General features: G+C 47.5%; 3 protein-coding genes and 1 pseudogene across 5 annotated transcripts; 3 read left to right on the top strand and 1 right to left on the bottom strand.

The window, feature by feature from the left end:
• The first annotated feature begins 59,963 nt into the window (after positions 1–59,963).
• best2 (bestrophin 2) lies at positions 59,964–83,158 on the top strand. The gene is made up of 9 exons (XM_070866945.1): positions 59,964–60,115; positions 62,398–62,492; positions 66,438–66,671; positions 69,216–69,370; positions 72,115–72,192; positions 73,380–73,532; positions 77,411–77,491; positions 79,470–79,660; positions 82,259–83,158. Exons 1-9 carry the CDS (start codon positions 59,964–59,966, stop codon positions 83,130–83,132), a joined length of 2,013 nt encoding a protein of 670 aa, XP_070723046.1. The 3' UTR covers positions 83,133–83,158.
• A 9,910-nt stretch (positions 83,159–93,068) lies between these two features.
• On the bottom strand, positions 93,069–152,904 carry hook2 (hook microtubule-tethering protein 2). 2 transcript variants are annotated; one of them, XM_070867285.1, is made up of 22 exons: positions 152,736–152,904; positions 147,721–147,806; positions 146,142–146,211; positions 141,824–141,874; positions 135,407–135,539; positions 130,952–131,019; positions 126,558–126,620; positions 126,218–126,295; positions 121,186–121,349; positions 120,235–120,375; positions 118,773–118,974; positions 117,643–117,753; positions 115,272–115,359; positions 112,893–112,959; positions 109,668–109,808; positions 108,838–108,925; positions 105,311–105,345; positions 102,118–102,200; positions 101,081–101,184; positions 99,563–99,670; positions 97,376–97,447; positions 93,069–94,533 (listed from the first exon to the last, which is right to left on the bottom strand). In XM_070867285.1, exons 1-22 carry the CDS (start codon positions 152,778–152,780, stop codon positions 94,393–94,395), a joined length of 2,139 nt encoding a protein of 712 aa, XP_070723386.1. In that variant the 5' UTR covers positions 152,781–152,904; the 3' UTR covers positions 93,069–94,392. The 2 variants fall into 2 exon arrangements, with proteins under 2 accessions (XP_070723386.1, XP_070723387.1); XM_070867286.1 differs by lacking the exon at positions 152,736–152,904 and adding an exon at positions 146,763–146,956 and having other exon boundaries at positions 147,721–147,798.
• LOC139238039 (U2 spliceosomal RNA) lies at positions 124,490–124,721 on the top strand (annotated as a pseudogene).
• Positions 152,905–153,193: 289 nt separating the features above from the next.
• On the top strand, positions 153,194–185,038 carry LOC139237955 (uncharacterized). Of its 2 annotated transcripts, XM_070867287.1 has the most exons (5): positions 153,194–153,377; positions 164,613–164,676; positions 168,976–169,032; positions 170,343–170,405; positions 179,899–185,038. In XM_070867287.1, the coding sequence occupies exons 2-5, from the start codon at positions 164,637–164,639 to the stop codon at positions 180,630–180,632; spliced, it is 894 nt and encodes a 297-aa protein (XP_070723388.1). In that variant the 5' UTR covers positions 153,194–153,377; positions 164,613–164,636; the 3' UTR covers positions 180,633–185,038. The 2 variants fall into 2 exon arrangements, with proteins under 2 accessions (XP_070723388.1, XP_070723389.1); XM_070867288.1 differs by lacking the exon at positions 168,976–169,032.
• Positions 185,039–288,358: the final 103,320 nt, after the last annotated feature.

Genomic DNA, 288,358 nt, shown 5'->3' on the forward strand with positions numbered 1-288,358 from the left:
CCTTGTAACGTTTCCTCTGCCCACCTTTAGCTCTCTTGCCGTGAAGGAGTTCTGAGTGGAGCGCTTGCTTTGGGAGCCTTGTGTCTGGCATGTGAACGATGTGGCCTGCCCAGCTCATCGAGTGTGGTCAGTGCTTCAATGCTGGGGATGCTGGCCTGGTCAACTACGTCTGGACCGGGGTCAAACAGGGCTGTGTCATCGCCCCAATCTTCCTCGTTGCCATGCTCCACCTCACAGTCAACAAGCTCCCCGCTGGAGTGGAACTAAACTACAGAACAAGTAGGAATTTGTTCAACCTTCACCGTCTCCAGGCCAGGCCCAAGACCACCCCAACCTCGATCGTTGAGCTACAGTACGTGGGACAACACCTGCGCCTGCATACATACAGGGGCTGAACTCCAGGACATAGTCGACGTATTTACTGAGGCGGACAAAAGCATGGGCCTTACGCTAAACATCAGTAAGACAAATGTCCTCCACCAGCCTGTCCTCGCCGCTCAGCACTGCCCCCCCAGTCATCAAGATCCACGGCACGGCCCTGGACAACATGGAACATTTCCCATACCTCGGGAGCCTCTTATCAACAAGAGCAGGCATTGACGACGAGATCCAACACCGCCTCCAGTGCGCCAGTGCAGCCTTCGGCCGCCTGAGGAAAAGAGTGTTTGAAGACGTGGAGCGAATGGAATTGCCTGAAGACTGGCAGTCGGGATCTTTCACAGGGTCGCTCATTCTGATTGCTGACGCTTCTTTGTGAAGATTATGAGGCAATGTGGAGACGTTCTTTGTGTGGGAGCATTGCGTTAGTTCTCAAATGCTGAGTAACAATCTCAGATCAACAAACAGTATTTTGGGAACTCTTTGCTGTTAAGTGATTATGAAATATATAAACAAGCGTCAACTCATTCTTTCCTTTGTTGAAAGCTCACTCGGCCCCGTATTTGTATTGAACACAACTCAATCTGATGACAGTATACATCTCCTCTGCATGCCACTGTTGTACCTTTGCCAGACTGAAGGTCAAGCGAGCGGAGTTAAGGCATGAAACCATCAATTTTTAGGCTGCCGTTTATTTGGTTGATGGACTTGATGGGCTGACGACATTGTAGATGAAAGCATAGAATTACAAAGGGATAGTGACAGATTAAGTGAATGGGCAAAGCTGAGGCAAATGGAATTCAATGTAAGCAAATGTGAGGTCATCGCTTTTGGACCTAAGAAAGAAAGAAAGAATTGGATTTATATAGCGCCTTTCACAACCACTGGATGTCTCAAAGCACTTTACAGGCAATGAGGTACTTTTGGAGTGTAGTCACTGTTGTAATCATAGAAATTTACAGCACGGAAATTTACAGCCCATCGTGTCTGGGCCAGCCGACAATGATCCTGAACGGTTGATACTGCGATATAAGCGCCTCCTGTTCTAATCCGATTTTTTTCCATGATGGCGTTAATTTGCAGATCTTTTTTAGATCCCAGACCAGATCGATGGATTGAATTGATAGAATTATAGAAGTTTACAGCACAGAAGGAGGCCATTTGGCGCCCCGTAATGTAGGAAACGCGGCAGCCAATTTGCGCACAGCAAGCTCCCACAAACAGCAATGTGATAATGACCCAGATAATCTGTTTTTTTGTTATGTTGATGGAGGGATAAATATTGGCCCCAGGACACCGGGGATAACTCCCCCTGCTCTTCTTCAAAATAGTGCCGAGGGATCTTGTACGTCCATTTGAAAGAGCAGACGGGGCCTCGGTTTAACGGCTCATCCGAAAGACGGCACCTCCGACAGTGCGGCACTCCCTCAGCACTGCACTGGGAGTGTCAGCCTAGATTTCTTTGTGCTCATGTCCCTGGAGTGGGATTTGAACCCACAACCTTCAGAACAGGGTCCTTTCTAAATGGTGAATAGCTCACAACAGCGGATGTCCAAAGAGACTTGGGGTCCAGGTACATAGATCATTATAATGTCATGAACAGGTACAGAAATAATCAAAAAGGCTAATGGAATGTTGGCCTTGAGGACTAGAATACATAAGAGCATAAGAACATAAGTAATAGGAACAGGTGTAGGCCATAAGGCCCCTCGAGCCTGCTCCGCCATTCAGTAAGATCATGGCTGATCTGATCATGGACTCAGCTCCACTTCCCCGCCCGCTCCCCATAACCCCTCATCCCCCCATCACTCAAGAAACTGTCTATTTTGGTCTTAAATTTATTTAATGTCCCAGCTTCAACAGCTCTCTGAGGCAGTGAATTCCACACATTCACAACTCTCTGAGAGAAAAAATTTCTCCTCATCTCAGTTCTAAATGGGCAGCCCCTTATTATAGGATCGTGCCCTCTAGTTCTAGTGTCCCCCAGCAGTGGAAACATCCTCTCTGCATCCACCTTGTCAAGCCCCCTCATAATCTTACATGTTTCGATAAGATCTCCTCTCATCCTTTTGAATTCCAATGAGTAGAGGGCCAACCTACTCAACCTTTGCTCATAAGTCATCCCCCTCATCCCCGGGATCAACTTAGTGAACTTTCTCTGAACTGCCTCCAAATCAAATATATCCTTTCGGTAAATATGGAAACCAAAACTACAAGGGGGTAGAAGTTATGCTGCAGCTGTACAAAGCCCCGGTTAGATCACACCTGGAGCACTGTGAGCAGTTCTGGGCACCACAACGTAGGAAGGATATATTGGCCTTGGAGGGAGTGCAATGTAGGTTTACCAGAACGATACCCAGGTTTCAAGGGTTAAGTTACGAGGAGAGATTACACAAGCTAGGGTTGTATTCCCTAGAGTTTAGAAGGTTAAGGAGGCGATTTGATTGAAGTTTTCAGGATATTAAGGGGAACAGAAATGGTAGATAGAGAGAAACTATTCCCGCTGGTTGGGGAGTCTAGGACCAGGGGGCACAGTCTAAAAATGAGAGCCAGACCTTTCAGGAGTGAAATTAGGAAACATTTCTACACACAAAGGGCAGTAGAAGTTTGGAACTCTCTTCCGCAAGTGGCAATTGATGCTGGGTCAATTGTTCATTTTAAATAGAAGATTGTTAGCTTTTTGTTAACCAAAGGTATTAAGGGATATGGGGCAAAGGTGGGTATATGAAGTTAGGTCGCAGATCAGCCGTGATCTCACTGAATGGCAAAACAAGCTCGAGGGGATGAATGGCCTCCTCCTGTTCCTATGTTCCTATGAAGAACATTTACTTGTTCCATGTTCTCTTGCTGACAAAACTCAATAGACCCATAGCCAGTACTCAGAGAAGACGGTGGTCCCATCAGCCGGGGTTGGGTTCGAACTCATGTCCCAGACGTTTAGCGAACTGTGCTGACCCAATTGCCTTGATTATACACATTTCAATTTAAGATACTAACCTTCATTTGCCTCTTCTACTCTCCCCGTGCCAGGCTCCAACCTCTGCCCGTGCAACGCCCGTGGCTGAAAAGGAAAGAAAGAATTGCATTTATATAGCGCCTTTCACGACCACCGGATGTCTCAAAATGCTTTACAGCCAATGAAGTACATCTGCAGTGTAGTCACTGTTGTAATGTGGGAAACGTGGAAGCCTACTTGTGCACAGCAAGCTCCCACAAACAGCAATATGATCAATGACTAAATAATCTGTTTTAGTGATGTTGGCCAGGGCACATGTTTTTATAATATCTGAGATATTGCCGATGACACTGGTTGCTAGGTTTGGTGGAGCTCTCAAGCCCAGTGTAGTAGGCATTGCATAATCACTCACAGTTGAGGTAACACGGTTGTGAGACACGGTGGATTAGACACGACTGTCTCTGTTGATGTCAGCTCCCTCATCGCAACTCTTCCCAATCAGCTTCCCTCATTAATGTGGTAAATTCAAATAAAGGAAGTTAGCGATTTTGGTTTGCAACAGCACACAAAGGGTCGAGTGAAACAGTGTGCTGCCAGTGGGATTAAACATCCGAGATAGTGCCCTTGCTGCCCATCAGTTGAGAATCATGGACATCTGTACTTCATCACCTGTACCCAACACCTGTAACAGATCCCAGCAAGGGTCATCACCTGTACCCCAGGATGAATTGGCACCATCGCCTGTACCCCAGGATGAATTGGCACCATCGCCTGTACCCCAGGATGAATTGGCACTGTCACCTGTACCCCAGGATGAATTGGCATCATCCCCTGTACCTCAGGATGAATTGGCATCATCCCCTGTACCTCAGGATGAATTGGCACCATCGCCTGTACCCCAGGATGAATTGGCACCATCGCCTGTACCCCAGGATGAATTGGCACCATCGCCTGTACCCCAGGATGAATTGGCACCATCATTTGTACCCCAGGATGAATTGGCACCATCACTTGTACCCCAGGATATGTTGGCACCATTGCCTGTACCCAAGGATGCACTGGCACCATCGCCTGTACCCCAGAATGCACTGACACCATCGCCTGTACCCCAGGATGTAACGGCACTATCACCTGTACCCCAGAATGCATTGGCACCATTGCCTGTACCCCAGGATATGTTGGCACCATCGCCTGTACCCCAGGATGTAACGGCACAATCCCCTATACCCCAGGACGCATTGGCACCATTGCCTGTACCCCAGGATGCACTGGCACCATTGCCTGTACCCAGGATATGTTGGCACCATCACCTGTACCTCACAATGCGTTGGCACCATCACCCATACCCCATGATGTATCAGGACCTTCAGGAGAAAATCGACAAACAATTTTTGCCCAGAGTTAGCGTGAAGGACCGCAAGGTCACACCAGAATCTCCTAACGTCATTCCATTGTTCCTTGTGGCTAAACCATGGACGGCACCCCACGCCCCCCACCCCCCCCACCCTTCCCTCCACCCACAAGCATTGAAAGACGCCCTTGTGCTTTTGAAAATGATTGTGATCTCAATGCGCTTGTTAAACCAAAGAAAATCATTCCCTTCCTCAAGTTGTCTCTTTTTTTTCTTTGATTGTGCGAAATCCCCACGTCCTGCTCTCTTTTGCTGTTCATGTTATGAAATTCTTTGGCCGTGTCCTTGCCTCGCTGGTGTTTGCGATTGAACTTTGAGCGCACAACTTCCCCTTGCAGTGTTTTTGCCACAAGGACATTTTGCTGATGTATTGAAAGAGAGCGAGAGAGAGAATAATAGACCCGCATCACTTGTAATAACTAACGCTAAACAGACCCTTTGTGTACAGGCAATCAAAGGGCCCTTGAGGCACAGAGCTGCGAATTGTGGAAACAAACTGCGTGTTTAGTCAAAATAGTCATCAGACACAAGTTGCTGCACCTTTGCGTTCATGTTGACAAGCCAAGGAACGCTCATCCTGTACACACAATTAGCCTGCTTGGTTGAAGCTGGTACATAGCAACTGCACATGCCTCTAATAGGAGATATCAAGTCTCCTTATGTCAGAACTGTCATTGCATCCAAACACAGAACTGTGCGCCATTCTGCAGCCACGAGATACTTGGAGTTTCATGGGATATGAGGTCTTTTATGCTTCTGTCTTTCAGATGACTTGTTAAACCGAGGCCCCGTCCGCCCTCTCAGATGGATGTACAAGATCCCGCGGCACTATTTCGACAAAGAGCAGGGGAGCTACCCCCGGTGTCCTGGGACCAATATTTATCCCTCAATCAACATGACAAAAAAACAGATGGTCTGGTCATTATCACATTGCTGTTTGTGGGAGCTTGCTGTGCGCCAATTGGCCACCGCATTTCCCACATTGCAACAGTGACTACACTCCGAAAGTATTTCATTGGCTGTAAAGCGCTTTTGAGACATCCGGTGGTCATGGAAGGTGCTATATAAATGCAAGTTTTTCTTTATTCTTTCTTTGTCTCGGGATTAGTACCCGAAGCACATTCTCTAGAAAAGAGAAGGCTGAGAGGTGACCTGATAGACATCTTTGAAATAGTGAAGGGATTCGCTCGGGTAGATGTAGAGAAGATGTTTCTACCTGTGAGAATCCAACACTAGAGGCCATCAATATAAGACAGTCACTAATCAATCCAATAAGAAATTCAGAAGAAACTTCTTCACCCAGAGAGTCATCATCATCATCGATATCAAAGCGTCTAAGTTCCCGAGCAACTATGGCGGTGCGGCGTTCCAGCCTGTTGCTGTTGGAGTTGTTCGTGAGGGTCATAAGAACATAAGAAATAGGAGCAGGAGTCGGCCATTGGCCCCTCGAGCCTGCTCCGCCATTCAATAAGATCATGGCTGATCTGATCATGGACTCAGCTCCACTTCCCCGCCCGCTCCCCATAACCCCTTATCCCCTTATCATTTAAGAAACTGTCTATTTCTGTCTTAAATTTATTCAATGTCCCAGCTTCCACAGCTCTCTGGGGCAGCGAATTCCACAGATTTACAACCCTCTGAGAAAATAAATTTTTCCTCATCTCTGTTTTAAATGGGTGGCCCCTTATTCTAAGATCATGCCCCCTAGTTCTAGTCTCCCCCATCAGTGGAAACATCCTCTCTGCATCCACCTTGTCCAGCCCCCTGTTCGGTCCTGACGTTCCAGGTCCCGAACTTCATGTTAGAGGAGTGGAAGATGCCTGAACGTGAATTCTTTTAACGTGGGGTGGTCGTTGCACACCGGCTATTACACGGGCTTAGCTGAGCAAGGTCTGCTAAGCCACTCACTGGCTAAGCCACTCACAACTCAACAGCTCTACAACTATTTTTGTAGAAAATAAATAATCAAGTGCCCCCTGATTAAAGGGGAGGGGTGGGGGGGGGGAATTAAAGAGTTTCCTGGAGTGGGGTTCAAACCCATGTGGGTATAAACTCATTTGATGTTAAGGTCAACGCATTAACCACTCTGCCATCTTGGTCCTACATCGTGGTTAGAACCGAAGTCAGATGCCTTATCCATTAGGCCACGCAGCCGCCGCCTCTACCAACCTGTGAGCATGCTCACTGGTGCATACATTACAACTATGACTTGCGCGCATAATCTAGGCTGAGGCTTCAGTGCAGTACCGAGACAGCAAGATAGTGGTCTCTTAAACATAGAGGTTATTGTATCTAGCGAAGGACAACAATTTAAATTTCTCCTTTCAATGTGCTTAACTAGTGTAATAGATGTAATTAGAGAAGATTTACAAGGATGATACCAGAAATGCGAGGATGTACATATCAGGAAAGGATGAACAGGGTCTCTTTTCTCTTGGAAAAAGAAGGCTGAAGGGTGACCTAATAGAGGTCTTTAAAATTATGAAAGGTTTTGATAGAGTGGACACAGAGAGAGTGTTTCCACTTGTGGGGAAGAGCATAACTAGAGGTCATCAATATAAGATAGTCACCAAGAAATCCAACTGGGAATTCAGGAGAAACTTCTTTACCCAGAGAGTGGTGAGAATGTGGAACTCGCTGCCGCAGGGAGTGGTTGAGACAAATAGTATTGATGCAGTTAAGGGGAGGCTGGACAAGCAAGGGGGGGGGGAGAAGGGAATAGAGGGTTATGCTGATAGATTTAGATGAGGAAAGACGGGAGGAGGCTCGAGTGGAGCATAAACGCCGGCATGGACTGGTTGGGCCGAATGGCCTGTTTCTGTGCCGTACATCCCATGTAATCCTATTTAATCCTCCATTTTTCCCTTCCTTCCTGCTTGCCTTCCTATTTCTTCTTCCCTTCCATTCTTCCTCTTCCAATCTTCCCTTCCTTCCTCACTTCTGTCCATTACCCCCTACCCTTCTTCCTGTCCTTCCGAACTTGCCTTCTTCCCTTCCAGCCTCCTGACCTGGCCCTTCCTCCACATATCCTGTCACCCCCGAGCTGATCACGCACCACAGAGCACTGTGGTTAACAGGTTAGCACAGGTTGAAAGGAAGCCCCTTGCTGAAGCCTCCTCCGAGAACCGCTGGGTGTGCTGGGGAGGGACGTTTAACATTGAATGCCTGGATCTGCAAGGACTGAGAAGCAATAACAAACTCTCATTAGCAGCCTGTGCCTCCCGCGGTTTGACGGGTTCAGTGCTGCGGACTGAAAGCAGAGAATTCCGCTGCATTTTGGCACCAGTGAATAGAAGTTCACAGACTCAAAGAATTATAGAACGTTACGGCACAGAAGGAGGCCATTCGGCCCATCGTGTCTGCGCCGGCCGACAAAGAGCTACCCAGCCTAATCCCGCTTTCCAGCTCTCGATCCGTAGCCCTGTAGGTTACGGCACTTCAAGTGTACATCCAGGTACTTTTTAAATGTGGTGAGGGTTTCTGCCTCTACCACCCTTTCAGGTAGTGAGTTCCAGACCCCCACCACCCTCTGGGTGAAAAGATTCTCCTCAAGCCCCCTCTAAACCTCCTACAATGACTTTAAATCTATGCTCCTGGTTATTGACCCTTCGGCTAAGGGAAATAGGTCATTCCTATCCACTTTATCGAGGCCCCTCATCATTTTATACAGCTCAATTAAGTTTCCCCTCAGCCTCCTCTGTTCCAAAGAAAACAACCCCAGCCTATCCAATCTTTCCTCATCGCTAAAATTCCTGCCAACATTTTTGGAATAAATCGGCTGTTCCTTCATCGTCGCTGGCTCAAAATCCCCCCCAAACAGCACTGTGGGAGTACAGGTACCTTCACCACACGGACTGCGACGGCTCAAGAAGACGGCTCACCACCACCTTCTCAAGGGGCATTTAGGGACGGGCAATAAATGCCGGCCTTGCCAGCAACGTCCACATCCCGAGAATGAACCCACAACAGTGGAGCCAACGGACCGGAATTTAGTAGTAATAGTAGCATTATTAATATTACTAGTACCCTGTAGTATTAGCAATGATCCCTTTAAGCTGCACGGCTGCGCAGGGCTCTGAAGGTCCCATGCAGCAGCCTTACCATCTTTTAAATGGAAAACCCGTACATGCACAGTCCATTAAAGAGCCGCACGCCCCCCCCCCCCCCCCAGAAAATGAGAGGAAACTATTATGGCCCTGAAATCCCGGCCTTCCCGAGTCCGTATGGAGTGTGTACAGACCCGGGAAGCTATCGCAAAAGCCGCCTTTCAGCGAGCAATGTGGATGCGCCGAAAACCAGCTTTTCCGATCTGTCAAGTTTCTGGCTTGACAGATCGCACGCATCTCGAGGAGAAGAACATTCCCACGGCAGAGATCGGGCTATTTGCCCATCTCTTGCCCTGCGAATATCTTGCACATTCTCACCAGTCTCTGGGTAAAGAAGCTTTTTCTGAAATCCCTATTGGATTTCTTGGTGACTGTCTTGATGGCCTCTAGTTATACTCTTCCCCACAAGTGGAAACATTCTCTCTGTACCCATTCTATCGAAACCTTTCATGATTTTAAAGCCCGCTGTTAGGTCACCCTTCTTTTTCCAATTCTGTCCTGTTGCGCATCAACAATTGTCTTCACTCAATCATTGGCGGCTGTGCCTTTAGTGCCTGGGCCCCAAGCTCTGGAATTCCCTCCCTAAACCTCACCGCCTCTCCACCTCTCTCCTCCTTTAAGACATTCCTTAAAATCTACCTTTTTGACCAAGCTTTTGTTCGCCTATACTAGTTGGTACACTCACATTAAAGGATGAAACTGAGTAATGATACAATGAGCAAGTGTGACCTTAGCTCCTTTAATAAGACTCCAGAGTGCAGGTACCTCGTGGGTGGCCTGCTTATATACCGTGCTCCCAAGGGATGCTGGGATCCCTTGGGACTCCGACTGGTAGGCCCTCTGGTGGTAGTGTAATGCAGGTTACAAGGGGTTAAATACATAACATCACTCCCTCATGAAGCCAACAGTACACTTATTTACAAGGTGAGACGATCTGGGGCTTGTCGATCGTCTCGGTACAAATGCGGGTGTGGGTGAGTTGGTTAGTTCTTCACTGGGCTGTTGGGCAGCCGGCCTTGCTGGGCTGCTGGGGATGGTGAGTTCGGCTTTGTGGTCAACTATACTGTCAGTTGCCACTTGTGTGTGTGTGTTGGAAGGTCAAAGTTGGTGGTGTCTTCTTCGGGTTGTTCGTAGCTGTTGGTGAACCGCAATTTGATTTGGTCCAAATGTTTTCTGTACGTTTATCCATTGGCCAATTTGACCTGAAACACCCTACTCCCCTCTTCGGCTGTGACCGTACCAGCGAGCCATTTGGGACCATGTCCGTAATTGAGCACAAACACAGGATCATTGATCTCAATATTGCGTGACAAATTTGCGTGGTCATGGTACACACTTTGTTGATGCCGCTTGCCCTACACGTGATCATGGAGATCAGGGCGGATAAGGGAGAGGTTTGTTTTTAGCCGCCCTTTTCATGAGCAGCTCGGCTGGGGGAACCCCGGTGAGTGAGTGGGGTCTGGTGCGGTAGCTGAACAGCACTCGGGCTAGCCTGGTCTGCAGGGAGCCTTCCGACACACGTTTCAAGCTTTGCTTGATGGTCTAAACTGCCCGTTCTGCCTGGCCGTTGGATGCGGGCTTGAACGGGGCAGATGTGATGTGTTTGATCCCATTGCGGGTCATGAATTCCCTGAAAACAGCACTGGTGAAGCATGGCCCATTGTCGCTGACGAGGACATCCGGCAAGCCATGCGTGGCAAACATGGCTCGTAAGCTTTCAATAGTGGCCGTGGACGTGCTTACAGACATTATCGCACATTCAATCTATTTTGAGTAAGCATCCATGACAACCAAAAACATTTTGCCTAGGAATGGGCCTGCATAGTCTACATGGATCCTCGACCACGGTTTGAAGGGCCACGACCACAAACTTAGCGGTGCCTCTCTGGGTGCATTGCTCAGCTGAGAGCAAGTGTTGCACTGGCGCGCGCATGACTCTAAATCTGAGTCGATGCCAGGCCACCACACATGTGATCTGGCGATGGCTTTCATCATTACAATGCCTGGTTGGGTGCAGTGCAGTTCACATATAAACGTATCTCTGCCTTTCTTGGGCAAGACCATGCGATTGCCTCACAACAGACAATCCGTCTGCAGGAACATTTCGTCTTTGCGCCTGTGGAACGGCTTAATCGCCTCCTGCATCTCTGCTCGGACACGGGACCAACTCCCATGGAGGACACAGTTTTTTTTAACCAAGGACAGTAAAGGATCCTGGCTGGCCCAGGTCCTGTTCTGCCTGTTCTGGCGGGCTGTAATGGGGGACTTTTCATTCTCGAATGCCTCTATGACCAAGAGCAAGTCCATTGGCTGTGCCATTTCCACCTCGACTGACAGCATCAGCGCACTTCTCTGTGCCCAGTCTGTGGCGGATTACATAGTTGTATGCCGACAGCGTGAGTGCCCATCTTTGGATGCGGGCAGAGGCATTGATGTTAATCCCTTTGCTCTCAAAGAACAGCGATATGAACGGCTTGTGGTCAGTTTCAAGCTCAAACCTGAGGCCAAATAAGTACTGGTGCATTTTATTTACCCCGTAAACGCACGTTGGAGTCTCCTTTTCAATCATGCTGTAGGCCCTTTCGGCCTTGGACAAACTCCTGGACGCATAAGCGACCGGTTGCAAGATCCCCGATTCGTTAGCCTGTTGTAACACACACCCGACCCCGTTGACGACGCATCGCAAGCTAGCACTAATCTTTTACAAGGGTTATACAGGAAAAGCAGTTTGTTTGAGCACAACAGATTTCTGGCTTTCTTAAAGGCAGCCTCTTGTGAGTTCCCCCATACCCAGTCGTCTCCCTTGCGCAGTAGCGCATGTAGGGGTTCTAGCAGGGTGCTTAACCCAGGTAGGAAATTACTGAAATAGTTAAGGAGTCCCAGGAATGACCGCAGCTCCGTCACGTTCTGTGGTCTCGGAGCGTTCTTGATGGCCTCCGCCTTGGTGTCGATGGGTCTGATGCCGTCTGCCGCGATTCTTCTTCCCAAGAACCTCTTGTGCCAGAAAAACACACCTCGAGATTTCAACCTGAGCCCCATGCGATCCAACTGACTAAGAATCTCTTCCAGATTCTTCAAGTGCTCAATGGTGTCCCGACCTGTAATCAGTATGTTCTTCTGGAAAACCATGGTGCGAGGAACCGACTTTAGCAGGCTCTCCATGTTCCGTTGGAAGATTGCCGCGGCCGACCGAATCCCGAACGGGCACTGGTTATAGATGAACAGACCTTTGTGCATGTTGATGCAGGTGAGGCCTTTCAAAGATTCCTCCAGCTCCTACATCATGTAGGCCGAGGTCAGGTCCAGCTTGGTGAACGTCTTCTCTCCAGCCAGGGTTGCGAATAGGTCGTCTGCCTTGGGTAGCGGGTACTGGTCCTGTAGTGAAAATCGGTTAATCGGCACTTTATAGTCCCCACAAATTATAATCGTGCCGTCCTCTTTAAGCACCGGGACAATCGGACTGCCCACTCGTTGAATTCCACCGGCGCGATGATGCCTTCTCGGTGCAGCCTGTCCAGCTCAATTTCCACTTTCTCACGCATCATATACGGTACCGCCCGTGCCTTGTGGTAGATGGGTCGCGTACTGGGAACCAAATGGATCTGCACTTTCGCTCCCGAGAAGCTTCCAATGCCTGGCTCGAACAACGATGGGAACTTGCTCAGAACTTGGACACATGAGGCGTCGTCGACGGACGAAAGCACTCGGATGTCGTCCCAGTTTCCATGGATTTTTCCCAGCCAACTTCTGCCAAACAACGTGGGGCCATCCCCTGGCACAATCCACAGCGGGAGTTCGTGTACTGCTCCGTCGTAGGAGACTTTGACTTCTGCACTGCCAATTACAGGGATTAGTTCCTTGGTGTAAGTCCTTAGTTTGGTGTGAATGGGGCTGAGCTTGGGCCTGTGTGCCTTTTTGCCCCACAGCCTGTCGAAGGCCTTTTTATTCATTCTGGACTGACTTGCCCCCGTGTCCAGTTCCATAGATACTGGAATACCGTTCAATTCAACTTTCAACATTATTGGTGGACATTTCGTAGTGAATGTGTGTACCCCATACACTTCTGCCTCCTTGGTAAAGTCTCCAATTCAGCCTGATCCACAGTGGATCGATCTTCCTCTGACATGTGGTGGTTTGCAGGTTTTGCAGGGTTTGCAGCTCGCCTGCGCATTCGCTGGAGGTGTCCCATTGTTCTGCAACCGTTGCACGCATAGTGCTTGAAGCGGCATTGATGGGGCCGATGATCACCTCCACTACGCCAACAAGGTGTTAACTGCCTCACATTGATGACGGACTCTGGGTCAACTGAGGTCGGGCAGCAGCAGCCGGCGTGTACGTTCTGCCATTTATATTTCTGCTCGAAACCGACGTTACTTTATGCACAGTACTGCCCGAAACTTCTTTACTCTGCGAAATCTGTTTGGTGTTGACGCTGGTGAACATAAATGCCTGGGCTATCGTTATGGCTTTACTTAGATTCGGAGTTTTTACAGTCAACAGTTTGCAAAGGATTGTCTCATGGCCAATGCCCAGTACAAAAAAGTCTCTAAACATTTGTTCTAGGAATCTCTCAAGCTCACAATGTCCCGCAAGGGACATAGAAAATGGGTGCAGGAGTAGGCCATTCGGCCCTTCGAGCCTGCACCAACATTCAATATGATCATGGCTGATCATTCACCTCAGTACCCCTTTCCTGCTTTCTCTCCATACCCTTTGATCCCTTTAGCCGTAAGGGCCATATCTAACTCCCTCTTGAATATATCGAACGAACTGGCATCAACAACTCTCTGCGGAAGAGAATTCCACAGGTTAACAACTCTCTGAGTGAAGACGTTTCTCCTCATCTCGGTCCTAAATGGTTTACCCCTTATCCTTAGACTGTGACCCGTGGTTCTGGACTTCCCCAACATCGGGAACATTCTTCCTGCATCTATCCTGTCCAGTCCCGTCAGAATTTTATATGTTTCTATGAGATCCCCTCTCATCCTTCTAAACTCCAGTGAATACAGGCACAGTCGATCCAGTCTTTCTTCATATGTTAGTCCTGCCATCCCGGGAATCAGTCTGGTGAACCTTCGCTGCACTCCCTCAATAGCAAGAATGTCCTTCCTCAGATTAGGAGACCAAAACTGAACACAATATTCCAGGTGAGGCTTCACTCAGGCCCTGTACAACTGCAGCAAGATCTCCCTGCTCCTATACTCAAATCCCCTAGCTATGAAGGCCAACATGCCATTTGCCTTCTTCACTGCCTGCTGCACCTGCATACCAACCTTCAATGACTGATGTACCATGATACCCAGGCCTCATTGCACCTCCCCTTTTCCTAATCTGCCGCCATTCAGATAATATTCTGCCTTCATGTTTTTGCCACCAAAGTGGATAACCTCACATTTATCCACATTATACTGCATCTGCCATGCATTTGCCCACTCACCTAACCTGTCCTGCAGCCTCTTAGCATCCTCCTCACAGCTCACACCGCCACTCAGCTTAGTGTCATCTGCAAACTTGGAGATATTACTCTCAATTTCTTCATCTAAATCATTGATATATATTGTAAATAGCTGCGGTCCCAGCACTGAGCCCTGTGGCACTCCACTAATCACTGCCTGCCATTCTGAAAAGGACCCGTTTATCCCGACTCTCTGCTTCCTGTCTGCCATCCACATCAATACATTACCCCCAATACCATGTGCTTTAATTTTGCACACCAATCTCTTGTGTGGGACCTTGTCAAAAACCTTTTGAAAGTCCAAATACACCACATCCACCAGTTCTCCCTTGTCCACTCTACTAGTTACATCCTCAAAAAATTCTAAAAGATTTGTCAAGCATGATTTCCCTTTCATAAATCCATGCTGACTTTGACTGATCCTGTCACTGCTTTCCAAATGTGCTGCTATTTCATCTTTAATAATTGATTCCAACATTTTCCCCATCACTGATGTCAGGTTAATCAGTCTATAATTCCCCATTTTCTCTCTACCTCCTTTTTCAAAAAGTGGTGTAACATTAGCTACCTTCCAGTCCATAGGAACTGATCCAGAGTCGATAGACTGTTGGAAAATGATCACCAATGCATCCACTATTTCTAGGGCCACTTCCTTAAGTACTCTGGGATGCAGACTATCAGGCCCTGGGGATTTATCGGCCTTCAATCCCATCAATGTCCCTAACACAATTTCCTGGCTAATAAGGATTTCCTTCAGTTCCTCCTTCTCGCTAGACCCTCGGTCCCTTAGTATTTCCGGAATGTTATTTGTGTCTTCCTTCACGAAGACAGAACCAAAGTATTTGTTCAATTGGTCTGCCATTTCTTTGTTCCCCATTATAAATTCACCTGATTCTGACTGCAAGGGACCTACGTTTGTCTTCACTAATCTTTTCCTCTTCACATATCTATGGAAGCTTTTGCAGTCAGTTTTTATGTTCCCAGCAAGCTTCCTCTCATACTCTATTTCCCCCCTCCTAATTAAACCCTTTGTTGTCCTCAGCTGAATTCTAAATTTCTCCCAGTCCTCAGGTTTGCTGCTTTTTCTGGCCAATTTATATGCCTCTTCCTTGGATTTAACACTATCCCTAATTTTCCTTGTTAGCCACGGTTGAGCCACCTTCCCTGTTTTATTTTTACTCCAGACAGGGATGTACAATTGTTGAAGTTCATCCATATCATCTTTAAATGTTTGCCATTGCCTATCCACTGTCAACCCTCTAATATCACTCGCCAGTCTATTTTAGCCAATTCACGTCTCATACAATCTAAGTTACCTTTCCTTAAGTTCAGGACCCTAGCCTCTGAATTAACTGCGTCACTCTCCATCTTAATAAAGAATTCTACCATATTATGGTCACTCTTCCCCAAGGGGCCTCGCACAACAAATTGCTAATTAGTCCTTTCTCGTTACACATCATCCAGTCTAGGATGGCCAGCCCTCTAGTTGGTTCCTTGACATATTGGTCTAGAAACCTATTCCTAATACACTCTAGGAAATCCTCCTCCACCGTACTGATACCAGTTTGGTTAGCCCAATCTATATGTAGATTAAAGTCGCCCATGATAACTGCTGTACCTTTATTGCATGCATCCCTAATTTCTTGTTTGATGCTGTCCCCAACCTCACTACTACTGTTTGGTGGTCTGTACACAACTCCTACTAGCATTTTCTGCCCTTTGGTATTCCGCAGCTCTACCCATACCGATTCCACATCATCCAAGCTAATGTCCTTCGTTACTATTGCGTTAATTTCTTCTTTAACCAGCAAAGCTACCCCACCTCCTTTTCCTTTCTGACTATCCTTCCTGAATTCTGCCGCATTCTGGCCCTCTGAGCGAACATAAAATCTGTATCTCGAGATGATGATGCCTTCGTCTAGTTCGGCGACATAGCTCGCCACTTCCTGGCCCTCCGATTGTTGACACGTGTAGAACCGATATCTCGCCATCAAAACGCTTTCCTTAGGATTTAGGTGCACCCGGACCAGCGTACACAATTCTTCATAGGATTTCTCTATTGGTTTTGCCGGAGCTAGGAGGTTCTTCATGAGGACATATGTTGTTTCCCCACAGAGAGTTAGGAGGATCGCCCTTTGTTTGGCAGCATTCTCGTCCCCTTCCAGCTCATTGGCCACAAAGTATTGGTTGAGTCTCTCCATGAAGGCCTCCCAATCATCCCCTTCTGAGAACTTCTCCAGGATACCAACTGTTCTTTGCATTTTCGTGCGGTTGTTCGTTACCTTGTCGCCAATTGGTACACTCACAATAAAGGATGAAACTGAGTACTGTGTACAATGAGCAAGTGTGACCTTAGCTCGTTTAATAAAACTCCAGAGTGCAGGTACCTCGTGGGTGGCCTGCTTATATACCGTTCTCCCAAGGGATGCTGGGATCCCTTGGGACTCCAACAGGTAGGCCCTCTGGTGGTAGTGTAATACAGGTTACAAAGGGTTAAATACATAACACTAGTGTCTCCGTCTGTGGCTCGGTGTCAATTTTTGTCTGATAACGCTCATGTGTAACTGACACGATAATGCATTTTGATAGTATTTATGTCATCGCTTCTAGTGTGTATTTGAGTCTGAAATGAGCTTCCGACCACATATCTGCGGCATAAGTAAGACCGCCTATTTCCACCTCCGTAACATCACTCGTCTCTGCCCTTGCCTCAGCTCATCCGCTGCTGAAGCCATCATCCATGCCTTTGTTACCTCTAGACTTGACTATTCCAAAACACTCCTGGTCGGCCTCCCACATTCTACCCTACATAAATTAGAGGTCATCCAAAACTCGGCTGCCCCGTGTCCTAACTCGCACCAAGTCCCCCTCACCCATCAACCCCTGTGCCCGCTGACCTACATTGGCTTGCGTTTAAACAACACCACGATTTCAAAATTCTCATTCTTGTTTTCAAATCCCTCCCTGGCCTCGCCCCTCACTATCTCTGTAATCTCCTCAAGCCCCACAACCTCCGAGATGTCTGCACTCCTCTAATTCTGCCTTCTTGAGCATCCCTGATTTATAATCGCTCTACCATTGGTGGCCGTGCCTTCTGTTGCCTGGGCCCCAAGCTCTGGAACTCCCTCCCTAAACCTCTCCGCCTCTCTACCTCTCTTTCCTCCTTCAAGACGCTCCCTAAAACCGACCTCTTTGACCAACCAGCGTTAATTTCCACTTACGCGGCTTGGTGTCAAATTTTTATCTCGTAACACTCCTGTGAAGCGCCGTGGGATGTTTCACTACGTTAAAGGCGCTATATAAATGCAAGTTGTTGTTGTTGTGCCTCCCTGGAGGTGTGATTGTTACTTTTTTTGCTTGTTGGCTTTTTTCACTGGAGGCGTTTTCAAAATGAGAAAATTGCGAGTGTGTAGCAATTATGTAATGAGGGAAAAAGAATCATAACAAACACATACACAAACAGCAAACAATGCACATTATATCAGTGCCTGTGGTGCACCAACGTGGCTTCGAGTGAGTCAGTGGCTCATCATCAAACGGACTCGGATCTGCACTTGCTCCAGCACACAGGTTGCCTAGTGTGTGTCACAAGGCGGGGGACACATCAAAGAAGCCAAGCCGATGTCATGAACTGTGAGTGTATGTGTGGGATCCATGGAAAAAAGTCACCCTATATCTTTCAAACTCATCAAAATCAGGCATGTCAACCCCCTGTGGAGCACCTTCTCCTCCTTTCAATCAGTCTGGGCCCAAGCACGTCCAGGGCAGGCACAGGTGTTAGATACAGAGCGAAGTGCGCCTCACTCTGTCCTCTGGAATCCCAGAATAGTACAGCACAGAAGGAGGCCATTCGGCCCACCGATACCGCGCCGGTTCTTTCGAGGAACAATCCAGTTAGTCCCGCTCACCCCGCTCTTTCCCGGCATCCCTGCAATTTTTTCTCATTCAGGTTCCCTTTTTGGAAGCCACGATTGAGTCTGCCTCCACCACCCTCTCAGGCATTGCATTCCAGATCCTAATCACTCGCTGCGTAAAAAAAGGGTTCCCCCTCATGTCGTCTCTAGTTCTTTTGCCAATCACCTTGAATCCGTGCGCTCTGCTTACCGACCCTTCAGCCAAGTTGTCAATCGCACATGGAGCGGCTCCAAAAGATGTCTGCTGCGGGGCCTGGAGAGGCCGAGCCTGTGGTGCAGTGGGGCCTGGAGAGGCTGGGCCTGCGGGTACAGTGGGGATGCTGTCCTCGGGTTAGAGCGTGAGGGAAGATTGGGGGAAAAGTCGAGTGCGTAAATTGACTGCATCGTTTCCTATTTTACAACAGTGACTACACTTCTAAACGGACTTCATTGGCTGTAAAGCGCTTTGTGACGTCCAGTGGATGTGAAAGGCGCTATATTCTTTCTTTCTTTCTTTCTTTCCTCTCTTTCTTTCTCTCTCACGTGTGCCTGACCCGGACAGTTTTTTCACTGCTGCGGACTTGCACCCACTAAAAGTCTGGTTCAGAAGGGCCGAACTTAATGCATTTTGGGGACGTACAGCTGACAAGTCGAGGAGACACTCTCACCCCTATCAGTTTGGGCAGGATTCAAAGCTGGGCCACAGAGGGACCTAATGTCCCACCCAGCTGCCCTGCGTCAACAATGATTGTGTGTGCGTAACAACATAGTGTATTTCCCAACATATACGCCTGTCATTTTTAAGGCTATGGCAGCACAGAGATCAGCTGAGTGTTTTTTTAATCAGCCTGTAGGCGGAAATGGTCACTTGGGAGAGGATGCTTTCCACATCTCATTGAGGGGCAGGGTCAGTCCCTTCGGGAGAGGAACTGAGGGAGCTCCCTGTCAGGTGTGGCTCAGCGGGTAGCACTCTCACCTCTGAGTCAGCAGGTCGTGGGTTCATAGTCCCTCTCCCAACCTACAAAATGTACGCTGACACTCCAGTGCAGCAGTGCAGGGAGCAGCGCGAGCAGGCACAGCAGGAGGCGCGAAGGAGCGGCAAGAGATTGTAGAGGGAAGTGACCGGGGCCCAGGAGAGCCGAGGGTTCGGGGCCCAGGAGAGGCGAGGGCCCAGGGGCAGCACGGGCCCAGCCCACACTGCGATATGTGCGCGCGCTCGGTCTGTGCAGCAGAGCAGCTCTCCAGTCGTCTTGGGTAATCCTTGCCACTGGACCAAGACCTGGCTCTGTCAAGCCTGTGGTGTGCAACGGCCACCACACGTTAAAAAAATCCACGCATAGGCATCTTCCACCCTTCAAGATTTAGTTTGGGATCCGAAAGACCTGTGAACTCATCCCTTTTGGCGTGGAAGAAAGTCATCCTCGCTTCAAGGGACTGCCTATGATGATGACGTTGTTGAGGCCAGCTCGTTAGATATATTCAAAAGGGAGTTAGATGTGGCCCCTACGGCTAAAGGGACCAGGGGTTGTGGAGAGAAAGCAGGAAAGGGGTACTGAAGTTGCATGATCAGCCATATTGAATGGTGGTGCAGGCTCGAAGGGCTGAATGGCCTACTCCTGCACCTATTTTCTATGTTTGTATGTTTCTATGATGCAGTACTGAGGGAGCTGCTGTCTCTCGGTTAAACCCAGGCCCCGTCTGCTCTCTCAGGTGGACATAAAAGATCCCACGGCACGATTTCGAAGAAGAGCAGGTGGAGTTATCCCCGGTGTGCTGGGACCAATATTTATCCCTCAATCAACATCACAAAAACAGATGATCTGCTCATTTTCACAATGCTGTTTGTGGGAGCTTGCTGTGCGCAAATTGGCTGCCATGCAGAGGCAGGGAAGGGAGGGTAATGAAGAAGCAAAGGGAAGGTCTGTGATCGGGTGGAAGGCAGGAGAGATTAAATGACAAAAGGGATGATGATGGTGCGAGGCAAAAGGAGATGGTCATGGGGCAAGTAAAGAAACTAAAGACGGGTCTGGATGGGGGGTAAATGGGAACAGCAGAATCGTCAACAGCTGGCATCCAAAACAAAATTGTGGCAGAGGTTATGGTCTGAAATTGTTAAACTCAATGTTGCGTCCAGAAGACTGTAAACGAAAGATGAGGTGCTGTTCATTGGAGCAGCGTAGGAGGCTGAGGACGGAGAGGTCAGAGTGGGGGGGGGTGGAGCGGAGAAAAACAAGCAACAGACGCGCAAGCTCGACCTTTACAAGCATCGCCCAACCTGCAAAACGCCCCGGTGCAGCAATTGAACTCTGACTGACCCGAGACTGCACTTCCTTAATTGTCACACTTGGTTGCCGCAACCTCAGCAGCGGAAAATACCTGACGCCATGGTGTTGCACAAAACTCAACGTCTGTGTTAAAATAGCACGTCATCCAACACCAGGGCTTATCTGCTAATATAAAATAAACGACATGGCATTTTTTTTCTCAGCCAAGTGTGCAGGACTGCATGTTCGAGAGAAAAATAAATCAACACAGCTTTTCACCACTTCAAAAATGTGCATTAGCCCATAATGATACTTTGTGAACCCATTTATCCCGATTGAGTCAACACTTCATTCGTCAGTTAAGCTGCGGTCTGCGCGTGTAAGTGATGAGTTGGATTCCAATATTAGGTTGCAGACGAGTGTAATAGAGGGTTTCAAGTTCTTTTGAATTGTGTTGCATTGGGCGGTAATTAGACGGGTTGAAGCTCCCTCGCTGGGTGAGTGGGCTACGGGCCCCCGTCCACTGCGACGAGGCGGTCCCGGGTTTTGAACCCGTGCTTATCGCGAGCTCGGGACGTCCCAAAGTGCTGCACAGCCAATGAAGCATTTTCTTTTTGAAGTGCAGTCACTGTTGTAATGTAGGAACTGGCAACTGGGGCCAGCAAGCTCCCGCAAATAGCAATGGGACAACAAACAGATTATCTATTTTCAATGATGTCGGTTGAGGGATAAATATCAGCCAGAACACCCTCATTCTTCTTTAATGTCGAATCTTTTACGTCCATCTGAGAGGGCAGTCGAGGCCTTGGTTTAATGTCTCATCTGAAGTGTGGCACTCCCGCAGTACTGTCCCAACAACAGCGCAGATCTCCCTCAGTACTGCCCCAACAACAGCGCAGATCTCCCTCAGTTCTGCCCCTCCGACAATGCAGATCTCCCTCAGTAGAAACATAGAAAATAGGTGCAGGAGTAGGCCATTCGGTCCTTCGAGCCCACACCACCATTCAATATGACCATGGCTTATCATGCAACTTCAGTACCCCATTCCTGCTTTCTCTCCATTCCACTTGATCCCTTTAGCTGTAAGGGCCACATCTAACTGCCTTTTGAATATATCTAACGAACTGGCCTCAACAACTTTCTGTGGTAGAGAATTCCACAGGTTCACAAGTCTCTGAGTGAAGAAGTTTCTCCTCATCTCGGTCCTAAATCTCGGCCCCTTATCCCTAGACTGTGACCCCTGGTTCTAGACTTCCCCAACATCGGGAACATTCTTCCTGCATCTAACCTGTCCAATCTCGTCAGAATTGTATATGTTTCTATGAGATCCCCTTTCATTCTTCTAAATTCCAGTGAATATAAGTCTAGTTGATCCAATCTTTCTTCATATGTCAGTCCTGTCATCCCGGGAATCAGTCTGGTGAACCTTCGCTGCACTCCCTCAATAGCAAGAATGTCCTTCCTCAGATTTGGAGACCAAAACTGTACACAATATTCAAGGTGTGGTCTCACCAAAACCCTGTACAACTGTAGCAAGACCTCCCTGCTCCTATACTCAAATCCTCTCGCTATGAAGTCCAACATGCCATTTGCCTTCTTCACCGCCTGCTGTACCTGCATGCCAACTTTCAATGACTGATGTACCATGACACCCAGGTCTCGTTGCACCTCCTCTTTTCCAAATCTGTCACCATTCAGATAATATTCTGCCTTCCTGTTTTTGCCACCAAAGTGGATAACCTCACATTTATTTACATTATACTGCATCTGCCATGCATTTGCCCACTCACTTAACCCAACCTGTCCAAGTCACCCTGCAGCCTCTTAGCGTCCCTCTCACAGCTCACACCGCCACCCAGTTTAGTGTCATCTGCAAACCTGGAGATATTTCATGCAATTCCTTTGTCTAAATCATTAATATATATTGTAAATAGCTGGGGTCCCAGCACTGAACCTTGCAGTATCCCACTAGTCACTGCCTGCCATTCTGAAAAGGATCCGTTTATTCCCACTCTTTGCTTCCTGTCTGCCAACCAGTTCTCTATCCACGTCAATACATTACTCCCAATATCACGTGCTTCAATTTTGCACACTAATCTCTTGTGTGGGACCTTGTCAAAAGCCTTTTGAAATACACTGGTTCTCCCTTGTCCACTCTACTGGAAACATCCTCAAAAAACTCTAGAAGATTTGTCAAGCATGATGTCCCTTTCATAAATCCATGCTGACTTGGACCGATCCTGTCACTGCTTTCCAAATGCACTGCTATTACATCTTTAATAATTGATTCCAACATTTTCCCCACTACCGATGTCAGGCTAACACTGCCTCTCCAATAGTGCAGCGTTCCCTCAGTACTGACCCTCCGACAGTACAGCTCTCCCTCAATAGTGCCCCTCCGACAGTGCAGTGCTCACTCAGTACTGCCTCTCCGATAGTGCAGCGTTCCCTCAGTACTGCCCCTCCGACAGTGCAGTGCTCCCTCAGTACTGCCCCTCCAACAGTGCAGTGCTCCCTCAGTACTGCCCCTCCAACAGTGCAGCACTCCCTCAGTATTGCCCTTCCAACATGCAGCGCTCCTGCAGTACTGCCCCTCCGACAGTGCAGCGCTCCCTCAGTAATACCCCTCCGGCAGTGCAGTGCTCCCTCAGTATTGCCCCTCCGACAGTGCATCGCTCCCTCAGTACTGCTCCTCCGACAATGCGGTGCTCCCTTAGTATTGTCCCTCCAATAGTGCAGCACTCCCTCAGTACTGCCCCTCCGGCAGTGCAGCACTGCCTCAGTACTGCCCCTCCGACAGTGCATCGCTCCCTCAGTACTGCTCCTCCGACAATGCGGCGCTCCCTTAGTATTGTCCCTCCAATAGTGCAGCACTCCCTCAGTACTGCCCCTCCGGCAGTGCAGCGCTCCCTCAGTACTTCCCCTCCAACAGTGCAGCGCTCCTGCAGTACTGCCCCTCTGACAGTCACAGCGCTCCCTCAGTACTGTCCCTCTGGCAGTGCAGCACTGCCTCAGTACTGCCCCTCCAACAGTGCAGCGCTCCCTCAGTACTGCCCCTCCGACAGTGCAGCGCTCCCTCAGTACTGCCCATCCGATAGTGCAGCGCTCCCTCAGCACTGCACTGGGAGTGTCAGCCTAGATTTCGTGCTCGAGTCTCCAGACAAAAGCTAACTGACTCAGGTGAGAGTGCTGCTCACTGAGCCACAGGCTGACACCATCAGGTGCCTGATCCTAGCTGGGAAGCAGTTGAGGGACTAAGGTTAGCTTTAGTCCCCTGCGCCAGGCAGGGTTACAAACAATCAACGTCTCCCTCCCTGGTGACTTGCCACTGAGTCCTGCCAGAAAGCGCCTGTGCGAGTGGGCATTTTATAATAACAGGGTTGCTGTTGGCTGAAGAGTCTGTCAACAGACACTCCAGTCACCAGCAGAGGAAATTTGAAAGAAACATGCCACAAGGTTAGCTTGGGCAATAAACTGGTGCGGGGCACTGGAGCACCAAAGCATGGCACAATGGATTAACACATGACAGGTTCTGCCGAGTTCCTTATCTCGGCCGAGTTGCTGGGTGAGGGGCACCAGATGTCTAGGGATCGGGCAGGAAAGTGGAGTTCAGGTCGAAGATCAGCTGTGATCTTATTGAATGGTGGAGCAGGCTCGAGGGGCGTATGGCCGACTCCTATTCCTTTCTCTGAAAGAAAGAGAAAGACTTACATTTATATAGCGCCTTTCACGACCACTGGATGTCTCAAAGTGCTTTACAACCAATGAAGTACTTTTGGAGTGTAGTCACTGTTGTAATGTGGGAAACACAACAGCCAATTTGCGCACAGCAAGCTCCCACAAACAGCTAATAACGAGAAAATTTATGTTGATTGAGGGATAAATATTGATCAGGACACCAGGAATAACTCCCCTGCTCTTCTTTGAAATAGTGCTATGGGATCTTTTATGTCCACCTGAGAGAGCAGACGGGGCCTCGGTTTAACGTCTCATCCGAACGACAGCACCTCCGACAGTGCGGCGCTCCCTCAGCACTGCATTGGGAGGGTCAGCCTAGATTTATGTGCTCAAGTCCCTGGAGTGGGACTTGAACCCACAACCTTCTGACTCAGAGGCAAATGTGCTACGGCTAACATGTCTGCTAGAAAAAGGAAGGAAAATTGGAGTGAGGATTATGAACAACTGCTTTCACAGGCCTTCTAGAGCTACCTGGCTATCCACTTTGGTGGCAAAAACACGAAGACAGAATATTATCTGAATGGCGGCAGATTAGGAAAAGGGGAGGTGCAACGAGACCTGGGTGTCATGGTTCATCGGTAATTGAAGGTTGGCATGCAGGTACAGCAGGTGGTGAAAAAAGCAAATGGTATGTTGGCCTTCACAGTGAGCGGATTTGAGTAGAGGAGCAGGGAGGTCTTACTGCAGTTGTACAGAGCCTTGGTGAGGCCTTACCTTGAATATTGTGTTCAGTTTTGGTCTCCTAATCTGAGGAAGGACATTCTTGCTATTGAGGGAGTGCAACGAAGATTCACCAGACTGATTCCCGGGATGGCAGGACTGACATATGAGGAGAGACTGAATCGACTGGGCCTTTATACATTGGAGTTAAGAAGAATGAGAGGGGATCTCATAGAAACATAAAATTCTGACGGGACTGAACAGGTTAGATGCATGAAGAATGCTCCTGATGTTGGGCAAGTTCAGAACCAGGGGTCACAGTCTAAGGATAAGGGGTAAGCCATTTAGGACTGTGATGAGGAGAAACTTCTTCACTCAGAGAATTGTTAACCTGTGGAATTCTCTTTCACAGAGAGTTGTTGAGGCCAGTTCGTTAGATATATTCAAGAGGGAGTTAGATGTGGCCCTTATGGCTAAAGGGATCAAGGGGTATGGAGAGAAATCAGGAAGGGGGTACTGAGGTGAATGATCAGCCATGATCTTATTGAATGGTGGTACAGGTTCGAATGGCCGAATGGCCTACTCCTACACCTATTTTCTATGTTTCTATGTTTTTATGTTTACCTGGCAGAGGCCTGGGAGCAGGCTGCTGTGCTGGCCACTAGGCCTCAAGAGATAAAAAGTCAGTCAAGACATAACCGGGGGCGGAAGAGTTGAAAACAGAAAAATACAATTTTTTTCTCCCAAATTTCTTTCTTTCCCTGAAGGCGCCGACTCTTAATTGTGATTGCGCTGAGCCTCACCGCTACAAGCATCTTACGCCAACGAGCAATCTTCATGCGTGATCCTTGGCCAGTTAGTTTGGGCGGACTATTCGACTGCAGAGGGCACCACAGCCGAGCTGAGCCTGTACCCCGCCACCATCCTCGCATAGGTTTGCTGGCTGTGGTCACTGGATGGCAGGCGTGAGCGTGGGTTCTTGGCTGAAGGGGGCGCTGGAGAGGGTGCAGTTTCGCCAGCATCACACTGGGGCTGAGAGGATTAAATCCCGAGGGCCGGTCGCGCGGACTGGGCTCGAGTGTAGAAGATGAAGGGGTGATCTAATTGAGGTGGTTTGAGATGATTAAAGAATTCGATAGGGTAGATAAAGAGTGCTCAACTATTTTATTGGTTTGGGGGCGGGGGGCGTAGGGAATCCAGAACAATAAATAGAGCTGGGTTATTCAGGGGATGATGTCAGGAATCACTTGTTCACACAAAGGAAATCTGGCACTATTCCCCAAAATGCTGAGTGCCAATTGAAAATTTCAAAACTAAGATTGACAAATTTTTGTTCGGCGAGGGTTACGGAAGCAAGGCAGGCAGGTAGAGTTAAGGTGCAGATCAGCCGTGATCTAATTGAATGGCGGAACAGGCCCTAGGGGCTGCTCCTGTCCCTATGATTTTCTTTCCCCACCTGCTCGCCAGAGGCTAATGGCCTTGCGAGGCAGGCCAAAGAATGCCTTGTGTTTATAGAGTGTCGCCTGCCCCTGCTCTCTCAGAAACAGCCCAGAGCACTTTGCACGCCGCAGGTCGCTGTGAAATGCACTGGCGCGGCTGTTATGTAACCAAAGATAATTGGCGCTCCCGCGCGAAGCCATGCTGAGATCAGCGGGTTCCGCACAGCCTGGGCCCTTGGCACCTGCCACTCTCTGACCCGCTCGGGGTAGTGCCCCAGTGTGTGTGTGTGTGTGTGTGTGTGTGTGGTGAAAAACACAAAACTTAAAAGAAACGGGCTCGGGGCAGCTCCCAACCCTTCCATTACTCCCAAATACACACGTATCCAACAGCGAGGCAAGCCTGTAATTTAAAGGAAGCAAAGATCAAAGGCTTTGCCAGCAGCTGGTGTCGTCATGGCAACCCTCTTTTGCTTTTCTCGGCTTACTCAGAGAGGAAGGCATCCCCCAACTTTTGCCGTCACCGTGGGTTTACGGGCAGAGGGTAAGAGCACCATGCTCATCATTGTTATAGGTGGTCCCTCGAAACGAGGATGACTTGCTTCCACGCCGAAAACGGGCGATTTCACAGGTGTTTCGATGATATTCCGGATCCCGAACTACATCCTGAAGGGTGGAAGATGCCTGTGTGTGGATTTTTTTAACATGGGGTGGCCGTTGCACACCAGCCACCACAAGGGCTTGACAGAGCTAGGTCTTGGTCCAGTGGCAAGGGTTAACCAGGACAACTGGAGACCAGCTCTGCTGCACGGGCCTAGTGCGTAGGCCCTTAGCAACTGGTGGGAATGTCTGCCCTAAGCAACTAGGGAGATGTAGACCTGAGCAACCGGTGGGTGATGACCATCCTCAGCAACTGGGGGGGGTTGTAGGCCCTTAGCAACGGGGAGATGTCTCCCTATTCCCATCCTGGTGTATCAGTGGCTCCAACCTGGCTTTGTGAGTAACAGCCCCCCCCCGGGTGGTATTAGGTTCACTAGCCTGTGATTAGTTTGCTGATGGGCCTTGTAATGTATTTGCTTCACGGGTTCTTTGCTGAAGAATTCATAGCAACACGTTGCTATTAAGAACTAATTGGTTTGTTAGAAAAGTTTACCAGTTCATCCACCAGGCTCACAACCACCTGCCCCATTGTGGATCCCCCGAACCCAACTGGCTGGAGTTTTATTGAGTCTTGTGAACATCACGTGACTGGCTAAGCCACTCCCGACTCAACAGCGCTACCAACCTGTGAGCATGCTCACAGGTGCATTACAGGGTCTATATTCTCTAGAGTTTCGAAGATTGAAACCTATAACATTCTTAGAGGGTTTGACAGGCTAGCTGCTGGGAGGCTGTTTCCCCTGGCTGGGGAGTCTAGAACTAAGGTTCACAGTCTCAGAATAAGGGGTCGGTCCTTTAGGAAAGAAAAAGAAAGAAAGACTTGCATCGATATAGCGCCTTTTATGACCACCGGACATCTCAAAGCGCTTTACAGCCAATGAAATACTTTTTGAAGTGCAGTCACTGTTATAATATAGGAAATGGGCAGACACTTTGTGCACAGCAAGCTCCCACAAACAGCAATGTGACAATGACCCAGATAATTTGTTTCTTTGTATGTTGATTGAGGGATAAATATTGGCCCCAGGACACCGGGGCTAACTCCCCTGCTCTCCTTCAAAATAGTACCATGGGATCTTTTACGTCCACTTGAGAAAGCAGACAGGGCCTCGGTTTAACGTCTCATCCGAAAGAGAGTGCAGCACTCCCTCAGCACTGCACTGGAGTGTCAGCCGAGGACTGAGACGAGGAGAAATTTCTTCACTCAGAAGGTTGTGAATCTTTGGCATTTCCTACCCCAGAGGGCTGTGGAGGCTGAGTCATTGAGTATATTCAAGATTGAGATAAATTGTTGAACACTAAAGGAATCAAGGATATCGGGATAGTGCGGGAAGGTGGAGTTGAGTTCGAAGATTAGCCATGATCTGATTGAATGGCGGAGCAGGCTCGAAATGCCATATGGCTGACTCCTGCTCCTATTTCTGATGTTCTTATCTCAACAGAGTGCTATAATTGGCCTGAATGACCCCAAGGCATTATTTCGAAGAAGAGCAAGGGGAGTTTGCCCCAGTTTCCCCTTTTTATAATCGTCCCTGGGTTGTGGGCGTCGCCAGCAAGGCCGGCATTTATTGCCCATCCCTAATTGCCCCTTGAGAAGGTGGTGGTGAGCCACCATTTCAGAGGGCAGTTAAGAGTCAACCACATCGCTGTGGGTCTGGAGTCACATCTAGGCCAGACCGGGTAAGGGTGGCAGATTTCCTTCCCTAAACATAGAAACATAGAAAATAAGTGCAGGAGTAGGCCATTTGGCCCTTCGAGCCTGCACCACCATTCAATGAGTTAATAGCTGAACATGCAACTTCAGTACCCCATTCCTGCCTTTTCTTCATACCCCCTGATCCCGTTAGCCGTAAGGGCCACATCTAACTCCCTTTTGAATATATCCAACGAACTGGATGCAACTTTCTGTGGTAGAGAATTCCACAGATTCACAATTCTCTGGGTGAAAAAGTTTCTCCTCATCTCGGTCCCATATGGCTTACCCCTTATCCTTAGACTATGACCCCTGGTTCTGGACTTCCCCAACATTGGGAACATTCTTCCTGCAACTAACCTGCCCAGTCCCATCAGCATTTTATATGTTTCTATGAGATCCCTTCTCATTCTTCTAAATTCCAGTGAATATAAGCCTAATTGATCCAGTCTTTCTTCATATGTCAGGAAATTAGTGAACACGATGGGTTTTAACGACAATCCAGACCTTTTAGTGGTCACCATTACTGATACTGGCTTTTTATTACAGATTGTCCCGGGCCAATATTTATCCCTCAACCAGCATCACTTAAAAAAAAAGATTATCTGGCCGTTACCTAACGGGCGTCGAGCCAGTGGTCATGTGCACGGTATAAAACTGCCTCGGGAAGCTATTTGAAAGCACACCGACCCTGTCCCTTTAAGATTGAACCCTCCCTCTCCTCCAGTCCTCGGGGGATGCCCTCTTTCATCTTATTCGTCCAAGAGAAATTGCTAACTTGACTCGTCAGACACAACTAATCTTGTGCAAATCGGCGACAGGTTGGCAGAAACAGTCCCATTAGTCTCGCCCCCCTGGCGTGAGCACATCCGGATTGCCTGTCGATGAACTTGAACCCAGTTTGACAGGCTGCTGGAGTACTGGAGCTACCTTCCGAACCACTGTGGCCGGGGCTGAGGGTCTGAGCCTGAACAACTTGCATCTATATAGCGCCTTTAACGTAGTTAAACGTCCCACGGCGCTTCACTGGAGCGTTATATGACAAAAAAAATAAGTTTGACACAAGGAAAAATTAGGACTAGTGACCAAAAGCGTTCCGAGGAGCATCTTAAAGGAGGAGAGAGAGGTAGAGAGACAGAACGGTTTAGGGAGGGAGTTCCAGAGCTTGGGGCTCAGGCAACAGAAGGCACGGCCACCGATGGTTGAGCGATTATAATCAGGGATGCTCAGGAGGGCAGAATTAGAGGAGCGCAGACATCTCGGGGGGTTTGTGGGGCTGGAGGAGATTACAGAGATAGGGAGGGGCGAGGCCATGGAGGGGTTTGTAAACAAGGATAAACCACACTCTTTTTTTGCGCCCATTTTGCTTTTTGGGCATGGGCTGCAAACTCCCCACCGCCTCATCTCCTCCCCCCCCCAATTCGTTCTTCACTCCTCCCCCTGAAGTGGGTACCTCATGGGACCATGGGTGCCAACAACCTATTGGTTAACCCCCCCAACGCCCACCCCCCCCCCTCCACCACCGCCCCCCGGCCTCCCTACAAGCCCCATTGCAGGCCTTGCGCACCTAATCTGTGTGTCAGCCGTGAATCAGTGGTCCTTAGGTGACTGAACAGTCCAATACGAGAGCCACAGTCCCTGTCACAGGTGGGACAGACAGTCGTTGGAGGAAGGGGTGGGTGGGACTGGTTTGCCGCACGCTCTTGAGTGGCCCGATGACATCATTGAGGCCCGATTGTAATTTTAACTCGGGCATGAACGGGAAATCCACCTGGAGTTGAAATCAGGGAGTCACAGAGGGCGTGTGACCATCAGAAAAGTAGTATTTCCCTCAGGATCACCTTTAAAGAGAGTTGTCTCCAAATTCCTTGTGCATGTGTGAAACATAGAAACATAGAAAATAGGTGCAGGAGTAGGCCATTCGGCTCTTCGAGCCTGCACCACCATTCAATAAGATCATGGTTGATCATTCACCTCAGTACTCCTTTCCTGCTTTCTCTCCATACCCCTTGATCCCTTTAACCATAAGGGCCACATCTAACTCCCTTTTGAATTTATATAACAAACTGGCCTAAACAACTTTCTACGGTAGAGAATGCCACAGGTTCACAATTCTCTGAGTGAAGAAGTTTCCCCTCAACTCGGTCCTAAATGGCTTACCCCTTATCCTTAGACTGTGACCCCTGGTTCTGGACTTCCCCAACATCGGGAACATTCTTCCTGCATCTAACCTGTCCAATCCCGTCAGAATTTTTATATGTTTCTATGAGATCCCCTCTCATTCTTCTAAATTCCAGTGAATATAAGCCTAGTCGATTCAGTCTTTCTTCATATGTCAGTCCTGCCATCCCGGGAATCAGTCTGGTGAACCTTCGCTGCACTCCCTCAATAGCAAGAATGTCCTTCCTCAGATTAGGAGACCAAAACTGTACACAATACTCAAGGTGTGGCCTCACCAAGGCCCTGTACAACTGCAGTAAGACCTCCCTGCTCCTATTGAAGCTTCGGAGGACCACGGGAGGACAATAGAAAGGAGTGGTAGACATAGTCTCGATAATATGAGAGAGATAAGAACGGTTGCTTTGGAGAGAGAGGTTGGGGCCTAGATGTTGATTGTCATGTACATAATGCTTGGCTTTACTAGCCACCAGGTGGTGCCACTGTCAGCGGGCTGTGCGCACGTGTGTGCGGCCCAGGTATAAAGGGCCAGCCATCTTGTAATGTAATCACTTTGGGCCCTAATAAAGTAGAGCCAGGTTTGTACCTGTTCGGAGTTTACAGTATTCAATCTATTGAGTTATTGCATACACATCATTTGGCGACGAGGTAACAAGAACCTTCGCATGCACAAATGAGCACAATTGGAATTCTGGAGTGATTCGTGGAGGGAGAAGATTGGCAGACTTTGTAGCCCGCTTGAACCAGTACTTCGTGGCCAACAAAATGGAGGAAGAGGCAGACGCATTTCGGCGCCTGGCGGTCCTCCTCACGGTTTGCGGTCTGAAAATCTATGGACTCATAAAGAATCTCCTCTCGCCCTTAAGTCCAATGGACAAGGACTGTGAAACATTGTGTGCTCTGATACATGACCATCTCAAACCAGATGAAGGCATCATCATCTCAAGATATCGATTCTATACGCACGTTCATTCTGAGGGCCAGGATGTATCGGAATTCGTTGCCGACCTAAGACATCTCGCTGGACCGTGTAAGTTCGAAACTGTGTTGGCAGACATGCTGCGGGACTTCTTTGTAATCGGCATCAACCACGAGGTGATCCTGCGTAAGCTACTGGCGGCAGAGACGCTGGATTTGAGCAAGGCCATCACGATTGCCCAATCATGCATGACGACGGACAAAAGCTTAAAGCAGATATCATCGAAAAATCGGAACTCGGCAAGTACTGTAAACAAGATAGTATCGTCGTTTGGCAGAGCTGCATATGACGGGGCCTACCTGACTGCGTTCGTGAAACCTGTGGCTGCTCAAAGTCCGCAACGGGAATGAATCCGATATCACCGTGTTGGCGTTGTGGGGGAAATCATCGGCATCATCAGTGTCGGTTTAAACAGTATATTTGTAAAGGCTGTTCGAGAGTGGGGCATCTCCAGCGCATGTGTCCGCAACTGAGCAAGCGTGCTGCGACACACCACGTGGAGGATGATGACCAGTATAGCGCGGATCTGGATATGCAATCCGAGATACCAGAGGAGGAAGTGTGTGGACTGTATTCATTCCTAACAAAGAGCCAACCGATAATGATTAATGTAAAACTTAATGGTGTGCCGGTATCGATGGAATTGGACACGGGTACGAGCCAATCAATAATAATCCAGAGGACATTCGACAGGCAGTGGGATACTAAGGCTATAAGGCCCATGCTGAGTCCAGTCAATGACAAGTTGCGTACGTACACTAAAGAGCTCATAACGGTGATTGACAGTGCAGTAATCAAGGTGTCGTATGATGGTGCGGTTCACGATTTACCATTATGGATTGTTCCAGGCAATGGTCCAATGCTGTTTGGCAGGAACTGGTTAGAAAAAATCAAATGGAACTGGAATGATATCAAAGCGTTGTTGTCGGAAGAGGATACTCCATGTGCTCAAGTGCTGAGCAAGTTCCCCTCGCTGTTTGAACCAGGCATCGGCAATTTCACGAGAGCCAAGGTGCAGATCCATGTGGACCCGGATGCAAGACCCGTCCATCATAAAGCTCGGGCAGTTCGGTACATAATTAGGGAGAAGGTCGAAATCAAACTGGACAGACTCCAGCGTGAAGGGATCATATCACCAGTTGAATTTGACGAATGGGCCAGCCCCATTGTTCCCATGTTGAAAAGTGATGGCACTGTCAGGATTTGTGGAGACTACAAGGTTACGATCAACCGAGTTTCGAAACAGGATCAATACCCTTTACCGAAGGCTGATGACCTGTTTGCAACGCTAGCCGGGGGGGATGTCATTCACAAAACTGGATCTGACATCGGCCTACATGACACAGGAGCTGGTCGACACGTCGAAGAAACTTACGTGCATCAACACTCATAAAGGACTGTTTATCTAAAACAGGTGCCCTTTTGGAATTCGCTCGGCTGCAGCCATATTTCAGAGGAACAAGGAGAGTCTACTGAAGTCCGTCCCCAGAACTGTAGTGTTCCAAGATGACATACTGGTCACAGGTCGTGACTCCGCCGAACATCTGAACACCTGGAAGAGGTTCTACATCGTCTGGATAAAGTGGGACTCAGACTGAAACACTCGAAGTGCGTCTTCATGGCACTGGAAGTCGAATTCCTGGGGAGGAAAATTTCTGCTGACGGTATCAGGCCCGTGGACTCAAAAACCAAGGCCATCAAAAATGCACACAAGCCTCAGAATGTGACAGGGCTGCATTCGTTCCTTGGTCTACTCAAATACTTCAGTAATTTCTTACCTAGATTGAGCACCTTATTAGAGCCACTGCACATGCTGCTAAGAAAAGGCGACAACTGGGTTTAGGGTGCGTCTCAAGATAGAGCTTTTGAGAAAGCTACTAATCTGCTTTGCCTTAACAAGCTGCTGGTACATTATGATCCATGTAAGCATCTAGTATTGGCCTGTGATACTTCATCATATGGAGTTGGTTGCGTGCTCCAACAAGCTAATGAGTCGGGCAAATTACTGTCATGAATGTAATCACAATGTAACACCACTGTATTACTGTATACACTCAACCTAGATGCACACCTTGACCACAAGGGGTGAACTTGTGGGAGACACTCCTTACCTGATCACACAGGTATAAAAAGGGAGGTCCCACGCAGGATCATCATCTTTGGAGTCCTGTGAATAAAGAGTTAAGGTCACAGAGTGACCTTGTCCCCAGAATGTGCCTCGTGTGGTTTCATATTGTAGAGTAAGGACTTTACAATTACAACCTGTTGCATATGCTTCAAAAAGTTTGTCAAAGGCAGAAAGAGCCTACAGCATGGTAGAGAAAGAAGCACTAGCCTGTGTGTATGGGGTTAAAAAGATGTATCAGTACCTGTTTGGTCTTCGGTTTGAACTGGAAACAGATCACAAGCCACTCATTTCATTGTTTTCGGAAAACAAAGGTATCAATACCAATGCATCGACCCGCATCCAGAGGTGGGCGCTGACATTATCTGCCTATGATTATGTCATTTGCCATCGACCTGGCACTGAGAATTATGCCGATGCATTGAGCTGTCTGCCGTTGCCCACACCGGAGGTGGAAACGCCACAACTGACAGACCTACTGTTAGTCATGGATGCTTTTGAAAGTGAAGGAACCCCTGTCACGGCCCAACAAGTTAAGACCTGGATAAGACAGGACCCGAAATTATCAGTTGTGAAACGTTGTATCCTTAGTGGTGATTGGTCTGCCATACCCAAGCAAATGTGTGAGGAGACCAAACCTTACATCCGTTGTAAAGACGAACTATCCATTCAATCAGATTGTATACTGTGGGGTAATCGTGTTGTTATGCCCAAGAAAGGCAGAGAGAAATTTGTGCATGATCTACATAGAACTCATCCTGGTATTGTCATGATGAGAGCCATTGCCAGGTCTCATGTATGGTGGCCTGGAATTGACTCTGATCTGGAATCATGTGTGCATCAGTGCAACAATTACATGCAGCTAAGTAAAGCACCAGCGGAATCGCTGCTGAGTCTGTGGTCGTGGCCATCTAAACCATGGTCCAGGATCCACAGCGACTTTGCAGGTCCCTTCCTGGGAAAGATATTTTTAGTTGTGGGTGGATGCATATTCCAAGTGGATAGAGTGTATAATCATGTCATCCAGTACATCCACAGCTACCATTGAGAGCCTTCGCGTCATGTTTGCCACTCATGATCTGCCTGACATCGTTGTAAGTGACAATGGATCTTGCTTCACTAGTCTGGAGTTTCAAGAGTTAATGAAATCAATGGTATCAAACATGTGAGGTCAGCACCATTCAAACCCGCATCCAATGGACAAGCAGAGCGTGCAAACCATCACGCAGAGTATGAAACGTGTAACTTAAGGTTCACTGCAAACTCGCTTGGCACGCATATTGCTTAGTTACAGGACAAGACCCATACACTTACCGGGGTCTCCCCTGCTGAACTATTGATGAAGAGAGGTCTCAAGACTAGGCTCTCTCCTGTCCACCCTGACTCGAATAATTGTGTCGAATACAGACGTCAAAGTCAGCAAGGGTATCATGATCGCGCTACTGTGACACGCGACATTTCTATCAATGATCCTGTGTATGTACTGAATTATGGTCAAGTTCCCAAATGGATCGCCGGTACTGTTACGGCCAAGGAGGGTAACAGAGTGTTTATCGTTAAGCTCAAGAATGGGCAGACATGCAGGAAACATGTTGATCAGATAAAGCTGCGGCACACGGATGAACCGGAACAGTCTGAGGGAGCCACAATCAGTGACCAACCAACCCACCCTCAGTCATCAGAGGACTCCGCTGTCATCAATGAATCTGGACTTTCAATCCCTGACATGGTCAATGAATCTGGACTTTCAATCTCTGACGTGGTCATTGCCACTCCCATCAGATCAGCTACCCAGCCCCCAGTCATAACAGACTCAGAACGCTCGCCCAAGGCAGGGGTTGAACTGAGACGATCAACTCGGGAGCGGAAAGCCCCGGACCGTCTCAATTTGTGAAAAGACCGTTACTAATATCTTAAAGGGGGATATTGTCATATATGTATGCTTGGGTTTACTAGCCACCAGGTGGCGCCACTGTTGGAGGTCATCGGGCTGCGTGCCCATGTGTGCGGCCCAGGTATAAAAGGCCAGCCATCTTGTAATGTAATCACTTTGGGCCCTAATAAAGTAGGGGCAGGTTTGTACCTGTTCGCAGTTTACAGTATTCAGTCTATCGAGTTATTGCATACACAACACTCATCTATCAGACAACAAGCCTTATTTTGGACTCTGTCCAGTAGTGTGAGAGAGGAGCCTCCTCAGAAACAGGATCAGTAATTAAGTCTATGTCCTTGTTTATTGAGGAGCATGAACGTGTTCTAAGGAGGACCTCACTGTGAGAGGCATGAAAGTATCCCAGAGAGCAGAGTGTTGAAGTGGGGCCATCAATCATCATCATAGGGCAGTCCCTCAAAGTGAGGATAGAAACATAGAAACATAGAAAAATAGGTGCAGGAGTAGGCCATTCGGCCCTTCGAGCCTGCACCACCATTCAATAAGATCATGGCTGATCATTCACCTCAGTACCCCTTTCCTGCTTTCTCTCCATACCCCTTGATCCCTTTAGCCGTAAGGGCCATATCTAACTCCCTCTTGAATATATCTAACGAACTGGCATCAACAACTCCCTGCGGAAGAGAATTCCACAGGTTAACAACTCTCTGAGTGAAGAAGTTTCTCCTCACCTCGGTCCTAAATGGCTTACCCCTTATCCTTAGACTGTGATCCCCTGGTTCTGGATTCCGCCAACATCGGGAACATTCTTCCTGCATCTAACCTGTCCAGTCCCGTCAGAATTTTATATGTTTCTATGAGATCCCCTCTCATTCTTCTAAACTCCAATGTATAAAGGCCCAGTTGATCCAGTCTCTCCTCATATGTCAGTCCTGCCATTCCGGGAATCAGTCTGGTGAACCTTCGCTGCACTCCCTCAATAGCAAGAACGTCCTTCCTCAGATTAGGAGACCAAAACTGAACACAATATTCAAGGTAAGGCCTCACCAAGGCCCTGCAGCAAGGCCTCCCTGCTCCTATACTCAAATCCCCTCGCTATGAAGGCCAACATGCCATTTGCCTTCTTCACCGTCTGCTGTACCTGCATGCCAATCTTCAATGACTGATGTACCATGACACCCAGGTCTCGTTGCACCTCCCCTTTTCCTATCTGCTACCATTCAGATAATATTCTGCCTTCGTGATTTTGCCATTTATCCATATCATACTGCATCTGCCATGCATTTGCCCAATCACCTAACCTGTCCAAGTCACCCTGCAGCCTCCTTGCATCCTCCTCACAGCTCTCACTGCCACCCAGCTTAGTGTCATCTGCAAACTTGGAGATATTACTCTCAATTCCTTGATGTATATTGTAAATAGCTGGGGTCCCAGCACTGAGCCCTGCGGCACCCCACAGGGCATCCCACAGGCCTACCATTCTCAAAAGGACCCGTTTATCCGACTCTCTGCTTCCTGTCTGCCAACCAGTTCTCTATCCATGTCAATACATTACCATGTGCTTTAATTTTGCACACCAATCTCTTGTGTGGGACCTTGTCAAAAGCTTTTTGCAAGTCAAAATACACCACATCCACTGGTTCTCCCTTGTCCACTCTACTAGTTGCATCCTCAAAAAATTCTAGAAGATTTGTCAAGCATGATTTCCCTTTCATAAATCCATGCTGACTTGGACCAATCCTGTCACTGCTTTCCAAATGTGCTGTTATTTCATCTTTAATAATTGATTTCAACATTTCCCCCACTACTGATGTCAGGTTAACCGGTCTATAATTCCCTGTTTGCTCCCTCCTTTTTTAAAAAGTGGTGTTACATTAGCTACCCTCCAGTCCATAGGAACTGATCCAGAGTCGATAGACTGTTGGAAAATGATCACCAATGCATTCACTATTTCTAGGGCCACTTTCTTAAGTACTCTGGGATGCAGATTATCAGGCCCCGGGGATTTATCGGCCTTCAATCCCACTACTACAGTTTGGTGGTCTGTACACAACTCCCACCAGCGTTTTCTGCCCTTTGGTATTCCACAGCTCTACCCATACAGATTCCACATCATCCAAGCTAATGTCCTTCCTTACTATTGCTTCCACGCCAAAAAAGAATGAGTTCACAGGTGTTTCAAGAAGGACCTAATATTCCAGATCCCGAACTACATCCTGAAGGCTGGAAGATGCCTGTACGTGGATTTTTTTAACGTGTGGTGGCCGTTGCTCATCAGCCTCCACACGGGCTTGACAGAGCTAGGTCCAGTGGCAAGGATTACCCAAGACGACTGGAGACCCGCTCTGCTGCACAGACCGAGCGCGCACACATATCGCCTTCGCTTCTTCTGGGCCCCAGATTCACGCCTCTCCTGGGCCCCGGTCACTTCCCTCTATGGACCTTCCGCTCCTTCGCCCCTCCTGCTGTGCCTGCCCGCACTGCAATCGGTGAACTGGTTTCGCTGCTCCCTGCAGTGGTATGCCGCCGCACGCTGCTCCCTCCAATGGCCCCGGCCTGCTGATGGTCTGGCAGGCCAGGACCACACCGATTCCCAGGCCGGGAGGCCGCACGCTGCTGGTAAACACTCAGCAAGTCAGGCAGCATCAGTGGCGAGAGAAACAGGGTCATCGACCTGAAACGTTAACTCTCTTTCTCTCTCCATAGACGCTGCCCGACCTGCTGAGTGTTTCTCAGTATTTTCTGTTTATATTTCAGATCTCCAGTAATTTGCTTTTGTTTATTTATCCACGGGTTGTGGGCATCGCCAAGCAAGGCCGGAATTTATTGTCCGTCCCTAATTACAAGGAGGAGGTGGTGAGCTGCCTTCTTGAATAGAACTGAGTGTCTCGCTGAGGCAGTTAAGAGTCAACCACATTGCTGTGGGTCTGGAGTCACATATAAGCCCAGACCGGGTAAGGACGGCAGATTTCCTTCCCTAAAGGACATTAGTGAACTAGATGGGTTTTGACAACAATCCGGTAATTTCTTGGTCACCATGACTGATACTAGCTTTTCATTCCCAATTGATTTATCAATTGTATTTAAATTCCCCAGCTGCAATGGTGGGATTTAAACTCGCGTCTCTGGATCACCAGGCCTCTGGATTACTCGTCCAGTGATCTGGCTTAAGGTGACGTCCAATCCAGTCGCCCGCCGCCAAGACGTCGCTCTCCTGCACAAGCTTGCGCTGCTCCCTGAGGTGGTAAGCCGCCACGCTGGTCCCAGTGCCCGCATCTCCGCTCCTTTTATGGCCCCGGCCTGCCGCGGCAGGTACATCAGGAGCGGCGAGAGATCATAGAGCGACGTGATCGGAGCCAAGGAGAGGCGCGAGTTCGGGGCCCAGAAGAGGCGAGGGCCCAGGGGCAGCACGGGTCCAGCCCACACTGCGATATGTGTGCGCACTAGACTCGTGCAACAGAGCTGGTCTCCAGTCGTCCTGGTTAACCCTCGCCACTGGACCAAGACCTCGCTCTGTCAAGCCCGTGTGGTGGCTGGTGTGCAACGGCCACCCCACGTTAAAAAAATCCACCCACAGGCATCTTCCACCCTTCAGGATGTAGTTCGGGAGCTGGAATAATAGGTCCTTCATTGAAACACCTCTGAACTCATCCCTTTTTGGTGTGGAAGCAAGTCATCCTCTCCTCGAGGGACTGCCTAAGAAGAAGAAGACGTCCAGTGACATATCCACTATGCTACCGTACCCGCTGTTTTACCGATCAGAGATATGGACCATGTACAGTAGACACCTCAAGTCGCTGGAGAAATACCACCAACGATGCCTCCGCAAGACCCTACAAATCCCCTGGGAGGACAGGAGCACGAACGTTAGCGTCCTCGACCAGGCCGACAGCCCCAACATCGAAGCACTGACCACACGACCAGCTCCGCTGGGCGGGCCACATTGTCCGCATGCCAGACACAAGACTCCCAAAGCAATTGCTCTACTCGGAACTCCTTCACGGCTAACGAGCCAAAGGTGGGCAGAGGAAACGTTACAGGGACACCCTCAAAGCCTCCCTGATAAAGTGCAACATCCCCACCAACACCTGGGAGTCCCTGGCCAAAGACCGCCCTAAGTGGAGGAAGTGCTTCCGGGAGGGCGCTGAGCACCTCGAGTCTCATCGCCGAGAGCATGCAGAAATCAAGCGCAAGGCAGCGGAAGGAGCATGCGGCAAACCAGTCCCGCCCACCCCTTCCCTCAACGACTATCTGTCCCACCTGTGACAGGGACTGTGGCTCTCGTATTGGACTGTTCAGCCACCTAAGAACTCATTTTAAGAGTGGAAGCAAGTCTTCCTCGATTCTGAGGGACTGCCTATGAATTACCATTGAACAAACAGTGCTCAATCCTGTCTTTAGTAGTGAGAGGGACAATTTGGACCTTGAAGAGCGTTTGATTACCAGTGATTATAACGCCATTAGATTTGCCCTTATGCTACAGTCCGAGACACGAGATAATAAAATTATTGTTCCTTCTTTCAGCAGAGCCGGACTTTAAGGGGGTTGATGTCTGTGAGTCAGGGGGAGATCAAATTGAGAAATAAAAGTGAAGAGGACTCTCGACAAACATGAGACGCTGGTAATGACATACTGGAGAGGGCGGATGTGAGATAAACTGTGTACAGATGTCAGGGCAAAAGCAAAAGCCAGACTGAAGTGATTAAACAGGGAGGGTAGGATAAACAGAAACGGAAAAGCAAAAATGGTCTAAGGGAAGGAAGAAAGATTTGAAACACGTTTGAAATAAAACTCTGACAGACCAAAATAATAATCAAAGGTGAAAATAAGAATTAAATACAAGAGAAATGTATTGGGAGTTTTTAAAGGAGACATAAATTTATATTTGTAAATAGATTCCACTGTAAGAAAGAACAGCAACACCTTTTACATCCTCAGGATAATGAATTATTTTGGATAAATTATGTCGGCAAATGTGGCAGTCATTTTGTGCACAGCAAGATCTCACAAACAATACTGAGATAAGTGACCAGTTAATCACCTTTTGTTGGTGGTGTTGATTGAGGAATGTTGGCTGAGGCACAGGAAGAAGTTCCTCAAATAGCACCACCCAATTCCTCGCATTAGCCATGACTCAGTGGGCAGCACACTCGCCTATGAGCCAGACGGTTGAGGGGTCAAATCCCACTCCAGGGACTTGAGCATAACAATCCAAGCTGAGGCACCCAGTGCGGTGCTGAGGGAGCGCTGCACTGTCGGAGGTGCCATCTTTCACATGAGACATTAAACTGAGGCTCCGTCTGCTCTCTCAGTTAGAAGTAAAAGATATTTCCACTCCTAGGGGAAATGAAAACTAGGGGGCATAGTCTCAGAATAAGACACCGCCCATTTAAAACTGAGATGAGGAGAAATTTCTTCTCTCAGAGGCTTGTCAATCTATGGAATTCTCTGCCCCAGAGAACTGTGGAGGCTGGGCCATTGAATATATATAGATTTTTTGAGCAATAAGGGGTTATGGGAAGTGGGTGGAGAAGTGGAGCTGAGTCCATGATTAGATCAGCCGTGATCTTATTGAATGGCGGAGCAGGCTCGAGGGGCTAAATGGCCTACTCCTGCTCCTATTTCTTATGTTCTTAAATCTAGGCTGAGGGAGCACTGCACTGTCGGAGGTGCCACCTTTTGTTAAACTGAGTCTGTTCTCTCAGATGGACACAAAAGAGCCCATGGCACTATTTCGAAGAAGAGCAGGGGAGTTCTCCCCAGTGTCCTGGGCCAATATTTATCCCTCAATCAACATCACTAAAAAACAGATTATCTGAAAATTATCACATTGCTGTAGGTGGGACATTATCACCTTGCTGAATACAGCAAGAGGCTTTAGAGGGAAGTGACTGGGGCCCAGGAAAGGCGTGAGTTTGGAGCCCAGAGGAGATGAGGGCCCAGAGGCAGCACGGGCCAGCCCACACTGCGATATGTGTGTGCGCTCGGTCCGTGCAGCAGAGCTGGTCTCCAGTTAGTCTTGGGTGATCCTTGCCACTGGACCAAGACCTAGCTCTGTCGAGCCCGTGTGGTGGCTGGTGTGCAACGGCCACCCCACGTTAAAAAAATCCATGGACAGGCACCTTGCTTCGATGGACTGCCTATGATGATGATGTGGGAGCTTGCTTGTGCGTAAATTGGCTGCCGCGTTTCTCACATTACAAAAGTGGTTACACTCCAAAAGTGCTTAATTGGCTGTAAAGCGCTTTGAGATGTCTGGTGGTTGTGAAAGGCGCTATATAAATGCAAGTCTTTCTTTGTATCGGGTGCGTGAGATGAGCTTGTTGCCTTGTTTATCGGATCCAAAGCACCTCCTTCTACTTGAGTACCGTTATTTAGCAAATGTTCACGTTTGTGTGTGTGTGTATGTGTATGTGTATGTGTGTGTGTGTGGGCCCAACTTTAATGACTGGTATTTCTCCAAACTGAAACCACACTTGGTTGTGATGGAGAAGCCACTGCCCTGATGGTGCATCGGGTCCCAGTCACTGAGCGAGGGATGCTCAGTGAGATCATAGTCTGTGGCTGCCTCTTCACATCAAATTAAGTGAGATGTTCCTTCGCTGAAACCAGTGGAAAATTACTGGAAGTCAGTGAGAAGGTTGTTCCAATAAAGCTCTCTCGGAAATATCTGCGCCTGTCATTATAATGTTTTTCAAATCGGAGTCACTGACTGGCTCCTACTGGAGTGAAAGAGATTTTTTTTTTTACCCTGCCGGGATTGCTGGCAGTGACCCAAGTAAACATGAGAACATAAGAAATAGAAGCAGGAGTCGGCCATAAGACACCTCGAACCTTCTCCGCCATTCAGTAAGATCATGTCTGATCTGATTATGGCCTCAACTCCACTTCCCCGCCCGCTCCCCATAACCCTTGAGCCCCTTATCATTCAAAAATCTGTCTATCTCCGCCTTAAATACATTCATTATATACTCGGAACTCCTTCACGGCAAACGAGCCAAAGGTGGGCACTGGAAACGTTACAAGGACATCCTCAAAGCCTTCCTGATAAAGTGCAACATCCCCACCGACACCTGGGAGTCCCTGGCCAAAGACCGCTCTAAGTGGAGGAAGTGCATCCGGGAGGGCGCTGAGCACCTCGAGTCTCGTCGCCGAGAGCGTGCAGAAATCAAGCGCAGGCAGCGGAAGGAGCGTGCGGCAAACCAGTCCCACCCTCCCCTTCCCTCAACGACTGACTGCCCCACCTGTGACAGGGACTGTGGCTCTCGTATTGGACTGTTCAGCCACCTAAGAACTCATGTTAAGAGTGGAAACAAGTCTTCCTCGATTCCAAGGGACTGCCTATGATGATGAAATACATTCAATGACCCAGCCCCCACAGCTCTCTGGGACGGAGAATTCCAAAGATTCACGACCCTCTGAGAGAAGAAATTCCTCCTCATCTCCATTTTAAATGGGCGACCCCTTATTCTGAAGCTATGCCCCCTAGTTCTAGATTCCCCCACGGAGGGGAAACATCCTCTCTGCATCTACCCCGTCAAGCCCCCTCAGAATCTTATACATTTCAATAAGATCACCTCTCATTCTTCTAAACCCCAATGAGTACAGACCCAACCTGCTTAGTATAACAACATCTCGGAACAGGCCACTGAGGGAACTGGAATGTAGTGTCCTTTCTCTGCTGGGTTCTAATCCACTCTAGGTGGGCTAGGATCAACGGTTCTCCTTCTGGTGCCCGTGAGGGTACGAAAGTGAAATGCGTTCGGGAAGTTTGAATCTCGTTGCATGTGGGGCTGAGCCAGCCACGATCGGGCTAAAAAACTGGCCTCAGACTAACCCATAGTTCACAAAGCAAATGTTGGTGCACTATTTGGTACTGTTATTTCCATGAAAGAAAGACTTGCATTTATATAGCGCCTTGCATGACCACCAGACATCACAAAGCCCTTTAGAGTTGATGAAGTACTTTTGGAGTGTAGTCACTGTTGTAATGTGGGAAATGCAGCAGCCAATTTGCGCACAGCAAGCTCCCACAAACAGCCATGTGATAATAACCAGATAATCTGTTTTTTTTGTTATGTTGATTGAGGGATAGATATAGGACAGGACACCGGGGATAACTCCCCTGCCCTTCTTCGAAATAGTGCCATGGGATCTTTTGCATCCACCTGAGAGAGCAGACAGGGCTTCGGTTTAACATCTCATTCGAAAGACAGCACCTCCGACAGTGCAGCGCTCCCTCAGCACTGCACTAGGAGTGTTGACCTGGATTTTTTTGCTCAAGTCCCTGGATTGGGATTTGAACCCACAGCCTTCTGACTCAGAGGCGAAGATGCTGCCCACTGAGCCACAACTGACACAGACTGACAACAGAAGACTGAGGGGTGACCTGATCGAGGTGCTTAAAATGTTAAAGGAACGCAGTAGGGTCGATATAGAGAAACCATTTCCTTTGGTGAGGGGAGTCCAGAACCAGAGGGCAGAACTTAAATTAGAGCTAGGCCGTTTAGACGGGTCTTCAGGAAGGATTTTTCACCCAAAGGGTAGGAGATCTGGAACTCTCGTCCCCCCACCCCTCATCCCCCAAAAGGCTAAGGATGCTGGGGGTCAATTGGCGATGTCAAGATTGAGATCGCAAGGTTTTTTGTTAGGTAAGGGTATCAATAGATATGCAGCAAAGGCAGATAAATGGATTAAGGGGATTGACAGGGTAGATGCAGGGAGGATGTTTCCCTCTGGCTGGGGAGCCTAGAACCAGGGGCCACAGTCTCAGAATAAGGGGTCGGCCATTTAGGACTGAGATGAGGAGGAACTTCTTCACTCAGAGGGTGGGGAATCTTTGGAATTCTCTACCCCAGAGGGCTGTGGAGACTCAGTCGTTGAGTGTATTCAAGACAGAGATCGATAGGTTTTTGGACACGAAGGGAATCAAGGGATATGTGGATCGGGCGGGAAAGTGGAGTTAAGGTCGAAGAACAGCCATGATCCTACTGAATGGCGGAGCAGGCTCGATGGGCCGAATGGCTGACTCCTGCTCCTATTTCTTATGTTCTTACAGAGTTGAGGTGCAGATCAACCGAGGCTCTGAATGGCCCAGTCCTGCTCCTAATGTTCCTTCGTCTTTCTGGACTGCTGTAGGGGGAGTGGTTAACTGTTGGGTTGAAATAGAAAAAGAATCTGAGCCATCTACCGAACACATGCTATCGCTGCTCCTGGAATGGGAATGTTTTATCGTGACACTGGGGAAAAAGTGGGAAAAATGTTCCATTTGTAATGTATGCACCAATGAGTATGCTCACAGGTTTGTAGAGCTGTTGAGTTGGGAGTGGCTTGGCCAGTCACGTGATGTTCACAAGGCTCAATAAAACCCCAGCCAGTTGGGTTCGGGGGATCCACGATGAGGCAGGTGGTTGTGAGCCAGACGGATGAACTGGTAATGTGTATTGTGATTGTTAAACCTTTGCTAATAAACCAACTAGTTCTTAATAGCAATGTGTGGCTATGAATTCTTAAGCAAAGAACCCATGAAGCAAATACATTACACCATTCAAACAAATCTTCAGCCCCCCACCCCCCAAAGAAGAGGAACACTTTCTGGGGATGGCATCAGAACAGATGTTGGTGTCTGCTACAATTCTTCCACAAAGGCAAACCTGGTCTAAGCCAAGAGGGAGATGGGGGAGGTGGGGGGTGCGGGGGCGGGAGGGGGGGGGGGAGAGTCAAAGCAAGTCAAGGGAAGTCGTAAAGTCAACCACAGCATCACCTAGTGGCTGGTGTGTAGAACAGCACAGGCCAAAGCATGGGGATAAACTCTGCTACCTGATGTACAGGTGGGGAGGAGGGTGGGGCAGAGGGCAGAGGTCTGAAGCAGCTGACAAAAGTAGACGAGCGGAAAACCTGTAGGAATGAAGAAGAAGAAGATTCTGAGGGGGCTTGACAGGGTAGATGCAGAGAGGATGTTACCCCTCGTGGGGGAATCTAGAACTAGGGGGCATAGTTTCAGAATAAGATGGAGGTGAGGGGGAATTTCTTCTCTCAGAGGGTTGTGAATCTATGAAATTCTCTGCTCCAGAGAGCTGTGGAGGCTGGATCATTGAATGTATTTAAGGTAGAGATAGACAGATCTTTGAACAATAAGGGAGTCAAGGGTTCTGGGGAGCGGGCAGGGCAGTAGAGTTGAGGCCAAGATCAAATCCGCCATGACCTTATTGAATGGCGGAGCAGGTTCGAGGGGCCAAATGGCCGACTCCTGCTCCGATTTCTTATGTTCCTATAGTCTAAGAGCTCATCGTCACCTCTTGTTTGTTTAAACATTGAATAGTTTGGGCCTATACTCTCCGGAGTTTAGAAGAATGAGAGGTGATCTCATTGAAACATACACGATTTTGAGGGGGAGTGACAGGGTAGATGCAGGGAGGTTGTTTCCCCCCCCCGGCTGGAGAGTCTAGAACTAGGGGTCACAGTCTTAGGATAAGGGGTCGGCCATTTAGGATGGAGATGAGGAGGAATTTCTTCACTCAGAGGGTTGTGAATCTTTGGAATTCTCTGCCCCCAGAGGGCTGTGGAGGCTCAGTCTCTGAATATATTCAAGGCTGAGATAGATAGATTTTTGGACTCTAGTGGAATCGAGGGATACAAACATGAAAAAAGGCATCTGGTCCATCTATCCTGTCCCACACGATTGCGATACCTTGTGTATCACAACATATACACTCCCACCATCTCCCCCTCCCCACCCACCCGAAACCATGCGATCTCCTGGGAGGGGCAAATAACCCAGGCCAATTTGGGGGAAAAAGTAGGAATTTCCTATCCAACCCATCTAGGCGATCAAAACCAGTCCGGATCACTCTGGCCATTGAATTCCCTGCAGTACCTACCTTCTGTAAGAGTTCATCTCCGCCGCACCCAGAAACAAATCCAGAGAGGGCAGCTTGTTCCAGAGGCCTACTATTCTCTGTGAAAAGAACCACATCTAACCTAGATCTAGCCTTATACAACTTAAATTTGTGCCCCCTGGCCCTGCCTAACCTAATATGGGGAGCGGACGCGAAAGTGGCGTTAAGGTCGAAGATCAGCCATGATCTCATTGAATGGCGGAGCAGGCTCGTGGGGCCCAAATGGCCTACTCCTGCTCTTAACTCTTATGTTATTATGTAAACAGTTGTAACTGTGATCACAGGCGGTCCCTCGAACGAGGATGACTTGCTTCCACGAGTTCACAGAGTGTTTCGATGAAGGACCCGATGTTCCAGGTCCTGAACTCCAGTTGAGGGGGTGGAAGATGCCTGTGCGTGGATTTTTTTTAACGTGGGGTGACCGTTGCACACCAGCCACCACACGGGCTCGACAGAGCTAGGTCTTGGTCCTGTGGCAAGGGATAACAAGGACGACTGGCGACCTGCTCTGCTGCACGGATCTAGTGCGCGCACATATCACAGTGTGGGCTGGGCCCGTGCTGCCTCTGGGCCCTCGGCTCTTCTGGGCCCCGTACCTTCATTCGCCGCACCTCTGCCACGATCTCTCGCCGCTCCTCTGCATTAAACATTCACCGCATCGCGTCACAAACACTTGCCGCTCCTCCGCCCCGACCTTCCCACTCCTCTGTAACTGTGAGCACATGTAACGTCATCACTACCTGTTGAGTATAATGATGTCTTTATATAAAGGCTTCACAACAGTTGATTGTTTTCAGGTGTAGTGCTTTGCACACAGATGAGACCGACAGTTCAAAAGAATGAGGCAACATTGCCCGCCGACTGAAAGATTTTGAAGACGTGTTTATTTTCATGAGGGATAAGTATAAGTGACACCTTTAAACACGAAAGGAGTCACTCATCACAAATGGGACTTGATGGGTTTAATATTGTTGTTGTTCTTGTCGCTCTGTTGAGGCATGCAGCCTGCAAAATCCAAAACAGGTAATCCAGGGAGATGTTGCAAACAGTTATAATAAAACCCTAGGCTTTTCTGTGTTTATGGGTGATGCACTGGTATTAAACGCGTCAGTCTCTCTGCAAAATTGGGGTAGAGCTTGACTTAGTGCCACAGTGCAAAACAGGGAGATACCTCTTACAGGAGGTAGGCACTGCAGAGAATTTAATGGCCAGAGTGATCTCCTTAACTAGTTTCGATCGCCAAGATGGGTCGGAGAGGAATTTCCCAGGTTTTTTCCCCCAAATTGGCCTGGGTTTTTTGCCTCTCCCAGGAGATCACATGGTTTGGATTGGGGGGGGAGTGTATATGTTGTGATACACAAGATATCGCAATTGTGTGGAACAGGATAGAAACATAGAAACATAGAAAATGGGTGCAGGAGTAGGCCATTCGGTCCTTCGAGCCTGCACCGCCATTCAATAAGATCATGGCTGATCATTCCCACAGTACCCCTTTCCTGCTTTCTTTCCATACCCCTTGATCCCCTTAGCCGTAGGGCCATATCTAACTCACTCTTGAATATATGCAATGAACTGGCATCAACAACTCTCTGTGGCAGGGAATTCCACAGGTTAACAACTCTCTGAGTGAAGAAGTTTCTCCTCATCTCAGTCCTAAATGGCATACCTCTTATCCTAAGACTATGTCCCCTGGTTCTGGACTTCCCCAACATCGGGAACATTCTTCCCGCATCTAACCTGTCCAGTCCCGTCAGAATCTTCTATGTTTCTATGAGATCCCCTCTCATCCTTCTAAACTCCAGTGAATAAAGGCCCAGTTGATCCAGGCTCTCCTCATATGTCAGTCCAGCCATCCCTGGAATTAGTCTGAGATGGTCTTTACCTGTTGGCCTGTTTTACGTCTCGCACCGATTGACTTTGAAGGAAATCACCATCAGGAGAGTTGCCAACTCGTCTGTTTCACACGCTCGCGTAAAGCTAAGATCTACTTTATTGAGATCATGTTTGCGATGAATGTTACATTTTAAGGTATGAGTTGAGGTTGACGGCACCATTCAACTTACACAAACCCGCACACAGCAAGATCCCAATAACAACAGCAACTTGTATTTATATAGCGCCTTTAACGTAGTGAAATGTCCCAAGGCGCTTCACAGGAGTATTATGAGATTTTTTTTAATTGGACACTGTGCCACACAAGTCAAAATTAGGGCAGGTGACCAAATTCTTGGTCAAAGAAGTAGGTTTTAAGGAGCGTCTTGAAGGAGGAAAGAGAGGTTTTATCAGGGAATTCCAGAGCTTGGGGCCCAGTCAACAGAAGGCACGGCCACCGATGGTTGAGCGATTATAATTGGGGATGCTCAAGAGGGCAGAATTAGAGGAGTGCAGACATCTCAGGGAACAGTCAATGAGATCGCAGAATAATTACAGATGAGGGATTCCATTCAGCCCATCTTTGCTCATCCATCCAGAAAGATTCTAAAGCCCCCTCCCCCTCTCCCCATCACAGCATCTAATTGTTCCTTGAATTATTCCAGCGCTTTGGCCTCCATTACTCGATTTCGGGTTTATTCCACATGTGGTTCACTCTTTGTGTGAAGACAGTTGCTCCATCAACTTTGTCTCACACTCATGGTTAGAAATAGAATCACAGAACGGTTACAGCACAGAAGGAGGCCATTCGGCCCATCGAGCCCGTGCTGGTTCTCTGCAAGAGCACCTCAGCCAGTCCCACTCCCACCGCCCTTTCCCCGTAGCCCTGCAAACTCTTTTTCTTCAGGTACTTATCCAATTCCCTTTTGAAAGCCACGATTGAGTCTGCCTCCGCCACCCTCTCAGGCCGTGCATTCCAGATCCTAACCACTCGCTGCGTAAAAACGTTTTTCCTCGTGTCACCTTTGGTTCTTCTGCCAATCGCCTTAAATCTGTGTCCTCTGGTTCTAGACTCTTCCCCCAATGGGAACAGTTTCTCTCTGTCTACTCTGTCCAGACCCCTCATAATTTTGAACACCTCGATCAAATCTCCTCTTAACCTTCTCTGCTCCAAGGAGAATAACCCCAGCTTCTCCAGTCTATCCACGCAACTGAAGTCCCTCATCCCTGGAATCATACTCGTAAATCTTTTCCGCACCCTTTCTAAGTCCTTCGCATTCTTCCTAAAGGGCGGTGCCCAGAATTGGACACAATACTCCAGTTGAGACCTAAGCAGTGATTTATAAAGGTTTATCATAACTTCCTTGCTTTTGTACTCTGTGCCTCCATTTAAAAAGTCCAGGATCCCGTAAGCTTTTTTGTTACCGCTTTCTCAACCTGCCCTGCCACCTTCAATGATTTGTGCACACATAACCCCAGGTCTCTCTGTTCATGCACCCCCTTTAGGATTGTAGCCTTTAGTTTATGTAGTTAACCTTCTGGCTCAGAGATGGGAGAACCACCAATTGAGCCAAGGCTGAACACTTAAGATGTGATCTCTGCCCCAGTCAAGAACCGTCCCAGCAAATTAGCCACACACAACAGTTACCCTTACACCCGCAGTTTAATATAAAATAATATCTGGGTGAACTTCTTGTTTGTTAATGATCAGTTAATCTATTTTCATTGGTGCTGGTTGAAAGAGGAAAGTTGACCAGGAAAACAAGAAAACATCCTACTCTTCTTTGAATACGTAAACTAAAGGTCATTCAAAACTCGGCTGCCCGTGTCCTAACTCACACCAAGTCCCGCTCACCCATCACCCCCTGTTCTCACTCACCTACATTGGCTCCTGGTTGAGCAAGGCCTCGATTTCAAAATTCTCAAGCTTATTTTCAAATCCCTCCATGGCTTCGCCCCCTCCCTATCTCTGTAATCTCCTCCAGCCCCACAACCCTCCGAGATATCTGCACTCCTCTAATTCTGCCCTCTTGAGCATCCCTGATTATAATCGCTCAACCATTGGTGGCCGTGCCTTCTGTTGCCTGGGCCCCAAGCTCTGGAACTTCCTCCCCAAACTTCTCTCTCTCTTCCCTCCTTTAAGAGGCTCCTTAAAACCTACCTCTTTGACCGAGCTTTTGGTCACCTGCCCTAATTTCACCTTGTGTGGCTGGGTGTCAATTTTTTTGTCTTATCGCACTCATGTGAAGCACCTTGGGACGTTTTACTACATTATAGGCGCTATATAAATGCAAGTTGTTGTTGTTGAATAATGACTTTAACATCCACCTTAGCACATAGACAAACCTCAGTATTTCACTCAATAGGCAATGCATTCAACAACACAATGCAGCATAGCATTCCCTCAGTACTGTACTGGAGTGTCAGCCTAGAATATGTCCTGAAATGCTGCAGCGGGGCTTAGAGACAAGAGTGCTACAAACTGTAACAAATGTACATGGTAAATCCAATGGTGTTATGTGAGCCATCATTCCAGTTTAACTCTATATGGGCCCGATTTCGATCAAGGCCTCTGCTCGCCCAAGTGCCACCCGAAGTGCGGCCAATGGCCGTCGAGGTACCGGTTGGTACTTTGGGTGGGATATTCATCAGCGAGGTCCCTCGAAGGTCGGCGGGCGGCCAATCTGGGCGGCAGCGGGCGGGCGCTCTCATTCTCGGCGGCAGAGGCGCTTGCCGCCCAAGTGTCACTGAGGATGGAGTCAGGGCCACGGAGGGTCGAAGACCTGAAAATAAAAATCACAAATAAAAAAATGCAAAAACTCTCCGAAGACCTTCAGGGGGGGGGGGGGGGGGGGGCCCATCCAGGTAAGTTGACATTTTTTTTTTAAACCTTTTTTTTCAGGTTCTTCAGACATACCACCAGGGACAGGCCAGCCTCCAGCCAGCAGGAATCTGGGAGCTCGGCGGGCGGGAGCTCAGTTGCGCCTCTCGGCCCTCCGCTGACGTCAGCGGGCGCTTCCCGGCGGTTCTCCCCTTCTGCCCGCTCCCGCCCGCTCCAGGCCACCTCCAAAGTGGCACTGGGCAGATCTGCAAGAGGAATGTGGGCGGCAGTCGGTGGCAGCTGAAAATCTGCTGCTATGTGCCTATTAATTTGCACCTATCTCAAGTTGCTGATGCTAACATTTGGTGACCTGATTTAAGATTTATCCGCAATAGAATCACAAAATTTACAGCACAGAAGAAGGCCAATCGGTCCATTGTGCCTGTGCCAGTTCTTTGAAAGAGCTATCCAATCAGTCTCACTCCCCTGCTCTTTCCCCACTGTCCTGCAATGTTTTTCCCCTTCAAATATTTATCTAATTCCCCTTTGAATTGAATCTGCTCCCACCGCTCTTTCAGGCAGCGCGTCCCAGATCTCGCTGTGTAACAGTTTTCCCCCCTCATGTCACCTTTAGTACTTTTACCTTAAAAATCAGACGATGGCCCTTTCCAAATTTCTGATAAAAAAATCTTAAAATAGGACGAGCCAGCAAATAAGAAATAGAAACACAAAGGGGACTGAGGTGTGTCAGCCGTGGCTCTTGTCTCTGAGTCAGAAGGTTGTGGGTTCAAGTCCCACTCCAGAGACTCGAGCACAGAACCAGGCTGACACTCCCAGTGCAGTGCTGAGGGAGCGCCGCACTGTCAGAGGTGCCGTCTTTCGGATGAGGTGTTAAACCGAGGCCCCGTCTGCTCTCTCAGGTGGACGTAAATAATCCCACGGCAGTATTTCGAAGAGGAGCAGGGGAGTTATCCCCGGTGTCCTGGCCAATGTTTATTCCTAAATTAAAATCACTAAAAAAGCAGATTATCTGGGTCATTATCACGTTGCAGTTTGTGGGAGCTTGCTTTGCGCAAATTGGCATTTTCCACATTACAGCAGTGACTATACTCCAAAAGTATTTCATTGGGTGTAAAGCGCTTTGGGGCATCGTGAAAGACACTATATAAATGCAAGTCTTTCCTTTTTTTTAAGGTGTCTAAGTTCATGGGTACAAGTTGTGTGAGGGTAGTTTGCAATGAACTATAATAACCTCTTTTCACACCATAGCTCTCATGGTGCTGAGGTATGGATTTGCCAGCATTTTGGATAATCTCGATGCCAGTTTGTTTATAATTAGATACATAGGTCAAAGAGCGGGCCATCTTTTCAACCCCAATTCCCCATTTTGTCTCCCTATATCTTCGCACCCTTACTTCCCTCCCCAGTCAGATTGTGGGTTCAAGCCACACTCCAGGACTTCAGTACATAACCCCAGTGCCCTGCTGAGGGAGTTACACACATACAAACAATGGCGGACAGGTGAAGACCATCTGGTTCCATACAATTGCGATACCTTGTGTATCGCAGCATACACACTCTCCACCCCACCCAAAATCACGCCATCGCCTGGGAGAGGCAAAAAAACAGATAAAAGAACACAGGAAAATCTGGGAAATTCCTCTCAGACCCATCTAGGCGATCAAAGCTAGTCCAGGAGATTTGGCCTTGCACTGTTGCACTGTCGGAGTTACTGTCTTTCTTATGAGACATTAAGACCTCGACTATCTGTTCAGATTGTAATGTATTCTTCTGAGGCAGTCCTTCGTATTGAGGATGACTTGCTTCCACACCAAACAGGATGAGTTCACAGGTGTTTCAATGAAGGACCTAATATTCCAGGTCCCGAACTACATCCTGAAAGATGGAAGATGCCTGTGCGTGGATTTTTTTAACGTGGGGTGGCCGTTGAACACCAGCCACCACACGGGCTTAACAGAACTAGGTCTTGGTCCAGTGGCAAGGATTACCCAAGACGACTGGAGACCAGCTCTGCTGCACGGACCTAGTGCGCACACACATCGCAGTGTGGGCTGGGCCCGTGCTGCCCCAGGGCCCTCGCCCTCTTCCGGGCTGTACTGTATGCACCTGTGAGTATGCTCAGAGGTTTGTAGAGCTGTTGAACCCCCCCTTTAATCAGGGGGCACTTGATTGTTTTCTACAAAAATAGTTGTAGAGCTGTTGAGTTGTGAGTGGCTTAGCCAGTCACGTGATGTTCACAAGACTCAATAAAACCCCAGCCAGTTGGGTTCGGGGGATCCATGATGAGGCAGGTGGTTGTGAGCCTGGTGGATGAACTGGTAATGTGTCATGTGATTGTTAAACCTTTGCTAATAAACCAACCAGTTCTTAACAGCAATGTGTTGCTATGAATTCTTAAGCAAAGAACCAATGAAGCAAATGCATTACCCAGATGGACAGAAACGATCTCACTATTTGAAGAGCGAGGAGTTTGCTTAGTGTTTGGGCCAACATTATTCCAACTAACACCAGAGCAGATATGTTGGACAATCATTACATTTGCTGGGATTTGGTGAACTTGCTATGTGCAAAGTGACTATACAAAACTTCAAGAAAATAAATCTTTTTGGTTGTGAAACTTTCCAAAATGCTTTGAGGATCTGAGAAATGTTTTGTGTACAGATGCACGTTTGTTCTCTTGTTTATTATCTATCTCCCTTTAAATCATCATCATCATAGGCAGTCCCTCGAAATCGAGGAAGACTTGCTTCCACTCCAAAAGTGAGTTCTCAGGTGACTGGACAGTCCAATATGGGAATTACAGTCTCTGTCACAGGTGGGACAGACAGTCATTGAAGGAAAGGGTGGGTGGGGAGTCTGGTTTGCCGCACGCTCCTTCCGCTGCCTGCGTTTGGTTTCTGCATGCTCTCGGGCGACGAGACTTGAGGTGCTCAGCGCCCTCCTGGATGCTCTTCCTCCACTTAGGGCGGTCTTTGGCCAGGGACTCCCAGGTGTCGGTGGGGGATGTTGCACTTTATCGGGGAGGCTCTGAGGGTGCCCTTGAAATGTTTCCTCTGCCCACCTGGGGCTCGCTTGCCGTGTAGGAGTTCCGAGTAGAGCGCTTGCTTTGGGGGTCTCGTGTCGGGCATACGGTCAATGTGGCCTGCCCAGCGAAGCTGGTTGAGTGTGGTCAGTGCTTCGATGCTGGGGATGTTAGCCTAATCCCTTTAAAACACCTCAAGTGAGTCTGCATGGATGGCATTCCACATTCTCACAACCCTTGATCTCTGGACTGGAAAAAAACCCAGCTGGCAGGCCAGGAATTTCAGAGGATAATGAATGTTCCTTCTTCAGGGATAATTTCCTGGATTTTGCTTCTGGGGGTGGGCGGGAAGGAGAGTCTAATTAAGGAGATACGGTAAAGTGATTCCCCCAAAACAGAAAACGTATTTACAATAACAAGGGGAAAATAGATTTCAGGTTGACAGCAGGGGAAGAGAGAGAGAGATAGGAAGCCAGGATAATGTTCTGTATCCGTTCAGCTGATTTAAGGATTGTGTTTGGAAATAAATGTATGAATGAAAAAATAATAGATAGGGCAACGGAGAGCTGTGCTATCTCATTATAAACAATTCTCACCTCCACTCCCCCTTTGAAATTGGGCGTTTGAGTACAAATTGGGATGGTGAAACGCAAGTCTGTGGAGACGAGATTTCTTCCTGATGAAATCACCGACCATTGTCTGTTGAGATACTGTGAGAGGGAGGACAGTGATCATTAACGAGGGAAAAGGAACCAGAGAGAGAGAGAGAGAGATTGAGAGAGCAGTGCATTGACACACAGCAGGCCACCAGTATCTGGCCACATCCACCAGCAAAGAACTTTTAAACCAGGTTCCGTCAGCTTTGAGCAGTCGAGGCCAAAGTGAAGACGAATTTTGACTCTGCATCTCCTGGGAGCAGAAGGCTTGTGTGAATTTGGAGAGGTTTTGCTGCTGTTCAGCCGAGCTGGGAGGGACTTGGGCGGAGCATAGGGTTGTCCTTTTGAGTTGAGCAATATGCACCGGGTTGTTAAAGTGCCGAGTAACTTCTCGCCCTGTGATGGGTTGGAGAGAAGGCAGGCGGAGGGAGAGAACTTGGGTCAGCTTTCATCCTGCTCCGTCAAGACCGACCCACCGTCCGACGGTAGGAAACCACTTTTGACTCTTTTGTCAACCGGCTGTTAAACTTTGCGCAAGCGACCCGGGATGGGGTTTGAGAACATTGGAGTCTGAGAATGAACGAGCCTTCAACAACAACAAAAAATCCTATTCATTCTGGGCTCCTTCTACATTATGAATTTCTGATGAGCATGTTCTGTACAATGTGTCATGTTTTTTGGGGGGGTTGTGGTTGGGTAAGTGTCCGTGGGTGCAGGGAGCCCTCACTTCATTCATGAACCCAGTGAGTAGGCTGATGGACTGTGGAAGGTATCACAGCCAGGTGATTGGGCCGTTTTTTTGAGGGGTGGAGGGTATCTCAGTTGGGTTCTCTCCCCACCTGAACCATGTGGGTGCACTTTCAACCAAAAGTGGTGATGGGGACCTTGACTGCTTCAGCTTGGTAACTCTGCACCAATAGGAGCTACCCCATATTACACTCTATGGTATCATCTGATTTTACCCAGCCTGGGCATTGAATAACAACTGCTTGCATTTATATAGCACCTATAACGTAGTAAAAGACAAACTGAGCCAGAAGGACAGTCAGCATGGATTTGTTAAGAGAAGGTCGTGTCTGACTAACTTGATTGCATTTTTCGAGGAGGTAACCAGGAGGGTCGATGAGGGCCGTGCGTATGATGTAGTGTATATGGATTTTAGCACAGTTTGATAAGGTCCCACATGGCAGACTGTTCATGAAAGTAAAAGCCCATGGGATCCAGGGCAAAGTGGCAAGTTGGATCCAATATTGGCTCAGAGGCAGGAAGCAAAGGGTAATGGTCGATGGGTGTTTTTGTGACTGGAAGGCTGGATCCAGTGGAGTTCTGCAGGGCTCAGTGCGGGGTCCCTTGCTTTTTGTGGTATATATCAATGACTTGTCTTGAATGTTGGGGGTATGATTAAGAAGTTTGCAGATGACACTAAAATAGGCTGTGTAATTGATGATGAAGGACGATATTAATGTACTGGTCAGGTGGGCAGCGCAGTGGCAAAAGGAATTCAATCCGGAGACGTGTGAGGTAATGCATCTGGGGCGGTCTAACAAGGCAAGGGAATACACATTAAATGGTACAACACTGAAAAGTGTAGAGGAAAAAAAGGACCTTGGAGTGCAGGTCCACAGATCCCTGAGGGTAGCAGGCCAGGTAGATAAGGTGGTTAAGAAGGCATATGGAATACTTGCCTTTATTAATTGAGGCATCGAATACAAGAGCAAGGAGGTTATGCTTGAACTGTATAAAACACTGGTTAGACCACAGCTAGAGTACTGCGTGCAGTTCTGGTCACCATATTACAGGAAAGATGTGATTGCATTAGAGAGGGTACAGAGGAGATTTACAAGAATGTTGCCTGGACTGGAGAATTTTGACTATGAGGAAAGACTGGAGATGCTGGGTCTGTTTTGTTTGGAACAGAGGAGGCTGAGGGGAGACCTGATTGAGGTGTATAAAATTATGAGGGGCCTGGATAGAATGGATAGGACAGATCTGTTTCCCTTAGCAGAGGGGTCAACAACCAGCAGGCATAGATTTAAAGTAATTGGTAGGAGGTTTAGAGGGGAGTGGAGGAGAAACTTTTTCACCCAGAGGGTAGTGGGGGTCTGGAACTCACGGTCTGAAAGGGTGGTAGAGGCAGAAACCCTCACCACATTTAAAAAGTACTTGGATGTGCACTTGAAGTGCCATAACCTACAGGGCTACGGACCAAGAGCTGGAAAGTGGAATTAGACTGGGTAGCTCTTTGTCGGCCGGCTCGGACACGATGGGCCAAAATAGCCTCCTACCGTGCTGTAAATTTCTATGATTCTATGAAGGAGACATTAGGGAAGGTGACCAAAAGCTTTGGCCAAAGAGGTAGGTATTAATCGGCGTCTTAAAGGAGGAGGAGAGAGAGCGGAGAGATTTCTTTCATATACTCGGTAAACTGTAAGTTAATGGTATGGACCATTGTTTTATTTTACAAAGGCAAGCTGACAAGGGAAGATATCTCCCAAAAAATACCCCTGGAGGTTAACAGGCCAAGAAGGTCTGTCAAATATGTGCTCCTAAAGCTCCGAGCCTCTGCTGTATGCAGTAAGAACCATGTATTAAAAGTTAACACAGGTTCAATTCATTCTTTTTTTTACTAGGAACAGAGTTTTAGGCAATGATAATAAGAAAGAAAGACTTACGATTTATATAGCACCTTTCACGACCACCGGACATCTCAAAGCGTTTTAGAGCCAATGAAGTACTTTTTGGAGTGTAGTCACTGTTGTAATGTGGGAAATGTGGCAGCCAATTTGTGCACAGCAAGCTCCCACAAGCAACAATGTGGTAATGACCAGATAATCTGTTTTAGTGACAATGTCGAGCGACTGTCCCTTCGGAAACTGCTGCAGACTGCGTTTTCCCAGATACACTGCTTCAGCGGGATTGCGCATGGGGTTATAGGCAAGTCTGAAAGAGCAGAGAATTGGAGTTGAGTAATAGCAATCATTTTTAGATGGGCATTTGAACTTTGGACTCTATATTTTCATTGAAAGGGTTGTTTTTTATTTAACCTTGTGCCGAATAGTATGATAACACTCCTTGTGAAGCGCCTTGGGACGTTTTACTATGTTAAAGGCCATATAAAATGCCAGTTGTTGTTGTAGTCAGCTTTTCCTATTCTTGGCAATCTTACCGATTTGCATTGGATGGGTTCCAGTCAGGCCCTGTCCTGCTGAACAGTCCACGGGTTTCAATGTCAGGCGGAGTCGGGATTAATCATGGTGGTTCCCTCCATCCACAATAAAACCACCGCTTACGATCTCTTCTTGCCAATGTAGAGTAGCTGCACTGGGGAGATACTGAAAAGAAAAGGAAGACTTGCATTTATATAGTGCCTTTCATGACCAAAGTGCTTTACAGCCAATGAAGTATTTTTGGAGTGTAGTCACTGCTGCAATGTGGGAAACACGGCAGCCAATTTGCGCACAGCAAGCTCCCACAAACAGCAATGTGATAATGACCAGATAATCTGTTTTTTTGTAATGTTGATTGAGGGATAAATATTGGCCAGCACACCGGGGAGAACTCCCCTTGACCTTCTGCGAAATAGTGCAATGGGATCTTTTACGTTCACCTGAGAGAGCAGACGGGGCCTCGGTTTAACGTCTCATCCGAAAGACGGCACCTCTGACAGTGCAGCGCTCCCTCAGCACTGCACTGGGAGTGTCAGCCTAGATTTATGTGTTCAAGTCTCTGGAGTGGCTGGAAGGCTGGCTATATTTCAACAACAACAAAAACTTGCATTTGAATAGGCGCCTTTAACTTCGCAAGGCAGAACTATATACAAGTGTTGCTCTGCACCTTTGAGAGGAAGGGGAAAAGTTGGTGGTTGAAGAGAACCATGAAGGGAGAAGTATTGGTTTATTGTTGCTGTCTTTAAAATAAAACTCTCTTTTGTTTTTCTTAAGTTCCCGCTGCTGGTCTGAAGCCGCCCAAGTGGATGCCCCAAGTTCCTACACCATTTAGATCTCCTGACCTTGCGAAGAGCAGCAGACACCCATCCCAGTTACCTTAGCCAAATATCGCCAACCTTTGGTACGATTGATCTCTAGCTTTGGTAGGCTCTTAATAAGAACATAAGTAGAGCAGGAGCCGGCCATTTGGCCCCTCGAGCCTGCTCCGCCATTCAATAAGATCATGGCTGATCTGATCCTGGCCTCAGCCCCACTTCCCTGCCCGCTCCCCACAACCCTTGACTCCCTTATCGTTCAAAAATCTGTCAAAAATCAATGACCCAGCCTCCACAGCTCTCTGGGGCAGAGAATTCTAAAGATTCACAACCCTCTGAAAGAAGAAATTCCTGCTAATTTCCGTTTTAAATGGGCAACCCCTTATTCTGAAACTATGCCCCCTAGTTCTAGATTCCCCCACGAGGGGAAACATCCTCTCTGCATCTACCCTGTCAAGCCCCCTCAGAATCTTAAGTTTCAATAAAATCACCTCTCATTCTTCTAAACTCCAATGAGTATAGGCCCAACCTGCTCAATCTTTCCTCATAAGACAACCCCTTCATCCCAGGCCCTGTAAGAATTTTTTATGTTTCAATGAGATCTCCTCTCATTCTTCTCGTCTCCAGAGAATATAGGCCTAGTTGACTCAATCTCTTGGTGGAACTCTCCGATTTCTCTTGTGCATTCTGTTCTCTGCTCCTCAGCGTGATCTCCAATGCCCTCAGCACTGACGGCTGGAGTTTTTGTGTTTATCGCTTAGTACGGTAGCGTGAATTCCTGGGTGTTTGAACCTCTCTTTCTTCCCCCTCCTCCAGAGCCCTCCCACCATCTCTCTCGCATTAAATCGGAAGCCTGGTAACTCAAGGAATGACCATCACCTACACAGCGAGGGTTGCAAATGTGCGCTTTTGCAGCTTTTCCAAACTGCTGGTTCTATGGAAAGGCAGTATCTACAAACTCCTCTACAAAGAATTTGTCGTATTTTCCTTCATGTATGCAGTCCTCAGTGTTGCTTACAGGTCAGTAAATGCGTGCAATGAGCTGCCTAACCTTGCCGTGTACCTCTTTGCTGAAATTAATATCACTTAAATTAATATTACTCGCCCAATCCCCCACCATCAACATCCTGGGGGTCACCATTGACCAGAAACTTAACTGGACCAGCAACAAGAGCAGGTCAGAGGCTGGGTATTCTGCAGCAAGTGTCTCACCTCCTGACTCCCCAAAGCCTTTCCACCATCTACAAGACACAAGTCAGGAGTGTGATGGAATACTTTCCACTTGCTTGGATGAGTGCAGCTCCAACAACACCCAGGAAGCTCGACACCATCCAGGACAAAGCAGCCCGCTTGATCGGCATGCTACCCACCACCTTCAACATTTACTCCCTCCACCACCGGCGCACCGTGGCTGCAGTGTGTACCATCGACAAGATGCACTGCAGCAACTCGCCAAGGCTTCTTCGGCAGCACCTCCCAAACCCGCGACCTCTACCACCTAGGACAAGGGCAGCAGGCGCATGGGAACACCAGCACCTCCACGTTCCCCTCCAAGTCAGACACCATCCTGACTTGGAAATATATCGGCCGTTCCTTCATCGTTGCTGGGTCAGAATCCTGGAACTCCCTCCCTAACAGCACTGTGGGAGCAACTTCACCACACGGACTGCAGCGGTTCAAGAACGCGGCTCACCACCACCTTCTCAAGGGCAATAAATGCCGGCCTTGCCAGCGACGCCCAAATCCTGTTTCTATTTGCCCCTCTTCATTCTGACTTATTTGTTTTATTTTCACGGGTCTGGAAGTTTAGAAAGGTTTGCTCCGATCAATTTCCCTTATTGGTGGAAAGACCTGCTAGCGCGCGTAGCTTACGATGCACGTAGATCAATGAGAACATTCACTTGTATTGCGTGGGGCTGGTTCTGCGATCGGGCACGGCCAGTGATGAGTGGCGCTTGCGTGGTGGGAAATGGGGGTGGGGGGGGGGGGGGCGGTGAGTTTCCTGACCTGTGCCTCTTCCCCCTGGATTGCGTCCAACTGTCACCAAATCCAAGAGCAGGTTTGAATACTTCTGCCTTGCCCAGTGACCACTTGGGTGGAAAGTAGTCCTAGAAGCACTGGCTTTGGTTGACTAGGAGTCATCGGTGTAAAATTCTCAGAGTGTGGTTAGGAGAAACTTCTATGTAGCGGGAGGCTGCAGCTTGGAATCCTTTGCCAAAGAACATAAGAAATAGGAGCAGGAGTAGGCCATTCGGTCCCTCGAGCCTGCTCCACCATTTAATAAGATCATGGCTAATCATCGACCTCAACTCCACATTCCCGCCCGATCTCCATATCCCTTGATTCGTCTAGAGTCCAAAAATCTCTATCTCAGTCTTGAATATATTCAGAGACTCAGCATCCACAGCCCTCTGGGGCAGAGAATACCAAAGATTCACCACCCGCATCTCAGTCTTAAATGGCCGACCCCTTATCCTGAGACTGTGACCCCTGGTTCTAGACTCTCCAGCCCGGGGGAAACAACCTCTCAGCATATACCCGGTCAATCCCCCTCAGAATCTTGTATGTTTCAATGAGATCATCTCTCATTCTTCTAAACTCCAGAGAGTATCAGCCCATTCTACACAATCTCTCATCATAAGACATCCCTCTCATCCCAGGAATCAATCTAGTGAACCTTCGTTGCACCGCTTCCAAGGCAAGTATATCCTTCCTTAGATAAGGAGACCAAAACTGTGCACAGTGCTCCAGGTGTGGCCCTGTACAATTGAAGCAAGACTTCCTTACTCTTATACTCCAACCCCCTTGCAATAAAGGCCAACATGCCATTTGCCTTCCTTATTGCTTGCTGTGCCTGCATGCGAGCTTGCTGTTTCTTGCACGAGGACACTCAAATCTCACTCAACACCGACATTTAAAAGTTTCTCACTCTTTAAAAAAATGCTGTGTTTTTCTATTCTTCCTACCAAAGTGAATATCCTCACATTTCCCCTCATTATACTCCATCTGCCGCCTACAGGGAATGGTTGAGGCAGTGACGGTTGGATCTTTTAATGAACAAGCGGAGAAACATTTGAAGCTGAGGAAGATACAGGGCGATGAAGAGAGAGAGAGAGAGAATGGTGCAGTGGGGGTTAGGGTTGGATACCTCTAGCAAACAGCACGATGGGCCGAATGGCCTCCTTCAGTGCTGGAGACCTTTATGGTGTCCGGCTGGCAAATGGAGAGAAGGACTGGTCAGTATGTAGTTTGGTTTAAGATTTTTTTGTTGTTGAACCTTTCATTTTGTATTTCCGCCAAAGGTTTGTGCTCATGGAAGAGCAGAGGAGATACTTTGAGAAGCTCGCCCTGTACTGCAACCACTACGCTAACCTGATCCCGATGGCTTTTGTGCTTGGTAGGTTCAACTTGCTTCTTATTCTTCTGTTCCCCTCCCCCCATCCCTGCCACCACCCACTCTTCCTGAAACTACTGGACACACGAGGTCCTCTCATCGAACGCCCTGGCCTAAATCCTCTGACGATGCTGCCCTGTAATTGGGAGGCAAGTGGATTGGAGCTGACTTTTTTCTCCTCTGGGTATAGATGTGTTTCCACTGTCCTCTCCTCCCCTCACCCCCCCCCCCACCTCCCACCCCACCAACCCCCCAATCCCTGCCTATGAACAAGTGTCTGCAATCTTCCACCTCACTCTTAGTAAAGTAATCGGTCGGAGGTTGAGCAGGGATTTGAGGAGAATTTTTTTCACCCAGCGGGCGGTGGGGGTCTGGAACTCACGGCCTGAAAGGGTGGTAGAGGCAGAAACCCTCACCGCATTTAAACAGTACTTGGATCTGCACTTGAAGTGCTGTAACCTACAGGGTTCTGGACCGAGAGCTGGAAAGTGGGATTAGGCTGGGTAGCTCTTTGTTGGCCGATACGGACACGATGGGCCGAAATGGCCTCCTTCCGTGCTGTAAATTTCTATCATTAGTGTTACACCCATAATAAATGGTAAGACTGAGTACTGTGTGTAATGGGCAAGTGTGACCTTAGCTCCTTTATTAAGATTCCAGGGTGCAGGTACCTCGTGGGTGGCCTGCTTATAAACTGTGCTCCCTTGGGATGCTGGGATCCCTTGGGACTCCAACAGGTAGGCCCTCTGGTGGTCAGGTGTGATGCAGGTTACAAGGGGTTAAATACATAACAATTAATGAATGCAAAACGCTAAGCAGCATCGACTTAATTCTGCACCGGCTATTTCCGACTAGTTTTACAACTCCGCTGATGTGCGACTGGGGAAGATGGGACAGCAATGTGGTGAGCTAGTGGTTACCACGGTAACTGCAGTGACCATAGGACCTGAAGTATCCAGTGACCTCTCCTGTAGCTTTTTTTTTGACTCTCCTGATTTGGGATTGGCTACGGCAGCCACAGTAAGCTTGATATTCCTCTAACCTCCCAGAGATTGAACGATTCCCCTGCGGGGATCAGTGTGGGGCTCCCACCATAACTCGTTGACTTTACCCAATGAGGAGCTGGGCCGTGTCGGGCGGAGAGGATCCTGGTTTGATCTCTGAGCTGGACCGAGGAAGCTGGTCTCACCTGAGGCGGTGTTAGGGACACTATACCGTTATTCTCCGTGCCCGTGGGCGAGAGGACAACGTTGGCTGAGGCCTACCTGTGGGTGAGGGGTGAGATGGACAAAGATGGAAAGCCCCCCTGTGGTGCCCCCAGCCTGCCAACACGCCCCTTGAATAAAGGACCACCAGGCGGGCGCTATCAGAGTGTTTGACTCCCCTCTCCAACAATGATCCATAAGTCAAGAAGGGCAAGGTTGGGGGAGGCATTGAAAGGGGCAATGATGACCCCTGTGTACAGCATGGCACAGATCTTTGGATCCCAACAAGCTGTGTCAACCACACTATCAGCTGTCACTAAGGACAAGGCCAGTTCACCACATTGTGGTGACAGCAATGGGAGATGATGCTTGTACCTGTGGTGTGAGATGGGGAACTTCTATTTTTTAGACCAGGTATCACTGTTGGGCCTTGCACACAGTGGGTTAGATGCCACATTCAGGTCTCTTACCTTTCCACTCTTCCACATCCGAAACATTTGGAAGTGCCAACTTTAATGTATTTGCTTCACGGGTTCTTTGCTTAAGAATTCATAGCAACACATTGCTATTAAGAACTAGTTGGTTTATTAGCAAAAGGTTTAACAATCACACTACACATTACCAGTTCATCCACCAGGCTCACAAGCACCTGCCCCATTGTGGATCCCCTGAACCCAACTGGCTGGGGTTTTATTGAGTCTTGTGAACATCACGTGACTGGCTAAGCCACTCACAATGCAACAGCTCCACAAACCTGTGAGCATGTCCACAAACCTGTGAGCATGCTCACAGGTGCATACATTACAACACTGAACAGCACATGCCCTGGAGTCATTTTATTTTTGATCGATAACCAATGTTCCCTTTAATTTTTTTGGAGTGCGTGGCCCCTTGAAGGGCGTTCAAAATCCCGGCCATGCGCTGTTTTTCCCATTTAAAGGCTGGTGAACCAGCTGTGCGGGAGCTTCACAGCACTGGTGCAGCTTAAAGGGAACATTACTTGTCACCCACTGATGTGTAATGTAATGTTACGTTACTCCCACCCATTGTAGAACCATAGGGGGAGAAATTGGCCCTCCTTTGCGCCTCCCGTTAGCGTCTCCGGGGGGGCGATAGTGGGGCGCTACCGGCTCTGTGACCGGGCGGGATGAGGGTACCGACGCCCGTGAACTTGGCCATGCAGGTTGGCGGTGACGGTAACCTCTAACGCCACGACCTCCTGTGCCCTGGAGATCGTGAGGTCATCGTGCTGCATGTCGCCCCGTTACTGCCCCGGATGTGAACTTGGGTTCCGCCCCCTGCAGCATCGCCAGGCGTCGACACCGACAGTTGCAGGAGGCGTTGTTCGGGAGGCCGGGCAATTAAAGGGAACGCCGGTGAGGTAGGGGAACGTTTTTTTTATTGAGCCCTCATGTCATTTTTTTGTAACATTTTCTTCTGCCGCGATTGACCAGCCCTGCGCTCTGTTAGAGTGCTCGGGGCTGATCGTGGCGGATCACGGCTGCCGTCGTCGAGGAGGGACATCGTTTCTGTGTAGAGCCTGCAGCGAAGGCCCTTCCCTCTAAGAGCTGGAAGGAGCCTCTGTTCCCGGCAGCTCTGCCCTCGACATTGGGCCGCGCTGCACCGCTACCGACCCTCCTGCCGGCATTAGCGCTCCAAGGGAAGGGGTAGCACTTGATTTAGCGCTCTGCTTCCTGCCTGGAGCGCTAAACTGGACACTTGCGTCTGCTGGAATCGGGTAGCGTCTTAAACGGGGCGCCACGCAATTTCTAGCCCGGTAGAAATGTGCGGCACAGACTATTCACCCCTGTGCTAGCTCTATGAAAGAGCAGTCATGTTTCATAGAATCATAGAAATTTACAGGACGGAAGGAGACCATTCGGCCCATCGTGTCCACGCCGCCAACTAAGAGCTATCCAGCCTAATTTCACTTTCCAGATCTCGGTCCGTAGCTCTGTAGGTTACAGCACTTCAAGTGCATATCCAAGTACTTTTTTTAATGTGGTGAGGGTTTCAGGCAGTGACTTCCAGACCCCACCACCCTCTGGGTGAAAAATCCCTCAAATCCCCTCTAAACCGCCTACCAATTACTTTAAATCTCTGCCCCCTGGTTGTTGACCCCTCTGCTAAGAGAAATAGGTCCTTCCTATCCACTCTATCTCAGCCCCTCATAATTTTGCACCCCTCAATAAGGTCTCCCCTCAGCCTCCTCTGTTGCAAAGAAAACAACCCCAGCCTATCCAGTCTTTCCTCGTGACCAGTCCTGGCAACATCCTGGTAAATCTCTCTCTCTACCCTCTCCAGTGCGATCACATCTTTCCTGTAATGCGGTGACCAGAACTGCACGCAGTACTCCAGCTGTGGCCTAACCAGTGTTTTATACAGTTCAAGCATAAGCCCCCCCCCCCTCCCACTCTTGTATTCTATGCCTCGGCTAATGAAGGCAAGCATTCCGTATGCCTTCTTAACCACCTTATCCCTGCTTCCGTCAGGGATCTGTGGAAATGCATTTCAAGGTCCCTTTATTCCTCTACATTTATTGTGTGCATTTTTTTTTAACAAAGTGTTTAAGCTGAAAGACATCAATGCTGAGCAAAGAAACATTTTCTATTGCAGGAATCCAGTGGGTTTTATATTCCCTCTGCTTAGTCCCACCGCACCACTCCCCCCCCAAGTTGTTGTTACTCAATTGCTTGAAACGTATGGGCTGACGAATTTCCGACCCGTTTCCCTCTTTCCTCAGGGTTTTATGTGACTCTCGTGGTGAACCGTTGGTGGAGCCAATACACCAGCATCCCCCTCCCCGACCGGCTCATGTGCGTCATCTCCGGCAACGTGCACGGCACGGACGAACGGGGCCGCATGCTGCGCCGTACCATGATGAGGTACGCCAGCCTGTCTGCCCTCCTCATCCTCCGCTCCGTCAGCACAGCCGTCATCAAACGCTTCCCGACGATGGACCACGTGGTGGAAGCAGGTGAGGCCACTGTTGTGTTTGCTTCATGGGCCCTTTGTTCAAGAATTCACGGCAACACATTGCTATTACGAACTGGTTGGTTTATTAGCGAAAGGTTTAACAATCACACTCCACATTAGCAGTTCATCCACCAGGCTCACAACTGCATACCTCATCATCATCATCATCATAGGCAGTCCCTCGGAATCGAGGAAGACTTGGCTTCCACTCTTAAAATGAGTCCTTAGGTGGCTGAACAGTCCAATACGAGAACCACAGTCCCTGACACAGGTGGGACAGATAGTCGTTGAGGGTAAGGGAGGGTGGGACAGGTTTGCCGCACGCTCCTTCCGCTGCCTGCGCTTGATTTCTGCATGCTCTCGGCGATGAGACTCGAGGTGCTCAGCGCCCTCCCGGATGCACTTTCTCCACTTAGGGCGGTCTTTGGCCAGGGACTCCCAGCTGTCGGTGGGGATGTTGCACTTTATCAGAGAGGCTTTGAGGGTGTCCTTGTAACATTTTCCTTGTAACATTTCCACTGCCCACCTTTGGCTCGCTTGCCGTGAAGGAGTTTCGAGTACAGCGCTTGCTTTGGGAGTCTCGTGTCGGTCATGCAGACAATGTGGCCTGCCCAGCGGAGCTGATCGAGTGTGGTCAATGCTTCAATGCTGGGGATGTTGGCCTGGTTGAGGACGCTAACGTTGGTGCATCTGTCCTCCCAGGGGATTTGCAGGATCGTGGATGATCTAGACCCAACTGGCTGGGGTTTTATTGAGTCTTATGAACATCACGTGACGGGCTAAGCCATTCCCTACTCCACAGGAATTCAGAAGAATGAGAGATGATCTTATTGAAACATATAAGATTATGAGGGGGCTCGACAAGGTGGATGCAGAGAGGATGTTTCTACTGATTGGGAAGACTAGAACTAGAGGCCGCCCATTTAAAACTGAGATGAGGAGAAATTTCTTCTCTCAGAGGGTTGTAAATCTGTGGAATTCACTGCCTCAAAGAGCTGTGGAAGCTGGGTCATTGAATAAATTTAAGACAGAGATAGACAGTTTCTTAAGGGAATAAGGGGTTATGGGGAGCGGACGGGGAAGTGAACCCTGAGTCCATGATCGGATCAGCCATGATCGTATTAAATGGCGGAGCAGGCTTGAGGGGCCGTATGGCCTACTCCTGCTCATGTTCTTATGTAACAGCTCTACAAACCTGCGAGCATACTCACAGTTACCGCTCTAGATTTCGGAATTGTGCCTTTGGACTGGGAAGTTGTAAATGTCACTCCCATTATTTAAGAAGGGAATGAGGGAGAGAGACAGAGAGAGAGAGACCTGTCAGTTTTAAGGTAACTGGCAAAAGAAGCAGAGGCAGCATGAGGAAAAAAATTGTCACGCAGCAAGTTGTTGTGATCTGGAACGCGCTGCTTGAAAGGTTGGTGGTAGCAGATTCAATAGTAACCTTCAAAAGGGAAGTGGATAAATACTTGAAGGGAAAATATTTGCGGGGTTATCAGAATAGACATAGGAGCACCGTAACCTCCAAGTTCCCCTCTTTGGACATTGGATGGACAATAAATGCCGGCTTTGCCAATGATGTCCACTTCCCAGGAATGAACAAAACAAAAGTTGGGGGAGTGGGACTAATTGGATCGCTCTTTCAAAGGGCCGTAACAGGTATGATGGGCCGAATGGCTTCCTTCTGTACTGTATCATAGAAACATAGAAAATAGGGGCAGGAGTAGGCCATTCGGCCCTTCGAGCCTGCACCGCCATTCAATATGACCATGGCTGCATCGTTCCATTCTGTGATGGGTCATTTAAATCGAGCTACTTAAAATGATAGAGGAATTCGATCGGGTGGATACCTGACAAATTATTTCCTCTGCTGGGGGAAATCTTAAAATGAGGTCTGGGCCATATAGGAATGAAATCAGGAAGCACTTTTTCCACATAGAATGCTAGAGGAAATAGGGAACTCACTTCCTCGAATGGCGAATGGTCGCACAAAAATCATTTGAGGAAGTTTTTTCATATTGATTTTTTTTTGGAGCGGTTCCCTTTAAGGACTGTCGATTGGGCAACGCTCGGCCAAGTGCCAACTGGGTGAACATGCCCCAGATACTTTCAAAGTGCTATAAATGACCCCCAGACTGAGCGTCACTAGTCTAAATCCACAAGAAGCGGGTATAGACCGTGGGTGGCTCTTGTCTATTAGTGCACGCCCTGCGAGCGGCACAACTAGGGAGATGGTGGAGGTGCCAACGTTGGTCCGACGTGTTCCTGTCGGTCTCGTCACATGACCACAAACCTCGCCACCTCTCGATCTCTCTTTCCTCCATCAAGAGGCTCCTTAAAACCTACCTCTTTGACCAAGCTTTTGGTTACCTGCCCTAATTTCTACTTTTGCGGCTCGGTGTCAAATTTTTATCGCATGATACACCTGTGAAGCGCCTTGGGACGTTTCACTACGTTAAAGGCGCTGTATGAATGCAAGTTGTTGTTGTTGTTGTTGTTGTTGTTGTTGTTGTTGTTGTAAAGGAACCACCTGTTGTCTTTGCAGGGTTTATGACCAGAGACGAGCGAAAGAAATATGAAAGTCTCCATTCTCCCTACAACAAGTACTGGATCCCGTGTGTGTGGTTTACCAACCTGGCCGCGAATGGTCGGAAGGAAGGTCGGATAAAGGACGACAACGCACTCAAGCTGTTAATGGAGGTACTGGCCTTCGAACGAGGCTCAATCTAGACCGAGCTGGGGAGAGGGAGGACAGACGGTGTGGACAATTCCTTCTCAGTCCCGTCTTCTTTTCAAAGAGTTTGGGCAGCCAGCTTGGCCAATGGGGACGGGCCAAATGGCCTCCTGCTACGCTGTATCATTCTACGTTTGCAGGCTTCCCTGTGTTTTAGGTCGCAACCTAGCCCCCAAGGGCGTTTGTTCTTACTGGAGCGCGGAGACATATAAATTATCATTTTAAATAATGGGCAGAGAATGTCACATGGGACACGACAGCTGATATCAGGTCACATGACACACAGTTAATACCAGGTCACATGGCACAGTTAATACCAGGTTACATGACAGAGTTAATACCAGATCACATGACACACAGTTAATACCAGGTCACATGGCACAGTTAATACCAGGTTACATGACAGAGTTAATACCAGATCACATGACACACAGTTAATACCAGGTCACATGACACACAGTTAATACCAGGTCACATGGCACAGTTAATACCAGGTTACATGACAGAGTTAATACCAGATCACATGACACACAGTTAATACCAGGTCACATGGCACAGTTAATATCAGGTCACATGACAGAGTTAATACCAGATCACATGACACACAGTTAATACCAGGTCACATGGCACAGTTAATACCAGGTCACATAGCACCGTTGATACCAGGTCACATGGCACAGTTAATACCAGGCGTCTCTTGTTTTGGGTCACCTGCCCTATATCATTAAACCTGAACATACCTCTGTTGAATAGTTAAGGTTTCAATTGATATTGTTTATAAGACAACATTGACTCCATATCCTAAGGAGAAGTGCAACACAGGTTCTGCATCACTGAGACCTTGTCCCTGAATGCATAATTTATATTCCAAGTATCCTTAATGTTGTCTAGTGTCTACAACAACAACTTATATTTATATAGCGCCTTTAATGTAGTGAAACATCCCAAGGCGCTTCTCAAGGAGTATAATGCGATAAAAATTGACACCGAGCTGCATAAGTAGAAATTAGCACAGATGACCAAAAAAGAGGTATGTTTTAAGGAGCTTCTTGAAGGAGGAAAGAGAGATAGAGAGGTAAAGGAGGGAGTTCCAGTGCTTGGGGCCTAGGTTACAGAAGGCATGGCCACCAATGGTTGAGCGATTATAATCAGGGATGCTCAAGAGGCCAGAATTAGAGAGGCGCAGACATCTCGGGGGGTTGTGGGGCTGGAGGAGATTACAGAGATAGGGAGGGGTGAGGCCACGGAGAGATTTGAAAATAAGGATGAGGATTTTGAAATCGAGGCGTTGCTTGACCGGAAGCAGCGAACACAGGGGTGATGAGTAAAAGGTTTATGTCCCACTCCTTCAGGGGTTGAGTCGTTAAGGTGCCGGGTACCTGAGGCATACAGACCAGGCTTCATTTCCAGTCTGTGTTGAGTTGGTGGCAGTCGACCACTGCAGTTAGACTCAGTGTTCCCTAGGCCACGGAAGGAACAACCAGCCAGGGTTCCTGCTCCTCCTTCCTACCCAGTGACCCTGACTGGAAGGCCCACCTGTGCAGGTGAAGGGCGGAGACGGGCTTGAGCTCGATTGTGATGCCCCTGTGGTTGAATTGCCGCATGTGCAAGGTACTGGAGGGCAGCTGTTGCTGAGTCCTAGCAGCCCGTTCCGGGAAGGAGGGAACATTGGTGGTGTGTGGAGAGAGAGAGAGAGAAGTTGAGTTTGTTTTTTTAAAGCATTGAAACCACTGAACCAGCAGTGTGGTGAGATCACAAAAGTACCAATTATTTCCCCCAAAATGAACCTCTTGCATGCTATAAAAAGTTCAGAGATCATGGTGGGTTTTACATTGCGCCATTCTTGGGTCAATTGATCTGACATAAGTGGAGTTGAGGTCGAAGATCAGCCATGGTTTCATTGAATTGGAGCGATCAGGACGTCCACAAGGTGGAATTTGCAAGAAATCACTGATCTGCTAAACACCTCTAGCTTTTCTTCCTTCGTTGGTTTATCAGTAATCTGAACGATATTATCTACACATAAAAGTCTTGCCTCGCAAGCTTGTCCCACTTACACCTTAAATATCAATAAAAATGGAACATCCTCAAATCATAACAGAAGTTCCTAAGTGAAGGAGAGCCAGTTGTTCCCTTGGTAACCAGGCCTCTTTCCCTTCGCTCCCCTCTCCCCGCCCCCTCACCCATTAAATAGGAGAGCTGTGGAATTGCAAGCAATTGCTTGTCCACTCGCCTCTGAGTCAGAAGGTCGTGGGTTCAAGTCCCACTCCAGAGACTTGAGCACAAAAATCTAGGCTGACACTCCCAGTGCAGTGCTGAGGGAGTGCCGCACTGTCGGAGGTGCCGTCTTTCAGATGAGATGTTAAACCGGGGCCCCGTCTGCTCTCTCAAGTGGACGTAAAAGATCCCGGGGCACTATTTCGAAGAAGAGCAGGGGGAGTTCTCCCTGGTGTCCTGGCCAATATTTATCCCTCAATCAACATTACAAAACCAGATTATCTGGTCATTATCACATTGCTGTTTGTGGGAGCTTGCTGTGCACAAATTGGCTGCCACGTTTCCCACATTACAACAGTGACTACACTGCAGATGTACTTCATTGGCTGTAAAGCACTTTTAGACAGCCGGTGGTCGTGAAAGGCGCTATATAAATGCAAGTCTTTCTTTCTTTACTTTTTGTGCCTTGTTTAACGTATTTTTCTCCATTCAGGAGCTGAATACTTTTCGAGCCAAGTGCAGCCTTCTCTTTCACTATGACTGGATCAGTATCCCACTGGTGTACACACAGGTAAAGGTGTTTCTTTGGATTGTGTCAGAAGTCTTGACCATTGAAGCACTAATGGTCTGAGCTCCTCTTTCTCCACCCTCACCGTGGGTGGATTGGCAAGCTTTCCCAGCGACTGGCCAAACCTCCGAAACTGGGAAGGTCCCAGATTTAACCCCTTTGACCTCTGCTGGGTCCATTGACCCTAGCCAAGGTGGCAGCAGAGATGCTCCACACGGCTTGAGTACGTTATGGTCAAAGGAGCGGAAAATGAACTAGGGGTCCTGCTCCTGAGCTGTGGTTCGGTGGGTAGCAGGGTTTTCCCTAGTGTCCTGGCGAATATTAATCCCACAACCAACATCACTAAAACAGATTCATCATCATCATAGGCAGTCCCTCGAAATCGAAGACTTGCTTCCACTCTAAAAATGAGTTCTCAGGTGGCTGTACAGTCCAATACGCGAATTACAGTCTCTGTCACAGGTGGGACAGACACTGGTTGAGGGAAGGGGAGGGTGGGACTCGTTTGCCGCACGATCCTTCCGCTGCCTGCGCTTGGTTTCTGCGTGCTCTCGGCGACGAGACTCGAGGTGCTCAGCGCCCTCCCGGATGCTCTTCCTCCACTTAGGGCGGTCTTTGGCCAGGGACTCCCAGGTGTCGGTGGGGGATGTTGCGTTTTATCAAGGGGGCTTTGAGGGTGTCCTTGAAATGTTTCCTCTGCCCACCTGGGGCTTGCTTGCCGTGTAGGAGTTCAGAGTAGAGCGCTTGCTTTGGGAATCTCGTGCTGGGCATGCGGACGATGTGGCCGCTGGTCGAGTGTGGTCAGTGCTGCGATGCTGGAGATGTTGGCCTGGGCGAGAATACCGACGTTGGCGCGTCTGTCCTCCCAGGGGACTAAAACAGATTATCTGGTCATTAGCGCACTACTGTCTTGAACCCACAGCCTTCTGACTCAGAGGCGAGAGTGCCTCTGCACCACAGCAGAGAACAATCCATGTGCTTCCTCTTAAGGAGGGATGGCACTGCCAACATGTTGGTCTTGGAGCAGCATTGGTGGTGTTCTGGGACCTAGTCACCCCCTCCACCCCTCAGATGGTCCCACCTGACCTGCAACTCAAGGATCAGGAAGATGATGTAGAAAGTCCTCTTTAAAGATGGGAGTCTTTCCTTGCGATTGTGCTGCAAGCTAATGACATGTCCTCTCTCTATAGGTTGTCACGATAGCAGTGTACAGCTTCTTCCTGACCTGCCTGATTGGGCGACAGTTCCTGGACCCTGCCCAAGGCTACGCCGGGCACGATATTGACTTGTACGTCCCCGTTTTCACCCTGCTGCAGTTCTTCTTCTACGCCGGTTGGCTGAAGGTAGGTCCAGCGCGGTAGGAACGTGCTGTATCTCTGCCCCAGTGTGCCTCTATTGAACCAGATTCCATCGGTTCCAAATCTCGTGGTCATCTAGCTTTGAGCAACCTCGCTTTCTGAGCCTGGTTTACGTAAGAACATAAGAAATAGGAGCAGGAGTGGGCCATACGGCCCCTCGAGCCTAATCCGCCATTTAATACGATCATGGCTGATCCGATCATGGACACAGCTCCACTTCCCTGCCCATAACCCCTTATTCCCTTATCGGTTAAGAAGTCTATCTCTGTCTTAAATACATTCAATGTCCTAGTTTCCACAGCTCTCTGAGGCAGCGAATTCCACAGATTTACAACCCTCTGAGAGAAGAAATTCCTCCTCATCTCAGTTTGAAATGGGCGGTCCCTTATTCTAAGATTATCCCCTCTAGTTCTAGTCTCCCCCATCAGTGGAAACATTCTCTCTGCATCCACCTTGTCAAGCCCCCTCATAATCTTATACGTTTCGATAAGATCACCTCTCATTCTTCTGAATTTCAATGAGTAGAGGCCCAACCTACTCAACCTTTCATCATAAGTCAACCCCCCCCCATCCCCGGAATCAACCCAGTGGACCTTCTCTGAACTGCCTTCAAAGCAAGTATATCCTTTCGTAAATACGGAAACCAAAACTGCACGCAGTATTCCGGGTGTGGCCTCACCAATACCCTGTATAACTGTAGCAAGACTTCCCTGCTTTTATACTCCATTCCCTTTGCAATAAAGGCCAAGATTCCATTGGTCTTCCTGATCACTTGCTGTACCTGCATTCTATCCTTTTGTGTTTCATGCACAAGTACTGCTGTCAGGAAGATCGATAACTAATTTGCATACCCTTGAGTCATTGGGCAGAACCCTCTCCTTGGAGTCAAGTTCAGGTTTAAGCACCACGCTGATGTATTTATCTTGCTGGTGCCATACTTGACCCCGAAATAAGCTTTTGACGACATATCCGCAGCATAACTAAGACCGCCTATTTCTCCCTCTGTAACATCGCCCGTCCCTGCCCTTGCCTCAGTTCAACCGCTGCTGAAGCCCTCATCCATGCCTTTGTTACCTCTAGACTTGACTATCCAATGCAATCCTGACTGGCCTCCCACATAAAATAGAGGTGATCCAAAACTCGGCTGCCTGTGTCCTAACTTGCACCAAGTCCCGCTCATCCATCACCCCCTGTGCTTGCTAACCTACATTGGCTCCCGGTCAAGCAGTGCCTTGATTTCAAAATCCTCATCCATGTTTTCAAATCCCTCCATGGCCTCGCCCCTCCCCATCTCTGTAATCTCCTCCAGCCCCGCAATCCCCCCACCCCCCCGAGATGTCTGCGCTCCTCTAATTCTGCCCTCTTGAGCATCCCTGATTATAATCACTTAACCATCGGTGGCTGTGCCTTCTGTTGCCTGGGGCCCCAAGCTCTGGAACTCCCTCCTTAAACCTCTTCACCTCTTTCCCCTTTAAGTCCCTCCTTAAAACCTAACTCTTTGACCCTCACCGGCGCTATTTTCTACTTATGCAGCTCGGTGTCAAATAATACTCCTGTGAAGCGCCTACGTTAAAGGCGTTATATAAATACAGGTTGTTGTTGTAATCCCATTACTCTAATCTTCCTACATGCTGGTCACTTATGTAGTGGTACCCATTGGGATATGCTTCAGTCATCACACAGCGCTGATGGATCATCTGGAAGTACCTTGCCTCAGCGGGTCCCGTGTAATATCCACTGTTTCATCTCACTTCGCTCAAGGAGCCTTGCTGTAAATGTCACCATGTACAAAGATGATTCGTTTTACTGGTCATGACTGACTTGCGCTGAGCAACCATTTAACATGCTCGAGTTGCTGGTGAATTGGATTCATACGAACAGTGACGGACAGGTAAAGACCCATCTGGTTCATCGAGCCTGTCCCACACAATTGTGTATCACAACATATATCCCCCCTCCCCCCCCCCCCAAACCATGTGGTCTCCTGGGAGAGGCAAAAAAACAAATTAAAAACCCCAGGCCAATTTACATAAGGAGTAGAAGCAGGAGTAGGCCATACGGCCCCTCGAGCCTACTCCGCCATTTAATACGATCATGGCTGATCCGATCATGGACTCAGGTCCACTTCCCTGCCCGCTCCCCATAACCCCTTTTAGGGAAAAGAAATCTGGGAAATTCCTCTCTGACCCATCTAGGCGATCGAAACTAGTCCAGGAGATCACTCTGGCCATTAAATTCCCTGCAGTACCTACCTTCTGTAAGAGTTAATCTCCGCCGCAGCCAGAAACACATCCAGCTTTTGCTTGAAGGAGTTCAGTGAAGTCTGCATCCACCACATGAGAGGGCAGCGTGTTCCAGAGGGCTACTGTTCTCTGTGAAAGGAACCACCTCCTGACATCTAACCTAGATCTAGCCTTAAACAACTTAAATTAGTGCCCCTTGGTCCTGCCTAATCTATTTAACTGAAAATTCAAATCCGGCTTGTAAAAAAAGGGGTTCGATACCCAGAGGGGGACAGGGCACACCTTTCACTTGTGAATAGGGTAGAAGAAAAAGTTACTATTTTATAAGGGTTCTTCCCTCCTCTCGAGGGGCTTGTCGATGCTGCTATGGCCATTGCTCCTCTGAACTTTACCTAAACTTCTCCTAAACTGCAAAGGCGCCATCCTATCACTTCAGCCTGAGATGCATAGCGCCCACCTTCTCCACGGCGACAACTTTTGTAGTGGACATAGGGGCTTCCCGCTCCATCACCCTGTCACTCATCACACTGGCTGCTCATCTGAGTACATTTCCGCCCCCTGCAATAGCTCCAAACTGTGGAACTCTTTCTTTCCTGCTCTAGCCTACGGGCACAGGGACTTCGAATCCCCCAGCCGCTAATCCACGATGCATCTGGTCTTTCCTCCCATTCTTTCAACTTTGATGTCCTGCATTTATGCTTGTGTAATATAGAGCTCCCCTAGTGGACTACTGTGGGAATGTAACTACTGATGTAAGTACAGAAAAGGATCGTGTGTCAAGGTCACATGACAAATTCCTGTCGAGCCATCTTGTGTATGTGTGTGTTTGAGATGTCACAATACACGTCACACCTTGCTCTTCCGCCTGGATCAAGAAGCAAAATTCAGGAAAGTACGCTGTGATTGTACGGGAACACGCTTTTCCAAACGTGTTCATTTCGCTTCCTGGATTGAGTCAATCAATGCAACAGTCGGGGCATAGAATACAAGAACAGGGGGGGGTTATGCTAGAACTGTATACAACACTAGTCAGGCCACAGCTGGAGTACTGCGTGCAGTTCTGGTCACCGCATTACAGGAAAGATGCGATTGCACTAGAAAGGGTACAGAAGGGATTTATGAGGATTTTCCCAGGACTGGAGAATTTTAGCTGTGAGGAAAGATTGGATAGGCTGGGGTTATTTTCTTCGGAACAGAGGAGGCTGAGTGGAGACCTTATTGAGGGGCCTAGATAGAGTGGATAGGAAAGACCTATTTCCCTTAGCAGAGGGGTCAACAACCAGGGGGCATAGATTTAAAGTAATTGGTAGGAGGTTTAGAAGGAATTTGAAGGGAAATGTCTTCACCCAGAGGGCAGTGGGGGTCTGGATCTCACTGCCTGAAAGGGTGGTAGAGGCAGAAACCCTTAGCACATTTAAAAAGTACTTGGATGTGCACTTGAAGTGCCGTAACTTACAGGGCTACGGACCAAGAGCTGGAAAATGGGATTAAGCTGGATAGCACTTGATCGGCCGGCGCAGATACGATGGGCCGAGTGGCCTCCTTCCGTGCTAGGATTCTATGAACAAGTTGTAAGCCGAGAGGCGACTGTCTGATTGAAGGTGGTATGTCTGATTACAGGTAGCAGAGCAACTAATAAATCCCTTTGGAGAAGACGACGATGACTTTGAAACCAATCGTTTGATCGATCGAAATTTTCAGGTAATGCCCGCTGCACACAACAGTAACCATGGCGATAGTACCTCAAGCTGCCTTCTCCTCCAAAGTGCCTCGACAAGATACTAGTGCACAAGCACTCAAGTCTTTTTGTTTGCTTGATTCATTTTAAGAAGAAAAAACGAAAAAAGACTTGCATTTATATAGCGCCTTTCACGACCACCGGACGTCCCAAAGGGCTTTACAGCCCATCCCTAATTGCCCTTGAGAAGGTGGTGGTGAGCCGCCATTTCAAAGGGTAGTTAAGAGTCAACCACATTACTGTGGGTCTGGAGTCACATATAGGCCAGACCGGGTAAAGGCAGCAGATTTCCTTCTCTAAAGGACATTAAGAAAGAAAGACTTGGATTTATATAGCGGCTTTCATGACCACTGAACGTCTCAAAGTGTTTTACAGGCCAATGAAGTACTTTTGAAGTGTCGTCACTGTTGTAATGTGGCAGCCAACCTGCGCACAGCAAGCTCCCACAAACAGCAATGTGATAATAACCAGCTAATCTGTGTTTTGTTATGTTGATTGAAGGATATTTATTGACCAGAACACCAGGGATAACTCCCCTGCTCTTCTTCAAAATAGTGCCATGGGATCTTTTATGTCCACCTGAGAGAGTAGACAGAGAACTCAGTTTAAGGTCTCATCTGAGAGACGGCACCTCCGACAGTGCAGCGCTCCCTCAGCACTGCACTGGGAGTGTCAGCCTAGATGTATGTGCTCAAGTTCCTGGAGTGGGACGAGAACCCACGACCTTCTGACTCAGAGGCGAGTGTACTGCCCACTGAGCCACGGCTGACACTATGTACTGAAGCAGCTGAAACAGTGGACAAGTGCACAGCCCAGTCTGATACCGAGCCACTCAGACTGATGAAAGTGTTTGGTCCCTGATCTATGCTGAGATGGGGCAGGGAGGCTAGAATTGGCCTTTTGGGCTAGGAATGTTTAAGACGAGGCAGGGTTGGAAGTCGCGGATCGCTATCACGCTGGAATGTGTGCAGGTGTTCACGGCGAGGAAGGATAGGATTGGGCTCCGCCTCTGATGCTCTTGGTCAACCGGTTTGCCGACACCTGTGTGCGAGGAATGGCCACCTGTGTAAGGTACTGAAGAGTTGCTGGCACCTGTGGATCCATACAGCAGCATGCGTTTACACTCACGGGAGGAGGCAAGGAAGCTGGGGGGGGGGGGGCGGGTATAATTGTTATGTATGCAATAAGGGTTCAAACTGAGTACTGTTTAACTAAGGTACAACCTTGACTCTTGCTTTATTTAGGCCCAAAGTGCCTGACTCTCAAAATGGCTGGCCTTTTATATCTGAGCAGCACCATGTGCGTGCTGGTCAGTGTCCTCCAACAATGACGCCATCTGGTGGCTACAGACAGAATGTACATACATGACAATAATGTATTTGCTTCATAGGTTCTTTGCTTAAGAATTTATAGCAACACATTGCTATTAAGAGTTAGTTGGTTTAACAATCACACTACACATTACCATTTCATCCACCAGGCTCACAACCGTCTGCCTCATCATGGATCCCCCGAACCCAACTGGCTGGGGTTTTATTGAATCTTGTGAACATCATGTGACTGGCTAAGCCACTCACAACTCAACAGCTCTACAAGCCTGTGAGCATACTCACAGGCGCATACTATTTTAATGTAAAACTTTAAGTCAAGTGTCCCCTTTATTAAAGGGAGCACCAGCTCGACAACTATTTTAAGCTGAAACATTAATACAAGTGCCCCCTTATTAAAGGGGCACTAAAACCAACAAACTTAAACAAATTAAACTTTAGGCAGCAGCTCTACAAACCTGTGAGCATACTCACAGGTGCGTACATTACTGGGGGATGGAAGCAAAATATTTTTTGACTGTGTCTCCTCTTCCCCTACCCCCACCCCACAAAGTCTCTCCTAAACATGCCTTGGCTGCGATGCTCTTGTTGAGTTGGCTGTCCTCTTTTGCAGGGTTGCATTGACTGTAGTTGTGACTGTTGCATTCAGGTGTCGATGATGGCGGTCGACGATATGTATCAGGATTTGCCTCTTATGGAAAAGGACCGATACTGGAACGAGTCCAACCCTCGCCCTCCCTACACCGCTGCCACCGTCTTTGTGCTGCAGAAGCCATCCTTCCAGGGTTCCACCTTCGACATGACGTGAGTTGTCGCGACCTTACGGGCACTGCACGGGCGGGGTCAGGCGCGAGGGCGGTGGACAGACGGTCGTCCAATCACACTTGCTGCATTTAATCCAGCATTGAATGCAGAATGCGAAAATTACCGTGAACCCTTTTTGGAAAGAACATAAGAAATAGGAGCAGGAGTCGGCCATTCAGCCCCTCGAGGCTGCTCCGCCATCCAATAAGATCATGGCTGATCTGATCTTGGCCTCAACGCCACTTCCCCGCCCGCTCCCCATAACCCTCGACTCCCTTATCCTTCAAAAATCTGTCCATCTCCACCTTAAATATATTCAATGACCCAGCCTCCACAGCTCTCTGGGGCAGAGAATTCCAAAGATTCACAACCTTCCGAGAGAAATTCCTCCTCGTCTCCGTTGGACTGTTCGGAGTAGGGAGTTCTGCGGCTAACATTCCGCCCACCCTGCCAAAGCCTGCTGTTGGAGTCTTGCTGTGCGCCAGTCGGCAGCGACATTTGCCTACGTGAGACGCGGCACTTCAAGAGTAACTCACTGTATGCAAAGTGCATTTAAAAAATATTCATTGGATGCGGGCCTCTCCGGCAAGGTCAGTATTTATTGCCATCCCTAATTGCCCTCGAGAGGGTGGTGAGCCCCCTTCTTGAACCGCTGCTGTCCATGCGGTTTTGATCAGCCATCTTATTGAATGGCGGAGCAGGCTCGAGGGGCCGAAAGGACTACTCCTGCTCCTATTTCTTATGATACAACTGAGTGGCTTCCTCGGCCATTTCAGAGGGGCAGTTAAGAGTCAATCACATTGGCGTGGGTCTGGAGTCACATATAGGCCCAGACCGGGTAAGGACTGCAGATTTCCTTCCCTAGGTGGGGTAATCTAGAACTAGGGGCCATGGTTTCTGAATAAGGGGTCGCCCATTTAAAACTGAGAAGAGGAAGAATTTCTTCTCTCAGAGGGTCGTGAATCTGTGGAATTCTCTGCCCCAGAGAGCTGTGGAGGCTGGGTCATTGAATATATTTAAGGTGGAGATAGACAGATTTTTGAACAATAAGGGTATCAAGGGTTATGGGGAGCGGGCGGGGAAGTTGAGGCTAAGATCAGATCAACCGTGATCTGATTTAATGGCGCAGCAGGCTTGCGGGGCCAAATAGCCAACTCCTGCTCCTATTTCTTATGTTCTTATGTAAAGTACATTAGTGAACCAGCTGGATTTTTACGACAATAAGGTAGATTCCTGGTCACCATTACTGACACTAGCTTTTCATTCCAGATTGATTTAAATTTCCCCAGCTGCCCGTGGTGGGATTTGATCTCCGGATCATTAATCCAGGCTGTGCCATTGAATATATTTAAGGGGGAGATAGACATATTTTTGAGCGATAAGGGAGTAAAGGGTTATGGGGAGCGGGCAGGGAAATGGAGCGGAGTCCATGATCAGATCAGCCATCATCATCATAGCCGGTCCCTGGTATCGAGGATGACTTGCTTCCACGCCAAAAAGGGATGAGCTCACAGGTGTTTCAATGAAGGACCGAATATTTCTGGTCCCGAACTACATGCTGAAGGGTGGAAGATGCCTGTGCGTGGATTTTTTTAACGTGGGGTGGCCGTTGCACACCAGCCACCACACGGGCTCGACAGAGCTAGGTCTTGGTCCAGTGGCAAGGGTTAACCAGGACGACTGGAGACCAGCTCTGCTGCACGGACCTAGTGCGCACACATATCGCAGTGTGGGCTGGGCCCGTGCTGCCCCTGGGCCCCTCGCCTCTTCTGGACCCCGCACTCTCGCCTCTCCTGGGCCCCGGTCACATCCCTCTACGAACTCTCGCCGCTCCTTCGCCCCGACCTCGCCGCTCCTGCTGTACCTGCCCCGCACTGCAGTCAGCCGTCGCCCTCCTGCAGCAGCACGCGCTGCTCCCTGCAGTGGTATGCCACCGCACGTTGCCCCCTCCAATGGCCCCGGCCTGCTGATGGTCTCGCAGACCGGGACCGCGCCGATTTCTGGGCTGGGCCATGATCGGATTAAATGGCGGAGCAGGCTCGATGGGCCGAATGGCCTAATCCTGCTCCTATTTCTTATGTCCTCTGGATTACTAGCCCCAGCGACATAACCACTATGCTACGTCATCATCATCATCATCATCATAGGCGGTCCCTCGTATCGAGGACGACTTGCTTCCACGCCAAAAAGGGATGAGTTCACAAGTGTTTCAATGAAGGACCGAGTATTTCAGGTCCCGAACTACATCCTGAAGGGTGGAAGATGCCTGTGCGTGGATTTTTTTAACGTGGGGTGACCGTTGCACACCAGCCACCACACGGGCTTGACAGAGCTAGGTCTTGGTCCAGTGGCAAGGGTTAACCAGGACGACTGGAGACCAGCTCTGCTGCACGGACCTAGTGCGCGCACATATCGCAGTGTGGGCTGGGCCCGTGCTGCCCCTGGGCCCTCGGCTCTTCTGGACCCGACTGCACCCATAATGTTATCAGAAATGTGACGAGGAGCAATGAATCGTTCTACAGTGTGTTGTGTGAACGAATCTTTTTAAATTGGACTCCCAGTTTTAGGTCAATTTCTAATTTCTCTCTCTCTCTCTAGGATCTCAAAAGACGACATGCATTTTCAACCGATGGAGGAGATTGAGGAAAACCTGGAGGAGGGCAATCGGCAGCACGTGCCCCTGTTCAGCCGCCTTCTGCCCAGCGCCCCGTCGCCGTCCAGCTTCCGCAGTAACATCGCCCGCTCCGCCCGGCCCTTCCAGCTGCTGAAACGCCGCAACAGCGTGTCGTCGGACGCCTCCATGTACAGCTGCTTGTGCCAGGACACCCAGTCCACCGTGTGCTCCTGCGGCACCTACAACGACCATAAGCCGCTGGCCGAGATCCGCTTCCTCTGCGAGGCCGCCGGGCAGCCGGGGAAAGAGAGCGAGGCCAGCGAGAGCAGCTCGCAGGCCAGCCAGGAGAATGTAACGCCCCGGGGCTCGGGCAGAGATGTCCTTTTGGATACCCTCACTCTGGAAGCAGATCCCCCCATTTCACCCGCCACCTCGTCCCTCGATATTTCCAGGGAAGGCATTGCCCACGGAGGGGATTTGATATTTTCCTACGCTCAGCGCGCTGAACCTCACGAGGACCACGTCTCTTTCCAGTCTCCCCCAGTGGCCCAGCCCCCTGCATACGGCCACCCAGCCACCCCAGTGACTCTCCTGCTCGACACCGCAGGCTCGGCGGAGAACGGTTTTGCGGAGACCCGCGATCAGCGACCGCCGGCCGGGGCCAAGGTCGAGGCTACGCTGTGCCCCCTCTTGCCCGCCCAGGAGGAGCCCGGGGACAAGGGCGAGTGGCCCAGGAGGGCCCAGCGGCTGGTTTGGGGCCTCGGCACAGAGGGCGAGAACCTGCCCTTGCACATCTCCGAGCCCCCGCACGCCAACGGCACAGAGACCCTCCGCTCCAAGACCCCCGCGGCGCTGTGAAGGAGCAAGGAGCCACCGGATTTAGACTGAACTTTATTAAAAAAAACTGTGAACCTAAATTAGCTGCCTGTTGCGTCCACGACTGCTGTGGTATCCAGCATCCTGTGGGAGCACACTATCTCCTCTTTGCACATTACAGGCTCGAGTGCACAACGTGTCATGTTGTCCGTTTTTGTTTTGTATTGCTTCAAATTCTTGTGGTTGGGGCAAAGCCATTTTCCCCCCCAGAATGTCCAAGTGCACTATTGAGGGCTGGGAGGTGGGAGCGAAGAGAAGGCCTTTGCTTCCACGTGGACCATTTCCCATACCTCAGGAGCCTCGTCAACAAAAGCAGATATCGATGTGGGGATTCAACACCGCCTCCAGTGCAGCCTTTGGCCGCCTGAGGAAATGTGTTCGAAGACCAGGCCCTCAAATCTGCCACCAAGGTCATGGTCTACAGGGCTGTAGTAATACCCGCCCTCCTGTATGGATCAGGGGCATGGACGATGTACAGATGACATCTCAAGTCGCTGGAGATATACCACCAACGATGTCTCCGCAAGATCCTGCAAATCCCCTGGGAGGACAGATGCACCAACATTAGCGTCCTCGACCAGGCCAACATCCTAGCATTGAAGCACTGACCACACTCGATCAGCTTCGGTGGGCAGGCCACATGGTTCGCATGCCAGACACGAGACTCCCAAAGCAATTGCTTTATGCGGAGCTCCTTCACGGCAAACGAGCCAAAGGTGGCCAGCGGAAGCATTTCGAGGACACCCTCAAGGCCTCCCTGGTAAAGTGCGACATCACCACCGACACCTGGGAGACCCTGGCTGAAGACCGCCCTAGGTGGAGAAAGTGCAGCAGGGAGGGCGTTGAGCTCTTCGAATCTCAACACCGAGCGTGAAGAGGTCAAGCGCAGGCAGCGGAAAGAGCGTGTAGCAAACCAGTCCCACCCACCCTTTCCCTCAACTAATGTCTGTCCCACCTGTGACAGAGTCTGTGGCTCTCGTATTGGACTGTTCAGCCACCAAAGAACTCACTTTAGGAGTGGAAGCAAGTCTTCCTCGATTCCGGGGGACTGCCTATGATGATGATAAGTACAACGTTAAAGACTTGGATTTATATAGCGCCTTTCACAACCACCCGGATGTCTCAAAGTGCTTTACAGCCAATGAAGTACCTTTGGAGTGGTCACTGTCGTAATGTAGGAAACGCAGCAGCCAATTTGCGCACAGCAAGCTCCCACACACAGCAATGTGATAATGACCAGATTTTGTTATGTTGATTGAGGGATAAATATTAGCCCCAGGACACCAGGGATAACTCCCCTGATCTTCGAAATAGTGCTGTGGGATCCTTTACGTACACTTGAGAGCGCAGACCGGACCTCGGTTTAACGTCTCATCCGAAAGACAGCACCTCTGACAATGCAGCGCTCCTTCAGCACTGCACTGGGAGTGTCAGCCTGGATTTTTTGTGCTCAAGTCCCTGGAGTGGGACTTGAACCCACAACCTTCTGACACAGAGCCGAGTGTGCTACCCAGTAAGCCACGGCTGCCAGATACCAATGAAGAACTGAAAGATCTTCCTCTCTGCGCTTGCCGAGGGGCTGCATAGTTGTCGGCCATCTCCAAAAAAAAAGTGCGGAGCACCCACCACCAAACCTCCCTCTGGCTGACCCCGCCTCCTCTGCGTTGAACCCCACTCTGCATTTTGTGCCTATCTTGGATTACACTTGGATTCACGCAGGTGCTGCACTGATGGGCTTGGGCATCAGCCATCAGGAAGAATCAAAAACACACGAATAAACGTGTACAAGAGTGCGATATTAAGTAGAGTCAAAAGCACTGATTCCAGCTTGGGTTTTGATCGAAGACCTTGATTGTCTGCATCCTTTTGCTTCCGTCTTCACAGTGGAAGACACAAAAACCATGCCAAAAATTGCTGGTCATAGGAATGTAGGAAGGGAGGACCTTGAGATGATCACTATCACGAGGGGCGTAGTGCTGGATGGACTAATGGGATTGAAGGTAGACAAGTCCCCTGGTCCTGATGAAATGCATCCCAGGGTATTAAAAGAGATGGCGGAAGTTATAGCAGATGCATTTGTTATAATCTACCAAAATTCTCTGGACTCTGGGGAGGTACCAGCGGATTGGAGAGCAGCTAATGTAACGCCTCTGTTTAAAAAAAGAGGGCAGGCAAAAGGCAGGTAACTATTGGCCGGTTAGTTTAACATCTGTAGTGGGGAAAATGCTTGAAACTATCATTAAGGAAGAAATAGCAGGACATCTGGATAGGAATAGTGCAATCAAGCAGACGCAGCATGGATTCATGAAAGGGAAATCATGTTTAACTAACTTACTGGAATTCTTTGAGGATATAACGAGCATGGTGGATAGAGGTGTACCGATGGATGTGGTGTATTTAGATTTCCAAAAGGATTCGATAAGGTGCCACACAAAAGGTTACTGCAGAAGATAAAGGTACGCGGAGTCAGAGGAAATGTATTAGCATGGATAGAGAATTGGCTGGCGAACAGAAATCAGAGAGTCGGGATAAATGGGTTCTTTTCCGGTTGGAAGTCAGTGGTTAGTGGTGTGCCACAGGGATCAGTGCTGGGACCACAACTGTTTACAATATACATAGATGACCTAGAGGAGGGGACAGAGTGTAGTGCAACAAAATTTGCAGATGACACTAAGATTAGTGGGTCTGGGGGTCAAGGTCAGGATTGACATATTACTTCCATCCCAATCTCAGCGGCAGTACTTGGGAAGAGGACGAGGAGATGTGCTGCAAACAGGCCCGATCCCACCTTCCACACAGGGAGAAAACTAAGGCCCAAAGGATTTTGGTCAAACACAGTTGCATCAAGGTGAGGCCCCTTTAACTGGACGGGTCAAATCGTGACATCACAGCGCAATCCTGACCCTCTCACAACTCATCACTGTGAAATTAGACATCACAATAGGACTGAGAGAGACTACAAGGAGATTTGGATAGGTTAAGCGAATGGGCTAAGGTTTGGCAGATGGAATACAATGTCGGAAAGTGTGAGGTCATCCACCTTGGGAAAAAAAAACAGTAAAAGGGAATATTATTTGAATGGGGAGAAATTACAACATGCTGTGGTGCAGAGGGACCTGGGGGTCCTTGTGCATGAATCCCAAAAGGTTAGTTTGCAGGTGCAGCAGGTAATCAGGAAGGCAAATGGAATGTTGGCCATCATTGCGAAAGGGATGGAGTACAAAAGCAGGGAGGTGTTGCTGCAACTGTATAAGGTATTGGTAAGGCCGCACCTGGAGTACTGCGTGAAGTTTTGGTCACCTTACTTAAGGAAGGATATACTAGCTTTGGAAGGGGTACAGAGACGATTCACTAGGCTGATTCGAGAAATGAGGGGGTTACCTTATGACGATAGATTGAGTAGACTGGGTCTTTACTCCTTGGAGTTCAGAAGGATGAGGGGTGATCTTATAGAAACATTTAAAATCATGAAAGGGATAGACAAGATAGAGGCAGAGAGGTTGTTTCCATTGGTGGGGGAGACTAGAACTAGGGGGCACAGCCTTGGAGGAGCTAATTTAAAACCAAGTTGAGAAAAAATTTCTTCTCCCAGAGGGTTGTGAATCTGTGGAATTCTCTGCCCAAGGAAGCAGTTGAGGCTGGCTCATTGAATGTTTTCAAGTCAAAGATAGATAGATTTTTAAGCAATAAGGGAATTAAGGGTTACGGGGAGAGGGCGGGTAAGTGGAGCTGAGTCCACGACCAGATCAGCCATGATCTTATTGAATGGCGGAGCAGGTTCGAGGGGCTAGATGGCCTACTCCTGTTCCGAATTCTTATGTTCTTATGACTGCATCTGACCGGGCGTGTGTGTTATGATACATTTTTCTAAGCGTATTTACCGTTGTTTAATCCTGTTTCTGAAGGATCCACACAGGAGCCATTACAACTCAGTGTACGAGTCCTATCATTGCACAAAAAGTGACAATTTGCATAGATTTTGGGATTGGATGGGCCAAATAAACTTCCAAATCTACAATTGTCTCATGATCTATATGGCATGGAAAACAATTGCACAATTGGTGCTTCTCAACAATCTGTCATGTGAGTCAATGCTCACGCAACCAAGTTGTGTGCCATAATCAATGCCTTGATGTCCTCTTATAGGGACTAGATGTTTTACTGTTGCAGGTCCACTTATTTCGCTGGATAAACTGGTTGGAAAATAACCAGGCAGGAAGAGGATGAACCATGGGACCCCAGGCCTACTGCAACCTGCTCTATCTTAATCTAGAAGCTTACCTCAGTTGACAGCAAGGACTGGCGAGATGAGATTTACTGTTGGGTTCATTATTTTTGAGGAAAACGGAGGGGGTGTGGGGAATAAAGAAAATGAATAGTTTTGAAGCTTTTGAGCTCCAACCCGTGTTGGGAGGGCAGAATTATCCTGCATTGGCGACCTTGTGAGATAATGAAGAGCACACAAAGGTGATTTTAAGGGTTGGGGGGTGGGGGGGGGGGAGGTGGTGGGAGATACGGATTTTGTTGGCTACAGACTATGGGCCATTCGGCTAATCTTTTCCCTTGAACCTGGCCCTGGAAATACGAATGCCCAATGGTCTTGCTGACATCTTTACCTGAACAGACAATGCTGGTTTGGAAGAGGAAATGAATGAGCTACTGACAATTGCGTGCTTGGTTTTGGAGTATTCTTGAATTTTAACTGGGGTCATATTGTCTCTTCTGTCTACCCAGCCTCATCCCCTCTGGTTTTACCTCTTTTGGAAAAACATTATTCTGGCATATATATATATATATACAATATATATTTTTTTTATATATATATATAAATATATATATATATATATACACACACACACACGTGGTGGTTGAAAGAACCATTGGCCTTGACCCAGTCCAGTTTGGGTATTATGTAAATCCCAGCATTACAAATGGCATTCAACACATCAAAGCTCACCCTTCATATGGGAAAAGGAAAATGTGGAAGCTAAACATTTGCACTACAGATGTCTGTACCTCAGATGGGCTTTTTAAAAGACATTCAACTTTCTATTAAATGGGCCTTTTTATGCAGTTAAATGTGGATCGGGTAAGGCAATCACATTTGCATGTATAAATGGCAGGTTTTTAATGTGATTAGACACTAAATCACTGGAATGTAGCGACATTGGAATGAGTAAGTTGTTTCATCGCTTACTGCTTGTACTTATCAGTACTGTTTTGGAAATAATAGAATAAAAGGTAGATTATATTATTTGGCTGTTTTTGTTCAATTTGATTCCAAACTCGATGGCTTCTTTCACTGAATGAGCTGCTGACAATTGTGCGCTAGGCTTTGGGCTTTTCTTGAATAGCGGGGTTGGGGAAGACGTACCAAATAATTGTGAAATACATCACTGGGTTATTGTTCCCCGAGTAACTTGGAGATGCCTCAGGAATGGATCCCATTTTCCCGACAGGTTGCTTGGCTCATTCCCTAAAAAAAGGACAAAGTTCGAGAACATGGAATTCACTAAACCTATGGATATTAATGGATTAAGGTATTTAAATCCCTTCATGGCCTTACCATCACACTGCCCCCCCCCCACCCCGCCAAGAGTACCCCCACCACAAAATCTCAGTTTCCCCAACTCTGGCCTCTTGTGTATTCCTCCCCCCTCTCCCCACAATTGGCAGTATGGTTCAGAGGGTCACACACTCGCCTCTGTGTCAGAAGGTTGTGGGTTCAAGTCCCACTCCAAAATCTAGGCTGACTCCCTAGTGCAGTGCTGCACTGGCAGAGGTGCCGTTTTATGGATGAGACGTTAAACTGAGGCCCCGTCCGCCCTCTAAGGTGGACATAAAAGATCCCGTGGCATTATTTCGGAGAAGAGCAGGGGAGTTCTCCCTGGTGTCCTGGGGCCAATATTTATCCCTCAATCAACATAACAAAAAAAAATTATCTGGTCATTCCTATTTTTGGGAGCTTGCTGTGAGCAAATTGGCTGCCGCGTTTCCTACATTACAACAATGACTACACTCCAACAGTACTCCATTGGCTGTAAAACATTTTGGGATGTCCTGAGGTCGTGAAAGGCGCTATATAAATGCAAGTCTTTCTTTCATGCAAGTGCTATTGCTCTGGAATTCTTAAACTGCTGCTCATTTAAGATCCTCCTTAAAACCCGCCTCTTGGACTGAGCTTTTGGACTCTCCTTCAGCTCGGTGTCCATTTTAAAAATCAGATTACATCCCTGCACCGTGGGACAATTTGCTATGTGGAATGTGCTCCCCGAATGGGGAACTGGAAAGGGGGTTGAAATTGTAAATCAATAATGATTAATGAACCACAGACCTAGAGTAGCGGAACCCAGTTTTTCATGACCGCTTGCCAATTGACCAATTCTAATTACCCTTCAGCTTTTGGAGAGAGGACGACAAAATGCACTAATTAAAGTCCAATTAGCTTGTCTGGTGTTGAAAGACAATTGTAATTCAAAATTCTTTGCAAATTTTGTGTCATGTATCTTACATTATTATATATAACTGTATCCTAACATGCTATACATGACTGTAATAAGATATGACCTGTAACCACCAGCATACCTTACCACCAGGGGTGCACTTGCAAGAGACAGGTATATAAGGAGGTCTCAGGCAAGTGCAGCATTCCAGAGCTGTGAAATAAAGGTGCAGGTCCAGAGTAACCTTGACTTCACTACATGCCTCGTGTGAATCTGTACTGAGGGGACAGGACTTTACATTTTCAGAAGATAAACTATTCTAGTCAGAGCTTGTTTAGAGTGTGGAGTGGTTCGCTCACCCTGGATTTTAACTATAGACAAGCCAAGAAGAAACACATAGCCTATATTATTCTTTAATTTCAGCACTTGAGGTTAATTGAAGTTTTTTTCCCCCCCTGAAGAGGAATAAAGATCAAAGGAAAAACGGTAATTCTGCCAAAGCATCTAAAGAAACATAGGACAATGGGGTATAAACAATCATCAGAGGCAGTCCCTTGAAATCAAGGAAGACTTGCCTCCACTCTAAAAATGAGTTCCCAGGTGGCTGTACAGTCCAATACAGGAATTACAGTCTCGGTCACAGTTGGGGCAGATAATGGTTCAAGGAAAGGGGGGGGGGGGGGGGGGGGTGGGGAGTCTGGTTTGCCGCACGCTCCTTCCGCTGCCTACGCTTGGTTTCTGCATGCTTTTGGCGACGAGACTCTAGGTGCTCAGCGCCCTCCCGGATGCACTTCCTCCACTTAGGGCCGTCTTGGGCCAGGGACTCCCAGGTGTTGGTAGGGATGTTGCACTTTATCAGGGAGGCTTTGAGGGCGTCCTTGAAATGTTTCCTCTGTCCACCTGGGGATTACCTGCCGTGTAGGAGTTCCGAGTAGCGCGCTTGCTTTGGGAGTCTTGTCGGGCGATGTGGCCCGCACAATGCTGCTGGTCGAGCGTGGTCAGTGCTTCGATGCTGGTCTGATCGAGAACACTGACGTTGGTGATTCTATTCTCCCAGGATCTTGCAGAGACATCATTGGTGGCATTTCTCCAACGATTTGAGGCGTTGCTGTATCATGTCTCTTAGCCATAAACATATACTAGACGATGAAATTAGCAATTATTGTGTGTGAGGGGGCTATCGTTCGAGTGATGTGGCCGTCGCTGGCAAGGCTGGCATTTATTGCCCATCGCTAATTGCCCTCGAGAAGGTGGTGGTGAGCCGCCACCTTGAACCGCTGCAGTCCGTGTGGTGAAGGTGCTCCCACAGTGCTGTTAGGGAGGGAGTTCCAGGATTTTGACCCAGCGATGATGAAAGAACGGCGATATATTTCCAAGTCAGGATGGTGTGCGACTTGGACTAGAAGCCTTGGCGAGTTGCTGCAGTGCAGATAATACATAGTGAATGCTTAGGGTGGCGGATGGCTATATATGGGGTAGAATTGCGGTTGATTAGATGGCTGGAGAGCTACACTTAGAGATGACTGAAAGGGAATCTTTTTTGTGGCTCTTTTATCAAATGTGATTGTGTGTGTAATACCGTATTCGGTTTTCAAGTTGCTTACTGTATCAGAGATTCTATATACAAGGTATCACAATGGAAAAGGGTCCTGTGCAAATGAAGCTTAAATAAAGTGGTTCTTATTTAAAAAGCAACCACTGCTCATCATCCTGCAACCAATCCTGCCAATTTCTATCGTACTGCCTCACAAGCACATGGGAATGCTGTACAAGATATCCTGGAGACACTGTTGGGAAGTCACCTGCCCTACTCATAGTAAGTCGACTGGAGAACATGCACACCACTTACAGGCCATGACAAAACATTCAAAAAATTTAAACATTTAAGTGAAGACCAAGTTAACCTCACGAAGCCTTCTGCTTTCACAGATCATGTACACTCTTCCTCCCCATTTAACAAGTGGCATCTGTGGCTCAGTGGGCAGCACTCTCGCCTCTGAGTCAGAAGGGTGTAGGTTCAGGTCCCACGCCAAGAACTTGAGCACAAAAACCCAGGCTGACACTCCCAGTGCAGTGCAGAGGGAGTGCTGCACTGTCGGAGGTGCCATCTTTCGGATGAGACGTTAAACCGAGGCCCCATCTGCTCTCTCAGGTGGACACAAGAGATCCCACGGCACTATTGTGAAGAAGAGCAGGGGGAGTTATCCCCGGTGTCCTGGCCAATATTTATCCCTCAACCAACATCACGTTGCTGTTTGTGGGAGCTTGCTGTGCGCAAATTGGCTGCCGGGTTTCCCACATTACAACAGTGACTACACTTCAAAAGTGCTCCGAGATGTCCGGTGGTCGTGAAAGATGCTATATAAATGCACGTTTTTTTTCTTTTTAACGAATCACAAGTGGGACATCAAGCAGAGCACCTCAAAGCAAGGAGAGACTTCCGTAGATTGGAGATCAGCCTGTTTAATTTGAGGCAGGTGTCAAAGCCTCAAAACCTAATCGCAGCACTTTCCAACCCTTTCTTTCTACCCTGTCCACCAGATCGTTGAAAGTGCAATGCCATTTTGTTCTAAAAAAAAAGTGGTGGTAAACTCCGAAAGGAAGAAATTCAATTTTATTAACATTTGCTCGCAAACATCATTCCCGAGGGTTTCAGCAAGGTTACAAGCAGGACGGCCCCTTGTATATCTGTGTTCAGCGTGCTCAATAACATAAGAAATTAGAACACAAGAAATAGGAGCAGGAGTCGGCCATTTGGCCCCTCGGGCCTGCTCCGCCATTCAACAAGATCATGGCTGATCTGATCTTGGCCTCAACTCCACTTCCCTGCCCGCTCCCCATAACCCTGTATCCCCTTATCGTTCAAAATACTCAGATCTTTATGAAAGCTCTTAATCTGTGCAAGGAAACGTAAGTCGCACTGAATTTCCCCATCCCTCGCTCTGTCCCGCACAAAGAGCTCGATGTATTACAATCATTTGGGACTTTGTTTTTTTCAGAGAAACATAGGTCAGGCAATGTCCCCTGTAAGCCGCATGGCCTCCTGCATGACCCGCCTCCCCCAACGTGTGCCGTCTCTACAATGTAAAAGCTGGTGAGCGGCCCCATGTGGGGCCTTACAGGTGACTGCGCGGCCGATCGGGAACACCGATGTCAGGATAAGCCTCCTATTAAGGCCACGTCAACGAAACAACATATAAAAAAAAAACAGATGATCTGATCATTATCACATTGCTGTTTGTGGGAGCTTGCTGTGCGCATACTGGCTGCCGCGTTTCCCACATTACAACAGTGACCACACTTGAAAAAGTACTTAATTGGCTGTTGTTTGGTGGTTGTGACAGGCGCTATATAAATGCAAGTCTTTCTTAATAGGACTCCAGCTTCCTGGACCACACACGTAGTGCAATAATCATTACACTGCATTTCCTATTTTTTTAAAAAAGTGGAAATAAACAGGCAGTCCGCTACATAATACATATCTAAAGGACAAAAACTTTATTTAAATTAACAAAATCCAGGACAATTTATAGAACCTAGACTCCAGAACAGCTCGCTAGTCGCCGTGTTGACAACAGCTGTACATTAGATTCAATTTAAATATAAACTAAAATATTTTCTTTAAAATAAGAATTCAGTTCAACTAATGATTTCTGTCCAGCTTAACAGCCCAACTCCCAGAGTGCTGAAGACCTTCCCCACCAGCAACAGAACCATAAAATGTAAATTAGCCACAAAACAGAGTAAAAATTCAGCAATCCTAGTCATCGAGAGGGAAAGAGAAAAGACCGATACAAAAACAAAAAGTTGAATTTCTTCGGCTGTAGAAGAAATGCAGAAAACGCTGCATCAAAGGGGGTCCTGCGTCCCACTGCAACTATGGAGCTGGGAAAAAACTACCTGGTTCCACTTTGATGCAAGCTTTGTAGCCCGCAGGCCACCACTCAAACGAACCAGAATCAAATGGCTACCAGTTAAGAGTAAAGTGCAAGTATCTTCGGTATAAACGTCGCCAGTAATGTTCTGTAATAGAGCAGCCTTACCATCGGCAGTCGGACCTACAAGGTGCTTCGGTAAAGTAACTAAATGGGAGCCGGACACCTGCGTTACACACTCCGATCTCAAGCTCGGCACTTAAAAGAGAAACAGCAACGCTAAGAAATTAATGTACCGTGGGTATTAGTGTCACAACATCAGGAGGCCCCACACAGGGATAACCCCCGTTTACAATCAGTGCTTCCATAGCTTCTGGTCAACCTCGATCTGCCTTGGACTAGCTCAAAATATTTTTGTTTAAACAGTGAGGATGGTGGGGGGGGGGGGCGGGGGGGGGAGAAAGAGACGAGAGGGTAAAGAAAAAGGAATGAGAACTGGTCAGGAGTCGCTGGGAATGGCTGTACGAGGGAGATGAATGAACACTGGCTGTAGGGAGCAAATCGTTTGCCCCACCCTGGGTCATGAACGACTGTGGGTTCCATTCGATTCCATTGCAGAGTCAGACTTGGGTCTCTTGCTAATTCCCGCCCCCCCCACCCAAAGGGGATCATCGGCATAGTGTTATAAAAAGGTGTTGATATTAAACCAAAGTCTCGTATAACTAATTTTTTTTGTTTTTTAAAAAAAAGGATTATGACGGCAGAACTCCCAACGTAAAAATTCCCCAACTTAAAAACCTCACAGGAAAAGAACATTGTGCGAGATAAGCTCGGAAGGGAGTAGCAGTTGTGTTTTTTTTGGGGGGGGGGGGGCTTGTAGATGCGTTGGGGCACGGTGATTTGTCTTCACGCCCGTGCGCCGGTCTATCGCGTCACGGATTGCTGCAGCCGGTTTGGATGAGCTCGCCGCGCATTGGTAGCTTGCCTCTGCTGGGCCAGGAACGACTGCGCTTGGCTGTGGCCCCGGGACCGCTCCTCCGTTACCTTTTGGTGTAGAGCCATGCCCTGCAGGGGGAGCAAAGCACACAAGAGGGTGAGACCCCGATATTCCAACACAGCCTCGCCCGCGCCCATCAGTGAGACAAGCAGGGAATAAAGTCGGGTCGGATAAACCTTCCGCTGCAGAAGTAAATTCCGCAAAAATACCACGCTGGTCAGTCAATAAACAGCTCTTGCAAAGAGCAGGCACAGGCACGAAGGGCCGAGTGGCCTCCTTCTGTGCTGTCTGATTCTATGATCTATAAAAATACTAAAATCAGACGACTTCAGATAAAACCCCCTGCCCTCGCCATCACCGTAGACTCAAGAGCCTGGAGACCTCGGTTTGAAAACCCATGGACTAATTAATCGATTTTTAAGCACCAGCCTTAGCTCAGCGGTCACGCTCTTGCCTCGGAGTCAGAAGGTTATAGGTTCGAGAACCAACTCTAGCAACTTGAACACATAATAGGTTGACGTTTCGGTTGAGGGAGTGCTGCACTGTCAGAATAAGAACATAAGAAATAGGAGCAGGAGTAGGCCATTCAGCCCCTCGAGCCTGCTCCACCATTTAATGAGATCATGGCTGATCTTCTACCTCAACTCCACTTTCCTGCACCGTCCCCATATCCCTCGATTCCCTTAATATCCAAAAATCTATCGTTCTCTGTCTTGAATATCCTCAACGACTGAGCCTCCACAGCCCTCTGGGGTAGAGAATTCCAAAGATTCACCGTGCTCTGACTGAAGAAGTTTCTCCTCATCTCAGTCCTGATTTTGAGACTGTGACCCCTGGTTCTAGACTCCCCAGCCAGAGGAAACATCCCCCCTGCAGCTACCCGGCGAAGCCCTGTAAGAATTTTGTATGTTTCAATGAGATCGCCTCTCATTCTTCTAAACTCAATCTCTCCTCATAGGACAATCCCCCCATCCCAGGAATCAGTCTGGTGAACCTTCGTTGCACTCCTTTCGGGTGAGATGCTAAATCGAAGCCCTGTAAAAGCACGGCACTATTCATAGAAGAGTAGGGTAGGTCTCTCGATGTCAACACTTATCTCGCAAACACCACTAAACAGATTATCTGGTCCTTCCCCTCACTGCTGCTCTGTGCAAAGTTTCTCTCGGGCTTACTATATAACAAGCGACTACGCTGGGCTCTAACCCTTCGAGCTATCGCATTTTGAACGAGATATGCCCTCAATGTGAAGTTGGCATATGCACAGTACAACCTGGAGGATCAAACCTTCCTCGCAAACAGCTGACAACCATCAACCGCCTCGGAACCGGTCAGGGTCGATGCTGCTGCCTTCTCCACGGGTGGAAGATTAAAGCATCCCCATCATGTGACTGTGGAGCTTCTAATCAGACCCTGGGGCACATCACTGAGCACTGCCCCCAGAGGGAATTCACAGGCCGCCTGCACAGTATCCACGCTGTTACACTGGGAGCTTTGGCCTGGATATCCGACTTCGATATTGACATTTGATTTGCTTTGTGACTACCATACAAAAGAAGAGAAGACTGGGGTCGAGAACGAGGGGCATTGATAGAAGATTACATGCAGAGATCGGGACAAACATTTTTACTTTAGAAGCTGCAGGCTACTGGAATTAGTAACTGAAGCATAGATATCGGCAGGTAGTTGAAGGAAAGCGGGATAAAAGGCTATGGGATCAAGCCTGTCACACGGCCTACTGTTTGTGTGGAGGATACACACACCGCCATGGCAGGCCTGTTTCCACATTGTACTTTCACGCAGAAGTACCTCATTGGCTGTGAAGCGCTTTGGGACTTCCCGGGGTTATGAAAGGATGTAGATAAATGCAAGCTCATTCTTTTCTTTTTACAACATTACAACAGTGACTACACTTCAAAAAGTACTTCACTGGCTGTAAAGCACTTTGAGACGTCCGGTGGTCGTGAAAGGTACTGTGTAAAAATGCAACTGGACCTTATGGAGATTACCAGCCTCTGAAGTTCTTCTTTCATACCTTCAGCAAATAAATTAAATGATTGAGGTTGTATATTACTCTAAAAGCACTTTCACCCTCGATGTTCAAGTTGCATGAAAGATTAACTCTGTGGTTGACCAATTTAAATCGCACATGCACCACCGCCACCTAGTGGCATAAATGGGCAATACAATGCCTGGTCACCTCAGTGGGACCAAAACTCGAATCTAAACCTACAATTGAAATTATCAGCATCAGGTCCAGTTTTAGAGCCTGCAGAAAGCTGTGGGTAAGAACATTGTTTTAAAAAAAAAATCAGATCTGTCCTGTGGCACATTGTGCACTCAAATTGTGGGAAAATGTGTTTAATTAATTCCCGCCCTTTCCCTGGGTCACTACTCTCCAAAACTAATTGCCAGTGTAAAGCCCTTAGACATGTTTCAATGCAGTGGTAAGGCACTACATAAATGAACGCTTATAGATATAAAAAACATTTTATACGATGACCTGCCATGATTTTACAGATCTTAAGGGGAGCAAAAATAAAACATGCATCAGTTGGAACATAAGAAATAGGAGCAGGAGTAGGCCGTTTGCTCCTCGAGCCTGCTCCACCATTCAATAAGATCATGGCTGATCTGATCATGGACTCAGGTCCACTTCCTCACCCACTCCCCATAACCCCTTTATTCCCTTATCGCTCAAAAATCTGTCTATCTCCGCCTTAAATATATTCAATGACCCAGCCTCCACAGCTCTCTGGCGCAGAGAATTCCATAGATTTACAACCCTCAGAGAGAAGAAATTCCTCCTCATCTCAGTTTTAAATGGGCGGTCCCTTATTCTGAGACTATGTCCCCTAGTTTTAGTTTCCTCAATGAGTGGAAATATCCTTTCTAGTAAATGTCTAGACTTACCATGTTGTACCAAGCACTGATGATCAATTTCTCCTCTTGGTCTCTTTGGGACTTGTTCTTTTCAAAGTCATTCTAACAAGGAACAAAGAGTCATTGGAAAAACACATTCAAAAGAGCCTCTGAGAGGACAGTACTTGGAGATCTTGGGGGAATATTCACTGTCCCAACAGAGGGCCGCGTGCCCCCACACCTACCTTGCACATCAGAGACCGCAAGCACACAAAAATGGGGCATTGCATGGAGAACAATGAAGGGGAGGAGGCAGCAACGATATCACCTGAGGCACCCTGAGGTGTTCACTTACTAAAACTGTATTTGCCCGGATACAAGAGATTCCACATTGAACCTGCAACCCGGGAAAAAGTTACCGTATATGCCTATGGAATCAAACACAAGAACATAAATAGGAGGAGTAGGCCATACGGCCCCTCGAACCTGCTCCGCCATTTAATACAATCATGGCTGATCTGATCATGGACTCAGCTTCACTTCCCCACCCGCTCCCCATAACCCCTTATCGTTTAAGCAACTGTCTATTTCTGTCTTAAATTTATTCAATGTCCCGGCTTCCACAGCTCTCTGAGGCAGCGAATTCCACAGATTTACAACCCTCGGAGAGAAGAAATTTCTCCTCATCTCTGTTTTAAATGGGCAGCCCCTTATTCTAAGATCATGCCCCCTAGTTCTAGTCTCCCCCATCAGTGGAAACATCCTTTCTGCATCCACCTTATCAAGCCCCTTCAATCTTATACGTTTCGATAAGATCACCTCTCATTTTTCTGAATTCCAATGAGTAGAGGCCCAATCTGCTCAACCCTTCCTCATAAGTCAACCCCCTCATCTCTGGAATCAACCTAGTGAACCTTCTCTGGACTGCTCCCAAAGCAAGTATATCCTTTTGTAAATATGGAAACAAAACTGCACGCAGTATTCCAGGTGTGGCCTCACCAATACCCTATATTGGTATTGATCTGTATACCTGGGAAAAACACTCTCTAATGGACACCAAGGCTCGCCGGATGATCCAGAGAATTAAGACAGTGAGCATCTGTCAGATAGACAAGGGAGATCCCAAGTTAGAGCCTGATTTGGGCTGACAGTGGAGGTGTCGGGATAAAATACATTTGCTGCCGCTGGCAAGTCACTGACTTTGATCAGAAAGATTTCCAGGGCAGGGCAGTAGGTGTGCAGCAACTTGGAGCTGATTAGACCACAGGATTCAAATACAGGTAACTCTCGATTATCCATACACGGATCCAACGGAAAACCATTGTAACGGGATTTAAAATTCTGTTGCTAACAAATGAGAAGACAGCCCCAAATAATTTGGAAAAATCTCCTTCCAAACACTGTGCTCATTTGTATATGCTCATTCTCTCTCCCTCTCACATTCTCTCACACTCGCACTGTAAAAGTCACCCTCCCCTGCCCTTGCTTTGCTGGCGTGTGCGCGCGCTGCCGCCGCAGTCTCTCGCAGCCGCCGCTGACGTTGGGAACGGGGGCAGTACTGGCAGCGGTTCCAGACACAGAACCTGTACATGCATGCTGGCAATGTCCATCTTTTGTTACTGTTTGTATTGGATCATTAAAGTTTTAACTTTAAAGTGTAGACTCACCCTAACGGAAAAATCGTTTACCCCGAATAGCCCAATCCCCGAGGGACCCGGATAATCGAGAGTTGTCTGTACATTGAGAGTTTCTCGCGCACAAAAGCATAGTTGCAGGCACTGTCAATTTAGTTAAAGGGGAATGAACTTAGGGATTCTTTGAATGAAAAAGTATCATCCTGTTTTAGAGAGAAAATAAATTTACTTTTAATTATTATTTTTTTTTTGTAACCGGTTCAATTTACCGTCCTGTGTGGAGATCCTGGAGTAGATCTCCCTCCACGTTGGCTCCTCCCGAGACGGCAATTATAGGAAGCACGAGTTCCTGAGGGTAGGCAGCTGGTGAGCAGTATTTACAATGGAGCTGCTCTGGATGTGAAGAGCGGTTTTATGTAACGGCGGTGTTGGAACAGCCAAGCAAGGAGCAGCAACTTTACTCAAGGGGCTCCATGATAGCAGAAATAGTGGCATTTCCTCTTGGTGTACTATTTCCAAAAACAGAATTGTCCTAACAGTTCCCACTGGCTCTGCTCATCAGGAAGAGCCAGAAATAGGCTCCTCAAACTCAGTTACTCCTTACCTCCAACAGTTGAATCTTAACTTCCTTCTCGTGCAGTTGATTTTTCAGGGCTTGAACCTCAGGGGCGGTTGTTGCAGTAGTTTGTTTTGGGTCGAGAGTTTGAATCACCTGAAAAAAAACACGACAAGAAAACCTTTTTAGATCAGTTGGTCAAACTGTTCCAAGACCATAAGAAATAGGAGCAGGAGTAGGCCATACAGCCTGCTCAACAAGATCATTGACCTCAACTCCACTTTCCCGCCCGATCTCCATATCCCTCGATTGCCCCAGCCTCCAAAAGTCTTATCCATCTCAGCCTTGAATATATCCCTCTGGGACAGAGAATTCCAAAGATTCACAACCCTGAGTGAATAAAGTCCTCCTCATCTCTGCCTTATCCTGAGACTGTGAGCCCGAGTTCTGGACACTCCAGCCCAGGGAAACAACCTCTCAGCATCAACCCTGTCAATCCCCTTCAGAATCTTGTACGTTTGAATGAGACCACCTCTCATTCTTCTAAACTCCAGAGAGTATAGGCCCATTCTACACAATCTCTCATCATAAGACAGCCCCTCTCATCCCAGAAATCAATCTGGTGAACCTCCGTTGTACCACCTCCAAGGCAAGTATTCTGTACTGGCAAATGCTCAAAATGTAATGGTTAACTTTATTTCTGGAATTTCGTTGTCTCCCTTACCCTGGGCACTCTGAATCTGCCCAAAGTTAATTTGAAAAAGTTTGGAACCTGAATAGATTCCAAACTCTTTCAAATTAACTTTGGGCCAGACTCTCGGCTTCATTATCGGCGATTTTCTCGGCATTACAGCTGGTTTTCCGCCCGGCGAGAGTTTCCACGTAAGTTTTTGAACGTTGTTGCCCACATGTGAAGTCGCCCGCCGGGACCAAACCGCCGACCTGCAACGCCAAGAACAACCACCAGGGCGTAAGTTTGGCCTCAATTACCGACGTCCAGATCGCCGAGAGACCGGCCCTGTAAAAGCTGCTTAAACAGGGCGGTAAGGGGGAACCCTGCCAAGAAAGGTCAGTTAAAGGTTCTTTAATTATTTGTTTAAAATTTTAACACGGCAATTAGGGTTAAAACGGACTTGGGAATGGTTTGTATGAGTTTAATTTTCTTTTTAATGAAATTTTTTAAAGAGTTTTCCCCCTTCCCTAGGCCCAACCGCAGCCTCGGACTAAATTTTTCTACTTACCGTCCATTCCGGCAACGATCGCCCATTTGTCTAACTTTGCACTTACCCGCCGAGAATGAAGCTGCAACGGCCATTTTCTCGCCGGGCGATCAGTTCTACTTACTTTTACCTGCAAAATGGAAATTCTCGCCAGCTTTTTTCACCGAACAGTAGCGGGCCTTCTCAGCAGGCAATCGGGTGTTGAGGGCCTTTATGGAAAGTCTGGCCCATTGTCGCAATGTGCCCAGGCCTTAATCAGACCGTATTACATTGCAGGCTACGAAGCAAGCAGAATTCTTAATACTTGCTGGGATTTGCTTTCCTTGTAATTCTGGTCTTAACTTACCGTCCGTGCCTTCTCCAGATACTTCTTGTATCGCTCCTCCATGGCTTTCATGTCTTCATCTTTCTTCTTCAAAACTTCTTGCAGCTCATCAATCTTGCGGGCTGCTACAAATTTAAAAAACGAATTGCGCATTTAAATGCGTCTTTCAGAGGCGACATTAAACCGAGGACCCGTCTGGTCTCTCAGGTGTGTTTAAAAGATCACATGGTACTATTTCGAAGAAGAGCAGGGGAGTTAGCCCCAGTGTCCTGGGCCAATATTTAACCCTCAACCAACAGAACATAAAAACAGATTATCTGGTCATCATCACATTGCTGTTTGTGGGAGCTTGCTGTGCGCAAGTTGGCTGCCACATTTCAACAGTGACTACACTCCAAAAGTACTTCACTGGCTGCAAAGCGCTTCGGTGGTCGTGAAAGGCGCTATATAAATGCAAGTCTTTCTTCTTTGATCTTATTGAATAGCAGAGCAGATTTGGGGGGGGGCCATATGGCCCACTGTTGCTCCCACTGCTTATGTTCTTGTATTTCAAGGAGTGGGTAGACCAGGTCTCCCCTCGCTTTCCTCTCCTTACTCTCCCTCCCTCAAAATAATCCATAGATAGTGACGGCACTCTCCAATGACAGCCAAAATCCATGACTTGAACTTTGGATAGTCTGGTTAATTACTAATCTACCAACGGAGCCACAGGAGGACTGGACTGCATAATTTAGGCTGATACTTCAGTGCAATACAGGCAGAGTGATGCACTGTCAGAAGTGGACAAAATGTTAAACTATTAATGTTGCCAGTGGGCCCCACTGTACTATTTGAAGAGCAGGAATTTCTCTGGCGTATCTTGGCCAACATTGCTCCCTCAATTAATAACTCAAAACCAAACAGATTATCTGTCCAACTGCAGCCTTTGGGAGATTGTTGCTGCAGAATGGCTACTGCATTTGCCTACGTAAGTTAGGATGCTTTGATGTGCTGAGGACCTTTACAAGCGCAAGTACTTTGCGTTTCTTACTGAAAGTCCTACCACTTCCAATACTTACTATGGCTGTCTACTGTCGGCTCCAGGTCATCGATATATTCTCTCTTTTTCTGTAGCTCTGTGTGGGCTTCGTGTAGCTTCTCCCTGCAACAACATGAAAGGACTCAATATGGGGAGCTTCACCTTTCTTAACCAGTCAGACACATTTCAACAAAATGGAGGGGGGGGGGGGGAAGATTTGGAAGAATGCTCGGAAAAGGAGTTGATTTTGTATTTACCAACATAAATTGAACTTTCACCAAATAAAAGTCAATGACTACACTGTCAGCAGAAAACGGTAAGCGTGTTATTCTCGGTTGTCAGATACGGCACAACTTCCTTTGTTTAGGGATGAGTACAAATGGGGCAAATAGTTTCACCGCCTAAGATTACAGGAGACTCAAGCGGATTGAGTCAGGTGGAGGCAGTTCAGACTCAGGCATACGAGCCAAGCCACAGAGCAGCTGGAAGAGTGAAGGTCAGCACCTTAGTTGTCCTCTCTGGAGTGCTCTTTGACCTCTGCCCTCGTATTGGTTGAGAACTGTTCACATCAGATGAACAAGAACGAGTATCCTCACCAGATTAAAATTGTCTGGCGTCTCGGGGGACTAAACATTTGACAGGTAAATTAAAAAAAAAAAACATTTTTAAACTCCGCGTGGAATCATGGATGATACAATTTGAGAAAGGAACACAGGACAATAAGGCAGTCCCCCGGAGTCAAGGATGACTTGCTTCCACTGTAAAATGACTTCTAAGGTGACTGAAGAGACCAATGCGGGATCTGCAGGCTCGGTCACAGGTGGGGCAGATGGTGGTTGGAGGGATGGGGTGCTTGATTTAGCGTACGTTCCTTCCGCCGTTTGTACTTGGCCTCTTTCGTAGCTTCCAGGGTTGGGACGTACGCACTGTCCGGTCTGTCGCTGTTGGGGTTGTCCATGAGGGTCCTGATGTTCCAGGTCCCGAACTTAAGTTTAAAGGGTGGAAGATGCCTGTGCGTGAATTCTTTTAATGTGGGGTGGCCATTGCACACCAGCCACCACATGGGCTTGACAGAGCAAGGTCTTGATCCAAAGGCAAGGGGATCCAAGACGATTGGAGATCAGGCTCTGCTGCATGGGCCAAGCACACATACACATTCCTACCGACCCCCCCCCTCCCTCCCCCAGGTCCTTTCTCCCTGGTTTTCAGAGAGCGCGGTGTCGCTGAGTGCATTAGAAACATAGAAATTTACAGCGCAGAAGGAGCCATTTCAGCCCATTGTGTCCGCGCCGGCCGACAAAGAGCCGCCCGGCCCTTGGTCAGCAGCCCTGAAGGTTACATATAAATCTATGAACAATGACGGAAAGGCAAAGAGCACCCAGCCCAACCAGTCTGCCTCACACAACTGCGACACCCCTTGCACTGAAACATTCTACACTCCACCCCAACCTTAGCCATGTGATCTCCTGGGAGAGGCAAAAAAAACCCAGGCCAATTTAAGGAGAAAAAAAATCTTGGAAAATTCCTCTCTACCCATCCAGGCAATCAAAACTAGTCCAGGAGATCACCCTGGCCGTATTCGATTCCTTGCAGTACTTACCATTATATCTGCGCTGGCCAACAAGGGGTTATCCAGTCTAATCCCAATTACCAGCTCTAGGTCCGTAACCCTGCAGGTTACGGCACTTTAAGTGCCCATCCAACCATCTCTTTAAAGTGGTGATGGTTTCTGCATCTACCACTCTCCTAGGCAGTGAGCTCAGAGCAGCTTGAGAGTGTGACCATAAAATACAGCAGAATAAGGAGCAGTAGGGGCACCAAGCAGGACAAAAGGCCTCATTCCAGGGCCACTGTGCACCTCCACGCTGCTCATTCATTGGCTGAGGCCCGAGAGCCAATTGCCTGCCTGTCCTCTTGAATGCAGTCAGTGAATGGTTGGGGGCAGGACCGGAACACTCATTCCTCAATATAATAACAGAAAGATAACAGGGGAAAGTATCATTTGCCTTCAACTATGAAAACTCTCTAAATGAGAACACATTGAATAATATGCCTCATAAGGTCTCAGGCTAGGGAGGGGAAAAAACACAAAGCTACCATTGATCACGACAGGAAGAATGGCCAAGAATCAGGGAAGAAGCAGAACGAAGTCTCCCAGATTGTGTTAACTATTTGCAAGAATGTTAGTGGGAGTAAATTACCACAATGTAATCGCCTTACAAATACCATGCATGTTTTGCAACTGCTTCACTCTCGAGAATGCATGAGTTCTCAATTAGCGCGAGAGCCTTGTCCACACTTTACCCCAGTGTTAAGAGTTAGTTTGGACGTTATTTAGACAAATGCAAATCAAGAGTGGTGTTTAAGCAAAGCTAATGAGGCCACTTCCTGTTCTCTGCCGGTTTTCCAAATACTCAGCATGGCTCAATGTTCCGCTGTTAAATTCTACTACTGTGAAGCCCCTTTTGGTACGTTAAAGGCGCTATATAAATACAAGTGTTGTAGTTATGGAGGGGATGCGGCGAAGGTTCGCCAGAGTGATTCCTGGGATGGCGGGAGTGTCGTATGAGGAGAGATTGGGTCGACTAGGCCTGTATTCACTAGAGTTTAGAAGAATGAGAGAGAATCTCATTGAAATGTATAAAATTCTGCCGGGGTTGGACAGACTGGATGCGGGCAGGGTGTTTCCCCTGGCTGGGAAGTCTAGAACAAGGGGTCACAGTCTCAGGATACGGGGTAGGAAATTTAGGACCGAGATGAGGAGAAATTTTTTTCACTCAGAGGATGGTGAATCTTTGGAATTCTCTACCACAGAAGGCTGTGGAGGCCAAGTCACTGAATATACTTAAGGAAGGAGATAGATAGATTTCTAGACAAAAAAGACATCAAGGGGAAAAAGCGGGAATATGGTGTTGAGACAGAGGATCAGCCATGATCATATTGAATGGTGGTGCAGATTCGAAGGGCTGAATGGCTTACTCCTGCTCCTATTTTTTTCTATGTTATAATACCATCGAGGTTTATAAAGCAGTTCCTAAGTGGTAGGGAAACAGCCAGAGGATATCAGGAGTAATAGATGCTTGTAGAATTAAGGAGCTAAAGATTTGCTGCTATGGTTTTAATTGGAGGACTTTGGTGACGACATTTCAGCAGCAACATTCCTTTTCGCATTGTATCTGCAGCCCCGAGCATGCAAGGTCAAACCCGTGAGGGAGGAGATTCTTTCTACTCACAGGTGTTCATCCAGCTTCCGCTTCAGCAGATTAGACTGCGAGAGAAAGACAAAACAAAAGGTGGGGGAAGAGGAAGGTAGAGTTGAGTACAGACAGCAACAGAAACGCACAACTGTTCTTTTCATCAAAAAAAGGTCCATTGAATAAATTTTCACTTTTACATGTTAATCACACGCACAGAACAAAAAAAAAAGCACGATTGAGGCACAGATATTCAAAAACAGCAGAGCTGCACACAAGATTATCAGAGGGGCTGCCTGTCCCCAAATCTCTGCCCTTTCACTGGGCCATCAAGTTCAGAGTGTCCTTTTTAATCAATGGTTTGAATCGCAATCCCGAAGGGCTCACTCAAATGGCATTTTGCACCAAATCAGACTGCAGTTACAACTGGCTTGCCGCTTCTGGAGTGGACATAACCCAATAAGGAGTCGAGAGAAATGCAATCCGACAACCACTCCCTCCGCTGTGCACCCACCACTGTGTTGAAATCAGGACGCATTGCACCTCTATCGATCCCAGGCCTCAATATTTTGCAACTTCTGCTCCTTTCAGCTTTACCTTTCTTTGATAGTCTACACGCCTTTGCAACCCAAGTTTGATGTCACATAATCACTGTTTCTTCTCTTCTACATCTGCACCCTCCCCAACGTTCTCGACATCCTGCACTACAACAACAACAACTTGTATTTATAAAGCGCCTTTAACGTAGTGAAACATCCCAAGGCGCTTGACAGGAATATTGAGATTAAAAAAATGTAACACCGAGCTGCATAAGGCTTGGTCACAGAGGTAGGTTTTAAGGAGCGTCTTGAAAGAGGAAAGAGAGGTAGAGAGGCGGAGAGGTTTAGGCAGGGAGTTCCAGAGCCTGGGGCCTAGGCAACAGAAGGTTGAGCGATTATAATCAGGGAAGCTCAAGAGGGCAGAATTAGAGGAGCGCAGACATCTCGGGGGGAGGGGGTTTGTGGGGCTGAAGGAGATTACAGAGATAGGGAGGGGGCGAAGCCATGGTGGGATTTGAAAATAAGGATGAGAATTTTGAAAATCGAGGCGTTGCTTAACTGGGAGCCGATGTAGGTCAGCGAGCACAGGGTGATGGGTGAACGGGACTTGGTGCGAATTAGGACACGGGCAGCCGAGTTTTGGCTCACAAATTATAAAATAAACAAATGCAGAATATGCAATATGGGCTAAACACCAGTCGTGGGTTACCCAAGGTGCCTAAGAGGATGCAAAATATCACTTAATGCCCTGCCTATCCACTGACCTCTCAAGCTCCCTCAATAAGCACTTTTCACCCACTTTTCTTTAACAATGGAAGTTGGACTATTCAGCATGACATTTTGGATCGTCCCATGGGTCTCCAAAACTTCGGTCTAACCCAGTTTATCTATGCATCAATTTTTAAAAAGCCCCAAATCCGATGTACTCAGACACTCCCCCAATTTCTTATCCCTCCACTGTAAAATGGATCATTGATGAGTCACTGCTCTGTACTTCATTGGCTGTAAAGCCCTTTGAGAAGTCCGGTGGTTGTGGAAGGTGCTATATAAATGCAAGTCTTTCTTTCTTTATGGAATGAAACTCTGAATTTGAAGAACTAACTGTTACATATCCTTGGTTGGTGTTATGTCCACAATAGTCCAGCGAGTTCGGAAATCCTAAACCGATGCAAAGTATTCCAAACGTCTTAATACGAAGGCCCAGTGAAAGAGTTAGGTGACCATCTCACTTCCATTAGAACCAGCAGTGAATACTATCTACAGAATTAACCCTTTGAAAAGTGCCAGGAATCGCACACTTGCGCTTCCAAAATTCTTCTCTATAAATTTCCAATTAGAGAAAGGTCGAGCACCATGACCATTGCCTGGACACATTATGGTTAATGAGACACTGGCTGGTTCGTGTACAAAGATCTTGGAATTGATTGACTGCGTAGCAACTGATGGTGTTCAATACAAAACTGCTTAGTGTCGCTGCACAAGCTTTCACCCAATAATAGGGACACAGGAATGTACAGTGCTGGAAAAGACCATAGTGACCCATCTAGTCAGTCCCACTAACACCAAGCTTGGCATCTAAAACCTGTAGATTGTCGGAGAAAGACAAAACTGAGGGAGGCAAAGAATTTCGCTGCTTTAAGGTCCTGGGGAGGGGATATGTTAAGAGTTAAGGAAAAATAGCACACAAGATGCAATAAGGAACTAGAAACACATTTCTCTCTTTCGAAGAAGAGCAGGGGAGTTACCCCCAGTGTCTTGGGCCAATATTTATCCCTCAATCAACATAACAAAAACAGATGATCTGGTCATTATCACATTGCTGTTTGTGGGAGCTTGCTGTGCGCAAATTGGCTGCCGCATTTCCCACATTACAACAGTGACTACACTCCAAAAGTACTTCATTGGCTGTAAAGCGCTTTGGGACGTCCAGTGGTCGTGAAAGGTGCTATAGTAATGCAAGTTTTCCTTCAACTACACTGGGTTCAGCTGTGAATTGGTATAGGAGCTCATGGAATATCCAATTTGTGACCAGTTAGTATTACTCCAATGACCAAGTGCTCCAGGGCTCCACGTTCAGCTTGGTAGAGAGAACTGCAGTCTTCAAAGGGTTAAACCATGCCCAAAACATAAATCAAGAAAAAATTAAGCACTTTTAATGTGAAAACTGACCCTTGGGAAATTTCAAAATGAAAGGTGATTGTAAAGCAGCAAGTAAAAATATGTAATGAGTTTAAAAAGTGTCGCAACCACGCCACCAATCTGTGCAATTTTTCCATTGATTTGTGCTTTTTCTGTACACTAATTGTGGATGAATGTCCAACTGCTGATATACTTACAATGGCCTATTGCAGATGAGAACACACAAAAGGGAAGAGAAAGAAACACATTAGACATTTATAATGATTCCACGTTAGTCAGCATCACATTGTACATATTAACCTCCCCTCATTAACAAAGCTGCAGCTTTTTGAAATGAAAACTGATCTGCACAAAAGCTGTATGTTCTTCAGTCTCCAAGTTTCTCTCTATCCTTGATTGCATTCAGATCCTGTTCAAATTTACAACTGATGCTTCTTTGAATGCCTGTAAAATGGAGGGGGAATAACACGGCTGAGAAAATGCAGCGTTACATTTGTGCAAACGTCACCAATAAACTGCTCCAGCAACATACCTCAGCTGCAATCACAGAAGGGCAAAACCGGATTGCTTCGCCGGCTTGGCTGAGTTTCAAACCGTATCTAGTTCCACGGGCAAAATTAGTGCTATGGTTTTGGACCCCGCGAATTAGACTATGCTGAACTTCACTTAGGACAGGACACAAACATAAGGGGGGTGGGGGGAGTGGTGGTGTTGGGGAGAAGCGAGTGACAGCAAGGAAGACATACACAGGATAAAGGAAGGGGATTACGACAAGGAATTGGAGACGTCACTTGACTCTGCCTGTTTTCACTTTCATTAAAGCCCGTCTGATCCATTTTGGGCTTTCTTGCAGACCTCGCCAGACAATTACCCAGCATTTGTACTCACATCTTCGGCCTTGCTTCCCTGCTCCTGTAGAGCCCTTTGGAGTTGTTCCACTTGTGCCCGTAACTCAGCGATCTGCTGCTGACTCAACCTAGAGCATAAGAACGTAAGAATTAGGAGCAGCGGTGGGCCATTCCGCCCCTCGAGCCTGCTCCGCCATTCAATGAGATCACGGCTGATCTTCGACCTCAACTCCACTTTCCTGAACTGTCCCCATATCCCTTGATTCCCTGAATATCCAAAAATCTATCGATCTCTGTCTTGAATATACTTAACGCCCTCTGTGGTAGAGAATTCCAAAGATTCACCGCCCTCTGAGTGAAGAAGTTTCTCCTCCGCTCAGTCCTAAATGGCCGGCCCCTTATTCTGAGACTGTGACCCCTGGTTCTAGACTCCCCAGCCAGGGGAAACATCCTCCCTGCATCTACCCTGACAAGCCCTGTAAGAATTTTGTATGTTTCAATGAGATCACCTCTCATTCTTCGAAACTCTAGAGAATATAGGTCTAGTCTACTCAATCTCTCCTCATAGGACAATCCCCCCCATCCCAGGAATTAGTCTGATGAACCTTCGTTGTACTCCCTCAATGGCAAGTATATCCTTCCTTAGGTAAGGAGACCCAAACGGTACACAATATTCCAGGTGTGGTCTCACCAGGGCTCTATATAAATGATGTCAAATACTCAAATCCTCTTGTAATAAAGGCCAACATACCATTTGCTTTCTTAATTGCTTGCACATTGGTTACCTGGGTTAAAAAAATGCATGCTTCAACACTGAGCTCCCCAAAATGTTCATGTGCTTTTGGCACATTTCCAACCCTCCCTGCTGACCTGTTTTCGTTTTCCAGTTTATGAGTGTTCCTGTTGGCATCATCCAGCACGCTCTGGAACTCGGTCAATTGGTCCTTGTGAGTCTCCTCTTGCTGCACACGCAGCATCTTGTTCTCCTGCTGCAACCGAATGACCTTCTCCCTAAAAGCAACACAGCCCGCAAGTCAGCGTCATGGCAACCCAAACCAAACCAAGTACCGTGGTGCAATGCTCCCCCTAATTCTTTTTGGGGTGGGGGGGGAGGGGTGCGGTCCCTTTAACAGGTTGCTCAGACCATTCAAAATTTTGTGCATCACAAAATCTCCCATTTGAAAGGGCTGCACGGGACCTCAAGACAGCTGCGCGGCTTAGCGGGAACATTGTTATGGCGGCTCTTTTAGGAACTGAAGAGTCCAGTAGTTTGAGCGCTTCGGAAAGAACTTGCATTTACATAGCGCCTTGCACAACATCAGGACCTCCTAAAGCGCTTTACAGCCAATGAAGTATTTTTGTAGTGTCACCGCTTGTAATGTAGGGACCTTGTTATGACAGCTTGGGGAGGGGAGCAGTCGGAGAGAGGAGGAGGATTGGAAAGGCAAGCCAAGCAGACTTGCGGAGCACTAATAATAACAACTTTTATTTATATCGCATCTTAAACGTTGTAAAACGTCCCAAGGCGCTTCACAACTATTTTACAACACATTAGATATTGACCATTGAGGGAAAGAGAGGGGAAAAATCGTGAGAAGGAAGTGTAAAGGGGTTAAAGGCTCGGGTCCGAAACAGCAGCCAAAATGCAGATAGACACAGGCGGAAAAAAAAACCCTCAGAAAAAGAAATTCAATTTACATTGTAAATAATACAATAAGGAGTATACAATAGTAAAATCAGTATAATAAAGATTAATTATAATTAAACACAATTAAATAATATATACCATAATTATAAGTTAAAATGAGAAAATCAGCAATTAAATCAAATTAAATCAGTTAATAGCTGTCTTTAAGATTCATTCCCTACTCAGTAATTCAATTAACACTGTCCAGCAAAATAACAGTCTTTGAAACCAGCAGCAAGTTACATGACTGCAGCAACCAATGTTAAACTGCTGAATCATTTATGCATGGTATCATCTGGTGGTTAAAATGGGCACTGCATTTCTCATTTTTATAAAAAATGCCAATTATTATATCTATTTTGTCTTAATCATAAATTTAAAATAGACCTGCATTTCTTCAACTTCAAAGCAGATTTTTTTAAACTATTATTGCATTTGTGAAAAATCATTGCATGGCAACTGATCCTTGTTTTCTAATCCCTCCATGGCATCGCCTCTCCCTATCTCTAATCTCCTCCAGTCCCACACCGTTCCGAGACGTCTGTGCTCCTTCAATTCTAGACTCTTGTGCATCCCCGATTTCAATCGCTCCATCAACGGCAGCCGTGCCTTCAGCTGCCGAGCCCCTAAGCTCTGGAATTCCCTCCCTAAATCTCTCCGCCTTGAAGACGCTCCTTTAAACCTACCTCGTTGATGAAGTTTTTGGTCATCTGCCCCATTATCTTGTGATGTGGCTCGATGCCAAGCTTTGTTTGATAATGCTCCCATGAAGCGTCTTGTGACGCTCTACTATGTTAAAGGCGCTATATAAATACAAGTTATCATCAAATTCTTCTAGCCAAAATTCAATTACGTTCTCCCAAATGCGTTGATTTCTCATGGCATACAGATCCACAGATACAGTTGCCTAAGGATAAGGGACAAGCCATTTAGGACCAAGATGAGGAGAAACTTCTTCACTCAGAGTTGTGAACCTGTGGAATTCTCTTCCTCAGAGAGTTGTTGATGCCAGTTCGTTGGATATATTCAAGAGGGAGTTAGATATGGCCCTTACGGCTAAAGGGATCATGGGGTATGGAGAGAAAGCAGGAAAGGGGTACTGAAGTTGCATGATCAGCCATGATCTTATTGAATGGTGGTGCAGGCTCGAAGGGCCGAATGGCTTACTCCTGCACCTATTTTTCTATGCTCTTCAGAAGCTCAGCTATGCGACCATACTTCACGCCAGTTTGGATGAAAAATGTCTGTCTCAAAATATTTGATGGAGGTGGTGGAGGGGGGAAAACAGGAGACGGGACTTAGCCGCTAAGCCCAATGCTATCCTCCCCTCAGCCATCGTGCAAACACACGCACTTCCCAAGAGTGGATAATTGAGCAGGAGCGGGAGCCCTCCTAAAAGTGAGACCTATTACGAGCCCCCTACATTAACCCAAGTTAACTTAGCAGATAATCTTGTAGAGACTGCCCTCAGAGGAAATTCGCAGGCTGCCTACACCGGAAGCTTTGGCCTGGATATTCAACTTAGATAATGACGTTTGATTTGCTTTGCTACGACCACACGAAAGACGACGACGAATTAGCAGAGACCAGAAATCGAATGTGGGACCTTTAGGTATGGTCCACCTGAACACTGACTTTACCAACTAGAGGAAGCAAAAACAAGCTCAGTAGAATACGCTGGAAATGGGTTTCAGTTCTTATAAAAGTGAACACATACAGAGGCAGCAAGTACAGCTCTTTATTTTATTTTACAGCTCTATATCATCCAAAACTCAGCAGCCCGTGTACTAACCCGCACCAAGTCCCACTCACCCGTCACCCCTGTGCTTTCTGACCTACATTGGCTCCCAGTTAAACGACGCCTCGATTTCAAAATTCTCATCCTTGTTTACAAATCACTCCATGGACTTGCCTCTCCCTATCTCTGTAATCTTTTTCAGCCTCACAATCCCACAAGATGTCTGCACTCCTCAAATTCTGGCCTCTTGAACATCTCTCGTTATAACTGTTCAACCATCGGTGGACGTGCCTTCAGTTGCAGGGCCCCAAGCTTTGGAACTCCCTCCCTAAACCTCCCCGCCGCTCTTTCCTCCTTTAAGATACACGTTAAAACCTACCTCTTTAAACAAGCTTTCGATAACCTTAATTTCTTCTGTGGCTCGGTCCAAATTTATCTGTTTGTCTGTAACACTTGTGAAGTGCCTTGGGACATTTTACCACGTTAAAGGCGCTATATAAATTATTATTTGCAGTGTGAGGTGTATTGCAACACACACAAGGGAAGGTCCATTAACAAAAGTGGCGACAACTAAACATAAACAAGTACACATGTGAACACTGTCAAAAGAAACAGGACATGGACACAGAACCAGAGGTGACTGTGGAAACACAGTTAAATGCTGACTTACTGGAGTTCTGCAGGAACCATCTCGGCTGCAAGGTTCCCCACTGACAAATCTCCATCAGGTGCCGTATCTGAACAGAAAACACCGTTTTATGCACTGCACCCGTCTTTGTGTTCCTAGCTGCACACATTTCCCACAGTTACAAAGCATGGCTGTGGCCGGAAGCTCACACCAACAGCTCAAGGGACCGTATTTCCTGAACAGAATTGGGGGGACACACAGGGTGGGAGGGCATCAAAGTAGCCAGGGCATGTTTTAAAAAAAAAGGCGACTTTGTTGCTTCTGCTAGTGAATGCACGTAGAGATGACCAATGTTGCCTGTAATTTTTCTTTTTGCGCATGACTGCTTCAAGTGGCTGCACGGCCCATTCAAATTTTCGTACGTGCGCTATTATTTTCAGAGAAGGCAGTGAGTGGCGTGGCGTGGGACCTCCAGACCGTCATTTGGCTGCGCAGCTTAACGGGAACATTGAAGACAACGCCATTTTCACTTTACACAGAATCTTGCATGTGTTCTGGCAATAGTGCTGCAACACCTGTACTCTTCCCCGAATATCCTAACTTCTGATTTCACAATTTTAAATCTGTTCCATTCAGACTGAGATTTTTCCATACAAGATATGAAACCTCCACCCCCCACCCCCGGTCTCAGAAACCTCTTCCCCGGTGGGAGAATTTAGAGCTTGCCTTCAGTTAAAAAAAAACACTATACTAATTGGACGTAAACTAAATCCACTCGCCCACTGGATCTCACTGTGTCCTCAACTTCTCCCGCACATTTTAAAGGTTCCGCTCTCCGGCCAATCATTATTGGCTGAAACACGGGGGTCAGGTGACTCAATCCCCCAGAGCGCAGTGCGGCCAGAGCTATCGATGGGGCTTTTTCTCTGCTGCACTGCATTGTGGGAAGGCGGGGCCGCCATCATTGCCTCAGTTCAACCGGCTCCTGGAATCCGTTTGAGCTCAAACCAAGCGGGAATGGGCTGAGAATCTTCCCCCTAGGGTTTCTGTACAAAACAAACTCTGGGCTGGAATTTGCAATGGCTTACCGCCCGGTTTCTAGGCGTTATTGACCATTGTGGGCGGTAATCAGGTAAGCGAGAAATTCCTTACCCGAGTTATGCTGGCAGTTTCGAGGTACCGCTGGGGAGCGGACCAGTGTGCACTGTCCTGAGATCGCCCTGGCACGATATTTGGGTCAGCGGATATTTAAAACGCCGAGGACCAGAGCGGTAGGTGAGTAGCTCTCCAAGAAAAAGGTTAGTGATTGTTTTTATACTAAATTATTTTAAAAATCTGTTGAGGTTATTTAGTTTAAAAGTGTCTTGGGAATGTTTTTTTGATTTTTTTTTTTAGGTGTTTTTTGAAAAATGATTTTTATTGTTTTTCTGCTGTTAAGCCCAACCCGCAGCCTCGGGGTAAAGTTTTATTGATTTTTTTAAATTTAATCGCCCATTTTGCTTCAGAACTGCCCTAAATTGCACTTTTTCGCCCGGAATAGGGGTGCATGGCCCATGTTTTTTGCTTAGCGGATTTAAAAAATTATGGGGGGAAAATTTCCGCTGGTGATAATCTTAGCGGTCTTTTGGGCAGCAATCGGGCGCTAGCGGGCTTATAGAAAATTCTAGCCCAAATACTCTACGGGACCGAGTTTGCTAAACTGGGGACGCTTCCGGGGACACAGGACCTAATCCGAGGACTGCATCCGGAAAACGGGGACGTATGATCAGCCTACCATCAGCAACATTAAAATGCAGATCTGCAACGCTGCACTGCGCAGCTCTTTGTGATTCAGAAGGAACATTGGCTTATAGCACGAGCAATATACCCATGATTGGTGCTTTCATTAAGAGTCATTGGAAGGGAAGAGTTTGAGAGCAGGCAAAGATTACAGGAAACAAAATGCAGAAATAGTATCATGAATGGAAAGATAATTTTCCGAGCTAAAGGAGCAAATGCACAAAGCACAAGTGAAACAATACAGGAAATGAAATGAAACCTAGTCATAAATACCAGCAAGATAATAATTAAATGCAAGGTTGGGATACAACTCATTTTTTCCCCAGTTAGTATATATTTGGTGTGCGACAGTTATATCTTTTTTTTTAAAAAAGGGAAGTTTACGTTGGACAATGGGAGATGACAAGAAAGTGAAGCATGTTTTTAAGGTGTGTTTTAATGGTTTAGAGGTTTTATGTTCGATGCTCTAACCTTAGTGAGTGTCACTGGCTATTACTTTAAACGAATCATGCTGCTATCCCAACAAGATCATACAATTCCCTGGTCCTACAGAAAATCACACTTGTGCTCCAAATGCCACGCAGAATTCGGATCTTTCAGCACGATGGAGGAGGAGACGGGGGAGGTAAAATACTAGTTTACCTGCTCTGCTCAAGAACTTCTGCTGCATTTGTGCACACCTCAACTCCTCATTGGTCTCCCGGAGGGCATCTCGCTCCACTATTAGCCGCTGAAAAAACACAAGCGCTTAGTTACTGTAATGCTTGAAAAATCAGCTGGTTTTTAGTGGCGACAATTCAACGCGCAGTTTGACATTTTGAATGTGGAACATTGATGTTTAAGCAGGGCATTACAGCAGGAATTTGCCACGTCATCCTTCGCTTCATGGCTGCAGCCGCAGTGTTGATGATTGGGCACGGATATCGAACCACTAACCAGCATCTCATCACTGACCCAACAACAGAGGTCCCTGGCTTCGACCTCCCTCGAAGACGGTGGGCAGCGCTCGACCCAGTCCGCACAGGGCACGGACGATGCGCCCACCTGCTCCACAAGTGAACGATGAGGGACGACCCGAAGTGAGACTGTGGCAGTGAGTCCCAGACCACGGAACACATCGCATCAACATGCCCACTGAGATCTGTTGCAGGATCAACTCAATTCTCCACTCTGCATCTCAGGTGGCCATCGAATGGATAGCCATTCCGTTTTAAGTTTTTCCCGTCATACGAAAGTAGCAGTAATGATTTGGCAAGAACGGCAAACATGTTTCTCTGGCCTTGCAAAGAGCTCGAGAAGTTGCAAGACTACCGATGAAATGCCCTGCTCCGACTTAGAGTTGTGTTTCTGGCTGGGTTCACCCATCACCATAGGCAGTCCCTCAAAAATCGAGGAGGACTTGTTTCCACTCTAAAAGTGAGTTCTCAGGTGACTGAACAGTCTAATACAGGAATTACAGTCACTGTCACAGTTGGGACAGACAGTGGTTGAGGGAAGTGGTGGGTGGGACTGGTTTGCCGCAAGCTCCTTCCGCTGCCTGCGCTTGGTTTCTGCACGCTCTCGGCGACGAGACTCGAGGTGCTCAGCGCCCTCCCGGATGCTCTTCCTCCACTTAGGGCTGTCTTTGGCCAGGGACTCCCATGTGTCAGTGGGGATGTTGCATTTTATCAAGGAGGCTTTGAGGGTGTCCTTTTAACGTTTCCTCTGTGTACCTGGGGCTTGCTTGCCGTGTAGGAGTTCAGAGTAGAGCGCTTGCTTTGGGAGTCTCGTGTCAAGCATACAAACAATGTGGCCAGCCCAATGGAGCTGGTCGAGTGTGGTCAGTGCTTCGATGCTGGGGATGTTGGCCTGATCGAGGACACCAACGTCGGAGCGTCTGCCCTCCCAGGGGATTTGCAAGATCTTGCGGAGACATCGTTGGTGGTATTTCTCCAGCGATTTGAGATGTCTACTGTATGGTTCACCCACTAAAACGGTGGTTCTGCCAACTTCTGTTCTCCGTCCTCTCCTTAGTCGGAGGGTAAAACCTAAAAACCGCCAACGGCAGCAGACCTTTCTGAACCATAGTCCCTCCAAATTCAAACAGGCAAATTAGGCAGCGGCGTGAAAAGCAAACCTGGGACAGGAATAGAGATGCGGGAGAACAAGTCACCGACACCTATTCTCTCCGCTAGCTCTTATCCTGCCCACCCATCTGATTGTGGAGGAAGTTATCATATTAGACACTGCTTGGTACAATCTCATCAATTTATCATCACGCCATCAGCTCTAAGTGCTATTCAGATCTCGTGCATCCATCCTCTCCATCTCATTCCTACCTCAATACATCTTCCCAAGATCCTGTTGGGAGGACTCGAAGTGTTGGCCTTCCTCTTTCACACACTGACCGACATGCTGTGCATTTCCACTAACAAGCACTATATAACCTCTTGTTGCTTCAGGACATTTTCAAATGGCTCACGAGGCATTTTGTTACATAGAATCATAGAAATTTACAGCACGGACGGAGGCCATTTTGGCCCATTGTGTCCGCGCCGCCCGACAAAGAACTATCCAGCCTAATCCCACTTATCAGCTCTTAGTCTGTCGCCCTGTAGGTTACGGCACTTCAAGTGCACATTCAGGTACTTTTTAAATGTGGTGAGGGTTTCTGCCTCTACCACCCTTTCAGGCCGTGAGTTCCAGACCCCCACCACCCTCTGGGTGAAGAAATTACACCTCAAATCCCCTCTATACCACCTACCAATTACTTTAAATCTATGGCCCTTAGTTGTTGACCCCTCTGCTAAGGACAATAAGTCCTTCTTATCCACTCTATTTGGGCCCCTCATAATTGTATACACCTCAATAAGGTCTCCCCTCAGCCTCCTCTGTTCTAAAGAAAACAACCCCAGCCTATCCAATCTTTCCTCATAGCTAAAAATCTCCAGTAGAGGCAACATCCTGGTAAATATCCTCTGTGCAATTGCTTCTTTCTCTGGTTTGATCCCACGATGCAGTATTCTATGCTTACCTCTTTCTCTTTCAGCAATGCATCATGTTTCTCCTGCAGGTGCTTGAACTCAAATTGCCACTTTTCCGTTTTCATTGACTCCTCTGTCTGCTTGTTGTGAAGCTCATGAACCTTCATATTTATAAACACAGGGGGTGGGGGTGGGGAGGGAAAAAGAAAAAGATCACGATATTTACTTCAATTTAACAAGAAAAATAGCCCGACCGTGTAGAAGTTGTTCAATAGATCCCGAGTGTAAATTTACTTCAGACAGTCGCAACCAAAGTTCCCGTTAAGCTGTGCAGCGGTCTGGAGGTCCCGTGCAGGCCGCTCAGCGGCTTTCAAATGGAAAAACGCGCATGCGCGGAAATTTGAACGGGCTGCGCAGCCCGTTAGAGGGGCCGCGCACCCAAAAATAAATTAGGGGGAACATTGGTCACACTGGTTCCCAGCGGCGATTGCCCAGATATAATGCAATATCAATGAGACCGTCTCAGTCAGGGTAACCACAGGGGGATTAATGTGAAAAATGGAAATACATGCCTGATGCACAAGGGCCATAGAGGAAAAAGAAAAGACTTGGATTTCTATAGCGCCTTTCACGACCACCGGAGCTCTCAAAATGCTTTACAGCCAATGAAGTACTTTTGGAGTGTAGTCACCGTTATAATGTGGGAAACGCGGCAGCCAATTTGCGCACAGCAAGCTCCCACAAACAGCGATGTGATAATGACCGGATATTCTATTTTTTTATGTTCTGTTGATGGAGGGATGCCAGAACACTGTAGCTAACTTCCCTGCTCTTCTTCACAATAGTGCCATGGGATCTTTTACGTCCACTCGAGAGCAGGCGGGGCCTCGGTTTAACATCTCATCCAAAAGACAGCACCTCCGACAGTGCAGCACTCCCTCAGCACTGCACTGGAAGTGTCAGCCTAGATTTTATTTTGCACTCAAGTCCCTAGAGTGGGGCTTGCACCCACAACCTTCTGACTGAGAGGCGAGTGTGCTGCCCACTGAGCTACAGCTGACACTGGAACAAATATTTTGGGGGGGGGGGGAAACAGGGCGAAGGTTGTAGGGCTGAAGGAGGTTGGGGATATGGAGGGGCGAGCCCAAGTTAAATGAGATAACAGCGCACTCCACATTACCTGTCTCTTGTAAGCTTCCAGCTGACTGCGTACGGTGTTTGCTTTTTTCAGCTCCTCTTCCAGGTCAAAGGTCTTCTGCATGTACACAGTGTTCCTCTCCTCCAGGAGCTTGACCTGTCTACGCAGGTCTCCCAAATCCTCAAGCTTCCTCTTATAAGCCTCCACGGTAGCCTCCAGCTTACTGACTTTGTCTGAAGAATGCCTGTAAACATCAGCAAAACCCTCAATAGTTCCGGCTCCTTTAGTGCAGGTAAAACGTCTGAAATCCAGAATCCTCGGGACCAAAACCGTGCCAGATTTCAGACCGTGCCACGGCCCGAATTCGTGCTGGATTTTGGGTTTTGCCGGACTTTGGACCTTGCCGCTTGCCGAAATATCCAATTTTCGGAGTTCCGGATTCGGGACGTTGCACCTGTACTTAAAAAAAAACCCTCCCACAACAGTTTTTGCACTTCTTTATATTTCGCTAGGAAGAGGAGAGCTGGTGATACTGCAGCAGTTCAATGGCATATACCTTCATGTGCCATTATCACCTTCATCAACCTTCCACCCACTTCATACTGTCTTTACTTTGCTTGTTAACATCTTTAGTAAGTTTAGACATTGGGGAGGGGGCCAGACAATTCTACATAGCTGAAGGAGAACAAAACTGCCCTCGGGAGCAAAGCTGTCAAACATCTCCTGGTGTCTTGGTGAAAAGGCAGAAGAGCTGAATTGTTCATCTTTTTTTTTCCCCACAGAAATGGTGGAAGAGGGGGAAAATGAACCCAGAGGGTGGGTGGGGTGGAAGCAGAAAACAAGCAATTATAATAAAACACCTTGTGTGACAACTGAAAACTTCCTGATGCAACTATGGCTTATATTGTACTTGTTAGTGAACTGTGGAGGTTCCCACTTGCTGTGTTGGAAAACTTCGGTTTTCAGCATTTAACAGTGATGTATTTTCTAAAAACAGAATGGATCCATCACCACGAGAATAAATGGTCTACCACAAGTAGTCTTTGGGGATAGTGCAGGAAAGTGGAATTGTGGTAGATCAGCCATGATCTTATTGAATGGCGGAGCAGGCTCGAGGGGCCGAATGACCTATTCCTGCTCCTAATTCTTATGTACTTAAGCAACTGAAGGTCACAAAGAAAGACCAACCAACGGCGAAGGACTATGGTGGCCAATAGAGATGATGAGGAGACAAATGATTTCGACCAACAAAGATGGAAGATTAACCGTGACTGCCGACAAACAAGAATGCCAACAGGAACAAACTATTGCACCATTCAGACACTGTCTGCTATGCGGGCAATGTGAGTGGAGGTCACCTCAGTTGGGTGTTCCTGTCCATGCTGGTTGTGATTCAGATCTTCATTATCTGTGCTACAACACATTGAATTCATGTATAAGGTACAAGTGTTTGTTACCATGCAATCTATGGTCGAAAATTAGTGACCAAAGCTCGTAACCTTACCTCAAAATGTCCATTTCATCTTTGAGAGACTGGGACTCTTCGGCCAGGCTGGTGAGCTCATCGTTCCTGTGCTGCAAATCGTACACCTCCTTTTCCATCTCCTCACACCGGATACGGAAATCATCTTTCATTCCTTCCAGCCTGGGTAAAAATAGGTTGGATTTAACCTTTCTTGCGAAAGAAAACGGTGTGACACTAGGCCAGAATGTTGGATGCCTCTTTGCACCCAGAATTTCCCCAAACAACAAGCCCTTGGTCTGTAGACTGCAAACGAGGGAGCGAGAGAATGAAAGGAGAAGATATGCACCATTAACTATTTTTGCAATCTTTGGCCTTCTCTTTTAATATACTTGGGAATTATCAGTTTTCCATTAAAGAAAGGCTTTAAAAACAAGGCTTCTGTCACAGCACCTCCCAAACCCACGACCTTTGCTACCTAGAAGGACAAGGGCAGCAGGCGCATGGGAACACCACCACCTCCACGTTTCCCTCCAAGTCACACACCATCCTGACTTGGAAATATAATCGGCGCTCCTTCATTGTCGCTGGGTCAAAATCCTGGAACTCCTTCGCTAACAGCGCTATGGGAGCACCTTCACCACATGGACTGCACCCATTTACACAAACTTTGGTGCTCCTAAATTAAAGTTACATCTGCAATGAGTTTTTGGTCACTGCACAGACACAGCAAGGTTCAAATCCAGTTCAAGGCAGCGGCTCACCACCACCATCTCAAGGGCAATTAGCGATGGGCAATAAATACTGGCCTTGCCAGTGACACCCACATCCCAGGAACGAAATAAAAGCAGCTCTCGCTCATTTTGCCTGCCGGGGACATCGTCCACTAAAAAATAACTTTCCATTGCTGCATTTGAAATGCAATTAAAAAAAAAAATGTACTCAAAGGCTGTGGAATGTGTCTGCAACAATTTGGACGAATGGGAACAGTACCTGAAGTTCTCCTCTTGCAGCTGCTCCAGCTGGCTCTGCATTAAGAGGAGTTTCCTGCTGGTGACGCTGGTCGATTCCTCGAAGGAGTCAGAGCGGTTCATCCGCTCACGCAGCACTTTGTTCTCGGCCGTCAAACTGCTCTTTTCATCCAAAAGAGTTGCAACCTGCAGAGGGGGGGGGGGGGGGGGGGCAGGGGCGGGGGGAAGGGAAGGAAAACCCTGCCAGAGTCAATGAAGCAAAGAGGAGTGCAAGGAATATCATTGTCAACCAGAGTTAGATTGTTCTTCTGCAGTGGCCATCATCAAGAACCATCGCATAAGTCAATGTTTCGGGTCGATAGCCCTTTGTCAGAACCTCAAAGGGTCATCGACCCGAATCGTTAACTCTGTTTCTCTCGCCATAGATGCTGCCTGACCCACTGAGATTTCCAGCATTTTCTGTTTTTATTTCAGGTTCCAGCATCCGCAGTATTTTGTTTTTGTGCCATCACATAGTGATTGTCTCCTAGATAAGGAACAAAAATACCTTCTTTCCACTGAGACTTTTTCGGAATGAAGTGACGATGAGGCATTAAGTCAGTTTCTGGCCACCCGCACTGATAGATGGAGTGAATTTAGTGGGCACACTCCAGGTATCAATCCGGCATCTGCACCCCTTCACGCAGACTATGGTGCTCCTAAATTAAAGTTACATTTGTAGTGAATTTTGTGTCACCGCATAGAGACAGCAATATAACAAAGGTTCAAATCGGGGTCATCAGCAAAGTAATCACTTTACATTTATAAAATCTCTTGTTCCCGGTCCTCAGGCTCATCTCCATTTATTATCTCAACAGCCTCCAAAATGGAAACCAGTAACGTGTGCATTATACTTTATACAAATGCATTGCACTTTATACAAATGCATTGCGGACATCACGCCCGTTGCTATCGGTAACGCATGAACATTGGGACTTTTTTCTCCCTGTATCTGATAATCTACACAAGTGACTGCACACAGCTTCAACTCGAACCTTCCCGGTGCTCAGGCTCATCTCCAAGCAGAACAGCACAACGCAACTGTTGGATATCTCCACAGACATTCACAATGCAGCAGCAGACCATCTCCCTTGCCCTCAACTCTCCTCCCTCCGGCCCCAGATCTCACTTGGTGCGTATGGCGATGCCCCAGGTCGCAATGTCAGTTATCCAATAAATGAAACAACCATAGAAACTCTCAGCACAGGAGGCAGCCATTCGGCCCATTGTGCCAGTGCTGACTCTTTGAAAAGAGGTAGCCAATTCATCCCACTCACCTGCTCCATAGCATGCACAGCACATACCAGGGAACGGAAACTACAGGATAGTGCTGGGATAGTATTTTATGGTTTAAAACATTAATAAAACTTTATGCGCTCTTAATTGCAAGTAGCAATTAAATTAAGTTTACAGTGATCATGCACAGCCCTTTTAATGTTTACTAGTTTACATCAACTTGGACTCCCACCCAACCGCTTGGTTCCTTTTCAGCCAGAAAGGTTGGACAAGGTGGGCAATGTCTTCGCCGCAGCAGCGGTAAACACTATGCTGAACCAGACAACACCTTCTTTGCAACGTGGGATTTCCCCCCCCCCCTCCTTTCCTCTTCCTTACCCCCCATTTAAAAAAAGGAGGCAGACAAAAAGCAGGAAACTATAGACCAGTTAGCCTAACATCTGTGGTTGAGAAAATGTTGGAGACCATTATTAAAGAAGCAGGAGCAGGACATTTGGAAAAGCATAATTCGGTCAGGCAGAGTCAGCATGGATTTATGAAGGGGAAGTCATGTTTGATAAATTTGCTGGAGTTCTGTGAGGATGTAACGAACAGGGTGGATAAAGGGAAACCAGTGGATGTAGTGTATTTGGATTTCCAGAGGCATTTGACAAGGTGCCACATAAACGGTTACAGCACAAGATAAAAGTTCACGGGGTTGGGGGCAATACATTAGCTTGGATAGAAGATTGGCTGACGAACCGAAAACAGAGAGTCGGGATAAATGGTTCATTCTCGGATTGGCAACCAGTGCTGGGACCCCAACTATTTACAATCTATATTAACGACTTGTAAGCTGATGATACAAAGATGGGAGGAAAAGCAATGTGTGAGGGGGACACAAAAAATCTGCAAAAGGACTGACAGGCTAAGTGAGTGGGCAAAAATTTGGCAGATAAGAGTATAATGTTGGAAAGTGAGGTCATGTATTTTGTCAGAAAAAAAATCAAAGAGCAAGTTATTATTTAAAGGGAGAAAGATTGCAAAGTGCTGCAGTACAGCAGGACCTGGGGGTACTTGTGTATGAAACACAAAAGGATAGTATGCAGGTACAGCAAGTGATCAGGAAGGCCAATGGAATCTTGGCCTTTATTGCAAAGGGGATGGAGTATAAAAGCAGGGAAGTCTTGCTACAGTTATATACAGGGTATTGGTGAGGCCACACCTGGAATACTGTGTGCAGTTTTGGTTTCCATATTTACGAAAGGATATACTTGCTTTGGAGGCAGTTCAGAGAAGGTTCACTTGGTTGATTCCGGAGAGGAGGGAACTGACTTATGAGGAAAGGTTGAGTAGGTTGGACCTCTACTCACTGGAATTCAGAAGATTGAGAGGTGATCTTATCGAAATGTATAAGATTATGAGGGGGCTTGACAAGGTGGATGCAGTGAGAATGTTTCCACTGATGGTAGAGACTTGAACTAGAGGGCATGATCTTAGAATAAGGGGCTGCCCATTTAAAACTGAGATGAGGAGAAATTTATTTTCTCAGAGGGTTGTGGATCTGTGGAATTTGCTGCCTCAGAGCTGTGGAAGCTAGGACATTGAATAAATTTAAGACAGAGATAGACAGTTTCTTAACTGATAAGGGAATAAGGTGTTATGGGGAGTGGGCAGGAAAGTGGACCAGAGGCCATGATCGGATCAGCCAAGGCCATATTAAATGGCGGAGCAGGCTCAAGGGGCTGTATGGCCTACTCCTGCTCCTATTTCTTATGTTCTTATGAGCTTTGACTGAGAATCATTTATGTTAAATCAACAGCACCTCCCAAACCCGCAGCCTATACCGTCTGGACAGAACAGGGCAGCAGGCGCATGGGAACACCACCACCGCTGAGTCACACGCCATCCTGACTTGGAAATATACCGGCTGTTCCTTCATCGCCGCTGGGTCAAAATCCTGGAACTCCCTCCCTAACAGCACTATGGGAGCACCTTTACCACACGGACTGCAGCGGTTCAAGGCGGCGGTTCTAATCGAAAAGGGCCCCGTGACTTCTTAACAGTATTTATACGCTTCTCGGCCTTTTGGCTAAGATCATGCATAACTAACCTGACCAGCCACCATGACCTCCGGGTGGTTTCTCCCTGGTCAGGAAGGTATATGCTTGCATTTTTGGAAACAGGAGGTGGGTGGGGTGGGTTGACCCATCCACCTCCACGGAGGTGTGTGGGGGACCTGACCCATCCACCTCCATGGCACGAACCTGGTATTGCAGTACTTCCAGGAACGGTGCAGTGGCTCTAGGCCTTTTGGCTAAGAGCATTGGCGCAGAGGGATCCTTGGCATGTGCAAGGTGACCTCTGGCGTTTGTGATTTGACAAAGAATTGGAACGATTGGCTACGAATTTATAAAAAAAATAAATAAAAAAAAAAATTTATATCCATCAAGACTATAAAAAGACACTGCAACAAATTGAATCCACATTATAGTGTACTCCGCAGATCCTTACACCTTTCAGAGTCATTGTGAGAAGAAAATTGAAGCCACAATCACAAAAGCCATGCTGAAGGCAGCGTTTGGGTTACACGGTGAATACAAGATGTGTTCATGCAGAGTTTTGACTCCATGTAGGTTAATACATTGTACAGCTATTTCAAAATTTTTTTGGAATAGGAATCCACTGTTTTTAAAAAACTTATCTTAACCTGGCTCCCTTAGAGATATTTTTGCCATTTATTCTTTAGCCTTTATGAAGCAAATGTATTAGACAAATTACCGCACTGAATCATTAAAAGCAAGTCTGCATGGAATGATACACATCATACTTGTGCCTCCTTTCCCATCCCCGACATACGAGAGGAGCTAAAGTAGTATGGTTACAGGACGAACATCCCTTTCTCGAACCATCCAGCGTTCACATAGGTGGTTAAGTTCAGGATTGGACCATTCGTGCGCACGGCCTGCTGACCTCTGCACTTTGCCCCTGGGCTTCTGCCACCAACAGCCAAACTGGTATTGTGCAAACAAATCGTGTGCGACAATACCAATATTTCAGCAATCAAGGGCACTGGAAATACTTTTAACCCCCCTCCCCACAGGTTTCTTTTGCTGCCAAGGAGCATTCATCATCAACATAGGCAGTCCCTCAAAACGAGGATGACTTGCTTCCACGCCAAAAAGGATGAGTTCACAGGTGTTTTGAATGAAGGACCCGCAAGGGTGGAAAATGCCTGTGCGTGGATTTTTTTAACGTGTGGACACCAGCTCTGCTGCATGGATCCACTGCGCACACATATCGAGGAGCATTACCGTACAGCTGAATGGCAAGAATCTCACATCCTTGAAGGGAAGACAGGGGCCGAGTAGGTTAACCAAACATTTGAAATCTCCAGGGTGGTCTCAGGTGTTTTGCGATGAGATGTACCATTAATTGGAGGGAAATCACCCTGGTTCCTGAGAGAGTTTAATATGCTGTCTGATCTCTTGATTTAAATGAACGTCACTTTCCCAATGTTGCAAACCAGTTTGTGCCTTCCGCCAACGTTGCTGTGCGATAATCTTTACAAGTATATATACACACACACACCAAGTAGAAAGAACTACTACCCATAGACCTAGGCATATTGAGCTTTATAGGTGGACATGCATTCCCAGCTCTCCAATTAACAAAACGTGCCATTTCCACACGAGCATCTCTCTGTAGTTACATTCATTAGACCGGGTGTCGCCTTTAAGAGGAAATCAGTTCCCAGTTACCGGAAAAATACCAGTAATCTAACCAGTAAGCACACACACCTGCAGATCCAGTTCGTGGCAGCGCTGAGAGAGCTCATCCTTTGATTCCACATCGTCACACACACTGAATCTCTTCAACTGGAAAGAGAGAAGGTTGCTTTATTTTAATAATTTCACATATTACTTTATTCACCATTAGATATACAAGAGTAACCATGGAGTGAAGCCAACAGCCACTTCTAGGTCTAAAATAATTATTAAGGCATTCTATGAATTCATTTAACAGTCCACTGACCTCCACTGTGAATGTCAGTCCATTTTAAAAAAAAATATGCATAACATTACCATCTTTATAATTGAATTATTATTACGAGCAATAACTAAATTCAAAGGTGGTTACCTGGCCATCCACATCACTATAGCTGTCGTTATGCACAGATTCACAGGGGTCTCTGGTTAAAAGCTGGGACGACAGGAAAAATAAGGTGATTACAATGACAAATATAAAAGGGTCAAGCCAGCAGGATATCTAAGGTAGATGCAGCAAGGTGAGAAATACACTGATTGAGAGGTTTATAATCAGCAGTAGAACCAGGGAGCACAAAAATCTAGACTGACACTCCCAGTGCAGTGTTGAGGAAGTGCCGCACTGTCAGGGGTGCTGTCTTTCGGATGAGACGTTAAACCGAGCCCCCACCTGCCCTCTCAGGTGGATGTAAAAGATCCCATGGCACTATTTCGACGAGCAGGGGAGTTATCCCCGGTGTCCTGGCCAATATTTATCCCTCAACCAACATCACAAACAGATTATCTGGTCATTGTCACATTGCTATTTGTGGGAGCTTGCTTGTGGCGCAACCGTGGCTAACAAGAGAAATTAGGGATAGTGTTAAATCCAAGGAAGAGGCATATAAATTGACCAGAAAAAGCAGCAAACCTGAGGACTGGGAGAAATTTAGAATTCAGCAGAGGAGAGCAAAAGGTTTAATTAGGAGGGGGAAATAGAGTATGAGAGGAAGCTTGCAGGGAACATAAAAACTGACTGCAAAAGCTTCTATAGATATGTCAAGAGAAAAAGATTAGTGAAGACCAACGTAGGTCCTTTGCAGTCAGAATCAGGTGAATTTATAATGGAGAACAAGGAAATGGCAGACCAATTGAACAAATACTTTGGATCTGTCTTCACTAAGGAAGACACAAATAACCTTCTGGAAAATACTAGGGGTTTGAGGGTCTAGCGAAAAGGAGGAACTGAAGGAAATCCTTATTAGGCGGGAAATTGTGTTAGGGAAATTGATGGGATTGAAGGCCAATAAATCCCCAGGGCCTGATAAGTACGCTGGGATGCAGACTAAGGAAGTGGCCCTAGAAATAGTGGATGCATTGGTGATCATTTTCCAACATTCTATTGACTCTGGATCAATTCCTATAGACTGGAGGGTAGCTAATGTAACACCACTTTTTAAAAAAAGGAGAGAGAAAACAGGGAATTATAGACCGGTTAAGCCTGACATCAGTGGTGGGGAAAATGCTGGAGTCAATTATTAAAGATGAAATAGCAGCGCATTTGGAAAGCAGTGACAGGATCGGTCCAAGTCAGCATAGATTTATGAAAGGGAAATCATGCTTGACAAATCTAGAATTTTTTGAGGATGTAACTAGTAGAGTGGACAAGGGAGAACCAGTGGATGTGGTGTATTTGGACTTTCAAAAGGCTTTTGACAAGGTCCCACACAAGAGATTGGTGTGCAAAATTAAAGCACATGGTAATGGGGGTAATGTACTGACGTGGATAGAGAACTGGTTGGCAGACAGGAATCAGAGAGTCGGAATAAACGGGTCCTTTTCAGAATGGCAGGCAGTGACCTGTGGGGTGCCGCAGGGTTCAGTGCTGGGACCCCAGTTATTTACAATATACATCAATGATTTAGACGAAGGAATTGAATGTAATAGCTCCAAATTTGCAGATGACACTAAACTGGGTGGTGGTGAGAGCTGTGAGGAGGATGCTAAGAGGCTGCAGGGTGACTTGGATAGGTTAGGTGAGTGGGCAAATGCATGGCAGATGCAGTATAATGTGGATAAATGTGAGGTTATCTGCTTTGGTGGCAAAAACAGGAAGACAGATTATCTGAATGGTGACAGATTAGGAAAAGGGGAGGCGCAATGAGACCTGGGTGTCATGGTACATCAGTCATTGACGTTTAGCATGCAGGTACAGCAGGCGGTGAAGAAGGCAAATGGCATGTTGGCCTTCATAGCTAGAGGATTTGAGTATAGGAGCAGGGAAGTCTTGCTGCAGTTGTACAGAGCCTTGGTGAAGCCACACCTAGAATATAGTGTTCAGTTTTGGTCTCCTAATCTGAGGAAGGATGTTCTTGCTATTGAGGGAGTAGTGAAGGTTCACCAGATTGATTCCCGGGATGGCAGGACTGACATATGAGGAGAGACTGGATCAACTGGGCTTGTATCCACTGAAGTTTAGAAGAATATGAGAGGATCTCATTGAAGCATATAAAATTCTGATGGGATTGGACAGGTTAGAGGCAGGAAGAATGTTCCCGTTGCTGGGGAGTTCCAGAACCAGGGGTCACGGTCTAAGAATAAGGGGTAAGCCATTTAGGACCAAGATAAGGAGAAACTTCTTCACTCAGAGTGGTTAACCTGTGGAATTCTCTACCGTAGAAAGTTGTTGAGGCCAGTTCGTTAGATATATTGAAAAGGGAGTTAGATATGGCCCTCACAGCAAAAGGGATCAAGGGGTATGGAGAGAAAGCAGGAATGGGGTACTGAGGTTGAATGATCAACCATGATCATATTGAATGGCAGTGCAAGCTCGAAGGGCCGAATGGCCTGCTCCTGCACCTAATTTCTATGTTTCTAAATTGGCTGCTGCGTTTTCCACATTATAACAGTGACTACACTCCAAAAGTACTTCATTGGCTCTAAAGCACTTTGAGGCATCCGCCGGTCGTGAAAGGCGCGTTAGAAATGCAAGTCTTTCTTTCTTTAATTTAATTTTTATTTTAAACTAAATTCCCAATTTACAGTTTCACAAGTGCATATTGAACTCACCAACAGAGGGGTACCGCCGTGAAATTGGAGAATAGGGATTAAAATGGTCCGCGGTATAGGAACTGAAGATAACTGGAATGGCACAAGAATGGCAACATTCCCTATTCATCACGGAGCCTCTATAAGTAGGGTTCCTAATTATAGGGCAAGAATGCTACCAACTAAAGCAAGTGTTAACTTGGCTCTCGTCTCAACATTTGAAGGTTGTGGGTTTGAGCCCCACTGCAGGACTCGACCACAGAAAATGGTGGACACTCGAGTTTAGTTGGAGAGGCTGTCTTTCGGGTCAGACATTGAAACGGGTCTGCCTGTTCAGAAAAACACAAGAAATCGGGTGGCACTATTCGAAGAGGAGCAGGGAGTTCTCTTGTGTTCTGACCAGTATTCATCCTTTGACCAAGAGAACAGAATAACTGACCATTTATTCATTATTTGTGATACCTTACTGTGTGCAGATGGCCATTGCGTTTACCTACATAACAGCAGTGACTGCACTTAAAAAATGTATATAATTTGTTGGTTGAAAAGCACATTTGAGATGTCAGTGCTATATAAATGCAAATTCCTTTTTTCATGATTTCTATTCAGTCCCCGACCACTTTATTCTTGGCACTAGCTTTGTCCATTATATCCACAATTTAAAAAAAATTTTTTTTTTTTTTTTAAAAAGGCATTTAAAAAATTCTCTCAATATAAAAATAACAAAAGGGCTCGAAATTAAATAGAGTTCGAGCCTTTGAAGCTGCACTTGTCCAAATTGTTTAAATACAGAATCTGCCTGCAACCATATAATTATTGAATTATACATTATTTGCACATTTTACAAGTAATTTTGCATTCTAATTCATTAAAAAAATACAAGACGAGAAACTGAAAATATGTGATAGGAGCATGGAATCACGTGACATTTTTGTAGTTAGCAGACATTTTCCACTTTCCTCAATGTTAATTCCATAAAAATAGCTGAAATTGGTATTGTTGCCCCAGTAGATTTTGGATTGAAGCACAGAAACAGAAAATAGGAGCAGGAGTAGGCCAATCGGCCCCTCGAGCCTGCACCACCATTTAATTAGATCATGGATGATCTTCTACCTCGACTCCACTTTCCTGCACTATCCCCATATCTCTTGATCCCCTAAAAATCTATCGATCCCTGTCTTGAGTATACTCGATGACTGAGCCTCCACAGCCCTCTGGGGTAGAGAATTCCAAAGATTCACCACCCTCTGAGTGAAGAAATTTCTCCTCATCCCAGCCCTAAATGGCTGGCCCCTTATTCTGAGACTGTGACCCCTGGTTCTAGACTCCTCAGCCAGGGGAAACATCCTCCCTGCATCTACTCTGTCAAGTCCTGTAAGAATTTTGTACGTTTCAATGAGATCACCTCTCATTCTTTTAACCGCTTGAGAATATAGGCCTAGTCTACTCAATCTCTCCTCATAGGACAATCCTCCCATCCCAGGACTCAGTCTGGTGAACCTTTGTTGCACTCAGTCAATGTCCCGAAGCCTCACACCACCTAGGTTCTATCGACTGTAGTACTCTGTCGATTAGGAAGCCAAACATCTTATAAAGCATCTGCTATATTCTCTCAGCCTGTTCGATTTCACTGTAGATTGATCAGACACTTGAAAAAAATATCACACAGGATGAAGGCAGTTTCAAAGTAGCGGTTTGTCTCTATACGGCCCGAGCTACATTCGGCTGTGGTCTGCTTACCTCTTGGATGGCAGTCATGACAACATGCTGAACAGACTCCTCCAGAGTCATGATATGCTGGATGTATTCTGAAAGGGAAACATGCTTCAGTCGTCGAGTAACGTCATATTCATTATGTTTAAAAACAGACAGTGCATAAATGGTTCTGAAGTAGTCTTGGGGACCAGAATCTCAGTTACATGGAAAAGTTTCAGAAGGGACACGACCGAACAAGTGCTGTAGCATGGCACAAGAGTCCCTTCCTCTCTCAGCCAGATTTCTAATTCTAGCCTTGACTGACATGTGAACTCGACTCTGTCTCTCCATAGGGGGATTTTGCCAGCGAGCAGCTGGGCTGTTAGATGGAACGCTGCATGCCAACACAGCATTCCATTTGTGGGCCGGGTTAGGGGCAGGAAAAGAACGGATTTTGCAAATGACGAACAACTGGCTTAACGACAGACACAGAGAGCTCCATACCCTGGAAAGTCGTACAGCCCGAGAGGGAAAAGAGGGCAGCACTAAAAGATTTATATAATATCCCACACAATGGTAGTAACAACCATTTCTCTCTTTTTTTGGGCTTTAAGCCAAAGCCAAGTGCAGCATCCTGGAGAAGCAAGATCACGAGTCTCTCTCACCCCTTCGCTCGCCTCCCAAAATATAAGCTTCAAATTCCTTAAAAGTATCAACTTATATATTCCATTAAAGGACTTTTTTCATAGGATCATAGAAATTGACAGCACGGAAGGAGGCCATTTCGGCCCATCGTGTCCGCGCTGGCCAACAAAGAGCCGGCCAACAAAGAGCCATCCAACCTAATCCCACTTTACAGCTCTTGGTTAATTCCTGTAGGATACGACACTTGAAGTGCAAATCTAGGTACTTTTTAAGTGTGGTGAGGGTTTCCGCCTCTACCACTCTTTCAGGTAGTGAGTTCCAGACCCCCACCACCCTCTGGGTGGAGAAATGTCCCCTCAAATCCCCTCTAAACTTCCTAATTACTTTAAATCTATGCCCCCTGGTTGTTGACCCCTCTGCTAAGGGAAATAGGTCCTTCCTATCCACTCTATCTGGGCCCCTCATAATTTTATACACTTCAATAAGGTCTCCCCTCAGCCTCCTCTGTTCCAAAGAAAACAGACCCAGCCTATCCAATCTTTCTCATAGCTAAAATTCTCCAGTCCTTGCAACATCCTCATAAATCTACTCTGTACCCTCTCTAGTGCAATCACATTTTCCCTGTAATGTGGTGACCAGAACTGCACGCAGTACTCTAGCTGTGGCCCAACTAATTTTTTTATACAGTTCAACCCTCTTTTCAATCTTCCTCGCTGCCATGTTCCACCTCTGTCCAACAAGCTCCCCGCCGGAGTGGAGCTAAACCACAGAACCCGTGGGAAGCTGTTTAACCTACGCCGCCTCCAGGCCAGGTCCAAGACCACCCCAACCTCTGTCGTTGAACTGCAGTACGCGGACGACACCTGCATCTGCGCACATTCGGAGACTGAACTCCAGGATATAGTCAATGTATTCACCGAGGCATATGAAAGCATGGGCCTTACGCTTAACATCCGTAAGACAAAGGTCCTACACCAACCGGTCCTCACCGCAGAGCACTGCCCCTCACCGCAGAGCACTGCCCCGCAAGATTCACGGCGTCGCTCTCGACAACATGGACCACTTCCCATACCTTGGGAGCCTCTCGTCAACAAAGGCAGACATTGATGCGGAGATTCAACATCGCCTCCATGGCAGCCTTCTACCGCTTGAGGAAAAGAGTGTTCAAAGACCAAGCTCATGGTCTACAGGGCTGTAGTAATTCCCACCCTCCTATATGGGTCAGAGACAGGGACGACTTAAAGAGGACGCATCAAGTCGCTGGAGATATATCATCAACGATGTCTCCGCAAGATCTTGCAAACCCCCTGGGAGGACACACGCACCAACATCAGTGTCCTCGCCCAGGCTAACATCCCCAGCATTGAAGCACTGACCACGCTAGATCAGCTTTGTTGGGCAGGCCACTTAGTTCGCATGCCAGACACGAGATGCCCTAAACAACTGCTATATGCGGAGCACCTTCATGGCAAACGAGCCAAAGGTGGGCAGCGGAAACGTTACAAGGACATCCTCAAAGCATCCCCGATAAAGTGCGACATCACCACTGACGCCTGGGAGACCGTGGCCGAAGATTGCTCTCGGTGGAGAAAGTGCATTCGGGAGGGCGTTGAGCGCTTCGAAGCTCAACGCTGCGAGCGTGAAGAGATCAGGCGCAGGCAGCGGAAGGAGCGTGTGGTAAATCAGTGCCACCCCCACTTCCCCCGATGAATCTGTCCCACCTGTGACCGGGTCTGTGGCTCCCATGTTGGACTGTTTAGCCACCAAAGAACTCACTTTAGGAGTGGAAGCAAATCTTCCTTGATTTCGAGGGACGGCTTATGATGACGATGATGATATACAGTTCAAGCATAACCTCCCTGTTCTTGTATTCTATGCCTCAGCTAATAAATGCAAGTATTCCGTTTGCCTTCTTAACCACCTTATCGACCTGGCCTGCTACCTTCAGAGTTCTATGGACATGCATTTCAAGGTCCCTTTGTTCCTCCATATTTTTTGTGCGCATTTAAAAAAAAAAATAAAGTCTTTAAGCTGAAAGACATTGATGTTGAGCAAAGAAACATTTTCTATTACAGGAATCCAGTGGGTCAGCATCCAGCATTCCCATGTCATGTAAAGTGTGATTCGATGCAGCATAAAGCTCTCTTTTGTTCCAGCTCACTATTATACGCTGGTGTAATAGGGGATACTCTTGAGGTTGGCATAGCGTGACATTCTCCATAATCAGTTGATTGCCAATTTCGTACCAATGGTGCCCAATGACAGCCATTGTACTGGGAAGCCGCTCATAATTGGATTGATACTGCCCAAATTCAATTTGCTAGTAGACTCTGGCCATCAAAATAGTCTGAACAGACTTTTATCCCATACAGGTCTGGGTTCTATTTGAAGCCAGGTGCCAGATATGAAAGGACACCTGCGTACAGTTTTGGTCTCCTTATTTAAAGGGGGGGATATACTTGCATTGGAAGCAGTTCAGAGAAGGTTCACGAGATTGATTCCTAGGATGAAGGGGTTGACATATTAAGAAAGCTTGAGCAGGTTGGGCCTATACTCATTGGAGTTTAGAAGAATGAGAGGTGATCTTATTGAAATGTATAAGATACTGAGGGGGCTGGACAGAGTAAATGCAGAGAGGATGTTTCCACTCGTGGGGGAACCTAGAACTAGGGGCATGGTTTAACAATAAGGGGTCACCCATTTAGAACGGAGATGAGGAGGAATTTCTTCTCTCCGAGGGTCGTAAATAAGAACATAAGAAATAGGAACAGGAGTAAGCCATACAGACCCTCGAGCCTGCTCCGCCATTCAATAGGATCATGGCTGATCTGATCATGGACTCAGCTCCACTGCCCCGCCTGCTCCCCATTACCCCTTATCGTTTAAGAAACTGTCTATTTCGGTCTTAAATTTATTCAATGTCCCAGCTTCCACAGCTCGCTGAAGCAGCGGATTCCACAAATTTACAACCCTCTGAGTGAAAATATTTCTCATCTCTGTTTTAAATGTGTGGCCCCTTATTCTAAGATCATGCCCTCTAGTTCTAGTCTCCCCCATCAGTGGAAACATCCTCTCAGCCATAGAGAGCTGTGGAGGTCACTGAAGATGGAGACAGACAGATTTTTGAACGATAAGGGAGTGAAGGGTTATAGAAACATAGAAAATAGGTGCAGGAGTAGGCCATTCGGCCCTTTGAGCCTGCACCACCATTCAATATGATCATGGCTGATCATGCATTTCAGTACCCCATTCCTGCTTTCTCTCCATACTCTTGATCCTTTTAGCCGTGAGGGCCACATCAACTCCCTTTTGAATATATCTAACGAACTGGCCCCAACAACTTTGTGGTAGAGAATGCCACAGGTTCACAATTCTCTGAGTGAAGAGGTTTCTCCTCATCTCGGTCCTAAATGGCTTACCCCTTACCCTTAGACTGTGACCCCTGGTTCTGGACTTCCCCAACATCGGGAACATTCTTCCTGCATCTAACCTGTCCAATCCCGTCAGAATTTTATATGTTTCTATGAGATCCTCTCTCATCCTTCTAAACTCCAGTGAATAAGCCTAGTCGATCCGGTCTTTCTTCATATGTCAGTCCTGCCATCCTGGGAATCAGTCTGGTGAACCTTCGCTGCACTCCCTCAGCAGCAAGAATGTCCTTCCTCAGATTAGGAGAGCGGGCAGGGAAGTGGAGCTGAGCCCAAGATCAGATCAGCCGTGATCTTATTGAATGGCGGAGCAGGCTCGAGGGACCAAATGGCCGACTCCTGCTCCTATTTCTTATGACAGTGGTTAATAATTCACTGGAGCATCAGAAAGTTCGGAGTTGTTGCACAGCCCTCCGTAGCGTCCTACCTTGCTTCTTCTCACAGCTGACGGCACAGCCGAGTACAAGTTGCAACATTCGACCAAGCTCTGCTGCGTCCGAGTGCTCGCCTATCAGATTGACCTCTGGCAGATTATACTCAGAAATCTGGTGACCGAGAACCTGAAGAAAAATTGATTTTTTGAAGTTAAAAAGTTAATTTGCACCATAATTATGATGCAACAGCTAAAGGAATGCAAAATTCACAAGAATTCCCCCCCCCCCCCCCCCAACTGTGTTTGGGCTCATTCGAAAGGAAATTTAATTTGGGACTATCTACCGAAAAGTTTGGAACTCTAAAGTGCTTATGGAAGAAACTACGAACTTTAATAGAATTTTGGATTTTAAAAGACAAACTCAAGGCTGTGGGCAGACCTACGGAACTAGCAAAAGACAGTCTAATTAAGTGAAGCTACCTGGGTGTGAGAATCAAGTTAACCTGTCTGGAAGAATGAGTACTTGAAAAACCTTCTCCACATTAACATCACAAAATCACCCAGAGGTAGCTACCCATCAACATGGGTCTGGACAACCATTTCAGCATATACATCACAAAGAGGCCCAATCCAGCCTGTATGCGAAAGACTAAGCACAAAAGGACATTGCAATTACCAAACTAATATTTCCATCAGGAAACAGTTTTCGAACATCAACCCACCCAAGACATATCAACTTTTAATGAGCCCGACAAAATATTACAAAGAAGAACCAAGCCCGCCAAAATTATACAAAGAATTTTGAACAGATTGGGCGGCAAGATTAGAACACCGAAATCGTATAACTGACCCGTTTTCAACAGAGGTTAGGTGGTTGCTAGGTAGCTACAAGGCCGCTAGATGACACTTTAACTGACAGACTTGTACCACACTACGCTGTGTCATCAAGACAAGGAGAGAAAACAACGCGACAGTTTAAAACGAACTTCTCCAGCCTTGAAGTCCTGAAGGAAGAACATCACCATTGGTAAGCATAGTCCCTGCCTGCTCTGGAGTCTAACCTAGCTAGAATTAGGTATTGAGAGGTGGGAGGTATAATTTATTGTAACCCCCTTTGAGGGCCCAAGTTTCCACACGATAAAAAACGGGCGCCCCTCCGAGCTGGGCTCCCGTTTTTCGCGCCTAAAAAAAAACTCGCGATTCTGGAGCGTTCTGCAGCTCCTTGTCTGCCTGGCGTGGCGCCCAGAGGGCGGAGCCTATACTCGCGCCAATTTTGTAAGTGGGAGGGGGCGGGTACTATTTAAATTAGTGTTTTTCCTGCCGGCAACGCTGCGCGTGCGCGTTGGAGTGTTCGCGCACGCGCAGTGTGAAAAAAACATTGGCACTCGGCCATTTTTGTAGTTCTTTGTAGCTGTTTAATTTTTGAACATTGTTTTAATAAAAGCACATTGCCATCAGCACTTGCAGCCTTCTCATTGTTTCCTCCTCCCCCCCCCGCGGGAAGAACGGGCGCCCCCTCCCCCCCCCACCCACGGGAAAGAACGGGCGCCTCCTCCCCCCCTCGCAGGAAGAACGGGCGCCTCCTCCCCCCCCCTCCCACGGGAAAGAACGGGCGCCTCCTCCCTCCCCACCCTCGGGAAGAACGGGCACCTCCCCCCCACCCCCCGTGGGGAAGAACGGGCACCACCCTCCCCCCGCGGGAAAGAACGGGCGCCTCCCCCCCCCCCCCCCGCGGGAAAGAGCGGGCGCCTCCTCCCCCCCCGCGGGAAGAACGGGCGCTCCCCCCCCCCCCCCCGCGGGAAAGAACAGGCGCCTCCTCCCTCCTCCCCTCTCCTCCCCCCCCCCCGCGGGAAAGAGCGGGCGCCTCCTCTCCCCCCCCCCCCCCCCTGCGGGAAAGAACAGGCGCCTCACCCCCACCCCCCCCCCCGCGGGAAAGAACAGGCGCCTCCTCCCCCCCCCCCCCCCCCCGCGGGAAGAACGGGCGCCTCCTCCCCCACCCCCCGCGGGAAGAACGGGCACCTCAGGCTGACTGCAGCATTCTCCGTGCCTGAAGCACTTTCACACAGGTAGGAAGATGGTTTATTTAATCTTTTCTTTGCTTATAAATGTTTATTCAGGTTGGATTTATTTGTATAATATTTGTAGAAGTATAAGTAAGGATTTATTGTAGAATTTAATGACTTCCCTTACCCCCCCCACCCCTCGTTCTGGACGCCTAATTTGTAACCTGCGCCTGATTTTTTAATGTGTAGAACAGGTTTTTTCAGTTCTACAAAAATCTTCACTTGCTCCATTCTAACTTAGTTTGGAGTACGTTTTCACTGTGGAAACTTTGAAATCAGGCGTCAGTGGCCGGACACGCCCCCTTTTGAAGAAAAAATTCTGTTCCAAAGTAGAACTGTTCTACCTGACTAGAACTGCAGAAAAAAAAATGTGGAGAATTGCAATTTCTCAGATAGTCCGTTCTCCACCAGTTGCTCCTAAAAATCAGGCGCAAATCATGTGGAAACTTGGGCCCTGAATGTGTAGTGCATGGTTCTTTATTAGAGTGATTTTAAGTTTGACCTTGTACTTTTCCTTGTATTGTCCTTTAATAGAATAATTATAAGTTTGGCCTTGTATTTTCTTACTAGAGTAATAAGCCTGTGTCACCTTGACTGTAATAAAAAACAAAGTTCTTCTCATCAAACTTATAATTATTCTATTAAAGGACAATACAAGGAAAAGTACAAGGTCAAACTTAAAATCAGGTAGATGCAAAGCCTTTTGTTTTCGAGGTGTATTTTCAAAGCTGCAACGTTCAGTATTAATGCACATAGCTAATGGAGATTGCTGTGTCTAGCGTTGCAGGATATGGGAGCAATGGGTCTTCCAATGATGGAGTAGCAGTCTTAAAATGTTATTTTGTTGTTGAAGGTTTACTGCTGATGGGTTACAATTCCATACAGGACTTCAGTTGAATTTTATTCATTAATTTATTGATTTATCATTTATTATTGATGATGGTTATTTTTAAAGAGAGCTCTCTCTTTCTCTCCCCCTCCCCCCCCCCCCACCACGACCCCCCCCATCCACCCACTCATCTCTGGCGAGCTGTGCTGATTTCTTAACTCTACACAAGGTTTTTCGTGGCGTACAAAAGCGGACACTTACACCATTCTAAGTTAGTTTGGAATAACTTTTCGCAGTCTAAACTTGCAAAACAGGCGTAAGTGGCTGGACACGCCCCCTTTTGGGAAAAAAACTAAACTAAAACGAAGCTAAACTAGCTCACTGAAACTGGAGCAAACTAAACGTGGAGAATTGCAATTTCTAGGATACTCCCAAAAAAAACAGCTGCTCCAAAAAAAAAAAATAGGAGCAAATCCAGTTGAAACTTGGGCCCAAAAGAACTTTTAATTTATGTAGCACCTTTAACGTAGTAAAATTCCCCAAGGCGCTTCACAGCAGTGGTCTAAGACAAAACAAATAAATAGTAAGAATTGCTAAGTTATTTAAAATCAGAGGGGTTCTATTCTAATCTAACGGCCATACTCGCACATTTTCCAGCCGCGGTGCCTGGATAGCGATCAGTAGGAACCCTGGATGATTTTCCCCTTTCTAGCCTGTGGGTAATAAGACCAAATGTAGTGCTCCAGTTGGAGCCCTATCCAAAGTTAGCCAACTCAGTACAAGCCAGAGTGTGATCCTGGGATCTTCTGGTTTGTATGGATTGGACCACCGCCATACAAAATTCTTACAGGGCTCAACAGGGTAGATGCAGGGAGGCTGTTTCCTCTGGCTGGGGAGCATAGAACCAGGGGTCACAGTCTCAGAATAAGGGGTTAGCCATTTAGGACTGAGATGAGGAGAAACTTCTTCACTCACCAGAGGGTGGTAAACCTTTGGCATTCTCTACCCTAGAGGGCTGAGGGAGCTCAGTCATTGAGTATATTCAAGACAGAGATCGATAGATTTTTGGATATTAAGGGAATCAAGGGATATGGGGATAGTGCAGGAAAGTGGAGCTGAGATCGATGATCAGCCGTGATCTTATTGAATGGCAGAGCAGGCTCGAGGGGCTGAATAGTCTTATTCCTGCTCCTAATTCTTATGTTCATACTTAGTCACTAGGCCTTCAGTAGAGCTCTATGCTACTCTCCAGCCAGCTACCAGGAGGGACGAAGGGCATTTACGTAGAATCTTATCCCATCCTCAGGATGCCCCAAAGTGCTATATAATGAATGACCGGCAAATGAATAAGTCACCAATCTGTTTTCGGTGATGCTGGTGGAGGGAGTAGTATTGGTCAGAAAACCCAAGAGAACTATAGATTTAAAATAATTGGTAGAAGGATTAGGGGAAAAAAAATTTCAGCCAGAGGGTGGTGGGCGTCTGGAACTCACGGCTGAAAGGGTGGCAGAGGCAGAAACCCACAGCGCATTTAAAAAGTACTTTGATGTGCATTTGAAGTGCCGTAACCTACAGGGCTACGGACCAAGAGCTGGAAAGTAGGATTAGGCTGGATAGCTCTTTGTCAGCCGGCAGACACGATGGGCCGAATGGCCTCCTTCTGTGCCGTATATTTCTATGATTGCAACTCCCTGCACTTCTTTGAACAGTGCCATGTGATGTTGTAGGCTCACTTGAGCAGACAGGGCCTCAGTTTACCATCTCACACGTGTAACGCCACTGCCAAGGATCAGCTGATATTACGTGCTCATGTATATTGTGGGTCCAACACCCACAGAGGGGTGAGAGGTGCCAATTGAGTCAAGAGGATAGCCTAATGACAACCCTCCTTCACCGGGGAAGGAAGGGAGCAGGTACAGCAGGCGGTGAAGGCGGCAAATGGCATGTTGGCCTTCATAGCAAGAGATTTGAGTATAGGAGCAGGGAGGTCTTAATGCAGTTGTACAGGGCCTTGGTGAGGCCACACCTTGAATATTGTGTACAGTTTTGGTCTGCTAATCTGAGGAAGGACGTTCTTGCTATTGAAGGAATGCAGCGAAGGATCACCAGACTGATTCTCGGGATGGCAGAACTGACATATGAAGAAAGACTGGATCGACTAGGCTTATATTCATTGGAATTTAGATGAGAGGGGATCTCATAGAAACATAACATTCTGACGGGATTGGACAGGTTAGATGCAGGAAGAATGTTCCCGATGTTGGGGAAGTCCAGAACCAGGGGTCACAGTCTAAGGATAAGGGGTAAGCCATTTAGGACCGAGATGAGAAACTTCTTCACTTAGAATTGTGAACCTGTGGAATTCTCTACTACAGAAAGTTGTTGAGGCCAGTTCGTTAGATAGATTCAAAAGGGAGTTATGGCTAAAGGGATCAAGGGGTATGGAGAGAAAGCAGGAATGGGGTACTGAAGTTGCATGATCAGCCATGATCTTATTGAATGGTGGTGCAGGCTTGAAGGGCCAAATGGCCTACTCTTGCACCTATTTTCTATGTTTCTACGACAACTAAATATGTAACCCTCTATGCTGCCCAGCTTACATTCCATATTTATAATGCAGTAATTTAAGCCATGTTCAATGTATTTAAACAAAGCATTCTGGGTTCGTGTCTGTAATGGGAACAATGGCCATTTCACAGTATGACCTTAAACAGCATCATTCATCTGGGGAGTGTATGGGGTGGGGTGGGATTAAGGAACTGTGATTGATAAAGAGGCAGTAGTATTGAACATGGGTGGAGACAACTCTATCACAATCTTTTCTCTAAAATTATTTTCACAAAAGCCTCCAGAACACTCACATGAAAGTCTTTGCATGAAAATTGCTCTGATTGAAGTTCTTTTGGGCTAAATAACTGCAGGACTGATGCATTCAGTCAACTGTGCTGCAGCTGTCAAGGCAATGAAAAGTAAAAAATAGCAACTTCCATATACTGAAAGATTCGGTTTAGTAATTTGCTACACAGGCCTTCGTGATCAAAGCACAATTATAGCGAAGATCAAAAAAAAAATGCGACCACAATAACCACAATGAAAGTCATATATGCAGGTCTATGAGAAGATATTACGCTAAATGTCTTTTGGCATCCCTTTTGCCTACAAAACAATATACTTCAAAGAGTAATTAATTGGTGGTGAAGCACTTGAGCACATCCTGAGGACATTGCAAGGTGCTCTACAAGTGCAAATTAATTATGAATAGATGGCATAGCACATTCGGAAACAAACTAGACAGGAGTGTTTTAACACCGAGCCATACAAGAAGAAATTCGGACAGGTGACCAAAACTAGACTCCAATTGCTAAACGTGACCCAGGATTTGCCAGAAGAATGAAAAACGCCGCCAGCATGAGCACTGTGACGTTATGGGAGTTTACAGGCTCCCGAAGGAAATTTGGTGTTGTATCATGTAAAATGCATGGCTGTGGTCTCTTGCTGTGCACTGCAACATTGCAAATTTCAGACTGCTGCTGTACTCTGAAAACAAGCCAATGTACTAAAGGCTTTAGGAATACTTACGTCATGGTAATATTCCAACATGCTCTGAAGGATTTTCTTCAGGTTGCTCACCTGAATTGGAAGAGATTTAAAACAGTCACAATCTCTCGGACAAGCACAAAGGAAGGGAATAGTCAGCGGTTTGCTGCATTCCTTTTTAGTCACAGATCACGAGCTCAAAAAAAGCACGATAGCTCAAATACATGCTTAGCAATAATAAAGACCGAGGAAAATTAATTTGATCTTGCACTATTCCATGCAATTTTAAAACTTGTTTACACACAACAGCATTAACATTAGAAGAAAGGGAGTAAAAAGAACATGCATTTGGAGATTGCAACTCATCTGCATAATCTGTATTTTACTGTTCCCCATTACAACAACAACAACTTGTATTTATATAGCACTTTAAATAGTGAAACGTCCCAAGGCGCTTCACAGGAGTATTTTTAAGACAAATCAAATCTATTTGACACCGAGCCACACAAGAAGAAATTCAGGCAGGTGATCAAAAGCTTGGTCAAAGAGGTCGGTTTTAAGGAACGTCTTAGAGGAGGAAAGAAAGAGAGACAGAGAGATTTAGGCCCAGGCAGCAGAAAGTAGGGCCGCCGATGGTTGAGCGATTATAATCAGGGATTCTCAAGAGGGCAGAATTTGAGGAGCGCAGACATCTCTGGGGGGGGGAGGGGGAGGGGGAATGAAGGAGATTACAGAGATAGGGAGGTGTGAGGCCATGGAGGGATTTTAGGAGAAAGTTCTTTAAGTATAACCATCATAGGCAGTCCCTTGGAATCGAGGAAGACTTGCTTCCACTCCTGAAGTGAGTTCTTTGGTGGCTGAACAGTCCAACACGAGAGCCACAGACCCTGCCACAGGTGGGGCAGACAGTGATTGAGGGCAAGGGTGGGTGGGACAGGTTTGCTGCACGCTCTTTCTGCTGCTTGTGCGTGATTTCTGCATGCTTTCGGCAACGAGACTCGAGGTGCTCAGCGCCCTCCCGGATGCACTGCCTCCACTTAGGGTGGTCTTTGGCCAGGGACTCCCAGGTGTCAGCGTGGATGTCGCACTTTATCAGGGAGGCTTTGAGGGTGTCCTTGTAACGTTTCTGCTGCCCACCTTTGACTCGTTTGCCGTGAAGGAGCTCCGAGTAGAGCGCTTGCTTTGGGAGTCTCGTGTCTGGCATGCGAACTATGTGGCCCGCCCAGCGGAGCTGTTCGAGTGTGGTCAGTGCTTCAATGCTTGGGATGTTGGCCTGGACGAGGACGCCGATGTTGGTGCACCTGTCCTTCCAGGGGATTTGTAGGATCTTGCGGAGACATTAGTGGTGATATTTCTCCAGCAACTTGAGGTGTCTGCTGTAAAGCAGGATAAACACTATACGATGCTGATTTTTCCCCTCCGACATTCTCAAATGGAGGAAACATTTACCCTGATATTATACAGGGCTCAGGTTTGGCTTGTTATCGAGTTATTTTGAAATACAAAAAAGTTAGCATTTTCTTTCAATGGAAGGTTAGAGGTCATTCAAACTTGCCCCTGCTGATAATGAACAGAATAGGCCTCCAATTAAGACTCAATTAGTGGTTTCTATATACAGCGATTAACACATACATGAAGGACTTGCTGCAGATTACTACTTGTAACATTTGACACTGCTGAGATTCGGTATCTGATGCTGAAGAGCAAGCCATTTGCTGGATTAGAAAGGAGGTCACAGAACTGACTTCAGCAAGCGCGAGCCCAGCGATTACATTCCAAGGTACTGTATGAAATATTTGCATTGATTCGGCTTCTCAAATTTAAAACTTGAATGCAATATTCGCATTTACAGTTGTCCATTACATGTAGCCATTTGGCAAGAACAAAGTTTGGTCCCTTTTCTCCCCTGAATGTTTCGGCTCCTGCTAGGGCAAGGGTCTACAAACCCCTCTGTATGTTGCCCAGCACGCCATTCTCCGTGTTTGGGCCTGGAGAGTGAATATTAGCAAACCATTTGGCTATGCGGGGCACAGGCAGTCGGAGCGAGTCTGATCCTACCCATACTGCATCACCCCAGAGTAAAAGTCAATGATTAAGTGTGGGGACCCCGACTAAACATCTCCTTTCTCTAGTGTCGGCCGTGGCTCAGTGGGAAGCACACTCGCCTCGGAGTCAGAAGGTTGTGGGTTCAAGTCCCATCCCACAGACCCCAGCACAAAAATCTAGGCTGACACTCCAGTGAAGTGCTGAGGGAGTGCTGCACTGTCGGAGGTGCCGTCTTTTAGATGAGACGCTAAACCGAGGCCCCGTCTGCCCTCTCAGGTGGAGGTAAAAGATCCCACGGCACTATTTCGAAGAAGAGCAGGGGAGTTCTCCCCGGTGTCCTGGCCAATATTTATCCCTCAATCAACATCACAAACAGATGAACTGGTCATTATCACATTGTTGTTTGTGGGGTGGTGTGTGCAAATTGGCTGCCGCGTTTCCTATATTACAACAATGACTACACTTCAAAAGAAAACTACTTCATTGGCTGTAAAGTGCTTTGGGACATCCTGAGGTCATGCAAGGTGCTATATAAATGCTCTCGGTGATGAGACTCGAGGCACTCAGCGCCCTCCCGGATGCTCTTCCTCCACCTAGGGTGGTCTTTGGCCAAGAGAGCATGCAGAAAACAAGCGGAAGGAGCGTGCGGCAAACCAGTCCCACCCTCCCTTAGCCTCAACCACTATCTGTTCCACCTGTGACAGAGACTATAATTCCCGTCTCGGACTGTACAGTCACCTGAGAACTCACTTTTAGAATGGAAGCAAGTCTTCCTCGCTTTCAAGGGACTGCCTATGATGATGATGAAATTGAAAGTCTTTCTTTTCTCCATTAGAGATTGTAGTAGCCATTGCTGTTCCGATTGAGGTCATCTAGCTCATTTGAGACTAGGGTTGAAGGTAGATTCTTTCGTTATCAGCTGGTGCTTTTACCCACTGAACCCACAGGGAGGGCTATCAATATTTTGTTAACAGTAGTCAGAATCAAAGCCTCAGTAAATGTAAAGCTACCATCGATACAAAGTGATGACCTTTGTACAGTAGGTGCTCGCTGTATACACCGCCATCGCTCATTTAGCTCCCGATAGATTTACCACACAAATCATTGATCAATCTTTTATCTCTAGCTCACTTATCTTTCAGTAAACTCGAACTACGAGCATGTGGGAATAGATCAGAGTTCAAACAGGTCATGTAACTTTATAAACAAACTGTTATTTTCTTTGACAATTGACCCGTTTCGCAGTTGTAGCACTGTGCGAGAAGCCAGGATCGAAACTGCTTCAAGCTCCAGGCTGAGAGAGAAAACGTGATACAAGAGCACATGCACAACACAGCAATAAAAAAAAAACACTCCTCCTTTGACTGATTCTGAGGGGACTTGATAGGGTAGATGCAAAGAAGATGTTTCCCCTCGTGGGGAACTCTAGAACGAGGGGCCATAGTTTCAATACAAGGGGTCGCCCATTTAAAACGGAAATGAGGAGGAATTTCTTCTCTCAGAGGGTCGTGAATCTTTGGAATTCTCTACCCCCAGAGAGCTGTGGAGGCTGGGTCATTGAATATATTTAAGGTGGAGATAGGCAGATTTCTGAACAATAAGGGAGTCGAGGGTTATGGGGAGCGGGAAGGGAAGTGGAGTTGTGGCCAGGATCAGATCAGCCGTGATCTTATTAAATGGCGGAGCAGGCTCAAGGGGCCAGATAGCCAACTCCTGCTCCTATTTCTTATATTCTTATGTTGACACTCAACAGGATAAGTTACGGATTGCTAGGGCAGTACCAGCAGGAGATGTCATAAAAGTCCAGGGTAAGACAACGTCTTTTTTTGCTCCCTGGTCTGTTACTGAAGGTACTGGTTTACACTGGGCATGGTTCGACATGCTCGTCAGCCTCCAGTACACCTTCCAAATAGCTGTTCTTCCTAGACAGCAAGGCTATTTGATTGAGAGTGGGGATCGTAGCCTGGCCGGACCCCCCTGGTCATTCCCGGTGACACTAGGTAATGAATCAAAGTGGCAGTCACAGCCAACTGGTTCCTTTTCCTCGCTGAAGTGCTTTTGTGGCCTCCTGCCCCCAATTCAGCGTAGAGCAGGGGATTGAATCTGGTCTGTACATGTGAGGAGTAACATCTGGAATTTGCTCCAAAAATGTTCGGACTGCAAAACCATTTCTATATTGTGTGATAAACTTTGCCAGTTCCAGCAAAACAGACGGGGCCAACTTTTAAGCACTGGTCTGTCTCCGAAATACATGGTGAGTTGACCCGTTTCGGTTTTGAAAAGAACAAAAAACATCCGGATTCTACCACCGTACCTTCAGCCTCCAGTCACTGATATCTTCCTTAATACGTCCTAACCAGGCCTCATTAAACCAGGAGGGATCACTAGAGAAAAGAGACAGAGCGACTGAAAGCAGTTACAGGAAACAATACAGAAAACATTGTGTGAATCATTTGGCACAATCCAGAGCAACAGACGACGTGAACCCACAAACTAGAGAACGACTTTAGTCTTCAGGCAATTGTTAATGCGCAACTCTGCATATTCCACATCTGCGGGTTACACTTAGAAACGGTGCACTGACCACATGAATCCTTGGCTTATAATGCTAAGGAAAACCGATCTTACTTCTTCCCGCCGTACATGCAGTACAAGGTTACCATTTTCACTTAGTGAGCAGATTTAAAATGGCTACTTTGTGCTGGCATCACCTCCCAAATTGCCACCTGTGGCCGCTCAGTATATTGCAGTTGCGTATGCTCCAAATTCACATTTTATATGATGGAGTAGACTCGAGAGTGAATGTGGGAACAACTGTGCACTTTGAACACATTTCTGCTTATTTGTTCCAAGTGCTATTGTTATTTCGGACATTCGCTAATGTCGCCGGGGGGGGGGGGGGGCGGGCGGTAGAGGTGGAGACTGTACTGCTTACCTGCATGGATGTGCTGAGAGTTTAATCTACCCTCGACCAGAGCAGAACGGCTGCCTCAAATGGTAGGCACCTGTGGCCATTTGCTTTTCCCACGGACAACAGTCTGCCCGCAAGAGATGGCAGCTATTTCAGGATGTGGTACTGCGTGTCTCGGAAATCATGAAAAGGATCCCATTTCTATTCTAATGCTGCCTCTGGAGATAAATTAATATATTAAAAATCTTATTTGTATGCAAATTTCCTGGTGGCGTTTTCCATTTCAAATTCCTGTGTCCACATTTATAATGGCATGTAAAATTGTAGCAATAACAACTTGTATTTATATAGCGCCTTTAACATTGTAAAACATCCCAAGGCGCTTCGCAATCTGACACTGAGCCACATAAGGAGATATTAGGGCAGGTTAAGGAGTGTCTTAAAGGAGTGAGAGGTAGAGAGGTTTGGCAGGGAGTTCCAAAGCTTGGGGCCCAGGCAACAGAAGGCAATGGTTGAGCGATTATAATCAGGGATGTTCAAGAGGCCAGAATTAAAGGAGCGCAGATACTTAATGATAATTACACCCTCTTGGCAGTGGCAGTACTGCATTGTGATAAGTTCACAGGTAGCATCCATTACAAATGTAGACATAGGAATTTATAATCAAAATATAAACGGAGAAAATTAGATCTGTATACCCTAGTTCAATTATAAACACTACACATAAACTCTACTGCTTGTATGCAAGGCCACGTGAAATTCAACTGTTTCAGTATAAATGGGGTATAGATCTTCATGGTTCAGATGCCATTTATAAAACCATTTTGAGCACTGCCCAAACCCAGCGACTGCCTTGTAACTCACTCTCAAGTAATTGCGTATTAATGAAGTTCTCAGTATTAATCCACAGGCAAGAACACTTCACATCGTCTCTAACAAACGTCAACTGTGAAATAGAACCAAAACTTCTGGGACAACTTACATATGGTTAAGGACCTGAGCGATCGCAACTCCGCTGGTCAACTGCTCTTTGGTGGTACAGGGCGATGGCACGCGAAATGTCTGGAGCTAAGGAGGTGACAGAGATACAATGTTATACTAAACAGAAAGAGTAGGAGTTTCAGAAAGGCTAAACTTTTGAACTTGTTTCTCTAACAGTTTGTCAGCTGTGACTCAGTGGGTAGCACTTCCCGGCCTTCTCCCAGGTGTCCTGAATCAAAAGGTTCTGGGTTCCAAGTCCCACTCCAGAGACTGGAGCACATAAATCTAGGCTGACACTCCAGTGCAGTGCTGAGGGAGCACCTCTCTGTCGGAGGGGGAGGGGCAGTATCGAGGGAGCGCCTCTCTGTCGGAGGCGGAGGGGCAGTATCGAGGGAGTGCCGCACTGTCGGAGGGGCAGTATCGAGGGAGCGCCGCACTGTCGGAGGGGCAGTATCGAGGGAGCGCCGCACTGCCGGAGGGGCAGTATCGAGGGAGCGTCGCACTGCTGGAGGGGCAGTATCGAGGGAGCGTCGCACTGCCGGAGGGGCAGTATCGAGGGAGCGCCGCACTGTCGGAGGGGCAGTACCGAGGGAGCGCTGCACTGGCTTTCGGATAAGACTTTAAACCAAGGCCCTGTCTGCTCTCACATATGGACGTAAAAGATCCCACGGCACTATTTCGAAGAAGAGCAGGGAAGTTATCCCTGGTGCCCTGGCCAGTGTTTATCCCTCAACCCACATGACAAAAACAGATTATCTGGTCATTATCACATTGCTGTTTGTGGGAGCTTGCTGTGTGCAAGTTGGCTGCCGCGTTTCCCACATTACAACAGTGGCTACATTTCAAAAGTAATGCGCTTTGAGACGTCCGGTGGTCATGAAAGGCGCTATATAAATGCAAGTCTTTCTAATACTGAAGTCTCTGCTATGAGGCCTGCGGGGACAAAGTCCACTCCAGAACTGGAGCATAAAATGCAGGCTGACATTTCAGTGCGGTAGCGACTGCTGCAAATGTCACCCTTTGGACTGGACACTATGCCAAGGCCCGATCGACCTGTTCTGCTGGTTCGGGCAGGACCTCAACAATTGCACACTATTTGCATTTGAGCAGGGAGTTCTCTCAAGTGCAACTTCAAAAATAGTCGAGACTCCCAACCCTGAAGGGTGTCTGGGGGAAGAAAAGGGATGAGGGGAAGATTGAAGTAGAAAGTGGCCAGCAAAACTGCTGCACCAACACCTTACATGCAGTACCAACATTCAGCATCGAAAAAACAGCAAAAGACAGAACTTCAACCAACTTTAATTGCACAGTCATTTTGAGCGTTCTATGCACATATAATCGTGATACTTTCTGACTGTCATTTCAGTGTTTAAAAAAAAATAGGACAGTATTTCCGCCTTAAACATGAACTTAGTGGTTTAATAATTTAGTGGGGGGGGGGGGGGGGAGAAAGAGAATGCATCTGTATAGCACCTCATCATGTCCCAAATGCTTCATAAATAAGTTTTGAAGTGCAGTGGCTTCTGTTGGCCAACATGACAGCCAAGCTGCACATGGTAATACGAGATGAATCACCAGTTTGTCTGTTCTACAGTATGAAGGAGAATGCTGGCCAGAACACCAGGAGAACTCCCTGCTTCGATTCTTCAAACAGCGAGAGGACCTTTAACATCCACCTAAACCTCGGGAGCAGGCAGATAGGGCCTTGGGAGGACTGGACTTCTGTCAATGCAGCACTCCTCCCTGTGCTAAATTGAAGCGTCAGCCTGGACCATGAGCTCATGTTTCAACGTGGGGCTGGAATCCAGAAGCGGCTGATTCAGAGGTTGAAGTACGACCCAACAGGGTCAAGCCGATACTTGCATTGCACTTACAGCACACAAGAGCAAGCCACTCGACCCAACGGGTGCGTGCCGGTGTTTATGGTCCGCACGAGGCTCCTCCCACCTCAAGTCCCTGGAGGTTGAGAGATCAAATCCCACTCCAGGGACTCGAGCCCAGCCAACACTCCCAGTGCAGTACTGAGGGAGTGCTCCACTGTCGGAGATGCCAACTTTCGGATGAGACATTAAACCGGAGGTCCCGTCTGCCCTCTCAGGTGGAAGTAAAAGATCCCGCGACACTATTTCGAAGAGGAGCAGGAGGTGTTATCCCCGGTGTCCTGGGGCCAATATTTATCCCTCAATCAACAGAACAAAAAGCAAATGATCTGGTCATTATCACATTGCTGCTTGCGGGAGCTTGCTGTGTGCAAATTGACTGCCGCGTTTCCTACATTACAACAGTGACTACACTCCAAAAGTACTTCATTGGCCGTAAAGCACTTTGAGACATCTGGTGGTTGTGAAAGGCGCTATATAAATCCAAGTCTTTCTTTCATATCACCCCAACATATCCTTCTATTCCTTTCTCCCTCATATACTTATTTAGCTTCCCCTTAAATGAATCGATGTGATTCACGTCAACGACTGAAAAAAGTGGTAGCATCAAATTTATTAACGTGCAAAATTCTTGAGTCATATTTTTCAGCCTCCTTGCTTCCAGAGTCTGGCTTGGAGGTAGCAGCGACACTTTGAACTGCAAATAGTGATCAGACAAACGACCAATTTGTTTCTTTAGTTGGTGCCTTTGCTGGAGGAAGGAATATTAGCTAAAAGGGCAGGTGAACTCACTACGCTTCTTCACATCGTACAAACGACATGCTTGAATCAGAACAGGCACTCAAGACCTCGGTTTAACATCCCGTCTGAAGGATAGCATCGGAGATGATGCAATACTCTTGCAGCCTTGCAACTTTTGACACTTCTCCAGTTCCAGGGGCCCCCATCATCTAGAACACTCATCGCCAGAATTTAACTTAAAAGTTACCCCTAAACTGTAAATTCTGCGTGCAAAACTTAATCTACAATGTCCAACTCCTTTAAAAATCTCGCACTTTGATCATAAAATTGCTCTCTATATAAACCCAATCAAATGCCTTGCCAAATCACTCATTCACGGAATCAGAGAACCTCGCAGGCAGAAAGAGGCAGGTTTGGCCCATCAAATCTGTGCCAAGAGCTTTTTAAACTAATCGCATCCTCCTGCGCATACTTCATACTTTTTTTAATATCCTTCTTTTTCAAGCAACTAATGCATATTCCTTAAAAACAAAAGGGTTGTTGCACAACTAAACATATTGTTTATATATTGTACATGCAGAACTCATTTCCAAACTTTCACAACATACTGCACATGCTGGAAATCAAACTACAACTTGTATTTATATAGAGCCTTTAATGTAGTAAACTGTCCCAAGGCACGTCACAGGAGTATTATAAGGCAAAGATCTGACCGTGCCACATAAGGAGAAATTACAGCAGATGAGGGTCATAGCAGTAGGTTTTAAGGAGCGTCTTAAAGGAGGAAAGAGAGGTGAAGAGGTTTAGGCAGGGAGTTCCAGAGCTTGGGGCCCAGGCAGCTGAAAGCATGGTTGAGCGATTATAATCAGGGATGCTCAAAAATGCTGGAAACGCTCTGGTCAGGCAGCATCTGTGAAAAAAGGAACTGTTAAGTGCCAGGTATAATAAGCCTTTATCAGAACGGGAAGATCTTAGAGGGATGCTTAGAAAAGGGAACAGAGAATAAGGAAAAAAGGATGGGGGCAGCAGGGAACACAAACAAGAAAGGAAAAAAAAAAAGAGAATGTACTGTAAAGTGATCATTTGGTGGTGGGTTGGTGTTGGAGGTGACAGAGTTAGCGGAAGATGAACTGTTGAATGCGGCAGCTGGTAGGGGAGGACCCTCTCACTATTCTTGGGAGAAGGGGCCGGAAGGGCGGGCTCGGTCGAGGGCCTCAATGGATGGAGAATCCTCAGCCGAGGGGAAAAGGAGGCTATTTCGGAAGCTCTGCTGCAGATGGGGGCATCGTCAAGAGCAGATGCGACAGAGAAACTGGGAGAAGGAAATAGAGTCCTTACAGAACGCGTGGTGGGAAGCAGTATAATCTAGGTAGGTGAGAGAGTTGATGGGCTTGTAATAGGTCAGTGGGCAGCCTACCCCCAGAGATAGGGAAGTCCATGAAGGACTCCTCTGCCTAGGTATCCTTTAACTATTCACACATTCTCTGGGCCCTGTATATCTCTTCTATTTCTCTCACCATCCCTCCTGTTGACTGAAGCTATTACTTCTGCTATTTAACCAGCTTCTGTTCTCCACTTAATCACTGCCAGCCATGGCTCAGTGGGCAGCACTCTCGTCTGAGTCAGAAGGTTCAAGTCCCACTCCAGGCACTCGAGCACAAAAATCCAGGCTGACACTCCAAGTGCTGTACTGAGGGGGCGCTGCACTGTTGGAGGTGTCGTCTTTTGGATGAGACGGTAAACCGAGGCCCCGTCTGCTCTCTCAGGTGGTCATAAAAGATCCCGCGGCATTATTTCCTGCTGTTATTTTGAGTGAAGTTGCAGTTTAAAGCATTTTCCTGCCGTTGTTTGCGTTCAAAGCATTCTCCTGTTGGTATTTTGAGTTTGAAGTATTTTTCTGCTGGTATTTTGAGTTCAAAGCATTTTCCTGCTGGTATTTTGAGTTTGAAGCATTCTCCTGTTGGTATTTTGAGTTTGAAGCATTTTCCTGCTGGTATTTTGAGTTTGAAGTATTTTTCTGCTGGTATTTTGTTTTCAAAGCATTTTCCTGCTGGTATTTTGAGTGGAGATAGAGTTTGAAGCATTCTCCTATTGGTATTTTGAGTTTGAAGCATTCTCCTGCTGGTATTTTGAGTGGAGATGGAGTTTAAAGCATTTTCCTGCTGTTGTTTTGGGTTTGAAGCATTTTCCTGCTGTTGTTTTGAGTGGGATTGTTGGAGTTTGAAACATTTTTAAAATTGCCAGCCAGGAGCCTCCTGTAGATGGAGCTTGAGGGAAGTTGTCCTTCTTCACAACACCTCAAATCCAACCTGCAAACAACTGAGAGAGGTGAGGGGGGGGGGGGGAGGAAAAAGAGTTAATAAGCCGAGTAAAATGTTTATACATTAAACCTCACCCATAGTAATAGACTCTCGCAGAGCTCTGCTTTATCCAAACTCATCCTTTTTCTTTGCGAGCAAGATTCGATCACCGCCACCGCCGCCTTTTTTCCCCCTGTGTGTGTGAGAGAGACTGTCTCGCTCTCTCTCCTCGTATCGCCCTTTGGCGCAATCCGCACTCAGCGCGTCGCCCGGCTTCCGTACCCAACCGTCAAACTGGCGGCGGGAGGAGCGAGGCGAGAGAAGAGGGGGGGGGGCGGGAACCAGTGCGCCTGCGCGAACCGCCCTTTGGCGCAATCCGTACTCTCGCTCGCCCGGCTTCCGTAGCCAACCGTCAAACAAACCGCGGGTTGGGGGGTCCTTCTCGCCAGCCCCAGCCCGACGCATGCGCAAACCGTCCAGCTGTCTTTTTTTTTTAGCCCTCCGCGCCGATCGCCTGCCCTGCAATGAGGTGAATTGTTGTGAGGTGAAAGAAGGCCCCCCCCCCCCCCGCAAAAAAAACAACTCCAGCACTGGTTTTCCGGCTGTGATTGTGAAAATAACTCGCAATTCGAATTATAGATAAAGCTGCTCTTGTGTTTTGTTAGTGTGTGTGAGGGGATGAAGAGAAAAGGTGAAAAACTGAGCTTGCACAGCTAGTTTAACCCAGAACTACAGAGGTAAGAATCTGAGCTCTGCAAATGTTTATTATTATTCCCTCCCTCCCTCTCTTTTTTTAAACATTGCAAATACTTTTATTCCTAACCCATTTTTGACAAAGAAAAATGTGCCTCCTCTTGCATTTTTGGGTTGAAAACAAATGGCCTTTTTTTTTTCCTCCTTGAGTTGCAGTGTCTGCTTATTTCGTTTAAAAACCATTTTTAATTGATTTATTTCTCCCCCCCCCACCCCCGCCCCCGCAACATGGACACTTGATCACAGTTGCAATCTGAGAGGAAATGGGGTAAGGATGACATGATTGTTCTGTTGCCCACACCCTTCCCTCTCCCTTCCCTCTCTCTTCCCCCGATCAACTTTCTAAATATTTCAATCATTCGACTGTAGTCCGGATCTGATACCCAACAGACCTGTCACTTTTCCCCCAAATGTATATATACTTTCTCCAAATCCAAGTGACTTTCATTTTTATTCCATTTTTTTATAAATGTGTTTTTACTCTATTTTACTTTAAACTAAAACTAAAATCTAAGTTTCTTCATATCTGTGAAATTGATGTATGTGTGTCTATGTTATTATATATGTGCATATGTGTACAGATATATCTATGTGTGTATTTTTTCCTGTATCTATCCTTCTATTTCTCATCTACATGTTGCCCCTTGTCGGCATCATCCGAAAACCCAGCATCAGTTTCCACATGTACGCTGATGACACCCCTGCTCTACCTCTCCACCACTTCTCTCGACCCCTCCATGGTCTCTAAATTGTCAGACTGAGCAGAAATTTTCTCCAGTTGATTGCTGGGAAGACCGAAGCCACTGACTCCACCTCTCTCCCCAACTTCTGTCCAAGGCTGAACCAGACTGTTCGCAATCGTGGTGTCATATTTGACCCTGAAATGAGCTTTCGACCACATATCCGCGGCGTAACTAAGACCGCCTATTTCCACCTCCGTAACATCGCCCGTCTCCGCCCTTACTTCAGCTCACCTGTTGCTATTATGCCTTTGTTACCTCCAGACTTGACTACTCCAACACACTCCTGGCTGGCCTCCCACATTCTAGAGGTCATCCAAAACTTGGCTGCTTGTGCTAACTCCTAAGTCCCGCTCAGCCATCACCCCTGTGCTCGCTGACCTACATTGGCTCCCGGTTAAGCAATGCCTCGCTTTCAAAATTCTCATCCTTGTTTTCAAATGCCTCCATGGCCCTCGCCCCTCCCTGTCACTGTAATCTCCTCCAGCCCCACAACCCCTCCCGAGATGTCTGCGCTCCTCTAATTCTGCCCTCTTGAGCATCCCTGATTATGATCACTCAACCATCGGTGGCCGTGCCTTCTGTTGCCTGGGCCCCAAGCTCTGGAACTCCCTGCCTAAACCTCTCCGCCTCTCTACCTCTCTTTCCTCTTTCAAGCAGCTCCTTAAAACCTACCTCTTTGACCAAGCTGTTGGCCACCTGCCCTAATTTCTCATTATGTGGCTCGGTGTCAAATTTCGTTTTGTCTCATAAACACTCCCGTGAAGCGCCTTGGGACGTTTCACTACGTTAAAGGTGCTATATAAATACAGGTAACTGTTGTTGGATGTCTATGTACGCACTTTGTTCAATTCCAAGTGACTTTTATTTTTTAGTCCATTTTTTATAAATGTTCTATTTCTCTACTCAAAACTTAACCATGATAGTAAGAGCAAGGGACGCGGGGTAAAATTAGGACAATCTAAGACTCATGTCTTCTTCACACAGTGATCAACACTTGGAATATTCTTTCAGATGGGTTAATAGAGCTGACAACTTTGGAACATTTGAATAGGAGGAAGCCATTCAGCTCCCCCCGAGCCTGTTCCGCCATTCAGTGAGATCTCGGCTGATCTGCGACCTAACTCCATATCCCTTAATACCTTTGGTTTTCAGAAACGTAGAAAATAGGTGCAGGAGTAGGCCATTCGGCCCTTCGAGCCTGAACCACCATTCAATAAGATCATGGCTGATCATTCAGCTCAGTACCCCTTTCCTGCCTTCTCTCCATACCCCTGGATCCCTTTAACCGTAAGGGCTCTATCTAACTCCCTCTTGAATATATCTAACGAACTGGCATCAACAACTTTCTGTGGTAGAGAATTCCACAGGTTAACAACTCTGAGTGAAGAAGTTTCTCCTCATCTTGGTCTGAAATGGCTTACCCCTTATCCTTAGACTGTGACCCCTGGTTCTGGACTTCCCCAACATCGGGAACATTCTTTCTGCCTCTAAACTGTCCAGTACCATCAGAATTTTATATGTTTCTATGAGATCCCCTCTCATCCTTCTAAACTCCTGTGAATACAGGCCCAGTCGATCCAGTCTCTCCTCATATGTCAGTCCTGCCATCCCGGGAATCAGTCTGGTGAACTCCCTCAATAGCAAGAACGTCCTGGCTCAGATTAGGAGACCAAAACGGAACACAATAATCCAGATGAGGCCTTACCAAGGCCTGTACAACTGCAGCATGACCTCCCTGCTCCTATACTCAAATCCCCTAGCTATGAAGGCCAACATGCCATTTGCCTTCACCACCTGCTGTACCTACATGCCAACTTTCAATGACTGATGTACCAAGACACCCAGGTCTCGTTGCACCTCCCCTTTTCTTAATCTGCTGTCATTCAAATAATAATCTGCCTTCATGTTTTTGCCACCAAAGTGAATAATCTCACATTTATCCACATTATACTGCATCTGCCATTCATTTGCCCACTCACTTAACCTGTCCAAGTCACTCTGCAGCCTCTTAGCATCCTCCTCACAGCTCACACCGCCACCCAGCTTAGTGTCATCTGCAAACTTGGAGATATTACACTTAATTCCTTCATCTAAATCATTGATGTATATTGTAAATAGCTGGGGGTCCCTACACTGAGCCCTACGGCACCCCACTAGCCACTGCCTGCCATTCTGAAAAGGACCCATTTATCTCAACTCTCTGCTTCCTGTCTGCCAACCATTCTCTATCTACGTCAGTATATTACCCCCAGTACCATGTGTTTTAATTTTGCACACCAATCTCTTGTGTGGGACCTTGCCAAAAGCCTTTTGAAAGTCCAAATACACCACATCCACTGGTTCTCCCTTGTCCACTCTACTAGTTACATCCTCAAAAAATTCTAGGAAATTTGTCAAGCATGATTTCCCTTTCATAAATCCATGCTGACTTGGACCGATCCTGTCACTGCTTTCCAAATGCGCTGCTATTTCATCTTTAATAATTGATTCCAACATTTTCCCCACTACTGATGTCAGGCTAATCAGTCTATAATTCCACGTTTTCTTTCTCCTTTTTTAAAAAGTGGTGTTACATTAGCTACCCTCCAGTCCATAGGAACTGATCCAGAGTTGATAGACTGTTGGAAAATGATCATCAATGCATCCACTATTTCTAGGGCCACTTCCTTAAGTATTCTGGAATGCAGACTATCAGGCCCTGGGGATTAATTGGCCTTCAATCCCATCAATTTCCCGAACACAATTTCCTGCCTAATAAGGATTTCCTTCAGTTCCTCCTTCTCACTAGACCCTCGGTCCCTTAGTATTTCCGGAAGGTTATTTGTGTCTTCCTTCATGAAGACAGAACCAAAGTATTTGTTCAATTGGTCTGCCATTTCTTTGTTCCCCATTATAAATTCACCTGATTCTGACTGCAAGGGACTGCAATGTTTGTCTTCACTAATCTTTTTCTCTTCATATAGCTATAGAAGCTTTTGCAGTCAGTTTTTATGTTCCTAGCAAACTTCCTCTCATACTCTCTTTTCCCCCTCCTAATTAAACCCTTTGTCCTCCTCTGCTGAATTCTAAATTTCTCCCAGTCCTCAGGTTTGCTGCTTTTTCTGGTCAATTTATATGCCTCCTCTTTGGATTTAATACTATCCTTAATTTCCCTTGTTAGCCACGGTTGAGCCACCTTCCCCGTTTTATTTTTACTCCAGACAGGGATGTACAATTGTTGAAGTTCATCCATGTTATCTTTAAATGTTTGCCATTGCCTATCCACCGTCAACCCTTTAAGTATCATTCGCTAGTCTATTCTAGCCAATTCACATCTCATACCATCAAAGTTATCTTTCCTTATGTTCAGGACCCTAGTCTCTGAATTAACTGTGTCACTCTCCATCTTAATAAAGAATTCTACCATATTATGGTCACTCTTCCCCAAGGGGCCTCGCACAACAAGATTGGTAATTAATCCTCTCTCATTACACATCACCCAGTCTAGGATGGCCAGCCCTCTAGTTGGCTCCTCGACATATTGGTCTAGAAAACCATCCCTAATACACTCCAGGAAATCCTCCTCCACTGTATTGCTACCAGTTTGGTTAGCCCAATCAATATGTAGATTAAAGTCGCCCATGATAACTGTGTACCTTTATTGCATGCATCCCTAATTTCTTGTTTGATGCTGTCCCCAACCTCAATACTACTGTTTGGTGGTCTGTACACAACTCCCACTAGCGTTTTCTGCCCTTTGGTATGCCACCGTTCTACCCATACAGATTCCACATCATCCAAGCTAATGTCCTTCCTTACTATTGCGTTCATTTCCTCTTTAACCAGCAACGCTACCCCACCTCTTTTTTCTTTCTGTCTATCCTTCCTGAATGTTGAATACTCCTGGATGTTGAGTTCCCAGCCTTGGTCACCCTGGAGCCATGTCTCCGTATTCCCAGTTATATCATATTCGTTAATAACTGCCTGCGCAGTTAATTCGTCCACCTTATTACGAATACTCCTCGCATTGAGGCACAGAGCCTTCAGGCTTATCTTTTTAACACACTTTGCCCCTTTAGACTTTTGCTGTAATGTGGCCCTTTTTGATTTTTGCCTTGGGGTTTCTCTGCCCTCCACTTTTACTTTTCTTCTTTCTATCTTTTGCTTCTGCCCCCATTCTACTTCCGTCTGTCTCCCTGCATCGGTTCCCATCCCCCTGCCATATTAGTTTAACCCCTTCCCAACAGCACTAGCAAAGCTATCAATCTCCGATTTAAAATTAACTGTTGATCTAGCATCAATTGCTGTTAGCGGAAGAGAGTTCCAAACTTCTACCACCCTTTGTGTGTAGAAGTATTTCCTAGTTTCACTCCTGAAAGGTCTGGCTCTGAATTTTAGACTGCCCCCTAGTCCTAGACTCCCCAACCAGCAGGAATAGTTATCTCTACCCGATCAGTTCCCCTTAATATCTTGTGAACTTCGATCAAATCACCAATTAACCGTCTAAATTCCAGGGAATGCAACCCTAATTTATGTACCCTCTCCTCGTAATTTAACCCTTGGAGTCCAGGTATCATTCTGGTAAACCTACGCTGCACTCTCTCGCTCTCTGTTCTTCCTAAGATTTGCTGCCCAGAACTGCTCACAGTGCTCCAGGTGTGGTCTAACCAGGGCTTTGTATAGCTGCAGCATAACTTAAATGGTTGGATGCTGTGATGGATGACTCTAGGGTCTCGCTGGATGGATGGGCTGAATGGCCTTCCTCAGCCATAGCTATCTTGTGGTCAGTTCCCATAATAATATTTCTTAGTTTTTGCAAGGTTACTTGCTGATGAGAGAATATAGTGCCTTTAACCTAATAAAACGTTCCAGGGCGCTTCACGGAGTGTTATCAAAAAATAACGACACTGAGCCATATGTCAGGGCAAATGATTAAAAGCTTGGTCGAAGAGATAGGTTTTAAGGTGCGTCTTCAAGGAGGAAAGAGAGGTTCGATGCAGGAAGAATGTTCCCGATGTTGTGGAAGTCCAGAACCAGGGGTCACAGTCTTAAGGATTTGGGGGAAGCCATTTATTACCGAGATGAGGAAAAACTTCTTCACTCAGAGAATTGTGAACCTGTGGAATTCTCTACCACAGAAAGTTGTTGAGGCCAGTTTATTAGATATATTCAAAAGGGAGTTAGATGTGACCCTTATGGCTAAAGGGATCAAGGAGTATGGAGAGAAAGCAGGAATGGGGTACTGAAGTTGCATGATCAGCCATGATCATATTGAATGGTGGTGCAAGCTCGAAGGGCCGAATGGCCTACTCCTGCATCTATTTTCTTTATTTCTATGAGAGGTTTAGGGAGGCAATTCACGAGCTTAGGGCCTAGGCAGCTGAAGGCACGGCAGCCAATGGTGGAGCCATTAAAATCGGGAATGTTCAGAATAGGTGGAGCACAAAGGTTTAGGGGGATTATCGGGCTGGAGGAGATTATCGAGGTAGGGAGGGACAAGGCCATGGCACATTTGAAAACCAGGATGAGAATTTTACAGTTGAGGCGTTGCTTCACCGGGAGCCAATATAGTTGCCTTTCACGACCACCGACCGTCCCCAAAGCATTTTACAGCCAATGAAGTACTTTTTGTAATGTAAAATCTATTTATTGAACTGCAGTTCCCGTGGTGATGGTGTTCTGTCGGGGAATTTTGACGCAATGACGATGGAGGAACACCTTGTGCAATACCTTGTGCACAATCGTGTCTCAGAGCTGGATGGAACGTTAGGCATCCTGGTGTTTCAGTGGCCTTGCTGCTCTTGTCCTTCTCGAAAGTAGAGGTCGTGTGGCTGAAAGTTGCTGCTGAAATGAGGTTATCCTTATAGAAATTGTCTTAAAGGTGGTACAGTATCGGAAACAGTCAAGAAATGGCGTGTGATATGGGGAGTAGGGGCTAAATGATATTAAATGGGTCACTTTGGAGGATATGGATGAAGAACGTGAGCTTTAATCAACTCAGAATTCACAGCCAACACTTTCTAAGTTTAAAAAAAAAAGGTTACTGTACTCATCAACGTTGGTTTTATTAGAAGCTGTAATGTAATGTCGATTATCTTTGCTCTTTCAATCTGTGGAATTCTCTATCCTACTGCATTTAGGGTGGAGGCTGGGTCATAGAATATATTTAAGGTGGAGATGGACAGATTTTTGAGCGATAAGGGAGTCAAGGGTTATGGGGAGCAGGCGGGGAAGTGGAGTTGAGGCCAAAATCAGATCAGCCATGATCTTATTAAATGGCGGAGCAGGCTCGAGGGGCTGTATGGCCTACTCCTGCTCCTATTTCTTGTATTTGTTTGTGTGTCCAGGTGGTAACTCAGACTGGTGCGGATGTAGATGCAGCCTTTAGGATTCTTTTCCCATCTTGAAGATGCTGACTCCTGCAAGGGTACAGGCATTAATTGTGCATTGGGCAGCTGTGAGAGCCCAGATGGTGAATGTTGTCAGACTATTCAACTAGGGTAGTTGTACGGCATCAAAGCTAAGTACAACGTTGGAATCCGCATGTGCACTTTTCAACAGGGATTGTTGCAGAGTGATCAGGAGCGAGGACTCTGGCTAATTTCCTCCCCCCCCTGCCCCCTGCCGTTCCTCACCCCCCTCACCCCATTACTGACGACCACTGAGACAATGTTGATGAACCAAACAAGATGAGGCAACTCATGAAAGAAACCGATGATCTAGAAACATAGAAAATAGGAGCAGTAGTAGGCCATTCAGCACTTCGAGTCTGCAACGCCATTCAATATGATCATGGCTGATCCTCTATCTCAACACCATATTAACGCTTTCTCCCCATACCCATTGATGCCTTTTGTGTCTAGAAATCTGTCTATCTCCCTCTTAAATATATTCAGTGACTTGGCCTCCACAGCCTTCTGTGGTAGAGAATTCCACAGGTTCACCACCCTCTGAGTGGAAACATTTCTCCTCATCTCGGTCCTAAATTTCCTACCCCGTATCCTGAGACTGTGACCCCTTGTTCTAGACTTCCCAGCCAGGGGAAACATCCTCCCCGCATCCAGTCTGTCCAGCCCCGTCAGAATTTTATACGTTTCAATGAGATCCCCTCTCATTCATCTAAACTCTAATGAATCCAGGCCAAGTTGACCCAGTCTCTCCACATACGACAGTCCTGCAAATTGCAGAACTAAGAAGAGAACCTGGTTATTTTAATGAATATTCAAAACAAATTATAGGGCACATACAATTCTGTAACAAAATCCGATTCTTTGAGGTCCTGTGCCGCTTGTTACAACTTTTCAGTGCGGACTTCCACAACAATTAACAAATTGTCAGCAAACGTACGTTAGTCTAATGGTGATCAGAATGGTACCCGGACTAAAAGAGTTAAGATATGAGGAGAGATTACAAAATTAGCGTTGTATTCCCTGGAATTTAGAAGATTGAGGTGTGATTTGATCCAAGTTTTCAATATGTTAAGGAGAATAGATAAAGAGAAACTATTTCTGCTGGTTGGGGAGTCTAGGACTAGGGGACATAGTCTAAAAATTAGAGCCAGACCTTTCAGGAGTGAAATTAGGAAACACTTAGACACACACAGGGTGGTAGAAGTTTGGAACTCTCTTCCGCAAATGGAAATTGATGCTCGGTCAATTGTTAATTTTAAATCCGAGATCGATGGAGTTTTGCTAACCAAAGGGATTTGAGACAAAGACAAGTACATGGAGTTCGGTCACAGATCAGCCATTGAAACAGGCTCAAGGGGCTAAATGGCCTATTGCTGTCCCCATGTTCGTTCTTATAATCACAAAATATTTTTTGTGAAATATAGCGATGTATTGGTTGTACTTCTTAATGCACAGGCGTCTTGTGAACTTGGGGTGTAATAAGAAAGATAGAAACAAAGAAAGACTTGGATTTATAATAGTGCCTTTCACAACCACTTTACAGCGTCTCAAAGCGCTTTACAGCCAATGAAGACCTATTGGAGTGTAGTCGCTGTTGTACTGTGGGAAACGCGGCAGCCAATTTGCGCACAGCAAGCTCCCACAAACAATAATGTTATAATGACCGGATAATCTGTTTTTTTTGTAATGTTGATTGAGGGATAAATATTGGCCCCAGGACACCGGGATAACTCCCCTGCCCTTCTTCAAAATAGTGCCATGGGATCTTTTACGTCCACCTGAGAGAGCAGATGGGTCCTCGGTTTAACATCTCATAAAGACGGCAGCTCCGACAGTGCAGCACTTCCCTCAACACTGCACTGGAGTGTCAGCCTAGATTTTTTTTTTGTGCTCAAGTTCCTGAAGTGGGGCTTGAACCCACAACCGTCTGACTCCAAGGCGAGTGTGTTACCCACTGAGCCACAGCTGGCACTGTTAATATCCTGTTAACAATAACCTATTCGAGACTTGCAGTACTATTAGTCAAAGACTAACCCAATGGGAGATCCATAAGTAATATAATACAAACAGTACCTGCGCACATGGTATGTCCATCATACCCCAGACATCACACTTTGTTCCAATTGCAGGTCAATCTTGAAAAGAAAGAAACCCTATCACTTAATGCTTCTGACGTGAAGCCTGGATTCACAACCACTTTCCAATGAGTTTTCTTGTCAAATGATAATTCAACTCTCTCACACCTGAGGCAGTGTTTACTTCAATACTAATTTGTCTTTGTGCCTTAAAGTGAAACCGCTGCACCACAGCAGCAGAATGCATTGTGCATTAGAACTTTTAAAGAACGACTTGCATTTAAATATATTTTTTCGTTCGCGGGATGTGGGCGTCGCTGACAAGGCCGGCATTTATTGCCCATCCCTAATTGCCCCTTGAGAAGGTGGTGGTGAGCCTCCTTCTTGAACCGCTGCAGTCCCGTGTGGTGAAGGTGCTCCCACAGTGCTGTTAGGGAGGGAGTTCCAGGATTTTGACCCAGCGACGATGAAGGAATGGCCGATATATTTCCAAGTTGGAGGGGAACATGGAGGTGGTGGTGTTCCCATGCGCCTGCTGCTCTTGTCCTTCTAGGTGGTAGAGGTTGCGGGTTTGGGAGGTGCTGCCGAAGAAGCCTTGGCGAGTTGCTGCAGTGTGTCTTGTAGATGGCACACACTGCAGCCACGGTGCGCTGGTGGTGGAGGGAGTGAATGTTGAGGGAGTGAATGTTGAAGGTGGTGGATGGGGTGCCAATCAAGCAATGTCTTTCACAACCTTAGAATGTCCCAAAGAGCTTTACGGCGGATGACTTTATTTTAAGCGTAGTCACTTTATGGAATGTTTTACAAGGTCAAAATTTGCTACAGTACATCACCAGAAGACACAGACCTTTGTTACCTCTAGATGTGACCATTCCAACGCACTCCTGGCTGACCTCCCACATTCTATCCTACGTAAACTTGAGGTCATCCAAAACTCGGCTGCCCGTGTCCTAACTCGCACCAAGTCCCGATCACCCATCACCCTCTGTGCTCGCTGACCTACATTGGCTCCCGGTTAAGCGACACCTCGATTTCAAACTTCTCATCCTTGTTTTTAAATCCCTCCATGGCCTCGCCTCCTCCCTATCTCTGTAATCTTTTCCTGCCCCACAACCTCCCGAGATATCTGCGCTCCTCTAATTCTATCTTGAGCACAACTGATTATAATCGTTCAACCATTGGCGGCTGTGCCTTCTGTTGCCTGGGCCCCAAGCTCTGGAATTCCCTGCCTATACCTCTCCGCCTCTCTATCTCTCTTTCCTCCTTTAAGAAGCTCCTTAAAACCTACCTCTTTGACCAACCTGCACTAATTTATCATTATGTGGCTCAGTGTCAAATCTTTGGTCTTCTAACACTCTTGTGAAGCGCCTTGAGCCATTTTACTACATTAAAGCCGCTATATAAATACATGTTGTTGCTGTGTCAGCCTTGGCTCAGTGGGTAGCACTCTCGCCTCGGAGTCGGAAGGTTGTGGGTTTAAGTCCCACTCCAGGGACTTGAGCACATAAATCTAGGCCGACACCCAAGTGCAGTGCTGAGGGAGTGCTGCACTATTGGAGGTGCCGTCTTTCGGATGAGACGTTAAACCGAGGCCCCGTCTGCCCTCTCCGGTGGATTCCATGGCTCTATTTAGAAGATGAGCAGGGGAGTTATCCCCGGTGTCCTGGCCAATATTTATCTCTCAATCAACATAACAAAAACAGATTATCCGGTCATTATCACATTGCTGTTTGTGGGAGCTTGCTGTGCGCAAATTGGCTGCCAGGTTTCCCACATTACAACAGTGACTACACTCCAAAAGTACTTCATTGGCTGTAAAGCGCTTTAAGACGTCCGATGGTCATGAAAGGCGCTATATAAATGCAAGTCGTCTTTCTTTGACCTGAGCTGAGTCTCTTCTCGTAGATCTAATGTAAAAATGTTCCATGTTTTTGATGTTATTTAAAATGCTTCATTTTCGGGTATAGACATTTACGTTGTAAGAGATAATATTTCAGGGCTTTTCTTTGTAGAGACAGGATTATCCTCGAAGAACTATGAATGAACTGTCTTCGAATGGGCATCCTTTTCTTTGCGGTAAGCCTTTAAAAATCTCTAACAGCTGTAGACAGTGTTTCAAATAAGTGAACACGCAGAATAATCTCATTCTACTTTGGTGCAAAGTGTACACCTGCGATTTTCAAACTTTCTCTGCAAATGTTAATGTACTCCCGGGACCGCCTGCAACTGCGGAAATTTCAGAAAAGCAGTGCTAGCGACCCAAAGGAAATCTTGCTGTGGTTTTCATTATGTACTTGTGAGTCAACAAACGCAGAGAGCAGAATTCTCGAGATACTGGGTTCACGGTGCACCGTTTTCTTCCCACTGAAACGACAAACTGTTTTAAGGGAGTCGTTGGTGTATACCAGGCTTTAGCAGGTGAATCTGACCAGATGCAAGTAAAATATTTGAAGTAATAATGAATTCTTTTGATTGCACTAAGCTAATTTGGCACTAGAAAAAAATTACCAGGAGTAATTGGGGTACTGAAGTTGCATGATCAGCCATGATCATATTGAATGGTGGTGCAGGTTCGAAGGGCCGAACGGCTTATTCCTGCACCTATTTTCTATGTTTCTATGAAAGGAACGTCTGAAAGGGAGTATGGTAGCATAGTGGTTATGTTACCGGACTAGTAATCCAGAGGCCTGGACTAATGGTCCAGAGACATGAGTTCAAATCCCACCAAGTTAGCAGGGAAATTCAATTACATAAATCTGGAATAAAAAGCTAGCCTCAGTAATGGTGACCAAGAAACCACCGGATTGTCGTAAAAACCCATCTGGTTCACTAATGTCCTTTTAGGGAAAGAAACCTCCCATCCTGCCCTGGTCTGGGCCTATGTGTAACTCCAGAGGCCAGCTCTTAACTGGGCATTAGGGATGGGAAATAAATGCCGGCCTTGCCAGCGACGCCCACATTTCATGATTGAATTTTTTTTTTCAATCATAGGAACATTCAGCCACTCGAGCCTGTTCCGCCATTCAGTGAGAGCATGGCTGATCTGCGACCTAACTCCATATACCTACCTGCCTTTGGCCCATAGCCCTTAATACCTTTGGTTAGCAAAATATCAATCTCCGATTTAAAGTTAAAAGTTGATCTAGCATCAATTGCCGTTTGCAGAAGAAAGTTCCAAACTTCTATTACCTTTTGTGTGTAGAAGTCTTTACTAATTTCACTCCGGAAAGGTCTGGCTCGAATGTTTAGAATATGCCCCCTAGCCCTAGACTTCCCATCCAGCAGGAATAGTTTCTCTCTGTCTAGCCTATCTGTTCCCCTTAGTATCCTGAAAACTTCGATCCGATCACCCCTTAATCTTCTAAATTCTAGGGAATACAAGCCTAATTTGTGTAATCTCTCCTTGTAAATTAACCCTTGAAGTCTGGGTATCATTCTGGTAAATCTACAAAATCATTCCATTAATATATTAAACATAAGAACATAAGGAATAGGAGCAGGAGTGGGCCATTCAGTAAGATCATTGCTGATCTTCTACCTCAACTCCACTTTCCTGCGCTGTCACCATATCCCTTGATCCTCTTAATATTCAAAACTCTATTGATCTCTGTCTTGAATATACTCAACGACTGAGCCTCCACAGCCCTCTGGGGGTAGAGAATCCCAAAGATTCACCACCCTCTGAGTGAAGAAATTTCTCCTCATCTCAGTCCAAAATGGCCGACCCCTTATTCTGAGACTGCGTGATCCCCTGGTATAAACAGAATCGTAGGAATGTCTGAGGGGCAAAAGGTGCCAGAATTTAGAGCTGCTGACACAAATTCTTGTACATTTTTTAAAAAGGTGAATTTGTGCTATTCTGTATTGAAGGAATTTGATTCAGTGCAGCTCCTATTGATTAAAGAAACCATCTCCGAACCGTACAGAGAAGGAAGATCCCATGTCCAATCTCTCTGCTAAATTATGTCATCTTAGACTGGGATCCCACAATGGTGCCCAGCTCCCTGGGTTAGGAAGAGGGAAAGTCGGCCAGGTCCCCGCTCTGGATTGCTATAAAGTGATTTCTGTCAGAAGCGTGTGTGTGTTAGTGTTTGGAGATTTGAGTGAGGACAGGATCAGGTTGGGTGTGATGTCTTCTGCAGTCGAATAGCCTGCCAACACTCGCCGTTAAACCTCTCGCGTGATAAATTGCCATTTAGGGTGAGGTATTGGAGAAAGGATGCTGCTCTTGGGATCTCGCCCTAGCAAGAATCATAGAAATTTACAGCACGGAAGGAGGCCATTTTGGCCCCTTGTGTCCGCGCCGGCCGATAAAGAGCCACCCAGCCTAATCCCACTTTCCAGCTCTCGGTCCGTAGACCTGCAGGTTACGGCACTTCAAGTGCACATCCAAGTACTTTTTAAATGTGAGGGTTTCTGCCTCTACCACCCTTTCAGGCAGAGAGTTCCAGACCCCCACCGCCCTCTGGGTGAAATAATTTCCCCTCAAATCCCCTCTAAACCTCCTACCAATTATTTTAAATCTATGGCCCCTGGTTGTTGACCCCTCTGCTAAGGGAAATAGGTCCTTCCTATCCACTCTATCTAGGTGCCTCATAATTTTATACACCTCAATAAGGTCTCCCCTCAGCTTCCGCTGTTCCAAAGAAAACAACCCCAGCCTATCCAATCCTTCCTCATAGCTAAAATTCTCCAGTCCAGGCAACATCCTCATAAATCTCCTCTGTACCCTCTCCAGTGCAATCACATCTTTCCTGTAATGTGGTGACCAGAACTGCACGCAGTTCTCTAGCTTGTGGCCTAACTAGTGTTTTATGCAGTTCAAGTATATCCCCCCTGCTCTTGTATTCTCTGCCTCAGCTAATAAAGGCAAGTATCCCGTATGCCTTCTTAACCACCTTATCTACCTGGCCTGCTACCTTCAGGAATCTGTGGACATGCACTCCTCTACATTTCTCAGTGTCCTACCATTTAACGTGTATGCCGTTGCCTTGTTAGCCCTCTCCAAATGCAATACCTCACACTTCTCTGGATTAAATTCCATTTGCCACTGTTCTGCCCACCTCACCAGTTCATTGATATCTTCCTGTAGTCTGCAGCTTTCAGTGTACATAAGAACATAAGAAATAGGAGCAGGAGTAGGCCTTACGGCCCCTTGAGCCTGCTCCGCCATTCAATAAGATCGTGGCTGATCCGATCATGGACTCAGCTCCGCTTCCCCGCCCGCTCCCTGATCCCCTTTATCGTTTAAGAAACTGCCTATTTCTGTCTTAAATTTATTCAATGTCCCAGCTTCCACAGCTCTCTGAGGTACTCTGAGGGAGAATATTAAAGAGGGGAAAGAATACTCCATTTTTCGAGACTTCCTGCTAATTGAATGACAATGATTTGAAAACTAGCTAATTGGATTCAATCAGGAAACTGCACAGTCGTGGAATCTTGCAGTTTACAACTAATGGAGGAAATGTCTTAAACTGGACAACCACCTCAAATAAATAGAGAATAAAGGGTACAAAATCTAAATACTGCGGATGTTGGAATCTGAAATAAAAGCAGAAAATGCTGGAAATCTCAGCGGGTCAGGCAGCATCTGTGGAGAGAGAAACAGAGTTAGTGTTTCAGGTCGCCGACCCTTCGTCAGAACTGGCGAGTGTTCGAAAGGTAACAGATTCTTAAGGAGCACTGAAAGGGGGAGGGGAGGGGAGGAAAGAACAAAAGGGAAGGTCTGTGATAGGGTGGAAGGCAGGAGAGATTAGAGAGACAAAAGGGATGATGGACCGAATTGAGATGGTAATGGCACAAGTTAGGAAACGAAAGGGTGTGAATGGCAGAATAATTACAAGTTGCCATGGGAAACAGAGAAACAAATAAAGGGAGGGGGTGTATTTTGGGGTAAAAAGGGGAGGAAAGGGAACAAAATATGGGCAGAGGTTATGGTCTGAAATTGTTGAACTTGATTTTGAGTGCAGAAGGCTGTAAAATGCCTAAACGAGAGAATAAAGGCTGGTTGGCAGTGAGCTGCAATCTGCTCGAGGAGTTCTAATGAGATCCTAAAGAGCTTCAGAGATTGAACCACTGGTTTCATCTTCCTGCCAATATTTGTTCTCTATAAATGAAACCAGAGTTACCATTAAGCTTTATGATATGATCGAGGTACTACATTTTATTAAACCTTTCAAATTCTTGGGCAAAGCAGAATCATAAATGATTTAGGCGAGAGGTTGGTATAAGGAAGAAGGGTACGGCCCTGATGTGGCTTTTTGACGTTTGGGAGCAGTGGAAGTTACTGACTGTTTATCGGATAGAATGCTGCGTGGCACATACTGTGTTTTAAACTTCTTGTCCCCCTCCCTTTACTCCCTGCCTTTCCTGTAGGTGCTGACTCATGCTGGGGTATGGTTCCACAAGTCCCTCTTCAGTACTTCACCCAAGGTACAGAACACCAGACGGGACAGAATTGGGTGCAACTGTGACGCTTCCCACAGTCGAGCAGCCTGCTGACTCTCCAGGCTCACAATGTGAAGAATTAATAGCTGTTTGGGTGGAGTATTGGAGGGCTGCTAGCGACCATAGAACCATCCCCAGCAAGAGCTGGAGAAGGGGGGGGGGTCAGGTGTGATACTTTTAAAAGAGAACAGGCAATATTTTTATTTTGCAGAAAGTACAGGGGGAAATTCAGTAAGATTTGAGGATCTAGAAGAACAAAACCCTAAATTTTACACATTCAGGTGTCAGATGAATTATTAAAAGTTTGCAACTTATTTTTTAAGCAGAAAATTTGCCGTTGGGATTCATTTTACAAATCGGTGATTACAGAGAATGATGAATCTTTTTTAACATTTTTCGTCTGTACACCTTTCACTTGTTTCTAAATGCCTTTGTTTAAGCAGTGAGTGCCGGCGTCGTCTGCAGTGCTGCTTTGACATGGTTAAAACGTGGAGGTGCAGAATTAATAGACAGAGTGAGTGCTAAATCTTCCCTGAGCTTCTGCATTAACCCTTGAATCACAGTTCATCGAATCATAGAAATTTACAGCACAGAAGGAGGCCATTCGGCCCATCGTGTCTGTGCCGGCCGACAAAGAGCTATCCAGCCTAATCCCACTTTCCAGCTCTTGGTCCGTAGCCCTGTAGGTTACGGCACCTCAAGTGCACATCCAAGTACTTTTTAAACGTGGTGAGGGTTTCTGCCTCTACCACCTTTTCAGGCAGTGAGTTCCAGACCCCCACCACCCTCTGGGTGAAAACATTTCTCCTCAATTCCCCTCTCATCCTTCTACCAGTTACTTTAAATCTATGCCCCCTGGTTATTGACCTGTCTGCTGAGGGAAATAGCTGCTTTCTATCCACTCTTAACTAGGCCCCTCATAATTTTATACACCTCGGCCTCCTCTGTTCCAAAGAAAACAACCCCAGCCTATCCAATCTTTCGTTGTAGCTAAAATTCTCCAGTCCTGGCAGCATCCTGGTAAATCTCCTTTGTACCCTCTCTAGTGAAATCACATCTTCCCTGTAATGTGGTACGCCATGGCAAATGGGTCAAGCTGATATCAGTACGAGAAACCGAAAGGACATTGTTGATTGGACTATGGTCCTGATAGTGAGACTCTTCCAGTGTGTTTCAGTAAAGTTAATTTTTATGACTGTGCTACTTCACTGCAAACCTCCCTCACGTTTGCAGGAATTTAACAATTATATTTTTATTTTATAAATTCTGATTTCATTTTTTAAAAATCTTTGTAGACTGGGATCACCTCAGGAGAACTATGACCGAGCTGTCTTTAAAAGGTCTTCCACTTCTGCATGGTAAGCTGTTTATACTGTATGTCAATTTAAATTACATTTAAAAATTTTGAGGTATTTTTTTCAGTTTTTCACAATTGTGACACTTGGTACATTGAAATCTGTGAGTAATGCTGGCAGCTTACTATTCAGGCCTTTTTTTAAAAAGTGACAATATTGTCTGTTATTCTTGCTTGTTCCCGAGGTGGTGCTGTAACCTCTCGCAGCCTGTTACAAAAATGTTATGTCTTTTACATTGCATCAGCCAGCGCCTCTGAGTCAGGCAAGTTGTGGGTTCAAGTCCCACTCCAGAGACTTTAGCACGAAAATCTAGGTCGACACTCCAGTGCAGTGCTGAAGGAGTGCCGCACTGTCTGAGGTGCCGTCTTTCGGATGAGACGTTAAACCCAGGCCCCGTCTGCTCTCTCAGGTGAATGTAAAAGATCCCATGGCACTGTAATTCTCCCTGGTGTCCTGGCCAATATTTATCCCTCAACCAACATCACTAAAACAGATTATCTGGTCATTATCACATTACTGTTTGTGGGAGCTTGCTGTGCACAAGTTGACTGCACCATAAAGTACTTTATTGGCTGTAAACGCTTTGGACATCTAGTCGTCGTGAAAGGTGCTATATAAATGCAAGTTCTTCATTTTTTCTTTAACTAATTGTAAGCACAGCTAAGGGAGATGACCTAGTTTTAAACTAAAAACCTTATCTCTGGCATGCACTTCTGGTCAGTGTCCAAGTTGCTTCCTCATAGAATCACAGCACAGAGGGAGGCCATTCGGCCCATTGTGCCTGTACTTTGAAAGAGCAACCCAATTACCCCACTCCCCCTGCTCTTTCCCCATAGCCTTGCAGATTTTTCCTTTTTAAGTGTATTTATCCAATACCTTTTTAATAAAGTTAATATTGAACCTGCTTCCCGTAACATTTTTCCCGTCAAACTTTGCTGACAATACTCATTTGCTATACAGTAGCATACTGTCTAACTAGCTGTGAGAAATGTACAGAAGACCTGCTAGCTTACTAATATTTTTAGTTATTTTTCTTAAATTTGATGAGTAAATTATTTACATCTATGTCGCATGTACTCCGATTATCTATCTATTGTTAATTGGTAGAATTGCAAGAACAACAGCAATCACTACGTGTATCTATATAGCGCCTTTAACGTAGTAAAACGTCCCAAGGCACTTCACAGGAGTGTTACAAGACAAAACAGATAAATTTGACACCGAGCCACATAAAAAGAAACATAAGAATTAGGAGCAGGCCATACGGCCCCTCGAGCCTGCTCTGCCAGTCAATCAGATCATGGCTGATCTTCGACCTTAACTCCACTTTCCCACCCGATCCCCATATCCCTTGATTCCCCTACAGTCCAAAAATCTATTGATCTCAGCCTTGAATATACTCAACGACACAGCATCAACATCACTCTGGGGTAGAAAATTCGGAAGATTCACAACTCTCTGAGTGAAGAAATTCCTCCTCATCTCAGTCATAAATGGCTGACCCCTTATCCTGAGACTGTGACCCCTGGTCCTAGACTCTCCAGCCGGAGGGAAACAACCTCTCAGCATCAACCCTGTCAATCCCCCTCAGAATCTTGTATGTTTCATTGAGCTCACCACTAAACGCTAGAGAATGTAGGCCCAATCTACTCAATCTCTCCTCATAGGACAACTCTCTCACCCCAGGGATCTATCGAGTGAACCTTAGTTGTAAGGCAAGTATATCTAAGAAGTCTACTCTTTTGTATGTACAGCATCTTCATACATTTTTACTCCAGAATTACTTGCTGTAATGTATTTGCTTCATGGGTTCTTTGCTTAAGAATCCATAGCAACACATTGCTATTAAGAACGAGTTGGTTTATTAACAAAGGTTTAACAATCACACTACACATTACCAGTTCATCCACCAGGCTCACAACCACCTGCCCCATCGTGGATCCCCCGAACCCAACTGGCTGGGGTTTTATTGAGCCTTGTGAACATCATGTGACTGGCTGAGCCACTCCTGACTCAACAGCTCAACCAACCTGTGAGCATGCTCACCAGTGCATACAGCACGCCAAGAACTGCCAGCAACATGCACCAAAGTTTGGCCTTTTGCCTCGATTGATGAAGCTAGTACAGTTTGATAGATTCGACCAGTATCCCAAAGGATCACGACGTCTGATCATTGTACCAGAAATCTCCAAATTGTGCTGCTGATTCCCGCCCCCGCCCCCAGATTGCCAGCAAATGCTGCATTGCTTGCGCTAACCGAGACATTAAACAACCGTGCAGCCTCTCTCGCCTGATGCGCAGATTAGTGCTGTTAAAAAGAATACTAACGCTTTCATTATGCTGTGTTCATGCTCTCAACCCACAATTGGACACGTGAGCGGCTCGCCTATTTAAAGTTCACAACAGCGCTCTTCCAGTTTAAGGTTTAGCACAATGAATGCAACAAATGCGTGTTTTTGTTTTAGCTGCTCTCTCCCTTTGGGATCGCTCCTCACTTTAACTTGCCGCCTCTTCTTGCTGGACCAGGCAAAATTATGAGCTGACATATTAGCAAATTTGCTTCCTGCCATTCCAAAGCATCCTTTTTTAAAAAAAAAGATTGCTCGGGAGCTAATATTTTCAATATGTGTTTGTAAACATGCCAAAACTTTCACTGGCTAAAAATGTTAAATTTATTTTTTATTTTCTTCTCTTATTTTCCCTCCCCCGCAACTCTTCAAAGAGCAAACTCTAGGAGTACCAGTTACTTTGCCGTACTTTGCCCACCCGGCTATTGTTTGTGATAACAATGAGTGTTGGCAAGTTATTTGACCACAGGAGCATCGCCGCTGAGTCTGAGCCTGTTTGCACCTGATGCTTGCGTTCATGAATAGCAATTGGGAGGGGAAACCCTGTCTGATTCATTTTCTTTTTAACAACTTCTTCTTCAAGTGTCAGCTATGGCTCAGTGGGCAGCACCCTCGCCTCTGTGTCAGAAGGTTGTGGATTCAAGTCCCACTCCAGGGATTTGACCACAAAAATCTAGGCTGACACTCCAGTACAGTGCTGAGGGAGCGCTGCACAGTCGGAGATGCCGTCTTTCGGATGAGCCGTTCAAACCGAGGTCCCGTCTGCCCTCTCGGGATCCCACGGCACTGTTCTGAAGAAGAGCAGCGGAGTCGTCCCCGCTGTCCTGGGCCAATATTTATCCCTCAATCGACATCACTAAAACTGATTAATCTGATCATTATCATATTGTGGGAGCTTGCTTGTGTGCAAATTGGTTGACGCATTTCCAACAGTGACGACACTTCCAAAAAGTACTGCAAAGCGCTTTGGGATGGCCTGAGGCCGAAAAAAGCGGCGTAATAATGCAAGTCTTTCTTTCCTTTCTGTCCCTCTCCCCACTTTCCCCCTCGGCTCTGGACGCTCTCTGCCACCTTTTGTAGCACCTCAACTGAGACCCCAGCTGAGGCCTGCGAACTGATCACAGGCGGAGAATGTTTAACACTGGGCCTTTTCGGTCTGGGGAAGTTATTAACTGCCCCCTCCCTTTACTCACTAGGATATTGGAGGAAGCCTTTCTTTTGAAATCTTAAAATAGTCGAATTTAACCCTAAAAAGGAATATAAATTGCACCCTTTTTGTGTAGGTGTGTTAGTTGTATAGTGAAGACCTGGAGCAGGCCTCAATACGCTCAGAAAAGTAGAGAAAGAATCAAGGGATTGAAGTTGGGGAATAAACATCAAGTCACTACAAACATTGCTTTTCAGCTTGAAGCTAGAAAGTAAGTCAGCTCATCATTAACTGGAAATTTCCAGCCCTGCTTGCTTTGCATTGCTTTAATAATTATCAGCACATATTTTGTGCCAGCCACTCCTTTCTAAAACCCATTGTATTTCTTTGCATGTAGCTTGCCTCTAGGAAGGGGGAGGGAGGAGGAAGTGATATCGTGCTGAGTGGAATGCGGAAATCTTAAGACCTGCTCTGTCCGAGGAGACAAAGGTCTTCGATCTGACAGCTTTTTGTGGTTTCTGGAGGCACTTGAGTTTCGGTACGTCGGTGATTTGTGGCACGGACTGGCCAGCGTTGCTTTGGCCGCTGTCACAAATTGGGACGAAAAGTCGAGTATGACAGTATTAATGGGCGGCAGAGCCTTCTCGAGGCTCGGAGAAGGTTCACTCGGTTGATTCCCGAGATGAAGGGGTTGGCTTATGAAAGAAAGACTGGGCCTATACTCGTGGAGTTTAGAAGAATAAGAGGTGATCTTGTTGAAACACACAAGATTCTGAGGGAGCTTGACAGGGTGGATGCAGAGAGGATGTTCCCCCTCGTGAGGGAATCTAGAACTAGGGGGGGCATAGTTTTAGAATAATGGGGTCGCACATTTAAAAAGGAGATGAGGAATTTTTCAGGAGCTTGTTTTTTGGGGGGTGGTGGGGGGGAGTGACACGTGAGCCCTTTAACGGGCTGCATGGCACATTCAAAATTCAGAGCCTGCGTGTTTTTTTTCCATTTGAAAACCTGCTCACTGGCTGCACGGGAGCTCGAGAGCGCTGCGCTGCTGCTGCGTCGCCTTAAGGTTGATATTGGTCTTCAGAATGTTCTAATGTCGACTTGCTTCGGTTTTCCTCCTCGTATCTCCAACAGATCAGGAGCTCATTACGCAGCAGCACTATATCAATGATTTAGACTTGAAGGTAGGGGGTATGATTGAGAAGCTTGCAGATGATTCCAGGATTGGCCGTGTGGTTGATAATGAAGAAGAAAGCTGTAGACTGCAGGAAGATGTCAATGGACGGGTCGGGCAGGCAGAACAGTGGCAAATGGAATTCAATCTGGAGAAGTGTGAGATAATGCATTTGGGGAGGGCTAACAAGGCAAGGGACTACACATTAAATGGTAGGACACTGAAAAGTGTAGAGGAACAGAGGGGCCTCGGGAGTGCATTTCCACAGATCCCTGAAGGTAGCAGGCCAGGTAGACAAGGTGGTTAAGAAGGCATGCAGGATACTTGCCTTTATTAACCGAGGCACAAAATACAAGAGTAGCCAGGTTATCCTTTGAACTGTACAAAACACTAGGCCACAGCTAGAGTACTGTGTACAGTTCAAATCACCACATTACAGGAAAGATGTGATTGCACTGGAGAGGGTACAGAGGAGATTTACGAGGATGTTGCCTGGACTGGAAAATTTTAGCGATGAGGAAAGATTGGATAGGTTGGGGTTGTTTTCTTTGGAACAGAGGAAGCTGAGGGGAGACTTTACTGAGGAGTATAAAATTATGAGGGGCCTAGATAGAGTGGATAGGAAGGACCTATTTCCCTTAGCAGAAGGGTCAACAACCAGAGGGCATAGATTTAAAGTAATTGGTAGGAGGTTTAGAGGGGAGTGGAGGAGAAACTTTTTCACCCAGAGGGTGGTGGGGGTCTGGAACTCACTTCCTGAAAGGGTGGTAGAGGCAGAAACCCTCACCACATTTAAAAAGTACTTGGATGTGCACTTGAAGTGCCGTAACCTACAGGGCTACGGACCGAGAGTTGGAAAGTGGGATTAGGCTGGGTAGCTCTTTGTCGGCCGGCGCGGACAGGATGGGCCGAAATGGCCTCCTTCTGAGCTGTAATTTCTATGATTCTTTGATCGTGTGTGCTATCATTTCTGTGGTACAGTGTGCTCTGCATCAACTTTATTTTGCCGTAAATCCTAAACCAGAGAGAAGTAAATTTCCGACTTGTGTGTGAGCACAAGTAAATAACTTCAAATTGCTACAGGAACAACCAATTGCTGGAAAATGCATGGCAGTTTGAGCGGCATCTGAGAGTAATGTTAAAAGTTAATGGAGCCAAAATTCAGCTCCCCACAAAGGCCGCTCACCGTCGGAAAGTGGCAGCCGAGCGCCTGCCGGCTTCCGGTCCAACGCCTGCCACCAGCGAAATTCAGCTCCGGGATTTTTCTGTCAGGCCCCACTTCCACCCGCCATTGGCGACCGGTCCTAAGTGCGCGATCAAAGCGCGCACCGCCAATCTCCCGCACCCCCAGCCAAATTCAGCTTTAAAATGCTTCCATCCGCCGAGCGGCGCCCCCGGACAGGTTTTTCTGTCGTTGCACCTTGTTTTCTGTGTGTGGGATTTGACTGCGCGGCGGCCATTAAAGACGAGGGCCCACTGCCGCGGCCGGCATTTTATTTTTTTTGCCGGCCAATTGCCATGTAGGCCCGACATTTATCCCCCCCCGTGTTCGGCCGGGCCGCCAAAAGGCAGCCTGATACTCCCTCTTGGGTGCCAGGCCGCTGGCCCGGCCGAAACCCTCCCTGGTGGCCCAGTGGACTGAACCTAAAGAATCGCTGCTTCTCTCCCCTTTAAGTGAAGGGAAGAGCCTTCACTTGCATAGGGTAAGTAAGATCAGAGCATTAAACATGTGGCTCAAAGGCTGGTGTGGGAGAAATGGGTTTTGGTTCGTAGGACACTGGTACCAGTACTGGGGTAAGAGGGACCTGTTCCGTTTGGACGAGCTCCACTTAGACCGTGCTGGGACCAGGGTCCTGGCGAATCAAATAACTAGAGCTGTAGACAGACCTTTAAACTCATTACTGGGGGAAGTAGAGTTCAGGTGAGCGGAAATTTAAAAAGTCAAAGAGTAAAGAAAAGGCAATAGAGCAGGGTAGCACTGGGGGAAATGAAAACCAGAACATGGCCAGGAAGGAACAGAATGTATAAACATAAAGGTGAATCAGAAAGTAGGGTCAAAGCAGGAAAGAATGGTTAAAAAAACACATTTAAAAGCTCTTTATCTGAATGCACGCAGCATTCGTAACAAAATAGATGAGTTGAAGGCACAAATAAATACAAATGGGTGTGATCTGATAGCCATTACAGAGACGTGGTTGCAAGGTGACCAAATATTCAGGGGTATTTGACAATTCAGAAGGACAGACAGAAAGGAAAAGGAGGTGGGGTAGCACTGTTAATCAAGGATGAGATCAGTGCGTTAGTGAGAAACGATATTGGCTTAGAAGATCACGTTGAATCAGTTTGGATGGAGATGAGGAATAATAAGGGGGAAAAGTCGCTGGTGAGCTGTGGAGGCTGGATCAATGAATATATTTAAGGCGGAGATAGACAGATTTTTGAGCGATATGGGAAGTGGAGTTGAGGCCATGATCAGATCAGCCATGATCTTATTGAATGACGGAGTAAGCTCCAGGGGCCAAATGGCCGACTCCTGCTCCTATTTCTTCTGTTCTTACGATGCACACGCGTAATGAGGTCATCAGCGCTCCGCTGCTGACTGACCGGGGCGGAGACTCTGTCCCGCCTCCAGTTCCGCCCCCATTATGACCGACTTCTGGTCCGCTTAAATAAAAAATGACAAAGAGCTGAATTTCGTGAAAGAAGCTACCTCATCGAACGCGGCGGAGAAATCACTTCAAAAGCGGAATGCGCCACCTGTTCGGGCAGGCCTGAATTTCGGCCCCAATGTTTCAAGTGTCGACCCTTTGATTCGTCAGAACAAAAAGATTGTAAGGAGTAATATTATGAGGAGTTTTAAGATAAATCGGGAGAAATTATTTCCATTGGTTGAGTGGGTAACCAGGGGGCATACATTTAAGATAACCACCAAAAGAATGAATGAATGAATGAAGGGAGGGTTTAGCAGAGTTTTTGTGGTGGCCAGGGTTGATAGCTATGGAATTCCCGACCAGAAAAAGTGATGGAAGGAAGCATAATAGCTCTTAAAAGGGAAGTGGATAGTTATTTGATAAAATTTTACACGGGTACAGGGAAAGAGAAATTGGATTAACTGGTTAGCTTTTTTAAGAGAGCTGGTATGTCGGCAAAACGGCCTCCTTCTGTGTTGCAAATTTTTATTGCTTCTATTCTAAATGTTATGCTACCTTTTCTCTCACCGATCCTGTTTGATCTTTTGTGCGTTTCCTGCATTTATATTTTTATTTCTGATTTCTCCTGTTTCACAAATCACTAGTGTAGTGATTTTGTGAGGGTAATGTAACAATAACTCCTCTGGTTGCGATAGTTTTTCCAACAAGTAGTGATATCTTTTTGTTTTACACGACAAAATAAAGCCATTGAAAAGCTTTATGATTAACTTTCAAATCCTTTTTCTGTCCTGTCTTGTATTGGTTGGCAAGAGTCACTGACTCCAGCAGAGAGCGGGGGCTGAATTGACGTCAGTACAGAAATAGTCAGCTCCCCCCTTTTGGCTGCTTCAGAGATCGTTGTTTCAACTGTACATGCGATAATCCAGCTTCCCTGTACCACTAGGCTCAGTAACCCTCCCCAATACCCCGACAATGTGCACACTTTAGCTTCTTTCATCGTCGCTGGGACAAAATCCTGGAACTCCCTCCCTGACAGCACTGTGGGAGTACCGTAGCGATGGGCAATAAGTGCTGGCCATGCCAGTGATGCCCACATCCCATGAATGTATATGAAGAGAAAAAACTGATTTTGTTTCTCTTGCTATTATTTTTGCTCTGTTTAATTTTTTTTCTCCACTGCCTCTGCAACAACCTTCTAGCTATGAGGGCAAGCTGCTGAACTGATTCTGCCAACGCTACCCTTGAATTGGCCACTCGGGGAAGCTTTTGAGCAACTCTGAGTGACTGCCTCCAATATACGAGCGTGCGCGTCTATAGTTTCCTCCCCATCCAGTTCTGGACAAACAACAAACTTCTTGTTATGTTCCATTACTGTGCCATTGACAAAAACATGACATGTGGGAAATTGTGGACATATTCTAATAATTTATGGCATGGAACCTTGGTTAGCAACCCTCTTCACCTGCATACTGTATCTCCACCATGCCCCTGCAGTCCAATCTTTGAAATATGGATGGTACAGTGTCAGCCGTGGCTCAATGGGCAGCACTCTCGCCTCTGAGTCAGAAGGTTGTGGGTTCAAGTCCCACTCCAGGGACTTGAGCACATAAATCTAGGCTGACACTCCAGCGCAGTGCTGAGGGAGAAGAAGGGCAAAAGCTCTGTCGGAGGTGCCGCCTTTCGGATGAGACGTTAACCGGGATCCCGTCTGCTCTCTCGGGTGAACGTAAAAGATCCCACGGCACTATTTCGAAGAAGAGCAGGGGAGTTCTCCCCGGTGTCTTGGGGCCAATATTTATCCCTCAATCAACACAACAAAAAAACAGATGATCTGCTCATTATCACATTGCTGTTTGTGGGAGCTTGCTGTGCGCAAATTGGCTGCCGCGTTTCCCACATTACAACAGTGACTACACTCCAAAAATACTTCATTGGCTGTAAAGCGCTTTGAGACATCTGATGATCGTGAAAGCGCTATCGAAATCCAAGTCTTTTTCTTATTTCATTCATTTTTTTTTAAAGCTGCTATCAGATCATGTCTTTGTGTGTGAACCAGCAAAGAACAGCATTACGTTGTGATTCGAAAGCTCTTCTGTAAAATATCAACGTCGGTCTCAAAGCTGCCCTTGTAAATACTCTTACTTGTGTCTTTTCTTTTTTTTTGTTTAAAACCAAGATCCCGTGATTGGAGAGCTGTTGGCAGAGAAACAGGCTGTGGACTTGAAGAAGGAAGAGAAACTGCGGAAGAACAGGGAGGCCATGAAGAAGCACCGGGAAGAGGAGACGGCGGAGCAGAGGGAGGACCGACTGCGCAAGAACCGGGAGGCCATGCGAGTGCGCCGGCAAATGGAATCGGAAGAGCAGCGCGGCGACCGGCTGCGCAAGAACCGCGAGGCGATGAAGCGCTTCCGCGAGATGGAGACGGAAACCCAGCGGGACGAGCGGCTGCGCCGGAACCGGGAGTCGATCAAGAGCCGGCGGCAGCAGGAGTCGCAGCAGCAGCGGGAGGAGCGGCTGCGCAAGAACTGGGAGTCGACCAAGGTGCGGCGGCAGGAGGAGACGGAGGACGAGCGGGAGCAGCGGCTGCGCCGGAACTGGGACGGGATCAAGCGGCGGCGCGAGCAGGAGACCGAGGAGCAGCGGAAGAAGCGGCTGCGGAAGAACTGGGAGGGGATCAAGAACCGGCGGCAGCAGAAGAACGAGGGGGAGAAGGAAGACATGCTGTGTCGGATCTGGGAAGCGATGAGGCAGTTTACCCAGCAGGAGATGCAAGAGGACAGGGACAAGCGGTGCCATTTGCTTTTGGACAGGGGGTTCCTGGAAGGAGCGCAGGAGGGGAAAGACGAGAGGTTGCAGAACAGAGAGGCACCTCGGTGCTGTTTCCAACAAGAACTGGAGCAAAGAAAATGAAGGGAACGATGACCGGGTTTTAAAAAGCTGACGGTTCCTCCAGTATCCCCCTGAAGTCGGAGGGCTTTTGACCAATAACGCTTGCCTGTTTTAGCTTATTGAACAACGCTGGTTATTCAGAAACAATATTGCCACAGAACATGGAATTAGCATCCAGTCACGCAGGTGGTGGCTAAATTCATCGCGGCAGCGACTCACTAAACTTTAAAATAAAAATGCGGCCTTGAAAGATGATGGTGGCCACTCTTATCAAGCTAACACTTTGATGTAGGAACAACACTGATCTTGGTCATTTGCAACTGATTCCTTTTTGAAGGGAATTCTCTTTTTATTTAAAAAAAAAAGCAATGCGGGAAATGTTTCATGATCTTTTGCGTTACAGGTAACAAATGGACATTGTGCTTTATTTCAGTTAAGACGACCCCACCCATTCAATTGTGTTCACAACCAAACATTTGTGTGGGGTGGGTAGGGGGGGGGGCGGGGGACAAGGGGGGCTGTCCCTCCCCCCGTGTACTCAGTGCCAACATCGAGACGGACCCACCCAGTGAGTCAAAGGACATCAAATAAACTGTGAGTAAGGACCAGGAGCACAGTTCCCGACATATCAGTGAAGAAATTGTCAGCCCTCTTCTGGGTCGGCTCTGACTGTTTTAAAGGGCACGGGGGGGAGCGGGGGGAAGCGCGAGGAGGTTGCGATTTGGACTAGCTGTGTTCCCCGTAATGGTCTGCACTGAAATATCTGCTGTGTTTGTACTGTAACAAAAGATCTGTCTGTCTCAACGCAATAGTTTGTGGTGCGCACGTTACTTTGGGGAGTTATCGCCTTCATTTTAACTGAAACTGTCGCTGTATCTGCAAGTGTTTTATTTTCAAATCAATTTCCACAGAACCTAGTAATCACCGCTGAGCCCCCTCATCGAATGTGAATTTTAAGTTTCCTTTTACGTGTGAGGAATGGACACATGCACATACGCACACACACAATGACTTTAGCAGGAAGCTTTGGGGGAAACCGATGCTGTGATTTGCCCATTTCCGTTGGCAAACAAATGAAAGTAGAGTTTTAAATCTAATTCTGACACAAATCACTGATCGTGATGTTCTGCTGTTTATCGTGTGGCTCCATGTCGCAATGCTATTTGTAGTAAAGATGCTTGCATACTATATAAATTCTATTGGAAAATTACATTTGAGATTAACGTACTAGAGAGAAAAAAAACTTGTACCGTATTTATATAAGCGCCTTGTGTCCTGAGGATGTCCCAAAGCGCTTTACAACCAATGGATTACCTTTTGAAGTGCAGTCACTGTAATTATATCCGCATATGTGGGAGCCAACTTGTGCACAGCGAGGTCCCGCAAACTGCAAATAAATACTTAATAGGTAAGCTGTTTTTGGGGGTGTTGATTGAAGGAGAAACTCCCCGCTCTTGTTGCTGTGGGATCCACTCAAATAGGCACACAGGGTCTCAGTTTAACATCTCATCCAAAAGACCAATGTGTAAGGAAGGGAGTAGTTGAGTCCAAACTGACCTTGTTCCTAGTAAAGGGGAACAGGGAGATGTGTTTGATCCTATTCTATGTCTGGAAGATAGGGTCTCTCTCTCGCTGTGTGTGTGTGTGTGTCTAATTCTCTTTGTGTCTGTGTCTCTCTCGCTCTGTGTGTGTCTGTGTCTCACTCTCTCTCTCTCTCTCTCTCTCCCTCTCTCTCTCTCTCTGTCTCTCTCCATGTCTCTCTCTGTCTCTGTGTGTGTCTCTCTCTCTCTCTCTCGGTCTCGGTCTCTGTCTCTCTCTCGGTCTCTGTGTGTCTCTCTCTCTGTCTCTGTCTCTGTCTGTCTCCCTTTCTCGGTCTCGCTCCCTCTCTGGCGCTCTCTTTCTCTCTCTCTCTCGCTGTATCTCTCTAAATTCTTTGTAAACAAACTGGAAGAGGTAAACTTCTAACCAGTGTATTTCAAAGAACCATCCGTTGTGAGCTCAGTCAATCATGTGCATCAGCTCGCTCATCGAGAACAGGCAAACTCTTTGTGTAATCTGGCTGTATGTACTTTGTTTTACATTACAATGGAGTGCAACTGAGTTAGTTCCGCTTGTGCAGAAATGGCACCAAATTGAGGCAACGGTAGTTCAAATGACATGTTGACAATTTATGAGTTGTGGAAAGAGCACCCCATAATTCCTGGGCTGCAGTGCTGTCACTAACGGTCCAAACTCCAGTATAATAGTTTGTGCTTTGTTTTAAATGGAAGTAGAGTATTCAGAAACCATTATGATAGTGATCCCGAAGTCATGTATTGTGCCATGTAACAAAACCTGTTGTGGAATCCCTTCAGCTTGTGCTCCAAATATACATTTGAGTTGATTGAGGTTTTATTCTGCTTAGTTAGATATTACCCAAGTAATCCAATCAAGCTTCCAGAATCTCATTTATCGACTTTGAGCTGTAAACTTGTACAAGGTATAGCTCTCACAACCACTCCCATTGTTACAGAAAGGCGAGCCGCTGCTTCAGTTCCAATAGTCTGCATCAAATCACAGAACGGTTACAGCACAGAAGGAGGCCATTCGGCCCGTCGAGCCCGTGCCAGCTCTCTGCAAGAGCACCTCAGCTCGTCCTGCTCCCCCTGCCCCTTTCCCCATAGCCCTGCAAATTTTTGTCCTTCAGCTACTTATCCAACTCCCTTTTGAAAGCCGTGATTGAGTCTGCCTCCACCACCCTCTCAGGCAGCGCATTCCAGATCCTAACCACTCTCTGCGTGAAAAAAGTTTTTCCTCATGTCGCCTTTGGTTCTTCTGCCAAATCGCCTTAAATCTGTGTCCTCTCATTCTCGACCCTTCCGCCAATGGGAACAGTTTCTCTCTATCTCCTCTGTCCAGACCCCTCTTGCTGTTGAACGCCTCGATCAAATCCTCTCTCAACCTTCTCTGTTCTAAGGAGAACAACCCCGGCTTCTCCAGTCTATCCACGTAACTGAAGTCCCTCATCTCGTAAATCTTCTCTGCACCCTCTCTAAGGCCTTCACATCCTTCCTAAAGTGCGGTGCCCAGAATTGGACACAGTACTCCAGTTGAGGCTCCACCAGTGTTTTATAAAGGTTCTTCATAACGTCCTTGCTTCTGTACTCTATGCTTCTATTTATGAAGCCCAGGATCCCGTAAGTTTCTTTAACCGTTTCTCAACCTGCCCTGCCACCTTCAACAATTTGTGCACATATACCCACAGGTCTCCCTGTTCATGCACCCCCTTCAATATCCTCCTGAACATTTTGAACATTATCCAATGAAGATCATCTCCTGGGAAATGGGTTCTGTACTAACAAATTGATAACTAAAGGTTGTTGAAGGCAACTGGACGTCAACAGATCTTCCTGTCTGACAGTTAAAAAGCAGCAGCAGGTTGTGTGCAGTTCTGGTCACCACATTACAGGAAAGATGTGATTGCACTAGAGAGGGTACAGAGGAGATTTACGAGGATGTTGCCTGGACTGGAAAATTTTAGCTATGAGGAAAGATTGGATAGGCTGGGGTTGTTTTCCTTGGAACAGAGGAGGCTGAAGGGAGAACTGACTGAGGTGTATAAAATTATGAGGGGCCTAGATAGAATGGATAGGAAGGACCTGTTTCCCTTAGCAGAGAGGTCAACAACTAGGGGGCATAGATTCAAAGTAATTAGTATGAGGTTTAGAGGGGATTTGAGGGGAAAAGTCTTCACCCAGAGGGTGGTGGGGTTCTGGAACTCACTGCCTGAAAGGATGGTCGAGGCAGAAACCCTCACCACATTTAAAAAGTACTTGGATGTGCACTTGAAGTGCCGTAACCTACAGGGCTTGGGACCGAGAGCTGGAAAGTGGGATGCGACTGGATAGCTCTTTGTCGGCCGGCGTGGACACGATGGGCCGAAATGCCGCTCTCCCGTGCCGTAAATATCTATAATTCAGGTGCGAGGATTGTTGGCTTGACTCGCCGCGCAGCACCGGGTTTTAAAGGGCTGTGGGCCGAAGCCTGGAGCTTGCATCATGGACTGACTCCCCAGTGTACAGTTAGGGATAGCTGTGGATGAGATATTAAGCTGAAGCCCTGTCTGTTCAGGTGGACGTTAAAGCGGTGAGATCGGCATTGTAGGAGAACGAGATGAAGGGGGTCGGAGAGACTTCTTCATCCCCGCCTATTTTGCGCGATTACATTCCGTGAAAGCAACCATTGGCAGTTTATGCCGCAGACTGCATTGCTGCAGCCACTGAGAATCTTAATTCAGAAAATGGTTAATACCTGCTTAATCCCTTCCATCGAGCAGAGTGCTTTATTATGACGGAAGTCGGGCAAGCGGTTGATTCAAACTTCTTGCGAGTTAGTTGCTAACTCCAGGAGGACCAGTAGACTGGCAAATAAAGAACTGTTATTTTTGAGCTGTACCTGTCCAGTATTTTATTTCTTTTTAAAGTATAATTTTTGCACCACTTGCAAGCGATGACGAGAGTTTCTTCACGGAGCCTTGTACAAAACCACAGTAAGTTTGAATAAAAACGTTCAACTACACAGGGCCTAGAAGGGCGTTGCATCGACTGTTGGCTTCTAGTTTGCATTAAAATTTTTAATCGCACGGCAGTTTTCAAATTTGTACTCCATTTTCAAAAGGATGTCACCAGATACAGCGATGCCACACACCAACTGCACAGTCGTTATCTCAGCACAACAAAAATGTTTCAAGCTGCTCCTCGCCTGGGTTATTGTTGCCGATTTATGACGTTTTTATTTTGCGGCTGCTATATTTTTTGAGAGACATCCGCCTGCTATCCACGGGCCAGGGCAGGAACAAGGAGGACCCAGTGGCAAAGGGGGGCCATTTATTTCTACAAATTCAAAAGCCCAAAAAAAAAATGTGGATGCTGGCAATCTGAAATAAATAAAGGAACATGTCAGCAGGTTGGGCAGCCTCTACGGAGAGGGAAACGGTTAATGTTTCGGGTCGATGACGATGTTCTCACCTGTAACGTTAACTCTGCTGCTCTCTCCACAGATGCTGCCGGCCTGTGCTGAGTGTTTCCAGCATTTGAAAACATAAGATCGGGGCGTAATTTTGTCTCTGCTTTCCATGGCAACAGGTGATTACTCCGCCATTCACACCCTATCGAGACTAACCTTTTTCTAACTTCTGCCATTACCATCTCAATTCGGCCCATCATCCCTTTTGTCTCTCTAACCTCTCTTGTCTTCCCCCCCCTCTATCACAAACCTTCCCTTTTGTTCTTCCCTCCCCCCTTTCAGAGCTCCTTAAGAATCTGTTCATTTCGAACATTCGCCAGTTCTGATGAAGGGTCGGTGACCCGAACCGTTAACTCTGTTTCTCTCCCCACAGATGCTGCCTGACCCGCTGAGATTGGCAGCATTTTCTCACCTTGGTCTCACCCCTGCTTGATTTAACTTTTACCGACTGACTCAAGGCCTGTAAAATTAAAATGTATTTCATTTTAAGCTCTCCGTTCTCCTACCCCAAGCCCTCCCATGCAAGTGGAAAGCCAGAAAATTTGACTTGTTTTCAGAAATAGGAGCAGGAGCAGGCCATTTGGCCCCTCAAGCATACTCTGCCATTCAATAAGATCACGGCTGATCTGATCTTTGCCTCAACTCCACTTCCCTGTTCCCCATAACCCTTGACTCCCCTATCGTTCAAAAATCTGACTATGCCTTGTATATATTCAATGACTCAGCTCTCTCAGGTAGAGAATTCTAAAGATCCACGACCCTCAGAGAAGAAATTGCTCCTCGTCAATGTCTTAAATGGTTGACCCCTTTTTCTGAAACTATGCCCCCTAGTTCTAGATTTCCCCTGTCTCCCCTCCAAAAAAAAAAAAAAATTCTGAATGAATCATGGTAATAGGATTTGCAATCTTCTTCAAGAACATGTTTCCTACTGTAGTGTATTTGCTTCATGGGTCCTTTGCTTATGAATTCACAGCTACACATTCGCTGTAAAGAACTAGATGGTTTATTAACAATCAAACTGAACCCGACCAGTTCATCCACCAGGTTCACAACAACTCTTTTTGAGTAAACATAATAAATTAAATCAAGTGCCCCCCCGATCTGGGGGATACGCCAAACACTTTTCACGTGCCCTTTTTTTAAAAAAAGTGATTTTTGAGGTTTTCTTTGGGCACAAAAACCATAGTTTTTTCCCAAGTGCTCCCTATAAAAGGGGAGGGGGACACTAAAACCGGCATTTAAAATAAATTGGACTTTAAAACAAATAAAATCAAATTAAAATGTGGTTGCCGGGGGTAATAATGCACTCCAGTCCCTCCGGTGCCCACCTCTCCAGGTTCACAACAGCCCACCTCATCGTGGAGAACCTGAACTCAAATTAACTGGGGTTTTATTGAGCCTTGTGATCATCACGTGACTGGCTGAGCCAATCACAGTGTAACAGCTCCACAACTCTTGTGTAGAAAACAAAATTAACCAGTTAAATCAAGTGCCCCCTGATCTGGGGGACACTCCAAACATCTCTCAAGGCCCTTTTTTGTTTTTTTGTGGGGTTTTTTGGGAACTAAAATCATAAATTTTACAAGTGCCCCCTACAAAAGGGGTGGGGGCAACAGCTCCACAATTTTGTTGGAAAACTAAAATAAACATTTAAATCAAGTGCCCCCCGATCTGGGGGGGGGGGGGGGGCGGGGGAGCACTCCAAACATTTTTCCGTGCCCTTTTTTTTTTTGGTGATTTTTGTAATTTTTTTTTTTGGCAGTAAAACCATAAATTTTGCAAGTGCCCCCTATAAAAGGGGAGGGGGCAACAGCTCCACAACTCTTTTGGGGGGAACAAAATAAACATTTAAATCAAGTGCTCCCAGATCTGGGGGGGTCACTCCAAACACTTTTCTGTGCCCTTTTTTTGTTTTTTTTGGTGATTTTTGTATTTTTTTTTTGGGCAGTAAAACCATAAATGTTACAAGTGCCCCCTATAAAAGGGGAGGGGGGCAACAGCTCCACAAGCCTGTGAGCATGCTCACAGATGCATACGTTACACCTGCCCGCGCTGCACATCTGTCCATTGCCCCCAAGTTTCTGCCTGTGGCAAAGTCAGCACTAATCAGCCGTAGAAGAGGCTTGGCGATGGGAATGCACACATTACTGAAGGCTGCTTCTGCTGAGGAGAGCGATACGAGATTTTGTTTTAGTTCTCCTTCCCTCAATTCACATTCCTTCATCTTTCTTTCCGACCCGCGCCGAAAAGCCATTCCTGAGGAGGTTGCCGCACTGGTTTGCGCAGAGCACCGTTATATCGGACTCTCAGTTCTGTGTTTCCCGCTCCAGTTGGCGCCATTAACCAGCTAGAAGCAGAGCTGCTGAATCTGGTGACCGTTCACCAGCCTCGGGACAAGTGGGCCTCCACTGACACCGTCCCAAACTATGTAAGTACTTTATTTTGAAGGGTATCTGCTGGCTGAAGGACACATTTTTTGACATTGGTTGCACTCCACATTGGCTCCTGGTTAAGCGAAGCCTCAATTTAAAATTCTCATCCTTGTATTCACATCCCTCCCTATCTCTCTAATCTTTCCCCTCCCTATCTCTGTAATCTTTCCCCTCCCTATCTCTGTAATCTCCTCCAGCCCCACAACCACCCCACCCCCGACATGTCTGCGCTCCTCTAATTCTGCCCTCTTGAGAATCCCTGATCATAATTACTCAACCATTCGCGGCCATGCCTGCAACTGCCTAGACCCTTTGGAATTCCCTCCCTAAACCTCTCCGCCTTGCTACCTCTCTTTGCTCCATTTAAGACGCTCCTTAAAATCATCTTATTTACCAAACTTTTGGTCATCTACTCTAATTTGTCTTTATGTGGTTCAGGTTGAATTTTTTTGTCTTCTAACACTCCTGTGAAGCGCCTTGGGACGTTTTACTACGTTAAAGGCGCTATATAAATACAAGTTGTTGTCTAGTAAAAGAACAGGGCGGCATATAGCGACACTACTATTCCTGGACTGAACGGAGATGATTGGATAATTCTCCTGTCAATCACGCCTGGATACCTCACTGGTGTAAGTGCCTGCGATTTATTTTATGTGCATCATTTGCAACTCTCCTCCACTCACTGCATTATGCTGGAGAAATTACCCTGTTTTTATCAGTAGACATTGCTGTGGTTTCAGTCATGATTTCTGTTTGCTGTGGTTTGTAGCAACTCTAAGTAAACTCTGTAGACTGCTGCAGTACAATGTTTAAATAGGCTCTGTTTGCTAAATGAATGGACTTTGTAGTCTGGCCCACCTCCAACTCACTCATTGGCTGACGCAGCGGTGTCAATAGACACTCTTCAAGAATGGTCAGGTGACGTGTTCCGAGACCTCTGCCAGTACCACCGTGAAGCCTAGCTGCTATATTGAGGGTAGGCATTCCATTAAAATTAAGCTACACTTACGCCATCTTTTATGTAGGATAATTGCTTCAAGAAGCACTTCTGCTGTCTTGTCTTGGGTCTCGTTGCTATGAAATTCGACATTAACCTGTACAACCTGTGCTTATCCCAACTGAGATGTGTATGGCTGTTTATAATTTGCAATTTGAGAAAGGGAGAGACTTACATTTATATAGCACCTTTCATGACCACTGGACATCTCAAAGTGCTTTACGGCCAACGAATTCTTCTGGAGTGTAGTCACTTGTAATGTGGGAAACATAGCAGCTGATTTACGCACAGCAAACTCCCACCAACGAGCAGTTAATCTGGTTTTGTTGTGTTGCTTGAGGAATAAATATTGGCCAAGGACACTGGGGGAATAACTCCCCTGCTCTTCTTTGAAATAGTGTCATGGGATCTTTTATGTCCAGGCTAAAGAGAGGGCAGACAGGGCCTCCAAAAGATGGCACCTCCGACAGTGCAACACTCCCTCAGCACTGTACTGGGAGTGTCAGCCTAGATTTATGTGCTGAAGTCCCTGAAGTGGGAGTTGAACCCACAACCTTCTGACTCGGAGGCGAGTGTGCTGCCCACTGAGCCATGGCTGACATTTGCAGGGTTGGGTTCGGTTGCGAAACTTTTTTTTCAAAAAAGTGGAAAGCCTGTACCAGGCTGAGCGGAAACATCCCGCTGATGTGTACAGGTGGGCGTGAATCCCTCACTCCTGCTGCAACAGGAAGGCTTCCAACAGCAAGCCCTTCTGTCTTTTATCTGGCGTTGGGATGGTGCTTCCTGCAGAAACCACCTCCTTTCCAGGGTCTTGCTGTGTTAGTGCTGAAAATAGGGCTGCTAATACAAATAAACACACTGCGAATGTAGATTAATTCTGGACACAGTAAAACCCCATTTAGCTCTGTGAGATGTTCAAGCACTTAATGCAAAAAAATTAAGGTAGTTTTTGTCTGCATTAATATTTGAGATGTGGTTTAACGGTTTCACATTCTCGTGCTAATGAAAGCAAAAATCATCATCATCATCATCATAGGCAGTCCCTCGAATTCGAGGAAGACTTGCTACCATTCTAAAAGTGAGTTCTCAGGTGACTGTACAGTCCAATATGAGAATTACAGTCTCTGTCGCAGATTCGACAGTGGTTGAAGGAAAGGGTGGGGAGTCTGGTTTGCCGCACGCTCCTTCCGCTGTCTGCGTATGGTGTCCGCATGCTCTCGGCGACGAGACTCGAGGTGCTCAGCGCCCTCCCGGATGCAGTTCCTCCACTTAGGGTGGTCTTGGGCCAGGGACTCCCAGGTGTAGATGAGTATGTTGCACTTTATCAAGGAGGCTTTGAGGGTGTCCTTGAAACGTTTCCTCTGCCCACTTGCGGCTCGCTTGCCGTGTAGGAAGTCCAAATAGAGCGCTTGCTTTGGGAGTCACGTGTCTGGCATACGGACGATGTGGCCCGCCAACGGAGCTGGTCGAGTGTGGTCAGTGCTTCAAGGCTGGTGATGTTGACCTGAGCGAGAACACTGACGTTGGTGCTTCTGTCCTCCCAGTGGATTTGCAGGATCTTGCGGAGGCAGCACTGGTGGCACTTAAAGCAAAAAGGACATTTGCCAGCAGCATTATTCTGCATGTTCCTTTTTTGTATCTAACAAGACTTGCATTTCTATAGCGCCTTTCACGACCACCATACGTGCCAAAGCACTGTGCAGCCAATGAAGCAATTTTGAAATGTAGCCACATGTAGGAAACGCGGCAGCCAATTTGCGCTCAGCAAGCTCCCACAAACAGCAATGTGATAATGACCAGATAATAACAAGTTGTATTGACCAGAATTATATACCAAGGCCTGTAACATGGAGCATGAAACAAGTACCATTTTTTTTTAAATCTAGGAACCCTACCACTTTGTGTTCTGCAGTGCCATTTATTGTCACTTTAAATATGTGCGGTAGTTGGTTGCGGAAGTACATTGGGGCTTCAAGGGGACATGATGCAAGTTCCCAATCGTAGCTGCTCCCCTCACAACTATTTCTGTAAAACTTTTAAATCAAGTGCGCCCTTATTAAAGGGGCACTAGAACCGACAAATTAACCAAAAAAAAACTTTTTGAAACTTAAAATGGTCAAATTAAAATTTGGTTGCCGGGGGTGATGACGTACTCCAGTCCCTCCGGCGCCCACCTCTCGCGGAAGGCCACGAGTGTTACTGGTGGACACCGCGTGCTCCCATCTCCAGGGACATCCTGGCGCGAACAGCCGCGGAAGAGAGGCAGGCAGTCGGGCTGAACGACCCCCTCGACAGTCTGCTGCCTGGACCTGCTCCCCTCACAGGACGGGAAATAGAAGAACAGATGGCCCTGATTCACTCATGAGCTTCCTAATGCCTGAATCGGGAGCATAATTGGAAGAATTTGGGAACAGGATGTATCACCAATCTGTCAGCCTGGGGCATTGTACTCAGAAAAGAGTGAATCTTTTTTTTAAGTGTACATGTGTTGTTTCAAGTACTGGCTGTAATACGAATTGAAATTAAAAATGATTTCTTAGTGCTTTTAAACTAAAATCCTGTAAATTTGTTAACATACCACAAATCAGTAGAATCCTGGGCCCCAAGACTCTCAAGTCTAGATTTCTCAACAATGCAAATGGTTTGACTGACAGCTGTGGGCACTGACTGACCCACTGTCACAAAAGCCTCTGGCCCTGCGTTTGATTGAAGTGGGCGAAGGTGGCAAAGGGGACCCTCCTGGTGTGCCCAAGCTGAAGCCATGTTGGAATAAAGATCTGCCAGGCAAAAGAACTGGGCCGGTTTGGTTTTAGAAATAACTGGTCACGGCCGTGAAAGGGAAACCGTAGCACAGTGGTAATGTTACTGAGAGTCGTAATCCAGACACCTGGGCCGAGGACCCAGAGTCAAGAGTTAAAATCCCACTACGGCAGCAGGGAGATGTTAAATTCACTTGGATAAACCTGGAATAAAAATCTAGTATCACCTGATTGTCATATAATCCAATCTGGTTCTAGGGAAGGAAATCTGCCGTTCTTACTCAGTCTCATCATCATCATCATAGGCAGTCCCTCGGAATCGAGGAAGACTTGCTTCCACTCCTGAAGTGGCTGAACAGTCCAATACAGAGCCACAGACTCTGTCACAGGTGGGACAGACATTCGTCGAGGGAAGGGGTGGGTGGGGCTGGTTTGCCGCACGCTCCTTCCGCTGCCTGCGCTTGACCTCTTCACGCTCTTGGCATTGAGATTCGAAGAGCTCAACGCCCTCCCGGATGCACTTTCTCCACCTCGGGCGGTCTTCGACCAGGGACTCCCAGGTGTCAGTGGTGATGTCGCACTTTAACAGGGAGGCTTTGAGGGTGTCCTTGTAACGTTTCCGCTGCCCACCTTTGGCTCGTTTGCCGTGAAGGAGTTCCGCATAGAGCATTTGCTTAGGGAGTCTCGTGTCTGGCATGCGAACCATGTGGCCTGCCCAACGAAGCTGATCTAGCGTGGTCAGTGCTTCAATGCTGGGGATGTTAGCCTGACTGAGGACACTAATGTTGGTGCGCCTGTCCTCCCAGGGGATTTGCAGGATCTTGCGGAGACATCGTTGGTGATATATCTCCAGCGACTTGAGGTGTCTTCTGTACATCGTCCATGCCTCTGATCCATACAGGAAGGCGGGTATTACTACAGCCCTGTAGACCATGAGCTCTCTTTGGCCTATATGTGAATCCAGACCCACAACAATGTGGTTAACTCTTAACAGCTCTCTCAAATTGCTCAGCAAGACACTCAGTTGTCAAGCTCACCACCACCACCTTCTCGAGGGCAATTCGGGATGGGCCTTGCTGGAGATCCCCATATCCTGTGAACGAATTTTCTAAAAAAAACAAAAATGGGTCCTTTTCGTCAGCCTGGAGGCATAGTGGCCATTTGTTGTATCTCGTTGCCTTCAATGATACCCACAGTTTGAATCCTGATAATCGTGTAACTAATTGTTTGCTGGATTATCTGGGATTGACCTATTTTTCCCCGTGAATTGTACGCTGGCCTATTTAATTGTGTCATCTGTAAACTGAATCTAATTAAAATGCTTCATAAGGCACAATCTGATTTACTTCTTTCAAATTGATAGCATGGGGAGGAATGACTTGATCATTGATATTTGGACAACATTGGAGTTCAGACAAATGAGAGGTGATCTTATTGAGACATATAAGATAATGACGGGGCTCGACGAGGTAGATGCAGAGAGGATGTTTCCACTGATGGGGGAATCTAGAACTAGGGGCAAAGTTTTAGAATAAGGGGTCACCCATTTAAAACTGAGATGAGGAGGAACTTCTTCTCTCAGAGGATTGTAAATCTTTGGAATTCTCTGCCCCAGAGAGCTGTGGAGGCTGGGTCATCGAATACATTTAAGGTGGAGATAGACAGATTTTTTTAGCGATAATGGGTCCAAGGTTATGGGGAGCAGGCAAGGAAATGGAGCTGAGCCCATGATCCGATCAGCCATGATCTTATTGAATGGCGGAGCAGGCTTGAGGGGCCGAATGGCCTGCTTCTGCTCCTATTTCTTACGTTCTTATGATATGGTCATCAATGAAAGCCAAAATAATTGAATATTTTATACTTAACCCCAAGTATTTTGTCTGTCAAATTCTAGAAAATGGAATGTGATTTTGCGTTGGTGGAATTTTATGCACAGATCACAGAATTACTTGTTTATCTGGAATCAATTGTAGTAATGTTTGCATTCACCTTGGAGTTAGTACTCTGTCTGGGCCAAGCCATTCTGATTCCCTCGCTGAGAGTTTAATAGTAGGTTTACAGTGATGCAGACTTTAGTCTAGACCCAGTGATGATCTCAATTAGAGGGAATGGTGTCTGGGGAAAAATTTGTACTTAAAGTAAAATTGCCTTGATCAGTTTACTCGAATGTTGGTCATTTTCCAACATTCTATAGACTCTGGATCAGTTCCTATGGATTGGAGAGTAGCTAATGTAACCTCACTTTTTAAAAAAGGAGGGAGAGAGAAAACGGAATTATAGACCGGTTAGCCTGACATCAGTAGTGAAGAAAATGCTGGAATCAATTATTACAGATGTGAAAGCAGTGACAGGATCGGTCCAAGTCAGCAAGGATTTATGAAAGGGAAATCATGCTTGACAAATCTTCTAGAATTTTTTGAGGATGTAACTCGTAGAGTGGATAAGGGAGAACCAGTGGATGTGGTGTATTTGGACTTTCAAAAGGCTTTTGACAAGGGCCCACACAAGAGATTGGTGTGCAAAAGTAAGGCATATGGTATTGGGGGTAATGTATTGACGTGGATAGAGAACTGGTTGGCAGACACGAAGCAAAGAGTGGGAATAACCGGGTCCTTTTCAGAATGGCAGGCAGTGACTAGTGGGGTACTGCAAGGTTCAGTGCTGGGATCCCAGTTATTTGCAATGTATATTAATGATTTAGATGAAGGAATTGAATGTAATATCTCCAAGTTTGCAGATGACACTAAACTGGGTGGCAGTGTGAGCTGTGAGGAGGATGCTAAGAGGCTGCAGGCTGACTTGGACAGGTTAGGTGAGTGGGCAAATGCATGGCAGATGCAGTATAATGTAGATAAATGTGAGGTTATCCACTTTGGTGGCAAAAACATGAAGGCAGATTATTATCTGAATAGTGATATATTAGTAAAAGGAGAGGTGTAACAAGACCTGGGTGTCATGGTACATCAGTCATTGAACGTAGGCATGCAGGTACAGCAAGCAGTAAAGAAAGATGGCCTTCATAGCGAGAGGATTTGAGTATAGGAGCAGGGAGGTCTTGGTGAGACTACACCTTGAATATTGTGTGCAATTTTGGTCTCCTAATCTGAGGAAGGACATTCTTGTTATTGAGGGAGTGCAGCGAAGGTTCACCAGACTGATTCCCAGGATGGCAGGACTGACGTATGAAGAAAGACTGGATCGACTAGGCTTATTTTCACTGGAATTTAGAAGAATGAGAGGGTATCTCATAGAAGCATATAAGATTCTGACGGGATTGGGCAGGTTAGGTGCAGGAAGAATGTTCCCGATGTTGGGGAAGTCCAGAACCAGGGGTCAGAGTCTAAGGATAAGGGGTAAGCCATTTAGGACCGACATGAGGAGAAACATTTTCACCCAAAGAATTGTTGACCTGTGGAATTCCCAACTACAGAAAGTTGTTGAGGCCAGTTCGTTAGATATATTCAAAAGGGAGTTAGATGTGGCCCTTACGGCTAAAGGGATCAAGGGGTATGGAGACAAAGCAGGAATGGGGTACTGAAGTTGCATGATCAGCCATGATCATATGGAATGGTGGTGCAGGCTTGAAGGGCCGAATGGCCTGCTCCTGCACCTATTATCTATGTTTCTATGAAGTACAAAATCTTTTGTGAGGATTTTTAAATTTAAAAATTAGGGGCTGAATGTTGTACTGCTGTTGACCTCTGGGGCCGAGGTTCAACTTTAGCCAAACTGACTCGTGCCTTGCAGGAAGCGTCTTGAAACTAGATTTGACTATCTCAAAGCAGTTTCTTGTGAAGGCAAGTCTTGAGCATGAAACTGCCTCTAATTTGCCCCTTAGGCGGCACCTCCAACAGTGCTGCAACTCCCTCGGTACGGGCACTGGAGTGGCGGCCTAGATTTTTGTGCTCCAGTCCCTGGAGTGGGACTTGAACCCACAACCTTCTGACTCGGAGGCGAGTGTGCTACCCACTGAACCAATGCTGACACTCCAATTTTACAATACTATTGATTGACGTGGGGTGAACTTGACTCAATTGTTTCCAAACATCTTGCTTACCACTTTCTCAGGCCCCTAACCTCTCCTTCCCGAGGTCGCCACTCTAGTGCCTGGAATTTATTTATGTTTTCTCGCTCCAGTTCACATTGTGATAAAACAGGCCAGTGTTATTTCAAGTGAGGGCTCACTTGTTAGTGCTTTGATAGAGATAAAACATTTCTGCCTGTAACTACATGTACAGTGAAGACTCTTAGCCATGTCTCATTACAAGTGCATGCAGACATAAACATTTTAATATATTAATCATGAGATTTTTTTTGTTTTCATTTGTGAAAGAAAAACTATAGTTTTTAAAATGGGAGTTTACGCGCCTGCTTTTTAAAAATGAGATTGGGCTGGAACTTCATCAGGCTTCAGCTGCGTTTCTCGGTGGCATTTCTTCGTTTTGGACGGAAAACGTTGTGGCGGGAAATTCATTGAGGTCTTCTGGCGGTCTCGAAATACCGCTGGGGAAGCGGACTGCCGGCGTGCAACACTCGAAAAACCGCTTCCCCCCCCCCCCCCGAGTTTGGTCACAGCGGTGACTCGTAGATGGGGGGGAAAAAAGCCGAGAATCAACCCGTCAGAGCGGCCCTTGGAACGGCGGTAGGCAAGAAACCCTGCAAAAAAAGCTAAGTTCAAGTTTATTTTTAAATTCTATTGCAGCGATTCATTAGAAAAGGGTTTTGTGAATGTTTTGTGTTTTTTTTTTTGTTTCTTGGAAAAATCTTTTTTGTGTTTTTTCCCCTCTGATAGAGAATTCCAACAGGCTGCATTTAGACAGGTTGAGAAAACACAGACTCCCATGTCTACTTGCAACTGAGCACATTGCATTAAATCATCAATCAACTTGACATTTTAGGACCTTTTGGGTAGCGAGCCAATTAAAGGTTAAAAGACTATCAAATGAGCCAATAAGGTCAAAGAAGGAGAGTTCTTTTCTGTAAATTGAACCAGGTATAAGTACAGCCATTTTGATCATGTGGTCTCAGAAGGACAAAGGCCTGGCTTAAAGCCAGAAGCTGGTTGCTGCTGCCAGAATAAAGTTACATTAAAACTACAGCCGGAGTTCATATTTCATTGGGAATTAAGAGATCCAACACTCTCCCTCGGCCCAACTCGCAGCGGTCATCGGCCTCAGAGTAAAGTTAACGAAGATCGCGGTTTCCGCTGCGTATCCTCGTGCAACGCCGATTTTTCCCGCCAGGCGGATTTTCCTCCATTTTTCATGAATTTTCTGCCGAGAATTCATAGTGGAGTCATGGCGGTTTTTTTGGGGCGGCAAACTGGTGATGGTGGTTTTTGGAAGAATTTCCTGCCCATAGTTATATTAGGGACAGGCGGAGGCCATTTCGCCCCTCGAGCCTGTTCCGCCATTCAATGAGAACACGGCTGATCTGCGACCTAACTCCATATCCCTTAATACCTTTGGTTAACAAAAAGCAATTAATCTCAGATTTAAAATTAATAATTGATCTCTCATCAATTGTCGCTTTTTGAAGAGAGTTCCAAACTTCTATCACCCTTTGTGTGTAGAAGTGTTTCCTAATTTCACTCCTGAAAGGTCTGGCTCTCATTTTTAGACTCTGCCCCCTAGTCCTAGACTCCCCAACCAGCGGGAAATAGTTTCTCTCTATCTACCCTATCTGTTCCCCTTAAGAGGTGAAGTTTTCAGGATATTAACCTTCTAAATTCCAGGGAATACAATTTGTGTAAATTTGTGTAAAATCTCCTCGTAACTTAACCCTTGGAGTCCGGGTATTATTCTGGTGAACTTACACAGCATTCCCTCCAAGGCTAATATATCTTTGCCCAGTGGTACCCAGAACTGCTTGCAGTACTCCAGGTGTGGTCTAACCAGGATAACTTCTGCCCCCTTGTATTCTTGTCCTCTAGATATAAAGGCCAGCATTCTATTAGCCTTTTTGATTATTTTCTGTACCTGCTGGTGACATTTTAACGCCCGATGTACCTGGAACCCTCCCAAGTCACTTTGGACCTCCTCTGTTTTTCGTTCCACTCGAGTTCCTTGGATAGATTTCTCACAGGCCTCTGTCTGCATCTCTGTGTAAGTGGCTATCCTGTATGGCTCAGAGATGTGGGCCATGCACAGCAGACACCTCAAATCGCTGGAGAAATACCACCAACGATGTCTCCGCAAGATCCTGCAACTCCCCTGGGAGGACAGACTCACCAACGTTGGCGTCCTCGAACAGGCCAACATCCCCAGCATCGAGGCATTGACCACACTCGATCAGCTGGGCGGGCCACATTGTTCGCATGCCTGAGACAAGACTCCCAAAGCAAGCGCTCTATTCGGAACTCCTTCACGGCAAACGAGCCCAAGGTGGGCAGAGGAAACGTTTCAAGGACACCCTCAAAGCCTCCCTGATAAAGTGCGACATCCCCACCGGCACCTGGGAGTCCCTGGCCAAAGACCGCCCTAAGTGGAGGAAGTGCATCCTGGAGGGTGCTGAGCACCTCGAGTCTCGTCACCGAGAGCGTGCAGAAACCAAGCGCAGGCAGCGGAAGGAGCGTGCGGCAAACCAGTCCCACCCATTCTTACCCTCAACGACTGTCTGTCCCACCTGCGACAGAGACTGTGGTTCTCATATTGGACTGTTCAGTCACCTAAGAACTCATTTTTAGAGTGGAAGCAAGTCTTCCTCGATTCTGAGGGACTGCCTATGATGAAGGAATACTTATTTTCTTTTCTATTTCTCAGGCTTCTGCTCAGCAGCTGTCCCTAATGAGATTGTTGCTGTGAACTCACATCCTATCCCTCTGTGGTACAACATGTTGTCAAATCAATATAATCCTTGGCTGCACGAATACTCTAAGAGTCAATTTTAATTTTATAGACCGTTTTTTTTTGGAGTACTGTTCAGCCTACCGCTAATTAGTAATGCCCCTTGGTAACGCTGGACTTTGAAATATCTGCTTCAATATAACAAAAGCAAAATACTGCAGGGGCTGGAAATCTGAAATAAGGACAGAAAATGCTGCAAACACTCAGCAGGTTGGGCAGCATCTGTGGAGGGAGAATCCGAGCTAATGTTTCAGGTGGATGACCTTTCGTCAGATGCTTGCTGCCTGACCTGCTGAGTATTTCCAGCATTTTCTTTCTCTATTTCTGCTTCACTGTGTTGAGGGACAATTAACCCATTGTCAAACACGTCGATCGGTGTGGGTCTTTCTGAGCGGCAATAACCAGTGACTCGAGAATTTTTTTATTTATTCATTTACGGGATGTGGGCGTCGCTGGCAAGGCCGGCATTTATTGTCCACCCCTAACTGTCCTTGAGAAGGAGGTGGTGAGCCGCCACCTTGAACCGCAGCAGTCCGTGTGGTGAAGGTGCTCCCACGGTGCTGACTTTGTCACAGCGGTTTGGTACAACTGAGTGTCTCGCTGGGCCATTGTCAGAGGGGCAGTTAAGAGCCAACCACATTGCTGTGGGTCTAGAGTCATATATCGGCCAGACCGGGCAAGTGCGGCAGATTTCCTTCCCTAAAGGACATTAATGAACCAGTTGAGTTTTTACAATAATCCGGTAGTTTCATGGTCACTATTACTGATACCAGCTTTTTAATTCCAGATTTATTTAATTCAATGAATTTAAATTCAGCTAATGCAGAGAGGATATTTCCACTCATGGGGGAAACTAAGAGGACATAGTCTTAGAATAAGGGGCCGCCCATTTAAGACTGAGATGAGGAGAAATTTCTTCTCTCAGAGGGTTGTAAATCTGTGGAACTCTCTGCCCTAGAGAGCTGTGTCATTGAATATATTTAAGGCGGAGATAGACAGATTTTTGAGCAATAAGGGAGTAAAGGGTTATGGGGAGCGGGCGGGGAAGTGGAGCTGAGTCCATGATCAGATCAGCCATGATCTAAGTGAATGGCGGAGCAGCTCAAGGGGCCAAATGGCCGACTACTGCTTCTTATGTTGTTATGTTCTTATAAATTCGCTCAGCTGCTGTGGTGCGATTTGAGCTCACGTCTCCAGATCATTACTCCAGGCCTCTAGATTATTAGTCCAGTGACATAGCCACTATGCTACCATGGCCTCCTATTATCTGGCTGGGACTTATGGGCCTCTTTTCTTTGAAAGGTATTTGATACCAATGAATAGAAGAATGGGTTAGATAAAGCTGAAACGTTGCAGTCCCAGTATCTCAGGTGTCTTGTGAGTTGGCTGAATCAAATATTTAACGCTGCTCCATTGTACTCACCTCATTGGTGTGTGTGTGTGTGTGTGTGTGTGTGTGCGCCCAAAGAAACAGCTCTGTCTGCTGAATGATGTACTAGTAATGCTGGAAATGTGTGTATTGCAAGGTGTTTATAGAAGCATAGAAATTTATGGCACAGAAGGCAGCCATTAGGCCCATCATGTCTGTTCTTGGCCGACAGTTATCCAGACTAATCCCACTTTCCAGCTCTCAGTCCATAGCCCTGTAGGTTACGGAACTTCAAATACACATCCAAGTACTTTTTAAATACAAAGAGAGTGTCTGCCTCTACCACCCTTTCAGGCAGTGAGTTCCAGACCCCCACCACCCTCTGGGTGAAGAAAGTTCTCCTCAACACCCCATATGAAGAAAGACTGGATCGACTAGGCTTATATTCACTGGAATTTAAAAGAATGAGAGGGGATCTCATAGAAACATATAAAATTCTGACGGGATTGGACAGGTTAGATGTAGGAAGAATGTTCCCGATGTTGGGGAAGTAAAGAACCAGGGGTCACAGTCTAAGGATAAGGGGTAAGCCATTTAGGAACGAGATGAGGAGAAACTTCTTCACTCAGAGAATTGTGAACCTGTGGAATTCTCTGCCACAGAAAGTTGTTGAGGCCAGTTCGTTAGATATATTCAAAAGGGAGTTAGATGCGGCCCTTACGGCTAAAGGGATCAAGGGGTATGGAGAGAAAGCAGGAATGGGGTACTGAAGTTGCATGATCAGCCATGATCATATTGAATGGTGGTGCAGGCTCGAAGGGCTGAATGGCCTACTCCTGCACCTCTTTTCTATGTTTCTAATCCTTTTACCACTTGCATGAAATCTATGCCCCTGGTTGTTGACCCCTCTGCTAAGGGTAATGGGTCCTTCCTATCTGCTCTATCTAGGCCCCCCATAATTTTAAACACCTCAATTAAATCTCCGCTCAGCCTCCTCTGTTCCAAAGAAAGCAACTCCAGCCTATCCAATCTTTCCTCAAGAGGGTAGTGCAATCAAAAGGGCTCAGCAACCAGGAAGGTGCAGCGTGATAACTTGAGCTATGAGTGTCGAGACTGACACTCCCAATGCAGTACTGAGGGAGTGTTGCACTGTCTGAGAGTGCCGTCGTTTGATGAGACGTCTGCCCACTCAAGTAAATGTAAAAGATCCCATGGCACTATTTCAAAGAAGAACAAGGGGAGTTAGCCCCAGTGTCTTGGGGCCAATATTTATCCCTCAATCAACATCATAAAAAACAGATTATCTGGTTATTATCATATTGCTGTTTGTGAGAGCTTGCTGTGCGCAAATTGGCTGCCATGTTTCCCACATTACAATAGTGACTACACTTCAAAAGTACTTCATTGGCTGTAAAGCACTTTGAGATGTCCGGTGATTGTGAAAGACGCTATATAAATCCAAGTCTTTTTTCTTTTTCAAAACCTTTCATAATTTTGAACACCTCTATTAAATCTCTACCTTAAGGAGAACATTCTCAGCTTCTCCAGTCTCGCCACATAACTGAAGTCTTTCATCCCTGTTACCATTCCAGTAAATCTCCTCTGGAGCCTCTCCAAGACCTTGATATCCGTTCTATAGTGCTGTGCCCAGAATTGGACACAATATTCCAGCTGGGGCCGAGCCAGTGATCTATAAATTGACGTCAAAGGATTGCTATCTGGTGACTGCGGTTGGAATGTGTGTGGACACTGGGTGAAGATGGGGTTAGGCTTGGCTGTTATATGTTAATCTAACTCGCAACTTGAGTAAGTGCAAGAAAAGGTTATGACTAGGGCTCAGATATGATAACGATCTCATGATGTAGGCCACAAACACTCGGGAGCTTATCTGGGTATCATCGCTCATGAAGATGTGAATCGTATCACAGTGCGGACCAACTCACAACCTTGGAAGACAGACTGACCACTAGTTTGCCATGGGGTATGTGAAAGTGCCGTGCAGATTGTTGGGGAGGGAGGGAGCATTGGCTGAAGGGAAGAGGAAATGATTGGTAACTTCTTTCTGGTGTTGAGTGTGATTGGGGGTAAAAAAGAAAGACTTGTATTTCTATAGCACCTTTCACGACCACCTGATGTCCCAAATTGCTATAATACTTAATTGGACAAGTATCTGAAGGAAAATAAATTACAAGGCTACAGGGAAAGGTCAGGGGAGTGGGAATGGCTCAGGCTTGATGGGCCAAATGGCCACCTTCTGTGCTTTAACCATTCTATGATTCTATTTACAGCCATTGAAGTGTAGGTCTCAGTTAAAATGTAGCAAACGTGGCAGCCATTTTGCGCACAGTAAGCTCCCACAACAGCAACGAGATAATCACCAGATAATCTGTTTTAGTGATGTTGCTCGAGGGATAAATATTAACCCAGGTCACCAGGGAGCAATGACATGTTCTTCTTTGAAATAGTGCCGTGGGATCTTGTATGTTCACTTTAGAAAGCAGACAGAGCCTCGGCTTAATGTCTCATCCGACAGTGCGGCACTCCCTCGGCACTGCACTGGGAGTGTCAGCCTAGATTTATGTGCTCAGGTCCTTGGAGTGGGACTTGAACCCACAACCTTTCGACTTGGAGGCGAGAGTGCCGCCCACTGAGCCACGACTGACAATTGCTGTCACATGTTTAATCTCTAACATCAGGAAAGTGCTACTGATTTTCCTTTGCTGCAAAATTCCGTGCATGAGATAGCCATGGAGTAGAAAGTTTGAGAAAATAATGAAGTTGCCCACTGCTTTTATGTTCCTATAAAAGCCACTTTGTCAAAGCGCCGCATATTTTTTTCTTCTTCTGAAATAAACACAGTTCTGAAGAACTTTGAAGAGCCTATGGTGTGAACCTTGTGGTTACCGAGATGAGGAGTCTCAGTACCAGGAAATGCAACAGTTTTGTTTTCTACTTTCTGCACCCAATGTCGACATCAAGTACTCTCGGGTCAGGCCTGGTCCATGAGAGATGCAAGAAAGCTCCTTCTACTCAAATTCCTATACCATCGTCATCATAGGCGGTTCCTCGAACGAGGATGACTTGCTTCCACAAGAGTTCACAGATGTTTTAATAAAGGACCCGATGTTCCAGTCCTGAACTCCAATCGATGGGGTGGAAGATGCCTGTGCGTGGATTTTTTTAACGTGTGGTGACCGTTGCATATCAGCCACCACACGGGCTTGACAGAGCTAGGTCTTGGTCCAGTGGCAAGGGTTAACCAGGACGACTGGAGACCTGCTCTGCTGCACGGACCTAGTGCGTGCACATATCGCAGTGTGGGCTGGGCCCGTGCTGCCCCCTGGGCCCTCGGCTCTTCTGGGCCCCGTGCCCTCATTCACTGCACCTCTGCCACGATCTCTCGCCGCTCCTCCACCACAAACCAGTGCAGCAATACTGAAGCACTTTAAGAGGATGTCAAAATTAGGAATACTACAATATAACAACTTGCATTTATACAGCCCCTTTAACATAGTAAAATGTCCCAGGGCGCTTCATAGGAACGCTTATCCAACAAAATTCGACACCGAGCCACATAAGGAGTTATTGGGGCAGGTGACCAAAAGCTTGGTCAAAGAGGTCAGTTTTCAGGGATGTCTTAAAGGGAGAGAGGCACAGAGGTCCAGAGAGAGAATCCCAGAGCTTGGGGCCACACTGGAGTATTGTGTGCAGTTTTGGTCTCCTTACCTAAGAAAGGATATACTTGCCAGAGAGGGAGTGCAGCGAAGGTTCACCAGACTGATGACGGCAGGACTGTCGTACGAGGAGAGATTGGGTCGACTAGGCCTGTATTCACTGGCGTTTAGAAGAATGAGAGGGGATCTCATTGAAACGTATGAAATTCTGACGGGGTTGGACAGACTGGACGCGGGGAGGATGTTTCCCCTGGTTGGGAAGTCTAGAACAAGGGGTCACAGACTCAGGATACGGGGTAGGAAATTTAGGACTGAGATGAGGAGAAATTTCTTCACTCAGAGGGTGGTGAACCTGTGGAATTCTCTCCCACAGAAGGCTGTGGAGGCCAAGTCACTGAATATATTTAAGAAGGAGATAGATAGATTTCTAGAAACAAGAGGCATCAAGGGGTATGGGGAGAAAGCGTTAATATGGTGTTGAGTTAGAGGATCAGCCATGATCATATTGAATGGCGGTGCAGACTCGAAGGGCCGAATGGCCTACTCCTGTTTCTATTTTCTATGTTTCTAGGTAGGGAGCTGAATGCAAGGGCGCTAATTGTGGAGCCAAGAATATCCGGGATACGGAAGAGACCAGAATTGGAGGAGTGCAGTGATTGCAGAGGGTTGTGGGACTGGAGGGATAGGGAGGGGCGAGGGCCATGGAGGGATTTAAAAGGAAGGATGAAATTTAAAAACGAGGCTATGCCGGACTGCAACGTGTCTCAATCATAATATGCCTTAATTGCAACCTGTTCTGTGTCAATGTTTCATTCCCATTCCCTATACCAGGTGCCCTCTGATTTATCATAGCCATGTACTGCTGACTTAAGCGCTTTAGGCCTGTCCCCACTAAGAACTGGACTGAACCTCCCCATCTCCTATCCCTTGACCCCATTCCCACTGCATTTCTTTCCTTGCCCACACACAGGCTCACATTGTAAGTGGTTCTCTCTCCCCTTGCTTTTAAAAACCACCGTTATCAACTCCACCCCACCCCCCCCCCCCAAAATAAATCCACCCGAGACCCCATTATCCGTAAAAGATCCCGCGGCACTGTTTCGAAGAAGAGCAGGGGGAGTTATCCTCGGTGTCCCGGGGCCAATATTTATCCCTCAACCAACATTACTAAAAAAAACAGATTATCTGGATCATTATTAAATTGCTGTTTGTGGGAGCTTGCTGTGCGCAGGTTGGCTGCCGCGATTCCCACATTACAACAGTGACTATACTCCAAAAAGTACTTCATTGGCTGTAAAGCGCTTTGAGACGTCCGGTGGCCATGAAAGGTGCTATATAAATGCAAGTCTTTCTTTCATTCTTGAAAACTAGCACCCTGTCTCTAACTTCCTTTTCCTCTCTGGTTCTCGAACGCGCTCACCTTCAAAATCTATGACCATCTCTCCCGCAACTCCCTGATGGAATATCTCCAATCATGTTTTCACCCCTAACCAAAATCGTGACTGTGTATTATCCCAATTCATCCTCCTCTCTCTCCCTGCATTCTTTACGTGGTCAAGCACACCATCCTCCTCCAATCAATGCTCCATTGTGCCACTCAATGGGATTGGGTTTTGGTTCTAACCCTCGTGGGGGGAATCTAGAACTAGGGGGCGTAGTTTCAGAATAAGGGGTCGCCCATTTAAAACGGAGATGAGGAGGAATTTCTTCTCTGAGGGTCGTAAATCTGTGGAACTCTTTGCCCCAGAGAACTGTGGAGGCTGGGTCATTGAATATATTTAAGGTGGAGATAGACAGATTTTTGAACAATAAGGGAATCGAGGGTCATGGGGAGCGGGCAGGGAAGTGGAGTTGAGACCAAGATCAGATCAGCCGTGATCTTACTGAATGGTGGAGCAGGCTCGTGGGGCCAAGTGGCCTACTCCTGCTCTTTTTTCTTATGTTTTTATGTTCTTACCTATCCCATCGTAGCCAGAACATCTCCAGAAATGGCTTCGCTTCCTTCCCTAAAGTTCCCCAAGTGGCCTCACCACATACCGACCCTACATGATGCCCTTTGCCCTTTCCTCTTTGCCAACATCCCCTGCAGATGTGGGGTCAGCTTCCACATGTACGCTGCTGATGTTCAGCTCAACCTCACCATCATTGCTTGACCCCTCCACTGCCTTTGTGTTGTCGGCCTGCTTGACCTGACCTTCAGCCCTGCAGAGCCGCCAAAGATCTTTGGTACCTTTCAGCCAATAGGCCCCCACCAGCCTGGCTACAGTAGCACAGTGGTTATGTCACTGGACGAGTAATCCAGAGGCTGGATTAATGATCCTGAGATATGAGTTCAAATCCCACCATGGCAACTAGGAGAATTTAAATCTAGTTAATTAAATAAATCTGGAATGATAAAGCTAGCAACAGGAATGGTGATCGTGGAACTAGTGCATGAAAACCCATCTGGTTTTAATGTCCTTTAAGGGAAGGAAATATGCTGCCTTTACCTGGTTTGGCCTATATGTGACTCCAGATCCAATGTGGTTGACTCTTAGCTGCCCTCTAAAATTGTGACTCACCACCAACTTCTCAAGGGTGATTAGGGATGGGCGATAAAAGCTGGCTTTGCCAGCCACGCCCACATCCCGTGAATTAATTTTTTTTAACTCTTCTGCCACTCCTCCTTCCTCTCCCTCCTTTTATGACCCTCCTTAAAAGATACTCATCATCATAGGCTGTCCCTCGAAATCGAGGAAGACTTCCTTCCATTCTAAAAGTGAGTTCTCAGGTAGCTGTACAGTCCAATATGGGAATTACTGTCTCTGTCATAGGTGGGACAGACAGTGGTTGAGGGAAAGGGAGGGTGGGACTGGTTTGCCGCACGCTTCTTCCGCTGCCTGCGCTTGATTTCTGCATGCTCTCGGCGACGAGACTCGAGGTGCTCAGCGCCCTCCCGGATGCTCTTCCTCCACTTAGGGCGGTCTTTGGCCAGGGACTCCCAGGTGTCAGTGGGGATGTTGCACTTTATCAGGGAGGCTTTGAGGGTGTCCTTGAAACATTTCCTCTGCTCACCTGGGACTCGCTTACCGTGCAGGAGTTCTGAGTAGAGGGCTTGCTTTGGGAGTCTCCTGTTCGGCATGCGGACGATGTGGCCCGCCCAACGGAGCTGGTCGAGTGTGGTCAGTGCTTTGATGCTGGGGATGTTGGCCTGATCGAGAATACCGACGTTGGTGCGTATGTCCTCCCAGTGGATTTGCAGGATCTTGCGACGGCAGCGCTCGTGGTATTTCTCCAGCGACTTGAGGTGTCTGTTGTATATGGTCCAGGTCTCTGAGCCATACAGGAGGGCGGGTATTACTAGAGCCCTGTCGACCATGAGCTTGGTGCCAGATTTGAGGTCCTGGTCTTCAAACATTCTCTTCCTCAGGCGACCAAAGGCTGCACTGGAGACGGTGTTGGACCTCGTCGTCGATATCTGCCCTTGCTGATAGTAGGCTCCTGAGGTATGGAAAATGGTCCATGTTGTCCAAGGCCGCGCCGTGGATTATGATGACCGGGGGGGGGGCAGTGCTGATCCTTTGGTCATTCCTCCTAAAATCTTGTTTGGCTTGGCATCCATTTTTTGATTGTGCCTGGCCAAAGCTCTTTTGAGATTTTTTTTACTTTAAAAAGGGGCTACATAAGCGAAAGTTGCTTTTTGTTGTTCCGAATGATTTTTGACCTATCTGAGTAAAGTGAAATTCAGCTTCATTTCCCTAATAGTTCCTCTGAATTTGACTCATCCCTCCTGCACTCGGTGTCCAACTTTAATCTCTGGGTTACTGGCATCACCCGTGAGAGAGTGAATGGAAGATTAACTGTTTCTGACATGAGTGTGAGAGATTACATGATAAGGTATGTATGTATTTGTAATTTTTATTCATGTGCTGCCTCCATGTCTTATCTCGCTGAACTGCCTCCTCGTTTAAGCATTTCCAATTCTAAGTAAAACCACCGATCAAAACTCTCACCACTTGACATTAAAGTTGTTTGAAAAAGGGGGCTGTTGGCGGTTATGGTATTGAGCAGGCCGGTGGGATTAGACGAAGTGGTTGGTGAAGTAAGGTGCTTGTGTCAACTTGATGTGTCAACTACCCCGTCACAGTGCTGTAAGACACTCACATCAATAATGTTACAGCTCTGTCTCGGCTCAGTGGGCACGGAGTAAAAATTTCACATATCCGCCACTATCGAATCGTCGAGGTTTACGGCCGAGAAGGAGGCCATTCGGCCCATCGTGTCCACGCCGGCCTAAAAAGAGCCACCCAGCCTAATCTCACTCTCCAGCTCTCGGTCCGTAGCCCTGCAGGTTACGGCACTTCAAGTGCACATCCAAGTACTTTTTAAATGTGGTGAGGGTTTCTGCCTCTACCACCCTTTCAGGCAGTGAGTTCCAGACCCCCACCACCCTCTGGGTGGAAAAAGTTCTCCACAACTCCCCTCTAATTCTTCTACCAAATACTTTAAATCTATGTTTCAGAGGGTTGTAAATCTGTGGAATTCTCTGCCCCAGAGAGCTGTAGAGGCTGGGTCATTGAATATATTTAAGGCGGAGATAGACAGATTTTTGAACGATAAGGGAGTCGAGGGTTATGGGGAGTGGGCAGGGAAGTGGAGCTGAGCCCAGTTAAAACAGAGATGAGGAGAAATTTCTTCTCTCCGAGGGTTGTAAATCTGTGGAATTCGCTGCCTCAGAGAGCTGTGGAAGCTGGGACATTGAATAAATTTAAGACAGAAATAGACGGTTTCTCAAACGATGATGAGATAGGCGTTATGGGAGTGGGCGGGGAAGTGGAGCTGATTCCATGATCAGATCAGCCATGATCTTATTGAATGGCGGAGCAGGCTCGAGGGGCCAAATGGCCGACTCCTGCTCCTATTTCTTATGAATCCTAGTAACAATGGAATTAATGTAGAAGGATATGCTGATGTGGTGAGATGAAGAGGGGTGGGAGGAGGCTCGCGTGGAGCATAAACACCGGCACAGACCTGTTGGGCCGAACGGCCTGTTTCTGCGCTGTAAATACTTTGTGATTGTAAATACAATGGGCTGGATTTTCGGTTGTCTAACATCTCAGTTAGCGGCCAGAGGGGGCGTTAATGGAAGTGTAAGAGTTTATGACCAGGAGAGCAGCATTTAGCGCCCCGACGGAAAATTCATTAGCGGCTCATCGGGGGCGCAAACCGCTAGCGCCCGGCTGCTGACGATCGCTCCGATCCTGACGTATTCCTGGTGCAACGCACCCCGGTCGGTAAATTCGGTGCGGGCGCCTCATTGAGCGCCCGCCAATAATAACGTCTGGTCCAGGCTCGCAGAGTCGTTAACTGGCGGCTACTTAAAGGGACGAGGGAGCGCTTCCCTGGGAGGTTGCAGTCAGTGCAACGTTTACACACAGCACGGTGCGTGAGCCTCCCAGTTTGCAGCAGCAGACAGACATAACAGTGTGAAAACAAGTGATTGTCAAAACTTTAATGGGCCGTGCCCTTAAGACTCGGCTTTTCCCGGGATCTGATTCGGAGTTCCGCGCATGCGCAGTGGGCCCGCAAAATGTACCGACCAAACTTCCGTTATCGCCCGCCGCCCACCCCCACCCCGCCCCCACCCCGCCCCCCCCCACCCCACCCCCACCCCGCCCCCCCCCCTCCCCCCAGCTCTGGTGTGCACCGGCTGATTTATCGCCCTTGTCAGCTCTTTGGCCGATTCTGACGAATTTCTTGGCGGGGGGCGCAAACGTTTTCAAGGCGCTAAAATTACCGCTCCAACTGGGCTAACGCTGCAACTGAGGCACGAACAAAATTCTCCCCCTTTGTACCATTCATCACTATTGCTTCCAGACTCTCAGAAGCATTGCCTGCGATGTAGTAGTGTAGAGGTACAATTTTCTGACAGTGGAAAAAATCTACATATGTCATTTATATTTAAATCAAAAAGAACAAATTCTGACGACAATTAATTATTCGTTTACAATCCGCAGGTACATTTTTTAACAGTTTTATCTCATCCTCGTTGGAGAAATGTTCATTCATGTATGGAATTTTGACTCTAATGAGTCAGAACCATTTGAGGTCTGGACATTAAGTTGCGATTTTAATCATTATTAAACCCTATGTTGTAGTGTTGTGCTTGTAACAAGGGCCTGATAACTGAGAATTGGGTCATCCCATTGGTTGCTCATAACAACATAGGCCATTCAGCCCCTCGAGCCTGTTCCACCATTCGATGAGATCACAGCTGATCTGCGACCTACCTCCCTATACCCACCTTTGCCCCATATCCCTTAATACCTTTGGTTAACAAAAACCTATCCGTCTGAGATTTAAAATGAACAATTGATCTAACATCAATTGCTGTTTGTGGAAGAGAGTTCCAAACTTCTACTCCGACAGTGTAGAAGTGTTTCCTAATTTCACTCCTGAAAGGACTGGCTCTCATGTATGCACCTGTGAGTATGCTCACAGGTTCAGCGTTTCCGTAGTGTAGTGGTTATCATGTCCGCCTCGCACGCGAAAAGTCCCCGGTTCGAAACCTGGCAGTAACATTTTAAGGGATCGTTCAGCCCGACTGCCTGCCTCTCTTCCGCGGTTACATCCGAGCCAGGGTGTCCCTGGAGATGGAGCACGCGGTGCCCACCGGTACGCTCGCGGCCGTCCGCAAGAGGTGGGCGCCGGAGGAACTGGAGTGCATCATCACCCCCTGCAACCAAATTTTGATTTGAACTGTTAGTGTCTAAAGGTTAATTTGTTTAATTTGCCGGTTTTAGTGCCCCCACCCCTTTTAGCCAGGGGCACTTGTATAACTTGTGTTTTGGTGCCCTCAAAAAAAATCTCCCAAAAAACAAGGGGGCACCTGAAAAGCTTTTAGAGTGTGCCCCCCCCCCCCGGCCCCTTTAATCAGGGAGCACTTGATTAAAGTATTACAACAAAAATAGTTGTCGAGCTGTTGCACTGTGAGTGGCTTAGCCAGTCATGTGACGTTCACAAGGCTCAATAAAACCCGGCTAGTTGGGTCTCGGTCATCCACGATGAGGTATGCAGTTGTGAGCCTAGTGGATGAACTGGTAACGTGTAGTGTGATTGTTAAACCTTTGATAATAAACCAACTGGTTCTTACTAGCAATGTGTTGCTATGAATTCTTAAGCAAAGAAGCCGTGAAGCAAATACATTACAGCTACCAGCAGAAATAGTTTCTCTCTATCTGTTCAAGCTACTCAATGGAATAGAAGAAATCAAATTATTGAGTATTTTGAGTTTGAAGTGTAAGCTCGCCACTGTATAAATGCAAAGTACCGTGTGACAATTTGGATCCCTTGATTTATGAGGAGAGACTGGCGGTGCGACGCTCCCTCAGTACTGCCCCTCCGACAGTGCGGTACTCCCTCAGTACTGTCCCTCCGACAGTGCGGTACTCCCTCAGTACTGCCCCTCCGACAGTGCGGTTCTCCCTCAGTACTGCCCCTCCGACAGTGCGGTTCTCCCTCAGTACTGCCCCTCCGACAGTGCGGCGCTCCCTCAGCACTGCCCCTCCGACAGTGCGGCGCTCCCTCAGTACTGCCCCTCCGACAGTGCGGCGCTCCCTCAGTACTGCCCCTCCGACAGTGCGGCGCTCCCTCAGTACTGCCCCTCCGACAGTGCGGCGCTCCCTCAGTACTGCCCCTCCGACAGTGCGGCGCTCCCTCAGTACTGCCCCTCCGACAGTGCGGCGCTCCCTCAGTACTGCCCCTCCGACAGTGCGGCGCTCCCTCAGTACTGCCCCTCCGACAGTGCGGCGCTCCCTCAGTACTGCCCCTCCGACAGTGCGGCGCTCCCTCAGTACTGCCCCTCCGACAGTGCGGCGCTCCCTCAGTACTGCCCCTCCGACAGTGCGGCGCTCCCTCAGTACTGCCCCTCCGACAGTGCGGCGCTCCCTCAGTACTGCCCCTCCGACAGTGCGGCGCTCCCTCAGTACTGCCCCTCCGACAGTGCGGCGCTCCCTCAGTACTGCCCCTCCGACAGTGCGGCGCTCCCTCAGTACTGCCCCTCCGACAGTGCGGCGCTCCCTCAGTACTGCCCCTCCGACAGTGCGGCGCTCCCTCAGTACTGCCCCTCCGACAGTGCGGCGCTCCCTCAGTACTGCCCCTCCGACAGTGCGGCGCTCCCTCAGTACTGCCCCTCCGACAGTGCGGCGCTCCCTCAGTACTGCCCCTCCGACAGTGCGGCGCTCCCTCGGTACTGCCCCTCCGACAGTGCGGCGCTCCCTCGGTACTGCCCCTCCGACAGTGCGGCGCTCCCTCGGTACTGCCCCTCCGACAGTGCGGCGCTCCCTCAGTACTGCCCCTCCGACAGTGCGGGGCTCCCTCAGTGCTGCCCTTCCGACAGTACGGCGCTCCCTCAGTACTGCCCCTCCGACAGTACGGCGCTCCCTCAGTGCTGCCCCTCCGACAGTGCGGCGCTCCCACATCATCATCATAGGCAGTCCCTCGGAATCGAGGAAGACTTGCTTCCCCTCTTAGCATGAGTTCTTTGGTGACTGAACAGTCCAATACGGGAACCACAGTCCCTGTCACAGGTGGGACAGACAGTGGTTGAGGGAGGGAGGGGGTGGGTGGGACTGGTTTGCCGCACGCTCCTTCCGCTGCCTGCGCTTGGTTTCTGCATGCTCTCGGCGATGAGACTCGAGGTGCCCAGCACCCTCCCGGATGCACTTCCTCCACTTAGGGCGGTCTTTGGTCAGGGACTCCCAGGTGTCAGTGGGGATGTTGCACTTCATCAGGGAGGCTTTGAGGGTGTCCTTGTAACGTTTCCTTTGCCCACCTGGGGCTCGTTTGCCGTGAAGGAGTTCCGAGTAGAGCGTTTGCTTTGGGAGTCTGGAGGAGTATGGAGAGAAAGCAGGAAAGGGGTACTGAGGGAATGATCAGCCATGATCTTATTGAATGGCGGTGCAGGCTCGAAGGGCCGAATGGCCTACTCCTGCACCAATTTCTATGTTTCTATGTTTCTATCTCCTCCACTACTCTTGAACTATTCAACCTGGAAAGTCGGCATTTTTTATTCATTCAAGGCAAGGCCGGCTTTTATTGCCCATCCCTAATTGCCCTTGAGAAGGTGGTGGTGAGCCGCCTTGAACTGCTGCAGTCCCGTGTGGTGAAGGTGCTCCCACAGTGCTGTTAGGTAGGGAGTTCCAAATCTCACACAAAACACCCTGGCTTGAAAATATATCACCGTTCCTTCACCATCAAAATCCTGGAACCCCCTACGTCAGGATGGTGTGTGACTTGGAGGGGAACGTGGAGGTGGTGGTGTTCCCATGCACCTGCTGCCCTTGTCCTTCTAGGGGGTAGAGGTCATGGGTTTGGGAGGTGCTGCCGAAGAAGCCTTGGCGAGTTGCTGCAGTGCAGCTTGTAGATGGTGCACACTGCAGCCAGGGGGCGCCGGTGGTGGAGGGAGTGTTTAAGGTGGTGGATGGGGCTCAGAACACACAAGGTGGTTAACGGTATGGAAAATGATCCCGAATATTACTCTAACTTAAAGCAGGAAAGGGACACACTCATTCAAACTAGTAACAGAAACAACTTGTATTTATATAGCGCCTTTAACGTAGTGAAACGTCCCAAGACGCTTCACAGGAGTATTATGAGATAAAAAATTTGACGCCGAATCCCATAAGGAGAAATTAGGGCAGTTGACCTAAAGCTTGGTCAAAGAGGTAGGTTTTAAGGAGCATCTTAAAGGAGGAAAGAGAGGCGGAGAGGTTTAGACAGGGAGCTCTGGAGCTTGAGACAACAGAAGGCACGTCCACCAATGGTGGAGCGATTTATAATTATGGATGCTCAAGAGGGCAGAATTAGAGGAGCACAGACATCTCGGAGGAGCTTGTGGGACTGGAGGAGATTATAGAGATAGGGAGGGACAAGGCAGACAGTAATGGAGTCGATAAGCCTGGAATCTTTTAAGCCACAATTGGATGTATCCGTGGGATAAGAATTAGGAGCAGGAGTAGGCCATTCGGCCCCTCGAGCCTGCTCCGCCATTTAATGAGATCATGGGCTGATCTTCGATGCCAACTCCACTTTCCTGCACTGTTCCCATATCCCTTGATTTCCAAAAATATAAGAATTAGGGATGGGAGGAGAGATTCAGGATCTTTCTGACTAGATGAACTAAAGTGGGCTGAATGTCTTTGCTCATCTGTAATTCTGACCTTGCACACGGTCAATAGATCCTGCTGGCAGCCTGCCATGGAGTGACTGGAAACACCTTCATTCTTGTAGGCATGACTTTATCTTTTGTGCGGCTTGCCTTTCCGTGGAACCTCTATCTAGCCGATAAAACAGCTTGATCAGCAGGTGTTCAAGTCTGGGGTTCTCTGTGCATATAATCTAAGGAAGCATCTGACTCTTGTTGATGTAGGAGGATGTGGGCGTAGAAGGAAAGGGGAAAGTAAATTCAAGTACGCTGACGACACCCAGCTCTACCTCGCCACCTCCTCTCTCGGGCCCCTGCCACTGTCTCCACATCGGCAGACTGCTTGTCCGGCATCCAGTACTAGAGGAGCAGAAATTTCCTCCAACTAAATATTGCAAGGTCGAGACCAAAAATGCAAAGGTATACATATCGGGAAAGGATGAACAGGCTGGGTCTCTTTTCTCTTGAAAAAAGAAGGCTGAGGGGTTACCTAATATCGAGGTCTTTAAAATTATGAAGGGTTTTGATACAGCAATGTAGGAAAGGCGGTAATGAATTTGCAGGTACAGGGAGAATGTTTCCACTTGTGGGGAACAGCATAACTAGAGGCCATCAGTATAAGATAGTCACCAAGCAATCCAATAGGGAATTTAGAAGAAACTTCTTTACCCAAAGAGTGGTGAGAACATAAGAACATAAGAAATAGGAGCAGGAGTCGGCCATTTGATCATGGCTGATCTGATCATGGACTCAGCTCCACTTCCCTGCCCGCTCCCCTTAACCCTTTACTCCGCTATCGCTCAAAAATCTATCTCCACCTTAAATATATTCAATCATCATCATCATAGGCAGTCCCTCGGAATCGAGGAAGACTTGCTTCCACTCTAAAAATGAGTTCTTAGGTGGCTGAACAGTCCAATACGAGAGCCACAGTCCCTGTCACAGGTGGGACAGATAGTCGTTGAGGGAAAGGGTGGGAGGGACAGGTTTGCCGCACGCTCCTTCCGCTGCCTGCGCTTGTTTTCTGCACGCTCTCGGCGATGAGACTCGAGGCGCTCAGCGCCCTCCCGGATGCACTTCCTCCATTTAGGGCGGTCTTTGGCCAGGGACTCCCAGCAGCCTCCACAGCTCTCTGGGGCAGAAAGTTCCATAGATTTACAACCCTCTGAGAGTAGAAATTTCTCTCTGAGAATGTGGAACTCGCTACCATAGGGAGTGGTTGAAGCGAATAGTATCGATGCATTTAAGGGGAGGCTAGACAAGTGTATGGGGGAGAAGGAAATAGAGGGTTATGCTGATAGATTTAGATGAGGAAAGACGGGAGAAGGCTCGAGTGGAGCATAAACGCCGGCATGGACTGGTTGGGCCGAATGGCCTGTTTCTGTGCCGTATATCCCATGTAATCCTATGAATGGGCTCCTGATGCCAGCTAGGCTCACGGGTGAAGAATGGCCCCTTGGGCAAGGTATCAGAAAGTGGTTCATTCTCAGAGGGTTCACTCGTCTCATAATCAGAAGGTCGTGGGTTCAAACCCCGATCCAGAGACTTGCGCACCTGACCTCGGCTAACACTCCCAGTGCAGTACGGAGGCAGTTTCAAGATGAGATTTTAAACTGAGGCCCTGTCAGGTGACATAAAAGATCTTGTGGCAATATTCAAAGTCGAGCAGGGGAGCTCTCCTGGTGTCCGATCCAACTTTTATCTCTTAACCAACGCCCAAAACAGATTATCTGATCATTTATTTCATTGCTCTTTGTGGGAGCTTGCTGTGCGCAAATTGGCTGCCGCGTTTCCCACATTACAACAGTGACTACACTTCATTGGTTATAAAGCGCTTTGGGATGTCGTGAAAAACTTCATACAAATGTCAGTTCTTTTTTCTTTCTATTTCTCATTCTCTTTTTTTCTCACTCTCTCTCTCTCTCATTCTCTTGCTCGCTCTTTCTCACTCTCTTTCTCTTTCACTCTCTCTCGCTCTCTTTCTCTTTCTTTCTCTTACTTGTTCTTTCTCACTCTCATTCTCTTTTTCTCTCTCTTTCTCTCTCTCTCTCTCTCTCTCTCTCTTTCATTTATTGTGACTCAGCCCCTCCGATTGTATTGCTACGATTTAACTCCAGGTCTCCGTGCTGCCATCAGACAGATTATGCAAGAGCCACAAAAGCAGGTTTATCCCCTCTAATTTGTTCGCCCCGCCCTCAGATTTTCTTCTCTCCTTTATCCGAAGCTGCCTCTGACTCTAGCCGGGCTGCGGTTCCAATGGCGCCAGTCGGCCTCTGCTGCCTTTGCCACGTGTGAGCTGTGAAGCTCCACGTTGGTGGGCTATTGAACTGCTGGGAGCCGAGCCCAATTCTGCTCTGGCCTGACGTCTGCACCGGTGCAGTTTCCAGCAGTCATTTGAGAGCAACATGGAGTTTGGACTTGGCCCCCATTTTATTCCACCATCCCAGCGTCCACAAGCACGTTCCAATTAACGTAGCTTAAACTTTGCGTGATGTCAACTATGCAAAAGGCAGGAACATACAACAGACCGAAGGTATTGATTGGCAATCTGACTCGGGGAGGCTACAGATTTGCTGGTGCGGAAAGTGTATGGGCTAGAAATCCGTCTTGGCAGTTTCGCATCGGGCGCCTGTCAAGTGAGGGCCGAGGCTCAGTGGGCAGCACACAGAAGGTTGTGGGTTCAAGTCTGAGTCAGAAGGTTGTGGGTTCAAGTCCCAGTCCAGGGACGTGAGCACATAAATCTAAGCTGACGCTCCCAGTGTAGTGCTGAGGGAGCGCCGCACTGTCAGAGGTGCTGTCTCTTGGATGAGACGTTAAACCGAGGCCCCGCCTGCCCTCGCACATGGACGTAAAATGATCCCACGGCATTATTCCGAAAAAAGAGCAGGGGGCGTTATCCCCAGTGTCCTGGGGCCAATATTTATCCCTCAACACGAAAAAAGGGATTATCCGGTCATTACCACATTGCTGTTTGTGGGAGCTTGCTGTGCGCAAGTTGGCTGCCGCGTTTCCCTCATTACAACAGTGACTACACTCCAAAAGTACTTCATTGGCTGTAAAAACGCTTTGGAACATCCGGTGGTTGTGAAAGGCGCTACATAAATGCAAGTCTTTCTATACAACCTGCTTTATACTCTGTCCCATTGAAATCGAAGGGCTGGATTGTCATCATTTAGCCCTGCCGGTGGTATTTCGGTGCTATTTAAAAATTGCGTTTTTTTTTACCACCGAAATACCACTTTCACTCCAGGCCGCTATTTTATCAAATATGACCGTTGGTAGGACTAACTGTATCTCGTTCTTATTTTTGATCGTGCAAGTAAAATGGGTGGTATTTTTGCGGGTGGTAAAAATGGTGGTATTACTGAATTTGCCTCTGGTGGTAATTTTGAGGTTGGAGTCTTGGTCACAGGTAAAAGAGGTGCAGGGTGGAGACTGATGTTTTATCGCTGGTTTTGCTTTTGCTGTTGATGTCGTTCTTGTAGTTGTTCTTTTTGTGTTATTGTTGTTGCAAAAAATTTTAAATGGTTGAAGTTTTTAAAAAAAAATGTATTTATTGAATTTTTCAAAGTTTACAACATTTTATAACATTTTGTTAAACCTAACCATTCTTGTACTGTGTCTAACTTTTAGAAAATGAAGGGTAAAACTCAACGATAGAGTGAGCGGTAGAGGTGAAATGTAACTCTCACTGTTCAAGCATTGATTTATGAGCTGCTGAGGTTCTCAAAATGTTCTCAAAATGTTTTCAAAATGTCCTCAAATGTCTGTCAATTTTCTTAAATGTCCTTAAAGTGTCCTCCCATGTTCTCAAATAATCCACTAAAAGCCTCAAATAAGCTTCAAATCTAACTGAACTCCCATAAAGGTGACATTTTAAGGATATTTAAGAAAATTGAAGGACATTTTGAGAACATTTGCAGTACATTTAAAGGAATGGGGCCAAAAATATCTCTGCCAATATTGCTGACGACTTATATGATGCAGAATGGAGTTGGAAGAAGGTTTATTCAAGAGCATTATGTGCCTAATTGAAGGGCTCACAGACTTATAAGGAGGAGGCCTTACTCCCAGTGAGTTTTCAGGGAGATTCACTCATACTTGCATCTATCTGAGGCACAGTGCATTAAAAATACCACCCGTTTTACTTTCACTGTTGCACGTTGAAAAATAAGAGCGAAATACAGTTAGCCCTACCACTGGGTCCAATTTGATGAAAATATCTTTTGAGTGAGAGTGGTATTTCGGTGGTAAAAAAAAACCCCTCTATTTTTAAACAGCTCCGAAATACCACCAGTGCTCGGGTTAAATGCTGCAAATCCAGCCCAGTGACGTCATTAAAAATGGCAGAAAACTAAGATCGATGGTATTTTTTTAACCACCGGTGGTAAATCACGGACGAATTTACCACCGGTGATTTTTTTCAGTGGTAAATGATCGAAAAAAATGACAAAAATCCAGTTCATTGATGGCACTAAATATCGAGCGGGGCGGATAACGGGAGACCAATTCAATACCACCCATTTTGTGCGACTCGCCAAGGCCATTTTCTACCCTGATATGTCACTGGCTTTCTTTTGAGATGAAACCCGAGGTGCTATGTTGAGGCAGAATAGAGGGAGCTTTACTCTGCATTCAATCCTGCTGAATGTTGGTGTACTGGCATTGCTCAGTTTAATGAATTTAAAAAATCAACTTAATTTTTAATTTAACATGTCTCAATATAAATTTGCTGCTAAAGATTTATGTGAAGTTTATTTTTTTGCATGCGAGTGTAAGCTGTAAGCCATGCTGGGGGTAACTTTGGCCACGAGATGGCGATGTTTACAACAATATTTTTCATAAGACAACCATCTCAGATGTTGGACAAAGTAATTATTTCCCAAACATATTTCTGCAATCTATTTTCCATTAGTTTTCAATCAGAATATAACAAAATAACAGCACATGTAAATAACATTTTCAATCTTGTTTTTAATTCCCTTTCCCTATCGCTGTAACCTCCTGCTGTCCGACAACCCTCCGTGATCTCTGCGCCCCTCCAATCCTGGCCTCTTACATATCCTTGATTTTCATCGCTCCATCCCTGGCAGCCGTGCCTTCAGCTACTTGGGAGCAAATTGGTTGGTGCCTTTCTTACATTACTGTGTGTCAGAAGTGGCTCAGTGGGCAGCACACTCACCTCTGAGTCAGAAGGTTCCCGTCCCACTCCAGGATCTTGAGCACATAAATCTAGGCTAACACTCCCAGTGCAGTGCTGAGGGAGTGCCGCACTGTCGGAGGTGCCATCTTTTAGAAGAGACGTTAAACCGAGGCCCCGTCTGCCCTCTCAGGTGAACGTAAGAGATCCCACGGCACTATTTCGAAGAAGTGCAGGGGAGTTATCCCCGGTGTCCTGGGGCCAATATTTATCCCTCAATCAACATAACAAAAAAAAACCAGATTATCTGGTCATTATCACATAGAAACATAGAAACATAGAAAATAGGTGCAGGAGTAGGCCATTCGGCCCTTCGAGCCTGCACCGCCATTCAATGAGTTCATGGCTGAACATGCAACTTCAGTACCCCATTCCTGCTTTCTCGCCATACCCCTTGATTCCCCTAGTAGTAAGGACTACATCTAACTCCTTTTTGAATATATTTAGTGAATTGGCCTCAACAACTTTCTGTGGTAGAGAATTCCACAGGTTCACCACTCTCTGGGTGAAGAAGTTTCTCCTCATCTCGGTCCTAAATGGCTTACCCCTTATCCTTAGACACATTGCTGTTTGTGGGAGCTTGCTGTGCGCAAATAGGCTGCCGCATTTCCCACATTACAACGGCGACTACACTTCCAAAACTACTTCATTGGCTGTAAAGCGCTTTTGAGATGTCCGGTAGTCGCGAAAGGCGCTATACAAATGCAAGTCTTTCTTTCTTTCACCGCGCAAGATCAGCTAGTCGACAAGAAAGGGGGCCTGAATCCACCTTTTAGAAGTCTTCTGCTCCTGCACCTGCTTGTCCAGTAGCACGAGAGGCGTAAGACTGGGCGACAGCGAAGTCCTTCTGTTTTTCTGCACCAGCATTGCCGAATGTGTTGATGTGAGAGATCAGATAATCTCGGTGTGGGGGGTGAGGGGGAGAGGGGCATGAGATGACTGCGCTCGTATTCAGCTGAAGTACTTGTTTTCTGGTAACGGTGCCATTAGCCTTTCACTTCCTATCCCGTCCACCAGTATCCTGCCCCCCTCCCCTGCTTTTCCAGAGAACCGCACTCTTGATTTTTATCGAGAGATTCTGCCAAACATCCTTCAGCTTTTCTTGGAATTTAAAATAAAAACACACACAACGGAATTCCTGTTTGGTGGAACTAAAAACCCCTTTTCTTACCGCAGTATGTGGAGATATAAATGGGTTTTACATTTGATGACCCAATTCTCTTTAAGCCGAATTACACTTGTATTTGTTTTTTTTCATGTGTGGTTAAAAAGCTAAAAATACCGACGCGGTAGTGCTGCTGGAGTTTAGAACCAGTCGGGTGCTCTCAGCAGCTTTGGAACACAGTGTCGGCCGGGGCTCAGTGGGCAGCACTCTCTCCTCGGAGTCAGAAAGTTGTGGGTTTAAGTCCCACTCAAGGTCCTTGAGCACATAAATCCAGGCTGACACTCCCAGTGCAGTGCTGAGGGAGTGCTGCACTGTCGGAGGTGCCGTCTTTCGGATGAGACATTAAACCGAGGCTCCGCCTGCTCTCTCAGGTGGACGTAAAAGATCCCAGGGCATTATTTCCAAGAAGAGCAGGGGGAGTTATCCGACATTTATCCCTGAGCCAACATCACTAAAACAGATTATCTGGTCATTATCACGTTGCCGTTTCCGTTTGTGGCAGTGGGAGCTTGCTGTACACAAATTGGCTGCCGTGTTTCCTACATTACAGCAGTGACTACCCTCCAAATGTACCTCATTGGCTGTAAAGCGCTTTGAGATGTCTGGTGGTCGTGAAAGGCGCTATATAAATGCAAGTCTTTACCCAGAGAGTGGTGAGAGTGTGAAACTCGCTGCCACAGGGTGGAGCGATTGGGGAGACTGGAAGAGATATATTTAAGGGGAGGCTAGATAAACATATGAGGGTGAAAGGAGTAGATGGAAATTCTAATGGGATGCGATGAAGTAGGGTGGGAGGAGAATAAACACTGGCATGGACCTGTTGGTCTGAACGGCCTGATTCTGTGCTGTAATTTCTATGCAACATTGAAAAAAGACGTTTATAATCACCGCTACAAAAACTCATGGTTAAACGAAATCAGCAACATCTTATTTTTGAGGAAAAATTCTGTTGCTGACGCCAAGTAATTTTGAACCATTTGAAATTAATTTTACATGTGAGTTTTTGCTCATCTCGATGTGGCTGTCGCACTGTCACAGAGACATTGACGGAGGCTTCAATGGGCCCTGCGGAGAATGGCAAGAGAGGCAAAGAGAGTAGGTGTACTGTGCTGTTATAGAGGTATTCAAGCCTGGGATGGTGTGTGGAGGAGCGTGTGTAGGCTGAGGAATGGTGTGTGGTAGGGATTGGGTGGGCAAAGTACCCAAGTCATCATCATAGGCAGTCCCTCGGAATCGAGGAAGACTTAAAATGAGTCCTTAGTTAACTGAACAGTCCAATACGAGAACCACAGTCCCTGTCACAGGTGGGACAGACAGCGGTTGAGGGAAAGGGGTGGGTGGGACTGGTTTGCCGCACGCTCCTTCTGCTGCCTGCGCTTGGTTTCTGCATGCTCTCGGCAACGAGACTCGAGGTGCTCAGCGCCCTCCCGGATGCACTTCCTCCACTTAGGGCGGTCTTTGGCCAGGGACTCCCAGGTGTCGGTGGGGATGTTGCACTTTATCAGGGAGGCTTTGAGGGTGTCCTTGTAACGTTGCCTCTGCCCACCTTTGGCTCGTTTGCCGTGAAGGAGTTCCGAGTAGAGCGCTTGCTTTGGGAGCCTCGTGTCTGGCATGCGAACAATGTGGCCTGCCCAGCGTAGATGATCGAGTGTGGTCAGTGCTTCGATGCTGTGGATTTTGTCCTGATCGAGGACGCTGATGTTGGTGCGTCTGCCTTCCCAGGTGATTTGCAGGATCTTGCGGAGTCATCATTGGTGTCTCATGCCATCAACAATGTCTCCGCAAGGTCCTGCGCTCAAGTGTGGAGAAATGAATCTCTCTGGAATTCCATGTCGAAGCTCCTCCATTTCCTGATTCTCCTCAAGATGCTCCTTAAAACCTAACTCTTTGATCAAGCCCTCCTAAGATTTTCTTCTTTGGATTGGCACCCATTTATTTCAGTTTAAATCTCCCTATCTCTGTAACCTCCTCCCGCTCTACAACCCTCCGAGATCTCTGCGCTTCTCCAAATCTGGCTGTAGTGTATTTGCTTCGTGGGTTCTTTGCTTATGAAGTCACAGCTGCACACTTGCTGTAAAGAACTAGACGGTTTATTAACAATCAAGCTGAACCCGACCAGTTTATCCACTAGGTTCACAACAGCCCTCCTCATCATGGACCAGGGTTTTATTGAGTCTTGTGTTCGTCACATGACTGGCTCAGCCACTCACAGTGCAGCAGCTCGACCAACCTGTGAGCATACTCGCAGGTGCATACTTTACACTGGCCTCTTGCGCATCCTCCCGATTTTAATCGCTCCACTATTGGCGGCCGTGCCTTCAGCTGCCTGGGCCCTAATCTCTGGATTTCCCCCCCTAAACCTCTCCGCTTGTCTCTATCCTTTAATTTAGGAGAAGGAAATCATGCTTGACAAATCTTCTAGAATTTTATGAGGATGTAACTAGTAGAGTAGATAAGGGAGAACCAGTGGATGTGGTGTATTTGGACTTTCAAAAGACTTTTGACAAGGTCCCACACGAGAATAGTGTGCAAAAGTAAGGCACATGGTATTGGGGGTAATGTATTGACGTGGATAGAGAAATGGTTGGCAGACAGGAAGCAAAGAGTGGGAATAAATGGGTCCTTTTCAGAATGGCAGGCAGTGACTAGTGGGGTACTGCAGGGTTCAGTGCTGGGACCCCAGCTATTTACAATATACATTAATGATTTAGATGAAGGAATTGAGTGTAATATCTCCAAGTTTGCAGATGACACTAAGCTGGGTAGCAGTGTGAGCTGTGAGGAGGATGCTAAGAGGCTGCAGGGTGACTTTGACAAGTTAGGTGAGTGGGCAAATGCATGGCAGTTGCAGTGTAATGTAGATAAATGTGAGGTTACCAGACTGATTCCCGGGATGGCGGGACTGACCTACAAGAAAGACTGGATCAACTGGGCTTGTATTCACTGGAGTTCAGAAGAATGAGAGGGGCTCATAGAAACGTTTAAAATTCTGACGTGTTTAGACAGGTTAGATGCAGGAAGAATGTTCCCGATGTTGGGGAAGTCCAGAACCAGGGGTCACAGTCTAAGGATAAGGGGTAAGCCATTTAGGACCAAGATGAGGAGAAACTTCTTCACCCAGAGAGTGGTGAACCTGTGGAATTCTCTACCACAGAAAGTTGTTGAGGCCAATTCACTAAATATATTCAAAAAGGAGTTAGATGTAGTCCTTACTACTAGGGCGATCAAGGGGTATGGCGAGAAAGCAGGAATGGGGTACTGAAGTTGCATGTTCAGCCATGAACTCATTGAATGGCGGTACAGGCTCAAAGGGCTGAATGGCCTACTCCTGCACCTTGTTTCTATGTTTCTATGTTATCCACTTTGATGACAAAAACAGGAATGGTGACAGATTAGTAAAAGGGGAGGTGCAACGAGACCTGGGTATCATGGTACATCAGTCATTGAAAGTAGTCATGCAGGTACAGCAGGCAGTAAAGAAAGCAAATGACATGTCGGCCTTCATAGCGAGAGAATTTGAGTATAGGAACAGGGAGGTCTTACTGCAATTGAACAGGGCCTTGGTGAGACCACACCTTGAGTATTGTGTGCAGTTTTGGTTTCCTAATCTGAGGAAGGACATTCTTACTATTGAGGGAGTGCAGCGAAGGTTCACCAGACTGATTCCTGGGATGGCAGGACTGACATATGAAGAAAGACTGGATTGACTAGGCTTATATTCACTGGAATTTAGAAGAATGAGAGGGGATCTCACAGAAGCATACAAAATTCTGACGGGATTGGACAGGTTAGATGCAGGAAGAATGTTCCCGATGTTGGGGAAGTCCAGAACCAGGGGTCACAGTCTAAGGATAAGGGGTAAGCCATCTAGGACCGAGATGAGGAGAAACTTTTTCACCCAGAGAGTGGTGAACCTGTGGAATTCTCTGCCACAGAAAGTTGTTGAGGCCAGTTCATTAGATATATTGAAAAGGGAGTTAGATGTGGCCCTTACGGCTAAAGGGATCAGGGATTATGGAGAGAAAGCAGGAATGGGGTACTGAAGTTGCATGATCAGCCATGATCATATTGAATGGTGGTGCAGGCTCGAAGGGCCGAATGGCCTGCTCCTGCACCTACTATCTATGTTTTCTAAGACGTTCCTTAATATCGACCTCTTTGCACATGCTTTTGGTCATCTGTCCTAATATTTCCTTATGTGGCTCGGAGTCAGGTTTTGTGCGATCACACTCCTGTGAAGCGTCTTGGGATGTTGTACTATGTTAAAGGTTCTAAATAAATGCAAGTTGTTGTCCTTAATTATGGCTCTGGGAAGCACCCTGGAATGGTTTTTCTATGTTAAAAGGACGATATAAATTTACGTTCTTGTCTGAATTCAGCACCAATTATTGCTGAACTAAGGTGCAATCTTGTGCGTAGGTCCAACCCCACTGGAGAACTGTGTTGAGAACACCCAAACTTCTTTTACTTAAGACCCTTTCAGAAATTAGGCAATAGTGGGGATTATCACCCCATCCTCATGGAGAACTAAACAACTTGTATTTATATAGCACCTTTAACGTAGTAAAACATCCCAAGGTGCTTCACAGCACTGTTTCAAGACAAAAAATAAATTTGACACTGAGCCACAAGAAGAAATTACAGCAGACTTGGTCACAGAGGACAGATTTAAGGAGCCTCTTAAAGGAGGAAAGAGAGGTCGCGAGGCAGTAAGGTTTCGGCAGGGAGTTCCAGAGCTTGGGGCCCAGGCCACAGAAGGCACGGCCACCAATGGTGGAGCGATTATAATCAGGGATGCTCAAGAGGGCAGAATTAGAGGAGCTCGGACATCTCGGGGTTGTGGGGCTGGAGGAGATTACAGAGATAGGGAGGGAGCGAGGGCCATGGAGGGATTTGTAAACAAGGATGAGAATTTTGAAATCGAGGCGTTGCTTAACCGGGAGCCAATGTAGGTCGGCGAACACATGGGGGTGATGGGTGAGCGGGACTCGGTGCGAGTTAGGACACGGGGCAGCCGAGTTTTGGATGACCTCAAGTTTACGCCAGGTGGAATGTGGGAGGCCAACCAGGAGTGCGTTGGAGTAGTCAGGTCTAGAGGTGACCGAGACATGGATGAGGGCTCCAACAACAGAAATCCCAGAACAAGAGCAAGTCCCAGAAGTGAAACGCTGGCTGACCCACAGCACCACCCAGTCCCCATCCACCACATATCCCCTCCTTGTGTTTGCTTCTCCTGTGTAATCTCGCGCTCTCTCGCATCATATTCACCGTACGGTTTTACAGCTGCTCTCCACATTGTGGCTGTAAATAAATTGAAACTATCTTCTATGCATTGAAACTGCCAAGTGTCGATTTTCCGAGGCTCTATCCATGCAAGAGAATCCTATGTTTTCCTATTTTGTATTGGTGCACAAAACGAAGAGGATTATTACAAGAGGATTTGAGTACAAGAGTAAAGACGTCTTACTGCAACTATATAGGGCCCTGGTGAGACCGCACCTGGAGTATTGTGCACAGTTTTGGTCTCCTTACCTAAGGAAGGATATACTTGCCATTGAGGGACTGATTCCTGGGATGGGGGGGATTGTCCTATGAGAGATTGAGTAGACTAGACCTATATTCCCTAGAGTTTAAAGAATGAGAGGTGATCTCATTGAAACATACAAAATTCTTACAGGGCTTGACAGGGTAGATGCAGGGAGGATGTTTCCCCCCGGGCTGGGGAGCCTAGAACCAGGGGTCACACAGTCTCCGAATTAGGGGTCGGCCATTTAGGACTGAGATGAGGAGAAACGTCTTCACTCAGAGGGTGGTGAATCTTTGGCATTCTCTACCCCAGAGGGCTGTGGAGGCTCAGTCTTCGAGTATATTGAAGAACAGATCGATAGACATGTGAATATTAAGGGAATCAAGGGATGTGGGGACAGTGCAGGAAAGTGGAGTTGAGGTAGAAGATCAGCCGTGATCTCATTGAATGGTGGAGCAGGCTCGAGGGGCCGTGTGGCCTATTCCTGCTCCTATTTCTTATGTTCTTGCACCATGGAGCTATGCGGTGTGAAGATTATAGGATTGCTCCCATTAATGTAGCCCTAGATCTAAAACCGTGGAAAAGCTCGGACTGTTTCCCGTGGAAGACAGCGGTGACCTAATAGAGGTTTCAAGGCGATGAGAGGTTTGGATAAAGAGTCTGGGGAGTGAGTCAATAGCCAGAGGTCATAGATTTAAAATCATTGGCAAACGATCTAGACGGGAAATATTTTCTTCACCCAGAGAGTTGTGGGGATCTGGAACTCTGGACTTGAAATTGTTGGTGGAATCAGATTCCATCAATAATTTTAAAAGGGAGTTGGTCAGGTAGTGGAGGATTAGGAGGTCGCAGGGTTACGGACAAAAAGCGAAGTTGTGGGATTAACCGCCACCACCACTCTTTCACAGAGCCGGCACAGGCACTTGGGGCCGAATGGCCTCCTTCTGTGCTGTACGTTTCTACCATACTAATAGTGCTTGGTATCTTGATTTAGGATCACTAAAAGTAACCCTTGCCAAATCGGCTTGAGTTTAAAAAATCGAATCATACAACAGTGCTCCCCAGCCAGGGTAACCAACCTCCCTGCATCTACCCTGTCAAGATAGAAAGAAAAGAAAGACTTGCGTTTATATAGCGCCTTTCGTGACTACTGGACGTCTCAAAGTGCTTTACTTTTGGAGTGTAGCCACTGTTGTAATGTGGGAAACTATGAAGATATTTGCGCACAGCAAGCTCCCACAAACAGCAATGTGATACTGGCCAGGTAATCTGTGATTGAGTGATAAATATTGGCCCCAGGACACGGGGGATAACTCCCACTGGCTTTTCTTCGGAATAGTGCCGTGGGATCTTTTACATCCACCTAAGAGAGCAGAAGGAGCCTCGGTTTAACGTCTCATCCGAAAGACGGCACCTTCAACAGTGCTGAACCGCGCTGGGAGTGCCAGCCCAGAGTTGTGTGCTCGAGTCCCTGGAATGGGACTTGAACCCACAACCTTCTGACTCAGAGGCGAGAGTGCTGCCCACTGAGACACTGGCTGACACCATCAAACCCCATCAGAATTTTGCATGTTTCAATGAGATCACCTCTCATTCTTTTGTGGAGAATATAAGCCTAGTCTACTCAATCTCTGAAGGAGCTAAACTGTGACCCATGGGTCCGAATGTGGACTGTCGGGGCTGTGAGTTGTAGTTTTGAAACCCCAGTACCTCGCATTCAACATTTTGATCTGGGGACAGAAAAGCATTTGTGCCTATAGGTAGCGCCATTGAGCTACAGATAGAATGGCCTGGCCTATTATAGACAGCGCAGGGAGCAGATATATATCTGTGTATCTATAATGCGATCTCTTTGATTGAGACAGATTTGAGCAACTCTTTTATTGCCGGAGTGGCTAATTGTAAACATATTTGTGGTTTCCCCCCCCCGCAGCTGCGATTATCCCTGTCTAAATCTTTCTCGGCTACATTTGCTTCGGGGGAGCGGGGAATTGAGCCAGAGTGAGATCACCAGATTGCAGAAATCCCAGCTGGTGCTAATTTGGCGCGCGGGAGTGGGCCCTGCCCAAATTTGGGCTCGGAAGATGTCTAAAATGACCTAATGTTGTTGTCTTTTTTTTTTAACGTTCGAGAGGGAAAAACGAAGTCAGTTGGAACGGCCCCAAGCCCTTGGCCTGGTCCCAGTGCTGAGTTAAGCTCGCCTGGGCCCTGAGCTCTCACTGGCTTTGGATCAGGCCCAGTATCCAAGCTGAGGTTGTTCGGCTCGTAGCTAAAACCAGCAAGCTATAAATTTGGACGAGATGCTTCCAACAGCGGACAGTGCAGTCCGAGCAAGCGTTCAGCAGCATTACATCGGATATTCGGCATAGAAACAGGCCATTTGGTCTAACCAGTCCACTCGAGCCTCCTCCTGTCTTTCCTCATCTAAATCTATCAGCATAACCCTCTATTCCATTCTCCCTCATACGCTTGTCCGGCCTCCCCTTAAATGCATCGATACTATTCGCCTCAACCTCGCCCTGTGGTAGCCAGTTCCACATTCTCACCACTCTCTGGGTAAAGAAGTTTCTTCTGAATTCCCCACTGGACTTCTTGGGGACTATCTTATATTGAAGGCCTCTAGTTATGCTCTTCCCCACAAGTGGAAACACTCTCTCTGTATCCGCTCTATCGAAACCTTTCATCATTTTACTACTCCTGTGAAGAACCTTGGGACGTTTCACTATGTTAAAGGCGCTATATAAATACAAGTTGTTGATCTCTATCAGGTCAGCCCTCGGCCTGCTCTTTTCAAAAGAAAAGTGACCCAGCCTGTTCATTCTTTCCTGATATGTATAACCGTAGTTCATCCCTTGAGAGTTACTCGTCTCCTTTTAACTCTTCCCGTGCCACTGCTTCAAACGTCTCGTTTGTAATTTGCGACAGAGCACGCCCCATCGACTTTGGGAGGGTTAGCAGCAAGCTTCCAGGTAGCTCCTGGAACTCTGGTCTCCAGATAGCTCCCGGATCTCAATCAGGGCGGCTACAATTGTGAGGGCCCAGGGGGGGCTAAGGAGGCGGGGTGTGGTGCAGGGGGAGGGGAGAAAGGGAGGAAATCAGGCGGGGATACTGTTCTTGCCCATTATCCACGGACCCTGTTGCTGAGTGCATCGGCGATGATGCAGGTGAGGGGCATGGAAACATAGAAACATAGATAGGTGCAGGAGTAGGCCATTCTGCCCTTCGAGCCTGCAACAGCATTCAATAAGATCATGGCTGATCATTCACCTCAGTACCCCTTTCCTGCTTTCTCTCCAAACCCCTTGATCCCTTTAGCCGTAAGGTCCATATCTAACTCCCTCTTGAATATATGTAACGAACTGGCCTCAACGACTCTCTGCGGTAGAGAATTCCACAGGTTAACAACTCTCTGAGTGAAGAAGTTTCTCCTCATCTGGGTCCTAAATGGCTTACCCCTTATCCTTAGATGGTGAACCCTGGTTCTGGACTTCCCTAACATCGGGGAAGACTTGAGCTCACTGTGCTGCACCCACCATGGTTAAATAGCCTGCCACAGCAGTCAACCGTGGCTCAGTGGGCAGCACACTCGCCTCTGAGTCAGAAAGTCGTGGGTTCAAATCCCCACACCAGAGACTTGAGCACAAGATCTAGGCTGACATGCCAGTGCAGTGCTGAAGGGGTGCCGCACTTCCAGATGTGCCATCTTTTGGATGAGACATTAAACCTAGGCCCCGTCTGCCCTCCCGGCTTGACGTAAAAGATCCCACGGTGCTGTTTTCGAAGAAGAGCAGGGGCCCCGGTGTCCTGGGGCCAGCATTTATCCCTCAAACAAAATCACTAAAACTGATTAACTGGTCATTATCACACCGCTGTTTGTGGGAGCTTGCTGTGCGCAAATTGGAGTCAATGCTGCAGCATTAGCCTTCCAACTTGAGGAGAGGCGGAGCGGAGATTGGAAGGATTAGTGCACCTTTATCTACAGGAACTCCTGCATTTTGTAGGAGTGAAATGTATCCTGGTGTTTCATTAGCTGCTTGCAGTAATTTTAGGAGCAGGACATTATAAGTAGGATTTGTGCATCCACCCTGCAGAGGTAACTGTAATATCTGGAAGGGTCTCACAGTAGTCATGTCCAGTTCAGTCCAGTGCTCACTTGAGCAATGTTCCCTGCAGGCTGAGCTTTGCTCTGTGTGGCCTGTTCCTTTTGTACGCCGTCCCTTTAAATTTCTGCGGTATTCACAGTGTGAAAGCCAGTAGAGCGGCCTGCATGGGACCTTTTGAGGTGCGGCTGTGCACCTTAGGGAGAATGTTGCACTCTTGTACTTCCATATATGTGCAGATACGGGTGTGACCATCCGTGAACTACCTGGCCTCTCTCTCTCGTTGCATATTTTACATTCCTGCTACATAAACTAGCAGCGTTGCTAAAGTGAAAAAAAGCTTCACGTTGCACAAGGGGTCGATCGTGTGAAGCTCCGCTCCCAGTGTGGAGCCTCAGGAGGTGGGAGCGCGGATCAGAGGTGGATGGCTAAACACGACACGGCCAATTCTGCCACCCACGCATCTGTCAATTGACACTCCGACCTGCGAAACAGCATTGCAAAATTACCTCCGTGCGCCTTACTAACACTCTCTGAAATGTCTCATGCACTTCACATATTAATTAATTTGAGGTCCACCGACTGTGGTTATACATGAAGAAGGACTTGCGTTTACATAGCGCCTTTCAAGATCTCAGGACGTCAAAGCGCTTTACAGCCAATTAAGTACCTTTGTAATGTAGCAGCCAACTTGCGCACAGCAAGCTCTCACAAACAGCAATCTGATAATGACCAGACAACCTGTTTTATTAACGTGGGTTGAGGGATAAATATCAGCCCCAGGACACCGGGGAGAACGCCCCTGTTCTTCTTCCAAATAGTGCCCGTGGGATCTTTTACGTCCAGCTGAGAAAGCAGACCTCGGTTTAACGTCTCATCCGAAAGACGGCACCTCCGACAGTGCAGCACTCATCATCATAGGCGCTCCCTCGAACGAGGATGACTTGCTTCCACGAGAGTTCACAGATGTTTCAATGAAGGACCCAATGTTCCAGGTCCTGAACTCCAGTTGAGGGGGTGGAAGATGCCTGTGTGTGAATTTTTTTTAACGTGGGGTGGCCGTTGCACATCAGCCACCACACGGGCTCGACAGAGCTAGGCCTTTATCCAGTGGCAAGGGTCAACCAGGACGACTGGAGACCAGCTCTGCTGCACGGATCTAGTGCGCATACATATCGCAGTGTGGGCTGGGCCCGTGCTGCCCCTGGGCCCTCGGCTCTTCTGGGCCCCGTACCCTCATTCGCCGCACCTCCGCCCATGATGTTCCAGGGCCCAGTGCTCCAGCTCTGTTTATAGCCCCGACCTGCGGTGATGTTCTCAGCACTGCACTGGGAGTGTCAGCCTAGATTTTTGTGCTCGGATCCCTGGAGTGTGACTTGAATCCACAACCTTTTGACTCAGAAGCGAGTGTGCTGCCCACTGAGCCACAGTTGACGCGTGTAGGCAGAGGTGCTATACGTTTTGTACACAGCAAGATGTCACAAAAACAAGCCGATATCAATGACCACTTAATCTGTTTTTTGATAGTGTTGGCTGAACGAGGAAATGTTGACTAACATGCTGGAGAAACGTTCCGTTCTTTTCCCTCAAATAATGCCTCCTGAGCCGACAGATGAGGCCTTTGTTTACAACAACAACTTGTATTTATATAGCACCTTTAACGTAGTAAAACGTCCCAAGGCGCTTCACAGCAGTGTTTTAAGACAAAAAAAATAAATTTGACACCGAGCCATATAAGGAGATATTAGGGCAGGGCTTGGTCAAAGAGGTAGGTTTTAAGAAGCGTCTTAAAGGAGGAAAGAGAGGTAGAGAGGCGGAGAGGTTTAGGGAGGGAGTTCCAGAGCTTGGGGCCCAGGCAACAGAAGGCACGGCCACCGATGGTTGAGCGATTATAATCAGGGATGCTCAGGAGGGCAGAATTAGAGGAGTGCAGATATCTCTGAGAGTGGGGGGGGGGGCTCGAGGAGATTACAGAGATAGGGAGGGGGCGAGGCTATTGAGGGATTTGTAAACAAGAATGAGAATTTTGAAATCGAGGTGTTGCTTAACCGGGAGCCAATGTAGGTCAGCGAGCACAGGGGGCATGATGGGTGAGCGGGACTCGGTACGAGTTAGGACACGGGGCTGCCGAGCTTTGGATCACCTCTAGTTTAGGCAGGGTAGAACGTGGGAGGCCGGCCAGGAGCACTCATTTACTAGACTGCACCTCTGACAATGCAGCATTCCCTCCGTGCACTGGGGAAGTTGGCCTGTGGCAATGTGCTTAAATCGGGGCGTAAGGTATGAAGTTACTGACTTCGCGCCAAAGGGGGCTACCGACTGAAACTGGCTGACAAATGCAGCTGGCAAGTTGAAATACAGCAGGCTCAATCAGGCGGAGCTCATGTACATCTCCACAGCTCCACAAAATATCAGAGCAGTGCCGTTGCTGAACCACTTTCAACGTCCGTGACTGTCAACACGATGGGCTAGTCCTGCACAGTAGCTGACAGTGGTTTACTGTAAGCACAAAGCCTGTTCTGAGTGCTAGGAATTTGAGATATGTGGGAGATTTCAGTAAGTTGGGCTGTTTTCTCTGCAGAGGAGATTTTAAGGTGACCCTTTCTCTCTCTCTGTGAACTTTCAAGATCATGAACTGAATTACGATGGTCGATCCTGGCCAGTTGTTCATTCTGGCAGGGCCGGGTTGAGTTTCTGATGAGCCTGGGGCAAACCCATCCAAATGGGCCGATAGTTATATAACAGCAAGATACTGTGGATGCTGGAATCTGGAATAAAAACAGAAAATGCTGGAAATCTCAGCGGGTCAGGCAGCATCTGTACAGAGAAAAAGAGAGTTAATGTTTCGGGTCAACAACCCTTCGTCAGAACTTGTTTCGGGCCCATAGTTCTGTTTGTTCATGTTCATTACATTATGTATATGATTCTGATTCTGAGTATGAAAACATAGGCCGGTATATTCAACATTGAAAGCATATATTCTAGATCAAGTGTGTATATATTCTGTTTCTGGTAACATTGCAATACTCGATTCCTATACCCCTGTGCATATATACAAATTTCTCTCTCAGTAAAGTGAACTAAAACAGGCTAGTACATATTCTGTTCTGTATATTGGTACATTAGTGTATATAGGAACTTCTGTATATCGGTACATTAATGTATATAAGTACTTCTGTATATCGGTACAGTAGTGTATATAGGTACTTCTGTATATCGTACAGTGTATATAGATACTTCTGTATATCGGTACAGTAGTGTAAATAGATACTTCTGTATATTGATACAGTAGTGTATATAGGTACTTCTGTATATCGGTACAGTAGTGTATATAAGTACTTCTGTATATTGGTATAAACAAGTGAATCTAGCCTGTATAAGCAAGTATATATCCGGTAGATACTTTACAAGATAACATTGCGAAACTTCCTACATGCAAATTTCTCAATGATGTCTCCCGTTTCAATAGTAGCCAACAGATCATGTTCAATGCACAGGCGTGAAAGGGCATTCAGTCGGATTGGGCCCATCGTTGACCGAATTTGATTTTTCACTCTCTTGGGCACAGAAAACGATCATTCTCCGCTACAGCCTATTTGGCAGGCGGTAGATTTTTTGCTCTACATTTATTTGGTGGGCCTGGGGCTGCAACCCCATCCGCCCTGTGGTTAATCCACCCCGCGGTCAATCCGCCCCGTGGTTAATCCACCCCGCGGTCAATCCGCCCCGTGGTTAATCTGCCCCTGCACTCTGGCAAGGAGTTTGGACACAGTTGGGGAGCATAAGTTGATGCTTCTACCTAAAGGGCGGTCTGATGCGGAATGGGTCGGGTCGGATATTAAAGTGGGGTGGTAGAAATGGATTCCCGAGAGGGGAATACATAAGAACATAATAAATAGGAGCAGGAGTCGGCCATTTGGCCCCTTGAGCCTGCTCCGCCATTCAATAAGATCATGGCTGATCTGATCCTGGCCTCAACTCCACTTCCCTTCACTCTTCCCATAACCCTTTACTCCCTTATCATTCAAAAAATCTGTCTATCTCCACCTTAAATAAATGACCCAGCCTTCACAGCTCTCTGGGGTAGGGAATTACAAAGATTCACGACCCTCTGAGAAGGAAAATTGCAAAGGCACGTAGGTAAAGTTGATCTTCTTAAAAAGGGACATGCTTATTGGGTCAAATTACTTTCTCCTTCTTCCTCAAGATTTGTATGCCCCAAAGCTAAACACACACCAGTGTGTTGGTGGAGTGTATTTCCTTAAGAAAGATCACTGGACTGTCGGTCTTCTGCCAGATTGCAACTAGGGCTGAACTTTGAAAGCTGCTGGCACTTAACCTAAAGTTAAGTGCCGTGACTGCAGAGTGTCCAGTGACTAGGAGGAGCGGACGCATATAGTACTTATTTACTAAGCTGCGTTATGTTTGCGGCAATATTAGAAATTATCAGCCACCTCGGCACAGAAGCTAACGAATGCAAGTGAACAAACTTGCATTTATATAACGCCTTTCTCCACCTCGGACGTCTCAAAGCGCTTCAACAACAACAACAACAACAACTTGTATTTATATAGCGCCTTTAACGTAGTTAAACGTCCCAAGGCGCTTTTCAGGAGTATTATGAGACACAAAATTTGACACCGAGTCACATAAGGAGAAATTTGGACAGGTGAAAGAGGTAGGTTTTAAGGAGCGTCTTGAAGGAGGAAAGAAAGGTAGAGAGGCGGAGAGGTTTAGGGAGGGAGTTCCAGAGCTTGGGGCCCAGGCAGCTGAAGGCACGGCCACCAATGGTTGAGTGATTATAATCAGGGATGCTCAAGAGGGCAGGTATCTCGGGGGGGGGGGGGGGGGGGGGGGGAGGGGGGTTGTGAGGCTGGAGGAGATTTCAGAGATAGGGAGGGGGCGAGGGTCATGGAAGGATTTGTAAACAAGGATGAGAATTTTGAAAGCGAGGCGTTGTTTAACCGGGAGCCAATGTAGGTGAGCGAGCACCGGGGTGATGGGTGAGCGGGACTTGGTGCAAGTTAGGATTCACGCACAATAAATTACTTTTTGAAGCATAGTCACTGCTGCAGGGAAATATGGGAGCCAGTTTGCTCACAGGAAGCTACCCTATACAGCATTAAGATACATAATCAGTGAAACTGTTTTGGTGGTGTGATTGAGGGGCTAAATGTTGGCCCGGACACTGGGGATGACTCCCCTGCTCTTCCTTCAAAATAGTGCCGTGGGATCTTTTACGTCCACCTGGGAGGGCCTTGGTTTCATGGCTCATCCGAAAGATGGCACCTCCGACAGTGCGGCGCTCCCTCAGTACTGCCCCTCTGACAGTGCAGCAACCCCTCAGAACTGCCCCTCCGACAGTGCAGCGCTCCCTCAGTACTGCCCCTCCGACAATGCAGCGCTCTCTCAGTGCTACACCTCCAACAGTGCAGCACCCCCTCAGAACTGCCCCTCCGACAGTGCAGCGCTCCCTCAGTACTGCCCCTCTGACAGTGCTGCACTTCCTCAGTACTGCTCCTCCCACAGTGCGGCACTCCCTCAGTGCTGCCCCTCTGACAGTGTTGCGCTCCCTCAATACTGCCCCTCTGACAATGCCGCACTCCCTCAGTGCTGCCCCTCCCACAGTGCGGCGCTCCCTCAGTGCTGCCCCTCCGACAGTGCAGCACTCCCTCAGTGCTGCCCCTCCGACAGTGCGGCACTCCCTCAGTACTGCCCCTCCGACAGTGCAGCACTCCCTCAGTACTGCCCCTCTGACAGTGCTGCACTTCCTCAGTACTGCTCCTCCCACATTGCGGCACTCCCTCAGTGCTGCCCCTCTGACAGTGTTGCGCTCCCTCAATACTGCCCCTCTGACAATGCCGCACTCCCTCAGTGCTGCCCTTCCGATAGTGCAGCGCTCCCTCAATACTGCCCCTCCGACAGTGCCGCACTCCCTCAGTACTGCCCCTCCCACAGTGCGGTGCTCCCTCAGTGCTGCCCCTCCGACAGTGCAGAGCTCCCTCAGTACTGCCCCTCCGACAGTGCAGAGCTCCCTCAGCACTGTACTGGGAGTGCCAGCCTAGAGCATGTGCTCAAGTCCCTGGAATGGCCCGAAGGCGAGAGTGCTGCCCACTGAGCTGAGGCCTGTTCCCGATCCAATGTAAGGATTTCTCACCATTCCGGTGTTGTGAGGGGCAAAGTTGGACAAAAGTAAGGCAGTGTTGCTCAAACTTCGGTCAGGGGTATGCGAGATATCTCTGGGCGATATGCAGGAGAAATTGTCTGATGGTGGATTATTTTGTTTATTAATAGCATTTTTAAAATGGTCTCCTCAGACAAAGCTTTGAAACTCGGTGGGAGTTTTTCATGTAAAGTTAATTTACTTCAAGATGTACCAATGAGAACACAGATGCACAGAGACGCTGAATTACACAGCCCTCACTTCCAATCTTTCACCGTACACCCGGAGCACTGTGAGCAGTTCTGGGCACCACTAAGCAAGGATCTATTGGTCTTGGAGGGAGTGCAGCAAAGGTTTACAAGAATGATACCCGGACTCCAAGCCTTAAATTACAGGAAGAGATTCCACAGATTAGGGTTGTATTCCCTGGAATTTAGAAGGCTTAGGGGTTTTCAGGATATTAAGGGGAAACATAGAAACATAGAAAATAGGAGTAGGAGCAGGCCATTCGGCCCTTCGAGCCTGCACCGCCATTCAATATGATCATGGCTGATCCTCTATCTCAACACCATATTCCCGCTTTTCCCCCATACCTCTTGATGTCTAGAAATCTATCTATCTCCCTCTTAAATATATTCAGTAACTTGGCCTCCACAGCCTTCTGTGGTAGAGAATTCCACAGGTTCACCACCCTCTGAGTGAAAACATTTCTCCTCTGTCCTAAATTTCCTACTCCATATCCTGAGACTGTGACTCCTTGTTCTAGACTTCCCAGCCAGGGGAAACATCCTCCCCGCATCCAGTCTATCCAACCCAGCCAGAATTTTATACTGGGGAAATGAGATCCCCTCTCATTCTTCTAAACTCCAGTAAATGCAGGCCTAGTCGACCCAATCTCTCCTCATACGACAGTCCTGCCATCCCAGGAATCAGTCTGGTGAACCTTCGCTGCACACCCTCTATGGCAAATATATCCTTTTATAGACCGGTTAGCCTGACATCAGTAGTGGGGAAAATGTTGGAATCAATCATTAAGGATGAAATAGCAGCGCATTTGGAAAGCAGTGACAGGATCGGTCCAAGGCAGCATGGATTTATGAAAGGGAAATCATGCTTGACGAATCTTCTGGAATTTTTTGAGGGTGTGACTAGCAGAGTGGACAAGGGAGAACCAGTGGATGTGGTGTATTTGGACTTTCAAAAGACTTTTGACAAGGTCCCGCACAAGAGATTAGTGTGCAAAATCAAAGCACATGGTATTGGGGGTAATGTACTGACATGGATAGAGAACTGCTTGGCAGACAGGAAGCAGAGAGTCGGGATAAACAGGTCCTTTGCAGAATGGCAGACAGTGACTAGTGGTGTGCCACAGGGCTCAGTGCTGGGACCCCAGCTCTTTACAATATACATTAATGATTTGGATGAAGGAATTGAGTGTAATATCTCCAAGTTTGCAGATGACACTAAACTGGGTGGCGGTGTGAGCTGTGAGGGGGATGATAAGAGGCTGCAGGGTGACTTGGACAGGTTAGGTGAGTGGGCAAATGCATGGCAGATGCAGTATAATGTGGATAAATGTGAGGTTATCCATTTTGGGGGCAAAAACACAAAGGCAGAATATTATCTGAATGGCGGCAGATTAGGAAAAGGGAAGGTGCAGCGAGACCTGGGTGTCATGGTTCAACAGTCATTGAAGGTTGGCATACAGGTACAGCAGGCGGTGAAGAAGGCAAATGGCATGTTGGCCTTCATAGCTAGGGGATTTGAGTATAGGAGCAGTGAGGTCTTACTGCAGTTGTACAGAGCCTTAGTGAGGCCTCACCTGGAATATTGTGTTCAGTTTTGGTCTCCTAATCTGAGGAAGGACGTTCTTGCTATTGAGGGAGTGCAGCGAAGGTTCAGCAGACTAATTCCAGGGATGGCCGGACTGTCATATGAGGAGAGACTGGATCAACTGGGCCTTTATTCACTGGAGTTTAGAAGGATGAGAGGGGATCTCATCGAAACGTATAAGATTCTGACGGGACGGGACAGGTTAGATGCGGGAAGAATGTTCCCGATGTTGGGGAAGTCCAGAACCAGGGACATAGTCTTAGGGTAAGTGGTAGGCCATTTAGGACTGAGATGAGGAGAAACTTCTTCACTCAGAGAGTTGTTAACCTGTGGAATTTCCTGCCGCAGAGAGTTGTTGATGCCAGTTCATTGGATATATTTCAGAGGGAGTTAGATATGGCCCTTATGGCTAAGGGGATCAAGGGGTACGGAGAGAAAGCAGGAAAGGGGTACTGAGGGAATGATCAGCCATGATCTTATTGAATGGTGGTGCAGGCTCGAAGGGCCGAATGGCCTACTCCTGCACCTATTTTCTAAAGGTTTCTATGTTTCTATCCTTTCTTAGGTAAGGAGACCAAAACTGCACACAATACTCCAGGTGCGGTCTCACCAAGGCCCTGTATAACTGTAGGGTAGATAGAGAGAAACTATTTCTGCTGGTTCGGGATTCTCGGACTAGGGGGCATAGTCTTAAAAATTAGAGCCAGACCTTTCAGGAGTGAAAGTGGGAAACACTTCTACACACAAAGGCTGGTAGAAGTTTGGAACTCTGTTCCGCAAACGGCAATTGATGCTCGATCAGTTGTTAATTTTAAATCTGAGATTGATAGTGTTATGTATGTAAACATTACCAATGCGTAAGACTTGCCACCAGGGGGCGCACCTGTGGGAGACCCAAGGGTCACCTGCACACCCTGGGCAAGCAGGTATAAAAGGCAGTCTACCACACTGCCTCCTTACTCTGCAGTTACAATAAAGAGACCGAGGTCACAACAGTTTGAGCTTAAGATATACAGTTTGTGGAGTTATTTTAAACATAACAGATAGCTTTTTGTTAACCAATATGTTACCAGGTCAGCCACGATCTCATTGATTGGTGGAACAGACTCGAGGGGGATGATTGGCCTCATGTTCCTATACAATCACCCAACACTTTGTACAGTGCTTGGGTATTAAAGGGGTTAAAATATTAAACGTGTGTGCAGGTAGGGGTACCCAGGCAACTGGTAGATCTGGAATGGGGAACACTTTCAGTGAAGTTTGCAGTCAGGGTATTGAGTTGTGTACACGTAAATGGCATTTAACTCTCAGTTGGGTAAGTGTACAGGCTTAGCTTGTTGTCAGTGAAATGAGTTGTGCGTCTCGCCTGCCACACCCATTTCGAAAAGGCCATAGTATTGACCAAACCGAACATTTTACACTGTTTGTTTTAATTGATCTGAGTCCCTGCCCCTCCCACTTCCGCTCTCCTTGCTGCACCTCCGCCCCTCCCCCAGGATGCCCGTCGAGAGGCCCGTGCCGCTGTTGCAGTCCAGCCGTGGCTCGCAACTCCTGTGAGCGTGACTCAGCCAGGGTGACTCACTCTCTCTCTCACTTTCCCTCCCCTCCCTCTCCTGTGGGAAAGGGATGTGATCTCCACTCTGTCTGCAGTTGCCACCTTGTCTGGTTTTTGAGTGCCTCACCAAGAGGGCCATTCTTCATGCGCGCGTCTGGTCGATTTGAGTGTCAGTTGGCATGACAACTGCAAACGGGGGTTCCCAGTCAAGGCCCAGCACTCTCCAGTCCTCGATAGCCACGGTTCCAGAATGTAAAGAAAGAAATACTTGCATTTATATAACGCCTTTCACGTCCACCGGAAGTCTCAAAACATTTTACAGTCAATGAAGTACTTTTGGAGTGTAGTCACTGTTGTAATGTGGCAGCCAATTTGTGCACAGCAAGCTCCCACAACCAGCGATGTGATAATGAACAGATAATCTGTTTTTGTGATGTTGATTGAGGGATAACTATTAGCCAAGACACCGGGGATAACTCCCCTGCTCTTCTTCGAAATAGGATCTTTTACATCCGCCTGAGAGAGCAGACGGGGCCTCGGTTTAATGTCTCATCCGAAAGACAGCACCTCCGACTGTGCAGCACTCCCTCAGTACTGCACTGGGAATGTCGGCATAGATTTTTGTGCTCAAGTCCCTGGAGTGGGACTCGAACCCACAACCTTCTGACTCAAAGGCGAGGGTGCTGCCCACTGAGCCACGGCTGACAACTACGCTATGAAGTAGATCTTTTGATCTGCAAAGCTCAGGAGCGAACGCCTGACCAACTTGTGTAACATTGGCCTGAGTGCTGTTATTAGGCAGGCGTAGCGCCCCCTAATGTCCTTTAGGGAAGGAAATCTGCCGCCCTTACCCGGTCTGGCCGATATGTGACTCCAGACTCACAGCAATGTGGTTGAAATCTACCTGCCTCCCTGAAATGGCCTGGCAAGCCACTCGGTTACTACCACCGCCTTCATGAGGGCAATTAGGAATGGGCAATAAATGCCAGCGACGCCCACATCCTGGGAATGAATAAATAAAAAAATAACCTGTGCACTTAAAGCCGTTTAATAGCTGCTTAAAATAACATCCAGAGGTATTTAGTATGAGCATATTTGCGTGTTTACACCTGAAACTTGGCATACACACGATCTATTCCAAGAGTTAGATTCCTAAAATAAAAACTTATTTCCCCACTCATTACTCTGCTTTTGTGATCTACAAGAATTTATTAAAGGTTTTTGAATGATTTGTCAAACCAGACAAGGTGGCAACTGCAGACAGAGTGGAGATCCGCAGCAACAGATCAAACTCGACCCTGCCCCTCGCCCTCACCCCTATTCTGCTCCGGTGTGAGCTTAGCAAAGGGCAGGGCCTTTCCACCATCTCCAAAGCCTTTGCACCATCTCCAAGGCACAAGTCAGGAATGTGATGGAATACTCCCCACTTGCCTGGATGAGTGCAGCTCCAACAACACTCAGAAGCTCAACACCATCCAGGACAAAGCAGCCTGCTTGATCGATACCCCATCCACCACCTTCAACATTCACTCCCTCCACCACCGGCGCACCGTGGCTGCAGTGTGTACCATTTACAAGATGCACTGCAGCAACTCGTCAAGGCTTCTTCGGCAGCACCTCCCAAACCTGCGACCTCTACCACCTAGAAGGACAAGGGCAGCAAGCGCATGGGAACACCACCATCTCCACGTTCCCCTCCAAGTCACACCCCATTCTGACTTGGAAATATATCGGCCGTTCCTTCAACGTCGCTGGGTCAAAATCCTGGAACTCTCTCCCTAACAGCACTGTGGGAGCACCTTCACCACACGGGCTGCAGCAGTTCAAGAAGGCGGCTCACCACCACCTTCTCAAGGGCGATTAGGGACGGGCAATAAATGCCGGCCTTGCCAGTGAAGACCACATCTAAGGAACGAATCAAAAAACGGCAATAACCCTAACTTAACCCTTGTCCCTGATGACCTATTATATTATACGGCGTGTTGGCTTTTATTGCAAGGGGTTGGAGTACAAGAGTAAGGAAGTCTTGCGACAATTGTACCGGGCCTTGGTGAGACCACACCTGGAGTACTGTGCACAGTTTTGGTTTCTTTATCCGAGGAAGGATATATTTACCTCAGAGGCGGTGCAACGGAGCTTCACTAGAATGATTCCTGGGATGAGAGGGTTATCCTATGAGGAGAGATTGAGTAGAACGGGCCTATACACTCTAGAGTTTAGAAGAATGAGAGGTGATCTCATTGAAACATACAAGATCCTGAGGGGGTTTGACAGGGTAGATGCTGAGAGGTTGTTTCCCCCTGGCTAGAGAGTCTAGAACCAGGGGGTCACAGTCTCGGGATAAGGGGTCGGCCATTTAAGACAGAGATGAGGAGCAATTTCTTCACTCAGAGGGTGGTGAATCTTTGGAATTATCTACCCTAGAGGGCTGTGGATGCTGAATCGTTGAGTATATTCAAGGCTGTGATAGATTTTTGGACTCTAGGGGAGTGAAGGACTTTATGGAGATCGGGTAGGAAAGTGTTGAGGTCGAAAATCAGCCATGATCTTATTAAATGGCGGAGTGGCCTCAAAGGCCCTATGACCTACTCCTGCTCCTAATTCTTATGTTCTTATATTGCGGAATTGGTACATGGTGAACTGCTGACACAAGTGTGCAATATCTAATCGGTCATCAGTTGGTGTGTAACTCACTATCTGTACTAACCTACTGCTTAAAATAAAATAATAGCTGGAGTAGGGTCTCTCTTGCTTGAGTTTGGGAATTTGCCTGTTGAGAGTCATAAGAACATAAGAAATAGGAGCAGGAGTAGGCCACCTGGCCCTCCTCCTCCACACCTGCTCCGCCATTCAATAAGATCATGGACTCAGCTCCACTTCAGTGCCCGCTCCCCCATAACCCTTTATTCCCTTGCCAAAAGTCTGGCAAAGAGCTCCCCATGGTGGTAGCATAGAACCCATGCCTGTTTAATAGGAACAGGAGTAGGCCGCTTAACTACCCTGTAGATCCCTAATCACCAGATGTGCCATAACTGTCCTTGTGTATGTAATCCATCATCAACAATTGCATTTATATAGCGCCTTTAATGTAGCGAAACATCCCAAGCGCTTCACAGGAGTATTATGAGATAAAAAATTTGACACCGAGCCGCATAAGTGGAAATTAGCGCAGGTGACCAAAAGCTTGGTCAAAGAGTTTTGTTTTAAGGAGCATCTTGAAGGCGGAGAGAGAGAGAGGCGGAGAGTTTTAGGCAGGGAGTTTCAGAGCTTGGGGCCCAGGCAACAGAAGGCACGGCCACCAATGGTTGAGCGATTATAATCGGGGAGGCTCAAGAGGGCAGAATTAGAGGAGCGCAGACATCTCGGGGGGGGTGGTTGTGGGGCTGGAGGAGATTCCAGAGATGAGGAGGGGAGAGGCCCATGGAGGGATTTGAAAATAAGGATGAGAATTTTGAAATTGAGGCGTTGCTTAACCGGGAGCCAATGTAGGTCAGCGAGCACAGGGGTGATGGGTGAGCGGGACTTGGTGTGAATTAGGACACGGGGCAGCCAAGTTTTGGATCACCTCTAGTTGGGTAGTGTTATATATGTAAACCTGTAAATACCCTGTTTAACCACCAGAGGGTTCATCCCTGGAGTCCCAAGGGATCCCACAATTCCTTGGGAGCATCTGCACTTAAGGGGGCCTCAAAGGCTGGAGAGGCACTCTGGAGACCTGTAATAAAAGCCTAAGGTCACACTTTACTTTGAGCTCACAGTATCTGGTCAGACTCTTTATTTAATACATAACAACTGGCGACGAGATACAGACGACGAACCCCACCGCAACGATGCAGAGAACAGTGCGCATCCTGGAGAAATTTTTGAATGGAGATGATTGGGAAACCTTCGTGGAGCGACTCGACCAATACTTCGTGGCCAACGAGCTGGAAGGAGAAGCTAACGCTGCCAAACGAAGGGCGATTCTCCTCACCGTTTGCGGGGCACCAACGTATGAAAAATCTGCTTGCTCCAGCGAAACCCACAGAGAAATCGTATGATGATTTGTGCACACTGGTCTGGGAGCATCTTAACCCGAAGGAAAGCGCTCTGATGGCGAGGTACCGGTTCTACATGTACAAGAGATCTGAAGGCCAGGAAGTGGCGAGCTATGTCGCCGAGCTAAGACGCCTTGCAGGACATTGCGAATTTGAAGGACACTTGGAGCACATGCTCAGGGACTTCTTTATACTTGACATTGGCCATGAAGTAATACTTCGCAAACCTTTGACTGTAGAGACCCCAAACTTGAGTAAAGCCATAGCGATAGCCCAGGCGTTCATCGCCACCAGTGACAATACCAAGCAAATCTCTCAGCACACGTGTGTTGCTACAAGTACTGTGAACAAAGTAATGTTGTTTTCGAATCGTAACGTACAGGGCAGGCCTCACATTCCTGCAGCTGCATGTCCGCAGATGTCTCAGAGTCCTCCATCAAGGGTGATGAATGCTAGGCCATTAACACCTTGTTGGCGCTGCGGGGGTGATCATCATTTCCATTCATGTCGCTTCAAAGGATACGCTTGCAAGGGCTGTGCAACAATGGGACATCTCCAACGTATGTGCAGGCGAGCTGCAAACCCTGCTAATCCTACAAACCGCCATGTTGCAGAGGAGGACAGATCCATGGCAGATCACGACAAACCAGAGCCTCAGATTGAGTGTCCCCTGATAATGCTGAAGGTTGAATTAAATGGACTCCCGCTGTCAATGGAGCTGGACACGGGCACGAGCCAGTCCATTATAAGCAAAAAGAGTTTCGATAAATTGTGGTGCAGCAAGGCCTCAAGGCCAGTCCTGACTGCCAATCGCACTAAACTGAGAACGTACACAAAGGAACTGATTCCCGTAATCGGCAGTGCTACTGCAAAGTTCTGCTACGATGGAGCGGTGCACAAGTTACCACACTGGGTGGTATCGGGCGATGGCCCCACGCTGATTGGCAGGAGCTGGCTGGGGAAGATATGCTGGAGCTGGGACAACGTCTGAGTGCTCTCGTCCATCGACGACACTTCGTGCCCAGGTCTTAAACAAGTTCCCCTCACTGTTCGAACCAGGCATCGGGAAGTTCCAACGAGCAAAAGTGCAGATCCACCTGATTCCGGGGGCACGACCCATCCATCACAAGGCGAGAGGGGTACCGTACATGATGAGACAAAGGGTGGAGATTGAGCTAGACCGGCTGCAACGAGAGGGCATCATTTCACCGATCGAGTTCAGCGAGTGGGCCAGTCCGATTGTTCCAGTCCTCAAGGGAGACGGCACCATCAGAATCTGTGGTGATTACAAAGTAGCTATCAATCATTTCTCCCTGCAGGATCAATACCCACTACCAAAGGCAGACGACCTATTTGTGACGCTGGCGGGAGGAAAGACGTTCACGAAGCTGGACTTGACCTCGGCTGCATAACGCAGGAGCTGGAGGAATCATCGAAGGGCCTCGCCTGCATCAACACGACAAAGGTCTCTTCGTTTACAACAGATGTCCATTTGGGATTCGATCAGCTGCAGCGATATTCCAGAGAAACATGGAAAGCTTACTGAAGTCGGTCCCGTGCACCGTGGTCTTCCAGGACGACATCTTGGTCACAGGTCGGGACACCGTCAAGCATCTGCAGAACCTGGAGGAGGTTCTTAGTCGACTCAACCGCATGGAGCTCAGGTTAAAATGCTCGAAGTGCGTTTTCCTGGTGCTTGAAGTGGAGTTCCTTGGGAGAAGAATCGCGGTGGACGGCATCAGGCCCACCGATTCAAAGACAGAGGCAATCGAGAACGCACTGAGGCCACAGAACGTGATGGAGCTGCGGTCGTTTCTGGGACTCCTGAACTACTTTGGTAACTTCTTACCGGGTCTCAGCACACTGTTAGAACCACTGCATGTCTTACTGCGTAAAGGAGACGAATGGGTTTGGGGTAAAAGCCAAGAAAATGCCTTTGTAAAAGTTAGAAAACTGTTATGCTCAAACAAATTGCTTGTGTTGTATGATCCATGTAAGCGTTTGGTACTAGCATGTGATGCGTCGTCATACGGGGTCGGGTGTATATTGCAACAAGCTAATGAATCTGGGAAATTGCAACCGGTTACTTATGCATCCAGAAGTCTGTCTAAGGCTGAGAGGGCCTACAGCATGATTGAAAAAGAAGCGTTAGCGTGTGTTTATGGGGTAAAAAAAATGCATCAATACCTGGGCTCAAATTTGAATTGGAAACCGACCATAAGCCACTGATATCCCTCTTTTCTGAAAGTAAGGGAATAAATACAAATGCATCGGCCCGCATTCAGAGATAGGCGCTCACGTTGTCCACATACAACTACGCCATCCGCCACAGGCCAGGCACAGAAATCTGTAGGCTGCCATTGCCCACCACGGGGGTGGAGATGGCACAGCCCGCAGATTTAGTCATGGTAATGGAAGCACTCGAGAGTGAGCAATCACCTGTTACTGCCCGACAGATTAGAACCTGGACGAGCCAGGACCCCTCACTGTCCTTAACAAAAAAACTCTGTGCTGCACGGGAGCTGGTCTAGTGTACCGCTAGAAATGCAGGAAGAAATAAAGCTATATCAGTGGAGCAAAGATGAAATGTCTATACAGGCAGACTGCCTTCTGTGGGTTAATCAGGTAGTCGTACCCAAAAAGGGCAGGGACACTTTTATTAGTGATCTCCACAGTACCCACCCAGGCATTGTAATGATGAAAGCGATAGCCAGATCCCATATGTGGTGGCCCGGTATCGATGCAGACTTGGAGTCCTGCGTACACAAATGTAACACTTGTTCACAGTTAAGCAATGTACAAGAGGGAGGCGGCACTTAGTTTATGGTCTTGGCCCTCCAAACCGTGGTCTTGGGTCCATGTCGATTATGCAGCCCGTTCTTGGGAAAAATGTTCCTAGTGTTTGTAGATGCGTACTCCAAATGGATTGAATGTGAGATAATGTCGGCAAGCACGTCCGCTGCCACCATTGAAAGCCTGCGGGCCATGTTTACCACGCACGGCCTGCCTGAAGTCCTTGTGAGTGACAATGGGCCATGTTTCACCAGTGCCGAGTTCAAAGAGTTCATGACTCATAATGGGATCAAACATGTCACATCTGCCCCGTTCAAACCAACATCCAATGGTCAGGCAGAGAGAGCAGTGCAAACAATCAAGCAGAGCTTGAAGAAGGTAACTGAAGGCTCACTACAGACTCGCCTATCCCGAGTCCTGCTTAGTTAACGCACGAGACCCCACTCGCTCACTGGGATTCCACCTGCTGAACTGCATGAAAAGGGCACTTAAAACAAGGCTCTCGTTAGTCCACCCTGATCTACAGGAACAGGTAGAGAGCAGGTGGCTTCAACAAATTACATATCATGATAGCGAAAATGTGTCACGCGAAATTGAGATTAATGATTCTGTATTTGTGTTGAACTATGGACAAGGTCCCAAGTGGCTTCCCGGCACTGTCGTGGCCAAAGAGGGGAGTTGGGTGTTTCTGGTCAAACTTTCAAATGGACTCACCTACAGGAAACACTTGGACCAAACCAAACTCAGATTCAGGGACTATTCAAAGCAACCCACAATAGACTCTACCTTTTTTGACCCTCCAATATACACACCAGTGGCAACCGACCCAGCAGTTGACCACGAAGCAGAACCCATCACCAGCAGCAGCCCAGCAGGACTCACCACACCAGGCAGCCCAGCAAGGCCAGCTGCTCAGCAGCCCAGCGAGGGCCCAACAAACGACTCACCAAAACCAGCATTTGCACCGAGACGATCAACCCGGGAAAGAAAGGCCCTAGATCGACTCACCTTGTAAATAGTTACACTATTGACTTTGGGGGGGGAGGGGGAGTGTTGTTATATATGTAAACCTGTAAATACCCTGTTTAACCACCAGAGGGCTCATCCCCTGGAGTCCCAAGGGATCCCACAATCCCTTGGGAGCAGCTGTATTTAAGGAGGCCTCACAGGCTGGAGAGGCACTCTGGAGACCTGTAATAAAAGACTAAGGTCACACTTTACTTTCAGCTCACAGTATCTGGTCAGACTCTTTATTTAATACATAACAGGTAGAATGTGGGATGCCAGCCAGGAGTGAGTTGGAATAGTCAAGTCTAGAGGTAACAAAGGCATGGATGAGGGCATCTGTATTACACCATTGCTGTCCTTAATGGCAGGAGCCATTTCTCGGATTAGGACAGGGTGCATATGTGGAAGAGGTGATTCTGTTATGTGGTGAGTCTGTGACACTGGGATTGAAACGAGTCCATATAAATGGTGTACTTTTTTCCCCGACCAATTATCTCGCTTCTCCTATTGGTGGTAACTGCTGCAGGGGTATGGTTGCATGGATGGTCATAGTCCCATCTTTCAGGTCGCCATCTGCAAGCCTACACAGTGCGTGTTGGCGGGTTACATGACTTATGAACAGGCGGAGGCCAATAACCCTCTCGAGTCGTTTCCGCCATTCGTTGAGATCATGGCTACATGGGCCATAACCAATTTCTACCCCAGTCAGTTTTTAGTGCTCTTCCAGCTCCGAGATATCGGCGCTCCTTCAATTCTGGCCTTTGCGCATCCCTGATTATAATCGCTCCACCATTGGCGGCCGTGCCTTCAGCTGCCTAGGCCCCAAGCTCTGGAATTCCCTCCCTAAACCTCGCGCTGTCGCTCTCACACTACCTGTCGCTCCTTAAAACCAATCTCCTTAACCCAGCATTTGCTCACCTGCCCTCATATCTCCCATTGTGGCTCGGTGTCAAATTTTGTTTGATAGCAGGCCTGGGAAGCGTTTTGGGACGTTTCGCGTTGTTAAAAGCCCTATATAAATACAAGTTGTTGTTTTTTAGTCTGGTGGAGGAACGTCGGCTTGGGCACAAGCGGAATGCCCCGCCCTTGGGATTTGGTTTTCATGTCCAGCTGAACCAGTGATTGGGACCTCTGTTTGGATGAATGTACAGCAGACGCCTCAAGTCACTGGAGAAATACCACCAACGATGCCTCCGCAAGATCCTACAAATCCCCTGGGAGGACAGACCCATCAACATTAGCGTCCTCGACCAGGCCAACATCCCCAGCATTGAAGCACTGACCACACTCGATCAGCTCCGCTGGGCGGGCCACGTTGTCCGCATGCCAGACACGAGACTCCCAAAGCAAGCGCTCTACTCTGAACTCCTTCACGGCCATCGAGTCAAAGGTGGGCAGAGGAAACGTTACAGGGACACCCTCAAAGCCTCCCTGATAAAGTGCAACATCCCCATTGACACCTGGGAGTCCCTGGCCAAAGACCGCCCTAAGTGGAGGAAGTGCATCTGGGAGGGCGCTGAGCACCTCGAGTCTCATCGCCGAGAGCATGCAGAGATCAAGCGCAGGCAGCGGAAAAAGCGTGCGGCAAACCTGTCCCACCCACCCCTTCCCTCAACGACTATCTGTCCCACCTGTGACAGAGTCTGTGGCTCTCGTATTGGACTGTTCAGCCTCCTAAGGTCTCATTTTAAGAGTGGAAGCAAGTCTTCCTCGATTCTGAGGTACTGCCTATGATGAATACAATTAATTTTTAAAAGCCTTGTGGATTGTGCACCTGTCCGATCACGCAACCTGGAAACACGGACTTTTGTCAACTCGCCTTGAACCACGTCTACTCCTGATCCAACCCAGCTGGTGTCTGGACCTCGCCCACATTACTAAGTGTTTATATAGCTAGAGGCACTGAACATGAACCTTATCTCTGAAGTGTACTATTGTGCTTTATCTTGTTTTTCCCCAGTAAGCCCAGACAATGGAATGTGTTTGTGGTTTGATCTGTCTGGCTCACTGAGAGCAATGGGTCCCATCTCTAATGACGTCGCATTTATTACACCGGGCTGTCTTTAAGTTCACCGCAAACATAGAAGCAATCTGTACTTTTTAATTAGACCCTCAGGGGTGCTGCATTAAATTCATTTTTGTCTACTCTCAGCCAATGGCTCAGTGGGCAGCGCTCCCACCTCTGGGGCAGAAGGTCGTGGGTTCAAGTTCCACTCCAGAGACAAAAGTCTAGGCCGACGTCCCCAGCCTGATGTCCCCACAGTGTCAGCTGTGGCTCAGTGGGCAGCACTCTCGCCTCTGAGTCAGAAGGTTGTGGGGTTCAAGTCCCACTCCAGGGACTTGAACACATCAATCAAGGCTGACACTCCCAGTGCAGTGCTGAGGGAGTGCCACACTGTCGGAGGAGCTGTATTTCGGATGAGACGTTAAACCGAGGCCCTGTCTGCTCACTCGGGTGGACGAACAAGATCCCACAGCCACTATTTCGAAGAAGAGCAGGGGAATTCTCCCCGGTGTCCTGGCCAATATTTATCCCTCAATCAACATAACAGAAACACATGATCTGGTCATTATCACATTGCTGTTTGTGGGAGCTTGCTGTGCGCAAATTGGCTGCTGCTTTCCCCACATTACAACAGTGACTACACGCCAAAAAAATTACTTCATCAGCTGTAAAGTGCTTTGCGACATTCGATGGTCATGAAAGGCGCTGTAGAAATGCAAGTCTTACTTTATGGTTTACCACAAGGAAGATCAATGCCCCTCATAAACATGGCTGACGATGATTGAGTGTGCATCAAAACGCTAGGAGCCAGATTTTGCTGGAGTGGAAAACAGCATGCCCTATAGTTAGACTTGTTTGTGCACATTTATGTTTTATAAAACTCGGCTGCCCATGCCCTAACTCGCACCAAGTAATTCGCTGAATGTGAATTACCTGTGATATGGTTCGGACTTGACTATTCCAACGCACTCCTGGCCAGCCTCCCACATTCTACCCTACGTAAACTTGAGGTCATCCCAAATTCAGCTGCCCCATGTCCTAACTCGCACCAAGTACCGTTCACCCATCGCCCCCTGTCCTACATTGGCTCCCGGTTAAGCAACGCCTCGATTTCAAAATTCTCATCCTTGTTTACAAATCCCTCGCCCCTCCCTATCTCTGTAATCTCCTCCAGCCCCACAACTCCCTGAGATATCTGCGCTCCTCTAATTCTGCCCTCTTGAGCATCCCTGATTATAATCACTCAACCATCGGTGGCCGTGCCTTCTGTTGCCTTAGCCCCAAGCTCTGGAACTCCATCCCTAAACCTCACTGCCTCTGTACCTCCTTCAATCCAACCTCTATGACCAAGCTTTTGGTCACTTGCCCTAATTTCTCCTTGTGTGGCTCGGTGTCAAATTTCTTGTCTCATAATACTCCTGTGAAGCACCTTGGGACGTTTCACTATATTGAAAGAAAGAAAGACTTGCATTTATACAGCGTCTTTCACAACCACCAGATATCTCAAAGCGCTTTACAGCCAATGAAGTACTTTTTGGAGTGTAGTCACTGTTGTAATGTGGGAAACGCAGCAGCCAATTTGCGCACAGCAAGCTCCCACAAACAGCAATGTGATAATGACCAGATCATGTGTTTCTGTTATGTTGATTGAGGGATAAATATTGGCCCAGGACACCAGGGATAACTCCCCCTGCTCTTCTTCGAAATAGTGCCATGGGATCTTTTACATCCACCTGAGAGAGCAGACGGGGCCTCGGTTTAACGTCTCATCCGAAAGATGGCACCTCCGACAGTGCAGCGCTCCCTCAGCACTGCACTGGGAGTGTCAGCCGAGATTTTTTTTTGTGCTCAAGCCCCTGGAGTGGAACTCGAACCCACAACCTTCTGACTCCGAGGCGAGGGTGCTGCCCACTGAGCCACAGCTGACACACAAAGGTGCTATATAAAATGTTGCTGTTGTTAAAATAAAATGTTTTTTCCCACAAGTTTATCGGAAGTGTGAGCTGTTCACAGCACAGCGAGGCACACAGGGCATCTGAGACTTTGGTGACCAATGGGATAAATTGGAGTTCAGGACTGGAACATGGGGTCCTTCATCGAAACACCTGTGAACTCGTGGAAGCCAGTCATCCTCGTTCCAGGGAGCGCCTCTGATGAAAAAGGGTATCTGCCTGACCATTGACATTTTAAGGAATGCGATTATCAACAGAGGAAGGACTGAAAAGGAAGTGTGAATTAGAGTGGGTGAAATGAAGTACGGAGAGAGAGGCAAGGAAAAGTAAGAGAAAACAAAATTCTGATTTGACGTTTTTAAAATGACATAGTATTTACAGCACAGAGACAGGCCGCTCGGCCCAACTGCTCTGTGCCATTGTTTAGACTCCTCACGAGCCTCCTCCCACCCCTCATCATCTCACCCCATCAGCATATCCTTCTATTCCTTTCTCTCTCATGTGTTTGTCGAGCTTCCCCTTAAATGCACCTGCGCTATGCGTCTCCCTGTGGCAGCGTGTTCCACATTCTCAGCACTCTCTGGGTAAAGAGGTTTCTCTGAATTCCCGATTGGATTTATTAGTTATTGATCTCCCTCACCTCCCCGCCCCCACCCCCCACGTGCAACATCCCCACCGACACCTGGGAGTCCCTGGCCAAAGACCGCCCTAAGTGGAGGAAGTGCACCCGGGAGGGCGCTGAGCACCTCGAGTCTCGTCGCCGAGAGCATGCAGAAAGCAAGCGCAGGCAGCGGAAGGAGCGTGCGGCAAACCTGTCCCACCCACCCCTTCCCTCGACGGGGAAGTCCAGAACCAGGGGTCACAGTCTAAGGATAAGGGGTAAGTCATTTAGGACCGAGATGAGGAGAAACTTCTTCACTCAGAGAGTTGTGAACCTGTGGAATTCTCTACCACAGAAAGTTGTTGAGGCCAGTTCGTTAGATATATTCAAAAGGGAGTTAGACGTGGCCCTTACGGCTGAAAGGATCAAGGAGTATGGAGAGAAAGCAGGAATGGGGTACTAAAGTGCATGATCAGCCATGATCATATTGAATGGCGGTGCAGGCTCGAAGGGCCGAATGGCCTACTCCCGCACCTATTTTCTATGTTTCTATGTCTCACCTGTGACAGAGTCTGTGGCTCTCGTATTGGACTGTACAGCCACTAAGAACTCATGTTAAGAGTGGAAGCAAGTCTTCCTCGATTCCCAGGGACTGCCTATGATGATGATAATGACATTGGGAACATCTCCCTGTCTATCCTATCAAACCCTTTCATAATTTTGAAGGCCTCGCTCGGTTCTCCTCGCTTCTCTTTTCGAGAAAAGAGCTCAGTTATTGGTGGTCTCTCCTGAGTGGTTGAAACTTACCTGGAATGTTCATACTCGGGTAGGAGTGTGGAGAGCCAGAAGGAAAAGACTTGCATTTATATAGCGCCTTTCATGACCACCGGACGTCTCAAAGCGCTTTACAGCCAATGAAGTACTTTTGGAGTGTAGTCACTGTTGTAAAGTAGGAAATGCGGCAGCCAACTTGCGCACAGCAAGCTCCCACAAACTGCAATGCAATAATGATCAGATAATCTGTTTCTGGTATGATCGAGGGATAAATATTGGCCGGGACACCAGGGATAGCTCCCCTGCTTTTCTTTGAAATAGTGGCCGTGGGATCTTTTATGTCCACTTTTAGAGGGGCCTCGCTTTAACGTTTCGTTCAAAAGACGGCACCTCCAACAGTGCAGCGCTCCCTCAGCGCTGAGCTGGGAGTGTCAGCTTAGATTTTTTTGCTCAAGTCTCTGGAGTGGGATTTGAACCCACAACCGTTCTGACTCAGAGGCGAGAGTGCCACCCACTGAGCCACGGCTGACACTGTGGCTAAAAGAAAAGGCAAAACAGACATTCCTAGCTGCGGGTGACGTACAACACATTTGCCTTGACCTTTATTTGAAATCATTGTAAACAGGAGGATTGGTTTCTTCGTGTTTGGTCCTTTGTTGCAATCTCCAGAAAAGAGAAGGTTGTGGGGTGACCTGATAGAGGTATTTTAAGGTTGTGTAAGGGTTTGATAGGATTGACGTAGAGATGATAAATTCTACTTGTGGCCAAGAGCTGAACTAAGGGCCGAGGATGACGCACAAATTCGTGAAGTGTTCCATATTTTTCCACAGTGCCTGGTCCGCCCTCAAGTCCACCATAATTAGCCCCTGTGAAGAGACTCTTGGTTACTCGGCCAGGAAACAGCAAGACTGGTTCGATGAGAACGACCAGGAGATCCAGGAGCTACTAAACCGTAACATCAGTCACCTTACAACTCATATTAGTGTGGAAGCAAAGTCATCCTCGAATTCAGGGGGTTGCTTAAGAAGAAGAAGAAAGTCACTAATAAATCTAATCGGGAATTTAGGAGACACTTCTTTACCCGGAGAGTGGTGAGAATGTGGAACTCGCTGCCACCGGGAGTGGTTGAGGCGAATGGTTCCCTCTGCATTTAAGGGGAGGCTGGACAAACACATGAGGGAGAAGGGAATAGATCAGGTGAAGAGGGGTGGGAGGAGGATCGTGTGGAGAATAAAGCCTGGCATGAACCTGTTGGGCCGAATGGCCTGTTTCTGTGCTGTCAATCCATCATAGGCAGTCGCTCGGAATCGAGGAAGACTTGCTTCCACTCTTAAAATGAGTCCTCAGGTGGCTGAACAGTCCAATACGAGAACCACAGTCCCTGTCACAGGTGGGGCAGATAGTCGTTGAGGGAAAGGGTGGGTGGGACTGGTTTGCCGCAGGCTCCTTCCGCTGCCTGCGCTTGATTTCTGCATGCTCTCGGCGACGAGACTCGAGGTGCTCATCGCCCTCCCGGATGCACTTCCTCCACTTAGGGCGGTCTTTGGCCAGGGACTCCCAGGTGTCAGTGGGGACGTTGCACTTTATCAGGGAGGCTTTGAGGGTGTCCTTGTAACGTTGCCTCTGCCCACCTTTGGCTCGTTAGCCGTGAAGGAGTTCTGAGTAGAGCGCTTGCTTTGGGAGTCTCGTGTATGGCTCTGAACAATGTGGCCTGCCCAGCGGAGCTGGAAGTGTGGTCAGTGCTTCAATGCTGGGATGTTGGCCTGATCGAGGACGCTAATGTTGGTGCATCTGTGTCCCAGGGGATGTACGTTCTATGTAATTCCACGCAGGCAGACACATGGACGTCTTGTATTGACTCATGCTTCAGTTTCCAATCTCTTTCTATGAGGATGTATCCTATCTTTCCTCAACATCTTCTGCAACAATTTAAAAAAAAAATATTGTAATATCCCACGGCCCACAAGTGCAAGGATCCCACCAAGGTTTTTTTAAAAAAGTGATAGGAGGGCAGATGAGGTAACCCAAGAGATTTAAGGTGATCGGCAGAAGAACCAGTGACGACATGAGGAAACGTTGTTTTACGCAGCGAGTTGTTGTGATCTGGAAGGCACGGCCCGAAAGGGTGGTGGAAGCAGATTCAATAGTAACTTTCAAACGGGGGATTGAATTAAAATTTGAAGGAAAAAAATTGCAGGACTGGGGGGAAAGTGCAGAGGAGTGGGACTAATTGATCTTTGGGGTGGAGTGTAGAATGTTTCAGTATAAGGGGTGTCGCAGTTGTGTGGGGCGGACTGGTTGGGCCGAGCGCTCTTTACTTTTCCGCCATTGTTCATTGTTCATAGGTTTACATATAACCTTCAGGGCTGCTGACCAAGGGCCGTGCGGCTCTTTGTCAGCCAGCGCGGACACGATGGGCTGAAATGGCCTCCTCCTGTGCTGTCTCATTCGATGATTCCATGACCACAGAACATAGTTGGTCCCCAGATTGGGTTTTAAAAACCTGCCAATTGTAAGAAGGGAAGACCGGAGGCAGGTCAGGGTTCCATACTTTTAACGCCCTGGGAGAGAATTATTTAGAGCAGTGAAGATCATAGAATATACAGCACTGAAACAGGCTATTCGGCCCAACCAGTCCATGCCGGCATGCGTTGACAGGTGCTGGTAAAGCCAGCATCTATTTCCCATTCTTAATTGACCTTGAGAAGGTAATGGTGAGCCGCCGTCTTGACATCTGGGCGAGCTTGCTAGTGATCATGTTGGAGGGGCAGTTAAGAATCAACCAACATTGCTGTGGGTCTGGAGTCACATATAGGCCGGGTAAGGGCGGCAGATTTCCTTCCCTGAAGGACGTTGGTGAACCAGATGGGTTTGTACGACAAACTGGTAGTTTCATGGTCACCATGAGCTTTTTAATTCCAGATTTATTCAATTAACTGAATTTAAATTCCCCGCGTTGCCGTGGTGGGATTTGAACTCTTGGCCCGAGATCATTAGTCCAGGTCTCTGGTTTACCAGTCCAGTAACATAACATAAGAACATAAGAAATAGGAGTAGGTGTCGGCCATTTGGCCCCTCGAGCCTGCTCCGCCATTCAATAAGATCATGGCTGATCTGATCCTGGCCTCAGCTCCACTTCCCCGCCCGCTCCCCATAACCCTTGATTCCCTTATCGCTCAAAAATCTGTCTATCTCCACCTTAAGTATATTCAATGACCCAGCCTCCACAGCTCTCTGGGGCAGAGCATTCCAAAGATTCACGACCCTCTGAGAGAAGAAATTCCTCCTCGTCGTTTTAAATGAGCGACCCCTTATTCTGAAACTATGCCCCCTAGTTCTAGATTTCCCCACAAGCGGAAACATCCTCTCAGCATCTACCCTGTCAAGCCCCCTCAGAATCGTATATGTTTCAATCAGATCACCTCTCATTCTTCTAAACCCCAATGAGTACAGGCCCAACCTGCTCAACGTTTCTTCATAAGACAACCCCTTCATCTCAGGAATCAACCTCGTGAACCTTCTCTGAACTGCCTCCAGTGAAAGTGTATCCCTCCTTCAATAAGGAGACCAAAACTCTACGCAGTACTCCAGGTGTGGTCTCACCAACACTCTGTATAGTTGTTACGTCCAAGCGTTCGGGCCCCCGGCGGCGTCAAAGGCAACAGCTGTGCCTCTCCTCCACGACAGCATTTGGGCCTCCTCCTCTTCCACAATGGCGGCTGGCTTTTCCCCCTCCTTCAGAGATGACTGAGCCTCTACTTCCCCACAGTACTCCAGGTGTGGTCTAACCAGGGCTTTGGACAGCTGCAGAGGGCTGGCAGCACCCATGGAACAGTACCAAAAGAAGTAATTTACTATCAACTTTCATTTTAAACTTTTAATCAACTTGGGAAACTTTTAAACAACTTGGGAAAACTTTTAAAACTTCGGGAGAAACTTTTAAACAACTTGGAGAAACTTTTAAAACCTCTGGAGCAGCTTTTAAATAACTTGGGAAAATTTTTAAAACTTCGGGAGAAACTTTTAAACAACTTGGAGAAACTTTTAAAACCTCTGGAGAAGCTTTTAAATAACTTGGGAATACTTTTAAAACTTCGGGAAAAACTTAAAAAACTTTTGGAGAAACTTTTAAACAACTTGGAGAAACTTTTAAAACCTCTGGAGAAGCTTTTAAATAATTTGGGAATACTTTTAAAACTTCGGGAAAAACTTTAAAAACTTTTGGAGAAACTTTTAAACAACGTGGAGGAACTTTCAAGAATTATTTTCTTTTAAAAATGTTGATTAAGGAATTGAATACTGTACCCCCCAATCTTATGAGAAAATAGTTTGGTGTGTTTTATTAGCATAATTTTCAGTCATTTGAAACCGGGTTACTCACGGCGACACCCGTCGAGCAGGTGAACCTCCGACCAGGCGACCGGAACATCACCCCCCCCCCCTTCCAGTGGCAGGCCTACATCCTGCCAGCAGGGGACTTTCATCCCTCCAGCGGTGGACCTATATCCCTCCAGCGGTGGACCTACATCCCTCCAGCGACGATTGGGCTTCTCCTCGTCGACGGCTGGACCTCTCCTTCCCCACTGGTGACCTGGCCTCTTCTACTGGTGAGCATCGCATCTATGACTCTTCCACCCTCCCACTCCTTGCTGACCTCCCACTCAGAACTCCAGCGGACAACTGACCTTCCTAATGCCTGCCCCCAACCAAGCCTCGGGCCACCTACCATCAAGGGCGCTACTCGGCACCGAGCTTGCGGCCAACAACTCGCCGTAGGCAACTAGGCCCATACGGCAGTGCCTGGTCTCCAGTCGTCTCGGACCCCCTTGCCACTGGACCAAGACCTTGCTCAGCTAATCCCGTGTGGTTGCCGGTGTGCAATGGCCACCCCACATTAAAAGAACTCACGCACAGGCATCTTCCGCTCCGTTTACGTGAAATTCGGGACCTGGAACGTCAGGACCCTCATGGACAACTCCAACAGCGACAGGCCGGAACGCCACCATAGTTGCGCGGGAGCTTAGACGCTTTGACATCAACATCGCCGCCCTAAGCGAAACCCGGCGGGAAGGGAAGACCAGCTCAAGGAACAAGGTGGAGGTTACATCATCTTTTTCTGGAAAGGGAAACCAGAGGAAGAACGCCGCCTTCATGGAGCCGGCATCGCCATCAAAAATAAGCTGGTCGACCGCCTCAAAGACTCCCCCTGTGGGGTTAACGAACGCCTCATGACTCTTCGACTCACCCTATCCCGGAACTAATGCGCCACAATCATCAGTGCGTACGCCCCAACACTCGATGCAACGGATGAGACCAAAGAGGGTTTTTATTCCAACCTCGAAACATCCCTGTCCTACATCTCCGTGGGCGACAAACTGATCCTCTTAGGTGACTTCAACACCAGGGTCGGTAAAGACACAGCCCTCTGGGAAGGCATGATTGGCAGAGAGGGAAAGCCAACTCCAGCGGCACTCTGCTCCTGACAAAATGTCTAGAACATGAACTTCTCATCACCAACACCCTATTCCGCCAGAAGGACAAATACAAGGCATCATGGCAACAACCTCACTCCAAACACTAGCACCTGCTCGACTATGTCATCGTCCGAGCCAGGGATCGCAAGGATGTGCGCATCACCCACGCCATGACGGGAGCTGACGACTGCTGGACGGACCACCGCCTAATCTGATCCATCATCGACATTAACATTGCCCCAAAGCAGGGAAGACAGCAGAAGCAGTGCCACAAAAAAGTCAATTCTGGGGCACTTAAAGACCCAGCTAAGAGAGCCCTATACAGCCAGCGCCTCACAGCCAATCTGGCGTGCCTTGATGACCCTGAGATGCAGAATGCCCATAGCGCTTGGTCTGCCCTCCAGGCCTCTATAACCAGTGCCTGTGACGAGACACTTAGTTACTCAACCAGAAAACACCAGGACTGGTTTGATGAAAGTGATCAGGAGATCCAAGAACTAATAGATCGTAAGCGCAGAGCATTTCTGAGCCTCAAGCAACAACCCAACTCGGGAGCCGCAAAGCAACATTACAGACGGCTCAAGGCTGAGGTCCAACAAAAAATACCGGGAACCTAAAGAACAGGTGGTGGATGGAGAAAGCACAAGAGTTACAACAACTGGCCGACAGCCACGATATGCGAGGATTCTCCATTGCAGTTAAGGCCACCTACGGTCCAAACTCCCAAGGCACCACCCCACTCCTGGCCAAGAACGGGGAAACATTCATCAAGGACACCGAGGCAGTCAGGGCCTATTAGAAGGAGCACTTCGAAGATCTCCTCAATCGAGACTCTGCCTTTGACTCGAGTGTTCTTGACTCCATCCCGCAGCATGCAACCTGCCACCACCTCAGTGAAACCCCAACATTGTAGGAGGTAGGCAAAGCCATAAAACAGCTCAAGAATAACAAGGCTAGGGGTGCGGATGGAATCCTGCTGAGGCGCTAAAGTATGGCAGTGAGGTGCAGTTGGCACGGATACATGACCTCGTCTCTCTCATCTGGAGGGAGGAGAGCATGCTGGGAGATCTCAGAGATGCAATGATCGTGACCATCTTTAAAAAAGGGGACAAGTCCGACTGCGGCAATTACAGGGGAATCTCCCTGCTATCAGCCATTGGGAAAGTTGTCGCTAGAGTCTTCCTCAACTGTTTTCTCCCTGTGGCCGAGGAGCTCCTCCCGGAGTCACAGTGCAGATTTTGTCCCCTACGGGGCGCAACGGACATGATCTTTGCAGCGTGACAGCTGCAGGAAAAATGCAGGGAGCAGCACCAGCCCTTATACATGGTCTTCTTCAACCTTACAAAGGCCTTTGACACTCTCAACCGCGAGGGTCTACGCACGTCCTCCTCCTTTTCAGATGCCCCCAAAAGTTTGTCAACATCCTTCGCCTGCTCCACGACGACATGCAGGCCGTGATCCGCACCAGCGGATCCATCACAGACCCAATCCACATCCGGACTGGGGTCAAACAGGGCTGCGTCATTGCTTCAACAACCCTCTTCACAATCTTCCTCGCTGCCATGCTCCACCTCACTGTCAACAAGCTCCCCGCTGGAGTGGAACTAAACTACAGAACCAGTGGGAAGCTGTTTAACCTTCGCCGCCTCCAGGCCAGGTCCAAGATCACCCCAACCTCTGTCGTCGAGCTACAGTACGCGGACAACGCCTGCGTCTGTGCACATTCAGAGGCTGAACTCCAGGACATTGTCGACGTATTTACTGAGGCGCACGAAAGCATGGGCCTCATGCTAAACATCCCTAAGACAGAGGTCCTCCACCAGCCTGTCCTCGCCGCACAGCACTGCCCCCCCCCCAGTCATCAAGATCCATGGCGCGGCCCTGGACAATGTGGACCATTTCCCATACCTCGGGAGCTTCCTATCAACAAAAGCAGACACTGATGTGGAAATTCAACACCGCCTCCAGTGCGCCAGTGCAGCCTTCGGCTGCCTGAGGAAATGAGTGTTCGAAGACCACGCCCTCAAAACTACCACCAAGCTCATGGTCTACAGGGCTGTAGTAATACCTGCCCTCCTGTATGACTCAGAGGCATGGATTATGTACAGTAGACACCTCAAGTCGCTGGGGAAATACCATCAACGATGCCTCTGCAAGATCCTACAAGTCCCCTGGGAGGACAGATGCACCAATATTAGCGTCCTCAACCAGGCTAACATCCCCAGCATTAAAGCACTGACCACACTCGATCAGCTCCGCTGGGCGGGCCACGTTGTCCGCATGCCAGACACGAGACTCCCAAAGCAAATGCTCTACTTGGAGCTCCTTCACGGCAAACGAGCCAAAGGTGGACAGAGGAAACGTTACAAGGACACCCTCAAAGCCTCCCTGATGATGCGGCATCCCCACCAACACCTGGGAGTCCCCGGCCAAAGACCGCCCTAAGTGGAGGAAGTGCATCTGGGAGGGCGCTGAGCACCTCGAGTCTCATCGCCGAGAGCGTGCAGAAAACAAGCGCAGGCAGCGGAAGGGACTGCCTATGATGATGATGATGATGTACAGTTGTTAACCAGTGTGCTACTGTTCACTATATCAATAACAAAAGTAATTGACTGGGGACCAGAGGTAGGAGAGGAGTCACCATTTGGTTGATGAGGCTTTTCCTTGTATTCATTCCTGGTTCAATAGTTGTTATGTTGGTAAATTAGCAGAATTTACATTTTAATTTTACCATTGGATGGCTTCATCATAGGCAGTCCCTCGAAATCGAGAAAGACCTGCTTCCACTCTAAAAATGAGTTCTTAGGTGACTGAACAGTCCAATACGAGAATTACAGTCCCTGCCACAGGTGGGGCAGATAGTGGTTGAAGGAAAGGGTGGGTGGGACTGGTTTGCCGCACGCTCCTTCCACTGCCTCTGCTTGGTTTCTGCACGCTCTCGGCGACGAGACCAGAGGTGCTCAGCGCCCTCCCGGATGCACTTCCTCCTCTTAGGGCGGTCTTTGGCCAGGGACTCCCAGGTGTCGATGGGGGATGTTGCACTTTATCAGGGAGGCTTTGAGGGTGTCCTGGAAACGTTTCCTCTGCCCACCTTTGGCTCATTTGCCGTGAAGGAGTTCCGAGTAGAGCGCTTGCTTTGGGAGTCTCGTGTCGGGCATGCGGACAATGTGGCCCGCCCAGCGGAGCTGATCGAGTGTAGTCAGTGCTTTGATGCTGGGGATGTTGGCCTGGTGGAGGACGCTAACGTTGGTGCGTCTGTCATCCCAGGGGATTTGCAGGATCTTGCGGAGACATCGTTGGTGGCTTAACCTAATGGGGGATACATAGCTATTTGGGGAACCCGGTTAAAGCCTCACTGACGGTAAATGGATGAAATGAATACCCGTGTTTGCATGTAACTAATGCCAAGCCAGTATTCTAAACTGAGTGCGACGGATGATGTAATCTCAGTGCTCTACACTCCTCTATTTACAAATACTCAGAGGCACGTGAATCTTTTCCACAGTTTCCCACTGGAAACGGGCACTTACCCAACTTGTCTTAACTTCAAGTGTCACTCGAGATCCGGCTGAAAAGACTCAGCATTTGTTTTCCCTTCTCGGGCTTTGGGAGGACGGGTCTGGTCTAGAAAAATGATTTCATTGTGAGGGAGAAATGTAGTTTGCTTTTCCAAAGATAGAGCTGGCAGAGGAAGCATTATGAAAGGGACTGGGCTGGATTTTCAGTTTTTAGGATTTCGGGGCGTTAATGGCAGCGGGCGGTCCACAGACCCTGTTACAGGTGGGACAGACATTCGTCGAGGGAAGGGGTGGGTGGGGCTGGTTTGCCGCGCGCTCCTTCCGCTGCCTGCGCTTGACCTCTTCACGCTCTTTGCGTTGAGACTCGAGGTGCTCAACGCCCTCCCGGATGCACTTTCTCCACCTCGGGTGGTCTTCGGCCAGGGTCTCCCAGGTGTTGGAATGTAGGAAACGCGGTTGGGGTTCTCGTGTTGGACTGTTCAGCCACCTAAGGACTCATTTTAAGAGTGGAAGCAAGTCTTCCTCGATTCCGAGGGTCTGCCTGTGATGATGATATAGGAAACGCGGCAGCCAATTTGCGCACAGCAAGCTCCCACAATCCACACTTAGAACAACCAGATCATCTATTTTTTCTGATGATTGTTGAGGAATCAGTGCTGGCCAGGAGACCCCTACTCTTGAAATAGTGAGATCTTTTGCATCCACCTGAGAGGGCAGACGGGGCCTCAGTTTAACGTCTCATCCGAAAGACGGCACCTCCGACAGTGCAGCACTCCCTCAGCACTGCACTGGGAGTGTCAGCCTAGATTTATGTGCTCCAGTCCCTGGAGTGGGACTTGAACCCACAACCTTCCGACTCAGAGGCGAGAGTGCTGCCCACTGCGCCACCTATTTCGGACTGAACTTACTTATTCTTTGTTTCGGCACTGTCTGTCGGAAGTCCTGATGGCTCGAGCTACAGAGCATTGTTCCTTGCAATTCACTTTAGCACGCGGAAAATAATCCTCAGCATTTTCAGCTCAAGTTCACAGTAAACCAGTTCTTATTGATGTACGAACTTTGTGGAAAACAACACAGATTATTCCCAAGTCCCGCAGAGTGCGTTATCTCTGATTTATTTTTCTTGAACTTCCCAGCCACGTATACGTTTTTAACCAGACCCATGTAACCTTTTGTTTATATAGAGCGGAGGCCACAATGAGGTAATCGGTGGTATGTTACAAAATTAATTTTCCAATCGGCCTTTTAGCACAAATGCACAAGATTGAAAAAAAACTTGAACTGCATTGTAAGAGTTTGTGCTTGAACTTCTGCTGTATCAGCCCCCTGGGGCTTTGCAATGATGTTGTCAGAGCAAAACCCTCCATATTTATTGCCAAGTGGGAAACCAGATAGGGGGGAGGATGGGATCGTGGCTCAACTCTTTTGGGGCGGGGGGGAACAAAATAAACATTAGATCAAGTGCCCCCCGATCTGGGGGACACTCCAGACACTTTTAACTGCCCTCTTTTTTATACTTTTTGTTTTTTTTTGGGTTTTTTTTTTTGATTTTATTTTTTGGGGGCATTAAAATTATATATTTTACAAGTGCCCCCTATAAAAGGGGAGGGGGAACACTAAAAACCCGGCAATTAAAACAAATTAAACTTTAAAACATGTAAAATCAAATTAAAATTTGGTTGCCGGGGGTGATAATGCACTCCAGTCCCTCCGGCGCCCACCTCTCGCGGAAGGCCGCGAGCATACCGATGGAAGGGGGGGATCGTGGCTCAATGCTGAGGTGTTGCCTGCAGCTGACAAAAGTCATTAAGAGCTTTAATAATTAACACTCGTTTGTGAGAGAAAATTGGTTCTCGCTTGTCAACTATTTGCCTACTGACCTACAAGCCCAAAACTGGACTGGTAATTATTTTATTTGTTGGAAGCAACAGAATCGGGAACTCCCTCCCTAAACCTCTCCGCCTCTCGACCTCTCTCTCCTCCTTTAAGACGCTGCTTAAAATGGACCACTTTGGCCAAGGTGCAATTTTGCCTCATACCAGGCCTGTGAAGAACTTTGGGATGTTTTACTACATTAAAGTGTCATATCAGCTGTGGCTCAGTGGGCAGCACTCTTGTCTCTGTCAGAAGGTTGTGGATTCAAGTCCCACTCCAGGGACTTGAGCACAAAAAAAATCTAAGTTGACGTTCCCAGTGCAGTGCAGCGCCGCGCTGTCGGAGGTGCCGTCTTTCAGATGAAACGTTAAACCGAGGCCCCGTCTGCTCTCTCAGGTGGACGTAAGTGATCCTGCAGCACTATTTTGAAGAAGAGCAGGGGGAGTTCTCCCCAGTGTCCTGGACCAATATTTATCCCTCAATCAACATAACAAAAAAACTGGGCATTATCGCATTGCTGTTTGTGGGAGCTTGCTGTGCGTAAGACTGGAAGAAATTTAGAATTCAGCAAAGGAGGACAAAGGGTTTAATTAGGAGGGGGAAAATAGAGTATGAGAGGAAGCTTGCAGAGAACATAAAAATGGACTGCAGAAGCTTCTATAGATATGTGAAGAGAAAACGATTCGTGAAGACAAATGTAGGTCCCTTGCAGTCAGAATCAGGTGAATTTATAATGGGGAACAAAGCAATGACAGTCTAATTGAACCAATACTTTGGTTCTGTCTTCACTAAGGAAGACACAAATAACCTTCCGGAAATACTAGGGGACCGAGGGTCTAGCGAGGAGGAGGATCTGAAGAAAATCCTTATTCGTCAGGAAATTGTGTTAGGGAAATTGATGGGATTGAAGGTCGATAAATCCCTGGGGCCTGATAGTCTGCATCCCAGAGTACTGAAAGAAGTGGCCCTAGAAATAATGGACGCATTGGTGGTCATTTTCCAACATTCTATAGACTCTGGATCAGTTCCTATGGATTGGAGGGTAGCTAATGTAACCCCACTTTTTAAAAAAAGGAGGGAGAGAGAAAACGGGTAATTATAGACCGGTTAGCCTGACATCAGTAGTGGGGAAAATATTGGAATCAATTATTAAAGACGTAATAGCAGCGCATTTGGAAAGCAGTGACAGGATCAGTCCAAGTCAGTATGGATTTATGAAAGGGAAATCATGCTTGACAAATCTTCTAGAATTTTTTGAGGATATAACGAGTAGAGTGGACAAGGGAGAACCAGTGGATGTGGTGTATTTTGACTTTCAAAAGGCTTCTGACCAGGTCCCACACAAGAGATTAGTGTGTAAAGTTAAAGCACATGGTATAGGGGATAATGTATTGACGTGGATAGAGAACTTGTTGGCAGACAGGAAGCAAAGAGTAGGAATAAAGGGGTCCTTTTCAGAATGGCAGGCAGTGACTAGTGGTGTCCCGCAAGATTCAGTGCTGGGTCCCCAGCTATTTACAATTTATATTAATGATTTGGACAAAGGAATTGAATGTAACATCTCCAAGTTTGCAGATGACACTAAGCTGGATGGCAGTATGAGCTTTGAGGAGGATGCTAAGAGTCTGCAGGGTGACTTGGACAGGTTAGATGAGTGGGCAAATGCATGACAGATGCAGTATAATGTGATAAATGTGAGGTTATCCACTTTGGTGGCAAAAATAGAATATTCTCTGAATGGTGACAGATTAGGAAAAGGGGAGGTGCAACGAGACCTGGGTGTCATGTTACATCAGTCATTGAAAGTTGGCATGCAGGTACAGCAGGTGGTGAAGAAGACAGATGGCCTGTTGGCCGGCATAGCGAGAGGATTTGAGTATAGGAGCAGGGAGGTCTTGCTTAAGTTGTACAGGGCCTTGGTGAGGCCACACCTTGAATATTGTGTACAATTTTGGTCTCCTAATCTGAGGAAAGACATTCTTGCTATTGAGGGAGTGCAGCAAAGGTTCACCAGACTGATTCCCGGGATGGCAGGACTGACATATGAAGAAAGACCGGATCGACTAGGCTTATATTCACTGGAATTTAGAAGAATGAGAGGGGATCTCATAGAAACATATAAAATTCTGATGGGATTGGACAGGTTAGATGCAGGAAGAATGTTCCCGATGTTGGGGAAGTCCAGAACCAGGGGTCACAGTCTAAGGATAAGGGGTAAGCCATTTAGGACCGAGATGAGGAGAAACTTCTTCACTCAGAGAATTGTGCACCTGTGGAATTCTCTACCACAGAAAGTTGTTGAGGCCAGTTCGTTAGATATATTCAAAAGGGAGTTAGATGTGGCCCTTACGGCTAAAAGGATCAAGGGGTATGGAGAGAAAGCAGGAATGGGGTACTGAAATTGCATGATCAGCCATGATCATATTGAATGGTGCTGCAGGCTCGAAGGGCCGAATGGCCTACTCTGCACCTATTTTCTATGTTTCTATGTTTCTATGTAAATTGGCTGCCTTGTTTCTCGCATTACAACAATGACTACACTCCAAAGTACTTCATTGGCTGTAAAGTGCTTTGAGATGTCAGGTGGTCGTGAAAGGTGCTATATAAATGCAAGTCTTTCTTTACAAATGCAAGGTGAGGCTTGAGTGTCTGAATGGCCTACTCACTTTTCTATGTCCTGGAACATAAGATACACTAACATCTGCCCAGTAAGAAACTCCTTTATCAACGATCCCAATGTCCTCATAATTATTGGTGACGATCACTGCCCTAAGGGCTTAGTGCGCTACTTGGTGTGGTGCTACCGCTAGGCTTGCCAACTTTTTCGTTGAGCCTATACCTGGAGGCTTCATCGCAGGACCTTCTGCCTCCCACCAAATCGCCTAGTCAAACAGATCTTTATCACATTTCCCAGTGTTTGTGTAAATAATTGTTTGTGGGAGCTTGCTTGTGCGCAAATTGGCTGCCAAAGTTCGAGCTCAAAGTTCTCCTAGGTTGCTCGCTGAAGTCATCATCACCATCATAGGCAGTCGCTCAAAATCGAGGAAGACTTGCTTCCACTCCAAACGTGAGTTCTCAGGTGACTGAACAGTCCAATATGGGAATTACAGTCTCTGTCACAGGTGGGACAGACAGTGGTTGAGGGAAAGGGTGGATGGGGAGTCTGGTTTGCCTCACGCTCCTTCCGCTGCCTGCGCTTGGTTTCTGCATGCTCTCGGCAACGAGATATTAAGTGCTCAGCGCCCTCCCGGATGCTCTTCCTCCACTTTGGCCAGGGACTCCCAGGTGTCTGTGGGGATATTGCACTTTATCAAGGAGGCTTTGAGGGTATCCTTGAAATGTTTCCTGGAGATGACTGGTTAATTCTTGGAACCTCCTGGAGAATCCTGGAGGGTTAAAACATAGAAACATAGAAAATAGGTGCAGCAGTAGGCCATTCGGCCCTTCGAGCCTGCACCACCATTCAATAAGATCATGGCTGATCATTCACCTCAGTATCCCTTTCCTGCTTTCTCTCCATACCCCTTGATCCCCTTAACCGTAAGGGCCATATCTAACTCCCTCTTGAATATATCCAATGAACTGGCATCAACAACTCTCTGCGGCAGAGAATTCCACAGGTTAACAACTCTCTGAGTGAAGAAGTTTCTCCTCATCTCAGTCCTAAATGGCCTGCCTCTTACCCTAAGACTATGTCCCCTGGTTCTGGACTTCCCCAATCGAGAACATTCTTCCCGCATCTAACCTGTCCAGTACCGTCAGAATCTTATATGTTTCTATGAAATCCCCTCTCATCCTTCTAAACGCCAGTGAATAAAGGCCCAGTTGATCCAGTCTCTCCTCAGCCCAGCCATCCCTGGAATCAGTCTGGTGAACCTTCGCTGCACTCCCTCAATAGCAAGAACGTCCTTCCTCAGACTAGGAGACCAAAAGAACACAATATTCCAGGTGAGGCCTCACTAAGGCCCTGTACAACTGCAGCAAGACCCCCCCTGCTCCTATATTCAAATCCCCTAGCTATGAAGACCAACATACCATTTGCCTTCTTTACCACCTGCTGTACCTGCATGCCCACTTTCAGTGACTGATGAACCATGACACCCAGGTCTTGTTGCACCTCCCATTTTTCTAGTCTGCCGCCATTCAGATAATATTCTGCCTTCGTGTTTTTGCTCCCAAAATGGATAACCTCACATTTATCCACATTATACGGCATCTGCCATGTATTTGCCCACTCACCTAACCTGTCCAAGTCACCCTGCAGCCTCTTAGCGTCCCCCTCACAGCTCACACCGCCACCCAGTTTAGTGTCATCTGTAAACTTGGAGATATTACACTCTATTCCTTCATCCAAATCGTTAATGTATATTGTAAAGAGCTGGGGTCCCAGCACTGAGCCCTGCAGCACCCCACTAGTAACTGCCATTCTGAAAAGGACCCGTTTATCCCGACTCTCTGCTTCCTGTCTGCCAACCAGTTCTCTATCCAATACCGTGCGCTTTGAGTTTGTACACCAATCTCTTGTGCGGGACCTTGTCAAAAGCCTTTTGAAAGTCCAAATACACCACATCCACTGGTTCTCCCTTGTCCACTCTTCTAGTTACATCCTCAAAAAATTCCAGAAGATTCGTCAAGCATGATTTCCCTTTCATAAATCCATGCTGACTTGGACCGATCCTGTCACTGCTTTCCAAATGCGCTGCTATTTCATCATTAATAATTGATTCCAACATTTTCCCCACTACTGATGTCAGGCTAACCGGTCTATAATTACCTGCTTTCTCTCTCCCTCCTTTTTTAAAAAGTGGCTTTTCAATAGCTACCCTCCAGTCCATAGGATCTGATCCAGAGTCGATAGATTGTTGGAAAATGATCACCAATGCATCCACTATTTCTAGGGCCACTCCCTTAAATACTCTGGGATGCAGACTATCAGGACCCAGGGATTTATCGGCCTTTAATCCCATCAATTTCCCTAACACAATTTTCCGCCTAATAAGGATATTTTTCAGTTCCTCATTCTCACTAGACCCACTGCCCCCAAGTACATTCGGAAGGTTATTTGTATCTTCCTTTGTGAAGACAGAACCAAAGTATTGGTTCAATTGGTCTGCCATTTCTTTGTTCTCCATTATAAATTCACCTGAATCCGACTGCAAGGGACCTACGTTTGTCTTTACTAATCTTTTTCTCTTCACATATTTATATAAGCTTTTGCAGTCAGTTTTTATATTCCCTGCAAGCTTCCTCTCGTACTCTCTTTTCCCTTTCTTAATTAAACCCTTAGTCCTTCTCTGTTGAATTCTAAATTTCTCCCAGTCCTCAGGTTTGTTGCTTTTTCTAGCCAATTTATATGCCTCTTCCTTGTTTTTAACACTATCCTTAATTTCCTTTGTTAGCCACGGTTGAGCCACCTTCCCAGTTTTATTTTTATTCCAGGCGTGGATGTACAATTGCTGAAGTTCATCCATGTGATCTTTAAATGTTTGCCATTGTGGCAGGTGGTTGTGAGCCTGACGGATTAATTGGTAATGTGTAGTGTGATTGTTAAACCTTTTGCTAATAAACCAACTGGTTCTTAATAGCAATGTGTTGCTATGAATTCTTAAGCAAAGAACCCATGAAGCAAGTACATTACACTAAGTTTCTGCTCCTGATCACCATCCAGTGACCCCCTGCTGGAAAGCCCATGTGGATGTTGGGCGCATGCATGATTGGGACTTCGATGCATCCCGCAGTCAAGCAGCGTAAGACTGAAGATTCTGATACCAAAGGCAAAATACTGCGGGTGCGGGCAATCTGAAATATGAACAGAAAACACTCAGGGGGTCAGACAGCATCTGTGGAGAGAGAAAAACAGAATTAACCTTTCGGGTGGGTGAGCTCATTCTGTATTTCTCTCCACAGACGCTGCCTGACCTGCTGAGTAGTTGCAGTGTTTTCTGTTTGGACGCTGAAGATTCTGGTCTTGCCCTCAATGTGAGGCCCCCTGGGTGAGGTGTTGGAGAAAGTTACTGATGTCAAAGGAAACCAGACCCCAGCAAGATTGAGCAGACTTGGAAAAAAATCGCGGCTGATGGAGAGGCTGGAAGGTTACGGGTACGGTAGCATAGTGGCTATGTCACTGGACTACTAATCCAGAGGCCTGGACTAATGATCTGGAGACGCGAGTTCAAATCCCACCACGGCAGCTGGGGAATTTAAATTCAGTTAATTAAATAAATCTGGAATTAAAAAGCTAGTATGAGTAATGGTGACCATTTAGCTACTGGAGTATTGGGAAAAACCCATCTGGTTCATTCATGTCCTTTCGGGAAGGAAATCTGTTATCATTACCTGGTCTGGGCCTATACGTGACTCCAGACCCACAGCAACGTGGTTGACTTTTAATGGCCCAGCGAAACACTCAGTTGTACCAAACCACTATGACAAAGGCAGCACTGTGGGAGCATCTTCACCACACGGACTGCAGCGGTTCAAGAAGGCGGCTCACCATCTCCTTCCCAAGGGAATTAGGGATGGGCAATAAATGCTGGACTTGCCAGCGATGCCCACATCCCGTGAACGAATATATTTTTAAAAAGAGAACTAAATTAAAGTCCAATAAATTCAACAGCTCGCTGTGTTTGGGTGCGGGGATTGTAACAACATTATTACAAAAGCTGTTATGATTTAGCTACATCTGTTACATCAGCTGCGTCAACGCCCCAACCCTCTTCTCAATCTTCCTCGCTGCCATGCTCCACCCCGCTGGAGTGGAACTAAACTACAGAACCAGGGGGGAACCTGTTCAATCTTCGCCGTCTCCACCCCAACCTCTGTCGTCGAGCTACAGTACGCGGACGGCGCCGGTGTCTGTGCACATACAGAGGCTGAACTCCAGGACATAGTCGACGTATTTACTGAGGTGTATGAAAGCATGGGCCTTCCGCTAAACATCCGTAAGACAAAGGTCCTCCACCAGCCTGTCCTCTCGGCCCCCCCAATCATCAAGATCCACGGCGCGGCCCTGGGCACCGTGGATCACTTCCCATATCTCGGGAGCCTCCTATCAACAAGAGCAGGCATCGCAACAAGATCCAGTGCGCCAGTGCAGCCTTTGGCCTTCTGAGGAAAAGAGTGTTTGAAGACCAGGCCCTCAAAACTGCCACCAAGCTCATGGTCTACAGGGCTGTAGTAATACCTGCCCTCCTGTATGACTCAGAGACATGGACCATCTCCAGTAGACATCTCAAGTTGCTGGAAAAATATCACCAACGATGTCTCCGCAAGATCCTACAAATCCCCTGGGAGGACAGACGCACCAACGTTACCGCCCCCGACCAGGCCAACATCCCCAGCATTGAAGCACTGACCACACTCGACCAGCTCCACTGGGCAGGCCACATAGTTCGCATGCCAGACACGAGACTCCCAAAGCAAGTGCTCTACTTGGAACTCCTTCACGGCATAGGTGGGCAGCGGAAACGTTACAAGGACACCCTCAAAGCCTACCTGATAAAGTGCAACATCCCCACCGACAGCTGGGAGTCTCTGGCCGAAGACTGCCCTAAATGGAAGGAGTCCATCCGGGAGGGCGCTGAGCACCTTGAGCCTCATCGCCAAGAGCATGCAGAGATTAAGTGCAGGCAGTGGAAGGAGCGTGCGGCAAACCGGTCCCACCCACCCCTTCCCTCAATGACTATCTGTCCCAGTGACAGGGACTGTGGCTCTCGTATTGGACTGTTCAGCCACCAGAGAACTCACTTAAGGAGTGAAAGCAAGTCTTCCTCGATTCCGAGGGACTGCCTATGATGATGATGACATCGGGAGATCTCATTCCCCTGTAGTGACCAGGTTAGAATGTCAGAACGGTTACAGCAATAGAAGGAGGCCATTCGGCCCATCGAGCCCGTGCTGGTTCTCTGCAAGAGCACCTCAGCCAGTCCCACTCCCCCCGCCCTTTCTCCGTAGCCCTGCAATTTTTTTTCTTTCAATTTTTTATCCAATTCCCTTTTGAAAGCCACGAATGAGTCTGCCGCCACCACTCTCTCAGGCAGCGCATTCCAGATCCTAACCACTTGCTGCGTAAAAACGTTTTTTCTTACGTCGCCTTTGGTTCTTCTGCCAATCGCCTTAAATCTGTGTCCTCTGGTTCTCGACCCTTCCGCCAATGGGAACAATTTCTCTCTATCTACTCTGTCCAGCCCTCTTATGATTTTGAACACCTCGATCAAATCTCCTCTCAACATTCTCTGCTCTGAAGAGAACAACTCCAGCTTCTCCAGTCTATCCACGTAACTGAAGTCCCTCATCCCTGCAACCATTCTCGTAAATCTTTTCTGCGCCCTCTCTAAGGCCTTCACATCCTTCCTAAAGTGCGGTGCCCAGAATTGGACACAATACCTCTTTAAACTAGCTTTTGGTCAGCTGCCTGAATTTCTTCTTTTGTGGCTCGATGTCAAATCTATCTGTCTTGTTTTTGTAACACTGCTGCGAAGCGCCTTGGGACATTTTACTACGTTAAAGGCGCTATATAAATAAAAGTTGTTGTTATTAGTAGTTGTGGCCGAACCAGATTCATCATAACTTCCACGCTTTTGTACTCTACGCCTCTACTTATGAAGCCTAGGATCCCGTAAGCTTTTTTAACTGCTTCCTCAATCTGCCCTGCCAGCTTCAGCGTTTTGTTCACACATGCTCCCCTGTTATTAAAGTTTAATTATATCGAAATAGGAGCAACACAGCACAATCCTGATGCATTGGTAGCGTGTATTTATTCCGTAACCATCACTTTGTATCTGTGCTCTGTAACAAGGATCACACACCTCGGAGGAAACAGGCAACAGTTAGCTCGTTTTTTCCTCTCTTTTTTTTCCCATTTCTGAGCATGTTGCTGTGCAGGTATCTTACAAATGGCTTTATCTGCGGCCTCCGGGAATCGTATCAACTTTAACTGGCAGTCATTCAGTTGCTGTGACCTCAAGTACACAGCAGGAGGGCCGGCAGAGACTGACTAACTAGCTGCCCATCATCTCCCGGTAGACATCCGATCGCAGCAGGAGCACTTGCTTGTTGCCATGGACATCCCGGCTAGCCAGTCAATAATTACGCGAGCAGCTCCTTGGAGCCCTTGGGGGGGAAAACGTAAGGCCAGCCTTTCTTGCATGTACTTGCAAAGGCAGTGACGTAAATCTTCTTTAAAACGCACGCTCACGTCATTTGCAAGTGACGTCACCGGGGACAAAAATAAAGAGTGAAATAATTACTGTAATCATAATTCCTCCTTCCTGCAGCCCTCGCTGTTGAAGACATTACTTATTGCACAATCTTCTCTCACTCCTTCTGTTCCACTTCCCCCATCACCGTGACGGCATCAGGATCAGAGAAATTTACCGCACGGAAGGAGGCCATTCGGCCCATCGTGTCCGTGCCGGCCGACAAAGAGCCATCCAGCCTAATCCCACTTTCCAGCTCTCGGTCCGTAGCCCTGTAGGTTACGGCACTTCAAGTGCACATCCAAGTACTTTTTAAATGCGGCGAGGATTTCTGCCTCTAGCACCCTTTCAGGCCGTGAGTTCCAGACCCCCACCGCCCTCTGGGTGAAAAAAGTTCTCCTCAACTCCCCTCTAATGCTCCTACCAATTACTTTAAATCTACGCCTCCTGCTTATTGACTTCTCTGCTAAGAAAATTAGGTCCTTCCTGTCCACTCTATCTCGGCTCCTCATAACTTTATACACCTCAATAAGGTCTCCCCTCGGCCTCCTCTGTTCCAAAGAAAATAACCCCAGCCTATCCAATCTTTCCTCGTAGTTGAAGTTTTCCAGGCCAGGCAACATCCTGGTAAATTTCCTCTGTACCCTCTCCAGTGCAATCACATCTTTCCTGTCATGCGGTGACCAGAACTGCACGCAGTACTCTAGCTGCGGCCTAACTGGTGTGTTGCACAGTTCAAGCATAACCCCCCCCCCCCCCCCCGCTCTTACACTCATTATATACAATTTATCAGATGCTCAGCAGCAGGTGTCAATCCCGTGACCTCTACCACCAACAAGGACAAGAGCAGCAAGATCATGGGAATACCATCCTCTCCAAGTCACCCCCAATCCCAAGTTAAACACACCATCCGGACATGGATATTTAATCACTGCACTTTCATTGTAGCTGGGTCAAAATCCCCCCGAACATCATTGTGGGGACACTATCAGCGCAAGGAACAGACCCACCACCATCACCACAATAAAGTCAGTCTTGGCAGTGTCACAGACTGAGACAAAATGTAGACGTGTCTACCTGCTCACTCAGGCTTTCCTTCCTCTTGCAAGCTACGTGTTTTAGGTGTCAGCTGTGGCTCAGTGGCTGGCTCGCTTGTGCTCTCTCTCTCTCTCTCTCTCTCGCTCTCTCCTCTGAGTCAGAAGGTTGTGGGTTCAAGTCCCACTCCAGGGACTTGAGCACAGAAATCTGGGCTGACACTCCCAGTGCAGTGCTGAGGGAGCGCTGCACTGTCGGAGGCGCCGTCTTTCAGATGAGACGGTAAACCGGGGCCCCGTCTGCCCTCTAGGTGGATGTAAAAGATCCCACGGCGACTATTTCGAAGAAGAGCAGGGGAGTTATCCCTGGTGTCCTGGCCAATATTTATCCCTCAACCAACCTCAGTTTAAAAAAAACAGATTATCCGGTCATTATCACATTACTGTTTGTGGGAGCTTGCTGTGCACAAATTGGCTGCCATGTTTCCCACATTACAACTGTGACTACACTTCAAAAAGTACTTCACTGGCTGTAAAGCGCTTTGGGACATCCGGTGGTCGTGAAAGGCGCTATATTAATGTAAGTCTACCTTTTTCTTCCCTCCTCCCCTGAAGGCGCTGATGATGTTGGAGGTCATTCCCTGAAGTATCTCGCCCAGGTGTCCGATCTTTGTCTGCGAGACCAGTCCACGCCTCCAGGCTTTTTTTATAATGAGGGGCGTTGCAATCAGGCTTGGTGCCCGTGTCAGCCGAGGCTCAGTGGGGAGAACTCTCGCCTCTGAGTCAGACACTTCTGGGTTGATAGTCCCACTCCAGGTTTTCTTGGTGACTATCTTATATTGAAGACCTCTGGTTATGCTCTTCCCCACAAGTAGAAACATTCTCTCTCTATCCACTCCATCAAAACCTTTCGGAATGTTAAAGACCTCTATTAGGTCACCCCTCAGCCTTCTTTTTTTTAAGAGAAAAGAGACCCAGGCTGTTGATCCTTTCCTGATATGTACACCCTCACATTAGTGGTATCATCCTTGTAAATCTTCTCTGCACCCTCTCCAGTGCCTCTATATCCTTTTTATAATATGGTGACCTGAACTGTACGCAGTACTCCAAGTGTAACCTAACCAAGGTTCGATACAGGTTGAGCATAACTTCCCTACTTTTCAATTCTATCCATCCAGAAATAAACCCTAGTGCTTGCTTTGCTTTGTTTATGACCTTGTTAACCTGTGCCGCAACTTTTAGTGTTTTGCATATTTGTACTCTGAATCCCTTTGTTCCTTTACCCCACCCAGACTCGCACCCTCCAAGTAATAAGTGATCTCCCTATTCTTCCTACCAAAATGTAATACCTCACATTTATCTGTGTTGAACTTCATTTGCAAATAATATGCCCATTCTGCAAGTTTATTAATGTCCTCCTGATGGTGTAGGCTTTGGGGCAAAACAGTCAGGAAGAGATCAGGTTGAAAGTTGGGCTGAAAGTGCCATTATAAATCTGCCTTTGGAAACCCACAGAATCCCAGCAACCTAGGTGTCATATTTTGACTCTGAAATGAGCTTCTGGTCACATGTCCGCGGCATAACTCAAACCGCCTATTTCCACCTCCGTAACATCGCCCGTCTCCGCCCCTGTCTCAGCTCATCCGCTGCTGAAACCCTCATCCATGCCTTTGTTACCTCTAGACTTGACTATTCCAACTCACTCCTGGCTGGCCTCCCATGTTCTACCCGACGTAAACTTGAGGTCATCGAAAACACGGCTGCCTGTGTCCTAACTCACACCGAGTCCCGCTCACCCATCACCCCCTGTGCTCGCTGATCTACATTGGCTTCCGGTTAAGCAACGCCTCAATTTCAAAATTCTCATCCTTTTTTACAAATCCCTCTATGGCCTTGCCCCTCCCTATCTCCTCCAGCCCCACAACCCCCCGAGATGTCTGCGTCCTCAAATTCTGCCCTCTTGAGCATCCCTGATTATAATCGCTCAACCATTGGTGGCCGAGCCTTCTGTTGCCTGGGCCCCAAGCTCCGGAACTCCCTCCCTAAACCTCTCCACCTCTCTACTCTCTTTCCTCCTTTAAGACGCTTCTTAAAACCTACCTCTTTGACCAAGCTTTTGTTCATCTGCCGTAATTTCTTCTTATGTGGCTTGGTGTCAAATTTTTTTGTTTTGTCTTATAACACCCCTGTGAAGCGCCTTGGGATGTGTTACTACGTTAAAGGCGCTATATAAATACAAGTTTTTATTGTTGTTGTTTGTGCATTGGCAAAGTACCTCCAATCCCAGAGAATCCCAGCTCCCTATTGGTACATAGACGAATTACCTCCAATTCCAGCTCCCTATTGGTAAGCAGGCAAACTACCTCCAATCCCAGATAATCCCAGCTCCCTATTGGTACATAGGCAAACTATCTTTGCTTTTCCCCTGCCACTGCTCCTGTCCCACCCACCCCCCAAAGTACAGCCGTGGAATGTCGCAACGAAATTCCTCTGCAAGTTAATTTCAGTTCTACAAAAAGAGAAAAGAACACGCTCTTGATTTCCGTCGCTCCGCACGTCAACACTTCCTGCCGGCTTGCAGGGATGTTTCTTTTACACAAAATAAAACTGTGAAACTCATCAGTGCTTCGGCGTGCGAAGTCGGGCACGTGCACATGGCTTCCTATGCTGGAGAGTGCTCCATCCAGGCAGCTGTTTCCTGTTTCTCTATTTCTGTGACATGTGCATCCTTTTTGGTGTGTGGCGGGGAGCTAATAGCAAGGCTTGCTTACAAATCTCCCAAGTGAACGTTAAAAGGCCAGTTTCTGGGACAGTAGAGAGGAGAGAGGCACACGCAGAAATGCTGTTTAACTGCACTGCAGGTCTTGACATTCATGGTGGATAGGGGATTAACGATTGCTATCATAGACAGTCCCTCGAAATCGAGGAAGACTTGCTTCCACTCCAAAAGTGAGTTCTCAGGTGACTCAGTTGTCTGTGAGGGTCCTGACGTTCCAGGTCCCGAACCTCATCCTGAAGGGTGGAAGATGCCTGTGCGTGAGTTCTTTTAACGTGGGGTGGCCGTTGCACACCAGCCACCACACGGGCTTGACAGAGCTAGGTCTTGGTCCAGTGGCAAGGGGGTTCAAGACGACTGGAGACCAGGCTCCGCTGTATGGGCCTAGTTGCCTACGGTGGGGTGCGGGCCGTAAGCTCGGAAACAGTAACTTCAATATAACTCATCCCCGAGTCCTTTCCACCACAAAATGGTCAAAGGTCCATGGCTTGCGATAACGATACAATAACAATTGTAACTGTTAGCCCGGCCCTCTTCCAAGCAGCACCAGTAAAACTGAGAGTTTCGGGGCACTCGGTGAAGTGGGTTGTCAGAAAGATTTGCTGTTGAAAAATCTCAGCCAGGGGCGTGCGAAGCACGTAAGGTTGCTAAGAATAAGAGAGCAAATGGGATAAACGGAGCAGTAAGGGCTCGGTGACACCAAGCGCGGGATGTGAAGCGCTTGTAGATTGTAGGGTGAAGAAGACTGAGGAGTTCCACAATGGTGCAGTCCAGGCGGAAAAAATTACAATGGAAGATGGCGTGATAAGGTCTTGATTTCAACACTGTGAATGGGGTGGGGGTGAGGAGGGAGAGCATATAGGGCACAGTATTTATAACAAAGAAACCGTGAAGAGTTTAGAGGAGCGCTGATCATTGTCTATCAATGAGAAGAAGGGTTGCATTGGAGGGAGAAAAATACTTGAATTTATATAGCGCCTTTCATGAACACCGGACGTCTCAAAGCGATTTACAGCCAATGAAGTACTTTTGGAGTGTAGTCGCTGTTGTAATGTAGGAAACAGCAATCAATTTGCGTACAGCAAGTTGCCACAAACAACAATGTGATAATGACCAGATAATCTGTTTTTTTTTTGTTATGTTGATTGAGGGATAAATATTGAAAGGACACCTGGGATAACTCCCCTGCTCTTCAAAATAGTGCCGTGGGATCTTTTCCGTCCACTTGAGAGAACAGACAGGGCCTTAGTTTAACATCTCATTTGAAAGACGGCACCTCCGACAGCACTGCACTGGGAGTGTCAGCCTAGATTTTTGTGCTCAAGTCCCTGGAGTGGGAACTTGAACCCACAGCCTTCTGACTCAGAGGCGAGAGTGCTGCCCACTGAGCCATGGCTGACATTGTGGGGACATCAAGAACATCAGGCTGGGGGCGTGATGGGACTCAGCAGAGATTCGTTGTATGGTGACACGCTCGGCTCACGCTTGAAGGGCCAGGTGTGCAAAGCACCAGATGACCGTCGGCACCTGTGCAACCGTGAGTCAGCACGTTCTACGAAGAAAGGAGGAAACAGCCACACCGTACCATCATTAGTCGGCTGACTCTCCCTGTTGTCTCTGGTGTTACTGGATAGATGAGATTGGAGGTGGAACGGTGAATTCCTGACTGTGAGACTACTGCAGTAACAACAACCTGTATTTATCTAGCGCCTTTAACGTAGTGAAACGTCCCAAGGCGCTGCACAGGAGTAATACAAGATAATCATTGGACACCGAGCCGCATAAGTAGAAATTAGCGCAGGTGACCAAAGCTTGGTCAAAAGCGGTAGGTTTTAAGGCCCACTCAAAGTGGAGGAGAAATATCCAGGAAGGCGTCAAACACTTCGAGTCTCTTCGCCGGGAGCTGAAGCCAAGTACAAACAACGGAAGGAGCGCACAGCAACCCAAGCCCCCCACCCACCTGTCCCTCCAACTGTAGTGTCCTTACACCTTACTATAGAATCACACGAGGCAAAGTACTGCAGACAAGGTCACTACGTGACCTGAACCTTTATTCCCAGGACCAAGAAGTGCTGACCCTACCCTGGGACCTCCCTTTATATACCTGGATGACCAGGTGAGGAGTGTCTCCCACAAGTTCACCCCCTGTGGTCAAAGTGTGCATTACTCAGGTGTATACAGTGTACAGTGTTGTTACATAAAGCTTACAGTTATGTGAAGGTTACAAACATGACATCACCTCCCCCCAACGTCTTTGGGTCAAAGATTGAGTCTTTCAGGCGGTCGACGCTCTCTCGTGGAGCGCCGCAGTTGGGGCTCTGGTTGTTGAGCCTTGGCATGCATCTTTGTCGCCTGAGGTGATTCCAGCCTGTCCGGGTTGGCCGCAGGGACCGTGCATGCTGGTGAATGTCCTTGTTGCTCGTTCACTGGCAGTGGTGTGAGTAACATCTCATGATCTTCCTCAGGTTCCTCAGTGTCCATGCTGAACCTTTTCTTTACTTGGTCCAGATGTTTGCGGCATATCTGCCCATTGTTAAGTCTGACCACTATGAACCTATTCCCCTCTTTGCCAATTACAGTACCCTCAAGCCACTTGGGTCCCAAAGCATGATTGAGAACAAATACAGAGTCATCAATTTCTATGCATCTCCCCACTGAGTTGCGATCATGGCACTTGATTTGGGACTGGCGCTTGCACTCAACAATGTCTGACAGGGCTGGATGAATGAGGGAGAGCCGCGTTTTAAGCGTGCGTTTCATGAGTAGTTCCGTGCTCCCGTGAGTGAATGCGGGCAGGACCTATAGGCCAGCAGGAGGCACGATAGGCGGTACTGAAGGGAGGGTCCTTGAATCCGGAGCATGCCCTGTTTTATGATTTGCACCGCACGTTCCGCCTGGCCATTGGGAGCCGGCTTGAACGGTGCTGTCCTGACAAGTTTGATACCATTACCTGACAGAAACTCCTGGAATTCATAGCTAGTGAAACACGAGCCATTGTCGCTAACCAGGATGTCCGGCAAGCCATGGGTCGCAAAGACCGTACGCAGACTCTCCACAGTGGTGGATGTCGTGCACGAATTCAATATGATGCACTCGATCCATTTCGAGTATGCATTGACAACAATCAGGAACATTTTTCCCATGAACGGGCCCGCGTAGTCTACGTGAATACGTGACCATGGCCTGGTGGGCAAAGACCACGGGCTGAGTGGGGCCTCCCTGGGGTCATTACCCTGTTGAGCACACGTTGTGCACCTGCGAACCAGTGTTCCAGGTCTGAGTCAATTCCCGGCCACCATACATGTGACCGGGCAATGCCTGGGTGCTCACTGTGGAGTTCCTTGATGAATGCTTCCCTTCCTTTCTGGGGCACGACTACCAGCTGCCCCATAGCAGGCAGTCAGCTTGGATGGAGAGCTCGTCCATCCGTCTGTGGAACGGCCTGACCTCCTCGGGGCACGCTCCGTGTGCGGGTGCCCAATCCTCAGTCAGGACACATTTCTTAATCAGGGATAGGAGAGGGTCTCTGTTGGTCCAGATTTTGATCTGGCGGGCTGTGATGGGGGAATCTGCAGTGTCGAAGGCCTCAATGGCCATGACCATCTCCGCGCTTTGCTCCGAAGCCCCCTCAGTGGTCGCCAGTGGGAGCCTGCTGAGTGCGTCAGCGCAATTTTCGGTGCCTGGCCGGTGCCGTATGGTGTCATCATACGCAGCCAGCGTGAGGGCCCACCACTGAATGCGAGCTGACGCATTGGCTTTGACAGCCTTGCTGTCGGACAACAGGGATGTTAACGTCTTGTGGTCCGTTTCTAACTCGAACCTTCTGCCGAAAAGGTACAGGTGCACCTTTTTCACCCCGTAGACACATGTGAGTGCTTCCTTTTCAACCATCCCATATCCCCATTCTGCCTGGGAGAGCGACCTGGGGGCATAAGCCACAGGTTGGAGTTGGCCCTCATCATTACTCTGCTGCAACACGCACCCAACCCCATAGGATGATGCATCACACATTAAAACCAGTTTCTTACAGGGGTTGTACAAGGTCAACAGCTTGTTAGAACAAAGCAGGTTCCACGCCCGATTGACAGTCCCCCCAAAACCATTCGCAACCCTTACGCAGGATCACGTGTAGCGGCTCCAACAATGTGCTTAAGTTCGGCAGAAAGTTCCCCAAGTAGTTCAAGAGTCCCAGGAATGACCGCAACTCCGATGTGTTGCCGGTCCTGGGCGCGCGACGGATCGCCTCCGTTTTGGATTCGGTAGGCCGGATCCCGTCTGCGGCAATCCTCCTGCCCAAAAACTCAACCTCTGGGGCCAAAAACACACACTTGGACTTCTTTAGTCACAAGCCTACCCGGTCCAGTCGGCGTAGCACCTCCTCCAGGTTGTGGAGGTGTTCCTCGGTGTCTCGACCCGTGATTAGGATGTCATCTTGGAATACAATTGTTCCAGGGATGGATTTAAGCAAGCTTTCCATGTTCCTCTGGAAGATAGCGGCCACTTGTGTGTAGTGATGGTGGTCAGAAGCTTGGATTCTTCAGCCAGTTCCTGAGTTATGTAGGCTGAAGTGAGGTCCAACTTGGTGAACAGCTTGCCACCTGCCAGCGTGGCAAAAAGGTCCTCCGCTCTCAGAAGCGGGTATTGGTCCTGTAGTGACACTCGGTTGATGGTGGCCTTGTAGTCGCCATAAATCGTGACCGAGCCATCCGCTTTAAGGACAGGAACGATGGGGCTTGCCCAGTCACTGAATTCAACAGGCAAAATTATGCCCTCTCTTAGCAGCCTGTCCAACTCATTCTCAATTCTCTCACGCATCACATACGGCACGGCTCTGGCTTTGTGGTGCACTGGTCTGGCGTCCGGGGTGATGCGTATCACTACTTTGGTGCCCTTAAAAGTCCTGACACCTGGTTGAAAAAGTGACTCGAATTTCTGTAGGACCTGTGAGCATGAACTTCGCTCCACAGATGAAATGGCGTGCACATCCCCCCATTTCCAGTTCATCTCGGCTAACCAGCTCCTCCCCAAGAGCGTGGGACCATTCCCCGGGACAATCCAGAGTGGCAGCCGGTTCTCCGATCCATTGTGTGTGACCACCAAGTTTGCACTGCCTAGCACTGGGATGATCTCTCTGGTGTACGTCCGTGACTGCGTGTCAATGCGTTCCAGTTTGGGCCCGTTAGCTTTGAGTGGCCATAGTTTTTCAAATTTTTGGGCACTCATAAGTGACTGGCTGGCTCCTGTGTCCAGCTCCATGCATACCGGGATGCCATTTAATAGGACTTTCATCATCATAGGTGGCGTTTTGTTATACGAACTGTGGATGTCTGCCACATGAACCCGCTGGACTTCAGCATCCATAGCTTTGCCCCAAGCATCAACCTGCCTTGCAGACCCCTCGTCTGGTTCCTCTGCCTCATAGATTAGCCTTCTGCACATTCTGGCCAAATGTCCACTGAAGTTACAGTTTCTACAGATAAATTGTTGAAACCTACAGGTTCTCGCAGCATGTCTGCCACCGCACCTCCAGCATAAGCTGAGATTGTTGTGAACAAAGGAACTGTTACCAGGCATTCCTCTTTGATTGTTTCTTTGATTACTCCTGAGCACTCTGTTGGTGAGTGTCAATGGTCCCATCCCGGGACGCATTGTCCCTTGTGATGGTGTGAATTGCCGATCCCCCTGCCATTGTCTCTGTTGCTGGCCCACCCTAGAGTCTGTTGCTGCCTGGGCGGTGTCGAATTGCCCTTGCCTGCCTGCGGGGTCCTGAGTCGCGTTTACAATGTTAACTCCCTGGGTCCATCGCCACATTGGAACCAGGGCTGCGCGCGTAAATTATCTTGGTCTCCTCTTCCCCTGTCATGAAGGTCTGAGCTATCCAAAGCCCTTTCCAAAGTCAAGTCCTTGGTCTCAATAAGCTTCCTGAAAATCCCGGCATGACCAACGCCCTCAATGAAGAAATCCCTTAAATATCTCCCGCCTGCAGGCATCTGTGAACTTACAGAGGCTGGCCAAACGCCGAAGGTCCGCAACGAAGTCCGATATGCTTTGTCCCTCCTGACGCCGATGCGTATAGAACCGGTACCGGGCCATGTGTATACTGTTCGCCGGTTTGAGATGCTCACCGATCAGTGTGCTGCGCTCTTCAAAGGACATGTCCGCCGGCTTCTTGGGTGCGAGCAGATCTTTCATCAGCGCATACGTCTTGGATCCACAGCTGGTCAGTAGATGTGCCCTCCACTTGTCAGCCGCTTCCTCTCCCAGCCAGTCCTTCGTGACAAAGCTCTGCTGGAGCCTCTCAATGAAATCGTCCCAGTCCTCACCAACACAGAACCGTTCCTCTGTGCTACCGGTGGCCATCCTCGTGGGTCGCTGATTCCCGTTTCTTGTCGCCAAATGTAGTGTCCTTACACCTTACTATAGAATCACACGAGGCATGTACTGCAGACAAGGTCACTACGTGACCTGAACCTTTATTCCCAGAACCAAGAAGTGCTGACCCTGCGTGGGACCTCCCTTTATATACCTGGATGCCCAGGTGAGGAGTGTCTCCCACAAGTTCACCCCCTGTGGTCAAGGTGTGCATTTCTCAGGTGTATACAGTGTACAGTGTTGTTACATAAAGGTTACAGTTATGTGAAGGTTACAAACATGACACCAACCACCGTCTGCCCCACCTGTGACAGAGACTGTAAGTCCCGCATTGGCCTCATCAGTCACCTTAGTGTGGAAGCAAGTCATCCTCGACTTTGGGAGACGGCCTAAGAAGAAGAGGTTTTAAGGAGCATCTCGAAAGAGGAAGGAGAGGTAGAGAGGCGGAGAGGTTTAGGGAGGGAGTTCCAGAGCTTGGGGCCCAGGCAACAGAAGGCACGGCCGCCGATGGTTGAGTGATTATAATCAGGGATGCTCAAGAGGGCAGAATTAGAGGAGCGCAGACATCTCGGGGGGTTGTGGAGCTGGCGGAGATTACAGAGATAGGGAGGGGCAAGGACATGACAATGGCTGTTTTGTTCAGTGCAACTTTCTCTGAAGGTGTTGTTCAAGAAGTGTGTCTGATAAAGAACAGTGTGTGCTTTATTATTTCTCTTTCATTTTCACAACCGTGATGTTGAAAAGAGATCAGTTACAATGTATCTGAGTGCTGAGGCCTCGCCAGCCGGAGATGTGGGTTTTTCTTCGTTTGTAAGTGAACAGACATGGAACCACATCAAGGAGTGTTCTGCAAGAACCATGCTCTCACCACATCTTAGCCCCCTCTACTCAACTGAAGTTCTGAGCACTATGCCTTGAGTATCGACAAACACCTTTTCTCTTTGTAACCTGGTCTTGCTGGCTTCAAACAAGCCTGTTTCTCAGCTGTGCGACTGTATTTGCAGCTGGATCCCACCTTACTGACCCTGCCTTGACACTTTGCATTGCTAAACCCGCCCCGACCCCCTCAAATATACAATAGGTGCAACAGGCCTCTCTCGTGATGCGTGCCAGCTGTGGCTCAGTGGGCAGCACACTCGCCTCTGAGCCAGAAGGTTGTGCGTTCGAGTCCCACTCCAGTGACTTTAGCACGAATAATCTCGGCTGGCACTCCTAGTGCAGTGCAGAGGGAGCGCTGCACTGTCGGAGGTGCCGTCTTTCGGCTGAGACCTTAAACCGATGCCCCGTCTGCTCTCTCAGGTGGATGTAAAAGATCCCATGGCACTATTTCAAAGAAGGACAGGGGAGTTCTCCCTGGTGTCCCAACCAATATTTATCCCTCAATCAACATAACAAAAAAAAAACAGATTATCTCGGTCATTATCACATTGCTGTTTGTGGGAGCTTGCTGTGCGCAAATTGGCTGCCGCGTTTCCCACATTACAACAGTGACTACACTTCAAAAAGTACTTCATTGGTCGCAAAGCGCTTTGGGACGTCCTGAGGTCGTGAAAGGTGCTATATAAATGTAAGTCTCACTTACTTTTTCGACTCTTTGCATTTCCAAACCTCTCCCACCCCCAAATAGGTTCAAGAAGTCTCCCTCATCCTGTTAAACCCCAAGTACATCGTCCTGCTCGCTCTTCCTCCTCCCAGCATGCTCCCTAAGTTGCAATCGAGACTGTTACCTATTGCAGCTTATTCTTTCCCTGGTGCCTAAAAGCTCATCTCCCTCGGCCCTTCACTCTACAATGTACAGGCCCATGGCTAGCCAACTGCTTCTTGAATCGAAGGCAAAATACTGCGGATGCTGTCAATCTGAAATAAAAACGGAAAATGCTGGAAACACTCAGCAGGTCAGGAGCGAGAAACAGGGAGTTAACATCGGATACATGGCACAGAAACAGGCCATTCGGCCCAACCAGTCCATGCCGGCGTTTATGCTCCACTCGAGCCTCCTCCCGTCTTTCCTCATCTAAATCTATCAGCATAACCCTCTATTCCCTTCTCCCTCATACACTTGTCCAACCTCCTCTTAAATGCATCGATACTATTCGCTTCCCTGTGGCAGCCAGTTCCACATTCTCACCACCCTCTGGGTAAAGATGTTTCTTCTGAATTCCCGATTGGATTTCTTGGTGACTGTCTTCTATTGATGGCCTCTAGTTATGCTCTTCCCCACAAGTGGAAACATTCTCTTTGTATCCACTCGATCAAAACCTTTCATAATTTTAAAGACCTCTATTAGATCACCCCTCAGCCTTCTTTTTTTCAAGAGAAAAGAGACCCAGCCTGTTCATTCTTTCCTGATATGTACACCCTCGCACTTCTGGTATCATCATGGCAAATGTTACCGGCATCGTCACTTTCTGTTTATGGTGTTAGCTTGAGGGATGAGCGAATGATGGCTAGACCATCACACTGCTCTCCTTCAAAGTCCCTCTGTTGTTTGGCTGGACCAACACAAAATGTAGCTAGGGAATCCGATTATCCTATCCTCGTCGCCAATGTGATATATTCTTTCATCATCATCACTCCTTCACGGCAAGCGAGCCCCAGGTGGGCAGAGAAAACGTTTCAAGGACACCCTCAAAGCCTCCTTGATAAAGTGCAACATCCCCACCGACACCTGGGGGTCCCTGGCCAAAGACTGCCCTAAGTGGGAGAGCATCCTGGAGGGCGCTGAGCACCTTGATTCTCGTCGCTGAAATCATGCAGAAACCAAGCGCAGGCAGTGGAAGGAGCGTGCGGCAAACCAGTCCCACCCACCCGTCCCTCAACCACTGTCTGTCCCACCTGTGACAGGGACTGTAATTCCCGTATTGGACTGTACAGCCACCTGAGAACTCACCTTTAGAGTGGAAGCAAGTCTTCCTCGATTTCGAGGGACTGCCTATGATGATGATGATAATGACGGGAACTTATCATGTGACCTTGTCACATGACCCTTTTATTATATACTTAATTGTTCTCTTCTTAGTCCCTCGGAGTCGAGGATGACTTGCTTCCACACTAAAGGTGACTGATGAGACCAATGTGGGACCTACAGTCTCTGGCACAGGTTGGAGGGACGGGTGGGTGGGGGGCTTGGGTTGCCATGTGCTCCTTCCACTACCTGCGCTTGGCTTCAGCTTGCTTCCAGCGAAGAGGCTCGAGGGGCTCAGCGCCCTCCTGGATGCTTTTCCTCCACTTTGGGCGGTCTTGGGCCAGGGACTTTCAGGTGTCAGTGGGGAGGTTGCACTTTTTCAAGTCGACTTTGAGGGTGTCCTTGAAGCGTTTCCTCTGCCCACCTGGGGCTCGCTTGCCGTGTAGGAGTTCCGAGTAGAGCGCTTGTTTTGGGAGTCTCGTATCGTGCCTGCGGACGACGTGGCCCCTCCAGCGGAGCTGATCGAACGTGGTCAGTGCTTCGATGCTGGGGATGTTGGCCTGAGCGAGAACACTTGACGTTGGTGCGTCTGTCCTCCCAGTGGATTTGCAGGAACTTGCGGAGCCAGCGTTGGTACTTCTCCAGTGCTGTGAAGTGCCTGCTGTACATAGTCCATGTCTCTGAGCCATATAGGAGGGTGGGTATCACTACTGCTCTGTAGACCATGAGCTTGGTGCTGGGTTTGAGAACCTGGTCTTCAAACACTCTCTTCCTCAGGCATTATTAATTGCATAACCACAGTAGTACACTAGGTGGAGCAGTGGTCCAGTAGGGGGAGCTCTATAATTACATCAATTTAAAGGCCGGTTCCTCCAACAATGCAGCAGTCCCTCCGTACTGCACTGTCAGCTTCGATCGTGTGTTCAAAGTCCTGGAATGGGACTTGGATCTGCAACTTTCTGGCTCAGAGGCAAAAGTGCCAGCAACTGAGCTGAGCTGCCACTTGTTAACAAATTTATGTTGTGAACTGATAAGATGTGTTGGGCTGGCTCTGTCTTTTAAGACACACTGCGACACAACATATTTTCGTATTATTCAGCTCATACGATGACGGCAGTGTCATTGTTTCGAAATATTCTTGTCTGTTCGCTGCATGCCATCGGGAAAAAAAGGATCAAGGTCTTACTGAGAAACTGCTGCAGCAGGAAAAGCCAAATTAGAACCATTCTGATGGCCTTGTCTACGTCAGTGAAACCAGGATGCGTCAGGCTTGAAGTCATGGTCTAATCTCATTCTTGCGCTCGTGAAAATAAGGGATGTTAACACTGGGGACCAGAACATCTTTCACCCACTTCAGTCACACAGTGTCAGCATCAAGCACTATCAGGTCAGGGCTAGCACAGCCAGCCAGAGGGATAAAGCTCTCCTCTGCTCTACACCAACAGAGTTCAGTGTCAGTCAGTCTTGGCTTGGTGGGTAGCACTCTCACCTCTGAGTCAGAAAGTTGTGGGTTCAAGTCCCACTCCAGGGACTAGAGTACATAACTTTAGGCTGATGCTCCCAGTGCAGTGCTGAGGGAGTGCCGCACAGTCGGAGGTGCCGTCTTTCAGACGAGACTTTAAAACAAGGCCCTGTCTGCTCTCTCATCTGAAAGACAGCACCTCTGACTGTGCGGCACTCCCTCAGCACTGCACTGGGAGCGTCAGCCTAGAATTTTGTGCTCAAGTCCCTGGAGTGGGACTTGAACCCACAACCTTCTGACTCAAAGGCACGCGTGCTACTCACTGAGCCACGGCTTAAAGAGAACAGTGGTCTCATGAAAGCAAGTGGAGTCCACAATGGGAAGCGGGGGAAGGACTGAGATTGAGTGCCCGCAGGTTCTGCTGTCTGGCTTGATAATGATCAGCTGTTTCTTCCACTCTTCCCGGTTAGTCTATCTACAGCTGCCTGTCAGACAGTGGGAAAACAATGTCCTTTTGGACAGGGATTGAAATCTGCTGTCTCCAGATCCCTTTCCTTCTGGTAAACTCCCGATAACGCCTCGAGTGGAAACCAGGCTAAAAATAAACCTCAGAGCTCGCTTGCCCAGTGACTCATTTGACAAATGCACCACCCTTGCGTGGAACACAGGCGCACAGACCCCCAACAAGGATCCAAAGTCCATGCCCGGACCTGTTCCAAAATCAGCCGAGGGTGGGGGAAGGAAGGGGGGGGGGGGTTGCGGGGGTACGGGGCGGTTGACAGCAAAGAAAGAGAAAATACAAAAGACTTGCATTCACATAGCGCCTTTCGCGACCCTCAGGACGTCCCAAAAGCACTTTACAGCCAATGAAGTACTTTTTGTGGTGTAGGAAAGGCGGCAGCCAATTTTCACACAACAAGATCCCAATAGCGGGCCTACTGTCTTAAAGGAGAGGAGGGGAGGGGGTTAAAAAAGACTTGCTGGGCACACCAGCCATGCTGAATTCAGCAGCTGCTTTGCTGTACATTCTCAAATTGACAGGGGAATTTTGACATCTGCACATATTTTTTTCAATGAATCGATTAAAAGGAAGTATGATTAATTCTAGCACCCTCTCCACCATCTATTTTTGATTTACAAATATATTTGGTTATGGGG

The sequence above is a fragment of the Pristiophorus japonicus genome, chromosome 24 (genome assembly GCF_044704955.1).
Source record: "Pristiophorus japonicus isolate sPriJap1 chromosome 24, sPriJap1.hap1, whole genome shotgun sequence".
Classification (NCBI taxonomy): Eukaryota; Metazoa; Chordata; class Chondrichthyes; family Pristiophoridae; genus Pristiophorus; species Pristiophorus japonicus.

Coding starts and splice junctions, on each gene's coding strand:
- best2 (XM_070866945.1), top strand. CDS start 59,964: ATGACCATCACCTACACAGCGAGGGTTGCAAATGTGCGCTTTTGCAGC. Junction 62,493..66,437: donor CCCGATGGCTTTTGTGCTTG/GTAGGTTCAACT, acceptor CTCTTTCCTCAG/GGTTTTATGTGACTCTCGTG. Junction 79,661..82,258: donor GGTTCCACCTTCGACATGAC/GTGAGTTGTCGC, acceptor CTCTCTCTCTAG/GATCTCAAAAGACGACATGC.
- hook2 (XM_070867285.1), bottom strand. CDS start 152,780: ATGAGTTTGGATAAAGCAGAGCTCTGCGAGAGTCTATTACTATGG. Junction 118,975..120,234: donor GATGAAATGGACATTTTGAG/GTAAGGTTACGA, acceptor TGATGTTTACAG/GCATTCTTCAGACAAAGTCA. Junction 115,360..117,642: donor CATTGCTGAAAGAGAAAGAG/GTAAGCATAGAA, acceptor GTGTTTTTTCAG/CGGCTAATAGTGGAGCGAGA.
- LOC139237955 (XM_070867287.1), top strand. CDS start 164,637: ATGAATGAACTGTCTTCGAATGGGCATCCTTTTCTTTGCG. Junction 169,033..170,342: donor TCTTCAGTACTTCACCCAAG/GTACAGAACACC, acceptor AAATCTTTGTAG/ACTGGGATCACCTCAGGAGA. Junction 170,406..179,898: donor AGGTCTTCCACTTCTGCATG/GTAAGCTGTTTA, acceptor TTTAAAACCAAG/ATCCCGTGATTGGAGAGCTG.